We start from the raw sequence: 220,449 nt of genomic DNA on the forward strand, positions 1-220,449 counted from the left end.
TAATTAATTAATTAAACTTACATGATCTGATCTAGCCATTGATATACATTCATCGGATGATGATACATTCATATTTTGACCAGAATAATAATTTAAAATACGTTTAATATATTGTCGAAGAATTTTTGTACGTGGATCAGCTTGATAAACACTAACATAACTTGGATATGGTGGTTCAATTTGATTATTTTCATCATCATCATCATTTGATTCGATTGTTTTATTAACCGATTGTAAAATGATGGAAAATAATTTACAATTTGAATTGTATAGGAAACATTCCATTAACATTGAAATCAATTCATCACTGGCTTCTTCTTTTAGATCCAATTGTTCATTTGTTAATGATCGATAAATAACACGTGAATATAATGTAGCAATTGATTTGATTCGTTGTAAATATGATTGTTTAAAATCTTTTGAATTCATTATATCTGAACCATCATCAAAAAAACTATTATAATATTTGTTAATAAATTCATTACGATGATTAGTAACGACAACATGTTCAATATTTTTACGCTGTAAAATAAAAAAATAAAAATGTCATCATTATAAATAAAATTTTTCATTAGTAAAAAAAAGAGACTGGGTTACCATTTTAAGAAAACTTTGTATCGATGATGGTGGTAATGGCATATCGTTGGGAGTTTCATTTATTTGTAAATCATTGAAATTTTTACTTTCCATTTGAATTATATTTATTAATTGTTGGCTATCGGTGGTTCCAGGATTTTTATGTAAATAAAGATCTAATTTATCCGATATTTCATGTGGGCCAATTTGTTCAAATTCAATCCATTGATAAATTTTATCAATATTAAATTGTAATGATTTTTCTACAGAATTATTTCTTGGTAATGGAAATATTTGATTTTTCATTTGAAATGCAGCTGAACTTGAACCAATATAATCAAATGCTTCACCATCAAATAAAGCAATTAATAATGATCTTTGATTAATAGTATTGATTAATTTGGTTTGAATTTCAGGTCGATATAATAATTGAGCAATAGCCAATGTTGTAATTAATGATGACATAACTGAATCAGCACCCGGTGCTAATTGATCAAACATACTGAATGTATCCAAACGTGTTGATAAAACAATAACTGAATTATCCGGTATTGTTTTTAAATTATTCAAATCAAATGTATGTGTATAAATATTGATACCACCTAATGGTTCACAATATGTAGTTGGCATTAATGAAAACCATGAATTTTGGCTTAATATTGAACGACGTGTACAGGTAATTGAATCAACTGCACCATGCATTTGTGCAGTAAATTCGGCTGCTAATTTTGGCCAATTTTGATGTTCATCAGTTTTCTGATCAAAAAAAAATTAAAATGAAATCGAAAAATTCTTTAAAAAAAATCAATATTTACATTCAATAACCAATCGATATCATTTTGATTACGAATAAAAAATATTGGAAATGGCCAATGTTCAAATAATAAACCATTATCATAATGTTGTTTATTCGGTTTATTCCATTGAATTTTACGACAAAATCCATATTCATTATCATTAGTATAAAGATCAAACAATTGATTTGGACATGAATGATCGGATGAAAAACCCCATTCAGGTCGACCATTATCACAAACAATAACGCCAGCAACATTATCAGATTTTTTAAAGGCCATTAATGTTGTACTTTTGTACAAATGAACATAACAATAAAGCAAATTGATTGATTATTGATTTTTATTAAAAAGAAGACTTACTAATTAAATTGTTTACTAGTTATCACAGGAACATAGGCCATATGGCCATTTTTAATTTCATTCAAATCATTATCATTATTAATAATTTTGATTAAACCTTCATTACCAAATTTTGAATCTGTTTAGAAAAAAAGAATTATTATCAAGTTTTTTCAAAAAATTCATAAAAATTTTTAAAAAAAATATTTACCACTACAGCCAATCTGATTAGTAGCATTAAATCGTAGGAAACAAAAATTTTGTACCGGTATTTGATGATAAATTTTTTTATCCACCATACGTGACCAACAAACATTCGGTTGATCAATCAATATAATTATTATTAACAATGTAAATAATAAATCAATATAACCGAATGATTTTGAAAACAACAAAGATTTTATTGATTTCATCATCATTGTTTTACAATGATGATAAATAGTTACAATGGATATTTGAAAGAAACAAAAAATGAAAGAAAAAAATTTCGCCTATTTTTCTGCAGTTGATAAATTTATCGATGAAATTCTTTGATTTAGGATTTTTCTGTTGAAACAAATTTTTGTATTTAATAAAAATTGAAATCAAAAAAAAAAAAAAAATTTTTTGTTATTTCATACAGTGGCGGCGGCGGTGTGCTTGCTCACTATTCATTCACATAAGCTTATGTATACATAGTACTAAAGTAGTAGTAGCATTATCAATGGAGACCGGCATATCAAAAAAATTTTTTTCTTTCTTTCTTTCTGTTGTTTGTTATAAGGCGGATTAGCATTAGCTAGTAGCACATATATTGTGAATAAGCGAAAATCATTGATAAAAGCGAAATTTTTGTTTTGTTTGAAGCATTGAATCCTGCTATGCTTTTTCTTCTCGGTTTTGCATTATTTTTTTCGGGATATTTTTACAAATTTTATTGCCGCTAGACGTTTGTAATTTGTGGCTTCGTTTTTTAAAACGCGCCAAAAAATTCGTGATAACAACACTCAACGACAAACTAACAACGTCGTTGTTTTTCTTTTTTTGATAAAATTTTTAAAATATCTTGATAATTTAAATTGAACGAAGAAATTTTAAATGATGTCATCGAATAAACCTAAGACAACAACAGCAACAACAACAAAAGTTTGGTCATCATCATTGAATAAATCATGTCAACAGAATTCTGCTAAATCGACGAAAGATTCGAATTCGAAATCAAATTCAAAATCATCATCATTATCACCGACAAAAATTCGATTCGATTTAAATAAAGCAAGAGAAAAAATACGTATTGTTCAAGAACAATATATTCGTGATGAAATTGAAAAAGATCCATGGTATCATTATTCATTAAGATATCGTCGTCGTAGACAGCTTGAAAAATTGAAAAATATTTCCACCAAATCAAAACAACAACAAAGTGACATTGCTAATGTTGGGGATCAACAACAACAACAAGAATCCGTCGAACAATCATCATCAACTCAACTTGATGATAATTCAAATGCATTTGAAGATCTGGATGATCAATATTATCTGGATACTGTAAATGAATCAATAAAAAATCTATTGAATAATGTTGATAAAGTCAATGATGATGATAATGATAATAATTTACAGCAAAATGTTTCCGGCAATAACAATAAACGATCAATATTTATGTTGGATGAAGAATGTCCTAGTTCACCATCTAAACGTCATCGAACAATTTCACAAGTTAAATCATCATCAACGACTGAACGAAAAATTTTCAAACATAAACGTGCAAATAATGATAATGAAAGCAATAATGATAATGATGATTGTAAAAAACCACCGACAATTGATCCATATTCGTTTTTTGATCATGTTAAAACATTAGATTTTGAATCAACAAGTACAGGTTTGTTTTCAAATTTTCCCAATTCAAATCATAAATTAATTTTATCAAACAAAAATGATTCTAGATTCTAGTTTATTATCGAAACAAAAACCAAAACGTAATGACAATGATAATGATCGACCATCGAATTCCGGCAAAGAACAATCATCATCGGCAAAAAGTATTAATCCTGATAATGTTGATGATGATGATGAACCGAAAAAAGTAAAGAAAAAATTGACTGATGTTTCAAATCAATTATCAATCAATCAGGATCGTATAGCAAAAAAGAAAACAACAATGACAAAAAAGAAACAATCAATCAATAATAATTTTCGTCGTTTACAAATGCGTAAAAAACGTTTCTATGTAAATCAAAAACAATCACGTTTTCGTAATTCGAAAAAAAATAAATTCAAACAATATAAAGCAAATCGTATGATTTCAAAATTAGATAATAAATGTTATAAATGTGGATCAAATGATCATATTGAAGAAGAATGCGATAATATACCTAGTCTTTCAGTACAATTTGATGAAGATCAAACCGGTGATGGTGCATTAGATTCAAGTTTTGATCAATCATTTGATCTTGGTTGTAATAATGGTCTTTATAATGATTTAGATTATCATGAAGTTGAATATACATTAATGTCAACTTATTTTTCCATTTGTAATGATTATATTCGTATGGAACAACGACAAATAATTAAAAGAATTATATGTGGTCGTTCTTGTTTACTTGTTGCACCAACTGGTTTTGGTAAATCTATTTGCTATCAGACTGCTGCATTGGCTTATTGGAATAGATTACGTTCAATTACATTGGTTATATCACCATTAATATCATTAATGCAAGATCAGATACGTAATTTACCATCGAAATTACGTGGTGTTTGTATTAATTCAAATCAAAATGAACGTGAAAATGCAACAGCCATTTCGGATATTATTGAATATCGTGCACAAATTTTATTCCTTAGTCCAGAATGTTTAGTAAATGGATTTCAATCAATTCCATTTAAATCATTTCCAAAAATTGCATTTGTTTGTATTGATGAAGCACATTGTATTGCATCATGGTCGACAAATTTTCGTCCATCATTTTTACAATTATATGAATCAATACGAACAAAATTAAATATACGTACTGTATTGGCATTAACAGCAACCGCTACTAAAGAAATGGTTGAAAATATTTGTAAAAATCTTTTGATTGATCAGAAAAATGATGTTATCGGTCATACACGAATACCGGATAATCTAATATTAACTGTATCAAAATCACCAACAAATAAAATGAAAACATTAGTAAATTTATTAAAACAATCACCATTTATGGAATTAACATCGATTATTATTTATTGTACTAGACGTGATGATTGTGAACATTTAGCATCATACATAAGAACATCATTACAATTTGAAAAAAATTATCGTCAAACTGAATCATTTGCTGAATGTTATCATGCAGGTCTTTCATCACAACAACGACGTGATATTCAACGACGTTTTTTACAAAATAAATTACGTATTGTTGTTGCTACAATTGCATTCGGTATGGGTATTAATAAAAAAGATGTTATGGCTGTTATACATTATGATATGCCAAAAAGTTTTGAAAATTATGTACAAGAAATTGGTCGTGCTGGACGTGATGGTCATCCAGCTATTTGTCATCTAATTTTAGATGATAATTATTCAGATCTTTATCGTTTACAAAATTTTATCTATGCAAATGGTGTTGATCGTGAAAATATTTCAAAATTTATACATCTTGTTTATGAACAATGTCATTGTCGTCGTTTGGTTGAAATTTTTGAAGATTTAAACACTGATAATAATAATGATGATAATGTTAAAATTGATTGTCCAAGACATCCAGTTGCATTACCAATTTTTACTACCGAAATTGAAACCGATATTAAATCCGAAGTTCTTTTAACAATTTTAATGATGTTAGAAAATAAAAATAATGAACTGAATGATATCAATGGTGAATTGAATGGCCAACAATCGTTTGCTATAAAAGTACATAGTTCATTTAATTCAATATGTCATATTGTTAATTTTAGTGATGATGAAGATTTTCTTAAAAAATTAATTGAAAAAGATGATATTCTTCGTCATGCTGATGTTCTAATGAAAAGACGACGACAACAACAACAACAACAACAACAATCATCATCATCATCATCAAATGGATTATGGAATTCAAATACAAATTTTACATTTTCAATTGCTGATGTTGCACGATTAATGACAAAAGATGTTTGGTCAATACGTAAACATTTGAAATCGATTCAACGAAAATATCGTCGACAATTGGGTATACGTTTTTCCGATTATTCATTTCATTTTGATTCACCTGGTGTACTATCAAATAAACAATTAGAAAATATTATTGATTCAGTTTATAAACGTATGATAAAATTTGAACAACAAGAAATATTAAAATTACGTTATACATATCAAAAATTATCAGAATTTCGTCTGAATAGTTTAGAACGTAAAGATGATGATAAATTATTGGAAAAATCAGATAATTTAAAAGAATTTTTAAATCAAATTTATTTTGGTACCGAATCAATAACCAATGAAATTGAAAAAACATTTTCAACAATGGATAGAAAATCAATAAATTATTCATTACCTTGTTTAATGGATATGAGAAATGATGATTATGCTGCAATTTCATATAAAATTACTGAATTTATTCAACAATTTTATGATCAAGGTTTAGATACAGCAAGAAAAATTGCTAGAATTTTAACTGGTATATCATCACCACAATATTCTGCTGATATTTGGGCACGACAACGACAATTTTGGCGTTCATTAACTGATGTTGATTTTGAATTTTTACTTTATTTAACTGAACAATGTTTAGCTGATCATTGTAATCGATAATTGATCTTTATTTTCAAATTTAATTTACTCTCCCCTCTCTCTGACTCTCTGTTTACTTTGTAATTTTCATTTCATCAAAAAATGAATTAAAAAAATTTTCAAAAAAAATTGTCAATTTTTTTTTGCTAGATTGGATTGGGCAATCCATAATTCAAATGTTGTGTGTGAGAAAAATCTTGTTCAGTTGTTGTTTTTTATTTCGTTATTCCAAATTACCAAAATGAACTTTTTTATTTAAACAAAAATTGATTTAATATTAATGATGATAATCATCATCATCATTGAATTGGTTCGGTTGATTGACTTTTTCTATCTATCTATCTCTCTCGCAATCAATCAATCAATCGAAATGATCCATATTTATTCAATTTAATGATATTAATGATGTTGGAACAATCAACAATCATCACCAAAGGTGTGTGTGTGAGGTTATTAATTCAAAAAAAAATCGATCCAAATGGATTGTTGTTGTTTTGATTACCGCTTCAATGATCACACATGCATGCATGAACGTAAAAAAAATATATATTACGAACATCATCATCAACAATAACAATAACAACAAAAAATTGAAACTTTTTCTTATGAAAAAAATGAATTGTGCGCGCGCATAATCCTTTCTCTCTTTTCTGGTTTCAAATGAAAAAAAATTTTTTTTTTGATTTCTTTCTCAATCTTTTTTTTGATTTCTTACTTTGTTTAAATTTGATTTTCCGTTGAATTTTGTCGGTTTAATAAGATTTGAAACAAAAAAAAAAAAAAAAAATTCTTCTGTTTCTTCGTTTGACGAGATAGATAGATAGACAAACAAGCAACAAGATAATCATCAAGGTAATCTTATAATGATCAACCAGCCAGCCAAACAACTAACCAACAAAAACAAACAATTCAATCCAGTAGCAGATCATCTACATAGCTATCCATAACTTTTAACAAACCAAAAAACAATTCAAGGATCGAAGATAAATATTTTTTGGTTGTTGTTTCGCTGTTTGTTTTGTTCACCACACAATCATTATCGTTATCGTTGTTGATGGTTGTGGTTGGTTATGTATGGTGTTTGATTGTGGTCATGGTTTGTTGCTTTGATTTTCTTCAACAACAACAAAAAAATAAGATCTATTTTTGTTTCATTTTTGTTTCTTGTTTATTTGAAATCAAACCAATTTGACTTTGAATTCTTCTGTTTCTGTAACACTGAAAAACGAAAAAAAAAAAAAAAAAAAAATGCTTATCGAACAATCGATTGATTGATTTCATCATAATCCGTTACGTTGATCATTGGAAGATTCTAGTCTTGTTTTTTTCTGTTACCAAAGAATTTTTCCGCTGCTGAAATTCATCAATCATGTCACCAACAACAACAGCAACAACAACAATACCAACAACAACAACAACAACACCAAAGAATTCATTAATTCAATTAGCAATGAAAAAATTTCATCAACGTCATCAATGGGAACGTCGTATGATAATCATTATTATTGGTATAATTATTTTGGCTTTATTTTTAATCATCACTATAATTCTGTTTACAAGTTCTAATAGTAAGTATTTTAAAATTTTAAAATAAAGAAACTTTTCGGCAAAGAAAAAAATATTACCAGAAAGTTTTCTCAGAAAAAAAAGATAAATTACAAAAAAAAAAATGAAATAGAATCCTTGAAATGAAAAAAAACACACTTGCACTAACACTTCATTTATGTTCGTTTAATAAATAAATAAATAATAAGATTTGATTTCAGGAAGGAGGTAATTATTACCTGTGTTAATATTAGTCATTGAAAACTAAACGACGACGACGACGAAAAGTTACTTTTTTCTTTCTTTCTTACTTACTTACACAAAAAAATTACCATTGAAATTGATTTCCTTCCTTTTGTTGATCAACGACAAACAACAACAACAACAAAAATGACACCTGAATATTTCCGTAATTGCAGCAATAAACAACAAAAAAAAAATTCCCGTTTTCAAACAAAAAAAAAATCTTGAAAATTTGACAGTGACAATGTTCAAACATGTCAAAATACGGGATTTTTGTTGTTTATTGATTCCCGATCAATCAATCGATCGATCGATCACTTTTGTTGTTGTTGTTGATTAATTTCCGATATGGTTTCTAGTTTTTCCGTACACCAATTTCATTATCGTGGTTAAATTTTTTGTTTTTTCTTTTCATTTGTTTTTGCCCTCCAAATCAATCCTTTCATTTCCAGATTCAAATCAACCACTATTGAAAACAACAACAACAACAAACAATAAATTTTATTCATCCGATCGACGAATCTATCAACGACAAATATCATCAAATAATAATAATAATAATGATCCGGATATTGATGATCCATTGGATCGATCATCAATCGATAATAATAATTCATTTCAATCAAATAGTTATCAAATTGATCAAGATTTTCAATCAGATTTAGATAATGGTGATAAAAATAATAATGGTGGTGGTAACGATAATGGTAACGATGATGATAATGATGATGATGATGATGGTGGTGGTCGTAAAAAAATATTACGACGACCATTGAATCGTATTCGAAGAGAAACACAACATCATCGTAATCCGAAACAACGAAAAATTGATTTTGATAACAATGATGATGATGATTCTGGATCAACTTCATCAAGTATGGATGAAGATGATGATCAAGATCAGGATAATTTCTACAATGATGATAATGATGATAATTCGGATGATAATCCTGATGATAATCCAGAAGAATATGATCAAAATTATCATCGACAACGACATCAACGATTCAATCGAGAACGACAACCAAAAACAAAGTCAAAAACAACGTCAAAAAAATCTTCACCATCAATACAAACAACATCGAATAATAATCGAATCGATCATATTTTAACACCATCTATGATGAATAATAATCGTAATCAATTACGTAATCCGGATCAAGATTCAAAACAACATAGAAATTTATATAGTAAACAGGAAAGTAAAAATATTGAAAAATATGATATATTAGGTAGTGGTAATTTTGAAATTATACGTGGTGGTATTTTGGATAAATCTGATAATAATCAAAAAAATAAACAACAAAATAATATAGATAAATTACGTCCGAGAAAAAAATTACCGATAAATTTTAATCGTAATCAACAACAACGTAATCATAATCATAATCATCAACAACGAAATTTTCCAATACAAAATGATAATATTGATGATGCAGATGATGGTGGATTAAATCATTTAAATAATAATAATAATCAAAATAATGGTGATGGTCCATCATCAAATCAATCATCACCATCATCAAAAGATTTATCGGATGAACCGGATGAACCATTTGAACCATTTAATTTTGATTTATTTGCAAATGATCCAATTTTACAAGGTTTACAAGGTTATGATAATTTTGCTTGAAAAAAAAATTTTTTTTTCTCCAATCAATCAATTGATTTGATTCGATTTGTTTCACAATCATTCGACGACATTCTTTTGCCCACTCGACCCCAAATTCAATCAATTTATTTTTATTTTTATTTTTTTTTTGTAATGAAAAAATTTTTCATTTCACATTTAACATTTCACTTTTTTTTGTTTGTTGTTTCACATCTTTTGTTGTTGTACATATTTTTCTGTTGTTTTTGTTCCAGATATTTTCGTTATTTGTCATTGTTTTATTTCTGAAATCAAAAAAAAAATTCAATTAAAATTCAAATTTAAACCGAAAAAAAATTGAATCAAATTACAAAATCGAAACAAGAAAAATTTTAAAAATTCGAATGTTTCGAAATACATTCGAATTTTTTTTTTTTGCTTTATATACTATATGAAGTGAGCAACTTGTTGTTGGTGTTTTGATTCGGTTTGGTATTCGAAAACATTCGATTTTTTTTGTTCGGTGTTTTATTTTTTGATTTTCAATTTGATCTTTTTGGACATTTGTTATTCGTATCCGACTAAAACAACAACAACAAAAATGTTATCTTGTCATCGGACATTATCCATATGGATTTTCACATTAATTTTATTATCCAATCATAATCACTATTGTAATGGTGATGAAAATATAAATTCATTGAATAATGAATATGAATATGATTCAACATTATTTCCTGATCGTCCATTACAGCTTGTTCGACCAGATGATGAACATAAAAATCTAATAATTGTTGAAGAAAATATTAAAGTATGTTTTATTGAAAAATTTACTAAAATTTAATTGAATTTTTTTTTGCCGAAGTTTTTGCATACAATTACCGAACCAGTAAGTTTAATATCGGTGGTTGGAAAATTTCATTCAGGTAAATCATATCTGATGAATCAATTGATGAAAAAATCAAAAGGATTTGGTATCGGTTCAAAAGTTACACCTGAAACGATGGGTATATGGCTTTGGGGAAAGGTAAGTCTTATTATGATGTGTGAAATGAGATTTATTTCTCTTTTATTTTTCATTACAAAAACAAAAAAGCCAATAAAATTCGGTTCAAAACGACAAGATCATTGGACATTAATGCTCGATACTGAAGGTTTTGCTGCAACAAATATTTCGGAAAATTATGATGCAAAAATATTTGCCGTTGCAACATTAATGAGTTCAACATTATTGTTTAATTCAGTAAAAATAATTGATCAATCAGATATTGATTATCTTGAATTATTGGCAAGACGTACACAATTGTTTGCATTGAAAGCAGTGATGACACCACGAGCAAATGTTTCGCTAAATGATCATCCTCAAAGATTAAAAAATTCAATTTATCAATTAGATTCAGAAATATTACAATTTCCATCATTAATATGGGTAATACAGGATTTTGTTCAAGATGTTGATGAAGGTAAAAATTGTAAAGATTGGCTTATTGAATTATTATCAACACATACACGTGAAACTGAATCCTATTCAATATCATTGAAAGATATATTTCCATCAGTTGATTGTCATACATTGTTTATACCAAGTGCCAATAAATATCATTTAGCTGATTTATCACGTGCCGATGAACATGATCTTCTAGATGATTATCGTTATGAACGTGATGAACTTATCGAAAAATTAAGTGATTTATTACGACCAAAATTTCGTAATTCAATCGCTATGACCGGTACCGATTTAGTACATATATTTCGTATGCTTGTTAATGCAGCCAATTCTGGATCGTTAACCGAAATACCAAATCGTTGGGATGCATTTCTTGATCGTTTAAAACAATCATCAATTGATGAATGTTTTAAATTCTATGTTAATTATATGAATAATTTATTGGTTGAACAATTAAATAATGAACCAGTTTCAATGAAATATCTTGAAGAATGGCATCAAACAGCATTACAAAAATCATCAACATTATTACAGAATCTTTTGCAAGGTCTTGAAAGTCATCTTCATGTATCACAACAACAATTAGCTGATAACATTCGTAATTCATATACTTTAATCAAAACAGTTAATAAGCAAAAAATTCAGATGAAAACATTTTCTATTCGAAAAAAAATGGAAACTGAAATTGTCAATGAATTTTTGTCAATAAAATATCCAGTTTTGACCGAAAATATTCGACAATTTGCCATCAAACTTAAATCAAATATTTCTGAAGAATTTTATGAAGAAATAAAAAATCTGGTACCAAAAGAAGAAATTACCGGTGATATTGAATTTATTGAACGTTTTATTGATTTGACAGCCGATTCTTCAATGCTTGAAAATAATAAACATTTGGATAAATATTTTGATGAAAATATTCAATCATCAATAAATGATGGCTTTTCCAAATTACAGATCGATACAAATCGACCGAAAGTTTTATCAAAATTTATTGCCTATTTAAATGAATTGGAAAATAATGCTAAAAAAATGTTTGAAAATCGTGTAGAAAATTTTGCTAGCGAACGTGAACTTTATAAATCAAAAATTTATAAATTAAATAGCTTGTTGAATGAACGAAAACAATTAATTTTTGAAGATCAAGAAATGGCTGTTGGTAAATTTTTACGAAAAGAACTTGCTTCATGTTACAAAGAATTTGATGAACGTATTTCAAATGAACGGCTAAAATTTCCTATTGATTTTGATCATTTTGATGAAATTGTTCGAGAAGAATCATCTCGTATTGATACAAAATGTATTCAACCATTGAATCTTTATTCTGATTATAAAATTCATAAAAAAGTTATTGACGAAGTAATTACAAATCTCAAACAAATAATCGAAAAACGTTCCAAACAAAATCTTGATGCATTCAAACAAGAAGTTGAAATACCATTAAAAACTGCTAAACAAATAATTATATCATCAAAAGATTCATATTCAACATTTTTTCGTTTTAAAAAATTTGTAAGTAGTCTATGTTTCATCTAAATCATATTTAATTCCAATTCAATCTATTCTATTCTATAGATACATGACATTTGTATTATTCAATTAGATAATGGTCTTGCACAAGAATGGCCATTATCATTAAAAAACAAAGTAATCGATTCATTTATTAAAGATGATCAAGAATTGTTTAAAATTCTTGAATCAAAACGTTCAATTTGGTCAACAATTGTTGGATTTTTTCAATGGATTTATAGCTTTTTTGGATATTGAACAACAAACAACGAAAATTGTGATCATAAAAAAAAATATTTTATAATAACTTTGATACGGCCAAACAAATTGAATTCTTCTTTTTTTTAATGTGATTCATATTTTTTTTTACAATAACCATACTCAATTTATTTTCTCCTGTTATCTTTTCCAAAAATAATATCTTATTGGATGTTAATAATGTGATGAATGTTTAGCCAAAAACAAACAAATACATTTTTCATACAAAATTGAATAATGATGATGTGTTCAACAACAACAAAATTTATCAACCAAAATGAATGAATTTATCGATTGCAATTGATTTCATTCACTTACACACACACAATATGTATTCATAACATGTTTCATTTCATTTTCTCTCTTTTTGAAATATAAAAAATAAAATAAAATTCGTGATCTATTGCAATTAAACATTGTCAAAGCCAAAACAAAACCAAACACACAAAAAAACTGAAAATAAACAAGTTAGGTGTTGATGATCTAAATGTTTTGTTGTTGTTTTTTTACCCAGGTTGTTATTATTATTATTTTGTTTGCATGAATTTTTTTTTCTTCACCTGAAATTTCAATGAATTGGCCTAATATTCATCATCGATGATGATGATGATGATGATGATGATGAAAAAATCATATTGTGCAGGTGATGATATCTTTCGTCGTCTCTTTCTCCCCCTATTCTTGCCTTTCAGTTTTTTCAATCAGATAGTTTCAATTTGTGGACTCCCCCTCTCCCTCACCCACTAATATTAATATGATTATACCCGAAAAACCAAACGAACCAACGGGTGTGGTTGCAATTTCATTTTCGGTATATATTTTTTTTCTGGATAAACCAAACTCTCTTATTCTAATCATTTTTTTTCACCAAAATGAAAAAAAAAACGGAATGAAAATCGTTTCAGTTCATTTCATTTTCATAGTGAAAATCGCTATGTTTTCCATCATCAATTTAATACGGCCGATCAATCGATCTATCGGTTATTTTTTTGTTTTTTGTTTCTTCACTACACTCTTTCGTTACCGATAGATAGATCTATTGTATTTTGGGCAAAAGTCAACGAACCAATTCAATTGAAGTCTGATACTTTTCAGCCAACCGACAGAAAGTTTTCAGGAATCCAAAAGAAGAAACAAAAAAAAATTTCACACCACATCTTTATTTTGTCATCATATTTGGGTGTTAACCAGTCAACCAACCAAAATGAATAATGAAAATTTATATCCGGATTCAAGAATAAAATGGCCAAAAAAACAAAACAAACAACCTAAGATCCTGAAAGTTTTGAAAATTAAATCCAGGAATTTCTGGAACAAAACAAACAAACAAAAATGTTTCACCTCAGATGATTTGACAAGATTGACAAGATTCTAGGTGCGATAGCCAACAAAAAAAAACAAAAAAATCTGTGTACACGCCCATCTTGGTAAACAACAACAACAACATATGCAATGATTTGACACAATCCGATCCAAAAAGACAACTATGACTAATGTTTGTTGTGGGTTATGGTGGAGAGAAAAGTTTCCGTAATTTTTCTTTTCCTACATTTTTTTTTCTTCTTTAATTTTTTTTAGCGGGTTACCGCCTTAGTTTTTTTTGCTTTATATCATCGCTGATTATCATCATCATCAGCAAGAATTCAGAATTCCTATTCTATATATCGATGATGATGATGATCGTTGCTGAATTGAATTCCATAAAATTCAGTCATTCACCATTCAGTCAGTCAGTCAGTCAGCCAGTCAGATTCGATTGATCAATCTTGATTGCAACGATATTGCAAATGGAAAATTTTTATCACAATTTTAAAATCTTCAGAATGAATTCCTAATCCAAATAAGCTATAAAAAGCATTGATACAAAATGAATTTATCAACAGAATTTATCATCCATTGAATGAAGCAACAAAAAGAAAGTGATTGAAAAACAAAAAAAAATGAATAACCAACAGCAAATCATCAATATTTTGAATAATCATCATTTTATTTCAATATTTATTCATTGTTGGCTATTGACTATTGTAAAAATTTTTGGTCAACCAACAAATGAATATTCAACATTATCATCCATATCAATGAATTTTGATAATCAAACAAATTTTGATCCATTAATAATTGTTACATTATCATCGGCAAATGATTCTAAATGGACAGAATTATGTCCATGTCGATTATGTCGTTATGATGATCTAGGTAATCGTGAAATTATATGCGATAACGGTGGTTATATTGATATACCATTTGATCGTATATCATCGAATGTTGATTCGATTGTAATTAGTGCACCAAATGATCGACCAAATAATTTAACATTAGGTCCATTGTTTTATCGTTTTCCTCGGTTAAAAAAATTACGTATTACAAAAAGTCGTATACCAGCAATTGGTTCATCAACATTTCGTTATCGTACAATATTACAAACATTGGATTTAAGTCAAAATTTAATTAAACATCTTATTGATTCAAATTTTCATGGATTAAGACAATTGGAAACATTGAATCTAAGCCATAATCTATTGTCGGGTAAGAATATTTTTTCATTTGATTGTAAAAACTTTTCAAATTCAAACAAAAAAAAAATTTTTTTATTCCAATAATCAAATAGAATTAGCATCCGGAACATTTCAACAATTATATCGATTAAAACATTTAAGTTTAGCAAATAATCGTTTGGATACAATAACAACAAGACTGTTTTATAATCTAACAAATTTAATAACATTGGATTTAAGTTCAAATCCAATTCATGAAATTCCACCAAAAAATATAATCGATTTACGTTCATTACAACAATTATCATTACGTAATTGTCAATTAAAACAAATTCATTCATTATTTTATCAAAATTTACCAAATCTTAAAATATTAGATTTGCGTAATAATTACCTGAAAATAATCAATACATTTGAATTCAGTTCATTACATCAATTAATTGATTTATATTTGGATTATAATCATCTAAATCAAATTGATTCATTAGCATTTGTTGGCCTAAATCTACGTCATTTATCATTATCAAATAATTATCTCATCGAATTACCTGAGCAAACATTTTCCAATTGTACAATCATTGAATTAGATTTATCTACAAATAATTTTACCACATTTGATTCGAAAATTTTTGAATCATTAAGTAATGATTTAAAAAAATTATCATTAAACAATATAACAACATTAAAAGAACCATCTATATCTGTTTCAAGATTATTATCACCATTACGTCAATTAGAATTTGTTGAATTATCATATTTACGTTTAGATTCTGGTAGTAGTAATAGTTTATCATCCGATCTATTTGGACAAAATCGTCAAACATTACGTCATGTTAATCTAAGTCATAATGCATTTGTTAATATTAGTGTTCGTTTATTAGATGAACTATATCAGATTGAAGTATTAGATTTATCATATAATTCATTATATGAACTTAGTTCAGAATTTTTATACATTTTAAATCAATATAAAAATTTATCATTAATATTTTTCGATCAAAATCCATGGTCATGTTATCGTTGTCATTTATTATATTTTCGTAATTGGATTACAACACCATATTCATCGATTCATTCAAAATATAATAATAATAATAATAATGATCGAATTGAAAATTTAAATACAATAAATAATGATAGTCAAGAATTTGATGAAAATTCTTTAACATCATTACCAACAATCGTTTTGAATCCATATCAAAAAGCATGTCAAATATATGATCGTTGTGCTATTTGTCGTTATCCACCTAATTTGGATGGTATTCGTGTTGATTTACTTGAAGATTGGAAATTGGTAAGTTGAAAATTTTTTTCAGTGATTTTCAATTTTTTAAAAATAATTTACCTTTATACAGGAATGGTGTACAGATCCAACTGTACAATTACGTGTTTCAACAACCGAACCAAATGTTGGACTTGTATTGGCATTATTAATTATCATAATATTGATAATTGTAATAATCGGTGTAATTGTTTATTATAGAAATCGTGGTGCCATCTATTTTACTAATGAAGAATTATTATATGGTCGTCAATCTGCTTATGATGATGGTACAACAACAACCGGTCCAATTGGTGGTATTATGCATCAATCAAATCATAAATCATCAGCATATAATATATCGAATGCAATAAGATATTTTGCAGATGCAACTGCATCACCACCAGATTCAATGTCGGTAGCATCGATTGATTCATTATATCATCATTCAAATGCTTCACATCCGCATCATTATCATCATCGTAATTCATTGCAACAGCAACAACAACGATCAACAACAACAACAATTGTTGATCATAAACCAATGAATGGACAATTATATGCACAAGTTAATCGTTCATCACTACGTCGTAATGAACTACGACCACAAGCAAGTTATGAAAGTACAACAAAAACAACAATACCAAGAATAAAAACTGGACAATTAAATCGTCTTCAATCATCGGATAAATCGGTTAGTGGTTCGATTGCAACATTACAACGTGAACATCGTTTATCAAGTGATAATCAAACACAAATGGATAATAAAAGTCATTCAACAGCATTGTTACGACAACAAAGATCACAACAATCAATAATCAGTAATCATTCAATGGAAGAACCATTGATTGAATCGGTACCAATTTCAACATTGAAACGTAGCAGTGGTAAAAAAGTAATCATGTTAAATAGTCAACCAACAATCGAACTTTCTGAACCACCTAAATTATCAAAACCACCACCACCACCACCAATGAATGGTAAGAAAACAATAAAATCAATACAATCGATACCATCAAAACAATCAACAACATCTAAATCATTATCATTATCATCAAATCAATCAAGTTTTGGTAATAAAGATAAAGGTGGTGGTAAAGATTCTATAAATGAATCAAAATCATCAAAAAGAAAAAAACGATCCACTATTGATACAAGTAAATCAACACCATTAACACCACCACCTCCACCACCTCCTACATCAACTTCTTCTTCCTCATCTTCGTCGTCGTCGTCCGCATCCTCATCCACATCATCATCATCATCATCATCTTTAAATTCATCATCAATATCAAAATCAATCGATCATCAAGATTCAGATGATGATCATCATGGTCATGATATAAATGATTCAGATGATGATGACGATAATTTACCACAAACATTATGTCCATATGAAGAAGTTGAACATAATTCAATTAATGATGATTCAAATGATAATGATGATTCAGATTCACGTGAACCATCACCATCTGGTTCTATTGATTTATCACCACCAACAGAATTGCCAGCAGCAGCAACAAAACATCATCAGAATAATAATCAACAAAAACAACAACAACAATCATCATCAGCAATTGAACCGAATGAACCAATAAATTGTTCATCATCATTAGAAGAAGAAGAATCACTTACAACAGCAGCATTAGCTGAAAATGGTACAGGGAATTGTTCACAACTTTCATCAGCCGGTAGTATTGGTGGACATAGTTCAACGGAATTTGGACCAAAATCTGATTGACACATTTTTTTTGTTTTTTGAATGAATAAATTTTCTTTTTCTCTTGTTTGCAAAATTTAAAAAATATTAAAATAACAATAATAATTTTCTTCCAAAACAAAAATGAATTGAGTAATTTTTTTTTAAAGAATTGAGTACAAAAAAGTATTAAGTTTTCGTTTTTGCTAGTTTTCTCCTTTTTTCCCGATCACAAGATGTCGTCATTGTTTCTTTTTTTAAGTTTATTAAAATTCATTTTTGGTAATGTTGTTGATTTGTGATAACGTTTTCGATATTCTTTAAAAATATTTTCCACAATCAAATAGATAAATGGTGATAATGTTATAATGGTAAATATGATCATTATACTGATCCAAAAACCAGCTATAGATTTGGATAAAAATAGTTTTTAAAAAAATCATTATTAACATAAAAATTAACATACTTCTTGTACCAATACGTTTTGGACATTGTCCCTGAAGAATTTCAATCATTTTGATTGCAATATAAGCATCCATATTTAGTTTTAGACTTTCCTTGGTGGTTTCTTTTTGCTGTTGAAAAATTTGACCATTAATAGCCAATATTGGTTTATGAAGGAAAAAGGATTTTGGTTGATCAATCAGATTGAATTGTATGTACATTTGTTGCCAACCATTTGGATCAATATAATTCAAAGTAATATTTGGTTGAATATTATTCTGATCAATGCTTGTAAATGAAGCATTTAATAAACATTTAAAATTATCAAATTTACAATGACTTGAATAAATATAATCAAAATGTAAACAAAATTCAGATATATTTTGATAATCTGACCAATTCAGAAGGAATTTTCCTTTATTTTTATCAATAAATAATACATATTCTAATAGATTTGATGGATCAACCGACATAACATCAATAAGATCATCAGTTTTATGTATAATCCAATGATTCAATGGTAATGAATGACCACAATATTTAATTGTTGATGGTGTAAATTGTAAACAATCAAATAAAATATTTTCCGTCATCTTTGTTGTCGTTGATGATGATGACAACGAATCAATCATCAACATTGTTGTTGTTGTTGTTGTTGTTTGATTAATTAAAAAAACAAAAATAATTAACGATGATGATGATATAATGAACATTATCATTAGTCATTTGTTTATTCCCAAGGGAAAAAAGATAGAAGAAGAAGAAAAAGAAAAAGTATTGAAAACATTCAATAATTCATTGAATGAATGAATGAAAAACAAACAAACGTACGTTATGAGAATGTTTATTGTTCGATAAAGGATTCGTTTGCATTAACATCGCACACACTAAAATACACCTGTAATTCAATCAAACACAAATCGATCTATCGATCGATTGATTTGTTATGATATAATAATCATCATCTTTATCGATATTCAAAACAATATTGATCCTGACTAATGATGAGAAGGAAAAAAAACAATTTTCATTGAAAAAAAAAATCAAATCAAATCAACATCATTATCACCTATCTCGAATGATGATTATGGTTAATGTTTTTGTTTTTTCACAATCAAAAGAATTTTGTTTAACAGAAAAAAAAGAAGAAATTCCATAGAAAATATCATTAAAAATCTACATAATGCATACACACAATATAGTCATGGTAATGTTTGTTTGATTACCTTTTTTTTTGTTATTTTTTGTTATTAATATTTGGCTGTTTCCACTGAAAAAAAATGTTTGTATTTGTAACACCCACATTAAAGATATTATCGTTTTTCCATTTTCATCAATGATGATCATTTGTAAAAAAAAATCTATTAAATATTCTGAATGATCCGGTTTTTTGTTTCTTCTTTTTAATCAATGAATGTAACTTGAGAATGATCGAAGTTTAATCAACTTGTTTTTGTTTAGTTTTTTATGGCCGATACGTATTTGTAAAACTACAAATTACCTAAACATCAACAACAGCCAACAAATGAAGGAAAATTTTTTTTGATTCATTATGTAATGTTTTCTTGGGAAACATAATCAAAATCATAATGTTGTTGTTGTTGTTGTAGTTGTTGATGCAATACAACAGCAAGCACATAAAATTAGATAACAAAATTGCAACATCCGTATTGATTTAGGAATGACAGGAACAGATTTTAATTAATTTTAGTTTTTCACTCTTATTGATTACTCATTACGTTACCAAAACCAAATTTCCGATTTGCATATATATTTTTCAAGCTAATCAGAATCCAAATCCAAAAATCTTTATTACTTTTGGGTACTTTTCAATTTAGAATTCATCTCGGGGCATCGATTTTTTTTTCTACATCATCGATTTTTTTTCTTCGCTGAAAACTTCAAAATTCTCACTTTTATGTCCATCTCACTATATTTCTAGCGCCTAACATTTATGGTTCATAACTTTAGAAATCGAGAGAAAAAAAACTATGTAATGTGATCATTGAAGCAAAGTTTATTATTGATCAACGATAAAAAATGAAACTAAAACTAAAACTTATTGTAAAATAATACAAACAAACAAACAAACAATTTCAATTCCAAAAAAAAAAAAAAAAATATAAAGAACAAAAAATTATTGAATAAGTGAATCGATGAAACGAAACGAAAAGAAAAACAAATATTTTTTCATTTCATTTCGTTTTGCTTCGCTGTTAGACTTTGAACAAACAAAAAAAATTGAACAAAATTCGGATGCTGCAAAAAAATCACTTTTGAGATAGCTCGGTTATCGAAAAAGAATGAAAGAAAGCTAGAGAGCGAGAGAGGGAGAGAGTGAAATGTTGTTGAAAATATTAACAAAAACTTATTGATGATAAACTTAAACTAATACAAATTCAATTCCAGAAACAAAACAAAACAACAGAACAAAACAAAAAAACCAAACCCAGCCAAAGATGTATTGGATAAACTTCAAAAACATTCAATAGAAAACATATTGAGGTTTTTTTTTATTGTGGATGTTCGTCTTCTTCGGGATGTTTTTGAAAACAAAACAAAACAAAAGACACGCCTTATGGGCTGTTACTATTTGATGCTATTCATTCATATAAAGCATTTTTTCATTCATCATTTTTTTTTTTTTTTTTTTTGATGATCTTTTTTTCTGCTGAATAGACCAATCAGACGATTTTGTTGTTTTTTTCATTGTACAGACTATACAAGTCAAACAAACTCCTCCTATTTATTCAGTGTTTTTTTTATGCTATATCATTCAATAATAATAATAATAATGGGGTGAAGAAAAACCAAAAAATTTTCTTCTGCTTCTGATTCAGCAAAAAAAAAAAAAAAGGAAAACAAAAATTTTTGGCTTTGTTCTTCGCTTGTTTTGTTCGTTTGTTTCATTTGTTTCTGAAATTGTTTCATTCAACATTTCAACAGAAATCATCATTTAAAATCAACATTGTGTTTTGGTTGGTGTTTTGAATCCATGAAAATATGATTCAAAAAAAATCATTGATTGAATAACCAAAGAAAACAAAAAACAAAACAAAAAAATATCAAAATTAATGATTCAGAATAATTTTCAAAATAAACATCATCATCATCATCATCCGCATCAAAATCGTTGTTTGAAAAATAAAAAAATCAACAACAACAATAATAGTGTTTTGAAAAATTTTAGCCAAAAACAACAAAATAATAATAATAGCCAAGTGGATCGAAATAGCGGCCACATTGGCATCCGTCATGACAGTGATGGTGATGACGATAAAATATTTTCGAAAAAATTTCAAAAATTTTTCAATCATCATCATCATCATCAACATCGACATCATCAACATCGACATTCAACAAATTATGAAAATAAAAAATTATTGTTAAATAATTTTGATAAAAATTCCAAAACAACAACAACAACAATGACATTGACTAATCATCATGAATCAAATTCATTGATGGAAATCAATGGATCATCGCAAACAAATTCTTATCATCCATCGCAACATTATTTACATCATTTAACGTCGTTGAATCAACAACAACAAAATTCACCAACAAATTTTAACAACAACAATAATCAAATTGGACCAATTAGTGGTGATACTGCTAATGTTGTCAATCAATTGATTGCAAATAATTTAAGTAATCAACAACAACAACAACAACATTATACAACACCTACATCTAATATTTATTATCAAAATGGTAATGATCTTTTAAATAATATTATCGCCAATCCTATGTCATCATCATCATCATCTCAACATCATAATAATGTTCCTTATAGTTCATTACAACATCAGCAACAACAACAACAACAGCAATTGCAATCACAAATAACATTATCATCATCATCATCATTGATAGTAGAAGAAGAAGAAGAAGAAGATGATGATGATATGTTAGAACATCATCATCATCATCATCGTAATCGTAATACAGAATTGTTATCAAATCATCATCATCATCAACAACAACAACAACAACAACCACAACAGCAAATATCATCATCATCATCATCATCATTTTATGAGCAGCAATCATCCAAATATTTAATAACAAATCATATTCATAATTTAATTAATAATAATAATAGTTCATTAATGGCTATATCCGGTGAATCATTAACATCGATTCATTCACAAAATTTTAATTTTAATCAATTAAATCAACAACAACAACAACAACAACAACAACAACAATCAACAATAATGATGACACCAATAACACCACCACCATCGGTATTAAATACCGATATTGTTAATATTGTTGGTAATAATAATGGTCAGTTATTATCATCTTTATCTCCATCATCAACTACAAAATCGCCAGCCACAGCAACAACAACAACAACAACAACATTATCGACCACATCAACAACAACAACATTGACCAATAACAACAGCAACAACAACAAATCAATGATAATGATGATGAAAAATTCATATTCACCTACAAATGATATAACAACATTATCACCAAATAATGATAATACAACATTTATGAATGGTACAATGACAAATTCATTAATAATGAACGATTCATCATCATCATCATCATTTGATAAGGTTTGTTTAAATGAAAAAAAAACAATTGATACATTCTGTGTGTGTGTGATGTGATGTTTTGTCAATTTTTTTTGGTTTTGTTTTGTTTTTGGCTAGTTTTTTTCTGGTTCCACATTAACACAAGAATCAAATCAATAAAGAAATAAATGAATGAAATGAAAGCTTTAGGGCAGAATCTTTCTCTCTTTATTGTCTTTATGCTACTGTTTTATTCACAAAAAATAATTGAATTTGTTACAATCGAATAGAGAAAGAAAAAATTCTACTTTCGTTTGTTTCGTTGTCTGTTGTTGTTGTTGTTGTCATTTGTAGATTTTTTTTCCAGATGAAAACAACAACAACAACAACAAAATGTGTGAAAAAAAGTGTGAAAAATAAAATATCCGTTTCTATTTAGGATATTGTATGGTTGGATGTATGAATGAATAAATGAATGGTTAGCCTAGCAAGCTAAAGATATCACCCACGTACCAAAAGAAAATATATTCATCATTTGATTTCCTCTAGAGATTTTCGTTTTTTTTTCGTTGTTGTTGATGTTGTTGTTCCAAAAGAATATTCCATACGGGACATTTAATTTATCGATCATGATGATCGTAGTTTGTGTGCGATCTTTTTGGATAAACTTGCTGTTTCTGTTTCTTTTGAAATCCTTTTTTTCCACCAGAAAAAAATCCAATTATTTAAAAAAAAGATGAGAAATTTTTTTGAAAATTATTTTTCTGGAAAATTTCCCGGAAAAAAATTATTAATAATAACACTGTTGGTGGTATGAACAAAAAAAAAAATTTTTTTTGTTTCCACTGATAATATTGTCATCACCAATCATGAAAAATTTGTGAAAAAAAATTCAGGAAAAGCATGATGGTAAACTGCCTGACTGACACAGTATGGTCAAGTTTAGTTTAGTTTTTTCAATTCAATTCATCATTCGGTTTCTTTTTTTGATTGTTCATTTGATGATGATGATCGTCATCAAATGATTTTTTTGAATGAATGGAAAATCATTTGCCCTGAAAATTATTATTTTTCATTTTGATTTTTTTTCAACAAAATCCTAGTGGTGGCAATAGTGGAACACAATTGGTATGGTGTTGTTTCCAACATTGTCATTGCCATTGTTGTTTGGTCTCTCATTCAAGTGGTTTGAGGGTTTTTGTTGTTGTTGTCGCTTCGTTCTTGCATGAAAGTCAATTGATCAGAAAAGAAAAAAAAAGAACTGTTACAATAAAACAGCCAAAATCACTGCGAACAACAACAAAAAGTCTGAACGGAACAAGAAAATAACCAAAAAAATGACAACAACAATAATCGACCAACTAACCAACCGACCAACTTGAATGGATCGTTTTTTGTTGTTTAAAATATGATTTTTTTCCCTTCTCTCTTTCGGATGATCGAAGGTGATGAACAAATCAATGAAAATCATTCATTCATTGATGATGATGATGGAAAATTTGATTTTGTTTTTTCGGTTATACAAACGCGTGTAAAGAAACACGCGTTTCGTTTTTTTTCTTCAAAATTCTGGTTTCAATTTCAAGTATTTTTTTTTTGTTTCAGTAAGTTTATTGAATTTAAATTTTTAAAAAATTTGAATTCAAATTCAATTCTCAAGATGAAGAAAATTAAATTTTCTCAGGAAGAAAAAAAAAATGATGACAACCGGCGGCGCCAAATATATTTTGCTTTTGCAGAAAAAATCTCTCGGATCTCTATTTTCGTACATCGATATTAGTCATTGATTCATTCAACAGTTTCTCTTTCTCTCTCTCTCTCTCTCTCTCTCTCTCTCTCTCTCTCTCTCTCTCTTGTCTATTTTTTTCCAGTTATTGTTTTGTTTCTATGAATAGCGAAGGTTTCAAGTGAAAAGAACAAAACAAAAAAATTGTTCTCACTTAACAAACAAAAAAAATACATTTTGTACACCGGGCCCAAGCAATAATATTCATATTGAAAAGTCAAAAAAGGAAAGATTGAGTGCAATTGAACAAAAAAAAAAAGAAAAAATGTGACAATTTGAACAACAACAACAAATTGACTTCTAAAGGCACTCGATTTTGGATCAACAACAACAACAACAATGAAACTACGACCAACCACAAAACATCAACAGATAGATTTTTTTTGGTTGGATTTTCTTTTCTTTTCTGTTCTAGTGTTGTCAATTGTTATTCATTCATTCATTCATTCATTCATTCATTCATTCAACTTCCCACCTTTTGTAATCTGTTTTTTTTTTTGCTTTGTTGAATTGAATTTGATGCAACAACAACATGTACCGATTATAATGTGAACAATATGTTGAGTCAATTGATTGAGTGAGTGAGTGAAACGAAAAAAAAATGAACCATAAAAATCACACCGAATGAATATCCGAAATGAAAAAAACACATCATCATTGTGGTGATCAACCGTGACCAAAAAACTGAAGGAAAAAAGAATAATACTGTTCCAGTATGGTTGTTTTATCTACCCAACAACCGATATCCAAAAGCCAAATCAAACAATAAATTTAACAAAAAAAATGGGCATTTCTTTTTTTGGATTGTGATACTTGTTGGTTGACTACAAAAAATAAGAATATCTATCAAAAAAATGAAATATCACCACCACTGAAAAACGATTTCAATGAAAAACAAAAATGGTAAAAAGAAAAATTGTCAACCAAAAGATAAAGGCTTCTTGACATTTTTGTTGTTGTTGTTGTAAATGGATAGGATAATAAATATTTAAACTGAAAAACGAACGAAATAGAAATAGAAAAAATCAATAAACATTGAATGAATGAAATGGAGACTTTTTTACTGCTAGAGTTGTTGTTGTTGTTTTCTCGGGATATTTATGACTTTGTGACAACAACAACAACTTTTTTTTTGTTTTGTTTTGTTTTCAAAAATTTTTTCAAAATTTTTCAATATATCGCTCTCTCTCAATCATCACCGGTTATTGTAAAAAATTGTTGTTGTTTCATTTGCCTTTTGGTTTGTCTCCTGTATTGATTTGGGGTTTGTTCCTTGTTCATTTTTTGGGCAGAAGAAGTAAACCAAACGATCCGAAAAATTGTTTATGACTTTATTTATTGTTTTTTGTTTTTTGTCTTGCTTTTGTTGCTGACATTTTCTTCAATGAATTCAGGCTAGACATTTTCTGTTTCTGTTTTTTTTTTCGTTAAGATCTGTTGTTCGAATAAAAGAAATGAAAATCGATTGGCAAATTTTTGTTTTTTTTCTCAAACAAAAAACGTCCATCAACGAGAAATTTTTACTGAAAACACGTTCCAGAAACGTGTTGACACGTATTTCGTAGAAATTTTCCTATTTTTTTTATTGGATGACAATCAAGTAAACAAAAAAAAAACAAAAAAAAAAAAAATAGACTGACCGGAGAGGAAAAACAGAAAGAAATGCGTGGGCGAGAGAATTGAACGAGGAAAAAAACTGATACAAATTAATAGTAACAAAAGAACAGAATGTCAACAGAATCGATGGTGATAATAATGAGGAAAACGAAAATGAAATGACCATTGGTCAATTCAATTGATGATGTTAAGATGTATTCTTTTTTCCACTTTTTTTTCATTTTATTCAGTAATCCCAATTGACCTAAAGATGAATTAATTTTATTTCTATTTTTCCTTTTTTCAATTATCGATTGTATCGATTGTTATTTTTATTTTTTGTTCAATAGATATGTTTTGGTTGTCAACAAACACTTTCAACATCACCAATCATTGCCTCTGTTTCCGGTTATCATAATTGGCATATAAATTGTCTTTGGTATGTTTTTTTTCAAATGTTATCTTTCATTTGCCACTATTTCGATCCAATATTGTTTGAAATTATCTCAATTTATATGATTTTGTTTTCTATTCTTCTGTTTTTCTATTGTTTTTTGTTTGATTTTTATCATCAAGCTGTACAAAATGTGGACGACAATTAAGTCAATCACGTTCATGTTATATACGTAATGGTCGTATTTATTGTAAAGATGATAATTGTAAATTAATAATAAAATGTTCAAAATGTGATCGTATTATATCATCAAATGATTGGGTACGTCGTGCCGGTTTACTTGTTTATCATTTAGCTTGTTTTGCATGTGATCTTTGTCAACGACAATTATCAACTGGTGAAAAATTTACATTAGAAAAACAACAACAACAACAACAACAGCCATCATCATTATTATCACCACCAAATTCAATAAATTCAAATTCATCACAAACAACTTTGATTAATAATCAACAACAACAACAACAACAACAACTTAGTTATCGTTTAGTTTGTAAATTACATTTTGGTATTAAAGAAGGTAAGGAGGGTTTTTTCTTTTATTTTAAAATTATAAAATTTTTTTTTTTGAAAAATTTTGTCCAAAAAATTCAGATGAATCGTTGAATAAACCAATGCGAATGGATGATGATCATCATCATCATCGACAACGACAACAACAATTTGATAATCATAATCATAATCATCATCATCAACGTCGACATCATCAGAATCGTGGTTCATTATCATCATTATCATCGACGATTACGATTGAAACACAGCCACAATCAATTCATTCTTTATCCCAACAACCGTCATCAATAATCAATAAATCACCGTCGATTAATGATAATAATGATCCAAATCCGATCGAATCAATGAAAATACAAAAAACTACCACCACCACCATCACTGCTAACACATCAAATAATAATTTAGGTGTAAATAGTCATCATCATCTTCATAATCAAAATAGACATCTACAACAGCAACAACAAACATCATTAACAATAATAACAACTAATGATAATATTGTTCCTTCTTCAACAAATCAATCAACACCAACATCAACCACAACAACAACAACAACATTAAATAATATACGTAGTCATTCTAGTCTATCATCATCATCAAGTTCAACAAATAATTTAAATCATTCGAATAATTCAAATAATTCAAATAATTCAAAAACAAAACGTGTACGAACAACATTTACTGAAGATCAATTATCAGTATTACAGGCAAATTTTCAACAAGATTCAAATCCAGATGGACAAGATTTAGAACGTATTGCAACATTAACTGGATTATCTAAACGTGTTACACAGGTTTGGTTTCAAAATTCACGTGCAAGACAGAAAAAATTTATGAATAAATCAACAGTATCACATCATTCACCTCATTCACATTCACATCCTTCTCATCCATCACTATCACATTCATCTCAAACAAATCATCATCATCATCCGCATCATTCACATCTTCCGCATCAACAACATCCGGTGATTCAACAACAACATCAACAACAACAATCAAATGGTAATGGTTTATGGTCACCAGGTACAACAACAACAACATCATCATCATCATCATCAACAAATAGTCAAAATAGTCAAAATGGTTTAATATCAACAATAACAAATGATAATACATTAATTACAACAGTTGATTGTATTAATAAAGTTACATTATGGAATAAATCGGCTATATCAACATCAACAATATCATCACCAACATTATCAATGATAACAAATGGAAATTTAATTACAGCTAGTCATGTAACAACAACACCACCACCACCACCAATAACAACAATAACAACAAATCTATGTCATTCAGAATCATTATCCGAACATTTATCATCATCAACATCATCAGTATCATCATCATCATCATCATCATCAACAACAACAACGTCACCATCATCACCATCAATAACGATAACACCAAAAAATGGATCAAATAATCATAATTGAAAAAAAAAATTCATTTTACCTGTATAAGTGAGATGTTTTAATCCCGAAAAATTACAGAATTTTTATGTCTACTTACACCCCCCATCACCTACATCAACACACACACACACACACACACATATGCGCAATAGTAGCCAGAATTATTAATCAGAATTATTAAAATAGGCAAACTATTTACACCCATCAAGCCACATACACAACTAACAAACATACAAAAACGCCCCTCATTGTTTCACATGAAAAAAAAGCCAAATCAAATAATAAAAAAAATTTTGAAAATAAAAAAAACTTTTCATTGATGATTAAGTTATTTAAATGAAATAATTTTGATTTCCAAAAAAACAAAAAAGCAAAAACAAAAAAATGACATTCAAATTTCCATTTGTTATGGATTTCACCAGCAAGGTGATCCATAACAAAATACTGAATGAATGAATGAATGAACAAAGGGACAAAAGGAAAAATTATTTGAATTTTTTTATTGATCCGATTACAAGTTGTCGAGTAATATGGCGAGAAAAACATGTACTCAATTGTAAAAAGAGAAAGAGAGAGAGAGAGAGAGAGAGAGGATTATATTAATGATAACAAATAAAATAAAAAAAACATCCCTTCGGGACATATGTATTACATGATTTTTTTTTCTTTGTGTTCTGTGTGTTTAGTATTCTATGTTTGTTTGTTTCTCATTGAAATGAATGAACTAAAACTGTTGTTTTGTTTGTTTCTGAGGGGTGTTTTTATTTGTATCTCGCCAAAACGAAAAACGTAAATCCAAATGACAAACAAAAGGCGTTACATTTTGATAAAATTTGATTAACATCATCATCATTGAAATCAGCATCAGCAACCATTCATTCAATCACAACGGTATTGAATTGAATTGATTAACATTTTTGCTTTGTTCTGGATTTAAAGATTTTCTTTTTTTTTGTTTTTTGCGAAACATATTTATCCAGAAGAAAAAAAGGGATGGAAATATGTAAATATATTTAAGTAAGTATTACATGGTTCTGGGTTAACAAAAAAAAAATGAATTGATGATTGGTGATAATTGAATTATGTTTTTGAACGAAAAACGAAAAACGAAAAAAACACGAAATTCTCTTAACAAGTGTAAAGTATGTTTTTCATGTTTTCATGCAAAAATCTATTGGGGCGAAAAAACTTTGGATTTTTTGTATTTTTTCTTGTTTCAAAATAGCCAATGGTGTAATGAGAACATATAAGATTTACATAAGAGATTATATCAAATTAAGCCAGTTAGCAGTACCCAAATTCAACTAAACTTGAAAGAAAAGAATGGAGAAAAAAACTTGTTGTTGTTGTCCAAATTATCATTTTTATAAAGTTTTTTTTTTCTCGCTCTTTCCAAAAAATCTTTCAATTCATAGAATAGAATTCAAGCAACAAAAAAAAAGGATTCAAGGAATATTTCAAATGCAAAAAAGCCAGAATTTCGGGTAAAAAAATCACAGTTGCCTGCCAAAAAAAATGAGAAAATTTCATTATCAACAACAACAACAACAACAACATTGGAGTTTTTTTCCAGAAAAACAACCAAACCAAACCAAACAAATATACAAATAGAATGCGAAAAAAAAGAGAAAATTCAATGAACATGAAAAACATAATTTAATAATATTTGCCGCCAGGATTGAATTATCATCATCATCATCAGAATCATCAACAGAATTCTGTTGTGTGTGTGTATGTGTGTGTGTATACAAAAATGAATTGAATCAAATGAATGATATTTTGATGTTTTCGATTAGTAGTTGTTTGGTTTGGATCAAAAGTAGAATTTTTTTTTTGGATCAGAATTCAGGATTCTTGTTCGATGGTTTTCTTCACTTCTTTTCTCTGGGTTTCTTTGGGGAATTTTTTTCTTTCTTCCTTGAATTTCTTCTTTCTTTTTCATTGAAAGGGTTTTTTATCATTTTTTTCGCTTGGTTTAAGAAATTTTTCGAAAAAAAAACTTGAATTTTTTCACTTATTCGCCAACCACACATTTTTGAATGAAAAAAAAATTCTATGCATGTGCTTTTTGAACAACAACAACAACAACAACGATACACACACACACACGATGTATGTTTGTTCATTTAAAATGTAAATTTCGTTTTTTTTTTAGTTTTTCAGTTTTTCAGTATTTTTTCATTTCTGGTTTTGTCAAATGTCGATGACGATTGAGGTTTTCCGCCTGATATGATTCAATTAAAAATTCATTGCACGAATTTTTTTTTGGTGGTTTTACCAAACAACAAACAAACAAACAGAAAAAAAAGAAAAAAGAAAAGGTAAATTCAATGATGATGATCATCGAATGATGATGAAAAAAAAATGAATTTTTGAAAGAAAAAATTTTCCCGAAAATAAATAGTGTAGAAGGAAACTCGGTTTCCGAAGAAAATTTCCCGACATTAAACAATGAATAACGAAATGGCGATGCAAAATAAAAAAAAACTGCTGAATAAAAACATACCGGATATTTTTTTACACAAAGATAAATTAATTATACAATTTTTTTTCCTTTTCTTTTTTGGTTTTCGGTTTTTTATTGCATGCATCAATGAATTTTTCTCTCTGTGTGTGTGTATGTATGTTTGAAATTCTATGGTCGATTCGGGCGATATTTCTTTTTTTCATTCATTTGATTCAAATTGGATTGGAGAATATGATTTTTTTTCTGTTTGTAGTTCTGATTCTGATTCTGGACAGACTAATAAGGAAATTCTTCTGAACTATATGCTAGAAAGAAATGGTTTTTTTTCTCTGGTTCTTTTTCTTTTCTGGTTTGATTTGTTCATAGATCCATAATGAAAATATAATATTATTAAGAAACAAAACCCAAAAAAATATTTGGATCAAATATGTTATAGAATTATGGTTATAAACTAGAATTTTTATCCAAAAATAAATAAATATAACACTCTGGATACACTTCTGGATCAATAAAGAGATGTTTTTCTGGTTTGCTTTTGGTAAAGCGAGAAAAAAAATGCATGCGTGCGTTTTTCTGGTTAAAATGGGGAGAAAAAAAAATATCCGAATAAAAAAAAAGATTTAGTCAAGTGTAAAATATCCGCCATTTGGTGTACTATTCATTCATTCATTTTTATTCACTCTATTCAATCGAACCAAAACAAAACAAAACAACTAAATCAACATGGAAAAAAATAGATAGGCAAACAACATAGACAATTCATTTTTTGTTGTTGTGAATACGTGAATTGACTGATAAAACATAGAAGAAGTTGATCAAATTCAACCAAACAACAAAACAACAACAACAAAATCTTTACTGAGTTTTGTTCTTGATTCTTGATTCTCGGTTGCTGTTTGAAAAATGGATATTTTTTTTGAAAAAAAGAAACAAACGATATCGCCATCTATCGATCAAGATTCTCACTGAAATCATAATTTTGAAGAAAATTGTTAGCGGGTGCAACTTCTTTACTTGTATACGAATTCCCGAAAAAATTACCGATTACCAGAATGGGAAATCCGGGAATTCAACAAACAAACCAAAAACGAAAATTCTACATTCTGGGATTTTTTTTTGATCCGGCAATCTGGAAAACCAAAATACTTTTTTTTCCGATAAGAATTTCAAAATTTTGATGCAATTTTTTTTTTTTGTTGCAACCAACAAGCTACAAGTCGAATGATAATCATCATCGTTGTCGACGGTATTCGACCAGACACGTGCCACGCCTAATTGCAATGTAGCGAACGAAACAAAAAAAAATTCAAAAAATGAAGTGCGCATGTTTATTTCGAATCAAAAATAAAAAGATTTAAAATACAAAAAACTACAAAAGCTAAAAATAAAAACATCCATCAAACACTCGATATTAACACATACACACACACACCTCGCACATCATTATCATTGAACAGATACATTATTTTTTGTTTTTCTCTCAATAATAATCATCAAATATTTCGATGATGATGATGATGATTAACTAATAATTTTGATTTGACATTTTTTTCATTTAGTTTTTCCTGAATTTTTCAAATTATTTTAGTAGTGGTAGTAAGGAGTGACTGTGAAACAAAAATTGCAATTTTATGGATCGATTCTCTCTCTCTCTATTTGAATTTTGTTTGATTTCGAATGTAGAATATCTGTACCCAGAACAGATGGTCAGGATTTTCTGTAATTCTTTTCTTTTTTTTTTTTTTTGATTGATTGATTGTAATCACACTAGTATGTGTTACGCATGTGCAATAAATTAATCAATGGTTCTGTATAGTATCTCTACTTCTGGATATTATCATCATCATCATCAAATAAAAATATTGCTATCGATGATGATGATGATGATGACTAATCAAAATGCAACCAAAATGAATCCGACAGCATTAATGTAGCCAAAGAAGAAAAAAAAACCCGGTACCGGTTATTTTCATTTTTACATTGAGTAAATATTTATATTCACTGGATTCGTATACGTACAGATGTGATTGATTATTGAATTGGAATTTTTTTGTTTTGTTTATTTTGTTGGTTGAAAAACTAACAGAATTTTTATGAAACAGAAAAATAAAAATAATTCAGTATCCCAGTTCAGTAACCAACCAAATCAAACTGAACCGCTAGCAACATCACTAACATCAGCCAAACCCTAAACTCTATCAATTCTATTCGAAGGATATGCATTATATACATTTACAGCGTATAAATCTATGCAATCAACAAAACAGAAAACAGAAGAAGTAACGTTTTACAAGTATACGATAAAAATAATTGATTATGATATGTGTCACAACAAACAAACAAACAAACAGGCAAAATACAAATTTGATTATTTGATATTTCCACTATATAGACACAATGTATTACAATTTTTTTTTTTGTTTTTTGTTTTTTTTTGATATCAAAAAATTTATCCATCCATCCACCCACGCAACACTACAATCGTCATAATCTGTCGATGTAATGAGTGTTTTTCTCTTTCTCTCTCATTTTTTACATGTGTGTTTTTCTGGTTTGTTTTCTGGTTTGTTTTGTATGTTTAGTAGTTTGCATCTTGTTCGGTTTGGATCATCACATCACATCACATCACATCATCATTATTCACTCATAAACACCAAACATACACACACATGCAATTCAAATCAACCTTTCCATGATAATCCTTCTATTAATCAACATTTTTCAATCAATTTCTGACAAAACAAGGTAGAAATTCTACGGCTGATTCATCATCGTATTTCAAAAATCATCATCATCATCGCTGCTGTTGATAATGATTGTTTAATGTCGATGTCCGATGTTATTATTTAAATAAATTAAGTGTATGGTGTGTTTGTTTGTTTACGTTTACGTTTACGTTTAAGGTGTAAGTCTGATCTCATAATCATAATCATCATCATCATCGTAATTATTAAGATCATTATCATCATCATCATTATTACCAAAAATCATTATAGTTATTTGTAATTAACTTATAATGAAATAATAATCTAAAGTAAGTGAAATTTGAATCCCAAAAAGTTACGTGATGACATTATTTGATTTTTTTGTTTTGTTTGGAAAAACAAGATTTCCATCGAAAATCGAAAGGTTTTTTCGTTTTTTGTTTTTCGTTTTCGAGCGAAAAACATCAAATAACATCATTTCCTATGCCGTCATGTTTGTTTGACCAATATATTTTGTTGGTTGGTTTTTTCAAAAAATTTTCTTTTTTTTCCGTTTAATTTCCATCATTGAAATCCAAATTTATTTGACGTCATTTAGATTGAATTTCAAAAAATTTTTTTTCATAAAAATTATTATTAAACCACATGGCGACATCTTTTGTCATTTAAAATCAATAGCAGAAAATCTTTTCCAAAAAAAAAAAAAAAAAAAAATTTCCGGGAATTTTTCTTTTATCGGAAACAACAACAACAACAACAACCAACTTAGTAACAATCTTTTCGTCTGACAACAATCATGATGATTGATGACAAATAACAAGACAAGACAGATATCTATATAATAAACACGAGAAGCGAAGCTTCTCGAGAGTGTCGTGCACAAAAAAGTATGGTGACCAGAGAAATGTGTTAGGAAATTTTTAATACACAAATGTGTTAGAAAGGGTCTGCAGAAATAGTCAATGTGCGCAACATCGTGCGCAACATGAATGGCCTCGGGATAGAAACAATTGTTAACGCTTAGGCCCCGGTCTCATTGTAATGGGACCGCGGCCTTAAGCAGGTTAGGTTAGGTTTGTGCAATTAGGTTTTCCGGGAGGAACTAAGTGAAGCGCCAATATTTGTGGCTATCTTTGGCGATTTTTTCCAATATTTTTTTGGACCGATTTTCGGTGAAACCCGAAACAAATGGATAGAAAACAAATAAATAATTGGATCGAATCCCAAAAGAACAAAACTTCAGCCAAAGATTTGGGAGATGGGCGGCGTAGCCGCTCATCTGCCAGAATCTACGGGCTGAAGCAAGTGTGCGTGCTGCTGGCCAAAGGCCAGCAACACACACTTGTTAAGATTAATTTTGTGGTTTGTAATAAAATCATGTAAAAATACAACAAAAATTTAGACATTCAAAAATCCGAAACAAAATCTTTGATTAATATGATGATGTGAACCAGAAAGAACTGAGAAAAAAAAGTACTCAGTGAAATCTTAAACTTGCTAATTTCTGTGGAAAACAGCAAGAGAGAGAGAGAGAGTGAATTGGAAATATTAACCGCAAAAAATCAAACTTAAACTAACCAGATTTTTTTTTCTTTCAAATAACACAGTTTTTTTAAATCCAAAACTAAACAACCAAAAGAAAATTTTTTTTTCTTATCTTAATAGTGTAGTATCTTTTATACGCCTAACCAACCAACCAACCAACAGTAAAAGAAAAACAAAAACAAAATCCCTAGAGAGTGAAAGTGAGAATGATTCAAAAACGACAATAGAAACAGAAAATCAAATTCAATCAAATCAAATCAAATCAATCGATCGATCGATATTTGATATTTATTAAAATCAATTTTTTTTCTACTATAGTTTCTTTATCTCCTTTTCGTTCAAATATCCTCTCAGATAATGGATACCCTTCAACAAGAAAAATGATGATAAAATTTTCTCTTTTTCTTATGTATGTGTTTTGTCTTGGTTGGAGAGAGAGAGAGCAGCAAAATTTTTTTTTAATCCACAATACACTTGATGATAATAATGATAATAAAATGACAACTCACAATTAACATACCAAATTACAAATTAAAACATCAAATAAACAATAATGATAATAATAATAGTGAACAAAAAAAAATTGGATCAAATTCATATTGAATTCTTTTGATTTTTTTGATTAATTTTTTTTTCTCGTGTTAATTTGTTTCGTGTTTCGTATTTTGCGTTTTTTGTGCTTTGCGTTTTGTGTTTTGTGTTTTTCGTTGTTGTTGTTGTGACGCAATCATCAAAGTTTCAAATTATGATGATGATGATGATCAGATTACACATATGAATGTTATTACGAATGTTGATGAATATTATTTATGTGTGTAATGTGTGTGTAACCAACGACAAATTGGTATAATAGTTTGATTGGTTGGTTAAATGAATGCAGCGAAAAACGAAACGAAAAAACCTAATCATATTTCAATTATGAAAATAAATATTCAAATCAACTGAACTGGTGATGAATTGAAAAATTGTCAAAAATTGATAATATGATCTATATAAATATGTGATCAGTGGTTGTGAAAAAAGAAAAGTTAACACTAAATGTAATGTAATGTATGTTTATTGTGGAAGAAAAATTGATTGAATGAATTGAAATGAAGAAGGAAATGGACATTTCCTTTTTTTCCAATTTTCATAATCATTTGTTTGTTTGTTTGTTGATTTGTGTTACTCAATCCAATCCAATTTTTTTCACTTTTGTTGTTGTTGTTGTTTGCGTGGCTCTTTTTTGTTTTTGAAATCAGGAAAATATTTAGTGGTTACCGTGGTGTTTTTTTTTTGTTTTCAACAACTGAAAACTAATAATTTTTTCTCTTGTCCAATTTTTCATTTTCAAGGTTCAATGTGATTCTTCTTCTTCCATCAACCACTAAAAAACCCAGAAGAATTCAACAACAGTAAAAAAAACATTGCCAGAATTTTATTACATCACTGTGTCTGTGATTCATTATTATCATCATCGTAATCATTCTCTGGGTGTTTGTTTGACTGAAATTCTTGAATAAATCAACTGAAACATCAGCAACATCGAAACAAAAATGAGCAATATAATAAATAAAATATTTCCATCACGTCGAAATCAAACAAAACAATCTGGTTATGTACCGATTGTATCAAATATTGGACGGCCATTTGAAGTAAAACATAAATTACATGTTGGTTATAATATGAATACAGGTGAAATTGAAGGTTTACCACAACCATGGAAAAATTTATTACATGGTGCAAATATAACACGTAGTGAACAACAAGAAAATCCTGAAGCAGTAATTAATGCATTACAATTAGTTACATATGAAATGCAACGTAAACAAGAAAAATATTTAGCTAATCAAGATTTAATTAATACTGAAATACAAGAAATTGAAGAAACATGGCCACAATCAAAAGATTCATCTAAAATATTATTAGATGATGATGATTCATGTAAGTTTCTTTTGTAAAAAAATCCGATTACAAAAAACAATTAACTTTTCTAATTTAAAATCAATTGATTGATTAATAGCATCCGGTGATCAAAGTAATAATAATAAAAATAGTAATCTTTATGAAACTGATGATAGTGAAGCTGATCAACCTGTCAACAACAACAACAATGCTGCTATAACAACAACAACAACAAATCAATCAATTGAACAGGATAAATTAGCTAAACAATTAAAAAAACGTTTACAATTAGAACAACAACAACAACAACAAGAAGAAAATAATAATAATCATCAAGATGTTTTAAATAATAATAATAATAAATTGGAAAAATCAAATCATCATAATCATCATAATAATAATAATCATCAGAAATTAAAGAAAAAATCCGAATCACCTGGATCAATGAAAAAAATTTCCGATAGTGATGGACAAACAAAAACAGTTTTACGTAAAAAAGAATTAAAAAAAGCTAAACCAATGACTGAAAATGAAGTTAAACAATTGCTTAAAAGTATTGTTAATTCGGGTAATCCACGTGTACGATATAAAATGTTGAAAAAAATTGGTTCCGGTGCTTCGGGTACTGTATTCACTGCATTGGATAATGAAACAAAAGAAAAAGTTGCAATTAAAACAATGAATATTTCACAACAACCAAAACCGGATTTAATTTGTCGTGAAATTAGTGTTATGAAAGATAATCGTCATCCAAATTTAGTTAATTATTTGGATAGTTATTTAGTTGATGATACTGATTTATGGGTTGTTATGGAATATTTAGAAGGTGGTCCATTAACTGATGTTATTACTGAAACAATTATGCGTGAAACACAAATTGCAGCAATTTTACGTGAAATTGTTAAAGCAATTTCATTTTTACATTCAAAAGTTTGTTTTTTATTCAATAGTTTTTTTTTATATTCAAAATTTAATTTAAAAAAAAATAAAATCATCCAAAATAGGGTATAATACATCGTGATATAAAAAGTGATAATGTATTACTTGAAATGGATGGCCAGGTAAAAGTAACTGATTTTGGTTTCTGTGCACAAATTATGCCACAAGAAAAACGTGAAACAATGGTCGGCACTCCATATTGGATGGCACCTGAAGTTGTATCACGTAAACAATATGGTCCAAAAGTTGATGTAAGTAATGCAATATTATTGTGTGGCAAAAAGTGTTTATTTTCATTTTCATTTTCCATTTTCTTTTTTCAAGATATGGTCATTAGGTATAATGATTATTGAAATGTTAGAAGGTGAACCACCATATATAAATGAACATCCAATTAAAGCATTATATTTGATTGCATCAAAAGGTAAACCAGAAATTAAAAATAGAGATCAACATTCATCCGAATTGAATGATTTTCTTGATAGGTAAATTTTTTAAGATGCAAATGAGAAATGCAAAAATCTAAATTAATTGATTTTTTTCTCTCCCTTTCCTCCTAAGATGTTTGGAAATTGATGTTGATAAACGTTGGTCAGCAAATGATCTATTGGAACATCCATTTTTAAAAAATTGTGAATCATTAAATTCAATTGTACCGTTAATTAAAACGGTTAAAAAATTATTAAACAAATAGAAAAAAAAAGTTATTAATCAATCAATCAATCATTATTGGACCGTGGCCAGAGAATTACCCCCAAAAAATACTATTTCTTTTTTCTTGTTTTTTGTATTTTGTATTTTGTTTTTTTTTGCGATTTAAAATTTGTTCCTTTTCAATTTTCATTTCATTTCATTGAATTCCAAAAATAATATTTATTATTTTTTAAAAAATGAGTTTTTTTATACTTATAAATTATAAATTACAAATTATAAATCATCGATCATCATTATTATCATTGTTATCATTTTTATTCATTCATTTATTAAAAATTTTCCAATTTTTTTTTACTCTGTTTCTTTTTAAAAAATAATAAAAATAAAAATAAATTACAAACAGCAAATTACAACACACAAATTACTATTCGAATCCAATAGATGGCGATAGTGATATTCATTTCGAAATGCTTGTTTTTCTTTTTCTCGTTTTTCGTTTGTAAATCATCTGATCATTGTAGTTTTTCTGGCCTATTTTGTTGTTGTCGTTCGAGCAATTTTTGTTTTTTGTTTTAGTTTTCGAAAATAAATACAATAATCTTTATCAACAACAACAACAACATTCGAAGTCAAAGAAGAAGAAAGAAACAAATTTGATCCGCAAAATGTCCTTATTACTTTACATAAAAATAGTATTTAGACAAATAAAAAATTGTCTTTGGTGGCTAATCAATTATTTGAAACGTTTAATTTTGTTTGTATTTCGTCGTCAAAATCAACAACAACAACAACAATCAAATGATGATGATCAAAATGAAAATAATTTACAATATAATCTTGATTTTGTTGTTATTGATAAACCATTGAATGATGGTAATGATAATAATAATGTCAATAACAGCAGCAACAACAACAATATTTTATCAACGACAACCATTCCATCAATTTTAAATAATCCTAATGTACAACAGAATTCCAAATTTCCAAATGTTCAAAGTTATACTGAACAAGGTACAGTTTTTCTCTAATATTTTTTCATTTTCTAATTTTCATTTTTCCTTTGTTTGTTTTTCACCATCATCCGATAGATTTATACAATTATTCAAATTATAGTCTAACATCGATACAATCAAAACAACAACAACAAAATTATAGTTATGATTTAAATTATACAAAAAATCGATCATCATCAAATTCTGGTGAACATCAAAAACAGCAACAACAACAACAAGAAATCGCTGATACCGTTGAAGAACCGGATTATTTTCAAGATATGGTACCTGAATTTAAAAAACCAAAAACGGTATTTTCATTTTGTTATGGGATTTTTCATCCTTGATAATCCTTTTCTTCTTCTTTTTTAAATCCAGGTTTATGTGAATAAACATGATCATCCAATGATATCCAGCGATAATAATCAACAAAACAATTATGATAATAATGATGAGCTTAATAATAAAATTGAAAAAAAATTTCGTTTTAAACAACAACAACAAAATCAACAACAACAAGATTCATCATATCAATTTAATAATAATAATAATATCGATAATGATTTATTATCGAATGAACCGAATTTTACAAATCAATTTGGTACAATTCAATTATCATCATCATCAACATCAATGGATATGAATACGAATCAAATAACTAGCTGGGAAGATATGGCTAATAATGATGAAGAATTATGGATTGATACTGATCAACAATTAAAAACAATGAGACAACAACGTCGTGAACAACGTTTAAATGAACATCGAAGACAAAAACAATTAAAACATAAAAATGGTTGATTGAAACTAAACAAACAAATTCAATCATAATCAAATAATGATTATTATGATTATTTATTAATATAAAAGTGATTCGTCCAGTTTGTTAATTCCAAATCTAATAAATAAATAAAGAAAGAAAATTTTCTTTTCGTTTTGATAATGATGAAATTGAAATAAACTAAACTAAGCAACAAACAAACAAATGATTACATAATAATATCATGCTATTTCGTTTTTTAGTTTTAGTTTTAGTTTTTTTTTGTTTTGTTTTGATAATGATACTTGAATCCTCAATGGATTAATTCAAGCGATGAAAACAAGCGATAAATGTAAATGTAAATCAACATGGATCAATTTTTTTTTCTCTTTCTTTTTGTTCGTTGTTGTTGTCGTCATTCGGAATTTAAAGCTTAAACGAAAAACAAAAAACAAACCGGACATACTTATCCTTCCCTATCTTCCCCCTTTTCCTTTTTTTTATTCATTTGTGAAAATATTCATATGATTCGAAAATCAATCGATCGATTGTCATACGACATGGATCTTTTTATCTCTCTTTTTGTTTTTTTTTATTCAATTCATTTTCTTTTCTTTTTTCTTGGTTAAACACTTTGTGGTTGAATAAATTTGTAATTTTCTTTTCATAAACATGGTTCATCGACCATCATCAATATGAATGAATAAAGATTGATCAGATAAAGATGGATGATGATCCCTCTGGATGATGATACACAACTTATCTGGATTATTCATCATACGTTATATATGAATCGAATAAAGATAAAATCCATCATTGGTTCATTCTCGATTTCTTTTCATTATTTCCTTTAAGAATCTTTTTTTCTTTTTTTTTTTGTTTGTTTGTTTGGGTGTTATTTTGTTGCTCTATATGTACACAAACAAACAAAATACAAAATGATAATAAACATTTTTCGATGTTTTTAATTTCAATTCTGTTGTTGTTGCTGGACTCCACTAAACTAACATTGAAATTCTCTCTCTCTCTCTCTCTCTCTCTCTCTCTCTCTCTCTCTCTCTCTCTCTCTCTCTCTCTCTCTCTCTCTCTCTCTCTCTCTCTCTCTCTCTCTCTCTCTCTCTCTCTATGTTTTATTGGTTTTATCTAAAAGCCAAAATAGATATTCGGATACAAAATCCACCCACGCTGCTTTTAAACGGGGATTTTCGTTTTCATTTTCATTTTCATTTTCATTTGTTTGATGTTGAAATTAAAATTCAAATGAATTAAATGAATATCGATGAATAGAAACAAGAAAAGCAAGAATTCAATTTTAACAACAAACAAAACAAAACAAAACAAATGAATAAAATGGAATCGTGACCATATCCATTAACAAACAAACAAACAATATCCATCAGACAATATTGTTGATAAATCATAGCTTTTTTTTCTTTTTCTCACACATTTTATCACTCTCATTGTGTGTGTGTGTGTGTGTGTGGGTAAAAATAATCCAAAAAAACCCACACACACAGTGAATATTCTCTAGCAATGAACCAAAATTTAATTTAATTTACATGGTCAAAAGGGGAAAAAAAAGAAATTCCCTTGAATTTACCGGAGTTGAGAAACAATGAAAAATCAATCACATTTTCCAGTTTTTTTGGTGTTGAAATTAGTGAGAATTTTTTTTGTTTGTTTGACCAGGATAAACAAAATCCAAAAAATTTCTCATGTTATCCGAAGATGATTTTTCGGTATTTTTCGGTATTTTGGTATCTATCCATTTTTTTAAAGAATTTGATTGTGAAAAAATGAGCCGGAAATATTATTGAATTTCGACACAAAAAAAATTAACAATTTTTTTCTAAATAATTTACTACGGGTTAATTCCATGTACGAATCCAAAAAACGGTACAAAATACAAAAATGAGGAACTTTTATCATATTAATAAGATTATTACTTTATAAAGTCTTTGTCTTCTTCTTTCTTTTTCCTTTTTTTTTCTCGATTGTAATACGATTATAATGTTAATGTTGTTGATGATGATGTTTGATAATTATAACAAAACTATACACATATGTCATGCATGTATTTATATTGATTTTTGGTTGAAAAGAAAGAAAGAAATTTTATTTATTTGGGCCATTCAAAATTCTTATTCTTGAACAGAACAGAACAGAACAGAATTGTGACAACAACAACAACAACAGAAAGATTGCTGATTACAAAATGTTGTTGATTATTAAAATTTATGAATATAATGAATTTAGTATAATGATAATAGCCAACCAATCGACCAACCAATAACCAACCAACCAACCAACCAACAGTAGGGAATCAAATTCTGATTTTTTTTTCTTTGGCTTTTCATTCTTATGTTTCATTTTTTTTTCTCCCGCTACTAATTATGTAATTCAAAGAAGCAAAAAAGCGAAAAAGAAAAAAATAAGTAGCCATTCTATGCAAAAAAAAAAATTCTAGCCTTCAATGATTATTCATAGATTTTTTTCACTTGTACATTTGGTCATCTGTTCTCAATTTTTTTTCTTTCTTCTTTTCTCCATTCAGAACACAAAAATATATTCAGAAAATAACCAGAATTGCAAGAATATTTTTTTTCAACCAATCATCATCATTATTAGTATTGATAACAATGAAAATATTGAACCGAATATAATCGTATCGTTGTTGTTGTTGTTTTGTAGCCATTTACATTCACTAACTAAGTATAAAATAATCGATACATATGTTATATGCAAAGTGAGAGAGATGGTGAGAGAGATTCTTTTTTCTTGATAAAATTTAGAGCAATGATGAGGAAATAAATATAGAAAGCGACCGAAAAAAAATGAATAAGAAAATTTTTTTGCTTGGTTGTAATATTAATGGTCAATTTTCTTTTCTTTGGCTTTCAAATCGAATGAATATCACTAGAAACAAAATGAGAACAAAACAAAACAAACAAAACAAAAATATCAAGAATCGAGGCTAAATCGTATGGCTTCGAATCGATTATCAACCAAGAAAGAGAGAGAGAGAAGAAATGATTCTTTATTTGGATTCTTATTCTTCTTATTCTTCTTCTTCTATGATTTTATGATCATCAATAATTTTTCTGTTAAGTTTCTTTATTCATTCATTCATTTTTCAGATATTATGATTGTTGCAACAAAAAAAAAGAAAAAGAAAACAAATTCTGTTGTATATTCCATTATATCAGATATATTGTTCCAGGAAAAAATAAAAAGAAAAATCAAGAATAAAAATGTAAATTAAAAAACATTGACCCAGTCAGCTATAGCCACCAATAAAATGTCAATATTTGAATTCATCTTTCTTTTCATCTTGAAAAATGGAAAGCAAAAAAAAATTGAAAGAAATTTCCCGATCATCTCGATTTTTCTTCTCATTATTATTATTTATTCATTCATTCATTCAGCAAAAACATGAAATAAAAGAAGACAATTTTTTTTAAATGGCAAATCAATCAAATAAAGATGTAGTAAAGAAACAAAAAAAAAGACATTTCATCATCCACATCATCATCATTTTGATTATTCAATAATGATTTCATTCCATCATTCCATCATTAGTCAATACCGAAGCAATACGAATGTTACATTGTGTTTGATTTGGTTTCAGTATAGTAGTAGTTGTAGGTCCAAAAAACAAACGAATGATCAAATTTCAGTGGAATTTTTTTTTCTATTTCGTTTCTTCTTTTTTTTGGATGATGGATAGATTTTTTTTTGACAAATTTGTTCATCGTCATCGACGTGCATTTGTTCAATTTTTTGATTCTGTTTGGTTTATTGTATCGGAAATAGGTTTGATCCAAAAAAAATGGAAAAAATCATCATCATCAAACAGAACGAGAACGAGAACGAAAGAATTTATATTGACATAATCGATCAAAAAATGAAATAAGAAATAAGAAATTTTCATGTTTATTTCATCCATCATAATCATTTTATGATGATGATGATTATTATTACGATGACAAGATGTTTGTTTTCAATTGCTTTTTTGCTGTTTTGTTGGTGAAATGAAATGAATGAAAATTCTCGAAACCTTTTACTAATTGAATAAATGAATTTACGTAATAATAATAATAAATGAATGAAATCGAAAGGGAAGAGAGAGAGAGAGAGAGAGGGGACTCTAAAGATCAACAGAAATGAAATTATTGAGAAACCAAACCCGACAACAAAAAAAAAAAATAATTGATTAACCAATTGTGCACCAAACAACCGAATCGACAAGGATGAAAACAAAAAGAAGAGAGATAACCACATATTTATCTGGATAATAATTGGATTTGTCATCACCATCAGAATAATCATCATCATCATCATCATTGTCAAAAATCATCATAATTATTATCATTCAATTCTTTCAATTCAGAAATGAAAGAATTAATCAAGAAGAAAAAAAATTCTGGTACAAAATAATTTTTTTCTGGTTTTTTTTCTCTCTCTCTCTCTCTCTCTCTCTCTCTCTCTCTCTTTCGGATTCTTTGAAATCTCAATTTTATTAATCTTGTTTTATGAAAACCAAAAACAACAACAACAAAATTAATTTTTTTGTTTTGTTTTTTTGAATCTTAACAAACAAACAAACAAAAACATTTTCCTATACAGAAGAAACCATTTGATCATTTGGTTTATATGATGTTTGATGATAAAACTTGTCAATATATTACATACTGTCAAATGCATAGACAAATCTATATTTTTGCTATATATATAGAAAAAACATGAAAAGAAGGAAGAAAAAAGAGTGAAAAAAGTAAGTGAGTGAGAAAGACAAATTTCATCTCGTTAATTTTAAAGAATGAAAAAAAGAAGAAAAAGAAAATTTTCCTCTAAAACAGAATAGTAGAAAGATGTCATCAGTTTGATTGAGAGCAATTGAGCATAATGAAAATAATGAAAACAACAAGAAACAAACAAACAAATAAAATAGAGAAGAAAGAAACAGTAAAAACTTTCAAGAAATTTGATTCCTTTTTTCTCTCGTTTTGTTTTTTAAACGAAAAAAGTTTTTTTGCCAAAAATTGAATTTGAATTATTCAATATAAGGGAGGGAGGGAGAGAGAGAGAGAGAAATTAAACAATCATTATTCAAATTAGATTGATCGATTGATTGATTGATTGAATGAACAGAACAGAACAGAAAAGAAAAGTAAAGAAATTTGAAACCTAAAATGATTAACCGTTTTTTTGTTCTTCTTCGCTATTTTTGAGTTATTTTTAATGTCTACCTACCTACCTACCTAACTTTTTATCATCAAAATTCTGATTCAAAATTTTTTTTTCATTTTTGATTGATTGACTTTTTTTCTTTCTTTCTTTCTTCACTTGAAAATGAATTTGTCAGGTACATACTTATTCATCATCATCATCATCCTACATATCTTTATAAAAAAAGAGAATCTGTATTTTACCTTCTTAAATCACAATAAATTATGCTTTTTCTTTTGCCCAGAATATTCTTTCTTCATAAAATGGTTATCAATTTACAAAGTGTTTAAAAATTCAAATTTTAAAAGGTAATAAATTAAAAAAAAGTAAAACAAACATACTGATGGAAAAAATGATACAGAAAGAAAGAATATTCTTAATTTCCAAATCATAAATTCTGTCACAGCAAAGTTTGTCACAGCCGAAAAAATTGCACAACCAACAAAAAACCAAAGTTAATGTTCCATTATTCAATTAAATAAAGTTGAATTCATTTGAAACCAAAAAAAAAAAAAAAAAAAATGATGATGATTATCATTTCTACAAAATCATATTTAAATTTGTAACAAACTGAATGATGAAGAAATTCTCCCGGGATATTGTGCAAAAACCAAAAAACCTGATTCTGATTCTGATTTCTCACTTCTGTCAACACAATTGATTCGAAAATCCGATTATATAATAGTGGTGTCCATCCAAACAACAACGATTGTCCGAATATGACGTCAAAAACAAAAAAAAAATTCATAATCATATGATGATATTGATATAATAATAATGTATTTTTTTTTGTTTCAAGAATGATATTTGAACTTCAAAAAAAAAAAAATATCATTTCATATTTGTTGCTGTATGTGTGTGTGTGTATTTGGGCAATTCAACAATCCAAAAAAAAAAAAAAAACAAAAACAAAAAACAACAGAAAATTATTGTTTATTCAATGTTATTTTCGTTGTTGTTGTTGTTTTCTAGAATTGAATTTTTTTTCATTCAATTCAATTCAATTCATTCATTCTCATTGATCAAATATTATCCCAATATTTGAAGTGATGATTATTATTTTCTTTCTTTTTTCGATTGATATTCGGTTTTTGTTTTGTTGTTGTTGCTTTATTCAAACAAACAAACACAATGTGATGATTATTATCGAAAAACAAAATTGAACCCAAAAAAAAAAAAATGAAATAGAATTGGTTGGATGAATTCTGTTTTTCTTTTACAGAATTATCGAAAGTACAAAACACAGAATCGAATATACAGACATAATAATAATAATCATATGATGATCACTATGATGATGTAATCATCATGATTTTGACAAATTCATTTTTTTTTTTTTTTATTTGTTTGCTTGTCTGATTCGGTTTTTTGTTTTGTTTTGTTTTGTTTTGTTTGTTTGACCAAAAGATTCATCATATTTGCTATTATTATTATAATTATATGGATTCTGTAGAAATACCATTTCATAATACCAAAAAAGAAAAATTTTGATTTTGCATTTACAAAATGAAGAGAAAAAAAATATATATTGTCATCATCATCGTTTGATTGGAAAATATTATTAGTTTTTTTGTTGTTGTTGTTGTGGTGAAAGATAACGAAAAACTGTTAAGAAATTTTTAACTTTTTCTGGTTTTCGGGTTTATCAAATTTGGGTCAAATTTTTTTTTATTTTTGGAACACTGAAATCAACTTGATAAATCATCATCAAAATTTATCATCATTTTTGTGGATATTTTCAATCTCTCTTTTCTTCTACGAATCCTGTTGTTGTTGTTGTTGATGATGCACTCAATTCTTTCATTTCATTTTATTTCAATTTTTTTTTGTTGCAAAGTTCAATTCATCTTGCTAGAATCACTTCAGTTGTTGTTGTTGTTGTTTGTTTGTTATTTTTCATTTTTTTATTTTCATTTTTATTTTCATTTTTTGATACTTAAGTTGTTGTTGTTGTTGACCGGATCAAAAAAAATTATCCATCGAAATCAAAAGAGAGAGAGAAAATAAACCAGTAAACAGAATCAACTTAAAGTAAAGTAAAGTGAAAAAAATGCATTCATTTTCGTTAAAAGCACACACACAAGCAATCAATCATTTTTCTTGGGCAAAGATTCAGGCAAACGAAAAAAAAAGATCAAGTTTATTTTATTATCATTAATTCTGTTGGAAAAAAAATAAAACTTAGCCGCTGTCATCATCATTATCATCATCATCATAGAAGGCAAAAAAAAATTCATCTGTCATCAGCAGAAAACATCATCATCTTACATTCAATTTCAATTGAATTCAGTTTTCGCATCAAATCATCGAAGAAAAAGAAGCAAAAGTAGCAAAAGAAGAAAAATCTTCAATTTTTAGATTCATAAAATACAGAATTCAGGAAAAAAAATCAATTGATTGATAATAAAGTGACAAAGTGTGAAGAAAAGTAAAAAATCTTAATATTTGAATGATTTTTTTCGTTCATTTCATTTTCACAACTACATAATGATTATCCATTTGAATGGTTTGAGGCAATTTTGAATGAACAAACTCAAAAATTCAAAAAAAAAAAAAAATAAACATTCTTTCTCACCCAAAGAATTTTGGTAAACAAAACAAGGAGAGAGAGAGAGAAAGAAAGTGAAGAAAATGAAAAAAAAATTATCCTAAATATCTTTTTGAGGGGTATGCAATAATCATGAATGATGGTGAATGATAAAACACAACAACAATTTTGATAATTATTATTATGATGATTATGATGATAAATGTACTCAAGCTATTAATTGAGAAAAAAATGATTGGCCAATCGTGTTTATGCATCATCAGTATTATGAATCTTTTGAATCTAATTTGTGTTAGAATAATTAAGAAAAAAAAACAAAATTTTTCATTGCTTGTTGTTCTTCCTCGCTGTCCACCTTGTGACTTTTTTTTCCACCAAATAAAAAGACCACTACCACACCAGAACAACAACCGATCATAATTTGTAATTCAATTCAGATAATCATTCATTCATTCATTCATTCACATATATGATGTTTAATGTCTAAATTGGATTTTTTTTGTTTCGGATAAAGAATTTTTTTCCAACCCCCCTCAAATAAAAAGAAATTTTCTTTAAAAGTTTTTTCCTTAAATTTGAATTTATCTTTCCAGTTTTTTTTTTTTTTTTTTTTTTGCTTTCTCTCCAGAGAGTTTTATTCATTTTTTTTGTTGATGTTTGATGTTTCTGAATTTTCATTTTCATTTCAGATCAATTTTCATAATGAAATGAGAGAGAGAAAAAAGGAAAATAATTATTTTTCCATCATATATTAAAAAAATGAATGAATGAATCTCATAGGAAATTGTTTGTCTCATAAGATTTTGTAAATTGTCGAGTTTTTGTAAGAAACTTGAGAAATAAAAACAAAACAAAAAAAAATCAATTTAAATTCAAGTATTTTCTTTTCGAAGAAACAAAATGAACCAAATCAAAATTGAAAATCATCATCAACTAATATTGCAAGTTTACCATCATTAATAACACTAATCAAAAATGTTCAATTAAATAATTATGACTTTTTGGTTTGTTTGGTTTTAAAACTTGCTTTTTTTTTGCTTGGTTAATGATCAGTTTTAAATTGATTTCAATCGATTGATTGATTGATTTTTATTTTTTTGATTTGATCTTTTCATTATCAAATCGACAATTTGATAATGATCATTTTCAATTCGTTTTCGTTATCGATGTACATTTTGTCGAAACAAACAAACAAACAAACAAAAAATCTGATGATTTTCTGAAGCACATCATTATCAAGTCGATTTTTTTTCCTATCCAGAACAAATTTCAATAGAATTTTTTCTTTTTTCGTTTAAATAAAATTAAATGAGTAAAGAAAAAAAAAAACAAAATCAAATTGATGATGTTTTTTTCGACCAAAAAATCCAAAAAAATCCAAAATTTTCAAGTCACAAACAGAGATATCGAGAATTTTTATTCGAGAGTTTTAATTCTGCTGTTGGTAATGTATTTTTGGAACCCAAATGGAAATGAATGAATTTGACTACCATCGAATTGAGCAAAAGAGGGAGAGAGAATATATCAATTTTAAAAATAGAAATTTTAAAAACAAGAAATAAAACTTGTATGTTTTTTTTTCTGTATTAGCATCAATATTTTGTGTTTTCCCATACATCGAAAAAAAAAATTATTTAAAAATACAAAACTATAAGATAAGATCAAAAACAGTCTGCCAATTTATTCTTTATTCTTTATTATTATTATTTTCTATTTATAATTGAATTGAATTGAATTGAATTTAATAAACAAAAACCCCTATTCCATAAAATTATAGGGGGGGAAAAAATAAATAAAAATAAAAATAACAAAATTCAAAGATTATTATAAATGAAAAAAACAAATTTCAAAAAATGATCAAAATTATTAGAGTTACAAAAATATGTACAATCATCGGAATTTATCAAATTATAAAAATTAAATCTCTCATATGCAAAACGATTACAATTGTTAATTAGGTGCAGTGATGATTGAACTTGACAAGAACAAAAATTGCAAACGGAAGAATTTGAAATACGGAAACGCGAAAGATATTGATTAAATTTTCCATGATTCGTTAAAAATTGAGTAATGATAAAACCTGGTATCAAACAAGAATCCAATCGATGTTGAATAGTAGGAAAAAATTTCTTAGTACACGAGCCATTAGTTGTTGTAGTCCAATTCTGTTGCCAATTGTTAATCATTAAGGATTTTAAATTACGATGCGCGAAAGACAGAGGAAGAAGATCGAAAGAAACATCCATCAAAAGAGTAGCTTGCTTGGCGTAAAAATCAGCTAAATCATTACCGAAGCAACCATTATGAGCCTTTATCCACTTTATGCAAATGCGACCGGTATAATCAGCAACCATCTTAAAAATAAGTTGTACCAAAAAATTAGTAGAATGAAAGTTACAGATAGATTGGATAGCAGACTTGGAATCGGAAAGAATAACTGCATTCTATTTATAATGATGATGATTGGTTATTTATTTTTCATTTTATTTTATTTTTGTTAAAAATAATAAATCAGTGTTTTCAATGAATAAATAATATTAGAGAGGAGAGAAAAGAAGTAAAGAAAAAAAACGAACAAAATTCAATACAAAACGAGCAAATCAAAATTTAAACATCATCATTTTTCTTTCCTTTTTTGTATCCATAATAACAAGCAGGAAAGAAAAAAGTCAGAAAATTTAATGATAACAAACAAACGAACAAACAAACGAAGAATCTCCATGTCTTTTTCGTTTCATTTCACAATTTCCAATTTTCAATTCAATTCATCAATCATCATATATTCAATATATAATAATATCAATAAGATTTCAATAAGATATAGCGCTAAAGAATTTTATTGCTTTTCAAACATTTTTATATTTCATATTTTGAATTTAAATTTTGTTGTTGTTGTTTTTGTTGTTGTATATTCAACAACATTTGATTGAAAATGTCAACAAATAATAATAATAATAATTTCAATAAGTGTATTATTGCACCTAGTTCAATTTCGATGATAATAACAAAAAATCACCAATAAATTACCAATATTGGTCACATTTTTTAATATACAAGTTTTGGGCTTATTATGACCATCATTATCATCATAAATGATTTGGATCAATCAACATTGTTGCTCGAAAGAAATGGGAATTTTTTTTTAATAAAGTTCAACCAAAATTCAAGCGAAAAAAATGATCATCATCATTAACAACAACAACAACTGGAGGGGAAAACAAAATTCCAATCTCTGGAATTTCAATGACAAAAAAAATATGAATTTTTGTTTTTTTCTTGAATCTTTTGTAAATGAATCCAAACAAATTCCACATGTTTTTTTTGACATTTGAATTTTATTGTTGTAATGATAATGGTATGGTGGTCAAATCACTGAATATTTCTTTTCTTCTTTTGTCATTGAATTTATACGTGTAATAAAGGGAAAAGAATCGACAAAAAACTAAATCAAGTTCACTTTTTTATTACTACATGTATTGTCATTCATTTTAAGAATTTTTATTATAGAGCGACGACTCAAACATCAACAACATTTTGAAAATATCCAAAACTTGATCTCAATTTTTGGTTTGTCACATTTACACACACAACAACAACAACAATATTCTCATTTGATTTTCATTGAATATTTTTCAATCAAAAAAATCAAAAATCAAAAAACGCATGCGTACCAAACCACTATTATTATCAACAACAACAAAACGCATTGAAATTGTTGCATGCACACACAGCGAACAGAGAATTTTTTGGGAAAAAAATTCATGCAAACAAAAAAAATAAAACCTGTGTGCAATTATGGCCACCATTATTCATTCATTCATTCAGTCAGTCAGTCAGTGATTCACAATCAAATCAAGTGCGTCAAAAAAAAATCATTTTTTTTCCATTTCAATCAGTTCAAATAAAAATAATAATGATAACAACAACAACAGAGAAAAAAATGTGTAGTGTTTTGGTGTATTTGATTTTTATTGAACAAAACAAAAAACATCGATCAACAATCAGCAATCAAAAATCAATGATCAATGATCAACAACGATGATTTTTGATGACATTGAAAAAAAAGTTATCTTTTAGTTGATTTGATTCTGTAAAAATATTTTCAAACAAAAACAAAAACAACGAAAAAACATTTTGAAAAAGTAAAACCACAAATGAAACAAAAAACATTTCAAGTTCTAGGTTTTCTCTCTTGATTTGAATTAAATTTCGATTAATTTTTTGTTTGCTAAATAATTATCATTACCAAAAAGAAATTTTATTCCTAAACAACAAAAACAACAATAAATTGAAGCCAACAACAATTGAAATTGAATTGAATTTCAAACAAATTCTGTCAATGAATGAGAGAAATAAAAAAACATTCATTGTTTCGGGAAAATTTCTGAGGAAATTTCTTTTGTTGTTAAAAAAATTTAATGAATCGAGGGCAACAAAGTTTTTTTTGCCCCAGTTTCCATTTGCATTATTTTTTGTTTTCTTGAATTGGTTATCATTTCTCAAATGTTATAATTTTCATATTCAAACAAAACAAAACAACATACAATAAGTTTATTAAAGAAAAATGAAATCAAATAAAAAGTTTTTTTCCAGAATAAACTATACATATTTTCAATCAGTTGTGCGTGGGTGTTAAAAAAATTCAAAAGACGATTCAAATGATTTATGTCTTTTCTCCATTTGGAATTTTCAATACAAACAAACAAACACATTGGGCATATTCTCTATTCATTTTGAATGTCAGAATTCATTTCCCGGTTATTTAAAAAAAAAAAATTTTTTAAAGATTTTTTTGAGAAAATACAAATAAAAATCAATCAAATTAATTGTCTTTGAAAAGTTAATTTTTCTTCTTTCTTCTAGAATCTCATTTATTCACTAAATCATTCATTCATTCATTCAATCATTCAATCATTGAATCCGATTAAATTTAGTCGAGCATCCAATAATGGATTTTAATCAACATATTTTGATGATGATGATGATGATATAAATGCTTGAATGCACTCGTGTGTTAGTAAAAAAACAAAGCAAAGCAAAACTTATTCATTTACTCATTATTAAGAAATGAAAAAACTGAAAAAATGTGCTTGTCAACAACACAGCTGAATATCATTATGATATAACGTGTTTGACAGATAAAAAAACCCCAATATTATTATAATCCATTTTGTTATGTTTTCCCCAATTTTTTTTCTTTTCAGTGATAAATTTCATTATTTTGTTGGCCATGATTTTTGCTGTTGCTGCTGCTGCTGCTGCCGGTTTACGTTCACATTTTTTTCGATGAAATTATGACAAAAAAAAAATTTTTTCCGGATACGTTATTCCTTGTACTAAAACTTTGTTTGTTTGTTTCTTTTCCTCTTTCTTTCCGTCCAGAATATATTATAGTATCGAAAACAAGCAAACAAAACAAACAACCAAACAATCGACCGACAACCTGTGTTAATAATGTGAATCAAATTTGGCTGCTTGTTTGTTACAATTGTTTTTTTCAAATAAAACAAAAAATTGTAATAAAATTTATAATTAATTTAATTTTAGAACAAAAAAAAAATGTTGCCTTTATCCAAAATCATATTAATTATAATTATTATAATTATAAATAATAATAATAATTATCGAAATTATTTTCCAATAAAATTATCAAATTTATTGATAATTTTATTTGGTTTAATATCAATTATTAATTTACAATTTATAACAACTTATCAAGGTGATTATAATTAATTTTTAATTAAACTTATAAAAAATTAACTAATTTTTTCATTACAAAAAAAAACAACACAGATAATGATGTTGATGATGTTGAATCATCATCAACATCAACATCATCTGTATCCGCATCATCATCCGCATCAGATTTATTTGATAATCAACATCGTAAATATCATGCATTAAAAATACCACCATGTGATCCTGGTTATTTTGAATGCGATTCAGGTGATTATTGTGTTAAACAACAATTTAATTGTGATGATAATGAAGATTGTCCGGATGGTTCAGATGAATCTAATTGTAGTAAGTACATATTTACATATCTTTCATTCAATTTCTTTCAATTTCAATCATTTTTTCGTTTTATTTTTTTCAAATAAAAAAAGCGGATAAATATGATTCAAGTTATTATAATAAATTATTTAGTAAACGTCCGGATGAAGATCGTGAAAAATTAACAATAAATTGTTCATTATCAATAATACCTACAGATTGTTCTTGTTCCGGTATGAATATCTATTGTGTTAATCGTAATCTAAATGATATACCAACAAATGAATTGCCCAAAAAAATGAATGTTTTGTAAGTTTTTCTCTGAATGTGTTTGAGTATCCGTGATTTGTTTTCCATTATTCAAAATTAACTTTTGTTTTTTGATTTTTTTTTGTTTCTTCTGAAAATTCGTCGAACATACAACCAAAACAACAACAAAATAACTTAGAGATTTAAGTGGTAATCAAATTTCAACAATAAAAAATACAACATTTACACGACGATTACGTCATCTAAAATCATTGTAAGTTTGTTTTGAAAAAAAATTACATAAAAAAGGATGTTTAACAATGAAAACAAAAACGATTATTATCAGATGTTTGGCAGAAAAAAAAACAAAAATGTTTCTCAGATTCCAACAAAAACAACAAATGACTGTTGTGCGTGCTGTTATCGACATTGAACTTATCCGATCGATTTTTGATCGAATCAAATTGATTTTTTGTTCTTTTTTTTGTTTAGTTTGTATTTTTTATTTTCAATCATTATCTTCAGGATTTTCATTTAGTTTATGCCATTCAAATCATTAGTTGATTATCGATTTTCCTTCACCAAAACTGAATGTCTGACATTTTTGTTTTTAGCCTGAAGGGTTTGACTTTTTTTTCATTCGTTTCAAATAAGAAAATGAAAAATCTTTTTCATGAAAAAAGACGTCATTCGTATCATCAGAATTCACCAGTTTTTCATTTTCATTTCTCTTTAATCATTTTAACTAAATTGATTTTCAGAATATATATTTTCAGATCTGTCATTTTCATTTTCTCAAAATAAAATTAAACTTTGTCATTTTGTTTTGAATTATATTTTCCAATAAAAAATATAGAATATTAACCAGCAATAATATACGTACATTACAATCAGATGCATTTGGTAATCTAACTGAATTAACACATTTACATTTGATTGGTAATCAATTGGAAGTGATTGTTGATTTTGTTTTTCATAAAAATAAAAAATTACGTTTATTGTAAGTAATATTTTTCAATTTTTTTTAAATTTTTTAAAATTTTTATAATCAAAATAATAATTTTCCAACAACAAAAAAACATTTAGAAATTTATCATATAATCCGATACGTATAATCGGTCCAAATGCATTTACTGGACTAAATGAATTAATCGAACTGTAAGTAATTGATCATAATCGATCCATCGATCCATATTGTAATCAAAATAATTCATCAAGTCAGTGTTATTTTTAGTGTCATTTTTTTCAGTGTTTTGTTTTCCAGAATCTCTAGAATTTATAGAAAATAATAATTTTTGTTTTCAAAAACAAAAAGAAAAAGTGAAAGTAAATAAAGTGAAAACAATCAGTTTGTTTTGTTTTTTTCTATGACCATCATTAATAATCATTAGGCGTTTACCCCTGAAATTGATCAATCGATCGATCGATCGATTGATCTCTATTCATTCATCCGAATATTAAAAAAAAAAATCCATGGAATTAGTTTTTTGTTGTTGTTTTGTTTCGACTATAACCCTCAGTTTTTATTTTGATATCGAAAAAAAAATTCACATGATTAAACCGGGTAACCCGGTTTGTGTAAACAAATGATAACATATCAAACAAATCGGTCAAAATAAACACAGCAGTAGCAGCATCGATGACGACGATTATTTGACAAACAATTTATTTTTTACTTATAATCAAACTTTGTTTGTCCCTTTCAACACTTTTTGTTGTTGATTTCTATTTTTGGTCTTTTTTTTCATTATTATGTAATCGATGAATAATTAATCAATAATGATTATGATTTTTTCAATGTTTTTTGTTTCAATGTTTCTAGTGATCTTCGAGCTTGTCAACTAGTCAAATTAATTGATAAACAATTTTTTTTATTAAATCAATTACAAATATTATGGTTACAACAAAATCAAATAATTATGATTAATAATGATGCATTTATTAATTTAAAAAATTTGGATACATTGTACGTATATTCATTATTATTCATTATAATCATCAATTACAAACAGAATTACAAACAAAAAAGGATTAACACTGAAATTTTCTTTTTTTTTTTTTTTCTCATTCTGTTTTTTTAATTGTTTTGCCTTGATTTATCGTTCAAATCGTAATTAAATAAATGTAATAAACCGTGGCAAATGGAATCGATAAAACAACAATAATAACGGGAAAAAACAGATCATTAGCACATAATCAATTAACAGAATTGAATGAAGCAATATTCATTGATCTAATAAGATTAAAATCACTGTAAGTTTTTTATTTGATGATCCAAAAATGATTGGTTCAATCAATTCTTATGTTTTTTTCCTTGTTTTTCATTTTCTTTTTCATTTTCATTTTCAATTCAGTTCATTGGCTTATAATCAATTGACCATTATAACCGAACAGCAATTATATCATATGACTTCATTGGCTAAATTGTATGTGTTTGTTTCAGTCAGTCACTGTGTTTGTTATAAATTGTTTCTTATAAATTTTCATTATTAAAAAACTCCACAAAACCAAAAAAAAAAAATCCTTCTATTTATCTTTGTCTCATTATTATTATTATTATCATTTTGTTTTTCATTATTTATGACACATTTTGTTGTTGTTATTTTAGAGATTTAAGCTTTAATCAGATTGAAATTATTGAACCACATGCATTCCAAAAAATACGTCAATTACGTTCATTGTAAGTTTTTTTTTAATATTTTTTATTTTTCTGATGCTGATGCTGACAATCATTCCTCATTATGAAATGTCATTTTCTTTTTTTCTTTTTCTGTCTTCTTTTTTTTAAAAAAAAAATCAGAGCATTACAAGGAAATCGTTTTCAAAAACTTCCTCACCATATATTCAATGAGCTTAAAGAATTGACACATATGTAAGAATTTTTTTTTTGTTCTCTTATCATCATTATTATTATCATGATTATCAACTGAATGTTATTCATTGGAAAAAAATAATAAAAATATTTTTTCTTGTCATTTTATTTTTCAATTCAATTTTTTCCAGTTATTTTAGTGATTTTCGTCATTGTACTTATGCCTTAAATGTTCGTGTTTGTACACCAAGAGGTGATGGTATCAGTAGTGTACAACATTTATTAGATAGTGTTATATTACGTATTGCTGTTTGGATTGTTGCTATGATTGCTATGATTGGAAATTGTTTAGTTATTATTGGTCGTATGATGATACATGAATTAAATGTTGTACATTCATTTTTTATTAAAAATTTAGCTATGGCTGATTTATTAATGGGAATATATTTATTTATAATTGCTTATTATGATATAAAATTTCGTAATCATTATATTTTATTTGAAGAAGAATGGCGTCTTAGCTGGCAATGTACATTTGCCGGTATTATTTCGACAATATCATCTGAATCATCTGTATTCATATTAGCTATTATTACTATTGATCGTTATCTATCTGTAATGCATCCATTTTCAATAAAACGTCATTCAATGTCATTTGCAATTGGTGCAATGTTTTTTGTTTGGTCATTATCAATAATATTAGCATTATTACCATTAATAGCTAAACGTTATTTTACAAATCGTTATTATGGTAATAATGGTGTTTGTCTTGGTTTACAATTACATGATGGTACTGGTATTGGTTATTCAACATTTTTATTTTGTGGTGTAAATTCTATTGTTTTCTTATTTATAATGCATGCATATATGAAAATGTCAATGGCTATTATGAATTCAGCAATTGGTTTACGTACAACACAACAACATGATCGTAATATTGCTAAACGTTGTGCATTTATTGTTGCAACTGATGGTATTTGTTGGTTACCTATTGTTTTAATTAAATTAGCCGCTATTTCAGGTAATTTTTATACAATTTTTTTTGTATTAATTAATCAATTTTTAATTAAATTAATTCATTTTATCCAAAAGGAATACCAATCAATCAAGATTTATATGCATGGGTTGCTGTATTTTTATTACCAGTAAATTCGGCCTTAAATCCAGTGCTTTATACATTAACAACAAAATTATTTAAACAACATTTAAATCGTTTTATAGCACATAATTTTTCATCACAAAATCGTCATACACCACCAATGATGGATCATTCAAGTGGTTCATCATCATTTTGTTCATTAAATCATCATCATCATAATCATCATCATCACCATCATCATCCCCATCATAATCAACAACAACAACTACAACAACAAAATCATTTAAAAGAACATTATAATTATAATCATCATCAAGATTCAGATCCAAGTATACATTTAAATTTAAAAAATAATTTAGCAACTGTTGATCTACATCATTATCATAATAATAATAATAATAATAATTCTCGTCATTCTGATCATGGAAATAATAATAATAATAATATAAATCATTGCCATCATCATCATTGTCATCGTACATCAGCAACAACAACAACAACAACAACAACATCATCAACAATAAAAAATAATAGAAAATCATCATTTCCGAATCGTTTTAATTCAAAACGTTCAATAATGACAATATTATCGGATGGTTCACCAGCAGCTGCAGCCCATTTAACAAACAATACTGGTGGTAGTGGTGGTGGTGGTCAATCACCAGCACATACAGTATGTATTTCTAATTAGAAAACAAAAATAATTGAATGATTTTAATTGACATTTTTTAAAATGACAATTAAAAGGCTAAATCACAATATGATTGATTGAATTGAATTGAAAATAGGATCAAAATTTGAATATCGATAATGATGGTTTGGAAATTATACGTTTAGAACAATTATTAACTACTACTACAACTACTGAATAATAACATAATCGATTAATCGATTGATTGGATCCAAATAATAATCGAATGACACATCATCATCATCGAAGAATAAACCACCACCACCATTATCATCAACATTATTGGATGAATTTATGAATCTTAAAATTTCATTGAAACCACCTACTTTTTTTTCACTCATTGATAAATCATTTAGGTCTGTTTTTTTTTAAATTTCATCGATTCATCGATTATAATTCATTCATCCATCATTAAAATTTATTTATTTAGTTTTGATTTTTGATTTTTGACTTTTAATTTTTGATTTTTGATTTTTGACTTTTAATTTTGTCCATTCCAATTTGTAAATATATATTTTTTTTGCGTCCAACATTTATGGTGAACATATCATCATCATCATTAATATTTTTTTCAAAAAAAACAAAATGCCTTGACATTGGATATCGATTTTCCCTTGTTTTTACCTTATTTTTTTTCTCTCTGATTTTTTTTTCTTCCTTGAAAACAAAAAACAAAAACAAAACTGAAATAAATTACGATTAAATTATTGTTTTTGAAAACAAAACATTATCGCTTGTTTGATAAAGATTGTTTGATTATTTACTTCCAAAAAAAAATCCTGATACCTGTTGATTGCTTTTGGGTACGTTTAAAACACAGACATTCATCAATGATAATGATGGTGATCATTATCATGGTCAATCAATCGATCGATCGATTGAAAATGAAATCAAAATTGAATAAATTAACAAAACAAAAAAAAACTGGTTTGCCACAGCAGCAACAACAACAAGATTTACTTAATGAATTTTTTGATTATTCAACAAAGATTATTATCAAATGATGATGATGATAATGGTAATGATAATTACCTGATCGATGTTGTTGTTGTCAAATTATCAAAATTTTCTGATGGATACATTCAGTTGAATTTCTCTTCATCATCAACAACATTCCTGTTTCTGAATTTCTTAACATAACTTTCAAATCCAATTTTTCGATCCGCATGTACTCTTTCATACGACAAATCAAATTACCTCAAAGGTACCTTTGTAACCCAATTCTTATTGTTTGTCCGTTAAGATTTTTTTTCTCCCCAAGAAATTAATTATTAATCAGTTTCAAAAAAAAAAAAAAAAAAATTACAAACAAAATACATTTCTCTCTTTTTCGCTTAATTCATTCATGTCTGTTACTATGTGTATGTAAAAAGTACAAACAAAAAAAAAAAGATGCAATCATTTTTTTCAAAAGAATATAAAAAGCATTTCATTTTGAAGATTTTAAATTCATTATTTTTCAATATTTTCAAAATCATTAAAATCATCAAATCATCAAACCAACCAAACAAAAATGAAACAAACAATTTCTGTCATTGTTTTGCTATTGATTGGTACAACATTAGCATTAAAAAAATCACCCGATTGTGATATTGAACGACCAATTCGTGAATGTTTAAAAGATGGCCTATTACGTTATTCAAGTGGACAAAAAATTAATCAATTTCCTGATACGATTCAAGATTTAAATCGTGCATGTGAAGAATTGAAAAAATCCGAAACATGTGCTAGAACGTTTATCGATACTTGTACTGAAAGTAGTTATGAAAAACGTTCATTAGATTCATTATTGGATGGTATTCAACGTGTTATGAAACGTTTATGTCGTTCACAAACTAAAAAAGAAAAATTATTAGAAAATGTTGGCTGTGCTAATTCGGTTGTACAGGATACAAAACAATGTTTGAAAAATTATCGTATGTTAGTGTTTGCTGCAAATAAATTGGATGATAAAAATAAAATTATGCGTATTCTTTGCTGGTAAGTACTTTGTTTTGGATGTTTTTAAATTTATTTTTTACGATCTTTTTTTAAATTGATTAAAATAGCAAAAGTCGTAAAGTGGCTCCATGTATCGGTGAAGCAATGAAATCTAAAGGCACTGCAGTTTGTTCAGCTAAAAATATTGATTATTTTAAAGATGTTCATCAAAATATTAAACAAGAAATGACTGCTGTTGTTTGTTCAGATTTTGAACGTGATCAATGTGAAAATGTTGATGTACCAAATATCAGTGAATCTGAATATAAAGATCAAAATATTTTCAATCCATTACGTGATTTATATAAAAAAGTTATTCTTGGTTGAATAATTGGTTTTTTCGATCAAATCACAATTATCAACATTATCATCATCATCTTTGGATGCAGTAGAAAATAGAAAATGAATTTATAATCGATCAATTTTAATAAAATACAAATTTGTTAAGTTTTTAAAAATGTTTTTTTCAAATACAAAATAAAATTACAAATTTTCTTGTTTGTTCATGCATATTATATCACAATGTTTGTAAAGTAATTTTTTTTAGAGAATTTTAGATAAATTATTATAGATAAACTGTTGTTCGTTTGTTTTCTAAGTAAAACATTTTCATGCAAAACAAGATAAGATAACTTATGAACAAAAAAAAACATTCCTATGATGATTGAGATGGTGATGATTGATGTAATGGTGATGAATTATTTTTCCAATGTTTACAATGTTTATTTGTTTGATTAATAGAATTTGTTGTATCAAAAACTGAATAAGATTTACGAAAATCAATTTCATCATTCGATTTGATTTGATCAATAATATCTTTATCAACCAATTCTAATTGTTTCATCATTAATGGTGCTAATTTTGCTGTTGATGATGATGATGTTGTTGTTGTCGTTGTTGATGATGATGATGTCGATGATGAATTATCACTATCATTATCTAATTCTTTATCATTGATTATTATTAAACTTTCTAAACCAAAAACATAACGACAACCATTTTGATAATTTAATAATCTTAATAATGTTTGTGCTTGACGAGTTATTGTTTCTTGATCATGAACAGATAATTTTCCATGAATTGGCATTTTTGGTTCACATGGATCAGTTATACCGGCTGAATATGGTAAAAATATTCCCGATGATAGTAATTGTAATAATCTTTTAAATGCTAAATGTATTGGTAAATGATCTTCACCAACACTACCTTGATTACTACCACCACCACCACTACCAGCATTAGTTCCACGAATACAAGTCATTGAATAATGACAAAGAATAATAATCATCCATGGTGAAAAATATGAAAATTCATTAAATCTTTGGCAAACATCTTTAAATAAACGAATAAAATCACGAACATCATTCCATTTGATATTTTCTTCAAACCAACGTGCATGAACAGTTGCTTTTAAATGTTTTTGTACAGCATTTTTACGTACATGAATTTCACGATCCAATTTATTTAGATTAGTTGTTGTTGTTGCAATCAATATACGGATAATATCCTTGTTAAACAGATTTGTAAGTTCAAGATTATCATCACGTATATTAATCTGATATGGATTTGTTGGTTCAATACGTTGTAATTCTTCTAGTAATTTATTTCCAATTGCTGAAAGTGCTGCTTTTACTGGTAAAGTTTGTAATATAATAACCATATCGGCTATACGATGATCACGTATCATTGTACCCATTCGTAATGATCCGACAACAAAAAAACAATCAATTTTACATGCATCAATATTTTCTGGTGATGCTTTTAAACGATCCAATATGAGCATTAATTTGGAAACTGTTTGTGTTAGATTTTGTATATCATCTGATCTTGGCATAATTTTCGATAAACGTTCATCGATTGCCTATGTGATTTCGAAAACAAAAAAAAATCAAAATTTTAAAATCAGAAAATAATAATAAATTAAAAATTGTACCTGTTTGATTGTATCATCAAGATCATTCGAATTTAGATTAGCGGCTGGAAAATGATCATTTACTAGATAATAATCAAATGTTGGTTGTATCGGGGCATATGGAATTTTCATTAAATCAAATGATTCGCTAACAGAATTCGTATCGATTCCAGGATCAAATGAATGACTAATTAAATTCGATTTTGATGTCGATGAACTATGTGCAACAACATTATGATGATGATGTTGATGATTCGATGACTTTTGTGATGATGATGGTAAAACATTGGTTACAGCTATCATGCCGGTTCGATGACGTTTATTTTTTTTCGTTGTTGATTTAATTAGCAAATGTTGTTTCGTTAAATTTGGCGTATTCGGCATATCGGTGATCGAAAATGATTTGTTTTGAAACAAAAATTCCATTCGACCACACGTACGGATCAAAAAGAATAACAATAACAGGCATGGTTGGACAATAATATAAGATGATGGTAAAGGTTTAGTAGAATAGTAGTGATGAGCCATAAAAGAAAAAGAATGAGCAGCAAGAATGTTTTGAACCAAAACAAACATTCGATCCATTTTGGAAATCCAAATTATCCAAATTAATCTGATCATGTTGTATATCGTTGGATTCAGTTTTAAATACTAAGGATGATTATGAAGATCATTATAATTATCAATCATTTTTGGTTGATAAATCCATCAAAACGAGCAATATCAATTCATAGATTCTATGGCCATTTAATCTGGTTCCAAAAATCAGCTGTTTTCGAAATCATTATTTTGATCATTTAAATTTCGAATAAATCAAATGAATATTGAAAATTCATTATTATTTGATTGAATTCAATTGGATTTTGAATTTTCATTAATCAAATATATTCCAAATCCGATAAGATTCAATAATAGCCATTCATATCATTCGTATCAGTCCAGAGAAAACAAAAAATTCTTATCCTCATCATATTTTCGAATGTTATGCTTACGATCCATTGACAAATAGTGTTATTGGCAAACACTAGAGTTCGCCACTGTCAGTTGAATAATTTACATTTTTCTTCTTTTAAAATCATCAAAATCTATTTCGGGAGAAAAAGTTAATTACAAAAAAGTTAATAATTTACAAAAAACAATTACCAATTTTGTTTTTTTCAGGACAAAGAATTCAGATGTAACAGATTCGTTTGTTTGATGTTGTTGAAATAAGATCTGAAAAAAAAGATTGGAAAAAAATTAATTGAAAATATTCAAATAGATAACGGAGAAGGAAGAAATATAATGATTGCTCATTTGATTACAGTAGAAAAAAAAACATTTGTCAATGATTTCAATCAATCAATCATAATCATCATCAGAAAAACCGGAAAAAAAGTCATTAAATCTTCAAAAGAGAGAGAGAGAGAGAGAGAAAAATGAAACTTTCATAAGATTTGATGGTAAAAAAAACAAGTTTTTTCTTGTTTTCTTTTGGAATGATTTGAAGAGATGTGCACAGGTATTGCACACCGTTATGGCATGACGTTTCTTTTCTTTCTTTTTTTCGGTAAAAAGAAAACAATTGAAAAAGACCAAAAGAGAGAGAGAGAGAGAGAGAGAGAGTTATGACCGACTTTTTTTTCATTTGACACCAAATACAAACCAAATACAAACAAACAAATCTTTCCGGAAACTTTTCGGAAAAAAAACTTAACTCAACAACGGGATTGATTTGAAAAACAAAAAAAAAAATCTAACAATTTTTCAAACATTCTTTTCTTTCTTTTCTTTTCTTCAAACTTAATAGCCAAATCAAATTTTCGACGACAAACATCAATTTGACCAATATTCAACAACAAACAATGATAATGTTTTTGTTGATTTGTTTCTTTTTTTCCACCTTTTTCTTTCAAAACACAATAAGATTTTCAACTTGACGGTGTTCATCATTCATTCATTCATCATCCGCTATTTGTTGTTGTTGTTGTGTTTAAGCATCTTCTTCATCATCAACAACAAAAAAACCAAAAAAGTGAAAAAAGTGAAAACTTGTTTCTTTTGGCTATTTTTAAATCTTTTAAATCTTTTTTACTTTTAACAATAAAAATCTTCTTCGTTGATCATTGTTGTTATTGTAGGTTGAAGAAGAAAACGAAGAGAAATTTTGTCTTTCTTTTTTGTTGAAATTTTATTCAGTTTTTTTCTACTTGCAAATCATATTCATCTTTTTTAACAACAACAAAATTTTTTCTGGTCAAATAAATCATCATCAACAACAAGTAACAATCATTATTCGAATGGACATCAAACATCAACTACAACCAACATCAACAACATTGATCAACAATAATAATAATAAATTAGCATTCCCTGTACCACGAAAACATAGTAAATTTTATATTTATTATTCAACAATGGGTTATATATTTCAAATTGTTCGTGATATTGATCCAAAATTACGTTTCCTAATCGATACATTTACATTGATTGGTTTTGTTTATTCAACACGTTTTGTATGGACAATATTATCATCAGTATTTAATGGATTTCGTTTACATATTTGGTCACGTATTTGGTTTCGTACAAATTTCGTTGAAAAATATGGTAAATGGGCAGTAATAACCGGTGCAACTGATGGTATTGGTTTAGAATATGCAAGACAATTTGCACAACGTGGTTTAAATATTATCCTTCTTGGTCGTAATTCGGATAAATTAACACGTGTACGAACACAATTATTAGAAATGAATCGTGAACGTAATATACAGGTAATAAGTATACAAGCTGATTTAAATTCTGATGATCGACAAATGTATCAACGTATTTGGCGTGAAATTGATCCGGAAAATCGTGAAATTGGTATTTTAGTTAATAATGCTGGTGTTATGTTTGATTCACCGAATCGTTTTTTGGATCAACCTGAAACTAAATTATGGGAACATGTACGTGTTAATATGTTAGCTGTTTTAATGATAACACGTTTAGTATTACCATCAATGGTAAAACGTAAACGTGGTTTAGTTATTAATATTTCATCGATTGCTGGTTATCAACCATTACCATTAATGGGTGTTTATTCTGCATCAAAGGTAAATAATTCAAAGTACCAATTTACTAATCAAATGCTAACTAATGGTTAATTGATTTTTATATAGGTATTTGTTGAATGGTTTTCACAAAGTTTAGATATTGAATATAGACAATCAAATATCGAAATACAAACATTAATACCGAATTATATTGGTACAAAAATGACCGGATTTTCCACTCTATTACAACGAAGATCGCTAATGTATCCAGATGCAGAAACATTTACCGCAAATGCTATTGCAACAATTGGTCGTAGTCGTTTAACATCTGGTTATTGGTTTCATGATTTATCACATTTTTTTACTAAATTATTCATACCAAATTGGGCATATCGTCAAATATCATGGTATTTTCTTAAACAAATTGATTCATCAAAAGTTAATAAAACAAATTGAATTTGTAAAACACACAGAAAGAATAAAGAATAAAATGTTTCAGAAAAAACAAACACACAAAAACAAAACAAAACCGATTGTAATGTTTTACAAAAGAATTAATATAGAAATGTTTCGAACCGAATTAAATAAATTGAAAACTTACCCACATTTTGGTTTAAATTCCGAAAATCCATGGTTGTTTTTCTGGAAGATTTGACATCCAAAATAGCCAACAAAGATGGTGAAAAACAAACAAGCATTTTCAGAAGAATCTATAGTGATGATTGTTAGCGAGCAAACATATTTTTTTCGAGTCTACCAATCCCAACGAGCACCAAGTACAAACAAACCAAAGCAAGCAACGGCTAAAAATGAAATGAGCAAAACAAAAAATTCATTATAGGACAAATATGATATGCGCATGTCCGTTGATGCGTGTCTTCGGATTCTTCCATTTTTTTCTACCATTTTTAGGTTTGATCCAAAAAAAATGTTTAAAAAAAAAGTTTTTTTTTTTTGGATAAAGAAATTTCTGTAAACTTTTCTGGATCAAAAAAAATCAAAAAATAATATTCGATTAGCTGATTACCGTAAAGATTTTTCTTACTTTTTTTTTACAAATTTTGTGGTTGAAATTAAAACAAAAATCTTGAGGATTCAAAGTTTTCATCATTTAGTTAAATGAATGGGAATGGATTTAATTGGATTACCTTTAGATTTGAATATTGATAATCAAATTCTGTTTGACCGAAAAATGAACAAAAACAAATCAAACTCAACGTGTAAAAATTATCGACGGGCCAAGCCAAAAACAAAATGAAAAAAACAAAACCTGCAACGTATAAACACTATATATGTTTGAACACAAGTTTTTTATGAAATTTTAATTATTTAGGGTTTTATATAATCAAAATCTTAATTACAAATACAAAACAAAAAATTAATTAATTAATCACTAATTGGATACAATGATATGAACAGGGGAACAAAGAAACAAAGATTTATTTAACTTTTTTCGGGTTTCAAAGTTATATTGCACTAATGTGAATGTGAAATGTAGAATTCAATCGATTGAATTATGATTTTTGGATTGCAAAAGTTCACTATGAAATTAAGAAGAGAAATTAGCCATCAAAACTAAAAATAAATCAACTTTGACTTACATTGATTCACAAAGATTTTGTAGCTAAAAAAACAAAGATAATTAGATTAATTTGAATCTATATCCAATTTGAACAGACTTACATTTTGTATTAATTTAATCATATTACTTTTGGAAAATGGTTTCCCAAATATAATTGTTTGATCCGAACCATTTGGTTGTGGTGATGTTGAAACGGGTGATGAAGATGATGATTGTAATGATTCTTCCATCGAAACAATAATTCTTGGTGATGAATTTGAATTTGTTTTTATTGTAGGCGTCGTAGTTGTTGTCGTCGTCGTTGTGGTCATCATCATCGTATGAACATTCGAAGCTGACGATATTGGATTCGATTCATTTGCTAATGATGATTGACTTTCCAATCGATATCCTCGATAATGTTGATCAATTGATGATGTTAATGATGGTAATATTGGTGTTGATGATGATGTTTGATTACCAATCAATATTGTGGGTGATGAACAATCAATTGTGGATTGTTTGCTAAAGAAAATTTAAAAGAATTTTAAAAGTTACAGAATAAACTCAGGAATTAAATCAAATTCAAATTGAAAACTTACTTTGATTGTTGATTATTCATTTCGAAATGTAAACGTGCTAGATTTTCTTGTTGTTCACGTACTTTAATCATATTTTCCAGTGTAATATTTTCACCAAAAGCATTAATTTTACCTTCATGAAAATCGGTTAATAAATTTATTAAACCTTGTTCAGTTTCATGAACATCAGCAAATTCTACACACACACATCAAAAGAAAGGAAACGAATGAAATAACGGAATGAATAAGCATTATAGGAAAACAAACCTCGTAAAAAATTTGGTTTCGAATACAAAGAATTCAATGTATAATATGATGGGAAATGTGAATGTCTAGCAATCTGTTGACGAATATGAATATTTCGACGATTAAATGTTGGATGTTTTGCTGTTGCTGTTGTTGATAATAATGGTGGTGGTGAATATGATTCGATGGGTAATATTTGTGGTTGTGATCTTCGTTGTTGTTGTTGATTATGATATAATTGTTGTTGTTGTTGTCGAAAATGTTGATTCGATTCATTCGTTATAATATCAATATAATCATCGGAAAAACTTGTTGGTAATATTTTTTTCTTTGATGCCATTTTTTTCGGCAAATTCAGAGTAACCAACTTACGAAAAATCAAACAGAAATTCTCATCATTTAACTCGAACACAAACACAGGGACAATTTTGAGTTTGAAAACAAACAAAAAATGATAACAAGCGCCCACACATAAAATACATATCATCATTTGGATTTATTTTAAAATTTTTTAACACCAACAAAAACATTTTAGATAAAATTGAATAGAATTGATAAATTGAAAAATTTATAACAATTTTTTTTTCTTTGGCATCATATTCTACATATAAAGAATTTTTCGGGTTATTTGGTTGATGGAAAAAAAATAAATTATAATTTTTGTTATAGATTCAATAGATTTGCATTTGAAATGAATCACAATTTTGTTGGTTAATTGAGAAATAAGAATATTCTTCACTTACATCATCACCGGATCGAAGAATAATTATGAAATATTTTGGTAATAATAATAAAAATTTGATATGTCCAATATGAATTTCTACATTTTCTTTTTTGGAATATGAATATAAAATGAGCAATACTGATAATTGATTTATATTTTTCTAATTAGATTAAGTCAATGTGAAAATAATGATGCCATTGATAATGATGAATGTGATTGTGACCAATGATCATCATTTGAAAGTAATGATTGTATATCAATATTGGCCAATTGTAAATGATTATAGCGTTGTTGTTGATGTTGCTGTTGTTGATGTTGATGATAATTATGTCGATGATGATGATGATGACTAGTTTGTTGTTGTTGCATTTGTTGTTCATAAAGAATTTGTTGATCAATCGATGATGTTAATGATGATGATGATGATGATGATGTTGTTGTTGATTGTTTACGTAGATTACGAATTTGTTGATTCATACGATTACGTTTAAACAATTGTGCACGATGATTTAATTTTTTTATATAATCAATTGTACGTGGTGATTCAGAATGTATATATGAACAACGATAACCATAATTACAAAAACCATTTTCATGAAATGCTTTACAACGTTGTGTTTTATGTTTAGGATGACGGCCACGATATGGTCGTAATTCTTCTAAACCATGTGCAAATAAACAACGTTGTCCATGTGGACAAAAATTTCTTTCACGATAATGTAAACATAATTCTGTTTTATAACGTGCTTCTTGATAATTACGATTATTTATTGGTAAACGTTGATTATTATTAATATTATTATCCATTGTAGTAGTTGTTGCTGTTATAATTGAAGATCCAGACGAAGAAGATGATGATGATTGAACAGCCATTGTCATCATTTCGTTATCAAATTCTATTTCTATTTCCTCAATTTCACCATCACCACCACCACCACCACCACCAAAATCATCGGTATTTATCATTGATTTAAATTCATCATCGTTGTTACTTTGCTTGGAACATGAATCCATTTCATCATTTTGATTATTTTCACCTAATGAAGATGATGATGTTGATATTGATGATGATGATAATATAGGATCCATATGATTAGCAATGTTTAAGGATTTTGATTGCTGTTGTCGTTGTAAAGCAAATAATTTTTGCATAAAAGTTTCAGCCGAATCCTTTTCCACCGATTTTGTTTCAACATTTTTTTCAATTTGATTTTGTTCATTATTATCATTATTATCGGCAAATGGTTTAAATTGATCATCAAATTGTCCAATTGGATCAAAAATTTCCAAACTATCAACAACAACATTATTATTATCACCAAAAGTAAATAATTCATGTTTAGCAGCAGCAGTAGTATTGATAACAGTATTCAAATTTTCAGTTGTCAAACAATTAAATGATTCTTGTTTACCATTATTATTATTTTCAAGAATTGAATTATCCGATGATGAAATTGTTGTTGTTGTTGAATAAAATCCATCAATATTATTCTTTATTGAACTTGATGATATAGTTGGATCTTGTAACATTTTTTTTTACAAAAAGCAAAAACCTAGAAATGAAACTAGAAAAATACAAATTTTAGAGAAATTCAAAATTGTAAACGTAAAAACTTACCCGTTTTTTTAAAAAAAAATTTGAAATTTGATGCAAAGTACAATTTGTAAAAGCAATTTTTTTTCTTGTGTGTGTTCACCAGTGTTAAGTTTAGCAACCAGAAACGAATTATTAAATTAAGTAAAAAAAATTTGAAAATTGAAAACTAAAATGAATTTAAAAACCAAAACAACAACATTAAAATCGACAGAATGTTTCCCAAATGAAAAAAATGCGATATTTATATATACGGTGAGAAAATAACAAATTTAACACATTTAGCATCATGTTGACATCAATTCAAAGTTCAAAAACAAAATGAAAAAAAATGATTATCCGATAGAAGATAGTAATGGGTTAAAATTTCGGTTTTCAATTTTTTGTTTGTCCATGAAAAAGCAGCGCGCTTAAAAAAAAAAATCATGATGCTCCGCCTTCAAAAAACAAAATGCTAAGCGCGTGCATAAACACAAATTTTTCGACTCCTCCACCTTTCACTCTGGTCATTTTGTTGACAAGTTTATACGTTGAATTTTCAAAAATTTTGGTTTATTTTTTTTTGTTTCAAAATTTCTCGCCCCGCTAAAATTTCAAATTTTCAAGTTTTTTAAGAAATTTAAATTTTATTTTTTCAAAAAAACATTCAATATAAATCTTCATTTCAATTCTATTCATTTAAAATAGTGAAATTTGTAACCAAACAACAAAAAAACAAACAAATTAACAAAGAATTTAGTTGGTCATCATTAATTATCAAATAGTGGAGTGTATAGTGTGTGTGATCATTATTACAAAAAGTTTCAAATTGAAAAATTTGTGGATATGTAATTGTTTTTCAAATTGCACAATCTGCATCTCTATTAAGGCCAAAGATGAATAATGAAAAAATATATAGGAACCATCAATTCCACCGATTCCAATTTGCTGATCAGGATTGATTTTTATTTCGTATCGATTGAATATAATCTTTAAGGCCACCAGGACGACGTTTACGTGGTTTTATTTCATTTTTATTCATCATATTACGAACAATCGAACGGGCACTCAATATACTTTTGGTTGTAAATGATATGAAAATGAAAAAAAATTTGAAATTTTAAAAAATTATGAAATCAATTCAAACATTAAGTCACTCAATTACTTACTTTTGTTTCAAAGAACGATGTAATTCACGATTAAATATTAATTTAAAATCATTTGTAAATTGTACCCAATGAGCAAAAAATTCTTTTGCCCATTCATTTTCATCTTTTGATTTGGTTTTATACATAAAAAATTTTATTGTATCACGAAATCTAAATGGAAAAAGTAAAGAATTTAATTGGAAATTCTTGAAAATTTTTGAAAACAAAACCAAAAAAAAAAATAAACTTACATTTTACGACATTCTTTAAGATTTTCTTCCTGTTCAGTCATACGTTGTTTAGCTCGATCAATTTTATCTTTAAATATTTTTATATGTTCCATATTTACATCACCATTTTGTAAAATTTTAACATTTTCATTATTATCATTATTTTCAACGTCAACATTATTATTCGTTGTTGTTGTTGTTATTGTTGTTGAAGTTGTTGTAATCAAATCATCACGATCCATAACCGATGCGACTAGATTTTCAGTTTTTTTAATCATTTTAGCTAATTCACATAATTCTTCTTCAATTTGTGAAAATACAACCAATGAACATTTTTCAATATCAGCCGGTTCAACTAATGGAAAACCAATTTTATCGATTGAATCCAAATTTGGATGATATTTTTTTATATACATTTTTACAACAAATTCTAATAAATTTACACCAGAATCTTTTCCTTTAACATCTTTTAATTTGCTTAGAATTTCTAAACCAAAACCATCAGCTTGTCCACGATCACGATTACCGCCATTCATATAGTTACCTGATTGATTGATGGATGGATGTAATGAAAACAATTTTAAAAAAGTTTAAAAAACAACCATCATATTATGTCATCAGACCCTATAAAAATTCAAAATTCAAATACTGACTTACCTAATGTAAGAATGATGGCAAAAATATTTTGTATTTCAATTTTTGATGTTAATTGATGACAAGTAGATTTAAATGTTAACAAAGTATTTTCAATACCATCCAATAGATCGGTAAAACGATTTTCATACATCATACATGTAACACGTTCATTAAATTGTGGTATACAAGATAAATCGTATAGAAATTTTTCTGCTTTACGTAATGTTGCACCAGGATTTTGTGCTAAATATCGTTCAATTAGACGAATTTCTTCTTGTGTTGCTGCAACTTCATGAATTTGTTGTAATTTATCCGAACCAATAGCTGATATATCAAAATTCAATAATGCCGATTCAATTGTCGAAATACTTAGTTTTAATGATGTCATTAAAATGCCTACATTATGCGCACGTTTTTGTTCCAATAGCTGTACAGTTTCCATCGATTTTTTTGGAGTCGTTGTTGACGATGATTTTAAATCTTCGCGTGTTGCTTTTGTTGCCATCGTATCGGTTTTCGAATCATCTTTACTGTTTTTATGAGAATTTTTCTTCAGTGTATTTAGATTACTTTTTCGAGAAAATGTTTCCAAAAATTCTGGACAAATTAGATCTTCTTTTTCTTCAATTTTTTCCCAAAAACATTTTGCAGTTGCGGTTGTCGTTGTTGGCGATGATGCAGTTTGCTCTTCAGAAACCGCTTCTGAATTATTTTCGGCAATTTGTGGTTGCTGCTGCTGTTTTGCAGGCATTTGTATTCGTTGCCAAAACAGTGGCTTCATCGGCAATGTTGGATGTACGACTGGCTTGCGACAAGTTTGATATAGGGCATTCCAGCCACCATTTGGTGGTGCTGGAAATGCTTGAGGTCCTTGATGTTGCTTGGCGCCAGGAGGTGGTGGTGGCGGAGGTGGTCCACAAATCGATCCAGACGGTGGAGGAGGCGGTGGAGGTGGCGGCGGCATCGCATTTGTTGATCCAAATAATCCAGGAGGGGGTGGCGGCGGCGGAGGCGGTGGTATCGCATTTGTTGATCCAAATAATCCAGGAGGGGGTGGTGGTGGCGGAGGCGGTGGTGGTATCGGTGGAACTGGTACTGTGGATTTATTTTCATTAATAACCGGTCCTAATAACCCAGGAGGCGGTGGTGGCGGAGGTGCTGGTATCGGCAGTGTCGAAATAGTTTCTTCCATTTCTTTAAGATTTTTTTCATTATTATCATCATTATTTTCAGTCATTGTCATCACATCTTTAGTTGATGAAAGCTGTAATATTGCACATTGAACAGATGAATCAACAAAATTAGTGATTGGTTTTTTGATTATAGAATGATTCTGATCAACTGATGATCGATTGACAGTATTGACATTCCATACGTTAGATTTTTTACGCCATTTATAAAAACGATCCATCTAAGTGAGGGAAAAAACAAAGAAATGAATTACAGTTTGTTACAAGAATAAGAATTTTTGTAAACAACTTTCTTACTTTAAAAATGCAATCATCATTGGAATTTAAATTATTATCAATATCTTGAGATTGTTGTTGCTGTACCAGATCATCAGAATCATTGGATGATGATGATGAACAATATTCAATTACATTGTTAACAAGAAGAAATGTACAAATTTCTAATGAAATATTACGTTGTAATTGACGAAATTGTTGAAAAATTAAATTATCATTTTCATTATTCATATCATCGACTAGTGTTTGAAAATAAGGCCATAATGAACTTGAATACCATTTATATAATATTGAACCTTCAAATTTTTCAACATTTTTTAGATCAAATTTTGTATCCGCTAATAATGATTTAAATTCTTGTCGTTGACCCGTAAATAGATTATTAATATTATTATTATTTATAGAATCTGATTCGTTTAGAAAATTTCCAGTTTTTATTCCTAATGATTCGGCTGTAATCGATGCAACTTTACGTAAAACATTTCCATCTGGACAAGATATTGAACGATCAATAGCTAGATCATGTGTTGAACATGATTGTTGATTTGAATGATTATTTTGTGACAATTTTTGTGAACAAATACCATTAATTCTATCTAAATTTTCCCATGATATAACAGGTGTTTTTACTTCAGGTACAACAACTTTTCTATATGGTTGTGCAATCAATGGTGAATGAGAATTATTTGAATTAATTGTTGCCGATGAATTTGATAAACCGGTGGTTCCTGAAGATTTCGATAAAATTAGGCTATTACCACCTAAACCAACATTTGATTCATTGGTTAATGATTGGCGTTTAGTAGCTGTTCGTTGCATATTTTTTTCTTCAAAATTTTGTTTATCAATTATAACATCATTAGATTCATCATCATCACAATTAAAATTTTCAACATTTTTTTCTTCAAATCGATCATCATCATTTGTAACCTATAATAAGCAACGAAAAACCAAAAAGAAAATTAATTAATTAATTGAAAAACATTTTAAAAACAAAACACAAAAATATAACCAAAACAATATAGGTCAATCAACGAAAAAAACATAACAAAATGAAAAACATTTCAAAAAAAACATTCCAAAAAAACAATATCAAAAAACGAAACCAAAAAGGAAGAATTCACAAAAAAAAACATTTCCAGATCCTATAAATTTTCAGCTTACCGCCAATTCATCATCATCATCATCATTTTGTTCACTAATTTCATAAAGTTTTAATTGAATTTCATCCAATAAATTAATTTCATCAATCGATTCGGATTCTTTTTTTAAATTTGTTTCAAATTCCGGTGATGTCAATTGTGATCTTGCATCATGATAAATGGATTCTGATCGACTTGATGAATTATTCATTTGATTTGTTCCAAAATTCAAATCCAATAATAATGAATTTCGTTTATTTTCATCAGTAATTTCATCATTATTTTCTGATTTTGTTGTTGTTGTTGATTTTTTCATTACCTTTGTTGTTAATTGTGAAATCTTTATCGACGATGATGAAGATCGTTGCTTTTGTTGTTGCAACATTTTTTTTCTTGATACACCACCACTATAATGTGGATCAGTATTTGATGATGATGATTTATTACCCATTATTTTTCAGAATTTCTTTTTCAAAACACAGAAAAATGGGTAAAAAAACATTTTAGTTACAGCAGAAACCCAAACAAAAACCGAAAAAAACATTGTTTCAAAACCAGGAAAAAATTTACACAACAATGATGATGATGATGAACAATTAAAACAAGAAAACAAAACAAGAAAAAATATGACGATTAATAAAACTAGTTAGCTAAATATTTTGAGCTAAATACTGCAAATAAACACAAACAAATAAACAAAAACAGAAAATATCTTTTTTTCGATCCATATTTGTGTAACGCATGAATGATTTTTTCCTGTTTCCATCATCATCATCATCATTAATAATCAACGCATTTTTTCAAATTTAAACAGCTCTTTTTAACATTTAGAAAAAAGAAAAAATGACACTTTTTTTTCTTCCATTCAAAACACATATTTGATTATGTTTTTGTGCTGAAAATTGTCATTTTAAAAAAATTAGATTTTCTTTAAAGTTTGAAATTTTTAAAATCTCATTTTGCCATCCATATCGAACGATCAATCGATCAATCAATCAAATCAATATTCGATGCTAATAGTCATTTTCAATGTATCGCAAACATTCAAAAAGGATTTATAGGATCAATAATCTTAACCTTGTTGTTTATTTAATCCAAAATATTTACATTAATCCCAATATTGATTTTTTCTGTGGAAAAACCAAATTTGGACATTTCAATCAACATTTTTTACATAATAAACAACAAGCATGGAATTTTCAATGTTTTTGACATTAACAACATTGATTCACAAACCGGCCCCTATATATACGCCTACATTTTGCTCGAAAACGTTCGATTTTTGTCAAATTTAAATTTTTGAAAACGACATACCTTTTTTGTTGTTGTTAAAATTGTTTGTTTTTTGATATCGTTTTTCATTAAAAAATTATTCAGTTGTTCACGTTGAATTGCACCTTCCGATAATGATCGTTTCAATAATAATAATTGTTTTGGTCGTTTTGATTGTTGATCATCATCATCATCATCATCATCATCATCATCAGGAATAATAATTTTTTGTATAGAACGTTTTTTGTTTGAAGAATTTTGTAGGGAAAAATTATTTTGTTTTAAATTTGAAATATTTTGATTCGATTTAACGCAACAGCAACAATATGAATCAATATGTTTTTGATGATCAATACATAAACGACATTTGTCGCAATATTTATTATTATCATTCAATAAAACACTTGTTGTTTCTTCAACAAAATTATTACCAGATATTTTTTCTGTTTCAATTGATAATGAAGATGACAATGATTGATGTTTGAAATCAATATTGTTTATTGTTGATTTTGTTATATTAGAAATGTGTCGATCATTATCATTATTATCGATTCGATTATTGGATATTATTTTTTCATTGTTAAACATCAGTTCTTTTGTTGACGATAATACGGATGATGGTAAAATTGTAGAATCAATTTGATAATCATTCAAAACTGGATTTTGTTGTTGTTGTTGTTGTTGTCCAGCTTTTTCTACCTTCTTTTCTTCTTTTGTTGACTGGTTTGTTGTTGTTGTTAATCGTGTCAGTTTTTCTTCTTTTTCTTCTTCTTCTTTGTTGTTGTTGTTGTTGTTGTCGTTATTGGTTACTTGACCTATCAAAAATTCAGATTCACCACCATCATCAACAACAATCGAACGATCATGATGATGATGATGACCAATCCTTTTTGTTTTGGTCATCAATGGTGTTGTTGTGGTAGTAGCATTATTCAAAGTAGATGTTTGATTTGAATTTCGTCTACTCATTTGTCGTTTTTGGTGCCATCTATTGATTGATTCTATTGTTGATTTGTTTGATTGTTTTGAATCCGGAATTATCTTGGATGTTGATAAACGATTCAATGTTTGATTTGAATTTTTCTTCATTGATGATAACGATGATGTCGATGTTGATGATGAAGATGGAAGTGGTAATGAAATTCTTCTTGAATTTATTCGACATGATGATGATGATTGATGATTTGTAGGAATGGCTGTTTGTTTTAGTTTTTCTGTAGATTTTTTGTTACCGTTTGATTGTATTTTTGATTGTAAAGAATTTGTCGATAAAATTTTCGAAGTTGAATTTGAAATACTTTGTTTACGATTCGATTCGACAATAGTTGGTGTTGAACATTTTGATTCATTTATCGATGTTGTTGTTGTTGTTGATAGAATTTGACTACAACGACGACGTGGATGAAGATAAAATGATTGATTCATTTGATCATAACTTTTACGACGATTATAGGCTGATGTTAATGGTAATTTGCCATTCGGATCGTTTGTAAATCCATTACGATCCTTATTATTATCCTTATAGGTCTTTTTTTTCGATCCAACAATATTTGTTTGTTGTTGTTTTTGTTGCTGATTATTATTATCCATAATAATAATTTTTGTTGGCTGTCGAAGACGAAGACGACATGAATCAATATGAATACGAATTTCATCTTGAAAACTAAAACGACGAACATTTTTATTGTTGTTGTTAATGATATTGTTGTTAGTCATCATCATTTTTTTTCATCGATTCATTGATTGATGCTTAATCATTATCACGGTTATTATTAAACTCAAATGATGATGACTCGACATTGAATCAAACAACAACAACAACAAAATTTATGACACAGCAAGACTTGTTGTTTGTATTTAATGTAATCCTCTAATATAATGATAATAATAAAGTTAATCAGAAAAATAGATAAAAATTTTTCAATGGAATTATAATCGAAAATGGTAATAAAAAAAATGAAATTACACAAAGATTACAAATTGGAAATTTTTATTTTTATTTGTAAAATGTCATCATTATAAATACAAAATCAAAAAAAATGGATTGGTTTAAATTGACAACAAAATCAGAATCAGAAACAAAAAAACAAAATCAAAACATTGTTTACAATGTTTTATTATTCGGTCCTTCATTAACAATTCCTAAATATTTTTCATCTTCTTTTATTATTTCATCAATACGACGTCGTTCATCATCTAATGTTGATTGTTTTTGTTTCAATTCATTATGATATTGTTCTAATTTTTCTTCTTTAATACGTTGACAATATTCACTTGTTAGACGACGAATTTCACCTTTTCGTGTTGGTTTATAGGTAATTTCACCTAATTTTGGTGGACTATGTGTAATACCTAATAAACTAATTAAACGATCATAACGTTGACGATCTTGATAATAAAGTTCATTAAGTAGATGTGCACGACGATTTTTCAATGTTTCTTGCTGTATTTTACGACGAGCATCATATTTATCAATTTTTGTAAAATGATGTAAATTATTACGAATTTTAACAGTATATTCAGCAACTGAATATTCAATGATAAAAGTTAAAACAATAAAAAAAATAAGCATAATCATGATTGAAAACATTACTTTTTACTTCGGGTGACATCATATCAAATTCATAACGACGAACTTGATTAAGAATTTTATCACGTTGATGTTTAACAACTGTTGACTATTTTATAGGGAAAAAAATTGTAAATGGAATTCTATAAGAAAAAAACCAATTAACACTTACACGTTCAGCAAAACCAAGTGAAAATTGTCGTCGTACAATTTCTGGTGCACTGGTAAATTAGCAAAAAGAAGAGGAAATTGATCTTAAGATTTTAAATTCATTGAATTTAAGCCAAAAAACTTACTCATTCAACGCAGTTGAATATTGAGCACCGGGAATCAAATCCTGTTTATTCCAAAGACCAATATCACGAACAGCATCACCAGTACGTAAATATGGTGGTTCTAATTTTTCACGTTCCCAATGAAATGGTAGAAAATCATTTGGCCAATGATACCAACGACGATATCGTCGACCAAAACGACGGCTTTCATAATTTAACGATGATTGTGATTCATAATCCAAACATTGTTGTTGTTTATTAGAATTCTTCGATATTATACTCGAAATCATCGAGTGAATTCGTGTTTTGATACAAATCTGATTGATTCGTTGCATCTTGAATTGAAACAAAATGAGAAAATCGAAATCAAAAACAAGAAAAAATTATCAAAATTTTTTTTCCACACACGAGATCACATGTATCATACAAACAATCGAATATATTCGAAATGCATCATTCATATAGCGCAAGTACATCATCATCATCATCAACCTATAAACATGAAAATTTTTGCAAAAACCAAAATTTTTCAATTTAATAATTTTTTTATTTCATTTCGATAAAAACAAATCCAAAATATTTTAAAAAATTTTACAATTTTCCTGACTACGATTGTTTGTTGATTGCTGTTGTTGTTGTTGTTGAGTTGTAGCTGTATTAGTTGAAAGTGATTCAGCAATTGCAATATTTAATGCTTCTTCTTCCGTAAGATCACCCTGTAAATGATTAATATTCGAATTGATTGTTACAGATGCTGGAACAGTATTGGAATTATTCGTAGTGATTGGATTTCGTTGAAATGTTCGTACAACATTTGTCCGAATCTGATCAATAGTCGAAAGACTTTTCTGTGTAAATGAATTCAATGATTGTGGAATATTTATTGGTGATTTGATTGTTGTTGTTGAATTATTTTGATTATCATATTTAGCCACTAATGGATGAATTGATCTGGTTTTATTGTTATTATTATTACGTCCATTACAATCATGATCGGTTGGATGACGATGTCTTAAACAATGATTTAAACCACATTGATTACATTCAAGTTTAATCAATTCTTTTTGTCTACAGCCATCAACTGAACAACGATTTTTATAAACAGTTTTTTTCGTATTTGTTTGACCACCATCACAATTACGATCAATATGTTCACTAACTTTTTCATCTAATGATTCACCAAATTTTAATGATACTGGACGATCACATATTGGACAAATTGGTACCTGATGATCTTGTTCAAATGGATTTGATTCACATTTATGTGTTTGATACATATAATGTTCGGAACAATAAATTTTTGAACATGCTGAACATTTTATCGGAAGAAAATCTAGAGATTTTTAATAAAAAAAATTGACTATAATAAGAAAAAATGGATTGATTTAAAGAAAAAAATTCAACTCACCAAGACGATTACAATCTTTAAGTGCACAATGTTTACCAAGATCTGGAAATTCCATGATTAAAATATTTGTTATAAAGGAAATCTTCAAAAAAAAATAAAATCTTCAAAAAAATAAAATTAGGCAGCTGAATTGAAATGATGAAAAGGTAAATGTGTGAAAGGTTTATATACACGGAGAGAGAGAGAAAAAAAAATTAAATTTCAATCATTCATTGGATTGAATTGACTTTCAATTGCATCATTATAATTTTTTTTTTTTAAATCTTTTTCACATTTACATTTGAACAAGGTAAGTAAATATTGCAAAAACGCATACAACAACAACAGAAAAAAAATTAGCTTATGTCATCATTGTCATCACTATTGAGTAGATATAGTTTTTTGAATTTGTTGGATATTTACACCCAAAAAGTTGATTGTAAATGTGTAAAAATAGTTTTTTGAAATTTTTTTATTTCATTTTACAATTATTAAATTTGGAAATTTAATAGATTTTTTTTTTTAAAATTATTATTTGAGCTGCCATCATTATGATAGATTTCGATTTTTATATTAAATCTTTTCCTTTTTTTTCAAGATATAGGACGTGGTGCATGTAATCCATACATAAAACGATCAATCGATGGTACATGATTTGTACCGAATGGTCCCCAATCATGTAATCCACTTGAATATGATAAACGATGTGTAAGACGATGTGCAATTGAAAATCCACCACTTCCATCCAATTGTGTTAGAACAATAACCACTTGCCTTAATTATAAAATTCAATGAGAATATTTATTCATTTTAATCCATTCATTCAATCAATCAACTTACCGATGTTGTGGTGGTATTGAATCAATTGTACGTAATGTTGAACGTGTTGAAACAACATTAACACTATCGGTACAATCACAAATAACTTGTACACAACGATCACCAAAACGATTTTCAACAACAACAACTAAACCTGCCCAACCTTTTGTTAGATAATATGCAGTCATACCTTCACGACCCTATAATATATTTTTTGAAAAAAAGGGTTAATTATAAGATGATCATAAAACACAGAAAGAAAGAATCAATTGACAAACCTCATGACGTTGTCCACGTTCCATTGTTAAACGAATAATTGTATCGGCCAATACAAATGGTGGTCCAGTAATTGTTTCAACTGAAAGACGTTTTGAACTATGTATTGCTAGTAAAAATTTTGGATAATGACTAAATGATACAATTTCTATAATTTTTTTTTTTTTTGAAATAGAAAAATATAATTATTAAAAATTCAAACTAAAATAAATAAACTTACTTGTATTCCAATGATTAAATGCCAAACACATAACAGTATAGATACCTTTTTCTAGTATAGCATGACAACCAACAAAACAACGAATTTGTCTTTTACTATGTGCAACTAATGAACCCATCGATATTGTTGATAAATTAATATCATCATTATTGGATTGTTGTTTTTGTTCATCATTATTATCATTATTATCAGTATTATGTTTAAATAAAACAACACATAAATCTAATGGTGCATTACGACGTATAGATGATGATTCACGTTTCCAATCTTGTTGTTGATGTTGCTGCTGTTGTTGAAGATGTGATTGACGATGTCCTTCTTGAAATAAATTCAATTCAATTTCAGTTGGTTCAGAAACAGTTAATAAAACAACAGGAATATTATCAATATCGAATGCATTTGGTGGTAATACACCTTGTAATCGTATTTCATTCCAATCATTACGTATTTTACATATATCAATACTATCAAAATATTTAAGTAGATCAACATAAGCAATCCAAAAAACACCTTCCGATTCACCATGTGGTAATAATTGTTCACGTAGTTTTCTTGTCCATAATGATGAATGATCAGACCAATCACCATTCCATGCAAAATGTCCCCATGGATTACGTAAACGTACTAAACGTAAACTATCAATATTACGAACATCCAATACTGAATATGCATGTCTTGGTCTAAGACCAACTGTATGATAATCTGATTCATTTACTTGCATATTACCACCACCACATGATGCACCCATTAAAAAACCAGCAGCTCTTGAACTAAGTAATTGTGCCCAAATAAAATCATAATCAATTTGTTCATTATGTGATAATTGTTGTTGTCCGATTCCAGATTTTGGATTTTGTAATGAAATACTTTCACATGGTGCACCAGTTAATGCTGATAGACCTTCAATTGATCTACCTGAACCAAGTGCTTCATAACAACCATGTAATTTTGCCATTGCTTTTTCAATTAATGGTATCCATAATTGATTACGTTTTGCTTGTGAATAAACTAATTGTCCTTTAAGATTACAAGGTAATAGATCATCAACTAAAACAGTTTTCCATTGACCATCTTTACATAATCGTACTTGATAAACACCTTGTGTACAAATTTCTCTAGTAATCATAACACGTTCAACTAATTCTGAACGTTCAGCTAATACAGCTAATGCTGATAAAAACCAACAATTACCAAGAACACCTTGAAGAATATCCGATGGTAATGGTGTACGAAATACTGCCCAACGAACTTGTGAACTACTTATATCACTTTGAATTTGATGTGGTCTTAACCATTGTACTGGACCAGTATTCAATCGTAATGTATTTATAGCTGCATTTGTTGTCAATGATATCGGTTGTATATGATGATAAAGTGATTGATCCGATGGTGGAAATGAATCATCAACAAATTGCATATGATTATTTAAACAAAATTGTACAATACTATGCCATAATCGTCGTGATTCACTTTCTTCAATTCTTCTTAATGTTTCCATTAATTCACTTTCACCATGACAAAGTGTTTCATCTTGCAATGATGATTTTTCCGATTCGGCCAAAATTTCCGATGATTTATCATTTGTTGTCGTAGATGATGTTGATAGATTTATAGGTTTTAATGTTAAAACACATCTACCTTGATGACAAATTTCACAAGAAAATCTATCCGATGAATTTAGATATGTACATGCGGAACATTCCCAATGTGATCGATTACGACGTGTTAGATCACGTCTACGTGTTGTTTGTGATGATTGTGATGAACAAGGATTTTGTATAGATGATGATGATGATGATTGTGGATAACCACATGCAGCACATATCGAATCATTATCAATAGAATTACGTAATGTACATTTGATACATGTCCATTGTTGTTGTTGTTGTTGTTGTTGATTTATAGTTGTTGTTACAAATTTATTATAGGTAGCCAAAGGATTGATAACATTCGTTTTATCCGTTTTAGATTCCGATTCAACACTATTTAATCTTGAACCACCACATACTGAACAAAATTGTTGTTCATCATTATTGATCAATGTACATTTAATACATTGCCATGTTGTTTGTTGATTACCAACATTATCATTTTGTTCTTGAATTTTAAAATTATTCATACAAACATATAGATTATTTGCTGATGTTGATTCCGAAATGAATGATGAAATTGTTGATGTTGATGATGTGGATGATGATATTGATGATGAATCATTTTCATTATCATCTTCATGATTATCATCATTATAGTGATCAAAATTCTTATTTGATTCATCGGAATCACTATTGTTATTTTCAAAATCATCTTTTTCTTCTTCTTGGCTACGATTAATATTATAACATAATGTACTACTTTTTGAAACTATATTATTATTATCGTTATGATGTAAATAATCTAAAGTTATTGATGGTTGTTCATTTTGATCAACATTGGTCATTGGTGAAGATTCAATATTAATCCGGGCCCAAAATTTTGAATTTTTAACCATTTGTCTTAATAATTGTTTAGTTGCTGATTGTTTTTCTAAACCATTATGTTCCGTATGACAAATATAACAATAATAAGATGTTTTTACATTATATTGATAATGACATATTTTACATTTCCAATTACGATATTTATCTATATTATTATTATTATTATTAGTATGTCGTATTTTTATCAAACGTTTATTACCACCACCACCACCACCACCACCACCACCACTAACATCACAGCCTAATGTTGTTTGTAAATATGTATATAGATCAGTTTGACTATAATAATATTCAGGTTTTTCATTATTATTATTTTGATCAGTCTTAAGATTTTTATCATCATCATTATGATTCGAATAATAATAATGGCTAGAACTTAAATCCAAATTTCGTTTCCAATTTTTAGCTGTAGTTGATTTAGCCATATCTACAAGTATACTTGCAAAATTACTTAATGTACTGGTTGTTGTTGTTGTTGTTGTTGATGATGATGATGGTGGAAAATTTAAATCATCCGATAATAATCGAAATAGTATACGCCATTTTTTATTATGATTAATAACCGGTACATTAGCATGACCATGTGAACGTTTATCCAAACAATCAAATTGATGATTTCTTGATGATGATTGATGTATTGATGAATTTCGATCATTATCAAATTTATTTGATTTATTTTTAATAGATTTTTGTTGTCCACAATTTGCACATTCAGAATATGTTGATAAATTTTGTTGAAATTGACAATTTTGACATAACCATTTTGTATGTTTTTTACCAATACATTTGATTAATGTTTTATCCAAAATTTTCATCTGATTCGATAATGATGATGATGATGATGAACAATTATTTTCATTATTCAAATTTGAATGAAAATCTGAATCACAACCAAATAAATGACGATAATTAGTTCGTTTATTTTGTTTATTCGATATAACATGATCTTTTTGTAAATGACGAAATCGTTTTGATGGACTTTTAAGTAAAAAAACAAAACAAAACAAAAAATCAAAATATTATCAATGAAAAGAAATATTCATACCTAATTGGTTTTGTTTCAATATCAGCAACGGCGATAGTGGTGGAATTATTTTGTGATTTATTCATTCTTTTTGAAAAAAATTGATTGATATTGCACCAGAAACAAAAAACAGAAGAATTCAGGAATTTTTGAGTAAATTTTGTTTAGTTAAATTTTGTTTGTCGAGTATTATTATTTTTTCGGTAGAATTTTGTACTATTTCTTTTCGTAACCATATTAAAACATTTTGTAATTTTATTGAATGAGTATTCTTCGTTACATTATTTTTCGATAATTATTAAATAAATGATTTGTCAATATTGCATTTGGATTTGAAAAAAACGAAAAAAAAAGATTGTAAATATCAAAGATAAAAAAATGTCGGTAAAATTAGTAATTATCGTAATTAGTAAGCTCCCGATACCACTATCGCCGCATTCAAAATAATAATCTTTAGTCCAGTAAAATGGATCAGGAAAATTGTCCAGACCATCATCAAAACAAAACAAAAATCGAACACCAAAAAAAAAAACAAAAAACAAAACAAAACAAAACAGAGCAAACTCCAAACAAAGCGAATAATACGAATTTCAATCGATAGATGGCAAACTCTATGAATTAAAATTTCAATTTTTCAGGTAAAAATTATTTTTACTTCCATAGACATTCAACCTAACCTAACTGAACTATATATAGTTGTTTCAAATATTTCACCTGATATTTAACCTTACGTTATATATAGCATTATGATAACAGACATGCGTGCATTGTTTATCCAAAAAAAAATGTTCTGTTCCAAATCGGAATTGATGAAGAAGAAAAAAAATAACCATGTTTTTTTCAGTGTTTGAGGTTCCACCATGTTTGTTGTTATATAACGGTATCTTGAGAATTCCAAAAAAAAATTCCCGAAAAACCAAACAAACAGATAAAAAATGTACGGGCAACAAACAAAACAAAACAAAAAAATTCAGTCATTTGGCTGGCTTGCTAGCCAAATGTACCATATATCAATATCAAAACAAGCGAGCGCGCGTTTTTACATGAAAAATTTGAAAAATGAAAATTCAAAATATCATTGATTTTTGATCAATAAGTTTTTTTTTGTTTTGTTTTGTTTTATCGATAAAAAATCAAAAAATCAAAAAAAATTTTTTAATTTCATTCACAGTAGCTGCCGTTGGCTATTCGTTTCTTCTTGTTTTGAAATTTCCTTATTTTCAAATGTTGTTTTTTCCTCTCTCTCCATCTTCATTTCCTTTCGGTGTACGATGTGTGTGTGTATGAACAAATCAAGATTACATAATCTTTATGAATTTTTCTTTTCATCTTTATGTTTGTTGTTCTCTTCATCTTTCCTTCTTTCGTTCGTCATTTTTTTCCTTCTACAAAAAAAAGAAGAAAAATTTCCCCTCCATCTTCTTCCCCCCCGAGATTGAATTTTGTTCAGGGTCCATCATAATTTTAATCTACAACTAGCATCTTAAACATCTTTTAACATTCCTGTTTTTCTTTTGCTTGCTTGCCTGTATTCATTCATTCATTCATTCTTTCACTATCTTTTACTTCTTCTTTCTTTTTTCTCTCTCTCTTTAGCTAACTTTTCATTCATTCATTCATTCATTCGATCATTCGATCAAGAAACAGCAAACACATCACATCACATCATCAGATTTTTGTTTTTTCAGCCGCATCCAACAATGCAACAGTTTTTTTTTCTTCTTTTCATTCGCTAAACATCGACAACATCTTTAGCATGCAAAAAGAAAAAATGCCTTATTTCTTTGAAATCGCACACACATAAGATTCATTCATTTCATTTCAATCGTGGTTGTTGGTTGTTGATCAACTTAACTTTCTTATTTTCTCATTTTCAAACTACTGCTGCTACCACTATTCTTCCAATTATTAATTTGATTTTTTGTTTTTGGATTTAACAAGCCAAAAAGAAAATCCAAAATTTTCATAATAACAACAACAAAATCAACAACATTTTCATTCAGATCGACAACAACAACAAAAGTGACAAACAACAACAACCGCTACTTATCACTTGTTTTTTCGGGTAAAAAATGAATGAAAATTATTTGTTCAAATCATATGGGATAATCATCATGTTTTTCATGTTTGTTTGCTGACAAAAAAATGAAAAAGAATAACCACATGGATCTTTTGTGGGTTTTTTTTCCTATGATCTTCACACAGTTTTTTGTTAGTGTTTATGTGTGTGGTTTGTTTGTTTGTTTGTAGAATTGAATTTTTTTCGTGTTAATTTAAAAGAAATTTTTCCACAACGAATTAAAAAAAAGGTACGGTATATTTTTTTATACAACTTTTACATTCTTTTAACCCATCATTCACTACCACCATCAATAAAATCAAATCATAATAGAATGTCGTTCACACTGGTTTTTTGTTTTTGTTTCGTTTTGTTTCTGGTTGATATTCAGAATTTCAAAATGTTTTTTTGTTTTCCTTTGGTCTATCAAAAAACTTGTTCGTGGTGTTTGATTTTCACGATGATGATGGTGGTGGTTATACACTGTATGATTTTAGCTTCCTGTCATGATGATCGTGATGATTATTATGAAATTTTCATCATGCAGTTTAGCAGAAAAAAATGAAATAAAAAAATCCTTTACATAAATAAAAATGAAATTTGGAAAATCTTCTTCGTTTACATTCATGAATTATGGATCATTTTTCATCATTTAAAAAAACGAAAAACATTTTCGTTTTTCTTCTTCTTCGTTTCAATCCCGGATAATTTTTTTTTCGAGGATTTTTTGTTTGAAAAGATTAAAGAAAAATTCAATATTGATTGATTGATTCTATTGAAAATGTGGTTGAAAAAAAGCTTTTCATTTCAAAAATCAAAGATGAAAACTTGTCACTTATGGACACAGGTCATTTCTTTATCCAAATTCGGACACGCGTTTTGCGTTTTGATTGTTTTATTCAATTTGTTCCATGATGATTCTCTTATGACATTATTTTGTAAAATTCAATTGAAATTTCTTCTTTTTTTTTCTGTTTTTGTTTTGTTTTTATTATCCAACCAAAAAATCATCATTGTTCATCATGTTTGATGATTTTCTTTGCAGGATGCAAATGTTGTTGATGATGATTGAACAAAATTTCTCATTTCAATTTCACAATTTGTCAATCATCATCATCATCATACTGATTCGTGATTTGTCTTTTTCGTGAATTTCACAGAAAATTAATTTTTGTTTTGTTTTGTTTTTTTGATTTCGGAAAGAAGAAATGAAAGAAAAAGAAAGATTAAAAGTCAGTGAAAGGAGAAAACCTTTCCATTATTCAATTTTTTTTGCTTGGCAGATCGATACGAAAACTTTTTTTTTCCAGTTATTTTTATTAATTTTTTCGTTTCTTTGTATTTGAATAAATTATTACTTGAATGTTGTGCGGGGAAAAAGAAATCGAACATCAACAGCAACGGATAAATTTGAATTTGAATCGATCCGGATCGATTTTTTTTCTTTGCAATCAATTTCGTTTTAGGATCAATTTTTGATTTACCGGGATATAGAGAAAAGCAAAACAACGAAAAAATTATTACTTTGCCTCTTACAACAACAACGATGATAATAATAATGTTAATTTTTTTTTCTCTGTTTCTGTTTCGTGCATTATCTTTTTTCGTTGCTGAATTTGTTTTTTGTTTTGTTTTGTTGGTTGGTTGGATGTTCCCATAATCATAATCATCATAATAATAATAATCGATTTGTTTCGGTCGACAACAACGAATACGAAGAGGATCATCAAATTAATCGGATATTTTTCTGTTTCTTCGTTCTTGTTGTTGTATAAAGTAATATAAGGATGATAACGAAGAAGAAATTCAATGAGAGAGAGAGAGAGAGAGAGAGAGAGAGAGAGAGAGAGAGGTAGATAGATGGAGAGAGAAACGAATGGTTTTTATTAATTAATAAGCTTGTGAATTAATCGAATCCAAACAAAATTGATTATTGATTCAATTCGATTTATCGATCGATTGATTGATTGATTGATTGATTGATTTTGTTTTCGGATAAAGCTGATAAGTTTATAAGCTAATAATAATATTATTATTACCGATATTCGGATTTTTCAATAAAAAAAAGTTTTCGTTTGTTTTTCGCACCCAAAATTTATGAAATTTTTCTGTTTTTTTTTGTATCGAAATAAATTATTTAAAATCAAAAATCAATCGACAAACTGATTTATCCAGGAAGGATACATTTGTTGTTGTTGTTTCTCACTTTTCTCTCTCTTTTCTCACTCTCACTCCTTATTCGTTATCACGGGTAATGTATTTCGTTTCGTCGCATTTCAATTTCGTTACATTTCAATCTATTCGACTTTCAGACTTAAATCATGTAACAGAAAAAATCAAGTGAAAAGAAAAATTAGCCAAAATGAAATCGTTTTTTTTCTTCTGGATGTAAGGGAGATTTCAATGCACGATGTTTTTCTGTTTTGACATCAATACGTTGAAGAAAAAACAAAAAATCAAATCAAACATGGCCATCATCATCGTTTGGACCAATGGATATGTTCAAAAGGAGATTTGTTGTTTCTTGTTAGTTAATCATTCATTTCTCATATGATGAATGAACAAACAAGCTCGATAGATAGATATAGATAGATAGGGGAAAAAAGGGCCGCATCAATTTTCATCATCAAAATCATCATCATCATTTTTATTACATTTCATCATTCATTTGCATATATAACATATTGATGTTAAGTAATAATAATAATAATAGTGTGGATTTTGTGGAAAAACGATGGATTTTTTGATACGTTGTTTCTATATTGGTTTGTTTTTTCTTTTTCAAATTTCAAACAAACAAACCGATATACAATTTCCATATTGATTATAATGATAATTCATTTGTTTCCAATAAAGCCAATCCTTTTATTTGAATAATTAAATTAAATTAATTAAATTAAGTTAATTAATTGATCAAATGATGAATATTCATCATTATTATTATTTTTTTCAATGAATAATTATGATTTTTTTGAATGTCCCTGAATTATAAATGAGTGAAGCTTTCCATTCGTTTTATGATTGATCATCATTTTTTTTGCGGGAAACTTTTTCGTCAATCTTTGTTGTTATTTGATTTGATTTCTCGGGAATTTCCCTTAACATCATCATCATCATCATCATTATGATATCATATTCCTTGTAGGAAGTGATGAAGAAAAAAAAAGTAAAAACTAATCCGTATCATTTTACCGAAATAAGTTTTTTTTTTTGTTTTGATATTGCTTTTGGTGTCAAAAAAAAACAACAACAACAACAACAAAACATTTGATATCATCGACAACAACAAAAGAGTTAACAAAAAAAATCGATAAATAAATAACTTTGAAAATTTTATGAATTATTGAACTGTTGGGGGGGAGAAAATTGTATTTTTTTTCTAAATTCTTTGACTACATTAATGTTTTTCTTGTCTGCTTGTGTATGTAATCATCATCATTATTGTTGATCGAAGAATAACGCTTGAAGGCAGCTTTTTTCCCATATAAATAAAGTCTGAAACAAATATTGACGTCACTTGATTTTAAACTTTTTTTTAACAACAAAAAACAGCAACAACAAACATTTTTTTTTGGATCGTTTTTTTTTTGTTTTGTTTTGAGGGTGGATGGGTATCCAATTCGATTAAAAAAAAAGGTCATCATCAAAACAACAGAAAAAAAACAGAATGAAAAACCCAAACCAAAAAAAGATTCCATAAAGAAAAACAAACAAAAATTCCTTTCCATAATGAATGTATATGTGTATAATGTTTATGCATCATTGGAATTGGAATTTCATTGTTTTTTTTCCATATATTTTCTTCTTCTAATTCATTTCTCTATAGTGCATATATGGAAAAAAAACTTTTGATTTGTTTTTTTTCGGATGATTATGTAATATACTGTTGTTTGTTTGTCGGTTGCACTCAAATTACCTATCATTTCAATTGATTTCAATCAATATTTTTGCCATAGAGAGAGAGAGAGAGAGAGAGAGAGAGAGAGAGCAAAAAAAACCAATTACTTTAATTAGAAATCTTGTTTTTATCAAGAATCAAGAATCGAGAATCAAGAAGGTGAAAATTAAATTTCCAAAATATTCAATAATTTCAAAAGAAAGGGTTTATTGATTTTAATCATCATCATCAAATATGATAATTTTCTTTTGATTTTGAAAAAAGTTTTTCTTTTTTTTCGCTGTGTTGCAAAAAAGATGATGATGATGTAGATGATAATTTTCGCATCGATGAATCATTTTTTGAAAAAAATTTTCAATTTTTGAAATGGAATTTCTCTATTCCTTCCCCCTCAAACTTCCTTCCAAAACATCAATATAATGACGGTGATAATGATAATTCAATGAAAAAAATGAAGACGGTGAACAGGAATCAAGCGAACAGGAATCAATTTTTTTTTCTTTTTCTCTCTCTGTCGAATATGTAATTTAATTAATTAAATTTTCAAAAAACTTTCTTCGTTTTCGTTGGTTACATTATTATTATTTTTGACTGAATAAGAATTCGATGGAGCAAAAACGAAACCGAATGACATTTTTTTTGGTGGGGGGGAAATTTCGGTGAGAGAATGTCGGTAAAATGACTAGGGTGATGAAGAATATAATGAGTCGGTAGAATGGGGTTAAGTAAAAGGAAATGAGGAAAGATAAAGATTTATTTCTTAAACTAACGAACAAACGGAAAAACCAAGATAGCGAAAAGAAGAAGAATTCGGTTATTATGGACGGAATATTTATGGATTTTTTTCTTTTGGTGGGGTAGATTCTACAGAATTTTTTTTGTTCCAGAATCGTTTGATGATCAACCAAATTGATAATAATGATGATGGTGATTAAAAAATTGAAATAATGTTTTTTGGCTACAAAGTTATTGAAGTTTTTCAACAACAAAAACAAAACAAAACTTAATATCCGAACGAAAGTTTGGTTCAATCATCAAATGACAATATGAATTCTGTTTCTTTTTTTTTTTTGATTGAAATGAATTTTTCTTTTTTTTTCTTTTTGAAATTAAATTTCTTCTTACTGTTTTTTCTCGATAAACCTTTTTTTTCTTGCTTGAAAAACTTATTGAATTTAATTTTCGTTCATTTCATTCAATAAATAAAAACGTTTATCTGGAATCCTGTGTTTTTTTTTCTTCTCACAGGTTTTATACTTGAATTGTTACAACAACAGAAACATGAAAAACATTTTTTCGATAAAAATAAAAATGTTTTGTCATTTTCAATTTTGTTGTTTTGTTTTGTCATTTGGAATTTTCATCAACGAACAAATCGTCATTCGCGAGGTACATTGTGGATTCTATTTTTACTTTTTTTTTCTTCATGTTTTTTTTCGATTAGTTGGACACACACAGTGTGTGTGGAACCAGAAATAGAATTGGAAATTCCATTTCTTTGGAAACATACAAAAAAACATTTTTGTGGCAAAAAAAACCCCAGAACAAGACATAGAATAACTTAATCAATTTCGTTCAATTCAATTCAATTTTGATTATTACATTCTTTGTTTCGAGTTTTGTTTTTTTTGTCTCATGATTATTGTTTTGTTCGTTTGTTGTTGTTGTTGTCATTCTGTTGTTGTTGTTGATGAAAACATCTTATTCTGGACAAAACTGGAAAACAAAACAACAACAACAACAAATTAGAGGTTAGAATAACGAAAAGGAATTTCATTCTTTCTTTTCTTTTTGGTTTTTTTTTGTTTGCGGCAAAAATTGGAAATGATTTTTTTTCTTTCTTATTTCTGGTTGCCCCCCAAAACAACAGAGATGATGATGATGATAGCCAGAGAAAATGATAAAACATCATCATCATTATTATCATTATTAATTTACTGTTTGTTTGTTTGTTTGTTTGTTCAATTTAATTTTCAATCTTTCATTAGATGGGTTTTTCTCTCTCTGTTTCTCTGTTTGTCTGATTTAATTGATACAAAATTATCGGTGAAAACGAAAACAACGACCACGAAGAAGAAGAAGAAGATATTTGTGGAAACATTGGATAAAAAGTTTTTTCTGTTTTGTTTGAATTTGTTTCCCAAGTCAAAAGTCAACAAATATCATCAAGTAAAAAACACATCTCTCTCTATCTTTCTTTCTCTACAATCCCGCTATTCACAAAGTTTTTTTTCTGTCTGTCTGTCTGTCTGTCTATGTTTAGTAAAGATGATAATGTTTTTTTTTATTTTTCTGGTGAAAATGTTTCATATTAATTTGATTCATTAGTTTAGTTTAGTTAGTTAGTTTAGTTTGGTTTTTCTGATCATCATTATTATTATTATCTTTATCCATACTGGATCGGAACTAACTAACTTTGATGAACAAAATGATTTTTCTCTTCTTCTCTTCTTCTTCTTCTTTGGTTTATGTTCACTTTTTATTATTATTATTATTTACTTTTCCACTTCATTTGTTAATGGGCTATCCACATACATACATACACATATACAGATCCTGTTCATTATCGAATGAATGAATGAATGAATGGAAAAATACAGTATACATTTCATTACATTACAGTACATTTTTTCCTTTCAATTTCTTTCAGTTATGAATATGATGATGATGATGATGATTTTTGATTTTTCTGTATGAAATATATCACAAATGGAAAGAAAAAGCAAAAGAAAAATCCAATAAATGATGCTACAGAAAATGAAATATAAGATTTATTATTAAAGATTTGTCATTGGTTTTCAGCAATTCAATGAATATCGATACAGTTTTGGCCATCCCTGTAATAGAATATTGAATACCCAAAAAAATCCCGTTTTAATCATTAAAACCAGAAGCAATTTTTTCGTTTGTTGTTGTTTTTGGTTGAAATAAAACGCCTACCTATAATTACAAAAAAAAAAACCAAACAAAATTGTTGTTATTGCAATGTCATCATCATACCTTTTTTTGTTTTGTTTTCATTTTACCTGTTTAGTTTAGTTTTCCACAGCGTTTTTCGTTGTTGTCAAAAAGGCAATCATTTTTTCTTGTTAACCTCCATATATCAATGATAATTATTCATATTGAATATTTGTGGCTACATGACTATACAGTTTTTTCAATTTGATTCTTCTAACTTTGTTTTTGGATAGATTCACGTTTTTCTGCTTGCTTTCTAAAAGTAAAACCTACACACATGAATAATTTGTTGTTGTTGTTGGCAATCAATATTTTAGTTATTTGGTTTTTTTTCTTCTAGAAAAAAGCCTATCCTTAAATCAGAGAAAGATTTAGTAAGAGGAGAGAAAGCGAAAGATTTAAAAAATTTGAAAAAATTAAAATTGAAATTTAACATCATCATCATCATAATCATTTGCTTCTTCTTCTCCTGCGTTTTGTAATCAATCGATTGATTCGATTTCCGGGATTTTTCATTTTTTTTCGGTTCTGTAATCAATCACTTTTTATTGGTAATCTTTTCGAGAAAGATTTTTTGTTTGAAAAAGCATCAATTTTTCGAGAAAATTTCCTGAAATCTGGCTGTAAATAATGTCACAAAAATCATTATTTGGAAAGAATGTTTTGCGAAATTTTTTTTTCACTGAAAAAAAACGAACCGTTGTCAATATCGACCAAATATAGTAATCACACCACACACACACACACACACGCTATAGCCACCCACATAATCTGAATATTTTGTTTACGAAAACGAGAAAGCAAAAAATTTCATTCCAAAAAACAAATTACGATGATGAATATTTCGAAAACAAAAAATGTTTTGCTGTTGTCAATGTCTCCCATCGACAGAAACAAAACAAAAACAGCAAAAAAATCTAAATGAAGATTCTTTCGATAATTGATCAATCAATCGATTTTTTTCGGGTTTTCCAAGTTGAAAAAAAATTCAAATTTTATCATCAACATCGAATGTTATCAGACAAAATTTTTCAAATATTTTTTTCCAATATCCACTTTGTTTGGTTGATTTCAAATCATTGATAATGGATATGTTGTTATCATTGAAATATGAAATGAATGAATCGTGTTTGTTTTTGTGAATTATGATTTAGCTTTTTGTGTAGTTGTTGTTGTTGTTCATTGCTTCTACCATAATCATCAATGATCATCCAATGATGATTAGTAAAATGAGACAGCAACAACAACGAAAATAACATCCAAAGTCATTCATTCATTCTCGAATATCATTCATACAGAGTTTTCGGTTGTTTTTTTATCCATTTGATAAGGATTTGCATCAATTTTTCGGCTGTGATGTGATTGTGTTTGCATTGTTTCGATTGATTTTTCTGTCATTTCAATTTGACTGTGTGTATGAAATCATTAGGATCGCCAAATACAAGAGTTCCAAATTCACATCGATTCCCATCATCAAATTAAATCAATAATAATAATAATAATAATCACTTTTTTTTCTTGATTAATTTTTTTGCATTTACATTTTTCATTATTTTGTTTTTTACTTCTTTTTCTTCTATTTTGTTAACCACATGAATGAATGAATGAATGAAGGATAATTATTTATTTATTATTGCAAATATTGAATATATCGATAACCTTGACGCCAACGTCATCAATATATTAGCATCAACAACAACGACGACAACAAAATTATCATCATATCCATCCTAAATAGCCATCATCATTCGTTTTTGTAAAGAGAAAAAATAAAAATAAAACCTTTTTTTAAATCGAATCGGCCAATCCAAAAAAAAAAACAAAATTCAAACGAAATCAAATTTAAAATGGCTGCTTTTTTTTCTTCAATAATTTTTTCTCCAATTCTCAATGTACATTTAGACAATGATGATGATGATGATGATGATGATGATGAAGATGCGATTTATTTTATAGGATATGAAATGATATAAGATCAAAAAAACAAAACAAAACAGCAAATACCGAAAAAAAACATCAAACCAACAAACGTAAAACATCAGACATCAAACATCAAACAATCAAACAAACAAACAAACAAACAAACAAACAAACGTATAACCGTAATGGGTCAGAATAATTTTCAAAAAATGCAAAATAGAAATTATTATTTTCATAATTATGTAATGATGTGATTGAATTTAAAGTGATTTTTTACTGTTTCTTTTTAAAATACAATGACCAATAATAAAAAAGATGATACATCATCAACATTGACATCAACATCGACATCAACAACCGCAACAACAACAACAACCGCAACAACATCGATGATGGCAACTGCCGAATCATCAACAGATACAACAACAATGTATGATGAAACTACAATTGTTGAATCATCATCATCATCATCATTACCATTAGAATCACAATCACAATCGATTATGATTGATGATGATAATAATAATAATGATGTTGTTGATGATGATGATGTTGATGGTGATGGTGATGGTGATTTGATTAATAATGATGCTATAGTGACCGAATCAAATGACAAAATTGTTGATAATAATCAACAACAACAACAACAATCGAATCATCAATCAGATGATTATCATAATAATTCAATGTCAAATGGTAATCATCATAATCAAAATCCAAATAGTCCAGCTACAAGTTGTATGTCACAACAAAGTTCATCATCATCATCATTATCTAATTATAATGGTCATAATAATGGCCAAAATGGATTATCATCGACCACATCATCATTGAATCAACAAAATCAACAAAATCAACAAAATAATCATCAAACCGTCCATTCATTGGCAGAATATTTACAACAATTATTAAAAGATCGTCAACGTTTAGCAGCATTTCCAGGAACATTTTTACATTTAGATCGTTTAATTGATGCTGGTAAGTTTGTTTTTGTTTTTGTTTTGTTTTCTTCAAATAAAAATGATTGATTTTTGTGGTGGATATGAATGATTTTATGATTTTGATCTATTTTTAGATTCTTTTCTGGTGCACGTGATCGAACAAATCAAAATCAATTTTTTTTGTTTTGTTTGTTTTGTGCTTTGATTGACATGTCACATGTCATTTTTTTTCTCGGTTTTAAGATGAAAGTTTATTATTAAACAACAGCAACTTTATAACACACTCCGTACAAGTCAATTTAAAATTTTGAATTTTTAAAATTTTTCAAAAACAAACTTAACAATGTCAAAAATGTTCCCGGAGTATACTTGATGTTTTTTCGTTTCTTGTCAAGTGTACGTCCTACTCGTTTTTTTTTCATCAATGAAAAACTCTTGTTGTTGTTGTTGTTTGCATTCATCATTTTTTTTTGAAAGACAAATGCGAAAACATCTTCAAAATATCTTCATTTTTTCTTCTTGTTTGATTAAGATGTGTTAGAACTACACACACACACACGTGACATACGAAGAAAAAATTAGTATAGAAAAATACAACAAGAGTTTTCAAAAGTGTGATTTGGTGTCTATTTAAACACAAAACAATAATGATAGCCATTTTTTTTGATGATGATGTTAAAATAGCCTAGATTCTATTGGAATTTTCAACAGAAAAAAATCATTTTTGATTGACTAATGATAATGGATTTATAATGTCAAAAATTTCATTCAAATCAAAAATTTCTCTCCCTATACATATTTAATCCACCATAAGATTTTATCTAAAACAAACAAAAAATGATCAAACAAAAAAATTCATTCAACCATACCACGTGTGTATGCATATTTTGTTTTCCATTTTGTTTTTTGTCATTTTTTGTTTGTTTTTATGATCCCAAAAATAGAAATTTTCTAATTATTACCATATTAAGTTTTCATTTTTTTGTTTTTCATTTTGTTTGTTTGTGTGTGTGTGTGTGTGTCCAATGTTAACGAATAATTTTTTTTTGAGTAGGAAGATGCAAAAATGACAAAATGAATGAATTTTCATTCATTTTTGCAAAACGAAAACGATTTGTTTTTGTTTTTGTTTTTGTTGACTAAATCTGGACTGAAAAAAAATGTTTGTTTTTATTTTGTTTGGTTCCATTAAAGATGCAAAAAGAAAAAAAAACACCAGAATCAAGAGAAAAAATGACATTATCATTATGAATAGATCTTGATTTGTTCACTTTGGAATATTTTCTTGTTTTTCCATTCATAATCATCATTATTTTTCTTAATAACCAAAATTTTAGGCCAGAAAAAACTTTTTAAGAGGCCCACTTAATGTGAAAATTAAAAATGTGTTAATTTTGTTTGTTTGTTTTGTTTGTTTCGTTATAACATTGAACAAATTTTCTTTCAATGAATTTTCAAAAACAAGATTTTTCCTTCTTTTGAATGTCAGTTTTTTGTTCAAGAAAAAAATTCAAAAGAAAAAATCTTTTTCTTTTTTTTTAAAAAAAAACCACACACACATGTGGGTGTTTGTTTTACGGATCGTTACAAATCACAAACAAACAAACAAACCATATATTCACCATATATTGTGACAGGAGATTTTGTAGAGAATTTAATGATGAAAATTATTTGAAATCTTTCATCAAGTTTTCTTTTTTGTTCATCATCAACATCTTTAATGTCATGTTTAAGCAAAAAGAAAAGAAAAATATGGTAGCCTCTTTATTATTAAAAAATTGAAAATTGAAATGTCATACTGATGATGATGTGAATGATTTGTGTTTGTCATCATATGTATGACATGTTATTCTGTCATTCAAACGGGAGAATAGAAAAATTTTCCCGTAAGGATTTTTTCCTGGAAATTTTTTTCCCTCATCAACAAGTGTTGTTCGTTCCAAAAAAAATCAATCGATTTTCTTTCCTTTATTTCATTTGATTTCCGTATTTTTTTTAATTTTCACTTACATCATTAAGAATTTATTCTCTTACAACTTAAAAGATAGGAATTTTTGGTTAGGAAATGAGTTAAGAGGAAAAAACGGGTTAAAAAAACACTTGAAATGAAGGAAATTCTTTAAAAGAAAATTCTTTGCAATCTTTTTATGTTTTTTAATTGTACAAAAAACGAAGACGAAGGAGAAGATTACAATTTCAAACGAAAATTCATCATTATTTTCTTTTTCGGTTATTTATTTTCTTTTTCGATTTGTGTAGGTGTTTTACTTTTACTTTTACATTTTATCATTTCGAAATTTCGAGATTTTTCTTTATTGCTAGCCGAGAAAAACAAAAAAAATTTGTCATCATCATTAACGAAATGTTCGTTTCGTTATTTCGGTTGAAGAAAACGTTGTTTTTTTACCGGCAGTTTTTTTGGCGGAAAATTTTCCGGAAAATAAATTTCAAGAAATTTTTCAACTGTTCACTGACAATGAAAAAAATATATTCTTTCTTTCCTTTTAAATCGGAAAAAAACATAACGAACTGGAATTTAAATTTTAAAATTCCATAATCATCATCATCCACATTGAAGCAATTGTAGAAACAAATGAAATAAAATAAAAACTTTCAAAAAAAAAAAAAATTCCAAAGTTGACAGCTTGTTTCTGTTTTTCTGTTTTACCCAATTCCCCAATGATTATAATGTGATAAATGTGTATTTGATTCATGTTTGTGAAGAAACAAAAAATTCAAAAATTCAAATTTGTCTGTCTGTCTGTGTGTGCCCGAAAATGTCAACCCTTTTTTCATTTTTTTTATTGTTAAATTTTTTGAATCAAATTTATTATTCATGTCATACCACCAGCCAGCCATCCATCCATCCATCCACTCAATTATCAGCTATAAATTTGATTTTGTTCATTTTCCATTTACGAATTTCTCAATTCCGTAAACAAATTTCTGTTGTTGATTCTTGATTCTTGATTTTTTGTCTCTCTCTTCAGAAGCATTCTTTCAAAAGCAAAAAGAATCAAGAATCGAATATCAAATTATTTTATCATCAAAACAATGATAAATTATCATCATGAATAATTGATTATTAAATTGATAACATTTTAATGAAATTATTAATAGTTTTTTTTCGAGGATGGGGTTAAAATAGTCAAGAAACAAAAAAATACTGATAATGATCTCCATCATCATCATCATTATAAATGATGATAAAACAATAATGCTTAGCTTATTATTCATTAACTTATTGAAAATTTCTTCAGCAACAACGATAATTACATAATAATAACGTTAAGGATAAAGTCATTGACATTTGCTGCTACTGATATTCTGTTGTTGTTGTTTGAATCAAGATTCTGTTGTTATAAAAAAAAAGAAAGAAAACAATGATGATGAATCTGCCAAAACAAAGTTTATTGTTTCATCAATTTCACCTTTTTTCTCATTCTCTCTTCCTATTGTTACCATGATTCCGGATTCTTTATAGTTTTTTTTATCTGATTTCATCAATTTTGATAGAAATTCTTAATTACTAAGCAAAAAACAACTGAAGAATCTATTAAGTCATTTTCTTCTTCTAGAAGAAAAAAAGTGAATATGATGCAAATTTAAAGAAAAAACAGAAAGAATTCCTAACACATTCAAATCATATTTGGGATAGAAAATGAATTGAAAGTGTGTTAGTGAAAAGTTTCTTTTCTTGAAACTTTTTATGTCTGCTTCATTCATTCATTCATCGACAATCCAATTCGTAATTCATCCATCATATATAACCCTTTTTTTTACTGTTTTTTGTTTCTTCTTTGCAAGAATATTCTTTCTAATGGAATCTGTAGGAAAAAAAAGAAAATGCTTTCGTTAAAGTAAAGAGTAAAAAGCGAAAAATAAAAGATAAAAGTTTTTCAACAACAACAACATGATGATGTATGTTATATCATGATGTTCGTAGCATTCAAATGTTCGTCATAATGGAAATTATGATGACTATGATGTGTTGTGATGATGTTGACAGGAAATCAACGATTTCGGGAAAAGAATTTCCATTACCCATTTTTTTTCTGGATTTTTGTGATTTATTTTATTGATTGAATATTGTCGGTGGAGGAAAGATCAAGGTCTTGTTGTTGTTGTTGTTGTCACGAATCCATATCAAATATCATTATTGAGTTGAATTTTTTTTTTGTTTTTCCTGGAAAATTTTTTTACCGAAAGAAAGAAATTTTCCCGGTAAACCATGTCTCCTTCATCGGCTTACCCAAAAAAACATCATTCATAATGGATTCAAATTTCACATCATCAACTTTTTTGTTTTGACCTTAATTCAGATATTTCATATTTTTGCTGCAAAAAAAAAAAGTTTATGAGAAATGAAAATATGAAATGAAATGAAAAAATTTCCCGGTAAATTAAGATAACCCGATCAACACACACACACAAGCATAACTAAGGAAATGAAAGCATCAAAGTCATCATCATGATGATGATGATGACTTTTTTTTCAAATCTGGTACTTTATCTTTTCCCGGCCAATATCATATTTCTTCTAATGATAGTTTTTTGGTTGTTTTTTCAAGAATACCGAAAAAAAAGAAAGATTCCATAAGTAAATAAAATGTGTGTTTGTGTGTGTGAGAGAAACTGCTGATCATTGAAAATTGAATTCATTTCTATTTTTGTTGTTGTTGTTGTTGTTGTTGTTGTTGGTTTGCTGGATTATGTATTTTTTAAAAAACAACAACAACAACAACAACAACAGCAAAAGAAACAATATTTTATTCGAACGAAACATAAATGAATAATAATAATATTTGGCCGGGGTCAAACCATTTTATTCGGTTGTTGTTCGGACATTCAAGCAAAAAAAAAAAACAAAGAGGAAAATTTTAAAGGAAAAAAAAAGGAAAATATAAATCTTATTTCCATTATCATTTCAAGAGTAAAAGAGGAAGAGAAATGAAACAATAGCAACCATAAATATAATGATGACCTATGTTGATGATGTGAACAAAACAAAACAAAAAAAACTTTATAAAATAAAGTATAAAGCCTTCTCCTTTTGTTTTTGGAAAGCATTTAAGACAAAAAAAAAAACCATAGAAAACCATACCAAAAAAGACAAGCAAACAAACCAACAGAACCAGAATTCATTAAACAAAACAAAACAAAAAACAAAAATATTGTGACTTTTTTTTCTGTTACTTTGGATTATGTGATTCTTGTGGTTTTTGGTTCACCAAAAAAAACAAAAAATTCATTCATTCATAAACACCAAGAGAGAGAAACAGAGGGAAATAAGAAATTCTTTTTTCTTTTTTCTCTTTACAATCATCATTAATAATTTCGGTATTCTGGCAAAAGAATATCTCTTTCGGTTTTTCTCGGTTTTTTCGGGTTTTTGGTTTTCCACCCAAAAAAAAAAATTCTTATCATGTTTGTTTGTTTTGTGTGTTTGTGTGTGACCCACAGCAAAATTGAAACAATTTTTCATTTTGTTTTTTTGGTTTGTCGGTTATTTTATTCGGGTTTTTTGGGTTTCTTTTTTCTTTGGGTTTCAATGAATGAATTATTAAAATACAAAACTTGTCAACAACAACAACAACAATCAAACATTTTTTTTCTGCCAAAAAAAAACAAACATTTACAACATGTCAACCAACCATCAACAAGTTGAATTTTATTTTGAAAATTTGATCAAACAAAAAAAAACATCAAGCAGAATCTATGTCACCATTTTTGTAAAAAATGAAAGGATTGACTTCATTCACATATTTGTTGTCCTTTTTTCACACACGCTTTCACCTGAATGAATGGTGTGATGTTTTTATCAAAGAAAATTTCATTATATTCATTCATTCAGCTAAACGATTGTAAAAAAAACAACAACAAATTTTAGTTCCGTTTTTTTCTTAACGTTTTACGTAGTCGAAATCAAAATCAAATTAGAAAGAAAGGAAAAAAGTTTAACAACCACCTACACACACATTGTGATAAACGTTATTTTCTTTCTTTCTTGCAATCCTACCATATTTACAAACAAAAACAAAACATAATTGCTTATTACGCCCGAATTCGTTACCATTCGACAAACACGCTCACGCAAAAAACATTTTATCGATTTCCAGAATTTTAATTAATTAATTTATGATTTTTTTTTTTTTTTTTTTTTTTGGTTTGGTATTCGAGGAAAATTTTACATCATGGTCGATTGAATGAATGAATGAATGATGTTTTTGAATATAAAAAAATCGACATTGATTTTTGTTTGACCAAAATTGTTTAACCAAATATGGTCATTACACTTGAACGCACACACACACGTAAATCTTCCAACGCAAAATATTTTAAGCATCGTTTGGCTTTTTTTTTCTCCAATGAAGATTTATAAAAAATTTATTCATCAGAATTTTTTTCTTTTTCATTCATTCTAAATATGATGGATATGTCCGGGTTTTTTTTCTCCGTTTGCTGATCAAATGTTTTATTTATTCAATTCAATTCTGGATTCTGTGGATTCTGTGGTTGATCAAAATGAAAAAAAACGGAAAAAAAAATATTGAAAAGAAACCAAGAAAAAGAAAAAAAAACTTTTCTTAACGTTATCATTTATTTACCTGGACAGGTAGTTTTTCGTTATTGGTTTGTTTGACCATCATCATCATCATCATCATTTTTTTCAATTTTTTAGATGTGTAATTTTTCTTTATTTACTATGGAAAAACCACAACCGCCACCGCCATCATCATACAGAATTGAAGAAAAACCGTTATTACATTTCATTCTCTCTCCCCTCTGTATCTCTCTCTCTCCCCCACTGTATCCAGTTTGTTATTTTTTCAGTTTTAATTTTGAATTTCATTCATCATACTGTCGAGATTATTATTATTATTATTATAATGGGAAAAAAACAAGGTAGAATCGTTTTCATCAAAACGGCCACCAAGCAAGCAAAAAAGAAAAACGGTAAAACCCGGTCAGGTATGAACAACAACAACAACTTTTACTTTTTTTCTTCTTGCCTTTTTGCTCAATAATTTAATGAAAAAAAAATGGAAAAATGACTTGAAAACCGTCTCTGGAGACCGTTTTTTCATGTGTCGGTATTTTGGTTAGTTTTTCGGGTAAAATGTTTGTGATCTTGACAGTGAGAGAGAGAGAAACAAAACAGAAATGTTGTTTACTTTGTTTATTTTTTTATCGCTGAATAAATAGTGAAAAGCAAAAAATGATGATGATAATTTGATTTAAGTTCTGTGTGTGTTTGTGTTTAGTGTGTCAACCAATTCAATTCAATTCAATTGATTGAATTGACTTGATAACCAAGCACACATTGAATTTTCCATTTTGAATGCAATCCTTAAAAACTAGCTAAACAGAAACTAAATCAAATCAATCAAATCAAATCAAGCAAGTAAGCAAGCAAAACACACATAAGGAAACATTCATTCATTCATTCATCGATACAACATTATATTGACCAATTGAGAATTTGTGAAAGGGAAAGTTTTTCGGTAATAATTTTTCCCCCCAACGAATCTTCTATCTTTGATTCTCATTGATTCTCATGTTTTTTCGTTCATTTGTTCGTTAATTCCCTATATCATCATTAACATTAATGACTTTTTCGTTGGTTGTTTTTAACGTGGTAAAGTGATTCTGTTTGTATGTTTTCTTCCTGTTTTTTGAAAATAAACCTCCCAAAAAGACAAGATGAAATAAATAAATAAATGAATGAAAAAAGATTAGAAATCAACAAACAGCAAAAATAAAAATCCACCCAATTTGAAAATGAAACCAGAAATCATCATTTCAGACTTTATTATTATTTCTTCTTCTGGGTATATTTTTTCTTTTCTCCGTCTTTTTTTTTTTGATTCGATTTATCTAATTGGATGTCATAACATAAATGATATTTTACCTTAGATCAATGAAGAAACTAAAACACCAGCCAGCCATTTATTCATTCATCTACTAAATTACATTTTCCAAGATTTTTTTGTACTTTTTCTTCGAAAAAAAACAACAAAGCAGATCAAAAAAAATCAAATCGAATGAAATGAATATTCCATTCTTTTTTCTTTCGATTATAATGATTATTCGGATCATGTTTGAAAAAGAAAAAAACTGAAAATTTTCCAAACAATCAAGAATAGATGATTCTCTAAGAATCTAGATTCATAATTTATAACATTTTTTTTTTCTTCTTCTGGGTATCTGAAACAAACAGAAACAAAAAACAAAACAAAAATATCATTAAATAGATAATGATGATTGTAATAAATACAATTATTTTGATTACAAACCGACCGGTAGGAAAACAAAAAGAAAACATTTTTCCAGAAAAACTTTTTCTTCTTCTTTTCGGGAAATTTCTTCCCCCTGACACACACACACACACGTTATCATCGTCAAAGGTGAAAATTGAATTTTTCCTCTTGTGTTCCATATATCCCATGTTTGCGTGCTAGTTTTATCGAGAGAAACAAAAAATTACAAACAAAAAATGTTTCGCTTTTACCAAAAACTTTTACAAATATTTTTTTTATTAATAAATAAAAAAAACCTTACGAAAACTTTTTTTTTAAACAAGAAAAGAACATCTGGCCAACTGGAAAAAATATTTTTTATTTTTATTTTCATTTCAAATTCAATATTTTCATATTCGGAGAAAACAAAAAACAAAAAACATTCAATGATTTTGGATTAGCATATAATTTGTTTTTTCGTTTTTGTTTTTCGGGTCTTGTTAAACAAGATGTTTGAAAAGTTTTCGGTGAGAGGAGAGAAAAAGAAACAAAAACAACAAAATTCATATTAATCTTCTATGTTGATGTTTTTGTTGTTTTTTCTTCGCCGTAGTCGCCATTGCCATCGCCATAGCCATAGCCGTCATTATCGTTTAAATTTCAATTTGTTTTTGGGTTCAATTTGTTTTCCTCAACGGTTTTTGTTGTTATTTTTAGATTTTTTTTATGTTTCGGGGATCGATCGATCGATTGATTGATATTTTTAGTGACCAAAAATTAATAAATATCGATTTTTTTCTTTTCTGTTTTGTTTCCACTTTTTTCCCGATAACCGATAATTGTAATCGAGAATAGCTATAATCAACAATTTTGATTGTTTTTGATCACGATTTTATTAGTTAAAGAAAAAGAGAAACCGCAAATTTAAAAAAAACCGCAAATTGTTTACTTGTTTCAGATCGATTAATAATGATGATAATTTGATTCCAATTCAATTAATTTTGTTTTGCTAAATCTAATAATCATCAATACAGATGATTATTGATTTTTCAAAGGGGAAAAAAGGGGAAAAATGATAATAACAAGGTGAAACAAGCAAACAAATAATAAAACTATGTGAAAAACTTTTAAACTTGGGTTAAACAGAGGAAAAAATAAAATGATAATAATAACCGGCTTTTTTTACGGGTTTTTCATTCAAACTAAAATGAAAAATGATCTAAATGTTTAAATTTTCATATTTTTGATGCATGTTTGTGCGAAAAAATTCGTTGATTGCATTGAAAAATGTGACATTTGTCAAAATATTGGAAGAGTGTGAAAAAAACTGATGTAAATTTTGAAAGGGAGAAAAAAAATCATGAAATATGAAAAAATTGACAAAAAAAAAAAAAAAAATATGCTGTAACATGACTATAAAGGATTTTGGTTTTTTTTCAATCATTTTTTGAGATTGAGATTTCTATAAGTCGACAACGATTCATAAAAGTTTTAGCATTTTTTTTTGTCGTTATTTGAATTTAACACTTTTTTCTGTTGTGTGTCTGGTGTGTAAATGTCAAATTCAAACATTTAATTCATCATCATCGATCATATAAGAATCGTTGTTGTTGTTGTTAACCATGTCGACATTTTTTTTCTCGGTTTGACTAAGAATCTACAGAATCTAATACAGAATCAAATAAGGAAAAAAAACCACACAAACAGACAAACATTTTAACACCATACACGCATATTGGTATTATTTTTTTTTCAAAAATCTTTATAATCGAAAATATCGATGTCAATCAATCAATCAATCAAATCAAATCAATAAATTGATTGAATTTTCTCTGATATATCTTCCATCTTTCCTTTCCCCCCAGAAAAAAGTGATAAAATCTTTACTTTTTTTCCCCTCGTATGAATTTCATTATTACATAATGTTTTTTTTTTTTTTTTTTTTTTTGTTTGTTTGTTGTTGCATTATTATGCGATTGCCTGATTTGCGTTTATTTTTCTCGCTTTCGCTCAATTTGTTTTATTTTTTTTTTTGTCTCGACGTTTTTTTTCTTCTTCTTGATGATGATGATGATGATGAATGGAATGAATATGATTAATTAACTTTTTCTTTCGACAACAACAACAACGACCATAGTGAAGTAAAGAATTTTTCTTTTCTTTTCTTTAATATTTGTTTTCAATGTGCAATGTAAGCAACAATGATGATGAATAATGAAAAAAAGCGACAAAACAAAAGAATTTTTGCAGACTGGAGGGGCAAAAGAAAGGAATGGTTGGGTAGAAATAGAATTATTATCGTTAGAAGTTAAAATAGTTTATTTGTTTCAAAATTCAGAATTGATTATCATCATCAACATTATCAACAACCGAAAAAAAATAGAAAAAAAAATTCAAAGTGTTTCTGCATTCTGTGTTTGCAAAATTTTACATTTTGCATTCAAAATGAAATTAAAATGAACAAAAAGAAACAAAAAAAAAAAAGAAACAGAAACAATGATGATGATGACAAATGTGAATAATTAACTCTTTTCTGCATGTGTTTCCCTAAATAAACTAAACAGAATGAACAGAATGAATGAATTATCAAATTCTGTAGTTATAGTTTTCCGAGGAAGACAAAACAATCTTAAATCATTGAGAAAAAGATTAATTGATTATCATTTTCTGTTTTGTTTTTTAATTTTGTTTCTAAAATGAATTTGATTTCATCCATTGTTGATTGTGTGTGTGTGTGTGTGGGTGGTTGATTTCATTTTTTATTTCCAAAAAAAAAAAAAAAAATTCATTTTGTTTTGTCAACCAAGAAAATATTGTGGTTTGCCAGCGAGTGAAAAAAGTAAAAGAAAGAAAGCAAAAAAGTAAGTAAAAAAATTCTGTTTATTTTAGCTGTTTTAATTCACTTGAATAACTCGTTGATGACGAATATATTTTTTTCATTTCATTTCATCCTATTCATTTCATTGCAAACACAAACATACTATGTAAATTGAGTGAAAAGGACAATTATATGATGATGACAAAACTGTAAAAAAATGTCTATGCAATCAATATTAGAATCACAGAGAAAGACAGTGTGAGAGAGAGAGAGAGAGAGAGAGAGAAAGTAAAGGATTAGAGATTTTTTGTCGTTGTTGTCGTCATTTTATTCTTTCACACAAGACATACAGACACTATGAAATTTAAAGATTCTTTTCATCATCATCATCATCAGGGAGAAAAATAAATTCTCTAAACAACAACAACGAGAAAAAACGGGTTAAAATGTGAAAAATGAGAATGTTCAAGATTTATTATTTGGCACATATACGAACATACATACATCATCATTCAGTAGAAAACGAAACAAAACCCGGTAGCTTTACTTTTTTTTTTAAAAAAAAAAACATGAAAATAAAGTATTTCATACAAAAAAAGAAAAGAAAGAAAATAGCTAAATCGACAATCAAATTGGAAAAAAGAAAGAAATTCTTCTTCTTCGTCTTTGCGAAACACGGTATATAAATTTTTTCGGTCTTTTTTTTCTGTGTGTGTAATCAAGAAAGATATTAAGTTTTTTCTTTTTTTTTTTTTGAAATATCAATGCATGCTTGTTGTTGTTGTTGTTTGGTTGTTGTTGTTGTTTAGTTGTTGTTGTTGTTGTTGTTTGATTCGGTTATTATTAACAATAAATCATTATTATTATTATCAGTGTATCGGACAACATATATATCAATGAACTGATAACTGTTTGGGTTAAAAATAACCGAACAACAACAACAACAAAAAACTTAACATCTTTCTTTTGTTGTTGTTGTTGTTGTTGTTGTTGTTATTATTGGCAGCATTGATTTATGATTTTTTTTTGTTATCCACATTCATTCATTCATTATCTTACCGTATCATCATCATCACAAGAATTTTATGTTGTGCGAAAAAAAAAATTTTCCCCTTGTTTTCTTCCCCCACCGATTATCAATCAATCAATCTTTTTGTTGTTGTTGTTGATCAATTGATCAATTGATCATCGATCGTTCCCAAAAAACAAAATTATTATCCTCACAAGCAGCAACTTTCATTTTTATTTTCTTTTATTTTTTTTCTATCTCTCTCAATCAATCCATTGATTCAATCACAAATGTATTATCTGTTCAATACAAATTTTTATCCATTGTTGTTATCATCAACATCGACATCGACATCAACAGAAATTGCCCGTGTACGAGCTTCATTATTTCAGATTAATAATGATGAACATAAACCATTAATATTACCCGAACCAGATGGTAGTTCGATTGTAAATAAAATGGAAAAAGTTTATGTACCTGTTGATGAACATCCTGATGTAAGTTTTTTTTTGTTTTTGGTTGTTAAAAGTAAAATTAATTTACAAAATTCTAGTTTAATTTTGTTGGAAGAATACTTGGACCACGTGGTATGACAGCCAAACAATTAGAACAAGAAACTGGTTGTAAAATTATGGTACGTGGACGTGGTTCAATGCGTGACAAAAAAAAGGTTTGTTGTTGTTTTTTTTCATTGATTTGATTGATTGATTTGACAAATTTTTTTCCTTCAAACATAATTAGGAAGAACAAAATCGTGGTAAACCAAATTGGGAACATTTAAATGATAAATTACATGTATTGATTACTGTTGAAGATACTGAAAATCGTGCACAATTAAAAATGGAACGTGCAATTGAAGAAGTAAAAAAATTATTAGTTCCAATTGTAAGTGATCTATTACACTTGACAAATTGAATTCAAATTTTTTGTTTTTCATTTTTTTTTTAAAGACTGAAGGTGAAGATGAGCTTAAAAAACGACAACTAATGGAATTGGCCATTATTAATGGAACTTATCGTGATTCTGGTCAAAGAAATAATTCTGGTTAGTTTTTTTTTGTCTTCTTTTGATTTTTCAGAAAAAAATTATCGATTTTTTTTCTGTCCAATTACAGCCAATAATAATGTTGTTGCAACAGCAACATCACCAAATCTAATTGCCGCACAACATTTAGTAAATATGGGATTAGATCCTGAACAATTAGGTTTGTTTGCCAATAATGGAAATGGAAACCTTGCTGGTGGTGGTGGTGGTTCTTTACCGATGGCATTAGCAGCAGCAGCAGCAGCAGCAGCTGCTGCTGCTACACATCCACATTCACATCTTCAACGTCATCATCCTTTGACACCCGGTCATCATTCAAGTCATCATCATCATCATCATCATCAGCCATCACCAATTGGTGCACCACTTATTTTGACCGGTACACCACCAACAGCCCGTCAATTTGCTCATACAGCTGCCGCATCACCATCACCGCATCAATCATTGGTTCATCATCCACATCAAGCATTATTGAATGGAAATGCTGCAGCAGCAATGCAAGCAGCAGCTGTTGCTGCTGCTGCATCACTTCCACCACAATTAATAACAGCAACTAGTACACCGGATGGTACATTATTATATACAACAAATGTACATCCATCTGCATTAAATCATCATACACATCCACATCATCCGCATCAATATGCAACAACGGCTGCTGAATTTCATCATCAATATGCAGCATCATTAGCTGCTGCACAATTACTTGATTATCAAAATGCAGTTGCAACAGCAGCAGCAGCAGTTGGTGGTGGTGGTCAGCCTATTCTGCAATCAGATCAATCAACAGCAGCAGCAGCAGCCGCATCCACAATATCATCAGCATCATCATCATCATCATCAACCACATCTGGTGGGTTAACAACTTATTAGTTAAAAAATCTTAAATGTTATAATTATAATTCAGTTTTTAAAATTACAAAAAAAAAGAAAGAAAAAAAAACAAAACAAACGAAAGATTTTTACTTTTAGTAGAGTTTGTAAGGATAAACATTTACATTTTTGGATGATGATGGATTGTAAATTTTGTTTTTTGTTTCGGAAACCTGAAATTAGCTTTTAGAAAAACAAATTCACAACAACCAAAAACAAACAACCAAACAAACAAAACAATTCAGATCAGACAAACAAACAAACAAAATGGCAATCCTCATAATCAACATTTTTGTTTTGTTTCCATTGTTTTTATCGATCAATTTTTTTCACAAATTGCAAATCGAAAAATTTATTTAGTTTTTTTATTTATTTCGATTCATTTCTTGTCCCAGTTGATGTTTTGTTTGATCGATTTGAATTTTTGTTTTTTCTGAATTTTAGTTATTCTAGTTTTTGTTTGTTTGCAAGTTTTCTGAATGATTGGTTTGGTTTGGCGACCTATAATTCAAATTGATCGTTTTTTATTACTTTTTTTTTGAATTTTTATAACCAAAATGTTTTTTTGTTTTATTCAAATCAATCTGGTCAGATAATCAGGTTTTTCTGTTTTGTTTTCAAGATACGAATATGATATACTTAATTTCAAATTTTTTTTTTCTACTTTTTTTTCTCTCTCAAAAAAGGCAGCTCAAAAAGCTCAAAAATCAGGCAAATAATCCAAAAGTCTGATCAAGAAATGAAAATTCATTTTTCACCTGTTTTCTTTTGTGCAAAATTGTACCTTACCTGTCAAATTCATTCATTTAGTTTGTTAGTTAGTTTCATACAAGAATGTCATTTGCATCGTTGCTGTTGTTGTTTGATTTTTTTTTTAGCCCAAAGAAATCATTTGAAATAATGAATCTCTCTCACTCTCTCTCTCTCACTCTCTGTGAATGTAAGACGCCCACCTAATCAATAATAACAGCAACGGGAAAATCGATTTTCTTCATCGATTTTCCTCTTCGATATTATTTTACCTTTAAAAAAACCAAATACTCAATTTTATCCATGGTTCGATGATGATGATTAAGATGAATCCAAAGATTTTTTTTTCTGCTGTGAATGTTGATGAAACTTTTTTTTAAAAAAAATGTTTTGATGTTCATTTTTTCTTCTGTTTGTTTGTTTGTAATTGTAATTATTATTATAATGATATTATTGTTGTCTGTTTTTTTTTCAATATTAAAATTATTTCAAATCGATTATTATTTTCAATGTTTTTAATCAAAGTTTTATTTGGTAATTCATTGAGCCAAGGGTATTTGAATGGGCTTTTTGATTTCAAGATTTGCTTGCATCACACTTATACTTACTCAAACTTATACTTTTTACAAACTTACCCCAAAAATTATTGATTCTTTTTTTTATAAATTAAAAAAAATTAAGTTTTTAAGTTAATTAATTAATCAAAATGTTTAATTTTTTTTTATAAATTCAAATGACTAATGCTTGCTTTTTTTTCTTTCTTTTTTATTCCATTTCACTCTCTCTCACTCTCTCTATAAATATTAAAACAAAATTCTTCATCTTCATTCACTAAAAACCAACAACCAAATTCTTCCCATAATCATCATCATCATCATTATATAATCTTTATGTTTGTCATCGTTAATGTCCATTTTTTTTCTCATTGAAACTAACGATTTTTTTTTGTTTTGTTTACAACCAATCATCTTTGATCGATCAATCAATCAACATCCAATTTTTTTTATTTGCGGATTTCTAACCAACAACAACTACTACTACTTACTACTACTAATTCAAAAAACAAAAATTAACATTGAAACATCCCTGGCTCAAATAATTGTGGGGGAAAAAAATCCATTTTTTTTTGTTGCTATTTTCGAATATTTTTTTCTATTTTTTTCCCAAAAAATAAAATAAAATCCAATAGGATTAAAAGAAAAACGACAAACCATAATGGTCAGTAATCCATCGTTAAATGGTTTACGTAATGTTGCTCTAATGAATTCTGTTGGTACTGTTAATGGATCATCATCATCATCATCGATAACATCAACATCAACAACATCATCAACATTGACACAACATAATAATCATCGTTATCATCCATATGATAATCATCATCATCCTCATCCTAATTCTCATCATAATAATAATCATCATTTAATGCGTACAGCTGGCAATAGCTAAATTCAATGGAATTTTTTTTTTCACTTGCGAAAAAAAAATTCCTTCAAATTACAAATTCTTTGGCTTCCATTAATAATCAAAATCAAACAGAACACACACACACCCTCCGTAAACCACGCCTACACCCCCAATCATTTACGCACAGGTAAATACATACACAATTCACAAACAAACAAACAAAAAAACAGAAAACAAAAACAAGAAAACTGAAAAAAACTTTCGAATTCAAGTGCCATTCAAATTGTAATTTTTTTTTCTTCTTTCTTTTCATCATCAGCATCATCAATTTTTTTAATAATGATCATTATAATAATGATGATGAAACGCCCACACGCCCACACTTATCTTATCTTATCAGTCTTGTTTTTGTTGGGTATTTCCGTTAAGACACACCCACACACACACACACACAATTGATCAATAACAGACGAAACAAAAAACAAAAAAACAGACGGAAATTGCAGAGAATTTTTTTTTTTCATTAGAATTTTTTTTTTAACCCTTAAGGTGTTTTTTTTTGTTCCCTAAACTGTTCATTTCATTTTTTATTTTGTTTTTTTCTTTTTTTCTTTAAAATTTTTTTTTCTGTTCTGTTAGCTGCTCAAGTTGAATTTCTTTTTTTTTTCTTTCTTTTTCATTTCTGATTTTCAAATTGTTATTATTAATGTTATAATCAAAATGTTCAACGATAACGATAACGATAATGCACCAACACATCCACACAGAAACAAATTCAACACAGAAACATCAACGGAAATCAATTGGTTGTCCTTTTTTTTATCACCATAATGTTTTTTTTTGTTGTTTTCAAATTATTAAATTTTAAATTTTAAATAAAAATAAAAATATTTCGAATAAACTTTTTTTCTTGTTGTTTGGTTTGGTTTTTTTCAATATAAAAAATGAATAAATAAAAATCAAATTTTGTTTCACAAAATAACTGTTCGTTTGCTGTTTGGGATCGTTTTGGAATCGTTTATGACGTGATTGGACATTCCAATGATTTTGGATCACAATTTTCATAATGTTTAAAACGACAACCAGGTGTCGCCGCTTGTTTGTCATCATCGTTATCATCATCAGAATATTGCATCCCAATTGAATTTGGTCCGGATTGATGTTGTTGTTGATCACAATAATCAATATTATTTTCATCATCATCATCGTTTTGATTAACACATGCGCAACGCCATTTTTTCTGATATAAATCATAAAATAATCTTGGTCTACCGGTCCATGATCGTTGAATACCTCCACTTAATTTCGTACACCAAACACGTCCTAAATTTGTTTGTGCATCCCATTGTGAATTACATGGTGGATATTTATTCAATTCATCTGTTTCCATTTGTTTATTTATTACCGATTTGGATAACATTCGTCTAACACGATGTAATTTTGGTGTTGCACAACCATCCTCATCATAATAGCTACCAATTACTAATCCAATACGTGGATATTTATCTTCATATAATTTTATCCATGTTTCCATACCATTTAAATAGCTTTCATCTAGATCACTAATATCATCACGTAATTCATTTTCAGTATCAAATTCACCGGTTAAAAAGGCACGAGTTCCATCACGTCCAGCAAAAAATGAATATGATCCACCTGGATGATAATAATGTCCATTACTTACATTATAAACTACACCCATAAATCCTAATAATATTGATGGTAATTTTGTATGCTGAGCTAATTCTTCGGTTGTAAATAAAATTTCATTTTGTCGTAAACATTTTGCTAGTTGAGATTTTTTTATTGAAAAATCATTTGTCAAACGTTGTTGATGTATAATAAACGGTAATGATATTATGCCCAATAATAGACCAAATAGACCATAAATAATGAAATTTTGTTGACGTTCATCTGGTTGATACATCTTTTTTCCAAAAAAAATGAATAAATAAACAAAACAAAACACAAATGTTTTGTTTTCAAAAAAAAATTCACTAAATTCAGCGAATCAAATGACTGCTCAATTCGAATAATTCGTTCAACACTGGTCTAAATTAACATTGGCCGATCACTATGTGTGGAAATAGAATTCGAACTCGTAAAACAACGTGATTTGATTTTTTTGAGCACGTTGTTTGATACAAATGTTGATTATGAAACCACAAAAATTAACGAGTGAAATGGTTTACGAAGACGAAAATGATTTTGAAATGATGGCTGAGGATGATGATAATGATGATGCTAATCGGAAATCATCGGTAACTGGTAAAAAACCGATCAAAAAAGCAACGGCCACATTGGTGGAAAAATTTGCCGAACGTCATAAAACGATTCAAGAATATCGAAAATTTTTGTCCAATATAAGTGAACGTGTTATGTCCGATCCACAATATAATATTAATCGAATTAAACCATTGTTAGATATTTTGATTACAACTCGTGATGATCCACGAATTGGTTCGGCTTTTTTCTCCATACAAAAACTTACATTTATTACTTTGAATGTAATTTTTTTGGATATCATTCCAAATTATCGGTAAGTAGTTGTTTTTCCTGAACAAAACATTCAATTCAATTTCATTTCGTTCTTTATGCCAGTATCTATAAACGTGGTGAACAAACAAGTTTAAAATTAAAAGATGAAACACGTCATGTATTGGATTTTGAAAATCGATTATTACAATATTATCAAGAATATTTAAAACGTTTGAAACGTTCAATTGGATCGGTTATTGATTCAAAAAAACAAGGTGATTCAGATTTTTATCGAACAATGTTAACAACTGTTGAAGCTCGACAACGTTTAGCAACAATTGGTTGTCGTTGTTTAAGCGAATTAATCAATCGACATTATGATTTTAATTGTCGTGAAACATTGGTGGATTTAGCAGCAAAAATATTATGTAGTAATCAGGCTACAAATGAAATGCAACAAATTATCTATGATGGATTGAAAAATTTATTTCGTAAAGATTTATTAGGTGAAACAACCGTTGTTTTTGTAAAATTATTAACCAAAATGATTCAAGATTTACGTTATCGTATTCGTCCAATTACAATGTCTGTATTTGCTAATATATTATATCGTAAAATTCGAGATCAAGATTCAAAAACCATTGAAAAAAATGGTAAATCAAATAATCAACAATCTAAACGTGATCGTAAACAAGCGAAAAAAATGAAACAATTAGAAAAACAATTATTAGAAACTGAAGCAACCGAAAATGATGAAATTCGTCAACGTCATGAATTGAATATACATGAAATTTTATATGCATTTTTTATGAAATTTATAACAATTATTCAGGAATCATCATTATCAAAATCAAATCATAATAATAAAGATTTTGATCGTTGGTATCGTCCATTATTATCAATTTCATTGGAATCAATCAATCATTTAGCATTATATTCGAATGAAGAATTTTCATATGCTTGGATAAAAAAATTGAAATTATTTATTGAAAAATCCGAATTGATTGAAAAATTTCAACCATATGATAAATTGATTTTAATGAAAAATATTTATACATTAATGTCACGTATTGAAAACAAAACAACAACTACAAATCAATTTGATTTTAAACATTTATATCAATTTTTATATGAATTTCCTATAGATCAAATAATTGATGGACAGCAACAACAACAACAACAAACATTTTCAATGTATATACAATGTATACATGCAATGATCATCAAATCAATTCGTCAACATTTTCCTTTAAATCGTTTAATGAATTTTGTTTGTCGTTTTTTATCATTGGCAACTGTATTGCCTACTATTCAGGCAATTGTTCTTTTATATTTAACTCGAAAATGTATACAATTTTATCCACGATGGCCTAATCCAGATGATGATGATGACGATAACGATGATTTTAATGTTGACAAAACTTTAACCGATTGGAAATTATCTAAAAATGTTGATGGTGATATGATGTTTAATCAGAATCCAATGGATAGTCAACAAAAATCTATTCAAACCATTCGAATTATTATCAATTCATTAATCAAAAAATCAAATAATGGTTATATTCAATTATTAGCATCATGTTTAAATGAATTAATACAACATAAAAATCGTCATTATTTTAATCAACAACAACAATATTCATTGATGAATAAATTTATACGAAAATATCATTTAAATAATAATATTTGTGAATTATTATTATCTGATAATATAAATGAATCATTTGATTTGTATGAAAAATTGATTGAAATTGAAATCTAATTTGAAATAAATTTTTTGTTTTTTGTTGTTGTTGTTAACTTTTTTTCTGTGCTGATAATTTGATTTATTAAAATTAATAATAATGTCAAACATTTTAATTATAATTTTGTTTTTTATAATGATTCTTATGACCATTAATGGTCAATCTAAACTACCTTGTTCACTTGAATATCAAACAATTAATCTTGTGCCAGAATGGAATTATTCTTCATTATTTAATAATGGTAATGATCATAAAATTTATCAACCAAGATTTATTCGTATACCACGTTGTAACAATGGTGGTTATTGTTCGATAAATCGTTTGCAACAAAATATCAATAACGATGAATGGAATCAATCCGAATGTCGACCAACAAATATTCAATATAAAACAATAATACAAACAATAAAATCATATGATCAATATAAAATACAGAAATCATTAGAATATCGTAAAATACAAATTGCATATCATACTGGTTGTCAATGTTATTGTCGACAACAACAACAACAACAACAACAATGTGAAAATAATCGAAAACAATTTTTCAATGATTCATGTCAATGTGAATGTAGATTAGATTTAGCTGATGAACAATTTGATTGTTCAAAACGTTTTACAAGACATGGTCATATGTTTTGGGATAATGATCGTTGTGAATGTCGTTGTCCACAATTCTATTATGAATATATTCATCATTTAAATCCATTATTATCAATGAATAATCAATATTATTGTCCAAATGGACATTATCTTGATCAAAATAGTTGTAAATGTTTTAAACAAAAAACAAATAATATTTTATAAATTTTTTTTTATAAATTTTTAATAAATACAATAAGTAATTTGTAATTAATTAATTAATAAAAAACATTTTATAATTTCAATTTGAAAAATCCTACTTTGATCCAGAAATCAATTTTTTTTCTGTTGAAATCATTCAAGTATGACAATTATGGTCAAGCAAAAGAATGAAAGAAAGAAAAAGCTGCATGGCCAAGCCAGGTGCAGGGAATAAGTACCGTAATGCATTTTTGAATATGTGACATCTGCATCTGTATTTTTTGCTTTCAATCCTTGATCCGGGTTCTAATTTTTTTCGTTGTTTCCTAAATAAATCCTGATCCAATTTTTTTTCCGCTTTGTTTCTGGAGAAATCATTTACATCATAACATTGCCAACCATCAAACGGTCAACATCAAGTTTCAAAGAAAAAAAAAATGTTTCAAAAAATTTTCATTATCATCATTATGATGTTGATTGAAATGAATATTCAATCAAATCAATTGAAACCAAAATCATTAACAACATTTGAACAAATGTTAATAAAAATTGGACGATTAGATACAACATTTCAACAATCTAACCAAAGATCAATAACCAAAGGAAAATATCATCAACATCCACAAACGGCTAAAAATTTTCTTAATGAATTTGCAAGATTCTATAATGTTGGTATTGTTTACAGTGATGGTGATTTTAATAATCAACAAGAAAATCTTAGCAAATATCATTTGAAAATTGGAAAAAATGATTCAATTCCTGATTCGGAAACGATAAAAAAATCAAAAATTCAAAGAATAAAACGTACAGGTATGTTATACTTTGATCTGGATCTTACCGAAATTTACCGGAAACTTTTTCTTTTTTTGGTCAGAAATTTTTCCAATAGCCAATATACAACCACAAGCTGAATGTTTACCGGAATTACAAACAATACAATTGATTACAACTGCCGTAGGTAATAATCATGATTTATATTATCCACATTGTATACGTTTACCACGTTGTAGTGGTTGTTGTCCATCACAACGATTAATTTGTCGTCCAAAATCAATAATCAATCGAAATATATCAATAATACATATAAAATATTCAAATGAACAAAGAAAATATCGTTTTAATAGTATTAAAAATATTTCAATTGAATATCATCAAAAATGTGGTTGTGAATGTATACAAAAATCAAATGATTGTCAATATGGACAAATTTATCTTCCAAATGAATGTCGTTGTGTTTGTTCATTAAATGATCGTTTAAAATGTTTAAGAAAAAATCAATCAAACAATAATTCAAATAAAAAAATATTACCAACATTTCATCAATGGAATGAAATTAATTGTCAATGTCAATGTAGATTACCATTGTCAACATTAACAAATCAAACCAATACAATATCAATACATCAAAAAAATTGTCCATTTGGTTTACATTTTAATTATGTAAGCTGTAGGTAAGTAAAAGTATATTTTTCGTTTTTTTTCGTGCATTTGATAATTAATTTTCTTTCTTTCTTTCTTTGATTTTCCTTTGTTTTCTTCTTTTGTTCTTTCATTCCAATTATAAGATGCGAACAAATCGATATTAGAAAATTGAAAAAATCTAATTCAATCAATTCCTATTCCAATTCTACTTTGTCTTCTTCTTCGTCTTCGTCTGCATCAAAATTGTCATTGTTATCAACATGGATAAATCGATCCATTACCAATCATCATAATAATCGTCGATCGAATGTTCAAAAACAACAACAACAACAACAATTGTTTACATTCAATCAGAATAATCGATTTCATCGATTATTTTATCATCATCATCATCATCATCAAAATAACAACCATATTGACTCATTGGAATCATTAAAAATGAATCGACAATAATCAATAGAAAACAACTACAACAACAACAACAACAATTGAACATAATGAACAGACACAAAAAAAACAATAATGATAATGAGAATACAATCAATAAGAAGAAAAAAAACCTGATGATGATGATGATGATTGATAAAGAAAAATTCGGTAACAAATTCTATGAATGACTCAATAACAAAGCAAACAGAATGTTTCCGTTTTGGAAAACTTTCCGGAAAACAAATATAAAAAAAATATTTAAATAAATGAAAAGTAAAAATATATATTAATGATATAAATGTAAATCTTTTTTGTATAAAAAATGTTAATTAATCATATATACAGGGTGTACAATAATCATCATCATCATCATAATGATCATTAATTCCGAATGTTCGTTTCATTTTGGCCGGGTATTTTTTGTTTTATGGTTCGGTATTCAATTCGCCCAATCATTTCGGTTATTTTTTTTTTTCGTTTTCTTGTTGCAGAAACTTGAAAGAATGTATTTTCTTATCAAATTCTCTAGCTCTGTGTATGTGTGTGTCGGTGTATGTGTTTCAATGAGTTTTTTTTTATCATTATCATTATCGTTTTCATTTGTCGTCATTTAACCCGGCATTCCATTTTCAATTGATTTGGATTGGTTGCTTGGTTTGGTTTGGTCGGTCGGTCGGTCGTTGGAGATTATTATTATTATTATTGAACAACGTCAAGAGAGAGAGAGAGAGAGAGAGAGAAAATAATAACTTTGGATTGTGGGTGGGTGGTGTTATTGGAAAACAAAATTATTATTATCATTTGGTTTGGTTTTTTGGTGGACTAAATTCGGCCAACAGAAAAAAAAAGATTTGATTCTTGATTCTTGATATTCAGGTTTAATAAAATTGTAATGACAAATTCAAATATCTTCTTTTTGTTGTTGTTAACTTTGAAAACCCGATACACCTACCATCCATCCATCCCATCTATCTATCTATCTATCTTTACATACACTTGGATTTTTTTGGGTTTCAATTTTAATGATGATGATGATGATGATGATAGAAGAAAATATTTAGGAATCCAAAAGAAAAAGCTTAATAATAATAATAAGCATGGATAAATGAATGAATGAATGGAAACCCAAAAAAATGATATTTGTATTTTGACGTTGATGATTAGGATTTTTCCAAATACTCTGTGTGTGTGTGTGTGTGTGTGTTTCCTATGTATTTAGTCTGTGTTTAGTCTGTCTATGACAATAAACAACGCAAAAAGCCGAAAAAGTATGCCTATTCTTTTTGTTTGTTTGTGATTGGACATTTACAAATCAATTTTTTTGTTTTTGTTTTCTGGTTTCCATCATTAAGATTCAAGATTCAAGATTCAAGAATTCAAATGAAGAAAAAAAAATATGATTCCAGAAACAAAATAAATAAAGAAAAAACATTTATGGCTGAATAATAAATCATCCATTACCGGAGCCAAGGCCAGGATATTACAACAGCAACAGCAACACCCGATTTGTCGTCGATGATGATGATGATGAACATATCGATTTAATTTCCGTCTTTTTTTTTCTTCTGGTTTGATAGAAAGGCAAAAAACAAAATTACTCCGGTAATTGTCATTATCATCATCATCATTATCAACTGTCAAACAAAATTTAAGTGGATTTTTGTTTGTTTGTTGGTGCCTTGTTCAATTCGATTCGTACAAAGAATGAACCAATTCAATTCTTGAAAATTCTGTTGATAACATTACATAACATTTGATAATAAAAAGAAAGAAAGACAAAAAAAGGTTGTTGTTGCTGTTCATCATAAAAGAGTTTCTGGTTCTGGATTTTCGTTCAATAAAACAAAATAAATGTATTATTCGCGTGTTTTTGTTGTTGTTGTTGTTTGGTTTTAGGCCCGAATAACAACAACAACAACAACTATATAAACATTTATATGTCGAAATAGATAAATATTATATTTCTTTTCTTGTAAATACAAAAGATTTGGGAGAAGGAGAGAGAGACATTCAAAATTAGTTTATAATAACGAGAAAAAAAAACGAAAATCGTAAACGTCTTGTTATCGTTTGTTGTTTTTATTGTCGTTTTTCTTTCGTTTCTAAAAATAAATTGACAAGAATTTTCAAAAAAAATAAAGCTTTAAAAATTCTTATAACAAGAATATTTTAGGTGCAAAATTTACAATAATAAAAAAAATCAAATTCAAAGTAACAAACAAGAATCAAGAATCAATGATTATTGTTATTGTTTTTTCTGCTGCTGCTGCTGTTTTTTTTGTTGTTTTTTTGTTGTTTTGATTTTTCTTTCTCTCTCTTCGATTCTCTAAAGAAATTCAATAAAAATTCTTCATAAGAATCATAAACAAAATCAGATTTTGTTTTTTTTCACTTCATTCAATTCATTCATTCACTGATACAATTACAGTTTTACGCATCATCATCATCATCATCATATAGAAAAAGATGGCAAACAATGACAATAAGACCCACCAACAAACCAATCAATGAAATGAAAATGAAAATGAAGAAATGAAATTGAAATTCTTATTACTTTTCAATTTATTATTATTATTCTTGAATAATAAATTCAAGTTTTGCTGCTGCTTCCTACTTTCATTTTGTTTTTTTTCAATTACCTGTAAAATTCATTTCAATCAAACCAAAACCAAAACGTAAAGTAGAGCCAGAAAAAATGTCTTAGAATGACAACAAAAAAAACCTAATAACAATAATAATTTTCAAGGATTTTCTGCTTGCTTGGTTGTATTTTTTTATATTTTATATTTTATATTTTCATCATCAATTATAATTGGATTTGATTTTTTTTTCTTCTTCTTTCTTTCAGAATTTATTATTCTTTTTTGATTGAAAAAATTTTTTTTTCAAAATTAATCATCATTTACCACTAACATTGTCATCATTATTTGGTACTGTATATTTTTGTTTTCCTTACTGGGTGAAAATAGTGGCAGAATAAAAAAGGTAAAAAATTTGGCAATTGTTTTATGCAAACATCATCATCATGGATGGTGATCATTTTTTTAAGTTGAAAAATAAACAAACGAAAAAAATTTGAAAATTTGAAAAATTTTTAGGATTTCCCCCTCCCCCTTCGCTCACTTAATATTATCATTTTTTGCTATCGTCATCATTGGAAATTATGTTGAAACAAAGAAGAAGAAAAGTCAAAATAGCCGAACTATTTTTTTTTGTTCCGTTTTCCAATCGAATCAAATCGAAACGAAAACTAAAACAAAAAGTAAATTTTCTTTTTTATTTCTGGGAAGATTTCTTTCTTTCTCTTATCTGGCTGGCTTAAAATAAAATAAAATGTTTCAAATGATGTTTGGTTGATGGTGAAAAACGAATCGTTATCATTTTCTACGTAATAATAATCTATGATGGCGATGACGATCAATGTATTTTTTATTCTCACTTTAAAAAAAAGTGCACCAAAGAAACAAAAAAAAATCTAAACCCAAAAAAAAATAGCAAAATTCATTCAACAATTTATCACCATTTAGCCAAAAAGAGAGTGAACGAAAAAAGGAAGATATTTTTATTTTTCTCACTATTTTCGATAGTAAATTGTCGTTGATATGTGTGTGTGTGTGAAAATAGCCATTATTATTGCATAACTTTAACTTTCAAACTAAACCTGTATATCTTTGTTGTTGTTGTTGTTGTTGGTGTTTTTCTTCGATTTATTTTCTTTTCTTTTTTTCGGTTTTCTCTATATTTAAGAAGATGTTTGTATTGCAATAATTTTCGCCCCCTCTTTTTCCCAATTCTCATTCTTCCCCAAAAACACTATCATCATTCAGAGTTTTAGGGACAATAAAAATCGAATAAATTTTCAGTACAGCAATAAGCAAACGAGAGCGAACCACAAACCACAAAAAAAGTATTTATAATATGGCCAGTATGTGTGCGTTAGTGTTAAGAAAATTTATTTCCTTCACACATTTTTTTTGTAACACTTAATTCTTTGTGTGTGTGTGTATGTGTGGTTCTTTAATCGTTTTTTTTCTTCTATGATCATCATAGATTCTTATTATTATCATTATTTGAATTTGGATTTGAAAACAAAAATTCATTCATTCAACAAGACAATGAAAACAAAAAAAAATTCTTTAAAGAAAAACATTTCGTTAAATCCAAAAGAAGAAGAAGAAGAAAAACGGACACCAAAATTCCATTAAGTTTGTCGTTTGATTTGAATGAATTGTATTTTTTTTCTGAAAAACAAACCAAAAACAAAACAAAATCGCAGAAAAATTAATGTTTTTTTTGTTTGGTTTTGTTTCTTTTAAAACCAAAAAAACCATCTGAAAACATTTTCTTAAATGTTTCAATATAATTCATTACATACATACATTGTTTCATTTGGTTTTTGTAAATCTTTTTTTCTTTTCACCAGAAGTTTTTGCGCAAACAAAATATCCAATATCATCAATCAATCTATTCAAAGAAAGATCAATAACTATTCCTTTTATTGATTACAAAATCAAGTAACAACTACAACAACAACAACAACAACAATCGATAAAAAAAAATTCTTCATACAAAATGATAATGTCATCATCATCATTAGTTAGTTAGTTAGTTACTTTTTTTTTGGTGTGATTGGGGAAAAATTTCAATTTTTAAGAAAAAAAAATTTTTTGCTGCTGTCATTAATTTCTCTCCACATAACCGAATGTCATCCGCATCTGCATCCACATTCATTGATGATGTTAATGTTTTTTTTTCTTTCTTTCTCATTAATAATATGTTAATAGGGAAAAAAATGAACAGGTTGAATCAATTTTTATGTAAATTTTTTTTTCGTTTCTTTTCTGATATATATCTTCTACCTTGTTTGTTATTCAAATTAAATTCTTTATAAATTTCTTCTTCATTATCGATGATGGCAAAAGTAAAAAAAATGTGAATTCAAACGAAGAATTCAAATTAAGAAAATAAATTTTGTACCTGGGATTGAATTCATTTCATCAACAAACTAACAACAACAACAACAAAAACATTAGAGAAAATGAATAAATTCAAATCAAGAATCGAAAATCAAAATCCAAAAAAATAAATCCTTGTTTGTAATTTTGTATGATGATTTCAAATTCAAATTTTGTTATTTTTTTTTGTTGTTGTTGTTATCATTAAAAAACAAACAAACTTTATTCCATTTCACATCTAATGAATTGAATTAAGAATTAAAATAACAAACAAACAAACAAACAAAAAACATGGTGTTTTTAACACTTTTTTTCATGCTAAGGGGAAACAAGCATTAAGTTTTTTCTATTCATCATGATGATAATTTAGAAATTGAAGAAAAAAAAAACTTTAGTAGTAGTAGGTTTATTCATGCATGAAATTAGAAATACAAGACAACAACAAATGACAAATGAATGAAAGAAAATGAGGAATAACATGTGTTAATGAATTTGCAGGCAAAGTGTTTGTCATATACACACACACACACACTCTTTACAGAATCTTATATTCTTGGATAACAAAAAAAAAATCAAAAATTCTATTTTTAAACAAAATAACAAAAACGAAACCATAATTCTTTTATCTCTTTCACAGCCTAGAGATTTCTGGAAAGTTTCTTTTACGAAATATTTCTTTCACCCGATATTTATATTCACTGTGTATTTATTCTCTGTTTTTTTTTTTGGAAATGTTTGCTCGTTTCCCTGGATTTTTTTTCTCTGGCGATGTAAATATTTATCCAAATATATTTCCATAGGATGATTATTATTATTTGTTGTTGTTGTTGTCAATATTGTCGAAATTAAAAAAAAATAACAACATTAAAATCAACAACAACAACCGAAAGCGACGACAACGACGAAACGAAAAATTTTGTTTTATTTGATTTTCAAATTTTACTTTGCTTTGATGATGATGATTTTTCGACTATTTCGACTTTATTAATAATTTTCAACAAACAAACAAACATTTTTGACATCTGTTTTTCTTTCTACTAACAAACAACTTCCATGTAATATATATATGACAAAACACACACACACAAATGTAGATGAAATATTCAACTGAAAATATTGACTGAAAATCATATAACTTTGGGCTATTTTGTTTTCCTATGTTTTTCCTATGTTTTGAAGGGGAAAGAAAAATCAATTGACTGAATTCACAGTGTGGTCAGAGAACATTACATTACAGTTTTTTTTTCGATTTTTTGATTTAGTTAAAGTTTTTTATTTCGTTTGATTTTTTTATGAAAAATTTCATTTTTTTTCATCGGTTTTTGTTTGTTCAAAATGTTTGAAACAAACAAAGTTATGATGAAAAAAAAATATATTTTGCCTGGTTGGAAACGAAGCGAAACAAAACGAAAATGAAAATGAAAATGAAAACCGAATAGCAAATATCACGAATCATCATTATTTCAATATCCGATTCTTGATATTGAAATAGAATTCAAACTAAACGAAGAATTTTCCCTTTGCTATTTAAAAAAATGATGAATGAATTGAATTGAAACAAGAATATTCTGTTTTCACGATGGAAGAAAAATTTCAATTTGATTCTATTTTTATTATTTAAAGATTGCTAAATTTTCTCTTTCGTTTTGTTTCGTTTCGATCCGATTCAATGGAAAAGAAATTGAGACCAGAAAAAAGAAAGTCTTTTTCATTCAATTTCTTACATCAGCAGCTCCAACAGTGTTTTTTTTAATTTTGACTTTAAAGTCATGTGATGATGATGACGATGTTGAAAATAAAAAACAGAATCAAATTTGACAACTTTTAATTTTGATTTTCAACGAAAAAAAAAGGTGTTTCGTTTTCGAAATAATTGTCGAAAACACATGTGTTTACGTATCAACGGAAAACTTCAAAGTAAAGAAAAACAAAAGCAATGTTATCATTGGTAACGAAAAGAAGAAGAAGAAGAAAAACAAATAGAAAAAATGAAACAGATTTTGTCGTTTGTTTGTTTGTTTGTTTGAAAAAGCGAGAACGAAAAAAAAAATATAATGAAAAAAAAAGTGAAACAAAAACCCAAGAAACAATCAAAAACAAAAATCAAAAAAAAAGTCGAAAAGTGATGATTTTGTACACCTGATTTTTGCATTCCGCTGAAATATACAATGATTGATTGGAAAACAAAAAAACAAAAACATTATCCAAGGGACCAAGATGAAACAAAAAAAACAACAACAACATCCATTATTGAATCAAATTCATTTGAATGAAAAAAAAAACATTTAGTGAATAAAATTGAAATCAATCACAAAACAAACAAACAAATCACTATTTTTTGATAATGAAATTATTCTGTTATCGTTTTGTTTGTATCACCCATTTCAATAGATTAATATGTAAAAAAACAACAACAACCTCTTCCTTCCCCCAATATCTTTTTCCTCTTTCCTCCCCCTCACTTGAATTAATCATATGATTGTGAAAATATGTCACACACACACCAGAAGAAGAAGAATCATTCCCCTTACACACACATATATGATATAGTCATTTTGTTGATTGATTAAGATTGATTTTTTTCTTGTTTGTTTTGGTTTTTTCAATTTTCAAATGTATTTTTACTTCTTCTTTCTTTGATTCTAACCAATAACGATCAATATTCAAATGCGATACCTGTACAATTGTTTTGTTTTCGGTTATTGTCTACAACAACAACAACAACAACAATCAAATAATAATAATAATATTCGATTGTTTTCGTATCGATCGATCGATCAATCAATCAATCATTTATAAATATAGATATTTTTTCTTGATAAAAAAAACTAAGTGTTTCTTTCTCTCCCTCTCTCTCTCTCTCTCTCTCTCTCTCTCTCTCTCTCTCACTCTCTCTCTCTCTCTCTCTCTCATCAAGTTCATTATCTGATGTAAATTATTCAGAAAGCCAGAAAAGTTATCGGCAATTGAATGGTGGAAAAGTTTTTTTTGCTAAACGAAAAACGAAAAACAAACAAAAAAGATTTGAAGCCAATATTTTTCTCCCTATTTCGACTTAATGATTCTTTTCTGTTATTATTTGGTATTTGAAATATAGTTTTTTTGTTTTCTGTTTCCATTCTTCTTTTTTTCGGATTCTGATTATGATGATAGAAACATTTCTAGAATCATTATTATCATTTTTTTCTCATTGAAAAAAAAGGTGGTAGGTGTGTGTTTGTGTGTCTGTTTCGATGTTGGTGGGTGTTTGGTGTCATTATAGTAATAACTTTTTTTTGTTTTTTGTTCTTGTTTATCTGACAACTTTCTAGCTTTGTTTTTTTGGTTTTTGTTGTTGTTTTCGTTTGGATATCACTTTCATATTCATTCACTTTGTTTTTTTCTTCAATTGATTCTGTTGTTGTTGTTGTTGTTGACTGGATGGTTATTGTTATTGTTTTTCCGGTTTTTTTTTGGTATGTCGTTGTTGTTCAACGTTCTCAATCATGTTCTTGATAATTGTTTCTGTTTTTCACTTAACATCTCTCTCTCTCTCTCTCTCTCTCTCTCTCTTGGATGTTTCTTTTTCTTTTTTCGGGATTGTTTATCAATTTCAACCAAAAAACATAACATCCTTTTGGTTTTTTATTTCAATCCGTTGCTCATATCATTTTCAACCCAAAAGTTAATGTATTAAAATGGCTATACACACACCAACAACCAAAAAAAAAGAAGAAACATTTCCTATTTCCCGTAAGAAGACAAATCTATTATTATTATTTCATTATTTTTCGTTAACCATTTGCTCTCCCTCTCTCACTCTTTTTTATTTATAAACATCATCATTTCCAACATTACATTTTATATGATGATGATCGAATCACCATCATCATCATCATATAATAAGCCCTTTGGGCCATTGAAAACAATTTTCACATCCAGAAATTTTTTAGTATCTTTTTCTTTTGATATTTTTGTTGTTGTTATTGGGAATAGAAACCAGAAAAATTAAAAAAATAACCAAACAAACAAACATTTGCCCAGGTTCCAAATGTTTGTGGTTATTTTCTTTTTCTCTCACACACAGAATTTCAATTTTACGGTTATTTGTTCTACATTGATCTGAATTAATTAAATGGACAAAATCCATATCAATTCATAGGAATTTTAGTCTATAAAATAATTTCCAAATTGAAATTGAAATTGAATATAAAATGAATGTTTTTTCTTTTTTTTTTTTTTTTTTTTTTTTTTTTTTTGTTTCTGGATGATGATGATGATTCAATTCAATTCAATGATGATGAAAATGAAACAAACTTTTTCCCTTTTCAACCAGTGTGTGTGTGTGTGTGTGTGTGTTAATGTTTTTTTTCCTTCTAATTTTTTTTGTAACAAGTTTTTTTTCTCTCTCTCTCTCCTTTCATCCCCTCTTCTATCTTCTACTTTTCCCCCTGAGTTCTCCTCCTATTTGTGATTCAGATTTTCAAACAAAAAATTTTGCTACTTTTTTTTCTTCCCCCGATCACCCAGCACCAACATTTTTATTTCCATGTTTTCCCGGGACCAGAATAAAAAAAATGAAAATCAAAAGTTTTTTTTCTCCTTTCTTCTCTCTCTCTCTCTCTCTCTCTCTCTTGCTATTATTGATGAAGCAGAGAGAAAAACATTATATAAATGAAGAAAATTGTAATCGACAGATTGAATGGGCGTCATTACTCTACCTGAAAACTAGAAAAACTATCTCGAATCTCTACTAACTCTATTGGTTGTCAGAAACAGAAACACACGTATACATTGGAAAAAAAAACATTGGTTAAGGTAGCAAAACAAAACTTTTTTTGAAAATAATAAAACAAGAAAAATGTGTAACCTAATATGAAACAAAACAAAACAAAAACAAAAATGAAAATAATTAAATTGAAAACAGAATTTTTACAAATTTTTTTTTGTTTTGTTTTACAAATTCGTTTTTGGTCGTTTACAAAGGTTTGGACACCGAAAATGGATGATAGAGGAAACAAAAACAGCAACAATTTAAAAATGAAAAAACATTTTGCTGATCGATAATGACATCATTATTAAAAATTATGACAAACAAGGTCGAAATAGTCACATGTCCTTTCTTTTTCATTCATTCGTTTGACAGGCAAAAAACGACAAAGACAGCAAAAAGAATCTAAGAAAAACATTATAAAGTCAAAATAGAAACAAACAAACATCTAATAAATTCTAATGGAATTAAACTTTCAAATAAAGAAAAGTTTTTATAAACTTTTCTTTTAAACGAAAAACAAAAAATTCATATTTTTTTCCCAATAAAAACCAAAACAAACACTGTATAAATATGAAAGTTTCAAGTTTTTTTAAAAAACCTTTGATTTACAAAACAAAATAAGAAGAATATTTATCTTTGAAAAATATCCAACCGTTTTTGTTTTGTTTTTGTTTTGCTTTAAATTGTAATTTATCATGACAAAAATGTACCCAAAAAAAATAATAGAATATTCAGTGGTCATGAATAAAAAGAAAAACTAGAAAACCAGAAAACCAGAAAACCCGAAAACCAGAAACAACAAAACAAAACAAAAAAACTTTATCAATTCATTCATCCAACTATCTCTCGGTATGGTGTTTATGTTAATTATTTTTAATTACCATACCAGAGAGAGAGAGAGAAACATGACCAGGATTCTTTTCATGTTTTTTTTTTTGTTTTGTTTTGGTTGTTTTTTCTGGATATTCAAAACCAAAAAATTGATTCAAACATTATGTCCATTAGACCAATTATTATTATTTAGACTCTTACCACCGGTATAATAATAGAATATTGAAAGAAGTAGCGAAGAGAAATTTCCCGGAAAAACGACCATACTTTTTTTCCTCGGAAAAATTCTGACTTATTATTATTATTATAAAATAAATATTTTCTGTCCATTTTTTTGTTTGTTTGTTTATTTGAGTTTGTTACATTCAGTAAACGAAAAAAATATGGTTTATTGATAACATCATCTGTAAAATAATCTTCTGTAAAAACTTATTTTTAATCTACCAATTCATTCATTCATTCAGTCAGTAGCTACTACTTTTGTTTGTGTTTGGAATTTTAATTCTTCTTCTTCTTCAAGAAAACAACAGCAACGATGATGATGATTATTTCGAAATGAAAATGCTTGTTTTTTTTGGAGTGTTTTTGATTTGAAAACAAAAAACAAAACAGCCAACAAAAAATTTAAACCAATTTTGGCCGTTCGTTTTCGCTTAGTTTTCGCTTTTTGTTTTCGTTTGGATCATCAATTTATTTTTATTTTTTATTTTTTGTTAAAGGTTTTCAATTAATTTTTTTCTTCAATCAGCCGCTGTTGACAACATTTCTAGTTTCATTAATAATCATTATTGAAAATGAAAAGTGAAATTTTTTTCCAATTTTTTTCAATGGAATTTTCTTGGTCTTTTGTTTTGCTGCTGTTGAACGCAAAACAACAACAACAACAACAATTTATCAAGAATTGATGTGAACAAACTGTTCAATGAAAGTAAAAAAAAAATTCAATGGAACTATGATCCTTGTTGTTCAAACGAAAACAAAAGATTTTTTGTTTTGTTTGTTATCGGTTATCGGTTAGTGTTAGTTAGTTAGTTGTTCTGGATTTGAAATGAACACTGCACTGAAAAATTCTTTTTTTTCGTTGAATTGAAATTGATTTTTCAATTTCATCAATTTCAATTCATTATTTCTCGAGTTTTGTTTTCATCATCATCATCATTTCTATTAACACCTTCCCTCTGTCTCTCTCTTCAGCGTCCACCCACCCACCATAGAGTTTTAAAATTAATTTTTCCCGAAAAGCAAGAAGAAATAACCCTATATTTGATGATGATCAATTTTTCAATATGACTTACTTACTTACTTACTTACTGGGTGTTTTTTTGTTATCAAAATCTTTTTTTAATTTGATTTTTTTTTTCAATTTGAACTTTCTTAATTCGGTTTTTATTATGACAAAAACAGGCAAAAAAAAAGTTAAGTAAAAATGAATTTTAAAACATCATCATCATTTATTCAGTTATTCAGTTGTGTTCTTTGGATAAAATCTTAAATCTTTTTTTTCATTCATTCTTCTTTCGTCTTTCCCATTTATTAATGTTGACATTTTGGACCAAAAAAACCCTGCGGAAAATAATCAAGTAATATTACAACCAGAGAATCAAAAAAAAAACCACCAGACACAAAACCACAACAGAATTTTATTCAAACAGCAATAGCAACCAAAAATCTTAAACTAAAATGAATGATTCCGATATGCAGCGTTTTGTTCATTTCATTGTAAAAACATTGTTTAAAAAAAATATGAAAAAAAAACATAAGAAAAATATGATTCAACTGGATTAATATCATCATCACTGGAAAAAAAGGAATCTGACTTAACTAAAAAAGAAAGAAAAAAGTGAAAACATTTATGCAATGTACGTGTGTGTGTGTAAGTGCATACATATATGCATATAACGACACAATTTGTCTTCATTTGTTTGTTTTTTTTTCTTTTTGCACATATATAAATTCTCAACCAAAAAAAAAAAAAAAAAAAAATGAATAATTTCGTTACCCACTTTTTTTGTAATACATAATATACTGTATTAATGAATGATTCGTTTATATCTGATGCTTGTGTGTTTCAGTATTATGGTGTCATGTTTTTTTTAGTTGGTTACATTGAAACCAAAAAAAGATTTTTCATCACTTTTTTTGTGAATAAAGAGAGAGAGAGAGAAACGAATGAAAGCAAAGTAACGAATTACAATATGATCAACCATAACGTGTATTATAAAAACGTTTTAGTTTTAGTTTACTGTTCATATCGAATATGAAATATGATTATGATGATGATGATGATGATGATAAATTGAAATCAATGAATATTCTTTTCTTCAATGAGTTTTTTCCATTGTTTTTTTTTCATTATTATTTATGGATGGAATTTGGCATTGATTTTGTTTTTTGTTTTCTTTCAATATGAAAAACTATTGATGATAGACTAAACTGTACTGTACTTTTTTCTTTAGGTAATATATAAAAAGCACACACAGAAACTCATATTATTCCGGATAAATTACTGTTCTTCTTTCTTTCTTCGTTTCTGTTTCTGTTTTATCAAATGAACCGAGAAATTTTCAATATATATATTTTTTCAAGTTTTTTTTTGTTGATCGAAAAACAAAACAATCATTATCAATTCAAAATGCGATACCGATAATGATGATGATGATGATTTTAGTCGAAAAAATAGAAAATTCCACATTCTTCTTTCACCACCACCACCACCATCATCATCATAGGACATTATCATTATTTGGATGTTTTTCTTCTACTTCATTCTTGTCTTGTCTTTTTTTTTTTTTTTTTTTTTTGGAAAAGAAACAATGTAAATTGTGATGATAATGATGATTACAATTGAAAAATGTTTTTGTTTTGTAGATGCATTGTTGATTTTATATACATTATACATTACACACATAACGTTTCTTTTAAAACAGAAAAAAATGACTATTATGTGCGTGTGTGTGTGTGTAATGACTTGAACAACAACAAAAATAAACGATATCTATACCTTTTCGATCATTAAGCGATATTGATTTTCAAACAACAACAAAGGAAAAACTAGAAAAAGAAAAATTTCTTAATTGAAATAATAAGCAAAAAAGAAAAGAAATGAAAAAAAGACGTTTTTTTTCCTTTGTAATTGCAAACGGAAATCTCATTATTATTATCGATATTTTCCGGTCAGTGTATGATGATGTACCGACCAAAAACTAAATTCTTGATTAAAATAATAGGATTTTCCTCCTTTCCCTCCCCCCGAAAAATACTAGGAATTCTTCCCCCTCCCAGTTTTCATTCATTCTAGATTGGTTGATGATGATTATGATGATTATTATTTTTTTTTGTTGTTATTAAAGTGAAAATGAAATGAAGAAGAAAAAACCTTCGATCAAATCGAATTCATCGGATCAACAACTAATAATTACATTGACCATTATTGACCAGTACACCAGTACACCAGGACCACCATAAATATTTTTTTTTCAATTTTCAATTGCCAAGAATCAAGATTCTTGTGAATTTTTGTTGTTGTTGTCGGTTGTCCGGGACACCTGAGTAATGAAAAACAACAAAAAACAAAAAACAAAATTCATTCTGGAAAATTAATTTATTTTCATCATCATCATCATCAGCAACCAACCAACCAACCAACCAACCAACCAACCATCATACCAACGTCTTCCCCCCCCCCCGAAAAAAACTTCCAAATAAAAAAAAAGTCAAGATCATCATCATTGTGGTTGTTTCTTTTCAAAAAAAAAAAAAAAAAAAAAAAAATGGCTAACTATAGGAATTTCAATTTTCTCCTTATCATCATCACCATCATCACTTTGAAATTGGAATTTTTTTTTTGCAAATTGAAATTCTGTTTTTCCTTTTTCATTTCGTTTTCTTGAAGAAAAATGCCATCATAATAACAAACAAACAAATAAGAAAAACCAAAAACCAAAACAACAACAACAACAACAACATTGAAATAACATTTTTCTTATTACATAATATTTATGTTCATTCTTTCTTCTTGATTAAATTACTAAAAATAATCAATGAATGAATGAATGAATGAATCATTCTTGTTATAATTCTATTATAATAACAACAACAAGAATAACAAGAAAAATCGAATGAATTTATTCTATTTTTATACAATTTACGATTGAGAAAATATTCGGTAGACCAAGGAAACAAACAAACAAACAAACAAAAAATTCATAAATGATGAAACCAAACAAAAAAACAAACAAAACAAACCAAACCATCAAGCAAACCATTTGATTAAAATGACAATAAAAATTTGTTTTTTAAAAGACAAAATAAAGCAAGGTATTCGTTTAGTTTTTCTGTTCCTTCTTGTTGCTGTTATCCATTGACATGATAATAATCCTATGATATACATAAATATCATAGGATGACAAAAGAAAGAATAGAAATCTTACCGCAGACCAAATATGTAAAAAACAAAGTGAAAAACATCAGGAACAGAAGAGAAAAAAGATGCGCAAAATCTTTGAAGAGTAAAAAAAAACGGTAAATTTTTCTTCGATTGTTCCACATATTCATCCATTGATTAAGAATATTTCATAATGCTAGCTGTGATGATAATATTTGTTAAGTATAAATAGATAAGTATCATATCTTTGTGTCTTCAATATGCATGTGTGTGTGTGTGTGTAAGTTTTTTCAATTTGTATATTTTAATAATTTTTTTTCTGGTTCCAAATGATGGTATGAATGGAATGAATGAAAACACCTCTCCTGTTTTCATATTTTTCTTTGTTCGTTCAGTGTGTGTGTTTCATACCTTTTCTAAGAATTTTTTCGTTGTTTCGTTGAAAAGAAATTCAAGATAAACGTTGCAATCATCATCATCATCATCATCATTGTCTTCTTCTCCATTGATTCTCTTGCATTTTTCATTCAGGTTATTTTCTTTTTTCATCTTGAATTTCAGTATCTCTCTCTCTCTCTCTCTCTCTCTCTCTCTCTCTCTCTCTCTCTCTCTCTCTCTCTCTCTCTCTCTCTCTCTCTCTCTCTCTCTCTCTCTCTCTCTCTCTCTCTCTCTCTCTCTCTCTCTCTCTCTCTCTCTCTCTCTCTCTCTCTCTCTCTCTCTCTCTCTCTCTCTCTCTCTCTCTCTCTCTCTCTCGATTCTCCTGTTTGTTCTCTCTCTCAAAAAGAGAGAGAGAGAGAGAGAGAGAGAGAGAGAGAAAACATTGTGCAAGAACGGTGAAGGAATATGAAAAGAATCTAGGAACAAATTTGTAATAAGAATGATAACAATAAATTCTATATTCTGTAAAACAAAACAAAACAAAAAAACCGAAAAAAAAATTTCGTTTGAAAGAAAGAATGAATGAATGATTCTACGACGACGACTCCAGGTTTTTTCTCTTTTTTTTGAAATTATTCTCTCGATTCTGTGTGTGTGGTACATTTTAAAAACATACACATAATGACACACACACACACCATGAAAGAATCACATCGAGAGAATCACACATTTTTTTTCTCTACTGCTTGACAAAACTATAACGCTGTGTGTGTTTTTTGCTTTGTATTTGATGACTATGTTTGTTTGTTGAATAATTTGCCTGGCTGGCTGGCTGGTTTGAGCTACCGTTAAAATTATGCGCGCCATTATCAAACGACAACCGTGATCACGATTACAACATTGAAATTTTTTTTTTATTTCAAAAAATGATAAAAAACAAAACTACTAATCATTTTGATATTTGGTCTTTTGCTGTATAGACATTGTATTCTGTTTGTGTTTTTTTTTTTGTTTTCAAATCGATTGATTCTCAATGAATATTTTGTTTTGTTTTGTTTTGTTTCTAAAATCGTTATATCCGTAACCCTATTACAATTTGGGTTATAGTTTAATTTGGTTATGGTTATAATGTTTACCGCTAAAAAATAAGTGTTTTTTTTTTTTGGTGGATAAAAAATTCTTTTAACCCTTTGATTATTCAACAACAACAACAAAATTGTGATCTATCTATCTCCATCTTCAAATTTACATCGCACATATAATTAAAATTGGGAAAAATGAAATGAAATGATGTGAGTTTCTTCGTTTCTGTCATTCATTCATTCGATAATCATCATCATCATTTTTCATTAATTTTTTTTCTAATTACAAAATTATCAACACCTTTATCGATCAAAATTAATAATAATTCTGTCGATTAATTAGTAATTTATTTCTTGTTTTTTTCGTTTTTTATCACATGAATTATTATGAAAGAAAGAAAGACAGCCAGCAAAAAATTCATTCATTCATTATCACATCAGTTATTCAGCGATATTTATTATTATATAACTAACTAACAAATTAACTGAATGAATGAATGAATGAATGAATGAATGAATGAAAACTAAACGATAAAACAGGGACCTAATAATAATAATAATAATAAAACCAAACAAACAAAAATAATAATAATCATAATATATACAGGGATGTATTGTTTTTTTGGTAATATTATATAATAATGTAGAGAGAGAGAGAGAATGCCTCCATCCATAACGTCAAACATGATGATGTTATTATTAATTTCTTCATCATCATCATCATTTCAGTTTATACTTGAATGAACATTCATTGTTTTTTTTAAAAAAAAGATTCTTGTTTTTTTCCTCTGTTTTGACAGTTTTTTTTTCTATATTTTCATCGGGAAAATAATTGATTTGAGTGCATAAAATTTTTTTGTTCGAGTAAATATTTTCATCATCATCATCATCATGGAATTTCAAAAGAATTTTCCAATAATTTGAAAGTGATCATAAGATTCTATTGATGATGATGATGATTTTGATTTGATTTTTTCGGTTTTTTGAATTTTGAATTTTGTTAAATAATTTTTTTTCCACTTTTTCGCTTTTTTTCCAGATAAAAATTCGTTGAATAACATCTATATATAGCAACAACAAACAAAAACAAACAACAACAACATCATTTGACATTTGACATATCAAATTTTTTCATTTTCTCAATTTTTTTTAGTTTTACCGTACACACACACAACAACATCATTGTAATTTGAGTGAAACTTTATATTAATCATAATTTTGGTTTGTTTTTTTTTTGTTAAACAAGCAAACAAACAAACAGCGAATTTTTCAGTTTCACCACCTGTTTACACTTTAAAATTTCATTAGATAAACAGCAAAGCAAAGCAGAAACAAACAAGAAACAAAAAATGTAAACGAAAATTTGATATGATAGAATTTCATTGAAGAAATTCTGTTTTTGTTTTTTGTAAAATGAACCAAAACAAAACAAAGAAAAAAAAATTTCATATTTTTAATTCATTAATTTAGCCAAAACCAAAACCAAAACAACCAAAAATGAATATCTGTAAAGAACGATTAAATAATCGTACAAAATCATTACGTGAAAAATTTAGCCGTAATCGTAGTTATTCAGAATTATCATTTAAAGATGTTTCATCATCATCAACAGCAGCAGCAGCTGCAAATGTTGCTGATGTTTTACCATCAACAACATCATCAAATCCATTACGGAATACATTCAATTTATTATCAAAGAAGACTGGTTCATCATCAGCAATTATTTCATCGCAACAACAACAACAACCGACTGAACCAATTATTGAATATGAACAATTACAAAATGAATCATATGGTTCAGCATTAAATTTAACAACCATTCCATTACAATCAACAACAGTAATAGGATCATCTGCATCAGGATTTGATCCATCAACAGCATCAACAACATTAATCAATCAAATTGATCGACCATTTTTATGGCAACATGATGTTGCTATTCAATGTAATCTAATACAAGCACCAGAATTATTAAATGTTGCGAAAAAATTACCAGGTAAAAAATCATCATCATCATCAACAATAACACATTCATCAACAACAGCATTGATTAATGTTGCTGCAGCAAAATTACGTAATATTACTGATCATCATAGCTATAGTGATGGTTTAAATCAACAATCAACAAATCTAATGATAACACAACCAGAAAAATTAATAAAAAATGAAAATACTTCAGCTGGTGGTGGATATGTTGGTCGTTTCTGGAAAAGTACAATGAGTGTTACATTTAATTCACAACAAAATCATAGTGGTCCAACAAGTCCATTTCCAACATTGAATTCAGGAAAAAAATCTACATTTCGTTGGACAACAAGTGTACGACGTAATAAACATCAACAGCAACGAGAACAACAACAAAATCGTCAACCAATATTAAAACGTGCTGCATCATTTAATGATAATTCTGGTACAGGATATGCAAGATTAGTACAAAGTACATCATCACCATCATCACCTGAATTAATACATGATGAACGTAATAATAATAATAATAATAGATTAAATATTTTGGATTTAAAACCAAAATTAATCCGTCCAACAGCATTATTTAATATTACAAATGAAAATAATAATAATGATGGTAATAATAAAAAATTAATGAAAATTAAATCAATTACAACTGAAGCTTTAAATTCATCATCATCATCATCACAACCAACAACATTAAATCGTCATTGTAATAATAATCGTAATAAAATGATTAATTCAGCACCAGATTCATTTGATGATTCAACTATTGATGATGATGATGATACTGAAACAAATATAGTGATTCTTGTAAGTTTTTTCTTTCTTTCTTTTGTAGAAAAAAGTAAAGATTTTAATCCTTTTTATAAAACTTTTTTTTTATAAAATTACATTTTATAAAGTCTCCTGCATCTGAAATGAATGATAATAAAATTATCAATCAAAATCAAATTAATAATAATAATAATAATAATAATAATCAAAAACGACAAAAACGTAATAATAATGATCGAAGAAAAATATCAAAATCATCATATCATCATTATCATGATGATAATGATTATAATTATTATGATTATAATGAACAAAGAAATCGTTCAGGTGATAATGAGCTTTATAATTTTGATACTAAAAACAGGTAAACAATTTAAAAAATTACATTTTAAATTTAAATTTTTAAAATTAATTATCATTATTACAATTATTATCATTAATTAAATTAGATTATTAAACATATCATTGGAAGCATCAAGCCAACAAGAACAAAAAATGGCAATGAAACCATTTTTATTAGATTTACCTAAAACAATTGGATCAAATAATAATGGTTGTATGGGTAGTAATAGTGGTAGTAGCGGTGGTGGTGGTGGTCTTCAAGTACCTGATGGTTGTAAGTGAATAACAAAAAAAAAAAAAACGAAAAAAATGAACAAATTTTCGTTTCAAGTATTTAATACAAAATTGATAATCTCTGTACTTTTTGTTTTCCTCTTTGTCTGTCTTTGTCTGTCTCTGTTTTCTTTATTTTTTTTTCTGAACAAAATCCTCTTTTCTAGCAACAGCACATTCAACATATCTAAATCTACCATCACCAAATATTCAATCAGAGGTATAGAGAGATTGGAAAAGCTTCTTTTTTTTTTTGTTTCTCTGGAATCCATTAAAATTTGTATTTTTTTCTGTATTTTTTTTTGTTGGTATTTTTTTCCTCAAAATAATAGATTCAAGATGTCAATCCAGTATTAAGAAAATTATCAGTTTTAAGTAAACAACCGGAATTAATATTACAACAACAACAACAACAGCAAAAAAAACAACAAGAACAATTACAATCGGGCCAATTACATAATCATCATAATTATAAATATTCAAATCGTTCAAATGATAATAGTCGTAAAAGTGGAAATAGTCGGAAATCATGTGATAAACAAATTGATGATAATGATGATTATCTTTTATATAATTATGATGATCAAGAATTAATGGCACCAGATGAACAACCATCAGTTGAAGAACTACAACGTAGACGTCGTCGTCGTGCACTTGTACCACCAAAATTAATAACCGATGGTCCATCAATTGATGATGATGATGCAGGATCGGATAAATCTATTACTACTTCAATAACAAATGATAATGATAATAATGATTTTGGACAACAATTATCACCAATCAATAATCAATCATCATTTATTGATAATTCAATATCGAATAAAAGCAAACAATCACAAAGAAATTCATTGCCTAGTTTTAATGTTGAAATTACCGGTTGTAGTAATCAATCATCAATAGGTATTGAACAAACATCTGATGTATCAATATCGGATCATCATTCTAGTGGTGGTGGTGATAATGTTCATGATGATGATAATAAATGTAAATCAATATCACCAGAAATTAGTGATCATTATTATGATGATGGTCGTAAATCACCACGTAGTGATGATCATTCATCACCACCAAGTTCAAGTTCAAGTAATTTGCTTGGTGTTAATTTAAATAGCCCTTCAAATAATAAAAATAATCGCCGTCGTTCATCGGTTGTTGTTATACCACCAATGCAAATTTGTCCTGGTGATTTACTTGTCTATAGTAAAGTATTAACACAACGTGCCAATTTAATTGCTGAATGTGGTGGTGGTGGTTTTGCATCGAGCTTATTAACCGATCATGATAATCGTAAATCACATAAAAATACTTGGTCATTATTACGGTTGGTAAGTAGTTTTCCTCCAAAACAAACAAAAATCAAAAAACACATAAAATCATTACAAAGATGCTTGTTTTAGATTCATTAGATAGTGTGATTATGCTTATTTTCATTTTTATTATTTTTTTATTTTTTTTTTTTTGTTGGAATGTTATTATTCAATGCATGTTATGCATGTTTGTAGCAGATATATTTCCTCTGTCTGTTTGTCTTTCTCTCTCTCTCTCTATCTATCTCTTCAATTTCTATGTGCTGGAAGAACAAAATTTTTTCTGTCCATCCAAATGTGTGTTCAGTTTGACAGGTCAGGTAGCCGTTCAAAAGCTGATCAAATTCTTTGTGGCCTTGAAGAATTTCTTTCAAATTTGGCACCATCAAATTCATTTTTTGATGAATCAATGTTACGTTATCGGGGTATATCATGGTATGAATTTCAATCAAGATTGGAAAAACGACGTATATCAAATGATTGTTCATCAACAACATCATCATCGGCCATTTCGTTAATCAATGCTTTATCATTAGGACAAACAACAAATCAACCAAATCAACAATATCATTCAAGATTTATTGATAATTCAAGATTTAGTTCATTACAATCAAATACATTGGATACAATAGCTGTAAATTGTCCATTATGTCATCGAACACAGACTATTATGATTCCGGCAATTCCACAACCAGTCGTTCCACCATCACAGCCACCTCCACCACCAACAACAACAGGATTATTAACAACAAATATGCCAAAAGCAGCATCATATAGTGTTGATCGTTTATTAATACAACCGAATGATACAAATTTAATTAATGGAACAGAAAATCAAACAAAATATGAAGTACAAAGTGCCAAATATTATCAACGAACTGATTCAGTTTCAACTGAACAAGAAGTAGAAAGTATTGTTGATTTTGAAATTGCTGATAATCCAACAACAACAGCCGTCGTTGATCAACAGCATCAACAACAAAATTTAGAACCACTACAGCCATCTAGCAATAGTAAAACACAACAGCCAATAAATTCAGGATTCACTATGAACAGTAATGATATTTATGGACCAGGTCCAGCACCTGAACCATCACAATTTTGTCGTGATTGTTTTCAACAATTTAAACGTGAAAAACGTCGTCGTGAAGCATTATGGGAATTATTTCAAAGTGAATTATTATTTTTAGTTGATCATTTAATGGTATTGAAAAATGTTTTTATGGAACCATTGAAAAATATACAGGTTGAAGGTTATGCAATGTTTGCCGAACCAGAAGTATTATTTGGTAATCTTGATGAATTATGTTTAGTAACATATGCATTTTGTAAAGAATTTTTATCATTATTAATACAACAAGAATCATCCGGTGATGGTATACAGGTGACAAATATATTAAATAAATTATATTTAAAAAATAATCGTATTGCATCATCAACACAAGCATATCATCGTTATACATTAAATTATATAAATGCATTACAATATTTAGAAACATTACGAAGACATTTAGAATTTATTGAATTTGAAAAAGTATGTTTATTTATTTTGTGTCTAAAGAATTTATTAATCAATTTTTGTTTTTTGTTTTGTTGTTAAAGTGGTGTAATCGTGATCCAAGATGTAAAAAATTACAATTAACAGATTTATTAGTAACACCTGTACAACATGTAATGCGTATACCATTATTATTAAAAGAAATTGAAAGTAAAACATATCAATCGGATGAAAAACGTATTATACAATCAATTATTGAACAACAAGAACATAGTTTACGTGAATTAGATGATAAAATGCGTTGGTTAAAAAATTTTGAACGTTTATTAGAAATACAACGTAATATATTATGGCCATCAGTACTTGATATGGATCCAAAAGTTTTTGTACCAGAATTTTTAAAAAGTTTTCTACAAAAACAACCATGTGAACGATTAATTGTTAGTCCACGACGACAAATAATATTGGAAGGACCATTAATGATAATGGATAGTGGTAAATCAATTGAAATGTATGTCTTCCTATTCGATGATTTATTATTGATAACAAGACGAAAAAAAGGTCTTGGTAAAAAGGTTAGAATCATTTATTGAATTGAATTGAATTTTTCAAAATTGATTGATATTTTATTGTTTTGTTTTGTTTTTTTTTGTTATTCATCAGCAATCAACCTTGACCGATCGTTGGGTAACTAATTGTAGTGGACGTTCATCAAGTTATAGTTCAGTAGTAGGTGGATCAGTTGGTGCTAGTAATGTAGTAAATCCATCTGCATCGATTGCTGTTGCAACAACAATGATTACCGGTGCTGTTACAAATACAAATATTAATAATGTTATAACAAATGTTCCTGGTACTGGTTCTATATCGACAGCAGCAGCAGCAGCCATTGCAGGTGCAGGAACTATTGTAACATCTGCTGCTGCTGCGGCTGCTGTTACATCAGGTCATCATTTTACATCTGGTAGTTTACCTGGTGGTAGTCATCATGTAATAACAACAACAACAGCAAGCGCTGGTTCAATAACACAAACCGGTATTAATTTAATGTCATTACATGGTGAACCACATCATGGTCCATTAACTGGTGGCGGCGGAAGTATTAGTGGTGGTGGTGGTGGTGGCGGTGGAAGTAGTAATAATGCTGCATGTTTTAAATATGTTGTCTATAAACAACCATTATCATTGGATCGTTTTTATATACATGATGTACCTGGATCAGATGGAAGTGGAAGTGGTAGCGGTAGTGGTGGTGGTTCCGGTAGCGGAAGCTCTAGTAGTAATAATAGTGGTCTAAAAAATGCATTCGTTTTGGTTTGTTTGAATCGTTTTCAACAGGTTATTACTGTACATACATTTCAAGCATCAAGTGAATCAGCTAAAGTAAGATTTTTTTTGTTTTCTTCAAATCAATTAATTTTTGACGTTTTCACACACACACATATAGCATACATGGTTATCAAAATTACGTAGTACATGTGATCGTTGGAAACGTACATTACAAAGTAATCAGGTATTTCGTTCACAAAAACAATCAAATACAAGCGGAAAAAATGATACGACAGCTGAATCACAAAAATCTTCATCACAGCGTCGACAACAACAACAACAACCAAAAAATGATTCTGAACCATCACCACCGCCAAAGACAACAACAACAACAACAACATCGGTTCATCATCAACAGCCAAAAAATAAACGTATAACAGAAATGGTACATCATCATCATGGACATCAACATCATCAATCGCAACAACAACAACAACAACAACAGCCATCACGACCATCAATAAATTTTCAAGAAAATTTAAATCAAAAACCAATTACAACAACAACAACAACAGCAACAGGAACAACAACAACAACAACAACAACAATCGATGATTGTGGATTAAAACGAATGAGTATCGATAGTATGAATAGTGTTGAAGCATCGATTAGTTATCAGATTGATGATAGTCAATTAACGGCAACAACATTTACCTAGAAAAAAAAACAGAGAAATTTTTTCTTTCAAATAGCCAATATCACATCTCTATATTATACTGATTTACCTTGACAAACACATACCTGAGAACGAACAACCCAAAACAATTATTATCTTCTTATCCTTATCTTTATGAAACAAAAAAAAATTTCATTCACAATTTCCTTTCATTTTTTTTGCATAAAATTTCTACAAAATATTGATCTATTTATACTTAATATTTTCCTACTACTTAAAAATGTTGTATGTTTACAAAAAAAAAAATTATTGCTTATCCAATCGATCAGATCATCACCCTATTTGATTTTTCATTTCATTTTGAAAAATATTAGAAATTGAAATTAAAAAAGAAGAAAAATTTCATAATTTTATTGTGGTTTTGGTGAAAAATTTCATATGTATCTATTTCGAGCTAATCAACCCTGTGGCTGTTGAATTAGTCGTCAAAATAGTACCTGTTTTGTTTTGGTTTTTTTTAAACGAAAAATTTGAAATTTTCATTTCCAATCACCTTTTCCCCGAAAAAAAAGAAATAAGAAATGTCAACCAAAAAAGAACAATCTTTACGTTCAAGGTTTGATTATAATCGTAATAAATCAAATGAATTATTAGTAACAAAACGTAAAGAATTGGAACGTTTTATGAATGTTAATAATGATCAAAAACATCATGATGATGATGATAAAAATGATAATGAAAATTATTGTCAACAATGTTTTCGTTTCATTCGTCATTTAATGACCATTTTGATTGTTTTAATGGCTATAATGTATACATGGTTTACACATTATCCTGAACCGGTAATATCACCATTTTTACATAGCTGGCAAGAGATGGGTAAAACATTTGAATATCGATCACAATATGATATTTTTTTCATTGGTAATTATTTTCTCTCGGGATTTTGAAATCGTTATTGATGATTTTCTTTTTTATATTTTAAATTTCAGACAAAATGACCAATAAAACTGATGGTCCAATATTATTATACCTGCATGGATTTCCAACATCCAATTTGGATATGTATAAAATTTTACCCGAATTATCACGTCATTTTAGTCGAATAATTGCACCGGATTTTATTGGATTTGGTTTCAGTAGTAAACCTGTATGTATATAAATGAATGGAAAAGAAATTAATCAATCTGTTTTGTTTTTTTTTGTTCGACATCATTATAGAAATCTTATCAATATTCAATCAAAGATCAAGCTGATTTAACAATATCATTATTAAATCATTTGAAAATTATTGATAATATTCATATATTATCACATGATTATGGTGATTCAGTTGCACAACATTTATTATCATTAAATAAGTTTAGTTTTATCATTTTTTGATAAAATATTTTTCAATTTTTAATTTCACATTTTTTAATTTTTAATTTAGAAAAAATTTATTACCAACCATACGAATTGAATCAGTTTGTATGCTAAATGGTGGTATATTTCCATCACATCATCGTCCAGTTTTTTTTCAACAATTATTACGTTTACCAATTGTTGGTAATTTAGCAACAAGATTTATGAATCGTTATTTTCTTTATATTGCTATTACTAAAGTATTTGGACGAAAAAATCCACCAACAATTGCTGAATTATATGATATGTGGAAATTAATACGTTTAAATGATGGTTATTTAATTCAACCAAAATTATTATCATATATTGATGAACGTTTTGAAAATGAAGATGATTGGGTTGATGCTATACGTGATTCACGTCCCGTTCCATTACATTTTATTTATGGACCAGCTGATCCAGTAAATCCACCACCATTCGATGAATTTTATCGTAGTATAATTAATCAACCAAGTATCGATAAATTATCGAATGATATTGGACATTATCCACAATTAGAAGCACCGGATGATGTTGTCCAATCATATTTAAAATTTTTAAACAAAAATAATTTTCTATAAACTCTTTAATTTGATTAACTTTTTTTCTTTAATTATGTTATCTATAAGATTTTTGTTAAAAACAAACACCCTATTTTTGCATTCATTACATTTGAAATAAAGTTTTGTTTTTTTACCTTTTTTTTAAATGATGAAAGTCTTGTGAAATTTTAATGATGATGGTAACCATGGTAATTTATTTTTGTTTTGGTTTATAGCGCGAATCGATTTTCGTTGCCGGTTCCAGCTCACTTGTTTTGAAATCGTAATTCTTTTGTTTCGTTTTCGGTTTCGCTTTGTTTCGTTTTCGTTTTCGTTTTGTTGCGTTTCAGTTTGCAAATCAAAAAAACCAAAAAATCAAAATGAAATCATGGAATTTTATGGTCAAAAAATTTCAAAAAATAAATCCAATAATAATAATGATGAATCATCATTATTATTATTAATGATAAGGGATATAGTAAGAAATTATTTTCAACAACCATGGTTTGATTTAAATGAACAAGATGAACAATTGATAAGAGAATTTTTTCAACTTTCAAATTCTGATAAACAAATATCATCTGAACAAAAATCATCAAATCGTCGATCATTATTAGTACAATTGGCAAATATTGATGATAATCATCAACATCAGCAACGTCATGAACCAAAATTTGAAATAATTTCATTGGATGATATTATTCGACATCATCATCATCATCATCGTCGTCATAGAAATGTTACCAATTCCAAACAACAACAACAACAACAACAATCAACAACAAATGAATTAGTAAATGGTCAACAATCAATATTATTTATTCGTTCGAATGATGTTAATCATCGTGGTGGTCAAAATGATGATAATCAAATCAATCAGCAGCAGCAATCATCATCATCATTATCATCATATCATCGATCAACAGTACAGATACGTTTGGTGACCGATGATGAAGCCATAAAACATTTATCCGAAATCCTACGTACATGTCCAATAACGAATGATGAAATCATTGCAGCATATAATCAATTGGAACGTTTTATTGATCGTGATAAAGTTCTTCAGGTTTGTTTTTGTTTTGTTTTTCAAAATTATCCATGTTTTTTTTCTTCTTTTTTAATCTAAATTTTTTCCACTAAAAACACGCACACAAACAATCAGAATCTTTTGGATGAACGAACAGAATTTTTACGTAAATTAAGTGAATGGTCAGAAACATTGCTAGAATATCCAACACAATCATCATCATCAGATTTGGATGGAAATTTATCTAGTCAAAGTTCCGATGATGATGATGATGGTGAAATAGAAGAAGATGACGATGATGAAGAAAAACAAGAACGACAAATTGGTCGTGAATTAAATCAAATGGCAATGAAAATAATAACATTAAAACAACGACAACAATTATTATCAAATATTGTTGCAAACATACCATTAATGTTTCGTGATGTAAATGATTTAAATATGTATCGTATAAATATGACTGAAACATCACAAATGTTAGATTCCGAATCAATACAATTATTTCATCGTTGGACAACAAATATATCGAAAAATATTCATTATGATTTAACTAAACAATGTATTATTATTGATCAGCGTACACAACGTCCACGAATAACATTAAGTCCATATTTGGAAAAATTTGCTCAAAATATACGACAATTACGACAATATCATTTTATAATACCCGATGATATTGATCGTATGGAATCAAATATATCATTATATATTGATTTTGTTAGTGATCTGAGAAAAATTATCAGATTTTATATGACTGTTGCTGAACAAATATTACCAAGTCAAAGACCAATGTTAATTGATAAAGCACGTTCATTTACAACATTATTAGAAAGTAATCAACAATTAACATGGTCACATGGTATTGATTCAATTAGTAAATGGATTAATGAATTGAAAAAATTTATGTTAGAATTTCAACAACAAAATAAACAATTACAACAATTACATTTAAAAATATTGGAAACAATTAAATGGATGATTGATATATCATTAACACAATGGGATCGTTTTATTGAAAAAATTCGTTTGATTATTGGTGAAGTATCATCGACATCAACAAATCAATCATATCAAAATACATATGTTTGGCGTAAACATTGGGATTATCAATTATATAAAATTTTGGAATATTATTTTAATCAATCAATGATGATACGTATAAATAATCGTCGACAAACAAATAAACAATCAGCAATTATGAATCGTATGAAAACAGCAAAACAGTTAAATAGATCAGCAACAACAACGAATAATGATAAAGATGATGAAGAAATGATTATAATGTTTAATAATGTTGATCAAGATTTATTACAATGGGAACGTATGAATTTACAAATATCCAATCAGGATAATATAATTGAATTACAATTTCATTCATCCGGGTTTGTTGTTTATGAACCATCATTTGAAAAATTAAAACAATTATTATTTGAACGTTTTCAACGTTTCATACGTTATCCATCAACATTTCGTGCATTTGTTGATTGGTCATTAGATACAAAAATTAATCCATCATTATCATCGATTGATAATTCAACGCAAGCGAATAAAAATATTGTCAAAACACCACGAACATTATTTCATAATATTTATTATCGAAATGCAACGAAATTTCAAAATATTTATCATAAAGTATTTGATGCAATCGATGAATTGATTCGGATTCGACAACAATTTATTCAATGGACTGCTATTTATAATGTAATACGAATGATAAAATCTAATAATTATGTTCATCATCATCACGTTGATGATAATGTTTATAATGATAAAAAGCAATCATCATCAACAACAACAAAAAAATCAACAATATTCAATTGTAAAACATTAGAAGATTATCAATATAATTTACGTTTGATAAAAAATTTATCAAAAAAATTTTCAAATAAATATTCAATGATAAATGAAATACAATGTGATTATAGTAATTTCATTATTAATATTATACCGATAAAAATGTTTATCGAATGGTTATTTAATGAATCGGAAATCGTATTGTTACATTCAATACGTGATCAATGTCATTTGGATTTAAATCAAATTGAACAAATTTGTAGACAAAATATTGATCAACTTAAACATTGTCCAACGAATATTGATGAATTGATTGAATTTGATCAAACAATCACAAAACAATTGGATAAAATTCATTCAAAATTAACAATCGATACGGTAACATTAAGGGAAAAAATACATTTTTTTCGTTCATGGTCATCATCATCAACAACAACAACAGCTATTAATGATCAATCTTTAGATCTTATTAATCGATTTGATCAATTAAAATTAATTATAAATGAATTTGATAATATTTTCAATAATCGTATGGAATTATTAACCGATTATCGTGAACAATTACAAACAAAAATTTCAATAGAATTAAATCGTTTACAAGAAGAAATTGATAATTTTTTACAACGTTGGATTGAATTATCGGATAATATTAAACAAACACCTGAAATTATTAATGATTTTCAAATAAATTCAAATCAATTGATTGGAAAAATGAAAGAATTATCGAAAAGTTGTGAATATTTTCAATTAGAACAACCACGTTCATTTGAATCAATGAATAAAATTAATAATGAAATACAGGAATTATATGAAAAATTTCATATAATTTATGAATTTGAAAAAGGTTTACAACAATATCAAGAAATGGAATGGATTGTTTGTCGTAATAAATTAACAAAAATTAATCAATATATTAATGATTGGTTGGAACAACATCATCCAACAACATTATCAAATGATAATCATAATAATAATGATGGTTATCTACAATCATATATTGAACGTTGGAAAAAATTTCTACAAACAATTGAAATATGTCGTGGTGATAATTATCAATCACTACATTGGAATCAATTCCTTCGGAATATATTAAATTTAACCGATATAAATTATGAAAATTTAAAACTTTCAGATTTATGGTCGAAACAGGAAAAATTATTAGAAAATCGTTCAGAAATATTAGATATAAATAAACGTGCTTATAATGATAATCTATTACGTGATGCATTAAATGATTTAAATCAATTTGCATTGAATGGACAATTTATTTTATATCCATATCGAATGAAAAATAATATTGAAATTATGTTAATAAAAGATTGGTATCAATGTTTTAATCAAATATCTGATTGTTTTCTTCTTATACAAACAATACGTAATATGGATAATGATGAAATATCCGATGAATATTTACAACAATATCAAGAATGGGAAACAAAATTAGTACAATTTGAACAATTAGTTTTATTATTGAATTCAATACAAAGAAAATGGATTTCATTAGAACCAATTTATAATGATCATCATCATGGTTCATCATCATCATCAACATTATCATCAAGTTTTTTTCATGATTTAACATTTGTTCGTTATTCAAATGATTTTCAAGAATTAATGAAATTAATTAGACAAAATAATGGTCGTTTTTCATATCTGATACAGGTGAAAAATTGGGAAAATCGTCTACGGATTATTGATCAAAATTTTCAACAAACACAGAAAAAATTACGTTCATTTATAGAAGAATCAAGACAAAGATTTCCAAGATTTTATTTTCTTGCTGATGAAGATTTATTATTAATATTATCCGGTAAAATTGATCTTAATCAATCGGGTTTAGTTAAAAAATTATTCATTAATACAATTGGTTGTTTAGTTTATCATCCGAATGATCAACAACAGATCATTGCGATTGAATCAATACAAGGTGAACGTATTCAATTGAAAAAATCCATTCAAATTGATAATAATCATGGACCATCTTGTATTGAACGTTGGCTACAAGATTTGGATTTAGAAATTAAATCAACATTAAAATCAATTTTTTTAGAAAAATTATCACAAAAACATTTTGTTTATAATGATAATGAATTATTTACAATAATTCCATCACAAATTTTAAGTTTATATTGTTATTTGGATTTTACTGAATCAATTGAAAATGCAATCGATAATAATAAACTTGTTGATTTGAAAAATTATTATGAACAAATTCTATCAACATTAACTAAAGATGTTGATCAATTTCAACAGAAAATTATTGAATTATTATCGAAAAATTATTCCGAATCATCTTCGTCAACAGCAACAGCAAATCAAATCAATCAGAATTTATCGAAAATCAAAATCAAACAAATTGTATTGGATATTATTCATTATATAAATGTTATTGAAACATTAATCGATTCAAATGTAAATGATCGAAAACATTGGTGTTGGCAATCACAATTAAGATTTTATACAAATCAATCATCATCAACAGCTGAAATAAAAATCTGTATGGGTTTAGCAGAATTTGATTATTCATTTGAATATCTTGGTTGTTTAGGTGATTCAAAACTTGTTTATACAACATTAACAAATAAATGTTTTCTAACGCTGACACAGGCAATGGATTTAGGTTTAGGTGGTAATCCATATGGTCCAGCTGGTACTGGTAAAACTGAAAGTGTTAAAGCATTAGGACAATATTTTGGCCGTCAAGTTTTAGTATTTAATTGTGATGAAGCAATCGATGTTAAATCAATGACACGTATTATTGTTGGTCTAATTAAATGTGGAAATTGGGGTTGTTTTGATGAATTTAATCGTTTACAATTGGATGTTCTATCGGTATTATCATCACAAATACAAGAAATACAATGGGCAATAAAAAATCAATCAAAAACAGTTAATCTTAATGAATATGGTACAATAAATATTAATAATAATGCTGCAATATTTATAACATTAAATCCAGCTGGTAAAGATTATGGTGGTCGTAATCGTATACCGGATAATCTTAAATCATTATTTTTACCTGTTGCAATGACAATACCAGAAATAAAAACAATTGTTCGATTTTTATCATTAGCTGAAGGATTTTCTGATCAAGCAACCAGGATACTTGGTGAAAAAATACCATGTTGGTTTGAATTCGCTCAAGGTAGTATGTCACAACAAAAACATTATGATTGGGGATTACGTACAATAAAAGCATGTTTAGAATCAAGTGGACGTCGTTTAAATAATAATCGTAAAATAATGTTAAATAATGATCATCAATCATTGGATGAATGTCAATTAGAAATTCAATTAGTTATCGATACATTACGACAACAGATTAAATCAAAATTAGTTGATACGGATTCATTAAAATTTGATGGTTTAATTGAAGCTGTTTTTGGTTTAGAATTCGGCAACAATAATAATAACACTAATGATAATAATCAACAACAACAACAACGATCAATAATGAAAATAAATTCACAATCAAATTCAGATTCATTTGTTGATATAGTTGAAAATTGTTTTAATGAAAATAATCTTATTAATAATGAATATCAATTGGAAAAAATACAACAATTATATGAACAAATACAGATACGTTTTGGTGTTGTATTGATTGGACCATCTGGTTCGGGTAAAACAACAATTTGGCAAATGTTAAAACGTTCATTAGAACAAATGTCATCATCGACAACAACAGCAACAAATAAATTTCGTTCAATCAATTTGATTATAATTAATCCAAAATCAATGCAAAGATCATCATTATTTGGTTATATTGATGATGATACACGTGAATGGCATGATGGTTTATTTTCAGCTAAATCACGTGATATAACACGTAATGATAATGATATTAATGGTGGTAATAGTGATGATAGTAATAATTCAATGAATTGGATAATATTTGATGGTGATATTGATCCGGATTGGGTTGAAGCATTGAATTCAGTACTGGATGATAATCGTGTATTAACATTACCATCTGGTGAACGAATTGATTTTGATTTAAATCATTGTCGTATATTATTTGAAACAACATCATTAAAAAATGCATCACCAGCAACAATATCAAGATTAGGTGTTGTATCAATCGATATGATTATGATTAATGAAATGGTACAATGTTTTGTTGCAAAAAATCAGCTATCATTCACTGCAATATCAATTATACAGAATTATCTGAATCAAAATCATCAACAATTATTTTCACCAATATCGACAGCACGTTCAATGTTAGAACATTTTCGTTATTGTCAATTAAATCATGAAGATGAATCAAATGCTATTGATCGTATTTCTGGTCATTATTTTTCACAGCAACAACAACAACAATCAACTAATAATGATTATGAAATCAATCAAAATAATCTAATAATAACTGATTCAATAAAACGTTATCAAGAAATGTTAAAACCATTAATCGGTCAACATATTCTATTGATTGGACCAATTGGTTCGGGTAAAACAATTTTAGCACAAGAATTATTATTTCAATCAATGAATGGACAATTATTATCGATTGATTGTACACCAACAACTGATTCAAAATTATTATTAAAACAATTATTCGATTGTACAACAATTGTACATTCAGGTACAAATCGTATGATTAGATCAAAAATTAATGGTCAACAAATTTGGTTATTCATTCGACATTTAGAATTATTAACATATGATAAATGGTCATCAAATTCATTAATATCATTATTAACATTATTATTAAAACATAATGGTTTTCATCATCCCGATACATTTGAATGGATACAAATTGATCCAACATTTCAATTAATATTAACCTGTACAGATATTCATTTGATTGATAAACGTTTATTAACACAATTACATTTAATACAATTACAACGTTATTCATTGAATGAAATTCAACAAATATTAACCGGTAAAATTCAACAATTATCAATGAATATTGATTATCAATTATTTCCCGGTTATTATATTGATTTAATTAGACAATTAAATAATAATGATAATGATAATGAAATTGATTTTCTTAAAATCGGTATCGATATTATTGATTCATTAAGACATTATGATAATCATGATGAACAATCAGTACAATATGAAATTTATAGAACATTAATGAATAATTTAACTGAAGAATCAAATCGTCAAATATTAAAAACAATGATGGATCATAATGATAATCAGATATTCTATACAAGTATTAATGGTCAATCAAAATATCGTTTAATTAATAATGAACAATTTTGTTTACAAATACAAAAATGGATACGTAATTATTGTCAGGAAAATGATTTAAATCGTCCTGAATGGCCACAATTAAAACAAACAAAATTATTAATTGCTGATTTATGTTCATTTTTAGCTATTGATAATAATAATAATAATAATGAAAAAATTACAATTATAAATAATCAAAATCAATCTAATTCATTATTAACAACTATAAATTCAATATCAATAATGATTATATTAGGTAATAATGGTATGGGTAGAAAATTTTTAATTAAAACAATTGCACATAATTTTGGTTATGATAAAATATGGACACCAGATTCAATACAATCGGAAAGACATTTAAATAATGAATTACAAACACTGTTTAATTATGATGATCAATCAACAACAACAACAACAACAACCGCAGATGATAATCGAAAATTATTATTATTATTAATTGATGAAATACATTTTGAAATATTACCATATTTACGTGATCAAATTTATACAAAAATTAATATTTATAATCAACAACAACAACAACAATCGCAGCAACAACAACAAATTTCAAACATAACAATAAGATTAATAATAACAACCACCGGGTTAACATCGATGGATCATTTAATGTGGTTACGAAAAGCACGTATACATCGTTCATTACCATTTACATCAGATGATTATTATCATCTTACTAAAGGATTAATTTATTCACAAATTGATAAACAAAAACTTTTTGTTGATGATAATAATGATGATGATGATTCAATAATAAAAATGTTTCCAAAAATTTATCAACATTTTCAACAACAAGATCAATCAAATACAAATAAAATGGATAATATTCGTAGTTATACTGATTTTATACAAAATTTTATACAATTATTTCATTATCAACAACAACAAACTGATGATGAAAATAAACGTATGAAATTAGGTGTTGCACGACTTGATCAAGTATCAAATCAAGTAAAAATACTTAAAAATGATGCATATGAACAGAAAAAATTATTAGATTCAAAACGTACTGAAGCTGATGATGCATTTCAAATGATAATGAATTCAATGCATCAATCAGAAGATAAAAAAATTGAATTAGAAGATGTACAACAACGTATGAAAATTGAAACCGATAATCTAAAAGAACGTAAATTAAAAATCGATGAAGAATTAAATGAAATTGAACCAATTTTACAATCAGCTAAAGCAGCAATTGGTGGTATACGTTCAGATTCATTATCAGAAATTCGTTCATTACGTGCACCGCCGGAAATTATACGTGATATTTTGGAAGGTGTTTTACGCTTGATGGGTGTTAATGATACATCATGGGTATCGATGAAAACATTTCTTTCGAAACGTGGTGTCAAAGAAGATATTATGAATTTTGATTGTCATAAAATTACACCAGAAATTCGACAAAAAGTTGAACAATTATTAAAAAAACGTTCAGAAAGTTTTCAATTAACAACAGCAAAACGTGCATCAGCTGCTGCAGCACCATTAGCTGAATGGGTTAAAGCAAATGTTGAATATTCAAGTGTTTTACATAAAATTGAACCATTAGAAAGAGAATTGAAAAAATTAGAAACCAATTTACATCGTGCACAATCACGTATACGAACATTAGATTCACAATTGAATGATGTTGATACTGAAGTTGATAAATTACGTGAACGTATGCAAGCAGTTACAATTGAAGCAGCTGAAATTGAAATTAATTTAAAAAAATCGGCAAAAATTCTTGAACAAAGTGAAACAATTGTTAATGATCTTAGCGATGAATATCAACGTTGGAATGAAAAATTATTACAAATTGAAATTGAATATCGTCGTATGCCATTAAAATGTATGATTATTGCAGCATACCTAACGCAAGCATGTCGTGAATCAAGTTATTCACGCCGGACAGAAATTCTTTCCGAATGTTTTGAAAAATTTCAAATCAATTCATTTAATTTAATTGAATTTTTACAATTTGAAACGGAAGAAGAATTACTTTTGTTTGGTCAAACATTATCATCATCATCATCAACAACATTGGATTCAAAAATGATGATTTATCCATCAATGATATCATTGATTTGTGATCCAGCACATAAAGCATTGAATCTATTTAAAAATGTTGAAATTACAAGTAAGTTTCTCTTTTGCTTTTTTTGATTTGTTTTACTAATCAAATTTTTCGTTTCTTCAAAGATTTCAATGCAAAAGATTGGCTTAAAATATTAGAATTAGGTATACGTTTTGGTCGTACAATAATCATAACAGATTTCAATCAATTTGATCAACGTTTAATTCCATTAATAATGGGTTTGATTTATGGTTCATCAAATGATCAAAGATATTGGACTTATATTGGTGATAAAAAAATTGATTATAATCCAAAATTTTCCATTTATTTTATGACAAATAATTTGGATAAAATTTCATCATTAACATTGGCCAATATACGTGTTGTAAATCTTTCACCAAGTTTTAGTAGTATTTCAACCAGATTACTTGGACAAATTATTGATGTTAAAAAACCGGAATTAGAAACGGAAAAAATTCGTATAGATAATTATGTTCGTGATCTACAAAAACAATTAAAACAATTTGAAAATGAATTATTAATAAAATTATCATCGATTGATGAAACGGGAAATATCCTGGAAAATCAACCATTAATTGAACAATTGAAATTTTTGAAAAAATCTACTGCACAAATTGAAATTTCATTAAATGAATCGGATCATTTAAAAACGGAATTAGAACGTGAAAGAATTCAATATAAAAATTTATCACAATTTGCAGCAAATCTTTATTTTTCAATTGAAAACCTTTCGAAACTATGTCCAATGTATTATTTTGGTTATGAAGAATTTGAACAATTATTTATTGATTCATTACGTTCAAAATCTAATAATGAAACATTTACTGAAGATGATTTATGTTTTGCATTTTATAATTATATATCACGTGCATTATTCAATGAACATCGACGTACATTTAGACAATATCTGAAAAATTGTTTTCCAAAACAATCAACATTAATTATATCATGGGATAATGATACAAATCAACAAAATATTGATGAATTTCTTATGGAAATATTTCAATCAAATACTACTTGTTTTGGTAGTAAAATTGCATTAATAATAACAGTACCTGGTTCGGATCCAAATACAGAGATAAAAAATTCAATGGAAAAATTTGGTTATGATTTACAAATGATTTCAATGGGTAATGAAACTATTGATCAGGTATCATTATTGATACAGAATATGATTCAAACTAGTGGTGGTGGTAATCGTCAACAACAACAACAACAACCGATGAAATCCTTTAACACCAAACAACAACAATCAAAACCGTTAAAAGTTTTATGTATGAATAATCTGCATTTAGTAATTGGTTGGCTAACAAAATTAATACAAATTTTACAATCATCATCTTCGTCATCAAATAATTCACGAATGTTAATGTTACCACCATTAATTTTAGTAACCGAATCAAATGAACAATTTCCACGTACATTATTGGAAATGTGTATAAAATATGCACATGAATCAGCACCCGGTTTACGTTCACATTTACGTCGATTACGTTCACAACAATCACAACAACAACAACAACGATCAACAACAACAAATAACAAAATCAAACCCGATAATAATTCTTATGGAAAATTATTGGAAAATTTTGAATATTTTCATGCAATTTGTTGTGAAAGACGTTTCTATATTCCATTTGGTTGGAATAAAAATTATGAATTTAGTTTTAATGAATTTTATTTTGGTTGTGAAATTATTGAAAAAATATTAGATTTTGATCGATTATTAGATCAACGACAACAACAACAACAAAAATCAGTGAAAAATAATCAACAACAACAACGATATAAAATTTATCAATATTTAGATGGCCTCTTTCATCAGGTTATTTATGGTGGTAAAATTGATTTTAATATTGATGAATTAGTATTAAAGTTATTATTGAAACGTTGTTTTCATCCAAATTCGGATTTTCAACAATATTTATCGAAAAATTCAAATCAACAAAAAGATCAACAAGATTCTGATTTTCGTATGCTTGGTTTACCGTTAAATGCAAATGAATTTCGTAATCGTTTATTAGATAAACGGTTGAAACAAAATTTACAATTATTATCTATATCTAAACAACAACAACAACAACAACAAGATCAACAACAACAACAAGAATTACAACAACAACCATCATCACCATCATCATCATCATCATCCACAACAACAACAACATCGACAGCTGAAACAAAAACAAAAACAACAACATTAAATCCATCTGGAATAAAATATTTTCGTAAAATATGGATACGTATACTGGGTAAATGTCGTATCGATCAAATTGATGATTTACGTGAAGAAATGTCAAATAATTCAATTGTTGAATCAAGTTTTCTAGATGCATCAACATTAAATTTATTCATACGTGGTTTTATATTGTTTGAATTTGATTTTGCAAAAAGATTAATCCTACAAATTGATCATGAATTACAAACAAACGAATCAATTAATAATAATAATAATATAGATTTAGATCATTATTTACAGATTAATCATACACCAGATTCATGGTTAAATGTTTGGCTAAATGGTTCGGAAATTGCACAAGATTTTCTTATTAATTTAGCTAAAATTTATATGAAATTATCAAATATTCTAAATACAAATGATAATTTAACAATATCATTTGATATGACACATTGTTTTCATCCAAAATTATTTCTTAATTCATTAAAACAATTTGTAGCAAAAAAATTATCAACAAGTATTGATCGATTATTTATTGATTATCAATGGACAACAACAACAAATGATCATAATGATCAACAACAACAAAATGAATCAACAATAATTAAAATACGTTTAGATGGTATTTGGATTGAAGCAGCAGAATTTTTCGATCAACAATTACAAGAATGTAGTTCGGATTCAAAATTTCAAAATTTAATGCCACCATTAATGATGATATTTTCAACAAAATCAGATCAACAACAGCAATCCAATGATCAAAACTCCATTCAAATACCATTATATTCATGTTCAAAACGACAAACATTATTAGAACAATGGCCATTACCATGTTCAACAACGAAACAACCAACAACAAAACAATCAACATCAAATGAACGATGGATTGAAATGGGTGTTGCATTAGTATTGGGAAATTTTATTTAGTCATCCAATATTCAAAACATTGTAGTTAGTAGAATGTTTATTATAAAAAAAAAAATTATTTAATATTAAAAGTATTCCAAAAAAAGTAAATTAAAATTATAAAAAAAAATTATAAATTCAAAGTTGTTCTTCAGCAATATCGGTTTGTTGATGCTGATGATCATTATGGCGTATAAAATAACGTTGATTATTTTTTCGATCATCATCATCATTATCATTATTGGTTGTATAATGACAACGATATGATGATTGATCATTAACATAGATTTTTGATGATTGTCGTGGTCGTCGTTGTTGAATTTGTTGCCACCATTGATTTAACGATGATTGTCTTCTTCGTTGCGGTTGTTGTGATGAATTATTTTTATCCAATGCTTGATAATCTCGTTTTAAATTCCAACAACAACAACAACAACAGGTGAAAAAAAATTCCCAAAATATTTGTAAATAACTACGATTAGTATATATTAATACACAAATTAATAATAATAATAATAATAATAAAAATGTTATTATAAAATATGATAATGTAACATAAAAACGATAACGTTCAATGGCTGATTTTTTTTCCTGTTCATTCATTGTTGGTTCTGTACCGATTAGATTGATCATTGATATTTCATTTTCTTCCATTAACCAATCATTTTTATTATTATTTTCATTATGAGAATGATTATCACAAATAAAATCATTTTCTTTCATATCATCTAAATATTTACCAGTACGATTACAACGATATTCTTCTAACCAATCAAATGTTGGTTGTTGATAATGATTATGATCAAAAATATTTTTTTCTAATTGTTTATGTAAAAATCGATAAAAATCTAATTGTTTACAATCACAATTGAATGGATTTTCACTAATATTTATATGATATGATAATGATTGTGATGATAATAATGATTGTATTGTTTGATTATTAATAATTTTTAATTGATTATTACTTAAATCTAATAATGATAATTCCGTTAAACAGGATAAATTTTGATGAAATTTATTTAATTGATTATTTTTCATTAATATTTGTCGTAATTGTGGTGATGAACAGAATAATTTATTATTTTCATTATCATTATCGATACGATCAATTTGATTTGATTCAACGTTTAATATTTTCAATTGTTTCAGTTGATTATTCATTATAATCGATATTAATGATTCAGATTCGGATGATGATTTTTTATTATCAGTTGCATTACGTAGATGTAATTCTTCTAAACGTTTTAATTGTTTAAACATTATTTTTGAATCATTATTTAAATTAAAATCAATTTGATTATCATTTAATATTAATGTTTCAATATTGGTCATTCGATCAAATAGATGATTATCAACGTGTTTAATTTGATTTCTTGATAAATCCAACATTAATAATTTATTTAAGCTGTAAATAAATCGAAAAAGTAAATAATTATTATTTTAAAAAATTTGTAAACAACAAAAATAAAAATTTATAATACCTTGGTAATTTATCTGTTGTAGTAATTTTCATTGATTGATTAAAATTATTACCATTTAAAATCAATACTTGTGTTTTATTTGGTATTAATGTTAATATAAAATTTAAATTATTAAAATTTGTATCCGTACAATTTGTTATAAATGTATGTAGATTTTTACCAAAATATTTTGATAATGGATATGATGATGATGAACCATAATAATAATGATTATTATTTTGATTTTGATTATTATAATCAATATAACCACAAAAACATTTTTGTAATTCTTTTGGACATGATGAATTTGTTGTTGTTGTTGTTGTCAGTGTTTGACATGATGAAAAATTTATAAATGAAAAATATAAACATTCAATAATCAATATGATTATTGATGATGATGATAATGATGATGCCATAATTATAAAATTATAATTTTAAAATTTAATTATTTTTACAAACAAAATCATTATGATGACCACAAGTCCAGTTCAGTTCGGTTGTTCAATGTGTGTGTTTACTCGATCGATCAACAAAGTTTCCCATCACAACAACCACAACGACCAACTATCACTTCAGTGCATAGAAGAATTCTTGCCACATTTGAATTATTATTATTGCTCGAATTTTTTGTTTTTCCCAACCACATTCTCTCGCTCATTGTGTGTGTATGTAGGTTTTTTCCCTTATTTCATAGCATACACACACACAATACATAAGCCAAAATTGGCAATATATTTGGGCAGGAAGACAAGGCAGCTGCTGCTGCTGTGATTGCATAGACAACAAACCAAAAGAAGAAAAAAAACTTGTCCAATCTGGTTGTTGGTTTATATCTGATTGATGATTGGTTGGTGTGTGGTTTTTTTATTATCGATCACTGACCTTTTTTTTTGCTTGAAAATTTTGAAATTTTAAAAATTCAAGTTTTGAATTTTTCTGGATTTGATTTTTTCCTCTCTAAATGCTGATAAAGGGAATTTTATAGTATTGATCCATTTCGATTGAAAATATTGTTATCCTTAAAGTAATCTTTGATTTGGTCAAAATTAAAAAATAAAAGGTTTTTATTTAGGGAAAAGAATTGTAATTGAAAATTGTAAAATTTTCCATTTTTGGCTAAATATACATTATTTGACTATTTGGGTGTAAATAAAATCGAATGAAAATGGGGAGAGAAGAGAGAGAATCAAATAATCAAAACAAAAACAACAACATTTGTACCAAAAAAATTGGACCAAAAACAAAACAAAGCAAAACCAAAAAACTTAACCAAAAAAAAAAAAAAAATCAAATTCCAAATGAGTTTAAACGAATTTATTCTATTATTATTGGATATTGTATATAATCAATTTGCAATCGCTGTTATTATATCATTGGGATTTTTTTTCATCATAATACTTTATACATTTTTTTATTATTCACTTTAAATTAATCAAATCAAATCAAAAATGTTTCATGTTCAAAGCAAACAAGTGTCATAAAAAAAATGTTTTTACAATCATCAACATTGTAAACGAGAAAGGAAAACAAAAAGACTGCGTAGTGCTAATCATTGTTGTTATTGTCGCTGGAATTTGCTACAATCCTAAATTGTCAACTTTAAATACGTTGTTGTAAACGACATTTTGCGATCAAAAAACAAAACAAAAACCAGAAGAAAATGAATTATAAATTATCAACAACAACAACATCAAACAATGATTCAGATCAAATACAAAATGATATTGTTAATTATGATGGTGAATTATTATTAAATAATAATAATAATAATCGTTATAAATCTGTTATTGATGCACTTGTATGGCCAATTGTAATAAGACCATTATTATATAAAATACAAAAATATAATCAAAATGCAGCAATTATATTATTACATTCATTAGCTAATGCTGAACATTGTCAACCAGGTTTTTTACAACAATTCTGTCAAATGATATTATCAATGAATAATATTGATTCAATTAATATGATTGAATCATTGTTACGATTACAGGCAAATATTCCTGAAGCAGATGGTAAATTTTTTTTCTGATGTTTTACATTTGAATTGATTTTTGAATTTTTTTCTTTTTTTTTCATATAATAATAGAACAACGATGTCGACGAACAGAACAACCATTTCAAAATCTAAATCATTGTACAATACAATTGAAAAGAATCGTGGCACAAATACCTAATGTTATCTATAATCGACAATTATTTTTAGATACAATTCGTAAAATTGCTGCTGCAATTAAAGAATTACTTGATTGTATTTATCAAATTAATTCAAATGGTTTTATTGTTAATATAAAAGATCGTCGTTCATTGGATAATTGTCGTCGTGAATTTATACGTGATTCAAAACAATTTAGTCAATCATTAAAAGATTATATTAAAAATGGCGAGTAAGTTTTCTTTGTTTTTTTTAAAGTTTTTTTCACTAAAAATTAATTTTTTGTTTTGTTTCATAGTGAAAAACCTGTATTACAATGTGCAGCACAATTAATTTATGCAACAAATTCAATACAAAAAACAATAAAAATTTGTTGTGATTTTTATGGAAAAAATTGATCAAAGACCCTGATTGATTGATTGATTGATTGATGGATGGATGGATGGATGGCAATGAATCGCGATTGATTGACAGACTAACCTAGCTAACTACTACGATATGTTCCGATACCAATACAAAACAAAACATCCCTGTGAAGAAAAAAATGTGCAATATGAAGAACAAAATCTGATGTCCAAATAATGAATGAATAAAAATATCAGTTTATTTTTGACAAAAAAAAAAAATTGATTTTTGATTTTTGTTTTCAAAAAAAATCATTACCAAAACATACGATAGATGGCGATGATTACAGTAAAAAATAGATAGAGATAGAAGAGAGAGAATGAAATCTCATTGAGAAATTGTTGTTATTGTTATTATTGTTATTTAGTGATGATATTTTTATTTTATTTTTGTTTTTATTGTTTTTATTTCGTTTTCAATCGATTATTGAATTATAATTTACTCAATTTCTTCTCAAGAAAAAAACAAATTGCAATTGAGAATTACACTGTTTTTATAAAGAAAGATCTCTTTAAAGGTTTATTGACAGATTTGTTTGCAGATAAATCTTTGAATCAAACGCCATAATCGATAAAAAAATGATGATGATAATGAAAGACGCCTTAATCATTTTTTTTTTTTAAATGAGATAGACCAGAAAACATTTTAAAAATTTCTGTTTTTCAGTTTGGTTTGGTTTGGTTTTTGTCCAGCCTGTTTATCATTATGATTGATTGATTGATTGATTGACATCGACACAAACACAGAAACAGAAACAAACAAACAAAATACACTCAAACGTTCAAACTAAAACAAGAATTTTTTTATTTTTCCGAAAAAAAAGTCAACATTTGAAATTTACAACCAAAAATTGCCTGTAATGTTTAGATTTTTATCATCAAAAAAAGTTTTCATTTTTTTTTTTTGGCCAAACGATCACCACCACCAACATCAACTGATTTGATTTGATAAACAAACAAACGAACGAAAAAAAAACATTAAAATTTCCGGTAAATTTTGTTTTGTTGATTACAACTTTTATCATGATTGATTTGATTGATTGATTTGAGCTGTAGTGGAAAGGTGTGGTTAGTTGATGTTTTTTGTTTTGTTTGTTTGTTAATTTCATTCGTGATCATTTTGAAATTTTTTCTTTTCGCACAAGAATTGAAAAAATATTCTTTCTCAAATGATGAATTCAAGATTTTTTCTATCACCATTGAATGAAAATAATCAAAATGATAATGAAAATGATGATTGCAACGATCAAAAAAAGAAGAAAAAAATAACAACAACAAATCAACAAACATTGAGCCATCCTCATGATGATAATGATAATGTGAATAATAAATATTCATCAATGGCAACTAAATTAAAAACTAATCATAAATGTTTGGCTGTATGTTTGTAATTTTAAAGGTTTTCTTCGTGTAATTTTTTGTAATTTTAAATTTCAATTTTTTACCCCGTCAAGATATTAAATGTTGCCATCATACTTGATGGTAATATACAATCATCACGTTTGATTGGCCTAATACAAGCTGATTATGGATCATATGGTCTATTCATATGGAATACGAATGCAAATATCAATGATGTTAATGTTGATGATGATAATAAAATTATTGAAACAATCATTCCAATTGATTTGAAATTTCATTATCAACTTGGTATGTTCATTTTGATTAATATATTTGGGAAAAATTTCTGAAAAATTTCAATAATTTTTTCTTTTCGTTTCAAAAAAAAACCCAGTAACAATCGATCCAATTCTATTACAAGTTTCAGGTTTGTTTTTTCTTTCTTTAAAATTTTTTTCTAATTTTTCTTTTTCAAAAAAAAATCAAGAAAATGGTAGCGATCTTGCATTATTCATAACGTATGATAAATTTCCTACAAACAATAATAATCAATCATCATTATTGAATAAAAATTTGACTGAACAAAAATCATTATCAATCAAAGATTCAATACTTTTGGAATATGATCCTTTGATGATCAATAATGATGGTGATAAAAAATTTACTGATCAATCGGAATCGATATTTAAAGACAATGACAACAATGACAGCAATGGAAAACAATCATCATCATCATCATATCGTTTTATATTATCATATAATGAAATGACTGAAAAATTTATTACACAATTACAACATATTGTTTCGGGTATGGTTTTTGTGAATATTTTGCATTTTTTGCTTCTGTTTTGTTATTAATGTTTGTTTTTTATGTTTCATGTTTTTTCTTCGTTTTCTTTCTGTTTTGAAAAATATATTAAAAAGTATCACATCGTACATTTACCGAATCAATTGATTTTGAATGGACCAAACAATATTTACAACAAATTCCATTAGAACAACAGAAAAAAACAAATGAAAATTTATCAAAAGGTTTGTTGTTTGTTTTTTTTTTTTTTTTTGTTTTTGTTTTTCTATCATTTCCATCATTGAGGATTAAAAAAAAATAAGAACGAAACAATTTTGATATGTGACATGAATGTGACAGATTTTGTTTAGAATAACACACACACAGGTGTTTCTAATACATCCAAAATAAACGAAATTGGGTGTTTAAATAACCAAATTTTTCTGATGTTTTTTTTTGTTTTTCTGATCAATTCTCTCTTCTAGCAATGGCAATGAAAAAAACAAATTCATCATCATCAAAAACATCAACATTATTATTATTTGATGATTATTATGATAATCATCTTCAGCCAGCAAATTCTAATCAATTTATAAATGAATTAATTGATCTTGATATTAATGATAATCATCATCATAATAATAATCATCTTAAAAAATCATCATCAACATCATCATTTGATTATAATAATTTAGATAATAATAATGATAATGATTTATCATTATTATCAGATAATAATCATTTTGAAAATGATTATAATCGTGAATTATTAATACAAACCGAAACCGATGAACGTAGAAATGAATATGTACGTTATATAAATTATACAATATTTATTGGTACATGGAATGTTAATGGACAAATATTATCCAAACCAGAATTAATGAGAAAATATTTTCTTGGTTGTGATTCGATTGGACCGGATTTTTATGCAATCGGTTTTCAAGAATTAGATCTAAGTAAAGAAGCATTTTTATTTAATGATTATAAAAAAGAAGAATATTGGCTACAAATTTGTGAACAATCATTACATCCAGATCGGCAATATTTTTTATTGAAAAAAATTCGTCTTATCGGTATGATGTTGGTAATATTTGCTGCACGTGAATTTCGACAATATATTAAAAATGTTGCAGCTGAAACTGTTGGTACTGGAATTCTTGGCAAAATGGTTTGTTTGATGATTGTTTGTTTGGTTTGGTTTGATAATTTTTTTCAAACTTTTTCATTTTCAAATAGGGAAACAAAGGCGGTGTTGCTATTCGTTTTGAATTACATGATACAAGTATTTGTTTAGTTAATTGTCATCTTGCTGCACATGTTGAACAATATGAAAGACGTAATCAAGATTTTCGTGAAATTAATTCACGTTTACAATTTATGAATTTAAAAATACCGAAACGTATTTATGATCATGAGTAAGTTTTTTTTTGTTGTTTGATAGTTCATTGATTTTTAATTTTTTCAAATTATTTCATTTCTCAAATCAGTCAAATATATTGGTTTGGTGATCTAAACTATCGTATAATGACATCGGATACTGATTATGTTAAAAAATTATTAACATTAAAAGAATTTGATAAATTATTAGCAATTGATCAATTACGTAATCAAATGAAAGAAAGAAATTGTTTTCAAGGTTTTCAAGAAGGTAAAATTAATCATATGCCATCATATAAATATAATACCGGTACAAATGAATGGGATTCATCCGAAAAACGACGTCCACCAGCATGGTGTGATCGTATATTGTGGCGTGGTGAAATGATTCAACAAACAATTTATCGTTCACATCCAGAATTAAAAGATAGTGATCATAAACCAGTATCATCATTATTTCAATCACAAGTACTTTTAATTGATCATACATTAAAACGTAAAGTTTATGAAGATGTAATGAAAAAATTGGATAAAGTTGAAAATGAATTATTACCACAAGTTTCAATTGATACAACTGAAATTAATTTCGGTCCAATTTCATTTAAAGATAATAATTGTCGATTATTAACATTAACAAATATTGGACAAAGTCGTATACGTTATCGTTTTATAAATAAACCAAATGATAAAAATTTTTGTAAACAATGGTTACGTGTAACACCATCAACCGGTTTGATTAATATAAAAGAAGATATAACAATTGTATTTGAATTAAATTTTGATGATCCAACAATGGCATATCGTTTTAATTATGGTTTAGAAACATTATCCGATACATTAGTATTAAGTTTAATTGGTGGTAAAGATATTTTTATTACTATTTCGGGTGATTATCATCTTAGTTGTTTTGGTTGTTCATTAGAAACATTAGTACAAATGGAAAAAACAATTTCATCAATAACATTAAAAGAATTTCAACAAAAATATGGTGATTATAAATTGCCTAAACAATTAGATTATCATGAACGATTGATTAATATTTATAATGAATCAATGGAAACAACAACAAAAAATTTAATTACCAACCGAAAACTATCAATACCAAAAGAATTATATATATTAATTGATCATTTATATCGTAATGGTTATGTTAATGTTAATATATTTCAAATATCTGGTATGGAAAATGAATTTTATATTATACGTGATTCAATTGATTCGGGTGAAATAGAAAAAATTAACAATGTATCGGAACATTCAGTTGCTGAAGCATTATTATTATTTTTAGAAACATTACCCGAATCAATTATACCATTCAAATTTTATGATCGTATACAACATTCAAATAAAAATCATAGTGAATGTAAACAAATTTATAATGAATTACCTGAAATTCATCGTTTAGTCTTCCAATATTTGATTATGTTTCTACAGGAAATGTGTAATAATTCTGGTGCTGATAAACCATTGAATAAACTTTATATTGGTAAGTTTATTTGAAAAATTTTTGTTTCTTTCAAATTAATAAAAAAAAATTTTTCTCCACCAAAGCAAAATTATTCGGACCAATATTGATACGACGACCACCCGAATCATTTTATACATTTCGAAATAATCAAAATCAAAATCATCAATCTGGAATCATAGCATCATCATCATCATCATCATCATTATCATCACAAATGTTTATAAATAATGGTGGTGGCTATAATCAAAATAAAATCGATACATTAACACCTGAACAATTTTTTATTAATTATTTTCTCAATCTAAACACTTGGTAAATGGAAAATCAATCAATCGATCAATCAATTACTCAATATGTTTCTCATCATTTTATTTTACAAAAATTATTATTTTCTCCTCTTTATTCACACACACACCGGTGACACATTTTACCATATAAAAAATATATATTTTTGCATCCAAGAAAAAAAAATCTTTTTATCCCGTTGTTAATTATTGTCGTAGATTTTATCTGTCTTTTTATTTTATTTTATAAAAAAATTTTTTTAAACAAAAAAAAACTATTTCAATTTTATTTATTGTAATTATAATTATATAAAAAAAGAAATATATTCTGTAAGAATGGAATTATAATAACTTTTTTTTTAAAAAATGATAAAAATTCAACAATCGATAGTGAATTGATCAAAGATCTGTGGGGGTTTTTTCACTGGTTTTTTTGTTGTTTGGTTTTTAAAAAATCCAAAGTAATAATAGAAAAAAACAAATACCAATAACGATTGCCAAAATGATTGAATCTTTACGTTTTTTCATACCTATACGATGCATTACATTATTGATCATTGGAAATTTATCTAATTTATATAATGGAAGAAAGTGAAATTTTCAATTTTTGTTAAGTATTTAACATTTAGAAAAAAAAATAAAACATACTGGCCAATGTTGTTAATTGTGTTTGAATTGCTTTCATTGTTGAACGTTGTTGTCGTAATGTATCACGTGTACGAATAGCAATATTAATTTGATCATCAATCATAATCTCTGAATTACGTATATGATCAGTTTCTTTAAGTAATAAAAAATCGGCTTTACGATTTTGTTGTCCATAATCATTACTTGGGTGTGTTAATGTGGGTGATAAAAAAATTTTTATTCATTAAAAATTAATGTTAGTAAAAACAAAACAAACTTACTTATAATCTTTTCTCATTGAATTTTGTAATAATAAATCACGATTTAATTGTTCACCAATATTTGTACGTAATTTATAAAATTCTTTACGATAATCATTCAATATATCTTGATGTCTTTGTAATGTATATAATATTGAATTATTATTTGGTAATTGTTGTATACATTGATCCATTTTATTGTTTACATCTTGTAACTGTAATTTTTTAGGATTGAATAAAACTTTTTTTTTAAAACAAAAACAACAACAACAAAAAAAAATAAGCTTACCGTATTGATTAATGAATCAATTTCGAATGTTAAATGATCAAAATTTTCTTTCGAACTAATCAATGGTTCATCATCATCATCATCATCTTGTTTATTACGATGATTATTTTGAAATTTTTTACCACCAGTTGATGAATATTTACGTTCATTACGTAATGACATTAATTTTGATAATGAAACTAATTTTGTATCAATATCTGTTTCATATTGTCTTGCTAAACGTCGTAATTCTATTTCGTTTTGGCAAAAGGAAAAATTATTCAGAAGAAAAAAAAAATCCAAAATTTAAATTACCTTCCCATTGTTTAATCGATGAATTATTATTATCACTATTATCCATTGCCATTATCGTTAATCTAAAAAACAAAAAATCTGAAAAATCGAAATCAAAATACCGAACAAGGAAAAAAATAACCTGACGTAAACATGATGAAAATAATAAAAAAATCTTTGATCGCCATCTATTGAATGAAAATTTCAGTAAAACGAAAAACAAAATTCAAGCTCATTGAGAATATGCGCTATATATATGTTTGAGGAAGAGGGGTGGAATGACTCTTATGTTTTGATGGATTTTTTGATTGTCCATGATGATGGTCGAAAAAACAAAAACAAACAAAAAAAAAAATCGAAAAGGTTATTGAACAACTCACAACCGAGATCATCATTATCATCAGATTTTTTTCTGTTTTTAGAATCACCATCATCATATAGACAACGACGACAATCGATTCTTAATAAATCAATCAAACTCATTTAAAACACGAGCAAAACAAGAAAAGAAAATTCCTTGTTTTGGTTTTTTTTGGTTTCCAAATGACAATCAAATTGTGATACTGTGATTTTATTTTTGTTTGTTTGTTGTTTGTGTGTGCATGTGTATAATTGATGTGTTTTAATATCGTTGACGTATCACGCAATTATCATTGATTAATGTTGTTGTTATCATCATTATCACGAACAACAACAACAACTTTTAATTGATAAAGTTTTTGTTGTTGTTTTCCTCAATTTTATCATCAATATATCTTTGGTTTTTTAAGGGGGGGATTATTGAATAGGTAGGTGTTTCAAGAAGTAGGGAAAAAATTTTGATGCTAAGTTCAAAGATCGTGAAAAGAGAAAAGATAATAATGATAATCCATTAATCTCTTTTGTTGGTTGGGATTATAAACAATTGAAAAAAACGTATTGGATTATAATCGATACGCACATTGTTTAGATTTTTTTTTTTTTTTTGTAATTTTTCTTTTGTCTAATGAATTTTTTTACAATTTTTTCTCTCATTTATAAAAGACAACCATAGTGAAATGTTATTTTTTTAAATGAACAATTAAAAAATTTTCTCAACAACAAAAGCAATAAATAAAATGATACAATCGAATCCGATTATAATTGTTGATCAATGTCATCCAACAACAACAACAAATTCAAATAATCATTCCAATAATAATAATAATGAACTAAGCAATAATAATTATAATGATGATATCGATGTTGAAATGGTTGAAGAAGCAACTGAATATTTAAATGATTTCAATGATGATAATAATTATTTAATCAAGAATCACATTGATGATAATGATGAAAATTATGATAAAAATTTGATTGAAAAATCATCATCATCATCATTATCGATTGATTCAATATTAATGGAAACTGAACCAAATGTTGAACAATTATTACATGAATCAATGTTACGACAACGATATCGTCAAAATTCAACACCAAATCTTTTATTAACAACAACAACAACTGCTACAAATAAAAAACATAATGTAAAAATTCGACCAAACAATAGTGATAATAATCTAGTCATAAAGACAATAATAGATAATAATAATATTAATGTTAATGTTAATAATCAAGAAAATTCTTTAAATTCATCATCATCATTGGGACAAATTGATTTAGAATTATTAATGAAATATGATGATGATGATAATAATGTTGATGCTGCTGTTGTACCATTTTCACTCGATGATGATGATGATGACGATGATGATCAAATAAATACTGTACAATCTTCATCATTGAATGAATTATCAAGATCGATTGGAAAAATGGGTGCAGAAACATTTCGCCAATTACCACAACAATCATCATTATCATCATTATCGGATAAGAAATTAAATTCAAAAATTAAAGATCAAAATCCTACAAATATTTTAGGTATGTTTGTTTGTTTGTTTTTGTTTTCTGGCAAACCATATTTATGTCTTTTTGTTTTTTTTTTCTCATTGAATAGATAATGTTTCAATTGGAAATCAGATGAAGAAATCTGAAACTATCATTAAAGGTATTGTGACCACTAGCATAACAACAACAACAACAACAATACCGGCTATAACATCGAAACAACAACAACAACAACCAATTGTGGCTAATATATCACCGGTGATACAACCATCAACAACAACAACAACAACGATTATGAATCGTAAACGACGATCAAATAATTTTCTTTCAAATATTATATCAGTTTCTTATAGACAAAAATCAATAGAATATTATAAATTATTTCGTAAAAATATTGGTAATAATGAATTATTAATTGGTGATTTTTATTGTGCATTAAATGCAATACAAGGACGAATGTACATATCAAAAGATCATTTTGCATTCCATCATAATATAATGGGAATGTTTGCCAAAAGTTTGGTAAATTTTTTTTAATATTTTATCTTACATAATATATCTTATCTAATCAAAAAATAATAAATTTTTTTCTTTTCTCACAAAACATCTCTTATAGATCTGGAATTGTTCAAATATAATTGCAATAAATAAAGCTAATACAGCATTAGTAATACCGAATGCAATACAATTAACTGTTAAACAACAACCAATATCAATATCGATGACATCTTCGATCATTAATAATGGTAATGGAGAAAAAAATGACAGTGATAAAGATTCATCAATTTCCATATCATCATCATCATCATTATCATCAACATCAACGACATTGCCTATTAACAACAATGTTGAACAACAACAACAGCAAAAATATTTATTCACATCATTTACACAACGTGATAAAATATTTGCATTAATGGAAACAGTTTGGCGACGATCAAATCAGAATCGTTCATTATCGAATCAAGAAATATCTGATCTAGTACATAGATTCTATGGTGATGATCTTGGTTTTATGGATGATAAAGAAGAACAAGATTTTTTTGCTGAAGAAATTCTAGCAAATCAAATTGATGAAAATGATCATGATGATGATCATGATGATGTTGTTGTTGTTGGTGGTGTTGGTGGTGATCAAATTGATCCGTTGGTTGTTGATATTGATCAAAAAACTTCTATACAGGTTCATCAGGAAAAAGATCAAGATCAAATTAAAATGTCAAATGATAATAATTCAACAAAATCATCAGTCGAAATTGATCAACAACAGTCGTCACAAATTTCTGATGAATTAACAACAACAATCGATACAACAACTGATGTAAATTTTAAATCAATAATTCCAATTGATTCATCAACACCTATTATTCAATCAAAATCAATCAACATTTCACCGGATCAATCATTATTGAATAATACGATTGAAGAAAATGAACAACATCCTCCCGAAACAATTGTAACGGGTGAAATTGCTCAAGAAATCATTCCTGAAGAATTAAATTCTAATCCAACACAATCATCAATAAACATATCATCAAACAATCAAATAGTAACAAATGAAATGAAATCATTGAATCGATTTTTTCAGGCAGCTTCATTATCGATGGTTGAAGGTTGTTGTCGTTGTTCAAAACATCAAGGAACATTGATTGTTGAAAAAATTCTTCCATTTCCAGTTGATTATTTATTTGAATTAATATTTATTGATCAGAATTTTATACGTTATTTACATAAAACAAGACAAACAACCGGTATGAAAATAACAGCATGGATGCCATTTGAAGAAAAAAATCGACCACAAACACCATTACCGGATGGTGATTATGATATTTGTCGTAGTGAATATCGTACAATGAAATATACAATCAAATTAACTGGTATGCCATTAATAAAATCAGCAACCGTATTTGAAAGTCAATATATTTTACAAAGTGATTTAAATCGTGCATATTGTCTTTATACACAGATCAAAAATCAAGGTATACCATATTCAGATTCATTTCTAGTCAGTACAACATGGTGTTTAAATTCATGTTTACCTGGTGATCAACAACAACAAACAGCGACAACAACAATACAATTACCGACACATACAAAATTACGTGTCTATTTAAATGTACATTATATAAAAAATAGTTTATCATTATCATTAATGAAATCATCGATTGAAAAAAATTCTGTACAAGGATTTCAAGATCTTATTGGTGATTTATTAAAATTATTACGTACAAATCGTTTTGATTATGCAACACAATCAATGCTTTTTAATGAATCATCGAATCTATTGGTTGATGGACAACAACAACAACAACAACAACAAAATGATAAACATTTTATTGATAAAAAATTGAAAAATATTTCAAAATCAACAATGACCAACAATTCATCAATGGCTGATGATGATGATGGTTTATTGAATGATGATGATGATCGTAATAGTGATCAATCGATTGAAGCATTTATGCAAGAATCATTTAATGTTGATGATAATGATAATCAGAATAATGAACGATCATTATTATCAATGAATTTTATTGAAATAATATTAACAATCATACAATTTTTAATGGATTTATTACAACAAACAACAATAACAACATTATCGGATACAAAATTATTAAAAATTGTATTCATTTTATTAATGATTATAATAGCTGTTAATATTATAATATTGAAACAATTTTTAGATTTTGAAACACGTATGGCTGATATGATTGATATGATACAGGAATCATTACAACAACAACAACAACAACAACAATCACAACAACAACAACAACAGCAATCATTTATTTAATCTTCAATCAATCAATCAATCAATCAATAATTTTTGCTCCTGTTTTCAAGAAAAAATGATGATTATGATGATATGTCACTGTGATATGTTTGCTTGTTTGTTTGTTTGTTTGGTATTTTGTTGGTATTCTGAATCAACTAAATTAGTTTATTCATAATTTAATTCATTGAAGAAGAAGAAGAAAAAAAATCAGATTTTCAAATTGACTAATAATGAATGTGGAATTCCTTCTCTCTCTCTTTTTTTTAATTATTCGAGAACAAAAAACCCCACCAATTATAATTATCATTTTTAAATTTGACAATTTTATATGTGATTGTTTTATTATTATTAAATTGTAATTTGATTATCATTCAATCATTTATAAAATATTTATTTGATTTTAAAGATTGAAATAAAAAATTTTTCAAAAAAAATCTACATCATGGCCATCTATCGTTAAAATGATAAAAGTTTTTGGAAAAAATTTTTAAGAGGAATGTTTTTAAGATGAAAATGATATCGATAGTAGTAGTAGTGGTATATATATATTTGTCAGAATCGAACAAAAGAAAAAGCCAAAAAAAGAAAAGTTATCAAAAAAAAAAAAAAAAAATTCATGAATGAAATATTCAAGATAAAAAAGTAGTGGTATTACTGACAGTAAGTGCTAAGTGCAGATGTTCACAATATTGTGATATATTTGTGTTTTGTGAATGTCTGCGCAATGTCTCGATCTTTGTCATTCTTTTTTTTTCATTTTGTTTTTGTAGTTTAATACGACCAACCAACAATATGTGGCGCTTTAATCAAATAAATTCTAATATCCATTCATTAAAAAAAAAAAAATCTAAACAGCGTGAGTTTATAGTGTTCGATTGTGTATTACAAATATATTATCTTATCATTTTATTTTTATCATTTTATTTTTATTATTTTGTAAATTCCATGTTAAAAAATCAACTCAATGAAAAATGTAGATGTTAATTTTTGGTGAGGAAAATTGGATGTTTGTTTGTGTGTGTGTGTGGGTGTATGTGTATTTTATTTTATTTTGTCTTGAAGAAAACTCCAATGGTCTAATCTAAATCACCGATTACAAAATATCGATGATGAAACATCGTATTGATAGATGATTGGTCATTTATTTTGGCTTTAAATTTAAAAAAAAAAAAAAATGAATAGCCAAAAAAATTTGTCGAATGCAAACAACAACAAAAAAATTCAACCCTTTGATCCCATCATCTTGGATAGATGAAAAAGAATGATAATTAAAGAAAAATGAATCATTGGTATGTATTCTTTTGTTTTGTTTTTTGCTAATTAAATTAATGTTTTTTTTTTTAAATTTTTATTTGTCGCAAAATTACACAAAAACAAACAAAAAACATGGACTGCTTTCCGTCTCTCTCTATATATCAGACTGAATCGATCAATCGATTATCGACCAATCAATTTATTTGATTTAAAAAAAACAACAAATCTTTTTTTTTCTTCAATCAAAAAAAAAATTATCAAACAACTAACTGACTGATTGAGATGTTTATGACGATGATGATGACTTGCGTTTGATTGTTTTTTTTTTTTTTGTTAATTTTTCTCTATCATCATTGTTTATCGTTCACAATTGATCGATATCATCAATGTACTTTATTGTTGAAAAACGAAAAAAAAATTCTTCTGTTTCATCGATATTTCTTCAAATGAAATAAAATTGTGTTTGTGTGAAAATTTCATTCCAAAAAAAAAGATAGAAAATAAATCTGAATAATATGATATGGATGTGATTGAATTTTTTTTAAATTTTTTTATTTAAAAAAATCTGATCGATAATGATCAATATGCCTCATACAATATCATCATCAACAACAGCATCAACGATAACAAATTATTCCAAATTATCAACAATAAATTCTCATTATCATCTTCATCATCAACAACAACCACAATTATCATCAACAACTTCCACATCGTCTTTGTCCATCAACAATCAACACAACAACAATAATACTACGATCACATCAATTACAAATCATAATCTTATTTTAGGACAAAATAATAATAAAATTAATGGTCATAATTCTGATTATGATAAAACAAATACAGATATCTATGATTTTCGTCCAAATATTACATCAATAATTGATAATAATAAAGAATCTGTATCAATAAAATCATCGATAACAACAACAACGAAAACATCTTTATCTGAAGCTGCCGCCAAATCAATGTTGTTTGAGCCAAAATTACATTCAATATCGGCCATAACCGTTAATAAATTTGTTCAGCCAATTAATGGTATTATATTGATTTGTTTTAATTAATTTTGTTTTTTTTTCTTAAATGAATATTTTTTTTTTACTTTTTTTCCTCGTTAAAGATGATTCTAGCGGTGGCCTATCATCATCATCATCATCATCGAACACAACGAAAAAATTTTTCAAAACACGTTATAATAATTTAAATGATAATCAAGTTCGTCGACATTATTCTCCACCAATACCACCACCACTATCATCACAATTATTATCGAATTTAAATTCAAACAATAATATTACTACAATCAATGATAATGATAATAATAAAAAAATTGAATTTGAAAAAAATTTAAATAAAATACCAATCAACATTTCAACATTATCTTGTTCATCATCAAATGTGAATAATGTTTTATCATTATCAGTTGATGATGATGATGATGATAAAAAATATAATCATATTGATATTACAAATCAAAATAATGATAAAGATAATAGATTAATCAATAATATTCATGATAATAATAATGATGAAAATAATAAAATTGATGAACAAACATACCAATTGGATGATGATGATGATTATAATGATAATAATTGTAATGATGAAACATTATTACAAACAATAAATGATGATGATCTAATTGATTTACAAGCAGAAATAGCTGCACATAAAGAACAACAATTACGACCATTACCTGGTACACGTAAACGTCGACGTAAAAATCGTTTTAATATAAATTCATTGATAATTGAAACACAATTACGTAGATCGATGACAAATTCATCATCATCATCATCATCATCTTCGATTTTAACGCCAACAAATTCAAAGACAACGACAACCATATCACCATCATCTTCATTATCTTTACCTTCAAAAACGACGACGACAACAACAGCAACCGCAACAAATACAATTGCAACATCATCAACAAAAGCGATCAAAACAGAAGAATCGTCAGTTGAACCGATTACAGCGGCTACAATCGAGAAAATTCTTGAAACAACTTTACCATCAATATCGATCATACAGGAAGCAACGACAAAAGTATCAGCTGTTACATTGAAACATTTATTGAAAAAAGCACCAACAGTAAAACGTGGTCGTGGTAGACCACGTAAATATCAGCCACCAAAATTATTATCAACAACATTGGACAATAAAAATCAACAATCAACTAATTTGAATACAGTAACCGATGATTCGATGGGTGATTCGATTAGTTTAAATTCAAACAAAAGCATTAATGATGCTGATGATAGTGTTGATAATGAAAATGATCATGATGAAAATAATGAATCCGAACAACAGATTATTGATGAAAATGATGATGATGATGATGAAAAAGAATTAGTAATCAATGAAGATGATAATGATGATGAAGAACAATTGACCTCATCAACAACATTTAATAATGAAACACTGCCACAACAACAAGAACAAAAGTCACCATCAAATGAAACAACGATAAGAAAACGACAAAGAAAGCAAAAAATTTGTCTAAGAAAATCACCACCACCATCACCATCACATGATGATGAAGATGATGAAAATGATGAAGAATCGAATGATTATATAAATAATGAAAAAATAATGAATCATAATAATAAAGATATTGTAATCAAATTATCGAATGATTTGAATAAAAATCAAATAATGAATAGAAAACGTAATAAAAAATTAATAAAAAATGAAAATGGTATTAGTTTATTACAGAAAATACCCGAAGAAAATATTAATAAAAAAGTTAGTCGAATTAGCGGTGAAAGAAATTTGAAAAAATTGAAAAAATCCTGTAATTCTAAATCGATTGTTGTATCAGCAAATGGTAAACAACAACAACAACAACAGAAAACTATTATGATGATGGCCGAAAATAATAATAAACGTAATGGACAATGGCAAAGAATATCACCTGTATCTTCATCATTATCATCAGAACAAATGCCTTGTTTAGCATTATCATCAAGTTCTTCTATAGAACCGACTACTACTACTACAAAATTATCGAAAAAACTGCCACAACAACAACAACAAACGAAAATAACAAGTAAAGAATCCTCATCATCATCATCGACAATGATAGATTCAATTATTATATCACCATATAATAGACATCCATCAAAAAAAGAAAAAGAAAAACTCAAACAGATACAGAATCGTGATCGTAAAAGATTAGCTAGGCTACAGAAGCAATCTGAATCAATATTAACTAAAAAAAATTTGATTCAATCATCATCATCATCATCATCAAATAATAACAGTCACAATGATAAAGTGAAAACAAATCTGAACGATGATAATGATAATGATGATGATGATGATGATGATGATGATGAATGTTGTGATATTATTGCTGAAATACCAGCAGCAGCAGCAACATCAACATCAAAAGAAAAAGCACATGTATCTGATAATGATGATGACAATAAGACTAGTGCGCCACTTAGTGATAAATCTTTAAGTTCAAAAAAACGTTTGAAAAAACATAATAATAATAATAATACTACCATGCCATCATCATTATCATCAAATTCAACAAATTCAAATGATAATCATCAATCGGTTGATGAAATTATTGAATTTGTTGTTGAAAAATATTGTCAAAATAATCGAAAACAGAACGATAATGATGTTGATATTTTGAAGAAAAATGTGCCTAAAAAGAAAATAAAATCGAAATCGGATTCTGATGATAGAGGATTAAGTTTACCTGCAACCAATGATGATAATGATGAAGATGATGATAGTAGTGATGATGGTGATTATGAACCTGTGGATGAAAAGGTAAAAAAGAAAAAATCTAAAAATAAGAAAACGAAAACCAAAAAATCTATTGAAAATTCAACCGAACATCCAATTTCGGAAGATTCAACAAACATTAATCATACGGTCAATGCTTTCAGTGATTCGATTCGACGAAAATTATCATTAAAATATAATGGTAATATTCAGCAAGCTAGTTCATCATCCGAATCATTGAATTTATTGAACGAAAGACGTATAATCGGTCCAGTCATAAGGATTATTCGTAATGAATTGAACAATGAAAAAAAGAAAAGTAAAAAATCTAAAATGAAAATCACTCAAGAACATTCAGATCATATTGATGATGATGATCTTTATACAAGAATCATAATGGATAGTAAACTTCAATATCAATTGATTAATAAGATTGATGAATTACCAGTTACAAATCAAGGTATTACATCATCATCATTAACTTCATCAACAAACATATCATCATCATCATCAACAACAACATCCGGATCATATCTTCGATCATCAGCAGCACGTTTAAAAAAATTGAAACAAAATCTAATCGATGCTTGTACTGAAGATCGTGTTGATGATTGGTGTTGTATATTTTGTCAACAACGGCCAAATGTTAATAATCTTGGCTATCTTTATGGGCCTTATTATTTTAATGATGATGATGCTGATTTTAATATGAATAAAAATAATAATAATCATAATAATGTTAATGGTAAGTGTATATTTTTGAATTTGTATCTTTGATTGATTAATTTAATAAATTCATTTGTTTATAGCAAACTTTGAAATATGGTTTCATGAACAATGTTATCTATGGACAAATATACCAATGGCAACACCATATCGTCCAATCAATAGCCATTCATTATCAATCATAAATGAAGCATTAAAATCATATTGTTATTATTGTAATAAACCGGGTGCAACTATTACCTGTTCAATGAATCAATGTGATCGTCATTATCATCATAATCATTTTTATCGTAATCATCGTATGGATCGATATTGTTTTGAAAATATGGCCATTATGCCAATGTTATTACATTATCCATGTGCTATTGAATTGAATTATAAATTTGATGATAATAATTTTATTGTTTATTGTCCTGATCATCAATTATGATATTCATGATTTTCATTCATTTATTCTACTATTACTCTATATACATTTTCGAAAAAAAAGTATAAATTTTTTCCAGAATAATATTTCTCAAATATAAATCATCATCATCATACATTTATACATATAATCATATTATTAATGAGTTCATCATCATCATCATCATTTTTTCCTAATCATTCTATCAGACTTTCATCAAAAAATCAATTAATCAATTAATTCTATAATTTTAACATTTGTGATACAACATTAATGATAAATCAAATGGATTAAACATTTATTTGAAGAACTTGTGAATCTCTCTAATATCAACAACATTCACTGGTTATTATCATTATTTTATTTAATGGCCAACCATTAATGATGATGATCATGATGATAACCATACCCACCATATTATAATCATCATCCTGCATTGATTAAGTGTGGATGCTTAATTTCTTCTTCTTTTTCTTTGTCATTATGTTATACACCTTTTTTTCCCCTCATTTTCTTCCAATGTAATTTTCGGTTTTTTTTTCGATCATTGTCTATGTATTTTCCATATATATGTTAAATGTTCTCATTTTCAATCCTCAATTTTGATTTTTTTTTTGTTTGTCTCATACATCTTATTCATTTTTATAAAAAAAACAACAAACAAAAAAAAAAATTTCTTAAATAAAAATCAATTTATTTCTTAAATATCAATCAATTTATCATTGTCATTTTCAATCACTTTATTATTATTATTGGTTATTACATTTGTTTCGGAAATTAGATTTTCAAATTCTTCATTGTTAATTTTGATTTTAATTTCTTTGTCATTCATATTATTACAATCATCGTCGTCATCATCGGTGATTAACAATGAAATGATTTCATTTTTTCGTTTACTTTTAGATGATGGCCGATCAACATTATCATTGTTATCACTTGTATTATCACTAGAAATATCAAGATATTCATTTCGTTTTACAATATTCTGACCATTTGAAGTTTCATTTTTTAATTGTCCAACAAGATCGATATCAAGACCTGTGCCCAATATATCCCAATCAATATCGGTTAATTGATTTTTATTGATTGCTTTCTGTTGATGGCGATTCCTATTGAATAATTCATCTTCACCATTATTATCATCATCATCATCAGATGAATCTAGATGCGATGTTGGTCTTTCATTGGCAAACATTCTATAACGTTGTTCATTTTGTTGACCATTTGATATTTTTTTCAAATAATTTATTAATCGTTTAGATGTCGATGACGATGATGATGAATCAATCGAATTACGGAGATAATTTTTTTCTATTCGTCCAGAAATGCATACAAAACAAAAACCGGCCAAAAATATGATCATAAATCCAGAAATTAAATAAAAAAATACTATTTATGAATGAAAGAAAAAAAATTGATCATTATTAACATTTATGCATTTAGGATTATTAAACAAACATACCATTAAGGCTCATTGTAAATTTATCATCATTTAAATAAAGTTGATAAATTAACATTTGATGTACATGTTCAAATGTACCATTTGTTGTTGGAAAATGTTTCAATGGAATGTCCAATAGATTTAACATTAATGGATAGAGATCAATATTTTCAAATGGTATTGGATGACTATATGAAGTTTTAAATCGTGGACCTTTTGCTAAAAATAATGGCTGCATTGATGGTAATGATGAATTATAACCATGATTACCCCATATTGGATAACCTTTTGGTCTATATCCAACATCTTTATAATTAATATCATAACCTTCTTCCGATATAATAAATAATGGTAATATACGGATATTATTTTTATAATGAAATTCATCGGCAATTTCTTCCTGTAGATATACTGAAAATTTTCCATTATAATATTTATGGCTACAATCATTCAATGCATCACGAACAGATTTGGCCAATTCGGATGATTTTTGTGATGATAATTTTGGTGCCGATATTGGTATGGCTGACCAAGTTGGACTTGAACCATATAATTCATATTTTAATCCAGGATAATATTTATCACATTTATCAATATATAATGATCGTTCCGAACGAATTTCCGACATACCATGATCAGATAGATATATAACATTTGTTAAATGTGCTAAATTCATTTTTAATAATTGTTGTTGAAAATATCCAACAACTTTATCTATTAATTGAACTTGTTCATAAACTTCATCACTAAACGGACCATATTGATGTGCCGTTTCATCTGGTTGTTGAAAATAAACAAATGCAAGATTAGCCGGTTTTATTGGATCAGTTAACCATTTCATTAATACATCAATAAGATGAAAAAAATCAACATTTGATTGATAATTTTCAAGATAATGTACACGTTCACGATGATCCAAATGATAACCATCAGTATAATTTGATATTGAACCAGGCCATTGTAATGAAATACTATAACGATTCGATTCATAATATTGATTGGCAATATAAATCGGTACAGAAATATTATGCTGATCCCACCAAAACCAACTATCATTATTTACAGAGAATGGTTGTTTTGTTAATGGATCGATAAATTTATTATTAACAATACCATGATATGGTTCATATAATCCTGTAACAATTGATTGATGATTTGGAAATGTTTTCGTTACAAATGTTGATCGCATTATTCCTAATTGATTGATTGATTGATTGATTAATTGAAAAAAAAATCAACAACAAACAAAATTAATACATACCTTGAACACCATTTTTAGCAATATCATATAGATTTGGTGTACGTTCAACAGTAATATAATCGGGACGAAAACCATCAAAACTAAATACAACAAGTTTAAAATGATTATGTCGTTGATGATGTTTTTTTGATATATTAATCATTTCATATGTTGGTATTATCATTATTAAAATTATTAATAATAATAAATAATAATGATTTAATAATCGATATTTATTATTGATCACAGAATTTTTCGTTAATATCGATTTGATTGACGATAATAATGATGAATAATATATCAAAGGCACATTGTAATTTTGAATTTTCAACACGTTAGTAGATTTGAACATGTTTGAGTTTTCGGTAGCTTAGAATTTCGATATCTATCCAATCGATAATTTAAAAAAAACAAAATTAAAATTAAAAAATAAAAAATTTTAACTTTAACTTACCCTCTATTTTATATACACAAACAGTTTCGAATTTTATATTTTTGAAAGGAAAAAAATCATTGATTGAATTAATTAATTGATTTAGTAGAACATGGTTAGAATAGAATTTCTAATTAAATTATTTTTAGCGATCATAATTAAATCATTACAATAATAATCAGCTCATCGATCGATGGCTATATTGATTATAATTGATGATGATGATTTCATATAAAAGCATCTTGAATGAAGCCCAATAATCTTAAGTGGTTTTGTATAAAAGATTAGGTTTTTTTATTTATTTATTTATTTACATTTAAATTTCATAATTAAAAAAACTACATTTGTTTCTACGAAAAAAAATTAAGAAAAACCTACGAATATTGAAAAAAAAATTCGAGCAAAATAATGTTGATGTTTTTATTTTTTTGGTAGATGATGCCATCTAGGTTGAAATAGTCAATGTGATCATTCTCAATTTTGATTGATTGAAAAAATTGTCTGTTTCGGATTTCTCACAAATGTTTGTGTCCTTGGTATATTATCAACCGAGCAAAAAAATCATGTGAACAATAAATGATGTTTTGTTTTTCTCGATTTAATTTGTTGTTGATTTTAAATGTTTAGGTCTTTATATTTAGTTAGTTTTTTTTGTCTCAAATTTTTCTTCTTTTTTTTTCATTCTGTTACCAATTCCTGTTGCCAAAAAAACAAAAGAATTTGATTGAAGATGATAATGCGCAGCCTCTTTCCGAATCGAATATTCCGACAACAGTCGATAAATAACAGTTTATTATTGTTTCGAAAATTTTCATCAACAATCAATGAAGCAAAATTTCAAATTAAACCATATAAATTACATCGATTGGAACAAGGTCCGGCTACCGAAGTTATCTGTACACGTGATGATGCTATAAAATACTATGAACAAATGTCAATTATTCGACGATTAGAAGCCGCTTCGAATACATTGTATAAAGAAAAAGCAATACGTGGATTTTGTCATCTATATACCGGTCAAGAAGCTGTTGCTGTTGGTATGGAAAATGCAATAACGTAAGTATTAGAATTTTTTTGAGAATTTTTATGAATTTTTTTTTTTGATTTTGTTTCATAGAAAAAAAGATGCCGTTATTACTGCATATCGTGCACATGGTTGGGTTTGGTTACGTGGTGTTGATGCAGTTGGTGTTTTATCCGAACTTACTGGTCGTAAAACAGGTTGTGCACGTGGTAAAGGTGGTTCAATGCATCTTTATACTAATGTATGTTTTTTTTTGGGTGTATGGATTTGACATTGGACATCAATTTGATTCTTCTTTTTTTGTTTTGTTATCATAGAGATTTTATGGTGGAAATGGAATTGTTGGTGCACAAATTCCATTAGGTGCTGGTATAGCATTAGCACAAAAATATACAAATTCAAATGAAATAACATTAGCTTTATGTGGTGATGGTGCGGCTAATCAAGGACAAGTTTTTGAAGCATATAATATGGCTGCATTATGGAAATTACCAATAATATTTATTACAGAAAATAATGGCTATGGTATGGGTACATCATCTGAACGTGCTGCAGCTAGTTCAGATTATTATACACGTGGTGATTATATACCGGGTATTTGGGTTGATGGTATGGATATATTAGCTGTACGTGAAGCAACAAAATATTTAGCTGAATTATGTCGTAATGGACAAGGACCATTCTGTATGGAAGCAATGACATATCGTTATTTTGGTCATTCAGTTTCTGATCCAGGTACTAGTTATCGTACACGTGAAGAAATACAAGAAGTACGACAAAAACGTGATCCAATTACATCATTTAAAGAACGTATTATACAAGCAGAATTAGTTACTAGTGATGAATTAAAACAAATCGATTTAAATATACGTAAACAAATGGATGATGCAATGAATCAAGCACGTACTGATCCAGAATTAGATTCGGATGAATTATATCATGATGTTTATGTTAATTGTTTACATTCAAATATACGTGGACCAACACCATTTCAAACAAATGTACATAAAAATCATTGGAAACCAATGAATTTAACAAAATGATAATTTTCAAAAAAAACAAAAAATGTAAAAAAATTTAATTATTAATATTAATATATTGATTATATTGATTATTAAAGATGAATTATTTTTTTATTATTAAAATGAATTAAACAGAAAAATATATATTCAACGACGTTTAACACCAACCCAAACTGGTGTTGTTTTTAATAAAAATAAACTATTTTGTATTTTTAATTCATCACATGTTTTTGATGATTTAAAAAATACAAAATCTTTTATCAAACGTGTTAAACCTAATTTAGCTTCTGACATTGCAAAACGCATACCAATACAATTACGTGGACCACCACCAAACGGTAAATATGTATATGGTATTATTTTATCACGATTTTCGGGCATAAAACGTTCTGGATCAAAACGTTCTGGATTTGGATGAAATTCTGGATTATGATGTATAGCATATATTGGTATTGAAACACATTCATCTTTATCCATTGTATAATCATATTCAGGTATATGATATTTATCTGATACTTGACGATTTAATGTTAAAACAGGTGAATGTAATCGTAATGTTTCAGCTAAAATTGCATCCAAATATTGTAATTTCATAACATGATCATAATCTAATGGTTTACCATCATTAATAATTTCGGTCATTATTTCTTCATATAATTTTTCCTGTATATCAGGATTCATTGCTAATTCATATAAGGCAAATGTTAATGTTGATGCAGTTGTTTCATAACCGGCAATAAAAAATATAAATGATTGTGCAACAATTTCATCATCATTTAAATATTTTGAACCAATAATTTCACTTAATAATTTTTGTTCTTGTTGTTGTTCTTCATTACCAGCATTAACATGATATGAATCAAATCGATCATCATCATCAGTCAGTTTTTCTTCACCATGTTTAGCTTTGATCATTAATTCCAACATATCATTATATTTTATATTTGGATTTTGTTTACGTTGATGAATTAATCCGAAACCAATATTCAGGAAAAAATCTCTTGCAGGTGATTGAAAATATTTGATTTGTAATTTTTCTAAAATATTTCTCAAAAATTTTGGTGCTAAAACTCTTAAAAATGCTTTGATTAAATCAAATTCTAATAATTTTCTTGCATTTACAACGAATGTATTTTCTTGTTCATTATGTGCATCAGTATCGGTGGCAAATGCACATTTGGATATAACATCCATTGTAAAATTACCCATAACATTATGTACTGGAAATGATGATTGATTTTTAGATAATTTATCAATAGCATTATATAATGAATCAATACATTGTCCCATTAAACCTTCCATACGACGTAATTTTGATGTTGTAAACATTGGTGTTAATATTGAACGAATACGTTTCCATTTTGTATAACGTGCTGAAACTAAATTCTGTGCAGTTACTGGATGACTATCAGTGGTTGGCATACGATTATGAAATAGATGAAAATCTTGTACTAAAATACGTTTAACAATTGTTGGATCGGATATTGATAATAATGGTCGACTACCTTGAAATATTCTTGAATTTTCAAGTAAAAAAAATTAAAGAATTTCCAATTTACAACAATTAAAATTATTTACCCAAAAAAATGTCCATATTGACGATAATAATCCATTTGCATTAATGGTATTGGTCGTGTTGGTAGAAGAAAATTACCAATAAATGGTAATGTTGGTGGTCCTTTAATACCTTTACGTTTCCAATAGCTAAATTTATATTGTGAATAAAAATAAAGCAATGGAATTGTAAACAGAATTAATAGAACAATATTGGCCAGAACACTTAATGTTGGCCATAATTTTAATGGGAAAAATTCCAACATTTTTTTCGTTGTTGAACAGCAATAAAACAAAACAAACTTAAAATTTTAATCCAAATAATTTGTTTTGAATGATTTGAATAACAGCCAAAAAACAAAACAAACAGTATTTATAACAAAATTTTAATTTGAAAAATACAAAATGATTGATTGATTGATTGATAATGGCCTAAATTGATTGATTGATTAAGTTGATTAACAGTACCTAAAATTACAAACTTAATTCATACTTGATAGTGCATTTTTTTCTATTTCTTTTTTGCTGTATGGATCTTTCTTTAAGATTTTTCCCTTTCCCTCTTTCATTTCTCTTCAATCATTATCATTTCGATGATTACAAATGATTATCATCAGAACACCAAACACTATGATAAAGTCCAATAATTGATTTGGTTTGATTTGATTTGATTGAATAAGAAAGAAAACCATCTTTATTCAGATGTTTGTTTGTTTGTTTGTGTTCTGTACTTGAAAAAGTTCATTTTTTGATTTCGCTCGAAATTGTCGATTTGCAAATAATGTAAGGAAAAAAAATGATAAATGCTTATCAAAACCTAAAAGAAACCAAAGGAGAAAAACAAAAAACATATCAAACCTAAAAGAAACATATCTCAATGTTTGTGTTTTTTTTCCATTTGAAAAAAAAACAAATATTGTTTGTACTTTATTTGACGAAAATAATTCTGTTGTCAATTGGAAAAAAGGATAATTAAATTAATTTTTGAAATGAAATTCAATTTGGGATTTGTCACAAAATAAAAACGTGATTATCGATCTTGTTGATCAATTTGATCGGGTTTTTTGTTTTGTTTTGTTTGACCATTCGATTGATAATCAATTTGGTTATGGTTAGGCAATATGAAACAATTGTCCAAAACAAGATGAGAAATTTGTTTTTTTTTCTCTACCAAAAAAAAAAAATTCAAAGTGAAAAAAATTGGATATAAATATCGGATTCACCAGCTGAATCCGATATGTTCATTATTCTTTTTTTCGTTGAAAATTAAAAAACAAACTCAATAATAATGATGACACAATTATTTCGTTTAGTTGCATTATCATGCATTATAATGATGGTATCTGGTCAAGGTGTTTCATCATCAAAACAATCTAATCCATTGTCAAAACGACAATTGAATGGTATTAAAATTTTCATTATCTTTTATAATTATTAATCGATTTTATAAATTATTTTTCAATTCAGTCGGTTTACCAATGCGAATTCCAGTACCAGAACCAGTTATAACACCAGTTCCATTACCATTACCATTACGTTTACCAGTACCGCAACCAGTACCAGTATCATTACCAATTCCATTACGTATTCCAATACCAACACCAAATTTAGTTCCTGTACGTACACAAATTCCATTACCGGTACCTGTTCCACAATTTATACCTGTACCAGTTCCATTACCGATTCGTGTACCAGTACAAGTACCAACACCAGTACCAGCACCAGTTCCAGTTGGTGGACTCGGTACCCTTGGTGGTCTTGGTTCACTTAGTGGATTGGGTGGTTTAGGTTTTCTCCGTAATGAACAACAATCCGGTTTGAAACGACAGCAATCCGGTATAGATGTTATTGGAGCTCGGAATGGTAATTGTTCAAAAATCTTTTTTTTTCTTTTCTTTTTTTTTGAATTTTTAATTTTGTATTCATTTTTTTCTGATAAAAAAAACCAATACAGCAAAACGTCAAGAAGAACAACAACCGGAACAAGAACAAAAACCAGAAAAAGGACAAGAAAAACAGGATATAACTGACATATTTCCCGATTACGATAGCGATAACAAAAGACCTAAAGATGGAAAATGTATATTTAAAAAATTATATAAATTTTTATTTTCATTTAAATTCAATTTTTTAATGATTTTTTTTATTATTATAATTATTATTATTATAGTACCAACAAAACGTGAAACCGGTGAATATATGAACAATGATTCATTGTTACGTCGTAAACTTAAAATGAAATTACCTGTAGCTGTAATTCCATTACCAATGCATATGCCGTTACATGGTTATCATGGTATGCCATTGCGTTATTAAGATGAAATTAAAGTAAAATGAAATAACGAAAAATGAAAAGAAAAGAATGGATCGGAAGGGGGGAAAAAACAATTTACTTTAATTACATCTTATTATAATTAATCAGATATTAATCAATTCAATTTAAAAAACAAAACAAAACAAACAAAATTAATTAATTAATGTTGTTGTTGTTGATGATGATGATGATTAAAATTTTTCAATAAAATAATCAAGAAATTTTCTGGCAATAAAAAATATTATAAATTTTTTATTTATTTATTTAATTCAAATGTTTTTCCGAAAACTTTCTCATTATTGTAATAGCTAATAATAGCTAATTGCTTTAGGCCCTATAGTATAGGGTGTTTGCTATATATTAATGTTACTGAATAGCAAAAAAAAAAAGAACCAGATGTTTTTCTTATCATCATCGTGATGACCTGAATCAAATGAAATAGGTAAATATTTATCAAGGGTAATGATGATGATTGGGTAGGTGTGTTAGTGATGGTTACAAACAAACAAACAAACAAAAAAATTGATACCAAAAGAAAATTCAATGTTTATTCGAATCAACATTAGTTGATTTGTTTATTTATTTAGCTTTTGTAAACAATTTTTTTCATTTCGTTTTTGCAATGCATCCCAGCCACCCACACCCAAATGTAAACATATTTCCAGATTAACGATTTTTCTTTTTCTTTTTTTTGTTGCTGCTGTTGGTTATTTCACCTATCAACCAACCAACCAACCAAAAAAAAATTGATTGACTAAAACCATTAAACCATCATCAAACCATAGTTACAAAATCATTATTTGAAAATTGAAATCAACAACAACGACGACGACAATGAAAAAAACCGAATCGAGCTTGAGATAGAGAAAAAAACTGGCTTTTTGGCCATAGCAAAGAAAAAAAAATTCCCAAAAAAATTTCCCAAAAATCATCATAATCTTTGATGATGATGATGATGATGATGATGATGGGTAAACATTTGTTTTCATCAGAAAAGAAAAACTGTTTCAACAAAAAGAAAAACTGAAACGCCAACATCAAAAAAAAAAAATATCATAAAAATCTATTAGTTAGATTATCATTGATGTTATCATCAACATCAACATCGATAGTATCGATGGTAACGTCTAACGTTAAACATTTGTAATTGTAACAACCAAACAAAAATCTAGATCGATTATTATGGTTATTATGAGGATTAAGAGTGTGTTTGTGTGCACAAGATCAACATCACAATATTGTTGATGTTGATGTTGGACACACCTAGACATGGAGAAATTTCAACAAAAAAAAAAAAAAGAAATTATTATTTACAAATGGAAATGGAACTATAGTAATAACATTACATTCCTCTATGTCGTTGTAGTTAGGTATCGATGATGATTATTATGGTTTTTTTAGTTAGCTTGTTTTGAATGTTGTTCATTTTTTTAAAATGTGTTTTTAGGTGTTTTTTTTTGTTTGGCTGTAATCAATTGATGATTGCACTTGCCATCATCATCATCATCATAATCAGATACGTTTCAAAACAAAAACAAAAAATTTGATAATTCTTGATTTCGTTGTTTATCAAATGTGAATTTTTTTGATTTTTTTTTGTGAAATCCGCCATTTTTTTTGCCAAGAAAATGTTTTTTAAAAATTTCAATTTACGGACAATTTTGTCCAATGTTTTTATTTTACAAATGATGATAATGATAATATTATTATTATCAACAATAACATTGATTGAATCACGTCGAATAATAACATCAACAACAACAACAAATAATAATAATAATCAACAACAACAACAACAAATCAACGACAACAACAACAACAATTATGATAATGATGATGAAATAATTACAATTAATAATTTACAATCTACAAAAAATAATTTTACAAAAAATAATATCGATATACATCATTTAGGTGATCCAGATCGATTATTATTATCTGAATCATCATTACCAATACAAACATCTAAAACAACAAAAATTGAACCTGAATTACCTGAACCAGAAAATTTAAGACTTGAATGTCGTAAACATGTTGCATATCTTAAATGGTCATATAAACAACCAGATTATATTAGTGATGATAATCCAGTACATTTTCTAATCTATAAACATTATGATGATCGTTTTGATCAAGATAATGATGATGATCAAAATGATAATGATAATGATCAATATGATCATAATGGATGGGAAAAATTAGATTATAGTGTACCAATCAATATGAATCAATTAAATATTCGACCATTATATCCATCGGAAAGATATTCATTTAAAATACAAGCAATATGGACTAATAATAATAAAGATATAACAATTTTAAGTAAAAATTCAACAATAAAATCATGTCAATTAATGAATGATGTACCGATACGTAATCCAAATATATTATCAGCATATCGTGATGGTGAATCCGGTACAACAACAATTATATGGGAACCATTAAAAAAATATGAATATGGTGGACCAAATTTTCGTTATAAAATTATGGCTATAAATGAAATTGATCCATTAAATAATAATGGACCATATTATACAAATGAATCATCAATAACTATTTCAGATTTGGATCCAAAATATCGTTGGTTAGTTAATGTACAATCAAGAAATCAATTAGGTGAATCATATGATAAACCACAAAGATTTTTAGCTAATCAACCAGAATCAATGCCATCAAGATGGCCAGAACAATTAAATGCAACTGTTATTGATGGTAATACTGTACGATTTGATTGGAAACCAGTTTCAATCAAAGATGTTCAGGGAAATTTTAAAGGTTTGTATTTTCTCCATTCATTCAATTCTATTTTTAAACTTTATTTTTGACCAAAAAAAAACAACAACTAAAAATTCATTCAAATATAGGCTATATATTACGAATCATATCGATCAATGAACCAGATAAAATTATTGAACATTTGATTGATCGTAATATATCAACAATTGAATTAGATCAATTTCAACCAAATACAACTTATAATGTATCGATTGCTGTACGTAATAATGGTTTTATTGGACCATTTACCGGTATGGATTTAGTACAATTTCAAACAAAACATTTTATACAACCACCAAAACCATTTATAATGATAGAATTTTATTGTCAACAAACATATTCATTATCAAATCAAATTGATCATTATATAGAATTAATTTATCAGCCAAATATTCTGTCATCATCATCATCATCGAATATCAATATTAATTATACATTTCATATTTGTATACGGCCATTAAATTTTCCACAACAACAACAACAAATTAGTATGGATGAATATTGTGAAAAAAATATGGAAACTATACCCGCAGATCAACCAAAAATTTATCGAAAAAATAATAATAATAGTATTAAATATCGATTCGATAATAATAATAATAATGAAATAAATAATTTACAAATACAAATAAGTGTACGATCAATAAATGGTACTGAATATAATGATAGTGATAAACAGGATATGATAAAAACTGAACAAGATTGGAAACAAATTTGTAAAGCACATATTATAACAACAACAACTACAACTACGACAACAACAACAACAACCACTACAACAACAACAATTCCAACAATAATTTTATCACAAAATATTGGCCGATCAATTAGCAATGATGATGATGATGATAATGATAATGAATTATTTCAACAAATCAATACCGTTGATAATGTTAATGATAATAATGATAATCAACAACAACAACAACATACATCAACAAGTCAATTAAATTCAACATTATCCATTTCAATATTGGTTGGTTTAATTCTATTAATAATAATTGCATTATTTTTAACACATCATTATCGTGAAAATATATTTCATTCAAAACGTAATCAACGACAACAACAACAACAACGAAGATCAACATTAAATGAAATGAAAAATACCCGTAGTAAACCGAATCAATATATTGAAATACGACCACGTTCATCAACCGAAATGACAGCAACAAATGATGATGGAACAACAACAACAACAACACCAATGACATTAGCATCAGTTGATGATGATATTATTGAAGAAGATGAAAGTCCTTATTCACAGATTACATCACCATCATCATCATCATCGACAAGAAATCATCATCAACAACAATCCGATCCATCAAGACGATTATTATCATCACCATCATCACCAACAACAGCAGCAACAAATCGTAATCGTCATGATGATGATGATGATAGTCAAAGTCCATATCGTCCAGCATGAAATTTTTTCTTTTAAAAAAATTTTTTTTGTCACCATTTTTTCCATTATAATTAATAAAAAACAAAACAAAAAAATTGAATAAAACATAACCCTTTTTTCCAATGAAAATTGATTGATTTGATTTGATTATTCTGAATCCTAATTTGCGCACGTAATTTCATGAAACAAACAAAACAAACGAAACAGAAAAATTTTAATTCTCATCCAAAGCAATAATGCACGAATTTTTTCTTCTTCTATTCATTTCATTTTTAATTAATTTGAAAAAAAAATCTAATTAAATTAAGTGAATTTGAAAAAATAAAAAATTGACAATTTTTTGGTGTGTGATTATGATTCTGTTGTGCTAATTATTTCAATTATCGATCGATCGATAGATCGATTCTGATTTGATATAAATATCGATTGATCGATCATCAATAATCATCATCATTCGATTTTTATCATCATCATTTTTTGTTTTTGTTTTTTCCCGTACTTATCAAAAACTTATCAAAAAAAAAATGTCGAAAATTTCTCATTTTATAATGGCTTTTATGGCCATTACATTGACAATGGCTATTACTGGTACTGAACAAGGTAAATTTTATTTTTATTTCTTCATTTTTGATTTTTGATTTTTGATTTTTGATTTTCATTTTCTAATTCTTAATTTAATTTTAATTTAATCAATCAGTTCCATTATCATCACCAGCATACCTTTCAATGATTAACGAATTGAATAATTTGAATCGAATTGAACAAGGACAACAACCAGAACAAGAACAAGAACAACAACCAGGAGTGCTAGGTTCATTAGAAAATTTATTGGGACTTTCTAATCTTAGACAAGAATCAGATGCACTGCCCGAGGAATTAATAAATACATATGGAGGTGATGAACAACCAGAACAACAACCAGAACAGAGAAAAAGACAAGAACCTGAACAAGAAAAACAAGGACAAGAACAACTAAGACCGAAACAAGGACAACAATCTGGACAAGAACAAAACTCTGTACAAGTACAACAACCTGGTCAAGAAGGACAAGAAGAACAACAACCTGGTCAAGAAGGACAAGAAGAACAACAACCTGGTCAAGAAGGCCAATCCGGAGAAGAACAACAACCTGGTCAAGAAGGCCAATCTGGAGAAGAACAACAACCTGGTCAAGAAGGCCAATCTGGAGAAGAACAACAACCTGGTCAAGAAGGCCAATCTGGAGAAGAACAACAACCTGGTCAAGAAGGACAATCTGGAGAAGAACAACAACCTGGTCAAGAAGGACAAGAAGAACAACAACCTGGTCAAGAAGGACAAGAAGAACAACAACCTGGTCAAGAAGGACAAGAAGAACAACAACCTGGTCAAGAAGGACAAGAAGAACAACAACCTGGTCAAGAAGGCCAATCCGGAGAAGAACAACAACCTGGTCAAGAAGGCCAATCTGGAGAAGAACAACAACCTGGTCAAGAAGGACAAGAAGAACAACAACCTGGTCAAGAAGGCCAATCTGGAGAAGAACAACAACCTGGTCAAGAAGGACAAGAAGAACAACAACCTGGTCAAGAAGGACAAGAAGAACAACAACCTGGTCAAGAAGGCCAATCTGGAGAAGAACAACAACCTGGTCAAGAAGGACAAGAAGAACAACAACCTGGTCAAGAAGGACAAGAAGAACAACAACCTGGTCAAGAAGGACAAGAAGAACAACAACCTGGTCAAGAAGGCCAATCCGGAGAAGAACAACAACCTGGACAAGAAGAACAAGGACAACAAAAACCCGAACAACAAAACAAACGTCGATCACCAAAATTATCATTATTACAAGCAAAAATGCCTTGTGGACCAGTTATGAGACCAATGCATATGCCAATGCCAATGCCAATGCCAATACCAATGGCCATGCCATGTCGACCTCCGGTTAAAATATCTATGCCGATGCCAATGCCAATGCCAGTACCGATGCCAATGCCAGTATCAATGCCATGTCCACAACCGGTAAAAGTATCGATGCCAATGCCAATGCCAATACCGATGCCTATGCCAGTATCAATGCCATGTCCACAACCAGTAAAAGTATCGATGCCAATGCCAATGCCGATACCGATGCCTATGCCAGTATCAATGCCATGTGCAGATCAATTATCATTAGGATCGTTTGGTCATTTTTAAAAATGAATGAATATACCAACACTTTCCTTCCTTCCTTTCTTCCTCTTTTTTTTCCCTATTTCTATTTTCAAATATAAATTTCATTCTTTTTAATTTGAAACAAACAACCCAGAAACATTGAGTCTTTTTCTTGTCGTCAACAACAACAACAACAACAACAACAACAATAATAATAATAATAATAATAATATTCAATAAATCAATTTTCATTTGAAAACAAAAAAAGTAAAATTTTTAATTTTATTTTTAAAATTCTGAATTTTTTTTACAAAATTAATTCATTGTTCGTAATGTACGCATCAATGTACTAAGACTTGTTGCCAATCCAGTTGCATGACTCATTAATAGATCCAAATTATTTGGTTTTATTAATAAATTATCATTATTTGGATGGCTAACTAATCGTCGTACAACATCAACAGTATATGCATATGTTGCTGCAACTTCTTTTAAACGATCAACTAAACAGGTAATTTGTGCTGGTGATTGTATTTCACCCATTAAAACATCTTCACTAATTGTAAACATTCGTTCAAGTAAACCAACACATTCAGTTAAATAATCAATTAATTGTAATGAACCATCCGTAGCACATTTTACAAATAATTTTGATGCTGTTACAAAATGTCTTGATTCAACAATTAATGTTTCTTTTGCTGTTAATGATCCAATCATTAATGGTTTATCAATGTTGTTTGTTGTTGATAATTTATTATTATTATCATTATTAATATTCGTTGTTGTTGTTGTTGATGATATTCTTTGTTCATGTACTTCTTCTAATCTTGCCAATAACATATCAATATCATATTGACATTGTATAAATATTTTTTCCATTTCTTTAGTTTGAAAACAACTTTTTTTCGATTCGGTTATCTGATTATATCGTTGTTGTTGTTGCTGCGGATATTGATTATTATTTTGATTATTTGCTGCTGCCATTGTCATTGGAATCATTATTGAATGTTGACCTAATCCATTATTACTATTAGGATGTGTAACCGATTTGGTCGAAATAGCCAAATTTGGACAATAAGATGATGATGATTGATTCGATCCATATCTATTTGCTGAATTATAATTATTATTAACAATTGTTATTGGTGGTGGCGGTGGTGATGTTGGTGATGATGATGATGGTGATGATGATGATGATTGCATTGCAGCCGCTATTAATGTTGCTTCATTCATATAAGCATCATCAATATTTGAATATAAATTATTATTATTATTACTACCGGTATTACTAATACCGCCACCTTGTGATGAATTTTGTTGACAATGTTGATGATGATGATGATGATGATGATGATGATAAGCAGGTGGTAATGGTCTTCCAATATTCATCGATATTGATTGATTATTATTATTATTATCGGTTATTGTTGTTGTTGCTGCTGTTGATATATTTTCATTTTTACGTTGTTGTTGACGTAATCTTTGTTGTTGTTGTTGTTTTTCTTTCATCATCATTATACTTGGTGGTAAAGGTGGTTTTTGTTTATTTTGAATTTGTTGTTGTTGTTGTTGTTGAACAATCGGTGTCATCATCATATTCATCATATTCAATTTTTGTCGTTGTTGTTGATGATAATCAAATTGATTTAATGATTGTGATCTTGTTATGTTGTTGTTGTTGTTATTTGGATTGTTTTTTGATATTGGATATTGATAAATTCTTTGATTATCATTATTAGCCATCATTATTATTGATCCATTTGAATCGATTTGTTGTCGCTGTTGTTGATGTTGTTGATATTGTAACATAATTGAACGTAAATCATTGGCTATTTGATCATCCAATTTTTGCTGCTGCTGCTGTTGTTGTTGTTGATTACTATTCGGATATAATATCGGTAATGATGAATATTGTCTTTGCGGTGGTGGTGTTAAACAATGTGAATAATTATGTCGAGAATCGGTTAATATTTGTTGTTGTTGTTGTTGCTGAATGGCCATTGCTAATTGCTGTAACCATTGTTGTTGTGGATGATGAAATGATTGTGATGATGATGATGATTGTTGTTGTTGTTGTTGATTTTGTTGTTGTTGTTCATTATTATCATTTGTCGATGTTTGATAATAAAATGGATAACAAATTTTTTTAACATCATCAGTTGCTTGACGAAATTTTTCAATCATATCCAATGATTGATTTTCAATCAATTTTGTTGATGATAATTCTAATGATGATGTTTGTGGCGATGGTGGTGGTGGTATTACAAGATTTGCTATAATAAAATCATCATCATCATCATCATCATTAGAATTATCATTAATAATAATTGTTGGTGTTTTTGATGGTGATCTTGATATTGAAATGGCTCTATCGGTTTCTTCATCATCATCATTATTATCATCAAATAATGGTGGTGGTGGTGAAATATTATCTTGTTGTTGTTGTTGTTGTTTTGTTTTCATTTCCATTAAACAATCACAAAGTAAATCTAATTCAGCTACAACTCTTTCTTGTGTACAATTATTATTATTATTATTTTGTTGTTGTTGTTGTTGTTGTTGATCTAATGATGAATCAGTTATATAATCATCATCATCATCAGTTGAAATTAATGGATTAAAAATTTCAATCAATTCTTTATAAGGTGTTGATGGTTCTTCAGGTTGTTCAAAAACATTATCATTATGTTTTGATAATGGTAATGGTGGTGGTGGTATTGATTGAAGATCTATCGATTGATAATTATCGATTGTTAAATCATCATTCATAATATCACTAATTGAATCTAATGATTTCATTACATCCAATAGATTAGTTTCTGCTTCCAATAATTTTGGTAAAAGCATATCAGCATTATTATTTGTTTCTTGATTGGAAATTTTACCTTGATTTTGATTGTAACAAAAAAAAATCATTAGAAAAAAAAGATTTAATTAATGTAATCAAATTAACATACTTTTTTCATTCATTTCCATTGATTTTGATTTTGATTTTGATTGATTATCAATCGATATCTGATCAATAAAATATTTTTCCGTATCATTCAATATACGATTCATTTCATTAACATTTTGTAAAACTTGATCAACATTCTGCTGTGGCTGTTGATCAGATTTAGTTTGAATACGACCATGACCATGTGATTCCAATATTTCCATTGATATTAAACTTGGCATATCAATCGATAATGGACGACCATTTTGATGATTAATTAATTGATCTTCAAGATTTTCATTCATTTCTTCCATTGTATATAGCTGTGAATCACGTTCATCAATTGATTCAATTGTTTCGGTTGTATTAGTAACTGTTGAATCTTTTGTTACAATAATTTCTGGTTTAGAATTTAAATTCTGTATTGGTCGCGGTTGTTGTTGTCGATTAAGATTGGCCATCATTTTAGCTGAATAATAGGGTGGCGGTATAGTAAGATCGGTTCGATATATTTGTTGTTTCTGTTGTTCAGGATTAGGAATTGGAACATAATTCCAACCAGAAGCTAAAACATTATGACGACCATAATATCTTGGTGCTTGAATAATAAATAGAAAAAAAGAGAGAAAGTTTTTTTAGAAAAAATTATTCCCGAAAAGTTTTTCTTTACCCCTTTTTCTCATTTATAATCAAAAAAAAAAAAAAATTACCTCCATCATTCCACCATTCATTCATTATATTCCATTTGATTTTTAATGTTGATCGATCAATCAATTGTTTTAGATTAATCATTATCGATTTATTATTCTGTTGATTATTATTCTGTTGATTATCGATCATCAATAATGAATGATAAGCACGAATAAATAAAAGAAATTCTTCAATTTCTTTTCTATCCAATGATGATATAATAAAATCTGGTTTTCGATTTTCATCTTCATCATCATCATTTTTATCATTTGTTTTGGCTGTCATTGTTGTCGATGATTGTTGTTTTTGTTGTCGTTTTTGATCGATATAAATTTCAATATCATTCAATAATGTATCATTATCATTATTATCATTTCGTACAATAATCGATAATAAATCATTAAATTTTGTTATAGTTTTTGGATATGAACATGGATTTAAATTATTCATATAGCTTAAACCATATTTTGGATTTATAATTATTATTTCATTTATTATTATCATGTTTGATTGATGATGATTATTTGGATTTTTTCTTTGATTATTATCATTATCATCATTATCGTTGTCTAAAAGTTTTTTATCCGATTCATTAACATCATCATTATTAACATGCAAACCATCATCACTTCCCAGATGATTATCATTGACAGAATTGTTTTTATTATGATTATATAAACGTTTTGTTGTAAAAAACATTTTCGAACCATAACAAGGTAATTCGGATAATATTTTTAAAAATTGTAATTTTACCTGTAATGATGTTATATATGGTTGATGATTTTTATAATGATAATGATTATTAAAACTATTTAAACGATTTAATGATGATATTGATGATGAACATGTTGATGTTATTGATGTTAATGATGATGATGTTGATAATTTATTCAATGATTGATTGGAATTATTTAATTTTTTCATTATTTTCAGATTTTTTAATGGTTTTTGTTGCTGTTGTTGATTATCATTTGTAATATTATTTATAATATTATCAGTTGATATTGTTATAAATAAATGTTGATTTAATTTAATGGAATGTAATAATAAACGTATTAATTCTTTACGTTTCATTGATTTATATAATGATTTTGGTACAAAATTTTCTAAACCATATTCATCATCTAATAATTTTAAATTGATTTTATTCAATTGATTCAGGTTTTTTGCCTGTATTGTTGTTGTTGTTTTTGTTTCAGTTTTAACTGTTGTTGTTGAAAATGTTTTTGATTGATTTTCCATTTGTTTTGTTGATTGTTGTTGTTGTTGTTGTTGTTGACTTAAAACATGTTCAATAATATGTATAGATGCTAAACGTATTGCCATTTCATATTTTATTTCCGGAACAAAACGTTCATTTATAATATCATTACAACATTGTTGATAAAAATATTCAAATGTTTGTCGATCTTGTTCCAATAATTTTGCTGGATCAATTGGTACGATAATTATACGAAATAAACAACGTAAATTATGTGCATTTGGTCGGGCAGCAATCTTTTTTTTTAATTTCAATTTGAAAAACAAAAAACAGATTAAAATTTCATAATCATCGATTATCAATCAATCAATCAATATATTCGGCCAAGTATAAAGACAAGTTTCAGATAGAAGGAAGGAAGAAAGAAACAGAGCAAAGCAAAGAAGCGAAAAAGTTTCTTGATTGATTAGTAGTATTTGAAACAGGCAGCCAATTATAGATTAGATAGAAAAGATTTAGATTGAAAAAGCAAATTTTTTTTGCGAAAGAATCATGATTTTGTAGTATCGATATCGATATGATTCGATTGTAGTTTTTGTTGTTGTTGTTCATCACCAATCATAACCATACTTACATTGGCAATCATTTCATTTGGATCTAATAATGTTAATTTATTATTATTATTATTATTATTATTACGATAATTTATTGAATGATGATGATGATGATGATGATGTTGGTGAGAATTTGTTTGATGATTATGATGATGATAATGTCCAGAATTATCAACATTATTCGGATTTGATGATGTTGATGATGCTATATTTGCTGCAAATCCCGATGATGACAGAAATGGTTGTTGCTGTTGTGATGATGTGGGTGTTGATGGTAGTGGTGGTGGTGATGATAATGATACAGATGATGCAGCAGCAGCGGATGGTGATTGTAATTGTTGTTCCGGTTGTTGTTTTGTATGATGTTGATGATGAACATTATTTTGATTATTAAACATTTGTTCACACATTAATCCATAATGTTGATATGATTTTATTGCTAATTTTTCACATAATGAATCGACAACATTCTAAAAAATTTTTTTTTTTTTGGGAAAGTTTTCGAGAAAGTTTATGTAAAAATCTTTTCAAAAAATTTAATTGAAATAATTACCTGTACAGTTGTATTACCATCATATTTAAATGTTTTAGTTTGACCATTTTCTAAAAATATTTTCAATACATTCGGTATGATTGGTATAATTGAATCATCATTATTATTATCTGAATGGTGTTGTTCGCAGAAATTTCCTGTAAACATTTCGGAAGATGATAATGATGAAGACGATGATGATGATGTACCACATGTACAAGATGTTGATTTATATGTTGGTGCCATTGTTGTTGTTGTTGTTGATGATGATGATGATGATGAACATGAATGAAATAATGGTGAACCATTAACAATAACACCTTCAGCAAAACGTACACGTGATGGATTTGAACGTAAACGTTGTTTTTTAGCTGCTGTTAATAATGCTGATTTACGTATTGAATTTTGTGTATATGGTTGACAAACAACTAATGTTACTGTTTCTTCGCTTGATCTTTTTTTTGTTGAAAAATTAAAAACATTTCTCATAATTAAACATTGGATTTGTTATAATTAGTTATAATTTACTTACTTAATTAATTCAATAACATGTTCACGTGGTGAATTACGTACATTATGTCCATTAACTTCAAATATTTGATCACCTGATTGTAATTTATTTTCACTTGGACCATTTTCTTTAACAAAACGTACAATAACTGGACGATCTGAACCGGCAACAAAACCAAAACCTAATTGTTTATCACGTTTTAATTGTACAATACGTGGCTGTGGTGGTGGATCATCATCAAATTCTTTATTTATTGGTAATTGATAAGTTGTACTACAATTGATATGACTATTACAAAAAAATTACAAAAAAATTACAAATTTATAAATAATTTTTTTAACCAAAAAAAAACATACTTAATATAATATTGTCGACCTTCAGCATCGATTGCAATTTCCCAACCAAATGGTAATATTGATGTCGATGTTGTTGGTGATTGTATTGAATTATCAATCGGATGATTATGATTTGAATGAATAAAAACACGTTGTTGTTGTTGCTGATGTTGTTGTAATTCTGTTGATGGATCTGTTGATGTTGATGTGGTCGATGATGATGTTATTGATGATGATTCACTTAATTGTTGTTGTTGTAATGTAGCCAATGTTGGATCATAACAAATTTGATTCCAAATATTATTCGGTGGTAACCAACTTGTTGTTTTTGTTTGATGACTTTATTTAATGAAACAAAATACAAAATAGTAATTAGAAAATAATGTTCATCATAAGTTTCAATATGCAAATCATTTGTTTTTCCATTCATTTTGTTTTATCTAAATTAATTGTAATTAATTTCCTTTCCTTTTTTTTGGATCAACAACAACTACGACCAAAAATGGTGAATATTTTCATCATTTAGTTATTCTGTTATCAGTCTATTTATTTAATATAATTTGTTTTTAGTTTGTATTTCGGTTACCATCCAAAATTATTATTGTTATTATAAGCATTGAACAAAAACAAAAACGAACAAAATTAATTTCAGCAACAACAATAATTATGATTGCTGGATATGAATTTGGTTAATATTCATATTCGATGATGATAATGATGATGATTTTCAATCAAAAATACACCCACACACATTAAACCAAACAAAAATATTCAATATTGGATTCTTAAAAATTCATTTTTTTTTGTTGGTTTGTTTGTTTCAATCAATTAACAAAGAAATTTTCGAAAAAAATACTTGAACAAAATGGCAATGATAGTAGCAACAACAGCAAGAGAAAAACAAAAATTGCAAATTGCAAAAACGATGATGATGACGAAATGAAAAGAAATTCATAAAAGAATTTTTCTTCGAAAAAACATCATCATTACAATTGCATATTGATGACACAAACGAAACACAAAACAATAAAGCATTATATTCATTTAAACATCTCATTTACTATGAGAAAGTAAAAGATTTGTGTGTGTGGGCGTAATAATGTTTGCCTTCATATCCGTTATGAACAGAATTTTTTGTTTCGTTTCGTTTCAATATAAAAATAGATTTTCTCTTCCCTTCTCTCACATCTCTTTCTACCATGAAATTTTTTCTTCATTCATTTTCTTCAATGGAAATCAACAATAAATGAATGAATGACACATATGTGTGTTTGCGTGCGGCAATATTTGTTTGTTTGAATAATAAAGAAGACAACAACAACAACGACGAAAAAAATGACAAACTTTATTTTTTGTTCCTTCTGATTCATTCATTCCATCAATGATTCGTTTTCGCATTTTGGTTAATTAATTTATTCATTTTCAAAATGAATTTGTTCTCGTTGTCTGCAGATGGATGGATGGATGAATGTTTATAATTAGAATTCTTAAGAGAGAGAATTTTTATTAGCTCTTCATTTTCGGGTATCATTCTTCTTCTTCTTCCCTCAATATTTCGAGATTCAGTCAATGAATTTTCTGCCATTTGTAGTTGCTTGTAAAAATAACACTTATTCATAAAATACGTACGTGTTATTTGAAAAATTTAAAGAAAAATAAACAAAAATAAAGTTTTTTTAAAAAAAAATCATAGTTAGATTTTGCATTGTTTATTCATTATGCAAAAAAAACAGTTTTTTCCTTTTTCACTGTTGTTTGAAATGTTTTTCGCCATTCAAATTGGGTCGATTTTTTTGTTTTGTTTGGTTCAATTTTGAATATCAAAATTAAATGAAATGGACATCCGTCAGATCAATTTTTGTTCCGAAATTGTCATCATCATCATCGTGATAATGATCCTATGAAAAATAGAAATTTTTTTCTTTGAATTCTGGATGATGAATATTCCGGATATATCAATTGTCGTCGTCGTCGTCGTTAAAGTAGATTGGAAAAAAACAAAATTCTGTTGTGTGTGTGGGTGTTAGTCGCTAATGTGAAAAAGGAAAATTTATCCAAAAAAAAATTTTGAAAATTTCGAAAATTTCCAATTTTGAAAAAATGAAAAAATGAATGAATGAAGGATGTCTTCATTCATTCATTCAACTCGAAACACATCAATCGATTTAATGACCGCCAATCATAATGATGATGATGACTATCATTTTTTTCTATTTTTCAAAAACGAAAAGATTCTCTTCTCATTATCATCATCAAATTTTTTCATTCATTCATATACATTGTATTTATGAATGGTTCCATTGAATCATCATCATCATAATTAATAATCAGAAGAGAAAATCTTTTCAAATCAGCATGAATGAATGAATGATAAAACCCTTAAGGTTTTTCTTTTTCTTTTCACATTCTTCATTGTCTGCAAGAATTCATTTCTCAAAATTTTCAAAAATGTTGAAAAATCTTCAAACTTTTTTTTAAAAAAATCTCGCTACATGATGATGTGCGTGTGTGTGAATCAATGTGGTTTCTTTTATTGTTTGGTTTTGGTTTGATTGGCAAAATAAGATAAGAATCATTAAACAAACAAACAAACAAAACAGAGAAAAAAATTTTGAAAAATAGTTTTTTTTTCTTCACTTCACTTTGGTTAAGTTTTTTTTTCTTTCTTAATTCATTAGGAAAACAGAACAGAAATTTCCAGAAAAGATTTTCAATTTAGGGGGGGAATTTTCTTTTCAGTTTTTTTTATGGGAAAGTATTTTGGCCAGAATATTCTTCTTATTATTTATTAATTTATTCATAATTCTCATCGATAAAGACCAAAGATAATGATGATGAATGATTCAAATGACATTTTAAAAATATTAAACACATTTTTGTGAAAAACAAGAAGTTCGGGTTGGCAATTTCGGGGTTGAAAAAAATCATTTTTTAGAAGAATTTTTTTCAGAAAAAAAAACAGAATCCAAAAATTGACGATAAAGTCACGTTTTTTTTAACATTTTCTTTTCATCAAAATTGTTGTTGTTCTTGGTTCCTGTACAATCCCAAAGAAAAACAAACGGCCAAACATGATGATGATAATCTTGAGCAAGAAAAAAAGATTCTAATCACCATTGATGGAACATCAAATCACCGAAAAAATAGCCTTATGCTTTTGTTGGAAACAAAAAACAAAAAACAAAACAACAATGTTGACATGTTCAATTGGGTAAAGAAAAGAAAACCCATATGTTTCATTTCATCACCATTTCACTGTTTCAGTTTGTTTTCAGTTTGTTTTGTTTTGTTTTGTCCGATGATAATGATAATGATAAAAATATATATTTCCTTATTGGATAAACAAAAATAATGTTAAGTCTGTATAATTATCACGAAAAAAACAAAAAACAAAAAACAAAACAAAATTGTCATTTTTTTTCTCCCTAAACTAATTTTCGTGTTTGTTATCTATCTATCTATCTATCTTTGTTGTTGTTGTTGTTTTCGGCAATTGTTGTTAATGATAAAAAATAATGATTACATCATCAACATTGTTGTCGCGTTTGTTGTTGTTGTTGTTGTTGTTGTAAAAGATGTTTCAACAACAACAACAACCATAATCATCATCATTATTATGATGCGGGCGCCATACAGGGTTTTTTTTGTTTTGTTTTGGGTTTTATTTTGGACGCCCAGATCCAAACAAAAAAAAATAAGTTCAAAAGTTCAATAAATAAATCAAAAAATTGAAACAAAAAAAATTGATTATCAATCAATATAAACTGACTGTTAATCATATCATAAATATCAAGTTTACCAAGAAAATTTCCCAAGAAATCTCTGAAAATAACCCCCAATTGGATAGATGGGATGTATGATTTATTTAGCTACATTCATTCATTCATTCATTCATTCATCAAATGACTTTTCAGCTAGACAAACAAACAAACAAACAAACAAAACAATCATATTTTATTTATTTATCTAACTAAACGTAGAATTTTCAAGAATTTTTAGTTTTAGTTTTTATCAAATAAAAACAATTTGTTGTTGTTGTTGTTGTTGTTTTCTACTGAATTTCTCCAAAAAACAAAACGGAATTCATTTGGGGTTTGATTTCTCTCTATGTTTTGAAAAATCAAATAAATATTTTATCAAAAAAAAAAAAATCAAAATTATTTATAAACAACAACATGGACAATATGACAATGAATGATGGAAAAAAGTGGTTTTTTTTGGTGGAAAGTTTCTCAGAAAAACAAAAATTCACATATGTCGTTATTCAAAATTTCTAAACATCATTTATTCATGTCAAATGATGATGAAGAAGCCCCAAACAAAAATCCAATTAATTTAAATCTTAAAAATGATTGTCAAAATTAATCAATCGATCGATCGATCGATCGATTTATCTGAGAAACAAAAAAAAAAAAAAAAGTTTTCTTAATTTGCATTAAACAACAACCGCACCCATAATGTTGTTTTTTTTGTTCGGGAAATTTTCCCGGAAAAAAATCTCAAAAAAATATTAACCCCAAAAATAACCCGGGAAAAGAAAAAAAAATGATAATAATAATAATAACGAATGTGTTTTTCATTAGTCATTAAGGAGAGAGAGAGAATATGACTGACTGGCTGACTAACTAACCAACTAACTAACTAAACAAAGCCTGGAAACCAACCAGGAAAAAAAACCGAAACCAAAACCCAAAAACTAATTCTGAATGGTTCATTTTTTTTTGTTCGGCAAAAAAAACAGCAAAATAAAAAACAAAAAAAAACACACAATTGGGATTAAATAGGATCATCATTAGACATTCGATATGATTCGATTCTATAGCCAACCGAAAAAGAAGAAGAAGAAGAAGAAGTTAGTGGTTACTACATGTATATCAAATACAGAACATAAAAAAAATATGGACAAATTCCGTAAAGAATTTCAAAACTATCACTGTTAGTTATAGTCAATACTAATTGTTTTTTTTTGTTTAGTTACCTAAACTCGGTCGAAATAGCCGTATAAATGTTTTTTTTTGAAGAAAATTTTTCTCTAATTTATCTTCACTAATTCTTTCATTCATTTATTTATTTATTTGGAATTGAGAATTCTTTATCAGAGAAATAACAAAGAGAGAATACGAAGAAAAGTTGTTGAGATGCTATTTGGCCGGTCAATTTAGTTCTGTTTTTTTTTTTGTTTTTTTGTTTAAAATAAACGTTGAACATTTAAATTACATTCGTTTCTTTGTTTTTTTCTGCTTTTTCTGGGTTTCTTGGCTGTCTGAATAATCGAAAAAATTCAACAACAAAAAAAAACGAGAAAAACGAGAAAACTTTAATCTTGAATTCTGTTTTTTTTTCTGAATTGAGAGAATTGACTTTTCAAAAAAAAAAAAGATTTGCAAATCAACAACAACAACAACAATATATTTTTTGGAGAAACGAAAAACATCAATTTAGTTCAAAGTTTTGACATTTGTTTTTTGTTTTTTTTGTTTTTTCTGTTTTCAGAATTTCGCACAAGAATTTCTCCAAAATATTAAAAAAAAAATAAATTCTTCGGATTAAATTGGCCTCGAAAAAAAAACAAACCCTCCCGGTCAAAATAGAATTCTCAATTTGATAATAATAATGATGCAACCAACCAACTAAACAACAACAACAATGACAATGAATCATTTTTTTCAAAAATGAAAAATGTTTTTTAATTTTTGTTCAATTTTTGAAAATTTTTTTCCGGCTATTTAAACACAACCGAGTCGAAAAAACAACAACAAAAACATTGAAGAATGATGATGATAGGAAATTTTTCCCAGTCTAAAAGACATATTTCTTATTTTGTTGTTGTTGTTGTTGTTGTTGAAAATTTAATAATTTCAATAATATTTCATTACACACACAGACAGACAGAAATTTCAGTGAAGAAAATCAAGTGTTAACTTCGTGAAAAACTTTTCATCTTTGCAACCTAATTAATGAGAAAATTCTGTTGTTTCAAGAGCAGTAAGATGATATTGGGAAATTTTCCTTAAAAAAAATTAAATTTCGAAAAATTTTCCCAATTTTTTGTTTTCGAAAAGATCATATCACTAAAAAGTATCTGGTTATTGTTTTCTGATTGAGGTTGTTGTTTAACCTTAAACAACAACAACAACCGAACAAAAAACAAATGGAAAAATGCCAGAACAAAACTATTGAGTAAGTGATGATGATGATGATGATATTTGATATCGAGAAAAAAAACCGAAAAGTCAACCAAGAAAATGAAAATGAAAATGAATTACCAGAAATTCTAGACGGACGATGACAAAGATCAAACAACAACAACGATGATAATTATGATGAAAACCGAATAAAAAAATATGGATGATGAAAATAGTCGACAATATTTGTGTTTTTTTTTGTAAATAAGGGAAGTTTAACATAACGATTCCCGGGAAACTTTCCAAGTAATTTAAGTTTGGTAATTTTTTTTCATTGGTAGTTTGAGTGGGTGGATAAAGTGAATCGAAGAAGAAGAAAAATTGAAACAAATTTCCATAATCCGGAAACATTACAAAACATTTCTTTGAAAGCAGAAGAAATCCGGAACAAAAATACCATTAAATTTTATAACCCTTCACTTCTCTGTTGTTGTTTAAATTTAATGTAAAGATTTTTTTCATAAAGAAAATTTCCATAAAAAATATTCCCAAATGAATATTGAAAACAACAAAACAACAAAACAAAACTTACAACAAATCATTCGATTCCAATTCTGGTTGTTTTATTTGATCATCATTATCCTGATTACAATCACCATTATCATCATTATTGACCATTATCTTATTATCAACAATATTTTTATCATTATCAATCAATGATGATGATGATGATGATGGTAGATATAATTGTAAAATATCATCATGATTCGAATGTTCAAGGCACTGGATATTTGCTGCTTCTGTAGTTGTACCATTCATAGATAACGTTCTTTTATTGTTATCATTACAAATCAATGAATGATTCGAAATATTATCATTATTATTTGTATTTGTAATAATTGTAATCATTGATTGATCATTAATATTTGTTGTTGATGATGATGTTTCAGATGATACTGATGATGATGATGTTTCCGATGATATTGTTGATGGTGATGATAATGGTAATATTATTGATGATGTATGATTAGGATAATGATGACCATTACCATTACAACATTGTTGTTGTTGTTGTTGTTGAATTGAATGAATTTTATTTAAATTATTACATCGTTGACATTGTTGACAACAACAATAATGATAATGATCATTATTATTTATTATCGATCCGGATATTATTGATCCGTTTGTTGATCCGAAATTATTATTCGATAATGTTGATGATGATGATGATGATTGATGATGAAAATTTTGTTGTTGTTGTTGTTGTGGTTTTCTATATTGTAATAATCTAAGTTGTTGTTGTTGTTGTTGACAACCAGGACAAGAATTATTCGATGATGATGATGGTTTTGGCCATAATAACCCTTTGATTCTATGATGATGATTTTGATTATGATTATTCAATGATGATGATTTGATTGTTGAACCATTATTAAATATAATATTAAATGCTTGTGTTTGAAACATTTTTTCGCTTTTGATTTGTTTTGATTTTGTTTTAAATCAAAATTAACGTCGATTAATTATCACAATAAATTGATAAATTGATTGATTGATTGATTGGAAAATCTTCTTGTGTATTCCACAGTGAGACCCACACATGTCACAATAGACGGAACAAGTTTTTTTCAATAATTTTTTTCCCGATGAAAAAAAAAGTCACAGAAAAAAAAATAGAACGAGAGTCAAGGGACTTTCCTTTATTTCTTTAAAACATCAATAACAACTAACTGGCTGACTGACTGACTGACTGACATCTTTAAATAACAATAGCCGAAAGAGAGAGAGAGAGAGAGAGAGAGAGAGAGAGAGAGAGAGAGAGAGAGAGAGAGAGAGAGAGAGAGAGAGAGAGAGAGAGAGAGAGAGAGAGAGAGAGAGAGAGAGAGAGAGAGAGAGAGAGAGAGAGAGAGAGAGAGAGAGAGAGAGAGAGAGAGAGAGAGAGAGAGAGAGAGAGAGAGAGAGAGAGAAATCAAGAATCAAGAATCAAGAATCTGAACTTTCCCAAAAAAAAAAGAAAAAAAAATATCAATAAATCATCATAATCACACACACACACACACTTATCACATCACATCACACATCACATCGACAAATAATGACGTAATGAATATTTGGGTGTGTTTGAATCGACAAAAAAAAGCAAAAAGAAAAAAAAACTTTTCGTTAAAAGACGTCACAGGAATATAATAATAATAATAATAATAATAATTTTCTTTCTTTGAAGAAAAAAACCGGGAGTATGTCGGGAAACCAAGAAGTGGGTGAAAAAAGTTTCAGGAATATAGTTTCCCACTGCACAAACAGAGTGTTAAAAAAAAAATATAATTCATTTGAGCATATAATAATAATCAACTTTTTTGATGATAATGATGATCAACGAGAATATTATTATTATTATGTCGTATTTTTCTTGCTGACAATGTCTAAATTTTGTAAAAATGAAATTTTCAACATTTTTCATTTTTGTTTCAAGCATCTTTTCATCGGTTTTTTGTTGAAAGATTTTTTCAAGATTTCGTTGTCGATGATGTCATCATCATCCTCATAAAACATAAGATGATTTTTGACAGAACAGAAAGGAAGAAAGGAAGTTTGTGTGTTATTTGAACAACTTTCAGTGTATGAAAAGAAAAAAAAATGATCTATATAATCAGAATGAAGAGAAAGAACAAGAACAAAAAAAAAAAATATGTAAATTTACTGCCAATCCAACACCCAAGTAATGAATTATTGTAGATCATTGTTGATAGTAGGAAACAAAAGGGTTAAATAAAAAAAAAAGAGAGAAAAAAAAGAGAAAAAAAGAGAAAGAAAAAGATTAATCTCAATTAGTTTTTGCTTGAAAGCATAATAAAAAGAATAAATTCAAATAGTGCGCATGCGTGCATCGAATGTATCATTTTCATTTTCATTTTCAAAAGAATTTTCTTTTTTCGTTTTCGTTTCTTTTCTGGTGTGATGTTTTCAATCAATTTTTTTTTCTTTCAATTCTTCGGATGATGATGATATCATTATTCATTAATTTCGTTTCAGTTTTTCTGTTTTGACAAATTCAAATGAATTGAATTTTTGATAACTCTTTATTTTTAGCCAAAAAAAAAAAAAAATAAATAAAAATAAAAAATTGAAAATTTTGTAAATTTAAATTTTCTCGGAAACAATGAGAAAAAAAGGAACCCGAAAAAATGATGAATATTAATTCTGAAGAAAAGTTTCAAGAAATCTTTTTGTCGGGAAGTTTTTTCCGAAAAAAATGGCTTTGAGTCAAAAAAAAAAATTCAATTTTCTTAAACTAAATCGCCAAACTAGCAAAATTGATTTGATTCTTGTAAAGCTTCTTTTCATTTTTTTTAGTTTTCAAAAAATTGATGCTAAGAACAGGATCCATAATCCAAAAAAATGATGATCATTATCCGCAGTAAACAGAAGATATTTTTCACACACACACACGCAAACACACGCAAACAATTGATTGGTCAAGTTGGTAAACTGTCAAACTTTTTTGTTGTTGTCGTTGATTGTTGTTGTTGTTGTTGGATTTTTGTTGTTGTTGTCATCAATAGACAACAACAAAACATGACAAGAATGTGTATTGGAATTTCCAAACAAAATTCAAAATATTTTTGTTTGTTTTTTAGAAAATCAATTTCTTGTTTCCAAAAATAGAAAAACTTTGCTGTTGACAAATTCTTACCAAAAAGGAAATCAAGAAAACCAAAACAAACATTTAAAATCAAATCAAATTAATGTCAACGTTTGTTTTTTTTTTTGTTTCAAAACAACAAAAAAAAACACAGAAAAAAAATGGACAATGTTTCATGTTTGATGCGTGATGATAATAACGAATTTCAAAGAAGAAGAAACAAAATTCTTTTGTCGCTGCTTTGAAATAATTGTTTCAAATCAACCAGAATAAGGACAGAATAAAAGGTAGAAAGAGAACAGCAACAACAAAGTTATTCTAGAGAACCATGCAAAATCAGATAGTTGGTTTTTGGTTTTTGGTCTTTCATTGTTTGATTTTTTTTTCCAGCAAAAAAAAGTAGCCCTTCTCTTTTTATCTTTATCTTAATCATAATTCACAAACGACGATAACGATAACGATGAAATTTCCATTAATCAATCAATCATTTTCAGTTTTCATATTTTATCCGTTTTTTCTCTCTTTCATCTTAATATACATTTTTATCATCAGACAAAAAACAAGCAAAAGGAAAAAAAATCATGCTTCGATTGATTGATCGATCGATTTTTGAAAGTCAAAATTGATTTTTTTTCTCTCTTTCTCTTTTTTCTGGTTAATTTTACATAGGAAAAAAACAATTTTTTTTCATCTAGCTAGCTAGCTCAATCATTGATATGGACACACAGATTGAAATTATCCAAACGGATATTCAGTGTTTTTGATGATGAAAATCAGTTCCAGAATAAATTTCTCACACACAGAAAACACACATACACAGAGAACATTCACATACAGATATGGATAGATTGGAAAAACACTGTTTCCATTCGCAAAAGAATTCAAAACTCCAGAAAGAAAAAAAACAAACACAAAGATTTCAATTCTGGCTATTGAAAAGAGACGAGAATCAAGCCCAAGAAAATTGAAAATAACCTGAATTTAATCAAGTGAAGAAAAGAAAAGAAGAAATTTTCAAAGTCGAAATTAAAAAAAAAAATCAATTTGAAAAGATTTTTTTTTCGGATTTGACCAGATAATCATCAACAGAAACGGATATTATGATTGAATGAATGAAAAAAAAAAATTTTTTTCTTTTCAATTCATATTCGCTATAGAAATTGAAAAGATTCAATTTTTTTTGTTTGCCTTGATTTGATGATTATTGTTGTTGTTGTTTTCTTTGATTCAGAATAACGATAATAATCGATGTTGATGATGATGATGTCCGGAAATTTTTTTCAAAATTAAAAAAAAAATAGCAAAACGAAATTCCGAGGCAGACAAAACCACTGGTCCCCCACCAAAACGAATCGAAAATCCAAAAAAAGAAACAAGAAACGAAAGAAAGAAACAAGAAAGAAATTTGCTGAAAAAGCTTTTTCTAATATGTTTTTTTCGTTTTCGTTTTCGTTTCATTTCGCTGCTGAACAACCAACCAATAATCTGATCAAATGATATATATAAGTGTATTCCACTTAATAATTTTTTTTTTTCTGTTCACTTTCGTTTACTCTCGACGATGTTAAACGAAAAAAAAACGAAACGAGAAATTGATTGACCAAACCAAACCAATCGAAACGATCGATTCAGTAGAATGTAAGTACATCATGAAAAATAAGATTCAATTTTTTTCACATTTTGACAGAATCTTCCATCAATCCATCTTTCAATTTTACCCAAAAAATATATATTGATTAACCTGATTAACCTTGATTGAAAAATTAATATTAATAATAATAATGATGATGCAAAAATCAATCATCAAATGATTGATTAATGCATCAATTTTTTTTGCAGGGAAAATTTTCTTTCCCCACACTAAGTTGCCGGGAAGTTTCTTCTATCCATACCAAAAAAAAAAAAAAAAAAAAAAAAAAAAACCGAAAATTGATGACGACCAGAAAAAAAAATGAACAACTAATGATAATAAATTGAAAAAGGAATTAGTGTATCCCAAACGACCGAATAACAAAATCAAAATTGATACGTGTCTCTCTGTGTCTATGTATGTGGTTTTTTACCATAAACACACACACACATCGAAGAAATTTCGGTTATATGACACACACTTAAACCACTCAGAGAAAATAAGAGAAAGAAAATGATGAGACATGCATTAAAAGTATAGAAAGAAAAAGAAAAATATAATGATAATAATAAGATGATGATGATGATGATAATAAAATCCAAATATATGTCCAAATATTGAAATTGGAAATTCCTGGCACAAATTATCGATATCGTATTGTTAGTAATGGATTTGTTTGGTTTAACGGTTGGAACGATCATTTATTTTGGACATATCGGAAAACATAAGATTGGTAAATCAGGTGGTAAAGGTCGTGGTAAAAGTTAATTGCATAACTTGGAACATTAATAAATGAACATAACGTGCCAAACAAAACGAAACGAAACCAGCAACGAAAACCAATGGCGGAAATCAATTTTAGCGGGGAGATGTCGTGGAAAAATTATTATTCATGGGAATCGGAAAATTAAAACAAACCATCAACAGAACTTATTGGAAGGAAATGGAAAATTAAACAAATCTTGTTGATGAAACTCGAATTGTGGACAGGATGGAATTGAAATTGAATAAATAATGAAGATATAACAGGATGCCGCGGAATATGGATTAAAACAATACCAAAACATTTATCGTGAAGAAATTAAAAAATTGACGGGAATTGGAAATCAAAACAAATCATCAGCAAACTTATTGGAAGGAAATCGAATATCGAAAATAAACAAATCTTGTTGATGAACTATTGGACTATGGACAAATATGGAGTTGGACTTGATAACAAAATAATTTAGAAGATCAAAAAAAACAGGATGCTGAATAATATCGAAACGAAAACATTGATGGCGGAAATCGGCAGTCTAAGCATTGGATGGATGTTTTGATCGGATGGAACTGGAAATATTTGATGGAAAAACATATATAAACTCCATCAAACTTGGCAAACGTTGGTTGAATTATAGTTGGGTTACATGGTGGTATTTTTGGTAAAATATCGGTTATCGACTTAATCGGCGGAATTCAACTCAATGGTGGTTAATTATCGTATTTTAATTGGTGGTTAATATTTGTATTTAATATTGATGTTTAATTGTGAAAAATAAAGTTAAATTTTATAAAGTGAATATTAAATTGATGTGTAAAACATTTTATTTCGACATATATCAAAATCAAAAGAAGAATGGAAGAAAAATGGAAATCTTTCATGGAAATAGTTTCTGGTTTTCTGGTTTTCGGTTTTGGTTTGTTTGTTTTTTTTTTGCTTTTCTGTTTGCTTTTTTTTCCTTTTTGCATTTGCAAATAAAGGAAAATTATCTATAAAAAATTCTTCTTAGTTAGTCACACGAACACACACACATAATCATCATGTATTTTGGATAAATCAATCTTGATCACATCAATGTGATACATACACACGTCAAATCTCGTGGGTTTTTTTCTTGATTCTTGATTCAATTCTATGACGCATATTTCACTTTGTTTGTTTTTGTTTGTTTTTTTGATTTCTTGTCATTATTATTATTATTATTATTTTTAAAGATTTTATCATTAGATACACTTCAAATTAGGCGTGCGTGACAAACAAAAAAAAAATCGTGAAAAGAATATTTCTTTGGATTTGAAAATAAACAAAGAGAAATTTTACGGGAAATAAATAAATTTTTTTTTCCACGAAACAATCATCATCATTATGATGATGATTGAAAATGGATGACCATAATATCTTGAAGAGAAAAGAAAGAAAGAAAAGAAAATCGATTCTTGATGACTTTTCTCTCTCTCTTTGATTCTTTGATTCTTTGATATCACACGATTGACATCCAATTGATGATGATCATTAAGAAAAAAAGAAAATGTGTTTTGTTGTTGTTGTTGCTCGAATTACAACAATGTTTTTTTTCATCATTTTCTGAGGGGGTGGATGACCGACAGATCTATCGATCGATCGATCGATCGATCGATTGTTCGATCTGACGAAGGAAAAGAAAGAAAGAAAGAAATCCAATTGTATTGAATCTTTAGTTAAAGATTGATAGAAATTTTCATGGGAAACATGAAAAAATTCCAAGAAATTTTTTCTTTCAAAAATGAATCAATGAATGAATGCAACAACCAAACGCCAAAGGGTTGAATAAAATTTTTTGCATCATCGAAATGAAATTCAATTCGATCGATTTGAATTTTCTAGAAATTCAACAACAAATGTAAAAAAAACTTTCATTTTTTCAATTTCAATCAAGAAAAACGAGAAAACGAAAAAATGCAAAACAAGAAAATTCCAACAGAAAAAATTCATACAAAGAAAAAATTTTCATCTGACATAAAGTCATCATCATCATCATATGGAGAGAATACCATTAACCATGGATTCTCTCTACATAGGAAAAAAAAACATTATCCATCTTTTCATATATATGTGTGTGTGACGTTCGGTACGGTACATATACATATTTTTTTTTCACTGTTTGTTTTCAAGAAAGTTTCCCAGAAATATTATTATTATTATTATTATTATTATTATGATGGTAGCAGAGAAAAACTAATATTTATGAATAATGCAAATGTCTAAATCGATTTGCATATCACAACTATGAAAAACAAAAACAAAGACTAAAACAACAAACGAAAAAGCGACAAAGTAATAATAGCGTGCAATTCGCGTTTCACCGAAAAAAAAAAAACGATGCGGATGATGATGATGATGATGATATGCGAATCTGTTGATGAATAAATGTCGGTCGGTTGAATGGTTAATGTTGTTGTTGTTGTTGTTGTTGAACCAAGAAAGCAATATAAAAAAAAGTGTATATTCTGTGCTACATATGTAATTTTAAACAAAAAATATTCATATTTTTCGTTGAAATCGATCAAAGGAAATTCCAGAATCAATCATTGAACAAAAAACAAATATTTTTGTTGTTGTTGTTGTTGGTGTGAAATGCGCCATTAACCCTTGTGTGTGATATAGTGAATTGAATTTTTTTTCTTGTTTGTTTGTCGGTAATCATTATGATGATAATAACCGAGAAGGGTGAAAATTTTTTTTTGTTTACTTTTTTTTGAATTTTGGAAATTTTTCTCTGTATTTTTTCGCAATATTTTTCGATTGATAAATGAATATTATTCTTCGTTTTTCTGATCAATCGATTGATTGATCGATTTTTTTTCTACTCAACCAAAAAGTCAATATTGATTTGATTGATTTGAATGAATTTTTTGAAACTCTTTTCGTAACTCTTTTCTAGCGTTTTTTGTTGTTGAAATTGAAAAAAAAACAACAACAACAAGCCAAAAATAGACAATCATCGATCAATGATTATTGTTTGTTTCAGAAAAAAATTGAAAATTTTTTTCTCATATTCAAATCGATCAAAGTTATCTGAGATGAACAAACTTGAACAGAAAAAAATATTTGAAAAATGAATGAAAATGATATTCAGAGTCTGAGAGATGTTCATTTATTTTCATCATCACCGACAATCAAATAAATGGAAAAAATAAAACTAAAAGAAAAGTTTTTGTTGTTTTTTACGGTTGTGGTTGTTGTTTGTTTGTTTGTTTGTTGTTGTTGTTGTTGTTGGATCAAATATGGTTTCAACAACAACAACAACAACAAACAATAAGAAATTTCCCGGTAAACCATCATGATGATGATGGAGAAAATTTTTTTTTTATGGCCAGAAATAACCATCAAAAGAAAACAACCAGAATAAAATGAATATTGAGGAGAGAATGACCACATCGACAATGTGATGTGAAAAATGTGTTGGCTATTTTTTTTTCGTTTCGGTTGTTGTTGTTGCTGTTGTTGTTTTTGAAACATCACATTTCCGGTCATTGCATCAATTTTTTTTTTTTTGGTTCCTGGTCAAAAATGATTGAGTGGGGAGTTTAGCATCTCAAACAATAACCGAAAATGAAATAACCGAAACCGACCGAGAAAGAAACAATGTTTCCATTTTTTTTTCTTTTCAATATAATTTCATTGTTCACAATTTCAAAGTGGCCAACACAAAGAAAAAAATTAACACCTACACACCTAATCAGTATACAGCAAAGAAAAAAAAACTACCGAAATGTATCGTTTTTTTTTCGCTTGTTTTTGCTTTTGTTTCTTATATATGTGTGTTTACACATTTCAAACATAAAGAATTCAGAATTCAGAAATTCAGAATTTTCGCTTCTGACTATTTAATGTTTCTCATTTGAACA

The 220,449-nt window shown here is 27.4% G+C and overlaps 39 protein-coding genes and 1 long non-coding RNA gene across 63 annotated transcripts; 25 read left to right on the forward strand and 15 right to left on the reverse strand.

The window, feature by feature from the left end:
- Positions 1-3: 3 nt before the first annotated feature.
- Positions 4-2,332, reverse strand: LOC113790203 (nicastrin-like). Its single transcript, XM_075823997.1, has 5 exons — positions 1,924-2,332; positions 1,734-1,851; positions 1,392-1,662; positions 598-1,332; positions 4-522 (listed from the first exon to the last, which is right to left on the reverse strand). The coding sequence occupies exons 1-5, from the start codon at positions 2,129-2,131 to the stop codon at positions 4-6; spliced, it is 1,851 nt and encodes a 616-aa protein (XP_075680112.1). The 5' UTR covers positions 2,132-2,332.
- A 339-nt stretch (positions 2,333-2,671) lies between these two features.
- RecQ4 (RecQ4 helicase) lies at positions 2,672-6,564 on the forward strand. Its single transcript, XM_027339818.2, has 2 exons — positions 2,672-3,576; positions 3,641-6,564. The coding sequence occupies exons 1-2, from the start codon at positions 2,790-2,792 to the stop codon at positions 6,463-6,465; spliced, it is 3,612 nt and encodes a 1,203-aa protein (XP_027195619.2). The 5' UTR covers positions 2,672-2,789; the 3' UTR covers positions 6,466-6,564.
- Positions 6,565-7,248: 684 nt separating this feature from the next.
- LOC142646061 (uncharacterized) lies at positions 7,249-10,200 on the forward strand. Its single transcript, XM_075823988.1, has 3 exons — positions 7,249-7,540; positions 7,754-8,012; positions 8,685-10,200. The coding sequence occupies exons 2-3, from the start codon at positions 7,814-7,816 to the stop codon at positions 9,863-9,865; spliced, it is 1,380 nt and encodes a 459-aa protein (XP_075680103.1). The 5' UTR covers positions 7,249-7,540; positions 7,754-7,813; the 3' UTR covers positions 9,866-10,200.
- Positions 10,201-10,294: 94 nt separating this feature from the next.
- Positions 10,295-13,530, forward strand: LOC113790205 (uncharacterized). The gene is made up of 4 exons (XM_027339840.2): positions 10,295-10,634; positions 10,689-10,850; positions 10,920-12,782; positions 12,846-13,530. Exons 1-4 carry the CDS (start codon positions 10,425-10,427, stop codon positions 13,035-13,037), a joined length of 2,427 nt encoding a protein of 808 aa, XP_027195641.1. The 5' UTR covers positions 10,295-10,424; the 3' UTR covers positions 13,038-13,530.
- A 62-nt stretch (positions 13,531-13,592) lies between these two features.
- LOC113790195 (uncharacterized) lies at positions 13,593-18,637 on the forward strand. Its single transcript, XM_075823987.1, has 4 exons — positions 13,593-13,848; positions 13,943-15,563; positions 15,646-16,826; positions 16,888-18,637. Exons 2-4 carry the CDS (start codon positions 14,978-14,980, stop codon positions 18,532-18,534), a joined length of 3,414 nt encoding a protein of 1,137 aa, XP_075680102.1. The 5' UTR covers positions 13,593-13,848; positions 13,943-14,977; the 3' UTR covers positions 18,535-18,637.
- Positions 18,619-20,032, reverse strand: LOC113790236 (uncharacterized). Of its 2 annotated transcripts, XM_075823990.1 has the most exons (3): positions 19,768-20,032; positions 18,959-19,529; positions 18,619-18,897 (listed from the first exon to the last, which is right to left on the reverse strand). In XM_075823990.1, the coding sequence occupies exons 1-3, from the start codon at positions 19,813-19,815 to the stop codon at positions 18,722-18,724; spliced, it is 795 nt and encodes a 264-aa protein (XP_075680105.1). In that variant the 5' UTR covers positions 19,816-20,032; the 3' UTR covers positions 18,619-18,721. The 2 variants fall into 2 exon arrangements, with proteins under 2 accessions (XP_075680105.1, XP_075680104.1); XM_075823989.1 differs by having other exon boundaries at positions 18,959-20,032.
- A 1,886-nt stretch (positions 20,033-21,918) lies between these two features.
- LOC113790235 (uncharacterized) lies at positions 21,919-29,539 on the forward strand. Its single transcript, XM_075823991.1, has 4 exons — positions 21,919-23,513; positions 27,204-27,292; positions 27,430-27,827; positions 27,902-29,539. Exons 1-4 carry the CDS (start codon positions 22,011-22,013, stop codon positions 29,260-29,262), a joined length of 3,351 nt encoding a protein of 1,116 aa, XP_075680106.1. The 5' UTR covers positions 21,919-22,010; the 3' UTR covers positions 29,263-29,539.
- A 4,599-nt stretch (positions 29,540-34,138) lies between these two features.
- LOC113790234 (serine/threonine-protein kinase PAK 3-like) lies at positions 34,139-39,751 on the forward strand. Of its 3 annotated transcripts, none has more exons than XM_075823993.1 (6): positions 34,139-34,742; positions 37,293-37,881; positions 37,961-38,772; positions 38,847-39,032; positions 39,106-39,266; positions 39,343-39,751. In XM_075823993.1, the coding sequence occupies exons 2-6, from the start codon at positions 37,494-37,496 to the stop codon at positions 39,473-39,475; spliced, it is 1,680 nt and encodes a 559-aa protein (XP_075680108.1). In that variant the 5' UTR covers positions 34,139-34,742; positions 37,293-37,493; the 3' UTR covers positions 39,476-39,751. The 3 variants fall into 3 exon arrangements, with proteins under 3 accessions (XP_075680108.1, XP_075680107.1, XP_075680109.1); XM_075823992.1 differs by lacking the exon at positions 34,139-34,742 and adding an exon at positions 36,322-37,008; XM_075823994.1 differs by lacking the exon at positions 34,139-34,742 and adding an exon at positions 36,322-36,998.
- Positions 39,752-39,932: 181 nt separating this feature from the next.
- On the forward strand, positions 39,933-41,370 carry LOC113790233 (uncharacterized). Its single transcript, XM_075823995.1, has 3 exons — positions 39,933-40,446; positions 40,524-40,738; positions 40,806-41,370. The coding sequence occupies exons 1-3, from the start codon at positions 40,101-40,103 to the stop codon at positions 41,226-41,228; spliced, it is 984 nt and encodes a 327-aa protein (XP_075680110.1). The 5' UTR covers positions 39,933-40,100; the 3' UTR covers positions 41,229-41,370.
- Positions 41,371-52,659: 11,289 nt separating this feature from the next.
- LOC113790232 (uncharacterized) lies at positions 52,660-60,245 on the forward strand. 4 transcript variants are annotated; one of them, XM_075824000.1, is made up of 15 exons: positions 52,660-53,106; positions 54,347-54,683; positions 54,758-54,988; positions 55,072-55,267; positions 55,407-55,481; positions 56,064-56,207; positions 56,294-56,365; positions 57,030-57,173; positions 57,389-57,460; positions 57,562-57,633; positions 57,816-57,887; positions 58,008-58,079; positions 58,211-59,040; positions 59,112-59,791; positions 59,907-60,245. In XM_075824000.1, the coding sequence occupies exons 2-15, from the start codon at positions 54,524-54,526 to the stop codon at positions 59,988-59,990; spliced, it is 2,904 nt and encodes a 967-aa protein (XP_075680115.1). In that variant the 5' UTR covers positions 52,660-53,106; positions 54,347-54,523; the 3' UTR covers positions 59,991-60,245. The 4 variants fall into 4 exon arrangements, with proteins under 4 accessions (XP_075680115.1, XP_075680116.1, XP_075680117.1 ...); XM_075824001.1 differs by lacking the exon at positions 52,660-53,106 and adding an exon at positions 53,669-54,228; XM_075824002.1 differs by lacking the exon at positions 52,660-53,106 and having other exon boundaries at positions 53,670-54,683; positions 59,866-60,245.
- Positions 60,246-61,237: 992 nt separating this feature from the next.
- LOC113790193 (uncharacterized) lies at positions 61,238-62,304 on the forward strand. The gene is made up of 2 exons (XM_027339828.2): positions 61,238-61,789; positions 61,858-62,304. The coding sequence occupies exons 1-2, from the start codon at positions 61,323-61,325 to the stop codon at positions 62,114-62,116; spliced, it is 726 nt and encodes a 241-aa protein (XP_027195629.2). The 5' UTR covers positions 61,238-61,322; the 3' UTR covers positions 62,117-62,304.
- On the reverse strand, positions 62,193-67,962 carry LOC113790188 (interleukin enhancer-binding factor 2 homolog). 3 transcript variants are annotated; one of them, XM_075824008.1, is made up of 5 exons: positions 67,861-67,962; positions 67,314-67,515; positions 64,845-64,916; positions 63,723-64,786; positions 62,193-63,650 (listed from the first exon to the last, which is right to left on the reverse strand). In XM_075824008.1, exons 4-5 carry the CDS (start codon positions 64,320-64,322, stop codon positions 62,445-62,447), a joined length of 1,806 nt encoding a protein of 601 aa, XP_075680123.1. In that variant the 5' UTR covers positions 64,323-64,786; positions 64,845-64,916; positions 67,314-67,515; positions 67,861-67,962; the 3' UTR covers positions 62,193-62,444. The 3 variants fall into 3 exon arrangements, with proteins under 3 accessions (XP_075680123.1, XP_075680124.1, XP_075680125.1); XM_075824009.1 differs by lacking the exon at positions 67,861-67,962 and having other exon boundaries at positions 67,318-67,694; XM_075824010.1 differs by lacking the exons at positions 67,314-67,515; positions 67,861-67,962 and adding an exon at positions 65,347-65,378.
- On the forward strand, positions 65,761-67,316 carry LOC113790190 (hydroxysteroid dehydrogenase-like protein 1). Its single transcript, XM_027339824.2, has 2 exons — positions 65,761-66,772; positions 66,839-67,316. Exons 1-2 carry the CDS (start codon positions 65,981-65,983, stop codon positions 67,166-67,168), a joined length of 1,122 nt encoding a protein of 373 aa, XP_027195625.2. The 5' UTR covers positions 65,761-65,980; the 3' UTR covers positions 67,169-67,316.
- A 41-nt stretch (positions 67,963-68,003) lies between the features above and the next one.
- On the reverse strand, positions 68,004-69,590 carry LOC113790191 (uncharacterized). Its single transcript, XM_027339826.2, has 5 exons — positions 69,122-69,590; positions 68,876-69,050; positions 68,396-68,798; positions 68,314-68,336; positions 68,004-68,253 (listed from the first exon to the last, which is right to left on the reverse strand). The coding sequence occupies exons 1-5, from the start codon at positions 69,588-69,590 to the stop codon at positions 68,214-68,216; spliced, it is 1,110 nt and encodes a 369-aa protein (XP_027195627.2). The 3' UTR covers positions 68,004-68,213.
- On the reverse strand, positions 69,578-71,649 carry LOC113790189 (uncharacterized). The gene is made up of 2 exons (XM_027339823.2): positions 71,443-71,649; positions 69,578-71,389 (listed from the first exon to the last, which is right to left on the reverse strand). The coding sequence occupies exon 2, from the start codon at positions 71,352-71,354 to the stop codon at positions 69,999-70,001; it is 1,356 nt and encodes a 451-aa protein (XP_027195624.2). The 5' UTR covers positions 71,355-71,389; positions 71,443-71,649; the 3' UTR covers positions 69,578-69,998.
- A 411-nt stretch (positions 71,650-72,060) lies between these two features.
- Positions 72,061-79,081, reverse strand: capu (formin protein cappuccino). Of its 3 annotated transcripts, none has more exons than XM_027339821.2 (6): positions 77,334-79,081; positions 74,899-75,807; positions 73,433-74,822; positions 72,797-73,319; positions 72,567-72,716; positions 72,061-72,473 (listed from the first exon to the last, which is right to left on the reverse strand). In XM_027339821.2, the coding sequence occupies exons 1-6, from the start codon at positions 79,011-79,013 to the stop codon at positions 72,350-72,352; spliced, it is 4,776 nt and encodes a 1,591-aa protein (XP_027195622.2). In that variant the 5' UTR covers positions 79,014-79,081; the 3' UTR covers positions 72,061-72,349. The 3 variants fall into 3 exon arrangements, with proteins under 3 accessions (XP_027195622.2, XP_075680113.1, XP_075680114.1); XM_075823998.1 differs by lacking the exon at positions 77,334-79,081 and adding an exon at positions 76,042-76,332 and having other exon boundaries at positions 72,063-72,473; XM_075823999.1 differs by lacking the exon at positions 77,334-79,081 and adding an exon at positions 76,339-76,485 and having other exon boundaries at positions 72,065-72,473.
- A 183-nt stretch (positions 79,082-79,264) lies between these two features.
- Positions 79,265-80,568, reverse strand: bonsai (28S ribosomal protein S15, mitochondrial). Its single transcript, XM_027339827.2, has 4 exons — positions 80,157-80,568; positions 80,033-80,081; positions 79,885-79,969; positions 79,265-79,817 (listed from the first exon to the last, which is right to left on the reverse strand). Exons 1-4 carry the CDS (start codon positions 80,468-80,470, stop codon positions 79,396-79,398), a joined length of 870 nt encoding a protein of 289 aa, XP_027195628.1. The 5' UTR covers positions 80,471-80,568; the 3' UTR covers positions 79,265-79,395.
- Positions 80,569-80,660: 92 nt separating this feature from the next.
- Positions 80,661-86,864, reverse strand: LOC113790185 (uncharacterized). Its single transcript, XM_027339820.2, has 7 exons — positions 86,360-86,864; positions 82,838-86,292; positions 82,620-82,765; positions 82,363-82,541; positions 82,123-82,296; positions 81,544-81,611; positions 80,661-81,468 (listed from the first exon to the last, which is right to left on the reverse strand). The coding sequence occupies exons 1-7, from the start codon at positions 86,422-86,424 to the stop codon at positions 80,717-80,719; spliced, it is 4,839 nt and encodes a 1,612-aa protein (XP_027195621.2). The 5' UTR covers positions 86,425-86,864; the 3' UTR covers positions 80,661-80,716.
- A 1,088-nt stretch (positions 86,865-87,952) lies between these two features.
- Positions 87,953-115,156, forward strand: LOC113790143 (uncharacterized). Of its 5 annotated transcripts, XM_075824005.1 has the most exons (9): positions 87,953-88,647; positions 96,868-97,362; positions 97,489-98,151; positions 110,542-110,678; positions 110,735-110,851; positions 110,923-111,066; positions 111,132-111,225; positions 111,296-112,078; positions 114,038-115,156. In XM_075824005.1, exons 2-9 carry the CDS (start codon positions 97,359-97,361, stop codon positions 114,295-114,297), a joined length of 2,202 nt encoding a protein of 733 aa, XP_075680120.1. In that variant the 5' UTR covers positions 87,953-88,647; positions 96,868-97,358; the 3' UTR covers positions 114,298-115,156. The 5 variants fall into 5 exon arrangements, with proteins under 5 accessions (XP_075680120.1, XP_075680119.1, XP_075680121.1 ...); XM_075824004.1 differs by having other exon boundaries at positions 96,868-98,151; XM_075824006.1 differs by lacking the exon at positions 96,868-97,362 and having other exon boundaries at positions 87,954-88,647.
- On the reverse strand, positions 94,119-96,134 carry LOC142646062 (uncharacterized). The gene is made up of 3 exons (XR_012847075.1): positions 95,952-96,134; positions 95,322-95,874; positions 94,119-95,235 (listed from the first exon to the last, which is right to left on the reverse strand). It is a non-coding gene; the product is annotated as an uncharacterized LOC142646062 (long non-coding RNA).
- Positions 115,055-116,266, reverse strand: LOC113790173 (neuferricin). Its single transcript, XM_027339806.2, has one exon. The coding sequence runs from the start codon at positions 116,180-116,182 to the stop codon at positions 115,274-115,276; it is 909 nt and encodes a 302-aa protein (XP_027195607.2). The 5' UTR covers positions 116,183-116,266; the 3' UTR covers positions 115,055-115,273.
- A 22-nt stretch (positions 116,267-116,288) lies between these two features.
- Positions 116,289-118,533, forward strand: Noc3 (Nucleolar complex protein 3). The gene is made up of 2 exons (XM_027339805.2): positions 116,289-116,794; positions 116,857-118,533. The coding sequence occupies exons 1-2, from the start codon at positions 116,403-116,405 to the stop codon at positions 118,493-118,495; spliced, it is 2,031 nt and encodes a 676-aa protein (XP_027195606.2). The 5' UTR covers positions 116,289-116,402; the 3' UTR covers positions 118,496-118,533.
- Positions 118,534-118,577: 44 nt separating this feature from the next.
- Positions 118,578-119,312, forward strand: LOC113790230 (uncharacterized). Its single transcript, XM_027339865.2, has one exon. It carries the CDS (start codon positions 118,578-118,580, stop codon positions 119,283-119,285), a length of 708 nt encoding a protein of 235 aa, XP_027195666.2. The 3' UTR covers positions 119,286-119,312.
- A 353-nt stretch (positions 119,313-119,665) lies between these two features.
- Positions 119,666-121,136, forward strand: Pvf1 (PDGF- and VEGF-related factor 1). Its single transcript, XM_075824011.1, has 3 exons — positions 119,666-120,071; positions 120,136-120,712; positions 120,827-121,136. Exons 1-3 carry the CDS (start codon positions 119,699-119,701, stop codon positions 121,134-121,136), a joined length of 1,260 nt encoding a protein of 419 aa, XP_075680126.1. The 5' UTR covers positions 119,666-119,698.
- A 15,955-nt stretch (positions 121,137-137,091) lies between these two features.
- LOC113790227 (uncharacterized) lies at positions 137,092-145,933 on the forward strand. Of its 2 annotated transcripts, none has more exons than XM_075824013.1 (10): positions 137,092-137,705; positions 138,535-140,276; positions 140,369-140,604; positions 140,690-140,856; positions 141,023-141,075; positions 141,188-142,183; positions 142,473-143,699; positions 143,768-144,238; positions 144,327-145,046; positions 145,111-145,933. In XM_075824013.1, exons 2-10 carry the CDS (start codon positions 138,993-138,995, stop codon positions 145,648-145,650), a joined length of 5,694 nt encoding a protein of 1,897 aa, XP_075680128.1. In that variant the 5' UTR covers positions 137,092-137,705; positions 138,535-138,992; the 3' UTR covers positions 145,651-145,933. The 2 variants fall into 2 exon arrangements, with proteins under 2 accessions (XP_075680128.1, XP_075680129.1); XM_075824014.1 differs by having other exon boundaries at positions 141,029-141,075.
- Positions 145,934-146,075: 142 nt separating this feature from the next.
- Positions 146,076-147,640, forward strand: LOC113790208 (mesoderm-specific transcript protein-like). The gene is made up of 4 exons (XM_027339843.2): positions 146,076-146,532; positions 146,601-146,758; positions 146,830-146,969; positions 147,041-147,640. The coding sequence occupies exons 1-4, from the start codon at positions 146,190-146,192 to the stop codon at positions 147,570-147,572; spliced, it is 1,173 nt and encodes a 390-aa protein (XP_027195644.1). The 5' UTR covers positions 146,076-146,189; the 3' UTR covers positions 147,573-147,640.
- A 281-nt stretch (positions 147,641-147,921) lies between these two features.
- On the forward strand, positions 147,922-160,972 carry LOC113790226 (cytoplasmic dynein 2 heavy chain 1-like). Its single transcript, XM_075823996.1, has 3 exons — positions 147,922-148,599; positions 148,696-157,681; positions 157,744-160,972. The coding sequence occupies exons 1-3, from the start codon at positions 147,922-147,924 to the stop codon at positions 160,743-160,745; spliced, it is 12,666 nt and encodes a 4,221-aa protein (XP_075680111.1). The 3' UTR covers positions 160,746-160,972.
- Positions 160,791-163,096, reverse strand: LOC113790210 (uncharacterized). The gene is made up of 2 exons (XM_027339844.2): positions 162,209-163,096; positions 160,791-162,132 (listed from the first exon to the last, which is right to left on the reverse strand). The coding sequence occupies exons 1-2, from the start codon at positions 162,604-162,606 to the stop codon at positions 160,863-160,865; spliced, it is 1,668 nt and encodes a 555-aa protein (XP_027195645.2). The 5' UTR covers positions 162,607-163,096; the 3' UTR covers positions 160,791-160,862.
- Positions 163,097-164,156: 1,060 nt separating this feature from the next.
- Positions 164,157-164,581, forward strand: LOC113790212 (programmed cell death protein 10-B-like). The gene is made up of 2 exons (XM_027339846.2): positions 164,157-164,205; positions 164,280-164,581. Exons 1-2 carry the CDS (start codon positions 164,157-164,159, stop codon positions 164,579-164,581), a joined length of 351 nt encoding a protein of 116 aa, XP_027195647.2.
- A 493-nt stretch (positions 164,582-165,074) lies between these two features.
- Positions 165,075-170,223, forward strand: LOC113790206 (inositol polyphosphate 5-phosphatase OCRL-like). 2 transcript variants are annotated; one of them, XM_075824016.1, is made up of 10 exons: positions 165,075-165,739; positions 165,895-166,128; positions 166,204-166,399; positions 166,485-166,517; positions 166,578-166,898; positions 167,015-167,122; positions 167,363-168,048; positions 168,117-168,295; positions 168,368-169,743; positions 169,809-170,223. In XM_075824016.1, the coding sequence occupies exons 2-10, from the start codon at positions 165,919-165,921 to the stop codon at positions 170,039-170,041; spliced, it is 3,342 nt and encodes a 1,113-aa protein (XP_075680131.1). In that variant the 5' UTR covers positions 165,075-165,739; positions 165,895-165,918; the 3' UTR covers positions 170,042-170,223. The 2 variants fall into 2 exon arrangements, with proteins under 2 accessions (XP_075680131.1, XP_075680132.1); XM_075824017.1 differs by having other exon boundaries at positions 165,933-166,128.
- Positions 170,224-170,282: 59 nt separating this feature from the next.
- Positions 170,283-171,779, reverse strand: Gos28 (golgi SNAP receptor complex member Gos28). Of its 2 annotated transcripts, XM_075824024.1 has the most exons (6): positions 171,601-171,779; positions 171,480-171,541; positions 171,186-171,415; positions 170,918-171,111; positions 170,658-170,839; positions 170,283-170,578 (listed from the first exon to the last, which is right to left on the reverse strand). In XM_075824024.1, the coding sequence occupies exons 2-6, from the start codon at positions 171,529-171,531 to the stop codon at positions 170,457-170,459; spliced, it is 780 nt and encodes a 259-aa protein (XP_075680139.1). In that variant the 5' UTR covers positions 171,532-171,541; positions 171,601-171,779; the 3' UTR covers positions 170,283-170,456. The 2 variants fall into 2 exon arrangements, with proteins under 2 accessions (XP_075680139.1, XP_027195646.1); XM_027339845.2 differs by lacking the exon at positions 171,601-171,779 and having other exon boundaries at positions 171,480-171,557.
- Positions 171,780-172,090: 311 nt separating this feature from the next.
- On the forward strand, positions 172,091-176,136 carry LOC113790207 (uncharacterized). The gene is made up of 4 exons (XM_027339842.2): positions 172,091-172,246; positions 172,482-173,357; positions 173,434-173,846; positions 173,941-176,136. Exons 2-4 carry the CDS (start codon positions 172,556-172,558, stop codon positions 176,119-176,121), a joined length of 3,396 nt encoding a protein of 1,131 aa, XP_027195643.2. The 5' UTR covers positions 172,091-172,246; positions 172,482-172,555; the 3' UTR covers positions 176,122-176,136.
- An 801-nt stretch (positions 176,137-176,937) lies between these two features.
- LOC113790225 (uncharacterized) lies at positions 176,938-182,808 on the forward strand. The gene is made up of 4 exons (XM_075824015.1): positions 176,938-177,392; positions 177,523-178,398; positions 178,481-181,849; positions 181,914-182,808. The coding sequence occupies exons 2-4, from the start codon at positions 177,933-177,935 to the stop codon at positions 182,258-182,260; spliced, it is 4,182 nt and encodes a 1,393-aa protein (XP_075680130.1). The 5' UTR covers positions 176,938-177,392; positions 177,523-177,932; the 3' UTR covers positions 182,261-182,808.
- A 101-nt stretch (positions 182,809-182,909) lies between these two features.
- Positions 182,910-185,742, reverse strand: LOC113790131 (bis(5'-adenosyl)-triphosphatase ENPP4-like). Its single transcript, XM_027339752.2, has 4 exons — positions 185,372-185,742; positions 184,939-185,302; positions 183,699-184,871; positions 182,910-183,625 (listed from the first exon to the last, which is right to left on the reverse strand). Exons 2-4 carry the CDS (start codon positions 185,267-185,269, stop codon positions 182,937-182,939), a joined length of 2,193 nt encoding a protein of 730 aa, XP_027195553.2. The 5' UTR covers positions 185,270-185,302; positions 185,372-185,742; the 3' UTR covers positions 182,910-182,936.
- A 185-nt stretch (positions 185,743-185,927) lies between these two features.
- On the forward strand, positions 185,928-187,540 carry LOC113790132 (pyruvate dehydrogenase E1 component subunit alpha, mitochondrial-like). Its single transcript, XM_027339753.2, has 3 exons — positions 185,928-186,406; positions 186,468-186,615; positions 186,692-187,540. The coding sequence occupies exons 1-3, from the start codon at positions 186,081-186,083 to the stop codon at positions 187,415-187,417; spliced, it is 1,200 nt and encodes a 399-aa protein (XP_027195554.1). The 5' UTR covers positions 185,928-186,080; the 3' UTR covers positions 187,418-187,540.
- LOC113788883 (cytochrome P450 3A8-like) lies at positions 187,421-189,312 on the reverse strand. Its single transcript, XM_027338343.2, has 2 exons — positions 188,975-189,312; positions 187,421-188,912 (listed from the first exon to the last, which is right to left on the reverse strand). The coding sequence occupies exons 1-2, from the start codon at positions 189,214-189,216 to the stop codon at positions 187,544-187,546; spliced, it is 1,611 nt and encodes a 536-aa protein (XP_027194144.2). The 5' UTR covers positions 189,217-189,312; the 3' UTR covers positions 187,421-187,543.
- Positions 189,313-190,171: 859 nt separating this feature from the next.
- LOC113788887 (uncharacterized) lies at positions 190,172-191,299 on the forward strand. The gene is made up of 4 exons (XM_027338347.2): positions 190,172-190,353; positions 190,418-190,813; positions 190,905-191,030; positions 191,121-191,299. Exons 1-4 carry the CDS (start codon positions 190,239-190,241, stop codon positions 191,264-191,266), a joined length of 783 nt encoding a protein of 260 aa, XP_027194148.2. The 5' UTR covers positions 190,172-190,238; the 3' UTR covers positions 191,267-191,299.
- A 1,289-nt stretch (positions 191,300-192,588) lies between these two features.
- Positions 192,589-195,579, forward strand: LOC113788882 (uncharacterized). Its single transcript, XM_027338342.2, has 2 exons — positions 192,589-194,039; positions 194,129-195,579. The coding sequence occupies exons 1-2, from the start codon at positions 192,893-192,895 to the stop codon at positions 195,469-195,471; spliced, it is 2,490 nt and encodes an 829-aa protein (XP_027194143.2). The 5' UTR covers positions 192,589-192,892; the 3' UTR covers positions 195,472-195,579.
- Positions 195,580-195,913: 334 nt separating this feature from the next.
- Positions 195,914-197,877, forward strand: LOC113788885 (uncharacterized). Of its 7 annotated transcripts, XM_075824022.1 has the most exons (4): positions 195,914-196,050; positions 196,148-196,723; positions 196,880-196,915; positions 196,946-197,877. In XM_075824022.1, the coding sequence occupies exons 1-4, from the start codon at positions 195,975-195,977 to the stop codon at positions 197,623-197,625; spliced, it is 1,368 nt and encodes a 455-aa protein (XP_075680137.1). In that variant the 5' UTR covers positions 195,914-195,974; the 3' UTR covers positions 197,626-197,877. The 7 variants fall into 7 exon arrangements, with proteins under 7 accessions (XP_075680137.1, XP_075680134.1, XP_075680133.1 ...); XM_075824019.1 differs by having other exon boundaries at positions 196,148-196,945; positions 196,982-197,877; XM_075824018.1 differs by having other exon boundaries at positions 196,148-196,915.
- Positions 197,588-212,261, reverse strand: LOC113788891 (uncharacterized). The gene is made up of 8 exons (XM_075824012.1): positions 211,119-212,261; positions 204,423-204,740; positions 204,088-204,354; positions 203,577-204,009; positions 203,044-203,493; positions 201,229-202,705; positions 200,541-201,116; positions 197,588-200,468 (listed from the first exon to the last, which is right to left on the reverse strand). The coding sequence occupies exons 1-8, from the start codon at positions 211,994-211,996 to the stop codon at positions 197,899-197,901; spliced, it is 6,969 nt and encodes a 2,322-aa protein (XP_075680127.1). The 5' UTR covers positions 211,997-212,261; the 3' UTR covers positions 197,588-197,898.
- Positions 212,262-220,449: the final 8,188 nt, after the last annotated feature.

Source organism: Dermatophagoides pteronyssinus, unplaced genomic scaffold (genome assembly GCF_027571235.1).
Source record: "Dermatophagoides pteronyssinus isolate colony J.1.1.1.1 unplaced genomic scaffold, Derpt_VIB-CSIC_2022.12 sq0044, whole genome shotgun sequence".
Classification (NCBI taxonomy): Eukaryota; Metazoa; Arthropoda; class Arachnida; order Sarcoptiformes; family Pyroglyphidae; genus Dermatophagoides; species Dermatophagoides pteronyssinus.

Coding starts and splice junctions, on each gene's coding strand:
- LOC113790203 (XM_075823997.1), bottom strand. CDS start 2,131: ATGATGATGAAATCAATAAAATCTTTGTTGTTTTCAAAATCATTCGGT. Junction 1,333..1,391: donor ATATCGATTGGTTATTGAAT/GTAAATATTGAT, acceptor TTTTTTGATCAG/AAAACTGATGAACATCAAAA. Junction 523..597: donor TACAAAGTTTTCTTAAAATG/GTAACCCAGTCT, acceptor TTTATTTTACAG/CGTAAAAATATTGAACATGT.
- RecQ4 (XM_027339818.2), top strand. CDS start 2,790: ATGATGTCATCGAATAAACCTAAGACAACAACAGCAACAACAACAAAA. Junction 3,577..3,640: donor TTTTGAATCAACAAGTACAG/GTTTGTTTTCAA, acceptor AAATGATTCTAG/ATTCTAGTTTATTATCGAAA.
- LOC142646061 (XM_075823988.1), top strand. CDS start 7,814: ATGTCACCAACAACAACAGCAACAACAACAATACCAACAACAACAACA. Junction 8,013..8,684: donor TCTGTTTACAAGTTCTAATA/GTAAGTATTTTA, acceptor TTTCATTTCCAG/ATTCAAATCAACCACTATTG.
- LOC113790205 (XM_027339840.2), top strand. CDS start 10,425: ATGTTATCTTGTCATCGGACATTATCCATATGGATTTTCACATTAATT. Junction 10,635..10,688: donor TTGTTGAAGAAAATATTAAA/GTATGTTTTATT, acceptor TTTTTGCCGAAG/TTTTTGCATACAATTACCGA. Junction 10,851..10,919: donor GTATATGGCTTTGGGGAAAG/GTAAGTCTTATT, acceptor AAAACAAAAAAG/CCAATAAAATTCGGTTCAAA.
- LOC113790195 (XM_075823987.1), top strand. CDS start 14,978: ATGAATAACCAACAGCAAATCATCAATATTTTGAATAATCATCATTTT. Junction 15,564..15,645: donor AAGCCATAATCTATTGTCGG/GTAAGAATATTT, acceptor ATAATCAAATAG/AATTAGCATCCGGAACATTT. Junction 16,827..16,887: donor TACTTGAAGATTGGAAATTG/GTAAGTTGAAAA, acceptor ACCTTTATACAG/GAATGGTGTACAGATCCAAC.
- LOC113790236 (XM_075823989.1), bottom strand. CDS start 19,655: ATGATAATGTTCATTATATCATCATCATCGTTAATTATTTTTGTTTTT. Junction 18,898..18,958: donor AAAACGTATTGGTACAAGAA/GTATGTTAATTT, acceptor CCAAATCTATAG/CTGGTTTTTGGATCAGTATA.
- LOC113790235 (XM_075823991.1), top strand. CDS start 22,011: ATGATTCAGAATAATTTTCAAAATAAACATCATCATCATCATCATCCG. Junction 23,514..27,203: donor CATCATCATCATTTGATAAG/GTTTGTTTAAAT, acceptor TTTGTTCAATAG/ATATGTTTTGGTTGTCAACA. Junction 27,828..27,901: donor ACATTTTGGTATTAAAGAAG/GTAAGGAGGGTT, acceptor CAAAAAATTCAG/ATGAATCGTTGAATAAACCA.
- LOC113790234 (XM_075823993.1), top strand. CDS start 37,494: ATGAGCAATATAATAAATAAAATATTTCCATCACGTCGAAATCAAACA. Junction 37,882..37,960: donor ATTAGATGATGATGATTCAT/GTAAGTTTCTTT, acceptor ATTGATTAATAG/CATCCGGTGATCAAAGTAAT. Junction 38,773..38,846: donor TTTCATTTTTACATTCAAAA/GTTTGTTTTTTA, acceptor CATCCAAAATAG/GGTATAATACATCGTGATAT.
- LOC113790233 (XM_075823995.1), top strand. CDS start 40,101: ATGTCCTTATTACTTTACATAAAAATAGTATTTAGACAAATAAAAAAT. Junction 40,447..40,523: donor TCAAAGTTATACTGAACAAG/GTACAGTTTTTC, acceptor ATCATCCGATAG/ATTTATACAATTATTCAAAT. Junction 40,739..40,805: donor AATTTAAAAAACCAAAAACG/GTATTTTCATTT, acceptor TTTTAAATCCAG/GTTTATGTGAATAAACATGA.
- LOC113790232 (XM_075824000.1), top strand. CDS start 54,524: ATGTTGCCTTTATCCAAAATCATATTAATTATAATTATTATAATTATA. Junction 57,634..57,815: donor ATGACTTCATTGGCTAAATT/GTATGTGTTTGT, acceptor TTGTTATTTTAG/AGATTTAAGCTTTAATCAGA. Junction 59,792..59,906: donor GTCAATCACCAGCACATACA/GTATGTATTTCT, acceptor AATTGAAAATAG/GATCAAAATTTGAATATCGA.
- LOC113790193 (XM_027339828.2), top strand. CDS start 61,323: ATGAAACAAACAATTTCTGTCATTGTTTTGCTATTGATTGGTACAACA. Junction 61,790..61,857: donor ATTATGCGTATTCTTTGCTG/GTAAGTACTTTG, acceptor TGATTAAAATAG/CAAAAGTCGTAAAGTGGCTC.
- LOC113790188 (XM_075824008.1), bottom strand. CDS start 64,322: ATGATCAGATTAATTTGGATAATTTGGATTTCCAAAATGGATCGAATG. Junction 63,651..63,722: donor TTGATGATACAATCAAACAG/GTACAATTTTTA, acceptor GAAATCACATAG/GCAATCGATGAACGTTTATC.
- LOC113790190 (XM_027339824.2), top strand. CDS start 65,981: ATGGACATCAAACATCAACTACAACCAACATCAACAACATTGATCAAC. Junction 66,773..66,838: donor GTGTTTATTCTGCATCAAAG/GTAAATAATTCA, acceptor ATTTTTATATAG/GTATTTGTTGAATGGTTTTC.
- LOC113790191 (XM_027339826.2), bottom strand. CDS start 69,590: ATGATGATATGTATTTTATGTGTGGGCGCTTGTTATCATTTTTTGTTT. Junction 68,337..68,395: donor TGATTAAATTAATACAAAAT/GTAAGTCTGTTC, acceptor TTGTTTTTTTAG/CTACAAAATCTTTGTGAATC. Junction 68,254..68,313: donor CAAAATCTTTGTGAATCAAT/GTAAGTCAAAGT, acceptor TTAATTTCATAG/TGAACTTTTGCAATCCAAAA.
- LOC113790189 (XM_027339823.2), bottom strand. CDS start 71,354: ATGTTACAAGATCCAACTATATCATCAAGTTCAATAAAGAATAATATT.
- capu (XM_027339821.2), bottom strand. CDS start 79,013: ATGATGATGACTAACAACAATATCATTAACAACAACAATAAAAATGTT. Junction 75,808..77,333: donor TTTTAACAACAACAAAAAAG/GTATGTCGTTTT, acceptor TGCTTATTATAG/GTTACAAATGATGATGATCG. Junction 72,474..72,566: donor CATCGTTCTTTGAAACAAAA/GTAAGTAATTGA, acceptor TACAACCAAAAG/TATATTGAGTGCCCGTTCGA.
- bonsai (XM_027339827.2), bottom strand. CDS start 80,470: ATGCAACGAATCAATCAGATTTGTATCAAAACACGAATTCACTCGATG. Junction 79,970..80,032: donor CACTTGGTTTTGCTGAACGT/GTAAGTGTTAAT, acceptor CCTATAAAATAG/TCAACAGTTGTTAAACATCA. Junction 79,818..79,884: donor GATGTCACCCGAAGTAAAAA/GTAATGTTTTCA, acceptor TTGAATATTCAG/TTGCTGAATATACTGTTAAA.
- LOC113790185 (XM_027339820.2), bottom strand. CDS start 86,424: ATGAATAAATCACAAAATAATTCCACCACTATCGCCGTTGCTGATATT. Junction 82,542..82,619: donor AACGTGGACAACGTCATGAG/GTTTGTCAATTG, acceptor AATATATTATAG/GGTCGTGAAGGTATGACTGC. Junction 81,612..82,122: donor TTACATGCACCACGTCCTAT/ATCTTGAAAAAA, acceptor TTCCTTTATAAC/AAATATTTTAATCATGGAAT.
- LOC113790143 (XM_075824004.1), top strand. CDS start 97,470: ATGACCAATAATAAAAAAGATGATACATCATCAACATTGACATCAACA. Junction 110,852..110,922: donor CAATGCGTGACAAAAAAAAG/GTTTGTTGTTGT, acceptor AAACATAATTAG/GAAGAACAAAATCGTGGTAA. Junction 111,226..111,295: donor TGGTCAAAGAAATAATTCTG/GTTAGTTTTTTT, acceptor GTCCAATTACAG/CCAATAATAATGTTGTTGCA.
- LOC113790173 (XM_027339806.2), bottom strand. CDS start 116,182: ATGTATCAACCAGATGAACGTCAACAAAATTTCATTATTTATGGTCTA.
- Noc3 (XM_027339805.2), top strand. CDS start 116,403: ATGTTGATTATGAAACCACAAAAATTAACGAGTGAAATGGTTTACGAA. Junction 116,795..116,856: donor GATATCATTCCAAATTATCG/GTAAGTAGTTGT, acceptor TCTTTATGCCAG/TATCTATAAACGTGGTGAAC.
- LOC113790230 (XM_027339865.2), top strand. CDS start 118,578: ATGTCAAACATTTTAATTATAATTTTGTTTTTTATAATGATTCTTATG.
- Pvf1 (XM_075824011.1), top strand. CDS start 119,699: ATGTTTCAAAAAATTTTCATTATCATCATTATGATGTTGATTGAAATG. Junction 120,072..120,135: donor TCAAAGAATAAAACGTACAG/GTATGTTATACT, acceptor TTTTTTGGTCAG/AAATTTTTCCAATAGCCAAT. Junction 120,713..120,826: donor TTTAATTATGTAAGCTGTAG/GTAAGTAAAAGT, acceptor TCCAATTATAAG/ATGCGAACAAATCGATATTA.
- LOC113790227 (XM_075824013.1), top strand. CDS start 138,993: ATGAATATCTGTAAAGAACGATTAAATAATCGTACAAAATCATTACGT. Junction 140,857..141,022: donor TCTTCAAGTACCTGATGGTT/GTAAGTGAATAA, acceptor CCTCTTTTCTAG/CAACAGCACATTCAACATAT. Junction 144,239..144,326: donor AAAAAGGTCTTGGTAAAAAG/GTTAGAATCATT, acceptor GTTATTCATCAG/CAATCAACCTTGACCGATCG.
- LOC113790208 (XM_027339843.2), top strand. CDS start 146,190: ATGTCAACCAAAAAAGAACAATCTTTACGTTCAAGGTTTGATTATAAT. Junction 146,533..146,600: donor ATATGATATTTTTTTCATTG/GTAATTATTTTC, acceptor TTTAAATTTCAG/ACAAAATGACCAATAAAACT. Junction 146,970..147,040: donor CATTTATTATCATTAAATAA/GTTTAGTTTTAT, acceptor TTTTTAATTTAG/AAAAAATTTATTACCAACCA.
- LOC113790226 (XM_075823996.1), top strand. CDS start 147,922: ATGGAATTTTATGGTCAAAAAATTTCAAAAAATAAATCCAATAATAAT. Junction 148,600..148,695: donor ATCGTGATAAAGTTCTTCAG/GTTTGTTTTTGT, acceptor ACAAACAATCAG/AATCTTTTGGATGAACGAAC. Junction 157,682..157,743: donor TAAAAATGTTGAAATTACAA/GTAAGTTTCTCT, acceptor GTTTCTTCAAAG/ATTTCAATGCAAAAGATTGG.
- LOC113790210 (XM_027339844.2), bottom strand. CDS start 162,606: ATGGCATCATCATTATCATCATCATCAATAATCATATTGATTATTGAA. Junction 162,133..162,208: donor ACAACAGATAAATTACCAAG/GTATTATAAATT, acceptor ATTTATTTACAG/CTTAAATAAATTATTAATGT.
- LOC113790212 (XM_027339846.2), top strand. CDS start 164,157: ATGATTGAATCATTGTTACGATTACAGGCAAATATTCCTGAAGCAGAT. Junction 164,206..164,279: donor AAATATTCCTGAAGCAGATG/GTAAATTTTTTT, acceptor ATATAATAATAG/AACAACGATGTCGACGAACA.
- LOC113790206 (XM_075824016.1), top strand. CDS start 165,919: ATGATGAATTCAAGATTTTTTCTATCACCATTGAATGAAAATAATCAA. Junction 166,129..166,203: donor CTAATCATAAATGTTTGGCT/GTATGTTTGTAA, acceptor TACCCCGTCAAG/ATATTAAATGTTGCCATCAT. Junction 167,123..167,362: donor AAATGAAAATTTATCAAAAG/GTTTGTTGTTTG, acceptor TCTCTCTTCTAG/CAATGGCAATGAAAAAAACA.
- Gos28 (XM_075824024.1), bottom strand. CDS start 171,531: ATGGCAATGGATAATAGTGATAATAATAATTCATCGATTAAACAATGG. Junction 171,416..171,479: donor ATCGATTAAACAATGGGAAG/GTAATTTAAATT, acceptor AAAACGAAATAG/AATTACGACGTTTAGCAAGA. Junction 170,579..170,657: donor ACAATTAACAACATTGGCCA/GTATGTTTTATT, acceptor TATATAAATTAG/ATAAATTTCCAATGATCAAT.
- LOC113790207 (XM_027339842.2), top strand. CDS start 172,556: ATGATACAATCGAATCCGATTATAATTGTTGATCAATGTCATCCAACA. Junction 173,358..173,433: donor AAATCCTACAAATATTTTAG/GTATGTTTGTTT, acceptor CTCATTGAATAG/ATAATGTTTCAATTGGAAAT. Junction 173,847..173,940: donor GAATGTTTGCCAAAAGTTTG/GTAAATTTTTTT, acceptor CATCTCTTATAG/ATCTGGAATTGTTCAAATAT.
- LOC113790225 (XM_075824015.1), top strand. CDS start 177,933: ATGATCAATATGCCTCATACAATATCATCATCAACAACAGCATCAACG. Junction 178,399..178,480: donor ATTTGTTCAGCCAATTAATG/GTATTATATTGA, acceptor TCCTCGTTAAAG/ATGATTCTAGCGGTGGCCTA. Junction 181,850..181,913: donor TAATCATAATAATGTTAATG/GTAAGTGTATAT, acceptor ATTTGTTTATAG/CAAACTTTGAAATATGGTTT.
- LOC113790131 (XM_027339752.2), bottom strand. CDS start 185,269: ATGTTCAAATCTACTAACGTGTTGAAAATTCAAAATTACAATGTGCCT. Junction 184,872..184,938: donor TGCTAAAAATGGTGTTCAAG/GTATGTATTAAT, acceptor TCAATCAATTAG/GAATAATGCGATCAACATTT. Junction 183,626..183,698: donor ATTTACAATGAGCCTTAATG/GTATGTTTGTTT, acceptor ATTCATAAATAG/TATTTTTTTATTTAATTTCT.
- LOC113790132 (XM_027339753.2), top strand. CDS start 186,081: ATGATAATGCGCAGCCTCTTTCCGAATCGAATATTCCGACAACAGTCG. Junction 186,407..186,467: donor GGTATGGAAAATGCAATAAC/GTAAGTATTAGA, acceptor TTTGTTTCATAG/AAAAAAAGATGCCGTTATTA. Junction 186,616..186,691: donor CAATGCATCTTTATACTAAT/GTATGTTTTTTT, acceptor TTGTTATCATAG/AGATTTTATGGTGGAAATGG.
- LOC113788883 (XM_027338343.2), bottom strand. CDS start 189,216: ATGTTGGAATTTTTCCCATTAAAATTATGGCCAACATTAAGTGTTCTG. Junction 188,913..188,974: donor CAATATGGACATTTTTTTGG/GTAAATAATTTT, acceptor TGAAAATTCAAG/AATATTTCAAGGTAGTCGAC.
- LOC113788887 (XM_027338347.2), top strand. CDS start 190,239: ATGATGACACAATTATTTCGTTTAGTTGCATTATCATGCATTATAATG. Junction 190,354..190,417: donor GTCAAAACGACAATTGAATG/GTATTAAAATTT, acceptor TTTTCAATTCAG/TCGGTTTACCAATGCGAATT. Junction 191,031..191,120: donor AAGACCTAAAGATGGAAAAT/GTATATTTAAAA, acceptor TTATTATTATAG/TACCAACAAAACGTGAAACC.
- LOC113788882 (XM_027338342.2), top strand. CDS start 192,893: ATGTTTTTTAAAAATTTCAATTTACGGACAATTTTGTCCAATGTTTTT. Junction 194,040..194,128: donor TGTTCAGGGAAATTTTAAAG/GTTTGTATTTTC, acceptor ATTCAAATATAG/GCTATATATTACGAATCATA.
- LOC113788885 (XM_027338345.2), top strand. CDS start 195,975: ATGTCGAAAATTTCTCATTTTATAATGGCTTTTATGGCCATTACATTG. Junction 196,051..196,147: donor TATTACTGGTACTGAACAAG/GTAAATTTTATT, acceptor TTAATCAATCAG/TTCCATTATCATCACCAGCA.
- LOC113788891 (XM_075824012.1), bottom strand. CDS start 211,996: ATGTTTCAAACACAAGCATTTAATATTATATTTAATAATGGTTCAACA. Junction 204,741..211,118: donor TTGGAATCGAATGATTTGTT/GTAAGTTTTGTT, acceptor CATTAAATAAAG/TCATCAAACAAAAACAACAA. Junction 204,355..204,422: donor GGTCGACAATATTATATTAA/GTATGTTTTTTT, acceptor TTTTTGTAATAG/TCATATCAATTGTAGTACAA.